The sequence below is a fragment of the Falco cherrug genome, chromosome 2 (genome assembly GCF_023634085.1).
Source record: "Falco cherrug isolate bFalChe1 chromosome 2, bFalChe1.pri, whole genome shotgun sequence".
In the NCBI taxonomy this organism is placed as follows: domain Eukaryota; kingdom Metazoa; phylum Chordata; class Aves; order Falconiformes; family Falconidae; genus Falco; species Falco cherrug.
Window position 1 is genome coordinate 119,080,534 of NC_073698.1, and position 288,358 is coordinate 119,368,891.

General features: G+C 44.6%; 1 protein-coding gene across 23 annotated transcripts; it reads right to left on the bottom strand.

Moving 5' to 3' along the window:
* Positions 1 to 6,272: 6,272 nt before the first annotated feature.
* BBX (BBX high mobility group box domain containing) lies at positions 6,273 to 152,064 on the bottom strand. Of its 23 annotated transcripts, none has more exons than XM_055701172.1 (19): positions 151,927 to 152,064; positions 148,490 to 148,562; positions 120,162 to 120,419; positions 117,388 to 117,471; positions 71,964 to 72,134; positions 70,152 to 70,394; positions 63,851 to 64,049; positions 58,092 to 58,159; positions 51,705 to 51,785; positions 49,455 to 49,535; positions 44,170 to 44,250; positions 40,798 to 40,875; positions 37,706 to 38,618; positions 36,688 to 36,826; positions 33,303 to 33,451; positions 25,676 to 25,765; positions 18,111 to 18,308; positions 17,260 to 17,452; positions 6,273 to 14,405 (listed from the first exon to the last, which is right to left on the bottom strand). In XM_055701172.1, the coding sequence occupies exons 5-19, from the start codon at positions 72,123 to 72,125 to the stop codon at positions 14,318 to 14,320; spliced, it is 2,763 nt and encodes a 920-aa protein (XP_055557147.1). In that variant the 5' UTR covers positions 72,126 to 72,134; positions 117,388 to 117,471; positions 120,162 to 120,419; positions 148,490 to 148,562; positions 151,927 to 152,064; the 3' UTR covers positions 6,273 to 14,317. The 23 variants fall into 23 exon arrangements, with proteins under 23 accessions (XP_055557147.1, XP_055557148.1, XP_055557140.1 ...); XM_055701173.1 differs by lacking the exon at positions 151,927 to 152,064 and adding an exon at positions 151,225 to 151,339; XM_055701165.1 differs by lacking the exon at positions 120,162 to 120,419.
* Positions 152,065 to 288,358: the final 136,294 nt, after the last annotated feature.

Genomic DNA, 288,358 nt, shown 5'->3' on the forward strand with positions numbered 1-288,358 from the left:
TCCAAGTCCCTTTTGGCCCGGTGACGCTGTGCCAGGTAACCACTGCCAAGATCTCATCCTGCCATGACCCAGGATGCATTCAATATCCCAACAGGCTGCTCGGTTTTCTGTCTTGGCTCGCCGTTTGTCCAGGAACACACCCTGACTCTTCAGACATCCTATTCAGTCAGCTTACATCTCCCTCCCAAGCCACCGAAAGCCTGCCGACGTCTACAGCCCCCCTGAAAAAAAACCTGGACAGCAGCAAGCCAAGAAGGCCGCAGAGACAAGTTCACTCTAAGATTTCAAAAGCTGCCACAGAAAGCTTTCCTTCGGCCTTTAGTCATCTTGAAAAATGCTGACCGAACCACTGGCAAGCTGACAACGAGCAAGAAAACCGCACACGGACAAGAATCGCTGCGTCCTTTAAATACCCTCCGCTGGCTCTTGCCAACAGCTGGGCATTCAAAGAGCAGCTGGTTTTTACAAACCACTAGAAGCAGCCCAAAGAATTACCTGGTTTATATGAAACCTGACTCTGCCTCAAATACAAAAAGTAAAAAAAAAAAGAGAAAAAGAGTTGAGCTAGGAGCCCGGGACGTTTTAAACAGGCACTCACAAACATCGGGATGAAACGCCCCTACGAAACACCAGTGCTCCTGCGACGAGGCCCTGCGATGCTGCACATTGCGCAAGATGCTGGCCCAAAGCTGACCCCGCACACCGAGCTGCCCTCAGCCGGCGCAATTAGTGTAACCACATTAACAGCAATCGACCTACAAGGAAGGGAAGGAGGCAAATAAACAGCGGGAGCGCAGCACGGGTCTGCTGCACACACCTATGGGTGGCCGCAGGAACCCATCTGCTCGCCATTTCTGCAGCGAGCAGTTACTGTAGCAGCCTGCGACCTGCCCTCACCACAGCAGTGCAAGCAGAAAGTGCAGAATTTGATGTCTGGACATGCTGGCCTTCCCTGTCGGTTTGTCTGCACCCTGATTTATTCCCCCACCCCCCACTTATAAATTTCACATGGAAGAAAAAAGCCCATCTAGTGACACATTCAGCTATGAAACTCTGTGACATCCTTCCTGAACTGATGTTTCTTGATGGCATCAACGCCCAGTAACAATACAAGGATAAAAACGTCTTCGCATCAGCAGTAACGCCAGCTGCACAGGGCCTCGAGACAACCATCGCCCCAGTATTTCAAGGTGACAGCCGGCGATTACGACGGCAAGTATCTGGTGATGCTACAGCCGCGTGAAACCTTCAGCCGGCACAAGGTCTGGCACGCCAAGCGCCTGGCACAGCCTTCACACAGAAGCAGGAGGATACAGAAACGAAAAGCAATGTTTTACTGACCGCCAGGACATGCAGAGCAGCAGCCCTTCCTCTGGCACGGGCATGCTGGAGGTGCAATCCTGCCGCAGCGGGCCCTCGGCTGGCACCCCCATCCCCATCCCTTGGGATGCAGGGGGGCTGCTGCACCGCGCTTCCCGACAGCCGGCGTGCCTTCTCCACAGGGAAAGCAACGATCCTTCACGTAAACGTGGTCCTGATCCCGCAGGCTTTCCCCCCGGACCTGCTGGCTTAGGCGAGGCTGTATGGGCGAGGTAACTGGAAAAGCTGGCGTTACATTTATTACATCTGAAGTTTCTCCAGTAATTAGGGAGAAAGAAAACATAATTATCTGGGGACTTTTTTCTCCCCTCTAAGAAAGAAATTTAGAAATGTGGTTAAGAGTTTTATTTTGCAAGTTAAGGCTTAGTATGAGTTAATGCAAACGTAGGTCTGATATGCTGAAGGGGGTTTTGGTTTGTATTTTGTATTTAAAGTTTGTATTTGGGGGAAAAAAAAAAAGCACATGACTTCAAGGTACGTTAGTTGCTACAACAGGCCATGCTCTGCAAAATGAACCAGGCCAAAGCTACGTAAACTGTGAACCTGTTCTCAACAATATACTGTTAGGAGGAGGGAATAATTTATCGTATTTCAAAAGCCTGGCAGGTTTCTGGCACTGGCGCTGCTTGGGCTTTGCTACAGCAAGCTGGGGTGGGGGGTGGGGGGGCCCTTTGCTGCTGGATCCCACCTCTGGTGCCCACCTTTCTGCAGAAGCTGCGTTTGATGCACAGCCCTGGTTGGGCAAAAATGTTGAAATACCACTAATTAAAAAAATACTCCCTGTGGGTTTTTCAGTTGTGCAGCAGCTCGGGAAAGGGTGGGGTGCTGCCGTCCTACCGAAAAGCACCGGGACATTTTGCTGCTGATGTCCATTGAGTTTTTAGCCACTTGAGGAAAGAAAGGCAAGGCAAGATGACTGAAAAGGAAGGTGAGACATTTGTAAGCGAAGATCAACAATCCAACTTCCAGCAACATCAGCAAAGCCATACAGCAAAGAGGTGTCTCTAGCAAATACAAAGCATCTTCAGTCAGGCAGCAAATTTGACTAAAGTGACAAACCCAACCACTTCTTACTTGTAATCAGCTTTTATGCTGTTTATGCCCCCTCTATCTTGACAGCAATGGATTTCCGCCGGCTGAGATTTATGGGATGGCGGTTTGACGCCAAAGGCAGCTGCACCCCCCAGACGTGCCACCACATCCTCCCCCCAGCACTGCTGCCAAGGGCTCCTTCTAGGTCTGCGGCGGCACGTGGCATCTAAAAACGGACACCTGTCATTTCCTAGATATTTGAGGATTATTACACTAATCGTGGTTTTATTAATCAAAAGTAGTAAAAAAATCACTCAACTTGAAAAGCACTTGGGAGTATTTTCTGAATGGTCTAAAAGCCCAGAAAAATTGATTTAAGAATACATTTTTATCTCATTACTAAAGATGCTTTTAAATCCCTGCTGGCAGCCCTTGGCTGTCAATTATGGAATCACTTTGCCAAGGTAGAACAGCATGCCTCTATTTTTTGTCTACTACAGTACAGAAAGTAAGTTTTTTAAACCACTTGCAGATTAACAGCGTCTGTGAATATGCAACTACTGCTTTGATACTGATTCTTACGTGTTACGGTGTTTTCATGGGTCTCACACACGAAACATGCTATGAGTACAAGTCTCAAGCCAGTTATTTCAAAAATGCACCCGTGTGTTTGCTCTCCGTTTGAAAATGCTGACATAAGGACATCTCGTATTCCAGGCAATTTTCATATAAAAGCTATAAAAGACTGCACGGATCCTGTTGCTATGCATGTGTGGGTGCAACCGAGTAGAATTCTGCTTCCCTGTTTTAGGGGTTCTGATGAGCACCCTCCGTTTCTGCTGCCCCCGGAGCTCGGCCCCAGCGCATCCCTGTGGACAGACGGCTTCTCCCCTGCCCTCCTGCAACGCTGAGCACCAGGGTCCATCCCAGGGACCCCCCCAGGCTCGCCTGAGCTCCCACCATAAACCCACCGACCGTTCTGCGACGCAGGACCTCCCCGACCGCCGGTCACCACTTTGCTGCCTGAAATCCACAGCGGGGCTGCTGCACCCGCCGGCGGTGCCGGTACTGTACCGGGTACCACCGCACCACAGCTGCGCCCCAGGCGTCCCCGGGACCAGCTCTAGAGCCAGGGAGAAGGTAAAAATGCCGAGCTGCAGAAACCTGACGAACAGCAAACACGCGGGACAAGCAGCACGGCAACGGAGCCTCTGCCACAGCAACCCCCCGGCTCCCTCCGGCAAGAGCACACAGTGCCGACGACCATGAGTTGGACTCAGTGAATCAAATGGGTTTTAAATACGATGTTTGAGCCACAGCCTCTTCTGCTTTCCCCTCGTGCGAGTCAGCACAACTGCACTGTGAACCGTCCCGATCCCTGCCGACTAGGCGTGCAGTCACACACGCTGTGCGTCCCACGCCTTACGGGATCCAGCCTTTGCACGCGGCATCTTTCAGCAGCCCTTCATCCCTACGAGATTCCCTCAGCTGTGGATTTCTGCATGAGAATCAAGTAGTTACCTTTGCGTTAAATGATCCCAGAGCTGAATTAACTATATCCTACATACAGTACGCTACAGGTAAGTTACTAGTAAAGACGTTCTGAAAATAATTACCTACTGAGATAAAACAGTCACATAGCAAATGCTTCCCTCCGTTACTTCCCAGGGTAGAAGTATGCCTTGTGTCTGCCAAGCACAACAGATTTTCTTGAAACACAGCAGGAAGAATTTTCTTAAGCCCTGATTAAAACGCAGATGAGCACTTGCTGTTATTTATGACGTACATGCAGGGAAGCACTCGTTAGCAGCACTCACGCTCCGTGCCAAATGCATTTGTCATCTAGAAGTGAATGGGATGGTTTAGAACTGCATCACACCTCAAGTAGCTCACACATTACTTCTGACTGAAGAATTTATCACTACAGGCACTGAAGCAAAACACAGCATCCATTCCAAGCCACAGACTAGAGTGGCAATTTCTCCTCTGGTTTTTGTTTTTTTTTTTTTTTCAGACCAGTTGGCAAACCTCGCTCTTGAAATTGGAACCTCTTGAAGACAACAAAAAAGTCCATCTGCTGCGACAGCAATTTCCCTGCCACCTTACTTCCATTAGAAAACACTGCTCCTCACAACAAAAGGAAACCCGGCTTTGTTGCCACAACCTGTCAATCTCTGCACACCATGCGTGGAGCTGCTCAAACCGAACACACATCACCCCCCTCGCCCCCAGGCTCCCGCCTATGGAAACCTGGGAGCTCATCAAGGTCCAGCCTCACCGGTGATTCCCAGCTGCGCTGGCTTCATTTTGTTTTACAACAAGTTCCTGAGCAGCTGCGGGCAGGAGGAGATCCCGCTGCACGGACAAAGCTGCTGCGGCACAGAAAACCTTCGCCACCCCCACGGGGAGAGGCCGGGAGGCCGCAGTGAGAGGGCCACCCCGGGCCGGAGCCCTGCTCCATGCCCAACGTCCGTGCCCGGGCTGGGAGTCCCGGGAAGCTCCCTGGTGGGCAAGCGCGGCTCCTTGCCCCAGCCAGCACGGGCCAGAGCAGATGGAGCATCTCGGAATGTGAGAGGGAACCGAGCGGCAGCCTGTCAGAGAGACACGCCATGAGCTCACCTCAAACAGTGTCGCCCTGAGCTGCGCTAACGACAACGGCGCATCTGAACCAGGGTCACCGCTCCCGCGGAGTGAAAATACACTGGCTCGAGGGCCCAGGCCCACCGTAACGTGCGTAGCCCAGAGCTGCAGCCAGCCTCCGCGGCATTACGAAAGCTGCTATCGCTAGAGACAGACACCAACACAGAGCATCTTGAATTACTGACAGATTGGAACTATCTCACTTGCAAATTCTCCTTAACTACTGAAAGATGGCAAGATGTTTTCATAATCCACAGTGATGAGACAGCAACATTTAGAAGGCCCCGATTAGAACAGAAACCCCACTAAGATAACCTTTCTGAGGCTGGTATCTGAGATACTAGACCTCAAAGCTTCTGGTGACATGCTGCTCAGTCTTAAGCCCTCCAGCAGCAATATCATTTTAAGAGTATCACTCATAAACACACCCAGGAATCAAGATTTTTCTTACGAGGAAAGCCTGAAATGAGATTGTAACTCGAGGTGTGGACTGGGTGTGCAGGGGACCCACCCAGACCTCAGAAGGGAACCGATGCCCAGACTGATCTGCCCAAGCCTGCTGCTCTGCCACGACTGGGAAGCCTTTGGTGGGCCACGTCCCTGATCTGAAGATGTACTCCAAACACTTCTTTTGGATCAGGAGGACATCTCCCAAGGACTCGATTCCCCCCCCCCCCCCCCTTTTTTTTTTCCTGAAACTGGATGTTGTTTGATGGCAACACTGGTCTGCTTAGTGTGCAAACCACAAAACCACAACAAACACACCTGACACTCGCGATGGTTCCACTCCAGATCCAAACACTAAGCAAAACAAACAAAACCAACACAATGCTACAGAGGGGATTAAAGCAGAAGGTGTTCTCATTCAGAGAATTACAGTTCGGTGCTAAACCTGACATTCTGACTCAACCGGTTTGATTTTGGGGTGTACTTCAACCAGTTCCTCTTGTTTCATGGGCTGATGAATAGGTTGAAGTGCTGCTCGGCACGGAATGAACTTTTTGTATCGCTTTATGTAGGCTGGATCTTCAAGTGGGGCTGAGCGCGCTGCATCTCGCGCTAGCTTGCTGCTGCTGAAGATCTCCTCCTTTCGGAAAGGAGCCAAGGAAGCCTAGCTGAAGTCTAGAGTACGTTTTAGATACATTAGAGCTCAATTTCTTACTGCTGCTGTGCCAAGAACAGTCCACAAAAAGAAGATGACACTGAATAGATGGTAGGCGTTATATCTTACAGGTTTTATTTCTGAAAACAAAACAAAACAGAACTTTGCAGCAGATATAGGAACGCATCTTGTATTTTGTTACAAAGTGCTAGTGTCCTACTGAAGAACCAACAGCTTCAGAAGCTGGTATATAGCATGGTTAGGGTATGCTCAAGTATACTTTGTGTCTCACTTAACATTGTCACATTGTAGGGAAAAAAAAAAAAAAGAAAAGAAAATAACCTATTTGAAAGCGGGGTTGGCTGCATGTTAAATAACTCCGGGATGAACAATGGAAAGGACCCAGCAAACGGTACCAAGGGGAGAACATCAGCATGCCTGCCAGAAGCACGGCACTCGAGGAGAAGGAGGAGGATGCCTTTCCACCCCGTGTTTTTCCAAAATATTAATGGAAATGTATCTTACCTGACAATTAAGAAAGTGTCAGTGCAATGCCACGCAGCTGCAGGAAGCAATGTGAGCTGGCTATGAAGCACACCTAGATGCACCAAGAGTCAGGGAATTCAGCGGGTCTTTTGTTGGAAGAACAAAATGACAGCAGATGGGAAAAGATGGGAGTTTGAGGAATCGAGATGACTGTCCTAAGGTAATTCAGTAATGAAAAAAAGCCAGCATAGTGACTTCAATGTCCCTGACTGGGCATACTATACTGAAAAAATAGGCATTTCTTAAGATTTTGTCTGTCTTTTTTTGCTCGTGGAAACAGAGCTTTTCTCCTCCTTCCCCAAGTGTGACCTTTATGTGGCCTTTATCGCTGAAGCTCTTCCATTCCTGGCGTTTCTCTGCAGACATACTGACGCATGCCCAGTAACGGCAGTGCACGATTGTACACAGTTCTTCTTTCCTGAGTAAATGGCACACAGTTAAAAAAAAAAACCCAAACCCCAAACAAACCTAAAGGCTTCCCCCTTCTGCTCCTTTTGATTTGGAGACAGTTCTGCTGCCACACAACCAACCAGTGCCTGCTGGCTTCATGAAGTCTCTGCTTGGGTCTTCTGTGGCCAGAAAAATTCACTGTGACCAAGGAGGCTTCAGGCATCCAAGGACAGGTAAAGACAAGATCCCCAACTGCCCAATTTTCAGGCCTCAAGATGGTAAAAAATATGGGCAGAACAGAGTCCTGATTTAAGTTTCCAAAGTAGTCAGGACCTGTAAGTTTAAATATTGACGACCCTTGCCACTTATTTCTAAAAGAGAATCCATTTCTGAGCAAGTTCTCTTAGTGTCCAAGGACTGAAAACACAGCAACAGCTTCTTCACGCGGGATGGTGTGGACTATACACGAGCTTCCCAATTGTGCAAAGATGACAAAATCCAGAAACACAAAGCGGACACCTGGAAAGCTCAGAAGAAAAGGCAAACTTTTCTCCCAGAGCCTAACTGCACGGAGTCCGGGCTCTCTCCGTCCCACGGTCTCCAGCTTTATGCCGATATAAATCCACTGAATTCTGGGGCACTCGCACGGGTCTATGGATCTTTCCAGCAATGTCAACAGGGCTGAATCAGGCTTGGAAGTTTTGAAACTAAAAAATGGAAGCTCCCATAATAGACAACGTGTAAGCAAGCACAAATGGGCAGAAGTTCTTTGCAAAATACGCGACACTCTTTACAGTCCCTGTGGAGAAGCTGAATGGATGAGCTGACAGGGAACTACAGCTCACAGTTCTGAGGCTCCATCTCTGGGGTTTGGCATCTTCCTTTTTTGGGTGGAAAATGAGCTTGTTTCCTTTTAAGTATAAGAAAAGCCAACAAATTCATACTATCTCTAAAACCAAACTCTGCAAATACTGCTAACTCAGTGGTATGTTAAAGTAAACAATCATGTGATAGTAAAGCAGGTGAAGCATCAAAGAAGCTCCATTTGAATAGTATTTATTTGCAATCATTAGTTTTAAATGGGAAACTGTTTACAGGCACACACTAGATAACCAAAATAGAATGAACATAAAGAAATCTATTTAAAGGTCCTTATCAAATACTTTATTAAATATTTTATTCAGTTTTATTATCACAGTTTAACATACTTTAGCATGTTATACACATGACTTAACATGTGCACTTAAAGATATCAAATTAGAGGTTTTTGAAGAAAGTATGACATTCTATAAATGTGCTTATTGACTTACTTTTAACTACACACATCTAAGAAGGCAGTAGCTCTGTTATACCACTGGTGGAGATGAACTATTGTAAGGCATGTTTTCACCAAGCTTTGGAGAGAATAAAGTCAGATACTAGGTCAAAATTCAGTGGAATTATGTGCGAGAATGAAAGTTGCAGGACTGGGCTCTAGGAAGAAAGATCATGGCAAATCAGTTGTGTTAAAACTATGAACAGATACTGGTTATTAAAAGCAAGCACTGCTGAGAAAGAAGGTTTGCGCAGCATCTAGGTTAGCAGGAACTGTGGGGTGGTGGTTTTTTTCAGGTGTGATTTTCACAAATCACACCTTCTGGTGTAATGTGAAGGGAAGAGACAGAAATCTAGCAAGAAAGTTGGAAAACTATCGTCTGAGAAACCTCATGCTGTTTTATCACTGAAGACAGGAACACTTTTGCAGAGAACACGCTGCAAGTCATGGCACTCCGATGTGCGCGTGTGGACGCGTACGTACACACGCATGCAGACACACGCACATACATGCCTCCTCTGCTTCTGTCACCTTCAGAGCCCCAACCGCTGGTTAAGGTATAGCAGTGCATGGGGGAAAACCAGGTTTCAGTTGGAGGGGTGCAAAGAGCAGGTGAGGGCGTGACGTTCAGCAGCCTGGGCAGTTAGCCTGGGCAGCTGTGGGGTTTGCCAGTAGAGTACAGGGTGGGTCTGCTGGTATGTGCTAACAGTCAAGACCCAGAACCTCCAACGTAATTATTTGGAAGAACTCAATAAATGTTAAGCTAATTGCAGTCGTTTTCACGTCACTGAAGGCCCTAGGGTCAGGACGTGCCGCCCCCAGGAACGTCACGCAAGCCCAAGCTTATCGCCAAGAGCGTAGTGGTCCATCATGGGGGCTCTGCACTGTCCCGGTGCAAGCAACAACTCTGGCCCGGCAGTAAGGATGGGTTTCGGTGTAAGCGTAGGTGGGATGCTGAGTGGAGATGTCATGCCAAGTCTTCCTAGATTTCTGCCTTAGAAGAATTACTAGGGGAACATAAAATATACATCCATCTCATAAGCTTCTTCAAGGTTGTCAATTCAGTAGAAAATACCGAGTATATAAATGAATATAATAGTACTTAGGTGAGAGCATAAACCTCACTGTGCCTTTTTATTGGGGACACCGGGGGAGGAGGCAAGTGACTCCTTCACAGCCTAAAATGCACTCGTTCACGGCGCCCAGTGTCCTGAAGTGCCTCAGCATCCTGGCAGCTGTAGGTGACAGTTCCACACTATGTACAAGGTTCGGACGCCCCAAGCATCACAGAACACGGCAAGACACCTAGGAGCTCTACACACTACCCAGCAAGCACGGCAAACGAGCAGTGTCTAATGGGTAACGCATGGTGTACTAGACACAAGCTGCACGGTTACGTTTCCTTGTGAAATCAAACATAAACTTCCAGAAGAAGTTTCAAGAGCAGCGCTTGGCTTACTGCGTCACCTCTGGCAACCACTGAAGCCCAGCGCCCCACCAGCACCGCATTTTACCCAAAATGACCTCACTGACCCAACCAGAGCCAGTGGGCCCGCGTCCTGCAACCCACATGCCTACGGCAGAGGTTAAACAAAAACGCTCCAGCAACACAGTTTGGGCACCGCTGTATATTCAGCCTTTACGCTGCCTGCGCTATAGAAACGCTGCTCTTGGAAAGTGAAGCACACAGCGATATACAAATGGTACCAATGGCTGAAAAGATTACGCAATCAAGCCTGAAAGCAAATGGAAGTCAACAAAAGTAGTCTTTTAGGAGAGGTAGCCATAGTAGACTCAGCATCCAAAAAAAGGGAGTGCACTCACAGGGTCAACGTACATTGTAGTCTCTTGTAGACCCATCATGTTTTTGTTTTTCCCACCTTTTTTTTTTTTTTTCCAGAATGTACACACCCAGGCGCACATGCACACACGCATACACACACATATATACATCTATCGTTTTTTCTAATTCCCCTTTGTTGCCATAACTTTGCCATACTGAAACCAAAGGGCAGCTCTCCTTCCCTCCTCTCTTAGCTGTCCCACGTCTACGACTGTTGCCTTCAGTCTGTTCAGTATTCGTACAGTAGCTAAACAGGCAGTGGAAATTAAAACTGCTTCAATTTAATATCCTGTTCCGAAAGATAGCATCCCAACTATAAGGCAAATCCCCTGCTCTGATATGAGTTCCAGCTCCCTCGGGTTTCCACTCGATACAAACTGCAGAGTGCTCCTCAGCCTCATGCCACAAAGACAGCTTTCACCCAAATAATAAAGACCAAAGCTGGAATTTAAACACCGCAAGTTCACACGCTTCTACCAGTCCCTCGTTCCTGCGCCCCTTTCCGACAACGCTTACCACTTTAATTTCAAAAGTCATGCACCAATGCTATAAAATAGAAACCCAAACTACCAAGAAGTCTCTTGCTCATGACTTTGGAATATTGTATTAGTATAAAAGAGCATTCAGTCATCTTAAATAAATATATTCTATTTCTGAAATCACAGCACATTCAAGGGGTAGTTACTGCCATAAGCAGAGCATTAAGTAATCTCCATAGATGTCTTTTGAATCATAGAATCCTTTAGGTTGGAAAAAGACCTTTAAGATCATTTGAGTTTTGATTGATTTGGTCTAATATTGGAAAACAACCTACTGTGGGGATAAGAATCTGCATCTCAAATGTTGTGCAGAACGTTTTTCCCATATTTGTATACAGTACTACAACAATTAAGAAGACATTAAAGTAATTTTCTCCCAGCTGCTTAGATCTGTAGCTTCGGCTACGACAACATATTTTGTATACCTCAAAACTACATATGAAATATCAAAGATCACTAAATAAATAAAAACCAAGGAAAACTGGGACAGTACTGCATTTTACACTTGAGACAAGATTCCCCCCCTCTCCCATGGATAACTCACAGAGGACAACTACGGTAAATGCTTTTCTTTTTTTTTAAAGAAAGATTTATACACAGGTTCAGATCCAGAAAATAATGTGAAATGCATAAATATCGATAGCTTTAGCTAAGTTAAAATGGGTTCAGTAAAGTATGATACAACATATTCAGAATAAACAAAGCAGAAAAGCATCATATTTTGGTTTGCTTGAGATATACATAAGGTGCAACAATTTCTTCTCTAGAGGCATTTGTGGACAATGTGTTAACGGGTAACAGTGTTTGCTGGTATACTGAAGTACACACAATAGCAATAGATTTTCCAAAATGAAAGCAGCTGAAATTAATAAAAATTAAAACAAAACAAACAAGGAAAAAACCCAACCCCAATACAGTAAGATATTGGTCTGAAATTTTTGTTGTGCTAACAGACTTTGTTACCTGAAAATACTGATACCCCTTCTAGTAGATTCAGGGAAATTTCTAGCTACTCAAATCAAGACGTCACTCAGAGAACCAACAAAGGCAAATGCCTAGTGAACTATAAAGCTTTGCAGGATTTCTGCTACTCTCAGTGCCTAATCGCTTAAAAATTAAGCATATCTACAAAAAGGTTTGTAAGTATCTGAAAACAGTCATATCCAGTAAACTGACCCAACCCTACCCCCTCTCTAAGGGAAAGTCAAGGAAAAGCAGATCAAGTAAGATATTAATTCATATAGAAAAAAGTAATTTTCTGTTTCTTTTAAAAAAGGTACCATTAATATACAGAAATATCTTCAGGAACAATATTGAAATTTAAATCGAGGAAGGATGGGGTGCTTTGACAAAAATATATCTACTCTAAAGGTTTTCTAGAGAAATAAGTTAGTACCATTGTCAACGTGAACGGCCTGCACTGTAACGTATTTGGATTTCAGCTAATTATAAAGTGGTCCAAAACTCCAACAGCCACCTTGCTGTGACCCAACAGTTTTAAGTCTTTTTAAGTTTTTCCTGTCTTGTTAAAATAACTTATAAAACTTTACTAAAATCTTATTAAAAATACTGCCATAGGCTGCAATGGCATTCTAGGGGCTCTTAGTCATATATTCACCTGAATTTTTAAAAAGCCTTTTCACTGACTCATTGGCTCGTAAATTTTGTTGTTCGTTTTTGTCGTTGTTCCCTTCTTCCAACACATGCATCCTCGATGGTGCTATTTCAGTGACACTTCCCAGCTACCTGCCTTTCGTCAGACCTTCACTCCTTTGTTACAACTCGTGTGGTATGTTGTATATTGTTTCCTGACACTGAACCAAAGACTTTCGCTTAGCTACAACGATGAAAGGCTAAACCTAGCAAGCGTTAATAGAGTTACTGTCCATATGGCTATTACATCAAATTAGTTACAAAATAACCCCCAAACACATTATCAGTTCAGTCAAGTATAAATAAGAATGCCTGATAGAATGATGTAAACTCGCATCATTTAAAGACTTAATTCAAAGAACTTCAAACTCAATCTAATACTATCAAAAGTTCAGCCGGTATGATGAAGACTAATAGAAAATTATTGCTGGAGTCCAATTTGGTAAATTGTTGTGCTACAATGCAAAAAGTAGGGAAACATCTTGTGCTATTGAAGAAGTACCCTGTCGAATTTGTAGCTTTAGATCAATTAATAGTGATCGTTTTGCATCTATTGGTAGGAATTAATGTTCAGTTGTACAACAGTGTAAGTCAAGATAGCAAAGGTAACAGGCCAAGTGATACACTCCGCCTGCTTCTGGGATGCATTTATGAGAGCAAAACACAAAAATTCGACATAAGCAAGGACAGAAACTGGCAGATGGATCTGTTTGGTAGTCTGAATTCAGTCAAACGTTACTCTTCGGTTGTAGTTTTATCTGTATACAACTCGCCACTTCACCAACGCAAACTGTAATTGGCCCTTTACGCAAATTCTGAAGCCGATTTGGACCATGCATAGTAACTACAACAATGCCAGTGTCTGTAGAATGTAAAAGGTATGTGTATTGGTGTACATGTATATCGAAAAGTCACGGGTTTAGGTTTTTCAGAAAGGTGAAATAATACTAAGGTCACTTTTGAAAAACGCATTTGCAGTACTTTTTTGTTTACAGGAAAGTTTCACCAAGTCGCTCAGATATCTATGCAAAAATAAAGGAACCCTCCAAGGCATGAAAGACAAGTCAATTATCTGCAGTATTTTCTTTTCCATACACCACTCCTTTTTCTAATGCACATCATCCTGGTTATTCAAAGCTAAATTAAAAAGAAACAAACCTAAACGTAGCCTGTCAGAATTTTTCCCAGTAAACTCTACCACTCCGGTGGCAAATATAAAAGTGCAGAACATCTGGACCACGTGGCTGCCCAAACACCGCTAACAATGGTACATCTGTCCAGGCTGCCTTGAGTTCTCTGGAACAGGTTTTAAATTCATTCTACAATATAAACGTAGGCATAACCTATTAATATAAACCATCTTAGAACTTAAATCTTCATGTACAAAAATGACTAAGAATATCTAATAATAACTAGTGCAGTGCGTCAGTGTTTTTGTTGTTGTTGGTTTTTTTTGTTGGTTTTTTTTGTTTTTTTTTTTTATTTTCATTTAGAATAACTAGGTATTATACGAAACTAGTTGCCGTACTCTCTGGTTGGTAAAAGAGATGCTGTGTGAGCTAACAGTAAAGGCAGCCTTTTTCACACCAACCACCTATGTACTGTTTAAAAGCCTTCAATAGAAAGCAAGCTCTGGGATCATTCCATTTCTGTTCATTAATAGACAATTAATATCACCCTTCTACATACTGGGTTCCGATTTGAGGACCTGGCCCAAGTTGCTAACGTCTGGCTTCCAGTGAATTCTGGGCCACTCAGAGCAATAAGCACTTGCTTGCAGTCTATAGTTTCCATCATATGGACTGACTAGCTTCCCTTGATAAAAGACAAGGCTAGGATATTAGGTAAAGCACAATGTTTTACAATAAAGTGGAGCTTCACTGGTCAGCGCAGGAAATAAGCACTGGAGCCTGAGACATTTCATTTGGCTGTCCGTCATGTGGGAGAGGCGTGGCCCTCTGACTTCTGCAAAAGAAAAAAAGAAAAGCCACCCATCATTATTTGAAGCACAGGAGGTGCTTTTAGCAGACCAGAAAGGATGGGAAGCGGCGCATGATAGGACTGAACGTCTGACAGCACGGCACCGTCACTGCCCGCTGCCGCAGTGCCCCTACACTGCCGTTACAGCCGCCTGTAGAGGTGTTCCTGCAACAGCAGCACGGCGTCCCGAGGACAACCTGCAACACGATGCAAAGTCAGGCAAAGCCATGGCGCAATGGTGTTTGACTTACACAAACCAAAATGCTCAGCTGACGAGTAAGGCAGGGGCACACAAGGACTGTTACTCATTCTGTAAGGCAGCGGGGCTTCAGCCCGCAGAGGCAGAGTACAGCTCACGCGTGGCAAAAGCAGGTAAATGCACACATCATGGTAACGCGAGCCAGTAGCCAGCTTTTCAACAATACGGAAATCTACTCATCAGCACGGTCGCACACTGCAATTACTCCAGGTTTCATGACTTAACACTTCATCAGCCCAGCACATCTCTCTCATTACTACAGCGGTGTTAATTTACAAATGATCCCCTGGCACAGGGGATCATAAAAATAAACTGCACCAGAATTAACATGCTCTAAATCAACATCAATCACTGTAGCAGATGGACTTGGGAGAGCTCCTCTGCAGCTTGCCTTTTAAAATACATACACAAAGCACGTCACTGCCTGTTACCTAATCTCACAAGTCAGGTTCTATTTTGGTTGCAGTACGTGTCGTTTGCAGCAACGCAAACCTGGGGCTCACTTCTTATTTACACAAGGGCCACTTCTGCTCCCCCTGGCACAGCCAAGGCCCCGGCGGGCGCGGAGGTACCGACGTGCTCTGCAGAACCGGAGGGCAAGGGAGTGAGTGACCTTGGCACAAAACGCAGCTCGGGCTCACAGCTGCATGCTGCACTGGGGCATGCACAAGGTAAATACAGCCAAACAGAAACCTCCGAATGAAAACCACGCTGCTACTTCCAGACAAGCTCTAATTACAGTTAAAAAGGAGTTTGGCTTCCATGGCCCAAGGCTCTGGGAAATTATTTAATAATTAAATTCAGACACTGAAGAAACACATCAAGGAAACCTCTAATGCTGTTGTTCTCCTTTCTGGCTGTTTGCAAATAAAGAAGCGAGTTGCACAAGATAACAAACAGCTGACAGAGTAGAAAACTGAGAAGCCTCTAGTGCATCAGATCCAGGTTTCTGTTTTGATTTCCATTTGCCAAATCTGCAAGATGTGGCTAAGTTCCTACTGACAAAGAGTCCTCTCCTGCTGTCATCTCCCCCCCGGGGGCGATTACAGGCCAGAATTTGCAACAGCTGCTGGACACGTGCCAGTTTGGTGTTTTCAGGCCTGACGGAAGGTGCTGCATTGCTCTAGCTGTATGGTGAGATGACAACAAGCGGGACTAAGGCAGCCCCAAACAAGAGGCTATGTAAAACATCTCATTTCAGTGGGGAAACAACTGGGAGGACAAGAACTCTTTGAGGAACAAAGAGGGGAAAACCACAGTGAAGCAAATCCTGTTGCTCTTGTGTGATTCTGGTCAGCGTTACTGGAAATCAATGAAACCACAAGGCTGTGAGTGAGGGCAGAGCCTAGCACAGCACTTCCCCAGGTCCCACTTCGTGGCTTCTGACCACAGAAGATGCCAGAAACAAGGTCAGACTTTTGCTGTCTGGATAGCAGACACTTGTTCGGCAATGCTGGGAGGAAGGGCCAGGCTGGCTGCAGTACGAGAACACTTCTGACCCAGAACGGTGCTGCTTAGGCAAGACAACAGCCGCTGCAGGGAAGAGCTAGCAGGCTGGGGCGAGCCCACTGCTTCTGCTAGGGCCCCCGTGCTTCTACGAGCCTTCTGGCGTCTGATGCGCAGCCTCAGCAGGCAGGGCTGGGCTGGCCAATGGGGCCCACGAGACCACCAGTAAACTGAGGCTGTGAACGGTTTCGTCAACCTTAGTCAAGCCTTGTGGAGTTTCTCAGGCAGTCAGCAACCTGCCAAATGCCATCTGCAGAGGCTGTGATGCTTTCAAACTGGCCCAGCATGTCCTCGCTGACTTTCTACTGCAGGGAAGGACGGGGTTTCATCTCCAAGAAGCCGCAGCATCATAAGGACAACACTGGACAATTAGGAGCCAAGGAGGACTTGGTGTGATGGATTTCCTCCCTTTGCACATCCAGCAGGCAGGATCTGACCATGCTGGGCTGATCCAACAGCCCTAAGTAACCTGCACATTCTCCACCTTATCTGTGTGGAGGGTCTACTCAGTAACTGAGAGGACCAACACAAACTAATGTGGCTTTCCACCACCCAGAGTTGCTCTGCCCCATGTCATTCTGCAGGCGCTTTGCCTCCTACACAGCAAAGCACAAGAGCAAAAATAACAAGTTAGCTTCCTTCAGCCATGGTCGACATGAAGGCTTCTTCAGCTGAAGTTACATGAAATTCCCTCCATGGTTTCAGGCCACTGAAAACGGCAGATCAGCATGCAATAGCTATTTAAATCTGCTATTATCTGACAAATAGCATCTCATAATAATTAGAAACCCTCATTCGTTAGGATCTCAAGGAGCACATGAACCTGTTTATAAGCAAAAATAGGTAGGTAAGCCTACCAAGGAGGATCACTTCACTGATGACTGAAATAGATTACACTGTCATTTGGGTGAAGACTTAACACTACTAAGCAAGTGGTGCAAAACAGACATTCATGGAAAGCTGCGGAAGAGGAAACACAGGCCAAATTAAACAGTCTGCAATTCACATGCTTTCCGAACAAGCTGGCTGCCACGTACTATTCACTTAGACAACAAGGGGAAAAACAAACCATACCTGTGTACATTTTCCATGGCTGCTACTTCTGCCAGAGCAGCTAAGCTAAAAAACGCAGACACCGCCGGCATATCTGACGTAATACTATGATTTTCTTCTGTCTCTGCATTTCTGGAGCATTCACCGTTGCAATCTGTTTCTGCACTTGATGTTTTTTGAAGAGTACTTTGTGGCAGCTCTTTTGGCTTCTCCTCTGCAATGAAAGAAACCAAAGTTTGCACATCTAGCCCTTAAATTCACAGCAGCCCATCGATACGCTGACTAGTCTGGTGTTAACCTTTAGGACTTTGATTTCTGCAAGTGTGGTCCGATTCAGGCTGCAGCCTCTTCTGACCCAAGCTATTGGCACAAGCACAGTACTAAGGTTTATGAAGCAGTTTACTGATTTTGCTTTCAACTGCGTTTAGTATTTTAGGTCAGGCAAGAGAGCTTTTGTTTAACAGGAGTCCTGAAAGGTTACTTTAAGCGCAGAGGACTCCTGCAAGGACTGGGGCATTGACCATCCCATTGTGGAATTTATTTTTACATCCTATAAATAGGTGCAGTGTAGTTTCTTCGCTGGCTGGAAACAAACTATGAAAGGTAACCATTTTCCATTTCTCTCAGTATGAGTCCTTAGTTCTTAAGAGAGAAGTACCCACAGTGAGGACAGATTTGGGCATTCCAGCAAAAGAAGTTGGCCATCACAGACTCAGTGATTTCCCAGTTGATTAATACCTGTATTTTACAGAATGACCTAAGCAGGTATGAAAACAAGCTAACTGAGAACTACTTCCCTGACCGGCTGCTTGCAGTCCCAAACCTTCTCCAAACATTCAGTTTTAACAAAATTTAAACGCCAATTTCCTTACCCAGCGTCCCTCCTGCTGGTGACACTCGACCATCTGCTGTTCGGACAAGATGTGTGATCTTAGTTTTCCTTGCTTTCCTTTTCTGGCTGCCAACTAAAGGTTCATGCATCATTGCTGGCTCTGGAGTGTTTAGGGCAGATAGAGAAATTTTATTCTTCCAGGCAGACTCGCTGGAATTTCTGTCTTCTGAGAGTATGGCTGAAAGAGGATAAAAACACCATTTCACATATCGAGTAAGTCAGCTACTAGCTACACTCATTTACCATTTTGCATCTATCTGCATAAAGCCTTCCCTCACAGGTACTTGGAGCATAACCCACAGTAAGGTATGTTCCGAATGCTGCCGATGTTTGCAGGGCAACAGTAGCATCAGCTCTTAAAGGTATCCTGGAAGGTTCAAGTTTCTAATATTTGCAAAGAAAACTGTGAGATGGGCAGTAGCACTTTGATGGCAGCCGGGTATCAAACAATCTGTATAAAACACTCTGCAACAGAAGATGCCAGCAAGTAGCTAAGCGATGAAATGTATTTAAGGAACAATAATGGTCCCCGTGTAAGCTTATCTTAGCTCACAGACGGACCCACAAGCAGGATTCAGGAATTCCTGACTAAACCCCAATCCTTCCTCTGTAGTCACTCTACATCGTCTCCTCCAAGCAGAGGGAAACACTGCCTTTTACAAAAGAACAAGCCTTAAAAAAAACACCCAAAAGGCAGCAAATATAAAAGCAGAGCTGGATCACAGCTGAAGACAAGAATGCTAAAAAAAGAAAGTAAACATAGGATAAAATACCACGATGAAAACATTGCCTACATAAAGTCAGAGAGGGAGAGAGGAACAGTTTCAAATCATTCTCAGCAAGTACCAGTGTTGGCATTTCCAAGTCACCTTCTTCCCTGAACTGGAACTCTATCACAAATTTTCACCTGAACAGTCACTTTGATCTTGTTCATGAAGAAATTGGTTGGACAGCAACCACAAAATGTATTTAAGCTTCCAAAGTCTGAAATCAGCGCGCAGTTGCCAATCCTTTGTAATTTCTATTGACTTAATAAGCCATTCCGCTGATACCGTAGGGTATCACTAGTCCATAAATTCCATCTGTGATGTCTTTTTTCCTCGTGTGATAAAAGTACTCTGAGACCTACCCCATCTGCGGCCACTGTGAGCTAGGGTTAGAAGGAGACTACAGGGAGCAAGGGGAATGCCTAGGTAATTTCTTACATATGGCCGTCTAACCTGCTTTGAAATTGGGAGCGCTTGTAGCATCTGCACCAAGCCCTTGGGGTGTTTTTTCCCAGTACATTGCCATCCTGAATGATTCCCCATTTCTTCCTAAATGCCTGCCTCTCATCTCCCCCGCTACGTTTACAACTCATTTCCTTCACTACCCATCAGGTTACGCCCCATCTCTTTGCAACAGTCCCTTACATATTTCACAGCTGTTACTGTGCCTACAGTTAGCCTTCTCTTCCCCACAACTCCATCCAATCCTTCCTTCCGTTTTGAAGATATGTTTAAGACCCATTTGCTCCCTTCCTGAGTTGAAGGACCAGCAAAAATTACACGCACAACACTCAAGATGCAATTGCAACAACTGCTCTTTCAGGAGGGCTAAGCCCTGAAGGAGACCAGCCGCCGACGCCGAGCGTGGCTGCATCCCACCCGACCCCACAGACCATGCCCAACAGCCAAGCGGTTTGCAGGGACACCTCCCTCTTTCATTTTAACGTGTATTTACCGTTTATCTATTACTTGTTTTGTAGATGTAATGAGCTTCCTATTCAGAGATATGGTTAACATAACCTCCACCTTTTGCTAGGTTCTTTATCTGTTACACGTGCGAGGATGGGGACTGGATGTAGAGTACGGCTGGAACATGTTTCACCTCGCTAGCTGTTGCCCTGTGCCCTTTTCTTTTAAGCAAGAAGGGACTTTTTAATGTTTTATGGCACAAGAATACAATCAGGTCTAGTACATAAGCATAAAAACATTTGGAAACGTTCCAAACTAATTTGCTTATGTTCTTAACTCACTTTCATACCTTCTCTTGTTTAAAACATTGTTGAACGTGTGCATGCTCTTTTATTTTGGAAAAAAGCACCCAGCTCCAATTAGCTTTTCTCAGTGCTTAGCTACAGCTGCTAACCTTTCCAGAGCAGAGTGATGCTGTAAAACTCATTTTCTTTACGGAGAGCAAGAGAAATCACAAGCAAAGATCTTCCCCACAACACTGCAACGCTCAGCAGAAGCACTGATGACTGCACATGTGACTTTCAAGTAACTCAACTGGGCTAATAGGAAGAGGTTCAGACAAGCTCACTGCACTGACTGGGGCCAAAATCTTAATTGGAATGCATACTTAAATGGGCAGCTTTCTCTCCAGATTTCTTATTTGGGAATTCATAAGCGTTGATTATGTATTAATGTAGTGGTTTGGTTGCAGTCCAATGCCATTTGTTCATTCTGATTCGAGGATTTGCTCTAATGAGACAGTACTTTGACAGCACTGTTTAATTCTAGTCTGATTGAGTTTATAATGGCTTTAACCTTAGTAATACAACTCTTTTTTGGTTTTTTCCTCACACTTAAGAAAAACACAGAGACATGCTTTCAAACAATAAACAACATATAATAGAAAGCAACCTGATTTGGTATGCTTTTAATTAGGTGTGTTGTGTATTTCAAGCCATGTCAGGTCACTAGAAATTAACTGGATCGGTCAATACGTAAACGGTTCCCTTTCACATTTGTTTTTTTCTCATAGTCTACACGCCAAAAAGCTGAAAAAATTAAAAGGAAGAAAAAACTTTGAGAGGTAAAATAAAAAGAGGCAATAGTTACTGAAGACATAAGAAGGAGTACACGATGTTGGCGTGTCTGACGAAGAAATAGCAGAAGGTGGCTGACAAACTTGGGATGCAGCAAGTATCTTCCGTCTCCATGTTCTAAGGTTTTTCAGTCCTTGAAATGAGACTTGAGAGTCCTCCACTTTTCCCCCCCCCTTCTCTAACTCCAAAGTAAGCTTTTTATCACTTTGTAAGATTGCTGCCATACAGTTTTGAAGAAGGAAGGATTAAAGGTGAATAATGCATGAGTATTTTTGCGGGTGGGTGTGTGGGCGGAGGGTGGGTGTTGAAGGGAAGAGCTTCTTTTTTGTTCTCCAGCAGCCTTAGCGGACGCTGGGATAAGAACACATTTCACTGACTTCTTTACAGACCGTTAATCAAGCAGGCACAAACCCACAAAACCTGACCTGGAGGAAACCACACAGAGGCTTCACTCGCAGGACCCTTCACCCTGGACTCCAGAGGAGAACGGAGTCTGTGCTTCAACAACTATGTAGCTACCGCAGGTGTCCTCCTGCACGGGGAAGGAGCACCCCACTGCTTCAGCTGACAGAGGTACAGCCGTACAGGTGCTCCAAACCAGCCCTTGGTTTGCTGTGCCACAAGGACAGAGCTGAACAAGTTTTATTCCCTGTATTTTTCTTTAATAATTTCTTTAATCCATTCCACATCCCTTCTGTTCCCACACAGTCCAGTGTCAAAGAGCTGTCCTGTGCAGAGCTCAGCTCATTTCCAAGGGAATGCTGCCCAGAAATGCCAAGCGGCTCAGCTCCTAGGGTGCAGTCCTGCCAGCAGGTACTTACACGGTCAGTACTCACTGCGCAACGGCAGCATGTGTAGAACCACTGGGCTACTTCTGCACGCAGAGCCGAGCACGGTATGAAGGTGCGGGCCTTCTGGCATGCTTACACCACAGTGACAAAAAGGACTTGGAGAGAAAAACATCTAGAGCTCTGTGTCAGATGGTTTCCTGAGCTAGATTCATTACAGGTTAGCATGGCCAGTTACCCCTGTTCTGCAGGCACATGGAGGGCACGGAGTCTTGTTGCCCCCCATCTTCACAAACAAGAAAAATAAAGTCAATTGGACCCACTCGGCACCCACAGAAGAAGACAAGCTCTTCAGACTGAACCCCAGCAAGACAGATTTACAAGCATTTCTTCAGCAATGCCTATCTGTTACAGGAGAGCGCTGCAGAAGTTAGGCCACACGTTGTGGAGAATGAATGCTCTGCGGGGCTAAGCATGCTGGTGCCAAGAAGGAAGGTGGGCTTAATGCCTTAATGGTCTTTAAAAAGTTAAAAAGGGGAAGCCTAGCAAGGCAGAGCAAAGGTTCAAGTCACCAGTGCCTGGGGAACTGCTTCACCAAGGAACTGATGTCAAGCACGCTCTGACCTACACCCTGGTGGAAATTCCAGCTCTTCTGCCAACGGTGTGCTGCTGCAAGGGCTGGGGACTACCACGCCGAGAGACACCAGCTGACAAAGCAGCAGATGGTCAAGCCAGGTGTATGGAACAGCTGCCTGGATGGGAAGCCCTGCTGCATGAGCCCGTGCTGACCCAGCGCCCTTCCAGCCTGGACACGTGCCAAAGGCAGAGCGGCGCAGAGCCGGCTCCCTCCAGGCTGCAGGCTCCACACAGCAGGGCTTTCTCAGCAGAAAAAAAAGAAGAGAGGGGAAAAAAAAAGAAAAAGGTCATTCTGCTAATTTTCTGTGCTTTCTGTGCTTTCTCAAACATATGTGCTAAGGCTGTACAGCCTGATGTGCAGGTGGGAGAGCTGACGGAGGATCAGCAGCAGGCAGTTAGCTCTGCCAGCCATGGGGCTCCTCCACGCGGCAGCCCGCACCGAGGCCAGCACACATGTTCAGCTTGTCTTCTCCCCTTCTGCTGCGAAGGCCAGCATCGCATCTGGTCGCGACACACACCACGCCAAAGCCCTCAGCACAGCTCACTAGATGTACCTGCAAGGAGCCCACGGTTGTGACCTCCCCCTGGTTATTTGAAGTATCACTTCCCACCAGGAAGCCTTGACGATGTGGCAGAAAATAAATCTCTCAGCCGAGTGGTGCTGAACCTCCCCAAACAGGGATGGGTCCAACTGTACTTCTGTCAGCCTTCCTAAGGAGGTGACATCTCTCTAACAGACTCAGCTGCATTACTGGCTGCACTCTGCTAGGAGCAATGAGGGCTGTGGCATGCCCGCTGGTATTTTACTGGGCTCCATCTCTCTATAAATACCCACAAATTCGTGCTACAGTGATTCGCACTGGTGATGCTATGGATGATGTTATCAAGCAGAGTCAAAATTCACTCAGATACTCACACCACACCCAGACAGTATGATCCAGTCACGTCAAAATCTGCCTTTACTGCACTTAATTTTCTTCGTTCAAAACACAGATGCACACAGGCACACACACACACGTTTCAAGTCTACAACACAGGAATTCAGCATGACCTCTGCTGACAGCAAGGCTTCCAAGTGTCTCCTCTCCAGCTGTAAAAAATTCGAGCTGTTCCTCCAGCGAAGTTAACTCCATAAAATCCAAACCCCACACATTATAGACTTTTGACTCACCACGAGTATAGACTCACCACAAAAAGGAGTTGAAATCTTCATTTGCTGTTTGATTCACTAAATCCTTGTATACTGGAATTGCAATGAAGATGCTAGGATTCTCAGCTTGAATATTGCAGTATATAAGACAGTGGGGTCAAAGTGTTCCGGGCCCTGCTGCCTCAGAAGTCACGCAAGGATGAAGTTAAGCAGGCAGCACATGCTGGCGAGGCTGCGTGCTGCCGGCCAAGGCCATACCCGCGCTGCACTTCGCTGAGCAACACTTGGCTTTCAGTGTCACTACATGGGGCACTTAAAAGCAGGCAAGACCCCAGATTTTTTTCCCCTTTTGTATCTCAGAGAAAACGCAGTCCCCCACCAATACATTTATCCACTGTCTTTCCTTTGATGACTTCTACGTGGGCTGCTTAAGACTGGTAAGTTCCTCGAGTTGTTGCTTTAGTCTTGGGAGGAACTGGGCAAACTGGCCCTACTCCAGCAAATGCACAGCCACAGCTTAAATGTTTAGACACGATGACATTATTCACATGCTTAACTTCCAAGGACATGCCTCTGTTGTGCTGGAACAAGGCCAGGGTACTCAACACTTGCCAGGCTGGAATCTTTGATCATAGTGCACACTTCATATCAAAACAGGCTGGTTTCTTTTAATCCAATGGAGGTTTTGATGTTTTGTTTAGCCACATTTTAAATCTGCAGATTTTAAGATATTTACATTTTTTTACTCTATTGTGTCTTAAACACTTTCTGTTTCTTTTCCCCACAGGAGAATTTAAACACCCATTTTTCTTGGTAATTTGTCTACACAGTCTATTAATAATTCAGGAAAAAGAATCTGAATGGCACCCAATGAAAGCTATGTTAATGTACGATGCCTTTTTCACACCAGCATGGAAGCAAGATAGTTACTTCTCACAAGCGACTCCCACAACATGTTTGTTGTACAAATACAACGAAACAGAGCAAGTGATTTCAAAGTATTTGCACCAGTGAATGCAGCAGAGATGGCAGAGACTGTGTGGGAAAACAGTGCATGTGCACCACAGAGGACAGAAAACACAGCATCAGGAAAGGAGGGGAAATAACATGGCCAAGCCTTGGGGGAAGACATTAAGCATAAAGGCAGCTGGGGGAACTGGCCACGGGGATAGCCATTTATTATCTTAGAGACAGGTATGGATAGGGGGAAAAAAAAATAAAAGGAAGAAATGCATGGAGCTACCCAGTAAGCAGAACCAGAGGGGCTCTTCTACACCACAGGGATGATGTGGAAGACAGCTCCACTGTGGAAGGACTAAGGAACAGCTTGGGAATCATTTGGATAGTGTGGACAGCGTGAATACAAGCCAAAAAAACCCCAACAAAACAAAGACGGGGGGGGCCCCAGGGAAGCAGGTTAAGCTATAAACACATACATACTGTACACTTGAAAATGCCCCCCAGAGCTGTGAACATGTAGGTATGCAGGACCACAGTACTGCAACAAGAAAAGTCTCTGGAAAGCTACCAGCAGGACAGCGGGCAGAGCAAGTCCATTCAGCACGTAACTTAAAAAACTGTCAGCTGTCTTCAATCTGAGGCAAGCAGCCAGCTGGTTACAATTTCTGCAGAGCGAGGGTTGGTTTACGTTAGTATTTCTGAGATCTGGTGCAGAAACAAGCTCTTGCATCTTGATCGGCTGCAATCTGCAAAGTTCTACGCGGTGGGAAATCACAAGGAGAGGAGACAGGGACAGGGATAACTCTCTGGCAAAGGGATAACTAACACGGTCTCTGATACAGAAGGGATGAAGGTATGAGCAACCAAAGGATTAAAGAGCTATGAGAGCTGTGGAGGATGAAAGAGTTCAGGGCTAACTGCAGAACTGCCCTTGCTTTGTCAGCTCTGCTGCATGGCGTCTGGAGCAGGGAAACTGTAATTAAGGGAGATGCCAATTAAAAAAAAACCAGCATCATACTTAAATATGGTAATATGATCAACTGGAGCCAGGAGCTAATGGAATCAAAGCAGACAGGGAAATAAGGGACCAAAGCAACCACAGACTAGAGAGCTGAGTAGTCTCTGTCTAGAAGCATTTCCCCGAGACTGATTTGAGAGAGAAGGCGGCCCAAAACCTTAACTAAGTAATGCACCAGTACCTGTGTCCGGAACATTAAGCTTCTCCTTTCTGTGCTTATATTTGCTGACAATTTTGTGGAATAAGTTCTTTTTCTGAGACTGGCATGAACCTACAGACAACATTAATAATACACACTTTTAATCAGCAGTTTTAAAAAGAGTACAACAGTCACAGTTCGTACTATATTAACCTCCCCTTCCACTAACACAGGGTGGCATTTCATGGGGAAGCACAAAGCCTGACCCCCCTGCCAGAAGGGGCTCTGGAGGCTTTCAGCAGGCTGTACTTCAACCCACCAGCTCCCAGGGCTTAAGTGCATACAAAGCATTTTGGAGAATCGTGACCTTAGGAAAGCTTAGCCATAGAGCACAACAAGGCTTTGCTTGGTTGTTTAAAGATATGCTCTCTTTTGCAACAGGTGCTGGGTTTGGCTGGAATGGAATAAACTTTCCTCCCAGCAGCCTGGATGGTGCTGTGTTCTAGAGCAGTGACCAGAACAGTGCTGGTGACACACCAATGTCGCCGTTACTGCTGAACAGTGTTCACAGCATCGTCATCTCTCCTCCTCTGCCACCCCAGCCAGTAGGCTGAGGGTGTGCAAGAGGTTGGGGACACAAACACGTAGCTGAACAGCTGGCCCACACTGATCAAGAGGTACTTCATACCACGTAATGTCATGCTCAGCAATATAACTGGGGGGAGAGTATTTTGCAAAGGACTCATTGCTCATGCTGGGTGTGAATTCGGTGGTGGTGAGTGCTTTCACATCACTTGTGTGCGTGTCGTCCCTTCCTTCTCTCATGAAACAGTCTTTACCTTGGCCCATGAGGTTTTTTCCCTTTTTCCCTTCCAGTCCTCTTCCTCATCCCACCGGGGGAGAGCAAGCAAGTGACAGGGTGGGGACCTACCTACCAGGCAGGGCCAGCCCTGCACAGGATGGCAGCTACCTTTGCCTTTTTGGTGACCAGGAATGAATTTATACTAACTGCAGAAGTAAAAGCTCCAGGGAGACGAAGGTGAAGTTATGCCCAGCTTGTAGTGTCTTTCCTACTTTGATAGCAGACTCTTTACTACTAGTAGTCAGAAGACATCTTATGTGACATCGGACCACAAAGTATGCCACTAGTAGAGGTCATCAACCGGCTATCCTTTGTCTCACTAACGGAGTAAACAGCGGTACAACAGCAACACAGACATACCAGACCACAGATACAGCTCAGGCATAACCTCTACACTGCAACGTTGTTTCTATGGAGTTACTTTTCAGAAACTGCACTTCAAAATCCTATCTCCAAAGACATAGCAGGCAAGCAAATCTTCAGGCTAGCTCAGAACAGACTGGCCCAAACATGAAAAAATGTTTGAAAAAATGAAATGCCCTGCAGGTGACGAGGCGGCTTATAGCCTAACAAGAGGGTGTCCGTCCCATCTGCGGCTGACTCGGAACAGAATTCTACCCACCACGAATACCAGCCTCCTCCGCTCCTCCTCATCCTTAAGAGGAACCAGACACACACGTCGGCTACTGAGAGACACAACCAGAACTGTGTAGTGACACGCGATCACACAACTGCCCTTGGCCATCGCTGACTATATGCAGGCGAAGGAGAAAAGCGTGCAGCGCATGGAAGAAGGACCTAGTCTTACAAGGTGAAAACCATTTCAGAGACACAAGGCTGTTAGAATAGTGAAAATTACTGAGAGAAAGCTAAAATGCAGCCAGAATCAGGCACGGAAACCCTAGGGTTTTGTACATGTTGGTTTTGTGACTCACTGATGCTTAGTTTTTACTACTGAAGAAATCAAAACTCTGGGAAAACATTAATAATCTAGAAGTCAAACAACAAACCAACTGAAGTCCAAGCAAGACACCACCTTAGGCAAAATTGTCTTGACTCTGAATTGCTTCACTAGAACTCGTACAGCAAATATCGGAGAGTCCAACAGAAGGGGCTACATTCACTCAAACTGATTCAAATGTCATTCTGCAAATTTTACAATAGCTTCACGAGTATCGCAGAGTTGGATAAGCAGTCTAGTGTCAGTGCAAGAAAAATGCAAAACAAGGAATGAAAAAGCTCAGGCCGGTTAAGGGAAAGCATAAGTGAAAAAACTGAGCTTTCCTGAAGACTAAGGTCAAACACTTCATCCACATCAAGAGAGACAAGCCTTCCCACAACAGTTCCACAAGAAGAGAGAGGTACATAACTAGATGAGTCTTACAACTTTTTTTTTTTTTTAATTAACAAATCAGTGATTTTTTGCAGGTGTTTGGGATAACCGACAGGTTACACAGTAGCACAGAAGTCTCCATTTCTACAGCTCGACCAGCACCCTATAGACTTTATCAATCAGTATCACAGGCTGCCAGCCAACCCTTAGCAGAACAGCTGAGCTGAAAAACTCACAAAAAAGATGACAAGCACTGCATGTAGAAGGAAACCCGTGTCTTTCATCTCTTCTCTACCATCCAAGGCACATTTGTCATAAGCTTGTAGCTGCAACATGTAGGGTACTCCGGGGCACATGCCACTTGCATGTACAATTTTGATCCCAAATGGAAAATCACAGGACATTGACTTCAGTAGGATCAAAAGAGAAGCTGCCTTTTCACAAGGAAACTTCCAGCTTCCTTCCCGTCTAGCTGTCACTGCTGTGAGACGGTGCCCGTTGACACCTGAATGCCCTCTGGCCACAAATGCAGAGAAAGGGAAGATGGGCTAAGAGCTCAATAGGTCACCATGTCACTCGGCCCTGAGGATGTAACTTCTGATTCCATAAGAAATGTCATCCACAGTCCCTGCCCCAACTGCTGAGCGTGAGCTAGAGGATATGCTCACTGTCCCTGTGAAAAGCCAAATTACAATCACGCTTACACGTACAAATTGTCTAGTAATCACTGAACAGACTGTCTGGTGGGTCTCTGGAAGTGGCCACATCCCATCCTGCCTTTAGATGAAGGTCTAAGCCAAGGAGCTGCCAAACACAGCATCTTTGCATGGCATATTCAGGTATGAAAAGCAGAGCTTTTCTTTTAATAGCAATTAACTGAACTAAACCAATATGGAGAAGGCAAAATATAGTCTGGACCGGGCAGGACACCTGGAGGTAGGGCAGGGTGAACAAGGGGCCATTCCTGAGGCCACAGGCTGGTTTTGGCTGGGACTGAGCTAACATCCCTGGTCCAGGCTGCCACTAGCCCGTGCCCCAGGGGCACAGCTCAGGCTCTCCCACCCTGGCAGGAGTTTACGGGAAGGCTGGCTGGGGACAGCAGGCAACTGCTCCAACGCCTTAAACAAACGCCGCTTGTTCACGTTCAATCCAGAGAAAATCAGTGACTGAAAAAACTAACTAACTAACCTAAAAGGCTTGCAGGGGACCCTGGATGTGACCTCCTATAAAGAGCTGGAAAAAAACCTTTTCATGTTAGTTTACTTGGTATTGTTACACAGCCAGCCGCAAGCATAAAGTCCTTTTCTCCTGCTCATAGGTCTCTACTGGAAATGTTCTACATGGCTCTCCCTCTCCCTGGCACTTCAGCAGCTGCCATAGGATTTAACCACCTGCTAATCCCTGGCTTGCCCATTGTGCTCACGGAGGGCGGTGGGATTTCCTCCTGGGAATCCTTGCTATGGCCAGCGGCAGCTGCTTGGGGAAGCAGCAGGCAAGAAAACAAACCCACCATAAATAACGAACCGTAACTGCATTTCTTCCACATTTCTAGGCACATGCCCCCTCTGCTCTCCAAACTGCCTATTTTAAAGGGCCTGATCAAAGAGAGAACGCTTGAATCTGATCCAGGACAAACAGATCTGTCTGTGCATTTCTGCATCTCTTGGGGGGCAGACACTGTATTTTTAGGTCATGATCTTTGGAACATTACAGCATGCGATCTCCAGGCATGTGAATGCTTTGAATTGAGCAAAACCAACCCCCACCCCCCCCAAGCTAAGACCGAGAGGAATGCCACGAAGAAGCATCCGTTCTAAGCTGATGCTTTATTTCTAGTCCTAGAGGCCACAGACCAAAAAAAAAATTTTAGACAATCCCTTTCCCAAATAAAAGCACACTATGCATTCCTCTCCTTGCCTTCCCAAAACGAAAGCTTAAGTGCTTAAGTGTGTAAGTGAGCACAGGGCAGAAATAATGACTATGCCTGTTGCTCATTTTTGCATACAAGCGGATTAGTGACTCACTGCAGACTGCTGACTTCTGTGTGGTGGGATGTTTTGGCACATATGCCATTGGAAAGGAGAAAAAAAAAAAAAAAAAAAATCAGTCACAGCTCCAGCAAATGTCAGAGCAGGCCATCTGCGCAGATTCAGTATAGCTGTATTTTTCAGCCATTTTGTGATATTATTATTGTATATGCACACTCCCGGTTCAAACATGCCTGAGGTAGAATTTGCCACAGCGTTTTGGTGTGCCCAGCCCTGCTCCCGCTGAAGAAAGACCCTCGTTCGCTTCAGTGGGAGCAGAATTTGGACAATTCTGAAAGGTCTGGGGGAAAATTTGCCTCTCTTAAAGTTCAAATTTCCTCTTATACATGTGGATTTGAAAGAGCTTTCATGTTCCAGGGTTCTCCAGGTGTTTTCACATGAAAAGAGCTGGCTGAAGCGAGGACCAGCCATGCCAAGCACGATGGAAGGAGTCGGTGGGCACCGACCCACGCATTTTCCACTTAGGAGAAAGAAAACCTCCCGACAACCCCAGCTGTTCAGGCTGGACAGCAGAGCAGGCCTCTCGTAGGTATAGGTTAATGATATTTGACAGAAAATCAATCTGGCACCATTTACCCCAAAATAAAACACATTAAGACATACAGCCCCAAGTTGGGAGCGTGTGTGTTAAACAGAAACATTTCTCCATTTTTGTTCACCTAACACCCTGGGGAACTTCTCAGTGCCCAACACTCCAACCTATTTTCCAAGGTCTGAATGTAATTTAGTGGGCACTGATCTGCAGACTGCAAAAATTAAGCACTTGTCTGAAAACTGTGAACGCCTGAGAAGTTTAGGATCCTGCAGATGCTCCTTCAGAAAAAGCAGGGAATGATTTTAAAGAGGGTTTACTAAACCTACCCCGAGAGATTATGATCTGTTTGGAAACATCCAGAGGCCCCAGCCACGAGCAGGCACTATTTGTGCTGGACTTTTCTTTGATTTCTCTGATTACCTTACAGCCAGGGACCACCCCAAGGAAGAGCAAACCCCCCATGATGTGACACAGTAACACAGGGCACAGCAGAGCCGAGTTACGGTCTCCTACATCCCAGCACAGTCACACCCCTACAACTATGACGACACTTCACAGTTCATGCTCATCACATCGCAAGATGTTACTTTTGTTTAATTCTGATGGTGTAAAAACCCATGATAACTCAAAAACCCCAGAACCGTTCCAAAGCAAGCTCCCTCATCTTGCACAATACAACGTTTTCACCTCCTGCAATCCTCGCAGGAGCCCAGGACGCAGACCTGCCTGCTTAACACCTTTGGAGGTCAGTGTTCCCTAACCGTCTCTGGACTCGTCCCAGTCCACAGGCAAGCTGACAGCATGATGAGGCTGAGTGGCTTGTCAGTACCCCCGCAAATTAAATTGAGGATTCAGCCTAATGAATGTTTGGCTCAGCCAGAACGGTTTCCCCACTAAGCTACTAAGCCTGCTTGTACGCCGTTTGGCTCAGGCCATTTCAAATCCACAACTTGCATTCTAACAAAATAAAACAAATTAAAATCAACCCATTGCCATGGAATATTTACTGTTTTAGCAATCTTTCTTTTCCAAAAGAAAAATGGTTTGTCGGAGAGTTTTTCAGCTACCTCGAGAGCGAGCTCCGCTCTGCAGGGCGCTGGAATGACTGACACGAGCTGACAGCTCGCTCAGCTAACTTGAGTGAATTCAACATTTGTTGAAATTAGAGGCAGATATCACTAGCTCCATCTGGATTTAGTTTGGGGCTGTGGTTAGATGTTCACTACAGAAACAGCAGTGTCACTATCAGATATTCCTGCCCTGGGGCTGCTTGTTGCAACTCTACAGCTCTGTTGGTGGAAAAGTTCATGTGCCTGTTTACCATCTGCTTCCGTGCAGTCAGCTGCCTTGGTTTAAAGAGCCCTTATCGTCAGCAAGAGGTAAGTGCTCCACGGCCTCCTCCACAGGACTGTGCCAAAACTACTTATATCAGGCGTGTAACCTGCCTGCAGTTACATTTCTGACCTTCCCCTGAGACACAGCTGAATATAATCCAAAGCTTTTTAAGTGATGCAAACAAGGATAAAAATTAAGCTCCTGCCAATGGCCCTAGCCAAAAGCAGAATGCAGTTCTGGGCTACCTGACTGGAGGCAGCATTCTAGCATGCCATTCTCACACAACATAGGGTCCACAGACATGTGAACAGGTAAATTCTGTAGTGAGAAACCCAAGGAGCTGCAACTTCAACTGCCAGACCACCACAGAGGAGGAGATCTCATTCCCAACAGGTGCTGCTTAACTAACCACTGCATTATCATACTGCAAAACAATCCATTCATGCTGACTGAAGAAGTTCTGTCAAATACACACCACAGAAAAAATGAAAGGCATTTAAAGCCAGGACTCATTTGGTACTAGCACAAGTCTAATTTTGCAAAAGTGACTGTTCCACATCTAATTATATAAATACAAAAAATCAATACCAAATTTGGCGTGCACTAGAAAAGAACAGCTGCTCAATCCTGCATACTGTAATGTGATTATTTGTGAAGCATTCAAAAGGCACAGATCTAATCCAGGGTCACCTGGCTAAAATAGCCGTATTAGATCTGAAAACCTGTCAGTCAGTGGAACTGCCACAGCAGCAAAAAAGGAAACCAGCTTCACATTGTGAACCGTGCACAATGAGGATTCTTTTGAGCATCCTTTTGTCTTGCACAATTACTGGTACATCATTCCTTCATTTGGTGATATTTCTGTACCATATGTGTGCATCAGTATTTCTGCCACAGTCTAAAAGCAGCTCTCCCTACCACGCTCTCACTTCTCTACCACCTCTGTGTCACAGGCTGTCTGTATATAAAGCAGCCACGTGTCACGAGTTTCTCCCTCCAAGAACCTCAGCAACAGAGTTGGATATGGAATTGTTTTTCCTGTCCTCTAACCTTTTCTTAACCATGTCAGGACTTAGGATCGAAAGTTAAAACCTTGATGGAAAAATAATCCAAATGTTTCATTCTGACATCTCTGGGATCTTATGTTTTAATTTATAGAGCCTAAAATTACAGTGAAATGCAAACCGGCATAAAGCTATGTTTTGAAAAATACCAAAATGTAACCTTTCGATCACTTGCCATATCTTCCCCTTTTTCTCCTGGGAAAACTTGTCAAATTCACTCACCTCACAAACATTTGTGGTTTTGGTAAGTTTGCTTGCTATGAGGAATATATTTCCTGCACAAACTCCAATCAGTCCTACTCAGCATGAAACCCAGGAGGCAAGGGTACAGCCTGAAAACTTACCCACTGAGAACCAACTAACTGCAGCCCTAGAACATTTTTTCTTTGACTTCACACTTTCCAAAAATCACAGTAAAGTAAGAACGTCTGAATTCCTGAGCTTGTCGTAACACTCTTGTTGCTTAAGAATATATCACGCGTGGTAATTTACCTTTGTTGGATTTTGGTTGTTCAGATGAGCCATTTCCAACCTTCCTCTTTTTCCTCGGAACAGCTGAATTTTTCCTGTCAAAGGTAATAGGACTGTATTGAGGGAGGCTGTTGAATTTCTTTTCAAATTCTTCTTCCAACTTTGCTAAGCTAAAGGGGAAACAAAACCAATCAAATTAAAGGTAACTCTGTTTTTGGAGAAAAAATATATTGTTTAGGAGCACGTGTGCGGTGTGTGTATATACATACCTACCTACACAGAGGGAGGGGGAAAGGGATAAGCACAGACATACACTGTAAACATCACACTAGAATGTATTAATCCAGCTTTGGGATGAGAGTACTCTCCAGCTTCTGCATTTGTAACTCAGTAGGCATTGATTACATTAGCTGCACATATTAAAATTGGAAAAAATAAGCAAATCAATGTCATACTGGTGACATGTAGCTCTGTTTGCTGCACAGATTCATGCAGGAGATTTGTCTGTTCTGTGAGGAGAACGAAAAAAAGACAGTAAAGCCAATAAATAAGCCAATCAATAAAATAACTTCACATAAAAGTCCTCACACTGGGATGAAAACAACTACAATTCAAACCAGAAGAAAAACGTCAAACTGTTCAATCTTCTGGGGATACTCTCTAACCTGATGCTTCGGGGTGGGAATTAGCTTTGTGTTTGTTTTGGGGCATTGTATTTTCTCCCCTCATATTTTGTCCTGAGAATAAAAATGCAATTAGCTCACGCTTTCAGGCAGCCCAGCACCGCTCACACCTCAGCCCCCCGAGTGGCTCCAGCCGGATTACCTACAGCTGAAGAACTCCACCGACACGTACTGCTGTTCCTAACAGCCAGAGGGAATACAAACCACTCCAGCAGGGCAGTATGGCTGTAATGGCTACGCTGGCTTGCGTAAGGACTCCGTTCCAGCAAATTCTTGCAGCCAGGCAGGAGCATAGGAAGGAACTGTATTTTAATAAAAGGCAGTGCACGCAGCTAGGCAGATTATAAATAGCACCATCAATGACAGGGGAATAATGACATTTTGTACTTGCCTTGAATTCTGTTTGCTACGGAAAACCTAAACTTGACAAAAGTTGGCATGACTTCGGAGGGGTGGCCCCTGCCCTGCACACTATGCACTTGGAAGTATCACAAGAAGCACAGCATTTCTCCCTGCTTGCTGAAGCAGCACTTGAAGCAAATTGCATTCTGAAAGCTTTGGTACACAGAATGATACTTCATTTTATCTCTGTAATCATTACTTCTTTCGGTAAGCTATCTTCCATCTTAAAATACAGCCTGGGCTCCTGGCAGGCTTCTGCATGGTGGGGTTGGTTTATTTGGGTTTTTTGTGTGTGCACACACGCATACATGCTTTGTTTTGGAATCACAAAGATACCTGATGTGTGGTGCTTGGTGCTGCTACCTTTCCCTTCCATGTGGACGCTCCCCGACAGCCACAAAACAAGCTGATTTTCTGCTCTGACAGCTGTCACAGCATCCCATCCCCTGCCCCTTCCCCACTGCCTGCTGCCACCTGCTTCACTGTCTGCCCCCAGGGCACATGAGGGGTTGCAGCTCTAATTAGGAAGGTCCAACCCCGAGAGCAGACGAGCTGCCACCCTGGAATTCATAGCTTGTGTGGCATGGAGGTGGTGGAGAGCACCGCTATCGCTAGGTCAGCGATTAATTAGTCAAAAATAAATAATCATTCACATTATTATGAATTTTCGGAGCATCTTACAAGCCTGATTAGGCGCACGTAGCTGAGCTGAGGTGTTCGTGCGGTGCAGCCCAGTCCTGCCAGGAGATACATGCGGGCAGAGCTGGGCAAAGGAGCGGGCAGCAGGCGGCCAAAGAACACCTGACCGACCCTCGGGAAGTGTGGGCAGCTACTGATGGAGAAGGTAAGAGGACATGGGGAGAGTGACATCATTCCAAAGGGACGCTCCCCCCTATACGCACAAAAAAAAATGAGGCTGAAAGGTGATGCTGAAGGGAGCAGAAAGAGTTAAGAGGCGCAGGCAGAGGTAAAACCAGCTTTTCAAGCAGCCAGAGGATCAGGTAGTGCAATGAACAGGGATAATGGATACCTGCTCCAGCACTCATGCTCCTCAGACCACTGATTCTGCCTTTAGAGTTCATTAAATAAGATCCGTTAATGACATGACTAACCCAAGAAGCAAGACTGGCAAATATTTCCCCATCCAGCCAGCTAATGATGGGAGAACATTATTTCTCAAGTGAACTAATTATTTACACAATTTGCCTAGCTACTTGGAATAAATGATTTGTAACTTTTTTTTTTTTGCTAGCAGAGGCATTTAGTGACATCTCTTATTAGACACCTAGTGGTTTGAAAAGTTTTCAGTCTTTCAATTCAAATTTAAAGAATATTTACAAAACTTATATACAATGCACTAAAAATACAGGAAGCGTTCCATTACTTTTTTTCCTTGATCATTCCAAGCAAAGAGGACTTGGAGACTGTCATCAATTTAGTATCTTTGCTGTAAAGTGAGCTGCAGCTAAATTTCACATAAGACCAGGTTATAAAAAAAGGCTACTGCAAGCCCGCACAAAAGAAACATATTACAATTTTAAGCATGAAGTGTGGAAAATCTACTCCTTTTTAATTCATTTTCACCCTCTGAATTCAGATAATTGGGAGTCTTCAAGAATTTGCAAGTACGTACGAACGGCTAAGCAGATTTAACAACTACGCCTGCAGTTAAATAAATCTGTAACGCTGACAAAAATGGTTATTCATATACTAGAAAAGCAATTCTGTGCAGCCTTGCTACATTTGAATGCACCTCTAATCATTAATTATTCTTCTGAAATATTTAATTTCTTCACAGCATACATGAATGATTTGAGTATCTTTCCTCTACAATGGAAAAATGATACATTTATCATAATTATTTGCCAACAGTAGAACACTGTTTATTCTTCCTCTGTAAGTAATCCCTCCAAGAGGGCAAAGGGATCTATTCTTTCTAGTCTAATTCTGTTTATGATGATTGAACACCTACACTGAACTTTAAATACTGCTTGCAAAGTGCTCTGAAAAGACAAGTAACCCTCTTCACCGCCTCTTAAGTAGGTAAATATTGCACATTTATTTTAGAATTAAGCAAATAATGTAATTCAATTCTGTTTACAATAGGGTAAACCAGGAAAGATCTCCAAGGAATTACTTTGGTATATAAACAACAGGTATCTAGAGCACGACTCAGCCCATCGTGGCTTGCAACGCTCAGGAATTCTGCGTAACTGTGATTATTTGGGTGCTGGATGCAGTTCATGCAATGAGGAGGACTCACTCTGAAGTTACCAGGCTGACCTAACTAAAACTTTGAACAGTGTTAAGCTGCAACTTACCCAAAAACAAACTCTTCCTTTGCCTTAGGCTTTTTCAGTTTTTTGTTCCCGCTTGTCCCACTTTGGGAAAAAGCCCAGTTTTCTTCATTCCAGCATCCTTCATGATCTGAGGAGTTGCCTTTTCCTGAGCTTCTTTTTCCTGGGATGAAGGCAGAAAATTGTTTCTCATCTTTAGAAAAATGCGCCAAAACAAAGTGGGCTCAGAAGGAACTTGTGTACCCATTCAGTAACGCAACCTATGATGCCTGACCTTCTTGAAGGGCTTACAAAACATTTGTTTATTTTAAACGGGCTAATGATATTGGCAACTACTTCTGTGCACTCCTCCCTCCCGGTTTTTATACTACCTCTTAAGTCAGGACCTCTCCAGATAGAAAGGAGGAGAAAGAGAGGAGTAGATTGACAGTAATAAACTTCCCTAAATTACAAACATCTTTTCCTTTTCTGACGTTCCAATTACACATATAAATCAACTAATAGGAAAAACACATTTCAAGACGTCTCACTGAAAGCTTCCAGAAATTATCTCAAATTTATCCTTCCACATGGCCACCACCTACAGCAAAACTACCAAGCAAAGCAAAAGCACAACACGTTTGCCTCTTGTAAGACTGAGAACTATGCTCGCAGCCACAAGAGTCGTTATACAGAAACAAGCTAATTGTTCAGGGTTACATGCAAGGCAGGTCCTGCGTACATCTATCGGCAGGCTGACAAGTCAACCAATAAAGCCTTCAGCCAAGAAACCAAATCTTTGTTCAGATCACAAAGGATAAAATGGGAGAGGTTAAAGAGTTTGTGAGGGAAGTAGGAAGACGGACCACAGGGCTCCAGCAGAGCTGCCCTGGACCACGCAGCCTGTCCCCTCCACCTGCCCCCAGCATCTCAGGTGACCAGACACAGCACCCCCATCACACACCGCTCACGCTCCAGCTTAAACACCGGCTTCCGCTTCTCCTCCTGCTCCAGGCAGGCTTTTGCGGTTCATGCTGTAAATAAAACACTCAAAGCCACCCACCTCTGTCCACGTTAGCACGCAGAGATGTCAGCATGCCCTCTGACACCAGAGTTTTATAAAGAGCACCTTTGCAAGATCTCTCCGATTTCCTGGAGCCACAGGTTTCTATCTTTTTAACACAGTCACTGTCCTCAGTTTTGACCTGTCCTGGTAAGCTCTGGGGTACCACCTCCTCTGTTGGGGTCAGTGGTTCCACTTTAATGTTATCAGAAGCCTCGCACGGTACTTCCTTGCTGGCTGCAATACTAAGGAAATCAGGAGGCTTTGATTCTTTGGTGGTCTCCGTGGGTTTCTCCTTTGATGTCTTCTTTTCTTTCGATTTCACTTTTTTCTTTGGTGATTTTGTATCCAACACGCTTCCCTTCACATTTGAGATGGGACGGGGTTTTTTGCGGGGAGTTTCCGCGAGTCTCTCGGCACCCCAGTCCCCCTTCGCCACGGCTTCAATGGTATACATCACGCTTTCAATGTCCGACTCTGAGGACTGCCTCTTTTTACAAGGTTTCTTGGGGGTGGATTTTTCATTTGTGTGCCGGTCCAACTTATTTTTTTTCTTTTTCTTCTTTATCTTTTCCGGCTTTAGCCCCAGGATATTCATGTCAGCCACCGACAGATCTGGAGAGCAGCACATGTGATCCTTTGTGTTATCACTTCTCTCAAAAGGACTGTTCTCCATTGCAAGACTAGTAAAATCTCTGTATTTTGCAGTTTCTAATTCCTCAGCTTTTGTCTCATCCCAGTTTTGCATTTTCTCTATCCCCGATTGTTCTACTTTTTCTTTACAGGAGTCTTTTGTTGTTTTCTCCAGTTCTACATCCATCTCCTCTGGAACTTCCCTTCCCACATCTTCCGGTGCTTCCACTTTTGTTTTTCCAGGTTCCTTCACTTTTACTCCTTCTGAAGCAAGGCACATCTAAAACAAGTTTAAAAACAGTCCCGTGAAACAAACAGCGACTGTTAACGTCACCTACCCATATTTACAGGAGCATTACAGAGCGAACCTCTCTGGCATCTTAGTTCCGCAAACTACGCTAAGGACTGTACCGAAAACACGCCGAAACCGGTGTGGCACGATGATGGCTAATGCTAGAACAAGGCTGGCGGGTTCTATATTCTAACAGCAAAAGGCTCCAACTGATCTCAGTGGTGTTTCCATCATCTTTTTAAGTGCCTTTTACATAACCTGGAAACCCACTGCTTGGTTTTCACAATACCCTCAATGAACGGATCAATGCCGTATTTCTCACTACGGCCACAGACAAGTTACTTGATGTCTCACAGACATACCCCCTTCAACTCCCAAATGTCTCGACATACAATTTTTCCCTTCGTTTTCCAAATGGCCCTGAAGGAGGTGGGGGGTAAGTTAACAATCTCAGTCATCGAGATGGTTCTCCTTTACATGAATGCGAAAAATAATTTGGAAGGAAGTAAAAAAAGCCTTCCAAATCTTTCTTCTCATGTCACAGACTTATTTTGCGAAGAGCTGCAAAGCAGCAGTGGTTGCCATGGTTATCTCCTCCTGGAGATAACATTAATGGAAACCAAACCCCTCCCACTGTCTAAGGAACAGTGATATTCAAAAAAACAGCTGTAAAAAGGTCCTCAAACTGCCATGTTCCCACAGCACTGACTTGGGAGACCCGCTCGGGTGTGGATGACCTGTAAGCTCTGCGGACACTGCTGCAGAGGGCAGTCCTTCACAGCACCACCCGCTCCTGACAAGCCATGCTCCTTCTTCTCACTCTCCCTCTCAAAGCCCCCAAGCTGAATTCCAGGGCTATTTGGGATCTTGGTTTTAGAACAAATGTCAACCAAACAGCCACCCGGAGCAAAACCAGATGGAAGAAGCCTGCTCTGAACCAGACATCAGGGGTTTCCCTGTCCTGAAGCTCAGCCCACAGGCCATGTGGTCAGTATGGATGTGCGATCTGGATCACTGGCTTCTCTTTAGGTCCGTTCCAGGTTTCTCAAACTGGCAAGGCGTTTTATCCTGGCAAACTAAAAATAGCTCTTACACCAATATAAGTATGAGCATAACACCAAGGACAGAATGTTTTGCAGTAAGTTTGCAAAATTCTTGCTGCACAGGGTAGAAACTCCTGATCTGGTTCAGGTCAGGCTGGGCTGAGCACTGCAAGCACGGCAGCTCGGCCGGCAGTGTCTATGGGGAAGCAGGTTCAACGAGGCAGCGGGGCAGCTCTCAGCTCTGCCGAGGTGGGTTCTTGGTACCAAGGTACTTCTGCAACTTTTTTACTGCGCTGCAATGTAAACACTGTCTGTGATTTTCAAAAGGTAAAGATCAATCTTTAAAACACAACTCGCTGGACAGCAATATTTTGCTAGTCGAATCCATGCCACCCCACAACCAATGGAAATTTTTTTTTTCTTGATACCTTTCTTTCTTCTGCAGTAGCCTATAGTACAGAGGGCTATGGATGTGGCTACAAAAACGTGACTTCTGTTTTGGTGGGCTCTAAATAAACTTGCAATCCAGTCTTTAAGACTGGGAAAGCTTAGAAACACATGAAATACAGCATTTCAGTAACGGGCCATTGTTTTTATAACTGTTCCCAGGAGGAGGATCTGCTGAGAGTACCCGTTTCTGTAGAAGTTATTGACCTGTTTATTCCCCATCTTCAAGAAACAGGATACATGAAAAGCAAAAATAAACGAAAGTAACTAATGACCTTTAACAGGAATTCGTAATGGCAATGACCCAATCCGAGTAACAGACTAATCCAGCCCTCCCTCTCATCTCCCTGCACCCCCCCGGCCAAACCAAACAGTTAAAACTCCAAACCCCAAGCCAGGAATTTAAACAATTCCCACAGTGGTTGGAAACTCCCTTTGCCACCAGGGCCTGGTGGTACTTCTCAGCTGCAGCACAGACTCCTAGAAACCTCCAAGGTGACTGCTAGTTGGGAAATCTTGACTTGTGGCACCCAAGCCCCCGTAGCCTACGCTTCCATAAGCACCACTGTAATTATAACTGTAGCTCTGCTCTGCCTTCCAGGCTTCCGCAGTCACCATCATTAACTTCTCCGCCCCACTGCACCCGTGGTAATTAGTCACCAGTGTCTTAATATTACCTCTGCCAGCTGAAACAATGCTGATGTTCCACACTGTTTTGTTAAATCGGGACCTGAATGGGAGGTACTTGAAGAAATCTAAAGAAAAAAAAAAACAAAACAGAAGGGGAGAAAAAAAAAAATCACAACATTCTTTTACCAGCACAATTCTTTTCTGTTTACCACACAGCTTTTCAACGGGTTGTTCCCTCCCTTTTCCCAAAATCCATTCATAAGATTATATATTGAAAAAGAAGTGCAGACCCGTGCATGCTGGTATAAATAACCCCCTGCTCCATCACTGCTCTGGTGGACAGTACCACCGGGCACTAAGAGGTATTTGCAGATTTTGGGACCTTCTGGTCGGGACTGTCTCTGAGGAGCAGGATGAGCTGAGGCACACGCTCTCACATACGGGCAGCCTCCAGCAGCTGAGCACCAGTCTACACCAGCGTGTGATGCAGCTGCTGGTGGTTTTGGAGGCTTGGTTGCAAAACCATTTCATTGTCATAGGTTAAGCTTACTCCTGTCAGGCTACAGCACTGCCTGCTGGTGTGTCCTACAGGACTCATACAGAAGAGCTGGTATGAAACCAGAGTGAATTGGGAGCCTTCAAGCCTTCAGTAACTTCTGTGACCCCTCAGGGTACGGGAGGCTGCCTGGCAAGCAGGTAGCTGATTATTCTCCAGAACCTTTTTCCTGTATCAAGCTGTGATGCTCTGCAATACTTTAGTGTTTGGTTTCAATTTTGAACTAGGTGCAATGAAATGGTGTTTTTCTAAAAAAATGAAAAGCATCAGTCTCAGGATTGTACGAAGAAGAAAGTGTTCTATTTTTAAGTACATATCCCATAATATCTGATGAGGCTTGCAGGTTTCTTATACTTGCTTCCTTAGAGGTGGAGTCTAGGGACTGGGAAACTGTAGTGTTTACAACCTTTAGCTCCCCCTATCCCCCCTGCCCCAATCTCAGTTTTCACTGCTCTCAACCAACGGGAGCCCATTTTGCAGAAATCAATCCACCATCGCCATAAAGAAAATAAAAATTTTCTCTATGTCTCCTGGCAACCACAGCTCTTCACAGCATCTCCCAAGCTCTGACCATTACAGCTCCAGTCTGCAAAATGTCACTTAGTACTTTCAGTGTGTTGTTGTGCTGCTGGGACCCCGCGGCAGCAGTGGTCTCCTTGCCTTGCGGAGGTGATGCTCACCGCCCCCCCCCCCCCCCCCCCCCCCCCGGCCTCCCTTTGCTCCTGTGCCTCCACACTGAAGGCTAAAGACAAAGCATTCACTCAGGCACTGCAAGGAATGCAGCAGAGCTGATCAGCAACAGCCTCCCAAGTTTCAGACTGCAGAGCGGCTGCTCCAACCATTTTTAGAAACTTAGATGTTCTCAGAATTTTTTGGAAAAACAATTTAACCCACTTCTGCATTTTATTTTATCACCTTCTGTGAAATACTGTGAAATATCAAAAAGGCAGGCACGGGGTGGGGGAGAAGACAGAAGTGGTTAATCCACCAAGCAGAAAGATGAAGGAGGAGCAGAGCGACCAAAGAGGAGCAGAGCGATGTGCCGAAGCAGACAGGCTCCCACGTGCCAGCGCCAGCCATGCCAGCGGCACGCAGACAGCTGTCCCGTCCCCTCCAGTGCGCAGCATCTGTGGTTTGGAGTTACAGTGGCACGGCACAGATGTCTGCCAAACCAGCTTGCAAACCTAAGTCACCTCGAGGTGATAATGAACATGGTTTATTTGGGATGCTCCAAATCAGGTCCTGAACTGCTATCTGAAAACTTAAGCTGGATCACTCACATTTTACTTATCCAATTACCATCAGACGTTATAAAGATCTCCAAAACTAGGGAAAAAAATTATAAATCAATAGCACTAATGCTCTACAAGAGCTAGAGACGAGGAGGATGTGCTTAGCACATCTGCCATGTTTTTCTCCGTTTGAATCAGAACCTTTAACATTCATTTTGTATAATAAATTAGGCTTGTAGGAATTCACCTGAGCAATCCCTGAGAGATCATGGAAACCTGTCCAACACGCAAGTGTCACGCTGCCAGATCTAGCGCCACTTTTTCTGCCAGCTTCAGTAAAAACCCTGTGCCCCTGTGGACAAGCACCTGTCCTGCCCCCAGATCAGAGTGTCACAAGCCCCACAGGCACGTCACCATTTTTAATGCTCACTCCCCCAAGTCAGCCTGCACTCAGCAGCAGCCCCACTCCAGAACCGCACCACTCAAAGCCTGCTGCTGTCCTGCGAGAGGACACCTGGAAATAAAACTTCTCCTGTCCCTGACTTCAATATTAACAGCCTTTCTGCCACCCCAGGGCTGCAGTACTCAAGTGACCGGTCACAGTTAGGTGTTAGGTGTAATCGCCCTTGCACACGCAAACTGCTGCTGCCAGGGGCTGCCCGTAGGGCAAGGCAGCTTTCCTCCACTCCTCTAAGTTCCTGTAAAGTCAGACAGTAGCACTACTATCCATGGAGCAAAGCATGAAACACTTTCATGTCAGTGCTTCCAATCTCTGTCTTTCCCCCCCCCCCCCCGCCCCCGACAGGGATTAACCTCACCAGCAAGAATACACGGCTGGATGCCACCAGATGGGATCCAGAGAACCATTTTCCTCCTTGAAATAGGATGTGATTTTGAAAAAACACAACCCAAGAAAAACGTGTATGAGTAAGGTACTAGCATCCTCCCTTATCTACCTGGAATACAGCATGTACCTTCATCTTTCATTCATCAAAAAGAATAGTATTTGCACACCAAGCCTCAAAGGTTTTTGAGTGATTCATCCCCATCAAAGAGCAGAACTCTACAAGGTTATATTTAAAACTCATAGAGAATTTCTAGGACTTTTGGGAAACCTGACCTAGTACCCTTGATTACTGCTGACAGCTGCCAATTTCAGAACTTAATCTGCTGCTTCAACTTCCAACTATTCATACAGACTCCTGATGACCCTGAAGTCTGCTTTTCCCTCCTGTCTGGGTCCCCGATTCAGCAGTGCGCTGTCCTTATAACCGAAGCCTTACTTCTTGAATCCTGGTGTCCAGCTCTTCATTAAGAATGCCATCACCTACTTCTCTTTCTTATTGACCTAAGCATTGCTTTTATTATCATTGTAAGGCTGATTTTTCTAAAAAGCAACATAACTTTCTGCACCATCTCCAAGGAACTACGCACATTAACAAGTGTATAAACAAAGGCCAGGTCCCTGGGGCCACTGCCACTGCCTCATTCTCCTGCTATGCCATTATTTACTAACTTACGCTTCTGAAACACCAGATTTGATACTAGAGCAAGCCTTAAACAATTCATACTTTTTTTGGGAAAAGATACACACACCTTCCCATTGTGAACACTAATGGGTAGAACTTTACCTCTGCCAACTGGAAGAGTGCCGACTTCCCACAGTGCTTTACTGGCTCAGGACTTGACAACTGGGAAGTATTGGAGGAGATCTAGGTTTTAATAGAGGAGAAAACATTTGTGGCATACAGGAAAGACAGAAAGGAAGAGAGAAAAAGAATGAGAAAAAATGAAGGTGTTAGTTAAATCTATTACTTTTACATCCTTCTGGCAGAAGGCCCTATTTCAGATGGGCAATCCCATCCAAGAAATGCTTAACAGGCATTTAGAAGTCAGCGGGATGCAAGCAAATGTAGAATTTCATCCTTAGGTTAGTCTCATGGATTCTCTTCTCTGTTTGTGTTGTCCACAGCTAGTATTCTGTCGTGGCGTGTGTTTTGTGCGTGTTTTATGTAATAAGTGACCATGACTTACCTGTTGCTTAAAAACATAAACTGTGGTGACCAAGGTTAAATAAAATTCTCCCTGAAAGCCTGGGCAGTATTTCGCATTTGGTTAGATATTGAAAAGGACCATTTATTCTCATAGGCACTGCTTGTTTTGCTTTCTTTAGTTAGAACAAAGTAGTAAGAACTTATGTCTGGAGATCAAATCTAGTCTTCTAAATCTAGCCTAGATGTTGGTGTGCCAGCACCAGCACTGAGTAACTAACTACCACCGCACTTCAGGGAATTGCTTTTACAGCCAAATTTTTCCTGACCTCCTTCCAAGTGCAGCGTGAGCTCACCAACACAAGAATTAATCATTATTCTTCATATTTGATCTTTTTTGGCAACGTGTTACATGGCAGTATTTGACCTGGAAGCCTTGAAAAACCCTAACTAAGATTAGGGGCAAGACCACCAGTGTTTCCATGACACCTGCCTCACTGCAAAAATCAAGCTTATGACCATGATTTCCAAATGCAAAAATCATCAGCTTAGCCCTTCTCTTTATGTTTAATGTCTTTCCTTTTGAACTAGATTATTGGAAGAGTTTACTTTTCATTTTTTGATGAGATCCATTACACCACCACACCCCCAACACAATCCAGGACATCGATTTTACTGCAAGGTATTTAAAATAAAGTGAGTAATACTTGAATGTGCATTAATAATTTTTAATATCGAACTAAACTAATCCAAAATCCCAGTTTTGCCTTAAGACAATTCAGTGAACCTGCTCAGGATCCCACTGGAGTAAATGATCTTGTACGCTGCACTTTGCAGGAAGAGGCTCTCAAATTTTTATCTTTCTACTGTAATAAATTCTCAGCTCTTAATGATTTTTTTCAGTGCAATATAAATGGCAGAAAAGGGACAGAAAACCACCCACATACTGAAGTATAACCTGAGAACATGCAGGCTTATCCTGCCTCCTCACGCACAACGTGAGGAAAGAGTAAAGAATTTCCTTTCGACAATGGGTGCTCCTAACAAAAGGCGAGAACCTCGTAGTACTAAGAGGAGGAGAGGAAGCCAACATCTCACTTCAGCAAAAAAGTTCTTTTCATTGTCAAGAAAACAAGCTGCAAGAGACATAAACTTAGAACTCATTCTGCCAAAGTTGCTGGCCAAACTTCAGAAGAGGATGGCTGATCCATCAGTGAGATAAAGATCTCAATCCCCGTCTTAACACAATCTTCTAGTTTTAATTAGAATAATCAGAACCTGCAGTACTACAACCACAAATAGCCCCGTCTTACATACAGGTTTAACTCGGGGATCGTCAGGATCAAATTACTATCTTTTACTACAGTGCAGGTCAGCATTTTAGCGACTATACTACATTCTAGTTTGCATAAGAAACATGCGCCATCGTACCACTTTTTCATTTCCCTCCTAGAATAATTATTTCACATCAACACAGACATTTAATAATTTCAGTATATAGGCAAACAGCAAATATATTTGTCTGTTTTCCATAACGGCCTTACCTGGGAAGGTTACAGCTTTATTTAAGGGAAAGCTGGAAGAGAAAATACTGCCTAGCTCTCACACAGCCGATTTTAAGGCATTTTGACTAAAAGTTTCAGATCCAAACCTTCTGCCCAGCACAGAAATGAACAGAAAGGATTGCACACAAGCCTGCTCAAAGTGAGAATGGGGCAGGAACAGAATCACCCTCAGGCATGCATTTTTTCTTAAAGGACAGTAACCTGCTGGACTGGCAAAGAAAATTCCACCTTGCTGCATGCAGCCTGTGATCGTTTTGGATTACATCACCTAGAGACAAGCCAGGTGGAAAAGCAGCTGGAAGTGAAGAGTTTTCGGGAAGGGGGCTGGCTTCATTTGGTTTTTAAGATGGTTAAACTAGCAGTTTCATGGCTTCCACTCTGCAGAATAATTTTCTTTGTTTAGTAACAGATGAAAGTTTAGCTAACTAAATTTAACAGGTACTCTTGTTTCTTCTCAATGAAGCGTCCCCACCATCTGTTTGCCATTGCCAGATGCATATCCAGTCAGACCAGGAGAGCTGGGGTCCCATCTGCTCTGCACCCCTCACACGGCACGGAGGGTGGCCGCGGCACGGAGGGTGGCAGCACCCAGCCCATGCGAGCAGCCAGCCTGCACGCAGCCACCGTGCCAAGGAACACAGCCCGTGCTCAAAAATCACGGGCCTGTACAACAGCTCTCCATTGGAATGGAGAGGACAAATGTAGGACCAAGCAGGATCAGAGCAGAACGAGAAAGCCAAGAGCGTAACTGGGCCACACTCCAAATTTCAAAAAACTCCTACAAGGATGTCACATCGTCTTCCTGGCTGTGCACCCACAGGACCCCGCCAAGCCTCACCTGGGGCTTCCAGCAGCTCTTGCGGCAAGCCACGGGGCACACCTCACTAGCCATAGCCTCATCAGCTTTAATTGATGACAGACAACCAGCTGAAAGGCTAACTGAGGCTGTAAAGACGTAAAGAATCCCTGGCTACCTTGACACAGAAGCAGCTGTTGATGAGCGACAGGGGGCTTGTTCCCCTGGGGTGAAGGTGTCCATTTGGAATGACCGACCTGCTCGATGGAATCGCCGCCTCTGCGAAGAGGCACTCCTCCTCGCCCTGCCGCAAAGGCGGCAAGGAGAAAGGGAACATACGAAAACCACCCAGCCAGACCCAAAACTGAGCTGAGACAGTTGTGCCAAAAGTCCCCAGGCACATCAGACCACAGCACGCTCCGCATTTCTTCACAGGTCTGCTTGGCTACTGGCTAAATAACTACCTTCTCTCCCTCTCTTTTCTTCTTTTGTAGCACCGTACGCTGCTGACGGCAGCCTACTGCAAATTGCTAACCATAATTTAGCTACTAAGCGCGGCAATGCGCTCAGACAGACGGGACCTAGTAAAAGTGGCACGGTAAGGAACAAGATTTTTGCCAAACTTGACAAAGACACCCTGTGCAAATGAAAGCCCTTATATTGGAAAGGGAACAAGCAGCTTTAATAGCAGGGGGAGAAAACTTACTTTCCCCTGGAACAGCCTAAATGAAATCAGGCTGTTGTCTTCAAAAAATGCCACTTTTCCACAGCTATAGGTAAAACGTGGTTAGTCACTGCCACTGAGGTCTCACCACAACAGTGTAACACAGGAGGAACAATGGCCAAAACAACCATGGCCAAGAAGGGTTGGTTTTTTTGGTTTTGGGTTTTGTGGGGGTTTTTTTGTTTGTTTGTTTGTTTTTTTTCTTTTCCAGACTTCTGTCCTTTATTTCCAGACACTGAAAAAAACCCCAAAAATACAGCCCCCTCCAGATCACTTACACATTTTAGTATTTTTTTTGTCAGAAAAAGAGATTAACCCTGACTTTTAAACTGTCCTCAACAGTTTCTAATTAACTTTCTAAGCATCTCTTCTACCTACTATTTGATGATTCATACACGCACGCTGATGTGCCAAATGAGCTGGCTCAGTGCAGTGGTACGCACCCCAGTGCACGGTCACATCCGTACGGTAATTTTCATGTTTGTCACTTTGTTGTTTGCTCAGTTAGGAGAGGAAATGATTTTAGGTTCTTTGAAATTTTTAAAGTGTGGCTAAGTCAGGTTTTACATGACAATTTGAAAATGCTGTACTAAAGGCAATTTATACCCTGTCCAGCTCTGCAGATACATTTTAATGAAACAGAAATTTTAGGTAAGATGGCTAAGATTTTTCAGACTAAGTTAGCAGATTCACTCATGCAATAAATTCACAAGAAATCTTCTCCCAGCTTCTATCTCTTACTTGGTTTAAAAGGTTGGCTTCAGCATATGTCTTCGTCCTGCTCAATTCCACAAATTTTCAAGAGAACTTTCCAAAGTAACTTGTAACTTAGAAAAGGTGGAATATACGAAAACATCTTCATGTTTAGAGATAGCAGCTCTATTGTATCTTTTATAGGGGTGTTTCTAGTCAGGTGTTTTATGGCACCTGATTCAGTACATTGATTTTTCTTAATTGAGCCTCTTAAGAAATGTATCAAGGCCCATCATAGCCAAGCTAAAAACCACATAGAACACAATTAGCTTAACAATTAACAGAAAGAATCGTGTTGTACGTAAAGCACAGAGCAACAAACGGAGCATCTTTTCATCCGTCATGTTCCTCCACACTAACTCTGGCTCCAATCCCAGCCTTTTCAGACACATCCTGAAGATACCTGCAGCAGAACGGATTCTGCCAGCAGTACCAGGCTCCCCCAAATGGGCAAGAAGAGCATATGTGTGGAAAGTCAATTCAGAGGCACATGAAACACACGGGGGAAAAAAAATTCTTAAAAGCAGTCTTTAAGAACTCCAAAACTTGAATACGTGGAGGAAGGAGGATAGCTTACATACTTAAGGGTAATTTATTGCCTTTGTAAGCCACCACCTAACAATGCTGCTACATATCCCTGCTGTGACAAGCTTCCTTTGACCCGCAAGGTTCTTTTTCAGAGGATTCCTGCCTCCAGGGTAGTTGCCATTTAGCACTGCTGCAGCCCCTTCCACAGGCAGTGCACACTGTGTCACTTCAGAGTGTCTTTTATTTGCTGTTTTCCCAGATGTAAATTAAAAAGCCATTTGGAACATATGTCTGCAGTGGTTCTTTGGTATGGAAGGCCAGGTAATATTCACAAACGCAGTATTTTTTGTATACATTACAGCTGGTAGAACTGGCCAGCATCCCATCCAGTCACTGGTTACTCCCCCCATGACTTTAACACAATGCTGTCATGAAGATAAACATCTACTGACTACTGACGGCATTCCCTGACAAGATAGGGTGCTTAGCCATTCAGTGACAACTCCTACCGGTTCCTTGCTTCCTCCCATCCTCCCCCACCATATTTCAGCCATTATACCTCAGCAAACTGAAATAACGCAGACTCCTCAGTTTGTTTTACATCTCCCGGGACTCCAGGTCGTGATGTACTTGAAGAGATCTGTCAGGAAAAGAGTTATGTTTGTATTACCTAACTCTTCAGTTGCAATATCAAACTTCAACGTGCTATGTTTCTGATCCGTCACACAGAAACATTCCTGGTACCTCAGAGCATGCAAATGAGTGGCAGCACACCTGTACAAAGAATAGTATCTGCTTTCCAGGAGACACAATGAATGGGCGATCTGTGAAATGGTGATCTTGAATTATTTTTCACAAGGAAAATCTTTCCTAGGATCAATAGAACAGGCTAAGACTTTTTATTTGCCTGCTGACATGTCAAAACAGGGTTAGCAACAAAAACTTCATACTATATTGTATTTCACAGTTCAGCGAAAGACCTGAGGCTGCAGAATAGTGGTGCTGATAGAGCACAAATTGCTACTCGGCATGGAAGGTAAGTGTGGGCAGGGACAAAATGCGTGCAGGTACTTTGAGGTACCAGATCCATCCCCGATACAAAGGTATGTGCATTTTATACTGTTTAACTTGGTCAATTATTTTTGTTGCAGATAAGACCTTGGTACAAGTAGCAATTATTTTGCCACGGACACACATACCTATGGTGCGCTGGTTAGGTGCAGCCTCACTACAGGCTGTTTAACATCCTTGGAAAGTAAGACTAGCTAATACGCATTGCTAAGTACTGATCATTGGTGTTCCAATGTTTCAGCGGTGCAGATGAGCTTATTTCCTGGCACCTGCTGAAGTTCCTCCATGGGTAAGGAAAAGCCAGCGGTCACCACCCCTTAGCAAATTGTATCCTGCAGCACACAGTTCCTGCCTACCCCATGGCTCTGGCACTATCCTGCTTGGGCACTGTAAAATGAACTGAAACAATTAAGTGAGCAGGTATTTGCCTTACTCTTTAAAAAGATTTAATGCTGAAATTCAAGAAACAGACAGTTATCAAGAAGTAGTACACAAAGTGTGACATTGCTCAGCTGACAGTGTAAGTATACAGAAGCATCTCAGAAATACTGGAAAATTAATGTTGAATTATTACCATAGAAGTATCATAAGTGACACTGGAATTAACAAATTTTACAAGCTTCTAAGTATTACCTTTCATTGCTGGTACACCAGGCATTTCCTCTTTCTAATAAGAAACCCCAGCAGTGCTTTAGTTTGTTTCTAAAACATTTCGAAAGCCTTGAGTTCCAGCTTAAGATCTGAGCTCTTGTGGGCCGATGGTAAAACAAACAAACAAAATCCAACCCAACCAACCAAATAAGAATAATTAAAAATCACGTTTTCTGTGTGCCAGGACTGCAACGTATCTGCTCAAGTGAGGATGTTTAAGGAAGCATATGAAGGTGCACACAGCAATGAATACTGAAGATACAGGAGTCAGATTCACAGCTGGTATGAAAAAAGGTAATAATAAAAAGAAGCTCCTGCTATGACAAAATTTCCTTCCATATGCCCTTACTCAAACACCACCCAGTGTCCTGTAAAATGAATATTTATACAGCTAAATATTTATATGTCACTTGATTATGACCACTTCAGAAGCTGGAAAGATACCAACAAGAAAGTGATGCTTGCAGAGGATCAGGATTCCTTGCAACCTCCTTTTTGTCATGTTATTTATGTCAATTACATCCATTAAAACATGAATGAAGTAGTGTATACTTTAAAAAACAAACCCATCACAGTTGCACTTCTAGCAATAACTGGAAATATGTTAACAAAAATACCGTACCTTGCAAAGCTAAAGCATAATTGCATACAGAGATTTGGTAGTTAACAGAATAGAAGAAAATTTTGGAAACTCCAGAACTACAGTTAATTTTTGATGGAGTCAATGACTAAAGCAGCCACAACAGATAAAGGACACAACAGAACATCTAAATACACATGTTAAAACTTTAGTTAATAAGATTATAGTTTAAAACTAAGTGCAGGAATGACACATCTCGAAATTACTGCTTAAACCCCAGCTGCATTATTGCCCTAGGGTTCCCACCATGCTCCTAAACACACTCCCCTGCACCGTGAGTCTCACCTACCTACTTGATAAATGACCCAGTACCATAAACCCCAAAAGAAGGAATAACTAAAAGCACGAACTTCAGTTAACGATTTTTTTGATTTCTCTTTCAGCTGAACATCAGATGCTTCTGAAAAGGAAACACTGGGGAAGACAACCCCTTTTGAAGAAACTCACCTCTGCAAACTGAAACAATGACGACTTCTGACAGGGTTCTGTAGAATTAGCTGCATCAGACTGGCAAGTACCCGAGGAAACCTGAAATAAGACGTGTGCAGAGTAAGACCTCAGAGGTGCTTCTTTCAAACTAAGAACAACAGTGAGCAAAATGAAATACCAGGCAGCAGTAACAAGCAACAGTGTTTAAGAGATGATGGGCAATCTAACATTTCACAGTCCTGGACAGGTTAAATCAAATTTATACATGAAAACACAGTTTAGCACCCATTTTAATGCATTTGAAAATTGCCTAAGTAGAAAGACCACAAAAATATCAACGGTTTTATTTTTCTTTTGATATTCCTAACTTTGCAAAATAGTTTTATGCAACAGAATACTAAGCTGATGATACTGGGCTACACACATAACTGCCTTGTATTGGTGATGCTATCAACACTGCCGTATCTGTAATTTGCACTACCACTCTGAATAAGAAAATTACTTGGAAGCTAAAAAAAATAATTTCTGAAGACACTGAGGGTTGCTAAGTGACAGAAATACCTATTAGAAAAATAATCCCCAGTCACCTAACAGCATGAAAGTAAGTAGTTAAGGGTACCACACGCCTAAAATTGCTCAAATAATGTACCTAAACATCCATTTAGAGGTGCTTATGAGAAGCAGTGCAACAAAGAGTCAAAACTACTGAAAACAAAATACAAAGAAATAACTGTTCCAAAACAACAGCCTTGTCTGAATTAACACAGAGCTTAGCTGTACTGTTATTAGCCAGAAATGTGTGAGTCAAGCACCATTCTGTAAAGGAATTCTATCAAATATGATACATCCAGTAAATGTCACATTTGAGTGTAAGAAAGGTTTATATGTGTAACTCTTAGAAGCATGAGGTACTGTTAGTATCAAATAAGTTATGTAACATGGCTAATAGGAATTGGAAGAACAGAATGTGGCATTGTGGGATTTTAGGACAAGTAACACGATGGAATTTTTTCCCTAACTATTTTTAATTTTTCATGAAACTTCAGGTTCTTTAAAACATTTTGCTGCAGATATGTTCTTCCCTTATTTACTACCACAACAAGCCTGTCAATAGCATTTATCAGTGAACACACACATGAGATTTAGTTAGCAACTGCATCTGTTGCCAGTAAGCACAGAGCACCGCAGAATAAGCAGGTTCTACAGCACATGCTGGTTGTACTGCTGCTCCTGCTGCTGTTGGTCTGGGATGCTTAAGTGCCGCAACAGCACCGGCGGCATTTTGTTTCAGGAATCTGCTCCCCTGAAAACACTAAATCCAAGTGTAGCAACCCACAGGCCAAGGGGAATCATAGCACATGGCAATTTGCTTACGTATACAGTCGAACTCATCTCTCCCCTGCAACAAAATCAAGCAGTAACAGTGCCTCCTATGATCTATGCTTCCATTATATTTATTAAACACTGAGCAGGATGTTTTATTAGTGTACTATGGGAGTATACTAACCCAAAGGGTTATAAAGAACGTATTTTTAATGCCAGGGTTTTGCTTTTTCAGTGGGCTGCGTAACTGTTTTCACCGATGGAATGTTTATTGCTGCTTTTCTCACGTTTCTGTATGATCCGTTTAAGATGTCTGTGCCTCAGCTGTGGTGTGGATTGTACCAGGGATGCATACCAAGCTTGCTGCTCTTGGGTGACCTGTCTCTGTAGGTCTGAGCCTCTGCACTGCTGTGAAATATATAAGGATGCTGCTTGCATTCCTGAGCACACATTTGGTTATTTCAGGCCACTTCACTGGTGGATTTCTCCCAGGAATAACCAAATTTGGGATTTGGTTCCCCATATAACTTAAATTTTCTGTAGTTTGACCAGCTGCCTTACGTAGCTTAGTTTGCGGTGTCTGTTGAAGCAGTTTGTTCGCAGGCGAAGCATTGTACGAAAGGACACCGCTTTGCTTAGGAGAAGCGATGTGACTGTACAAGGTGGGTGAAGCCCCTCTGCTCACTGGGGTGGCCACACGCTGGAGCTGGCATGGCACAAACCAGCTCAGAGCCACTGACCCAACGCCACCCCGGGAGCACTGTGCCGGAGCGAAGAAGCCCACCTGAGAGGGGCTATCACAGCTCAGCCCCCGCACCCCAAGCGCTGTGCACGGTACTGGCTCCCCCGGCAGGCGCAGAGACGGGCGATAAGGCTTCTCGCTGCTGGGGGTCGGGCACAGCTTCTTCACCTGGAGGTGCAGGAACCACAAGCCGTGGAAGGTGTGAAGCCCAGTCTCCTACAGCTGTGCGTGTAAAGGATAGATTACTAGTGCCCAGTAACTCAGAGGCGATTTTGTGGTTGGAACAACTATACTTTTCCCATTATCTTTAAAAAGTTCATGTTGTTGCCTTTGCTTGACAGAAGCACTGACCTGAGCTTATTTCTTCTACTCAGCTGCTCCACACACACTCCCAGCTGTGGGAAATTTACGGTCTCCAGGACTTCTAACCTCTGCTGGGCTGAACCTGATCAAAGCACTAAAACAACGACCGGAGGGAATGGATGCACATAGAGCCATTCCATAGGTCTCACTTCCTGCCGTAACAACACATCCTCAACGTCTCGGTTCTCCTCCTCTTTCCTCCCCCCCGCCTACCCCCAGCTGCACCCACAGATTTTTCACTTCTGGTTTACACCCCGGGCAACACTACCCTGCGCAGAGCCAGCATCACACGCAAGACAACCTTTTGCTCTCGAAGAGAAGGAAACCGCCCGGGCAAGGGCTCCGTCGCCTCCCTTCCCTGCAGGTTGCCGTAACCTGCTGGGGAGCGGGGCAGGCGGGGGCAGGCGCTGGGCAGCCGCAGCACTCTCCGTACGGAGTGATGCCGATGCCAGGCTCCGGCGCCCCACTGGCACATCGGGCAGCGCTAACGGGGCGACAGTGGTAAAAAGCCACGTTTTGGACTACATGACGCATTCCGGCGTTTCTGGGCAGTAAACCACAGAGAGGCCACTAGGTGCTGCTGTAAGGCAAGCAAAGGGCCTGACGGGCCAGTAGGGGAGACGCACGGGGAGGCGAGCGGGCAAGCAAGGAGCGCTGCCCACCCGCTTCATCAGCCCTTCTCTGTGGCGAGTCCAGGCTCTGCCCAGCACAGCCACAGCAGCTGGGCCAGACCCGTCCGGCGTTTCTGCTCAGGTGTGCAAGAAAATACGCTCATATACACACTGCAGCCTTGTGTAAGTGCCGGAAGGACCCCAGAGCCAGGCGGAAACTCGCTGCATATCCAAGTCCTTAGTTTACTGCCAATAAGGTCTGTAGCATCACTCACCTATCTGCTCAGTACCACCAGCCGCTGCCTGGAAATCAACCATGTAGTCACAGTTGTAAGAAAAACAACTCTAGTCTATTGAAAAAAAATGACAAAATAGGAACAAGACCAGCAACATAGAGAGATGGCAACTGAAGCCTCAAGGCAATTTTGTAAATATTGCTGCTGTGTCTCTTCCCATCCTCCTGCTGGCAGGTCACTTTGTCACCTGATGTCTGGGCTTCTGACAGCTTGAAGGTTAAACAGCTGACTTGAGAAGTCCCTATATATCAATTTAACATGCACCTGACAGTAGATCAGCAGGCGCTGAATGCGTTGACATGGGATCAGCAGACCTCTAAGTATAATTTCCCTCATCTTCTTCCAAGTTTTGAGCAAACTGTGCTAGTGCTGCCCTCCTTCCTATGCACCACTTTTAAGATAAAGAGTATTTAAGACCTATGCTTACAAGGCCACAACCATAATCATACATGTGCACAAGCAGTCAAACTGCATGTTGACAAGTAATCTTATGTCTGGCAGTCCCCCAGTTTAAGAACCATATATATGCACATGCATCTTACATGTACACACACATGTTTTAATGATAATGAGGACTACAGGATATCAATTAGGGCATTCTTTAAAAAAGTGACGCTGCATGTGTCCTTTTTTAATAGAAATGCCAGGGGTTTAGAGATACAACATGTATTTATATTCTTAAATGCATATAAAAAGAATACCTATGCTTTCCATAGATAAGCAACTTCTGAACCTCTTCACTGACAATACCTCAGTGGTCACCTTAGTACCTCCAACTTCTCCCCACGTCAATACCAGCTCTAACACAACAGAACTAACACCCCTCCACTGAAGAGGAAAACAGCTTACCTGTTCTGCAATTAATTCTTGAGCTTCTTACTGAACCCGTCACACCACCTCCTAGCACATTTTGCTAACCTCCCAAACGCTGGTTTGCATGTGTGACACTGTTTTCACACATCAGGATGGAATCTAACCACAGGTTGTGCCACAGCCACACAAAGATGAACATCTTAGGTCTCCTCCGTCCACACACCCGAGGATGGGAAGCCAGAAGTGTTCAGTTACCCAACTCTAAACTTTAGGATCTTTACTGCATTTGGGGAAACATAAACCTAAGAAATACTTGCTCTGTACCGAATCCCCACTGAAATACTGAGTCAAAGGAAGCAAAGGAAAATGGAAGACACACCAGGGCTGCCACACAAAGAAACAGAGGAAGTTTCCCCATACACAGAAACACAGCTGGAGACTTGGTGCCTGCTGATGCACAGTTAGGAAGACTGAGCTCCATCTATTGGAGTCCCTTTCAGAATACCAAGCACCCAGATTGTTCTGCAGGATTTATTTTACATGGGGGACCCTCCGCAAGAATACAAGATGTGCAGTTTTGTTCCCTAGGGAAGTGCTCTGACACTTACCCATTTCTCAGATAGCAAAGGACAGTTAATATACAGTAACCCAATAGTAAGTATAGGCTAATTTCTGGCCCATCATGCTTCTAACAACAGCCAACAATTCCCTCAACTAGTTTTGTTCAGGCTGTATTTATAACAATTATTTGCTCTACATTTTGGAAGAAAGCAGATTACACAGCTTACTTCTTTGAAACAGGTGGCCAGGTTTCAACAGAAGACTGCAGGCCCCAAAGAGTGCAGCAAAGTATGGCTTATACCTAAAGTAAATATTATGGCTTGTGATACAATAAGTGCTCCTATCAGAAAAAATGGGGTTTATGTAGGTGCTTTTGCTCAAAAAAAGAAAGTCCCGATTAAAAAAAACCATTAATATACTAAAACAATCAGACAACATCCATTTTGATTTGTCTCTAAATCCGCATGTAGAGTTTATTCCTTTGCTGCCACCTGGAATTGTGACACTTCCCATGTAAAATCAAGAAAGGTCAACTCACAAAATCACAGCGAAGACCCTTCTTAATGGAACGGAGTATCTGTGACTACAATTATCTTCCCTCTCATTTCAACGTAGTACATAATAAACAAGAGTTTTTAAACTCCAAGCCAAAGTTTCAAAGTTTGAAAACTACGGGACATTCTCATTTTGGCATGAAATAACCAGATTCTTTTCTCTTCTCTGCCAACCTTACCCTAGTGCTCCTTATTTTTCACGCTGCAGCACAGAAAGCCAGCACCCACATCTGCACAAAGATTCCTCCTGCTCAGACTGCTGCGCAACACATCGAGGAGTCTTGGCTCAGTCTTAGCAGTGCAGCAGCAATCCATCTCAAATGTACTACACGTCTTGCTTTTGGGGGTATAGTTAATTATTGCTTTTCCTCCCAATTGCCACCAAAAAAAAAAAGAAACCCTCCTCACTTCCACTGTTCTTTCCACGCTAGAGATTTATGGCAGCAACCACCTATTCTACCCAACATGTAAGTCACCTCTTGAACAATATTCAAAGATGGCCCCCAAAAAGATTATAAATAATAATAATCAGTTTAAGGAAAGACCAGAGGTCTCTGGACTACTAGAGATATGCAGGATAAACTCCTTCATAAAAACAAAATGTTTGTGATGGCAACTGAACTACAAACTTGTTTTTAGACATAAAGATTTAGTCAACAGGAGTAGACTGCAATACTCTGCTTACCTGTCAGCACTTGCATGGTTTCAGAATGCATATATGATGACACTGACTGTGTATGGAAATTATTAGGTATTTATTTTGCTATTAGTGCCAAGGCCACAGTTGTGTGAGGCATTGTACAAGCATCTGAAACCCTCCCTGAAGGAGCTTGCAAGCCACCTTTTTGTTAACACAGTTGCTATATTTCAACCCTTCTACCTGTGACAATCTCCTCTCCAAGGGCTCTGTCTGGTCAAATATTCAGTCAGTGGAGTCAATATTGAACGGATATTAAAAACTGGGCCCAACGTCTACAGTCATGGTTGGAATACAAGACCCGTATCGCAGGACTCACACCTCAGCCCTGCCTGAGGTGACCTGAGGTGCATCTTAAATTTCATTTCCCACTGGTCAACTGTTCTTCCTTCCCAGCTCCCTTTAACAGAGGGCTTGCAGTAAGGCAGAGAGGAGGGTTCCTTACCTCCTGCGCCGTCAGGGCGTGCTCCCCTGCCAGAAGCAGCATGCTCAGCCCTCCCATTTGCGTAGGATCTGTTAAAAGAGTAAAACCAAGGCTTAAGTTCACTCATTTCCTTGTTTAAAGAACCCACCATTTGCAGCGTTAAACCCCCAGAAGACTACTTGTCACAGACACTCGAAGCAAGCTGCCGTAAAAGGCAGTTCAAGAGAATCACAAATAACCATTTCTGTACCCTCTGGGAGAGGCTTTCAAAGCTGTTTGAAGGATTTAATTGGATTTGTGTGCTTAACACCCCATTGCGTGGATTTACAATTTTACTGCCAAAGGTTTTATGTACTACAGAGATGGATATCTTTAAAACAGCAACTATAATGATCTCATACATAAATATACACAAAGATGCTCTAATATCGCACACGTTTATAACTCAGTGGATGCTCTGACGGAGGGAGTGGTTCCCTTCCTTAGCCACTGAACAAGTAAAAGGACTGAAAAAAATGACATGATCAAGCTCTGAAGCAAAAATCTCTATTTTCATTTAGCTGTAATTTAGGACTGCATTTAGTGGTGAAAAGTGCCAGCCTGACAGCTCTGAAGCTTGAAGCGCTTGATCCGGTGTGCCAGAACCACGCAGGCACTGGCCAGGCAATGCTTGCCTGCCTACTTGCTGCCCTGCCAAGACAATACATAATTGAGCAAAGTAAAATGGAGATAGAAATGTGCTTTCTCCAAGTATTTGATGCTGACAGCTTCTGGCCTCCAGCCTTCCTACACCTCAGGAGCTCAGAAAATGACAACGCGAAGTGAAAGCCATGGATGCTGGCGCTGCATTACTCATGGAGTGGCTTTTCCGCTCAGAACAGTGGCTGCTCTTCATCATTATGAAGACTAATTGTCTGACTTTGGTGGGGGGGTTGCCTTGGAAGCAACGCAGGAGCCCAGTTTAAGCCCAAGTGTCACATCGAGAGGGAGACAGCCTGTGGACCAAATGTCCCACACAACAGCCACAATGGGAGAGAAAGAGACATCAGCTTCAGTAATGACGAGACACCAAAGGCAAGTAACCTTCCTCAGGTTTCACTAAACACGTGCTCACTTTTTCCAATCTCCTTTCACTAAACTACACAAAAACTCTCTCTACAACAACGAATTACATGTGCCTGGCTCCATTCCCTGGAACGGGAGGCCAACCGACACAATGACCCTTGGCCACGTGGTTGCATTTTGTTATGCAAAATTTAGATGCAAAACAGCTGCAACCAAAACACAAACACCCACTGGGAAATCCCCTGGCCCATTATTGGTCAGGAGTGGTGCTGAAGAATTTGTTAAGCTTTTCCGCTGACACGGGCCAAACCTGCACCTATACCTGGAAACCTCCGAACAACTTAGTGCTACAGATGATCAAGGTACAGTCCATGGGAATACTCAGTGGTGCTGTTTAAATTAATACCGCAGATGCTGCCAAAAGTTCTCCCTCAGACAAATCCGCACCGACACTCAAAGGGTAAGCTTTTTCAATACTCTCTTTAAACAGCAATAAATAGAAGTGGAGGAAAACAATGTGAATAAACCATTCTCATCTACTATCTCAAGGGTAGAAGAGTGTCTCGTTATTGTAAGAACACAACCTAAACAGCATCTGGCTTCGAACCCAATGTTCAACTGGAATTACCTTTTTCCATTACCATAATCAACACCTAGAAGGTGTGTGGTTTGGGGTTTTTAAATTATTTTTTATTTTAATTTTCTTTTAAATAAGAAAGAACAAAAGATATTAAGTTCCTCCAAAGAGGCGAGGCACTATCAGAAGTGTAGGACCTAGGAACAAGAAGTGGTTGAAGAAATGGAGACAGAAAACAGGAGGGGCCAGCAAGCGCCTAAGCACAATTCGTAAGTGAGGTGATCCTGTCAGCACAGCACTTTTTGCCATCAAAATACTTGATCAGAAACCACTCAGTCCTTCAAAAAAGTGGACATGAGAGCAATTAAGAAGTGACAAGTGAACACGTATCTTGAAAGATAATGCCTGAACAGGCGGTTAATGTGGAGGAAGGAGAGACGGGAAGAGATCTCCAGGCCCATCATAAACTTTCTGAGCTCCATATGAAGCAGTAAGGGCTTGGTTCGTTGCTTTCTACTTACTTTATTCCCACTGGAAGGTTGTTGCAGAATGCAAATCTTCTAAGCATTAAAAGCTTTCTTCCAGTTTTCAGACGAAATTTACTCTGGCCAGGCAGCACCATATTTTCCGGTGCCCGCACCTTTACGATTCAGTAACTGCTTTCCCTGAATGGTATTTCCCCCTTCTGTGTTTACAGCCGTTGCCCCGCTTGCTTCCCTAGCCTGAGCAAATCAAGATACCCTGATGTATCTCCCATCTCCCACGGTCCCAGCGACCCCTGTGGCTCTCCTCTCGTTATTCCAGGTGGCGTTCATCTGTCTCGTAGGTGAAGGACCAGCAGGGCAACCATGCCAGGTGAGCGGTGCTCTGCGCAACGGCATCAGCTCCACAGCTCCTGAAACCACTGTGCCTGACCCGCTGCAGTACAGCACATCCCGCTGACGGCTCTTGTGCTTCACTTCAGTTACCTGGGGGTCTTCTTCCCTCTCCTCGGTTTTGGCCAACTGGAGAACACCCAGTTTACGGCTCTAAAATTCTTCCCCCTCTTCTAAATGTCTTCTTGGTGGTCTCAGCTTTCTGCCCTTCAGACAAGTAGCTTATCATAACAGGACAAGGACAGGACTGTTTTTTCCTCAAAGTAAGCAAATACTTAAAACTGTTTATTTAAATATAAAAATTAAGAGGCAGGAAAAAAATGACAGCTAAGTGGAACAGGAAAGTTTAATTTGGTGCTTAAATAACTTGAATACTTATGCTGCAGCTGTAGCAGAAGGCTGGTGCTTAGATGTCTGATCATGATAAAACCAAAAATCCTTCCACTAAGGTTTCCAATTACAAAATAACTTCATCTAAGGGAAGACAAATGTACACATGCAGCCACTGCCATATGTTCTCAGCACAACAATGTTCCTCTTTGGCACTAAGAACTTACTGGTACGAAGAATTCAGAATTTTAAGTCCTATTTTAAAGCAATTTACAGTCAAATCAACAGAAGTGAGAAAACCACACGCACGTTTGACTTACAGAATGGGAGGCGATTTGTGACTTTCTCAACAGCTTTAATACCGATGAAAATTAAAATTCTCTATTTGGGAACAACATACTTTGTTAGCATTGCTCTGGTTAGATGCTCAGCAGGCTGGCTGGCTCATCATCACAATTTTTGAGTCAGAGGAGAGAAAGAACTGAGGAAGAACTAAGCAGAAAAGCAGCCAGCAGGTACCAGTTCCAACTTTTACCTAGGTGCGGAATGAAGCTTCTTTCCTGAAAGAATAAACCGCATCTCTACCAGGATATTGCCTAACTCTAGGAAGTGTCTTTTTTCCACCCTCTGCTTCACTAAAAAGCTTTGTGGCTCAGATGCTTTTCTTCTGATGCAGAAATGTGGAAGTACTGGGAATCTTGCACATCTGTACAGCAAAGCTGCTGCTCGCTTAGCTCTGCGGTGGGGAGGGTGGATGCTGCAACGGCCACGGCCACCTGCAGACAGTCGCTGCCTCTGCCCTGTGCCCTGCAGCAGCGCGCAGGTCTGCAGGTCAGGAGCCCAACACTGGTGCCACACCTCACCTTCTTGACATAATGACAGGTCAAGGCAAGACTTAAAAGCGGGGTGGTTACTGTTGGAACACCAAAAATACAGCAGAAATATGGGCTGTGTGGGACTTAAGAAAGGAAGATATTGCTCTCTATATATTACATTTTCCAAAATGAAATGTAGTAAGTAAAAAGCAATCAAGACAGGATTAACAAGCACCAAGTAAAACAGATTTCCTGGAATGGTTCTGGAATCATATAATCCCTGTCCTAAGGAAGCTACGTGCCTTGAAGATGCAAGGCAGTCAGTGGCATTTCAAAGGTGAAGTGTTTCTGAGGTGGTTCGGCTACATTTTAGTTCCTCGGCTAGTTCACAGCCTGGATTTTAAGAGGTTGCACTAGAAGAGTCAGAGTTGATTTGAACTATCACATGATGTCAAAGAGAGAAGAACACACCAAAACATATTTAGCATGAACTGGTATATAGTTGACAAAACAGTAATCCATTTGGCACGGCAGACCTGTCATGATTTGGATGCTACTGACATCTCTGTCAGAAGCTGTCATCTTATGAGTGATTGTTATCTCAAGAAATAGCCGGTCTTCACTGGCATGAAGACTGGAGTGACACCCTATGAATTACTATGCTCATTGACTCAGTCTGCAGTTAAAAAAAATTAATAAATTAAATCACATGTAGCACAAAAGGGCCTGTTTCATAAGTGAATGGCTCTGCAGATAAACAATGGATTCGACTGGCTTCTAATTAATTCTTAAATTCTCTGTCCTCTGCTCTTGACAGGTGTTGAAGCAAGATCTCTCCCTACTCAAACTCTGCACTAGGGCAGCCCGGCAGGAGCAGGACGGGATGGCAGACAGGTAGAGCAAGACCTATTACTGCTTCTTTATGTGAAGTCAATAAACCTTTAAGGAGCACAGAAGCTACTCCTCTGATAGCAAAAGCTGAACAGGATGCAAAGGACTGCAGTTTTTAGAACTGTTCTCCCATACATCATAATTATGTAGCATGAAAAACTTTATTTTGATCACATTTCACAGTTCCTTCATAACCAGAAGGAATTTCATTACAGGAAATTTCATACCACTACACTACTAGCAAAAAGGTGTACATGCCTTTTTATCCTTTTACACTTGTTCCGTAAAACCATTTTCCACTCTCCAGCTCATGATCTCTCTAAGCAGGAAAGTCCTGTCTGCCACAAACTTGTCATAAATCAGGTAGGGTATGACAAAGTTTCAAATACATCAGTATTTATAAAATCAGAAACTTTAAACCGCAAAAAAAAAGAAGAAAAAAAAAAAAGATGGTGGGGAAAAATAGTTTTCTACCTTGACTGTTAGGTTCTTAAGCTGCCGGTATTTAACATTAATGTCTCTCTATTTCAAGGTCATGATTGCAACAATTCTGCTATTTGTGGATATCAGTAAGAGATTATCTGCCCTTCACCAGTTCAGGCACTCCACCTACACTTCTTCATGGATTTGATTTTTCTATTATTATTTTAGAAACGTTTAAAAGGTTAGAATTCTCTCCTCCAAGGTATAATGGGCAAAAAAGCGTATTTTAAGTGAAATTTAAATTACGCTTCTCTTGATTTAAATAGAAAAAGTTAGCTTCACCAGTACCTTCATCCACAAGAATATTAACAATTCTAACTTCACAGACACCCAAAAATTTTGTTTGCAAACAGCAAATTACTAAACCCAGTACAACACTCAATGAAAGAGAGGAAGAATGCACACAATCAGCATTTTCCTTTTTGACTAGAAAATGAAAATCTCTAGCAGCAGATAAGCCGGAATTAAAAATCAATCAAATCCAGACCCCGAATGGGGTATAGGTTACGATGCCACACATCTGGACTCGACCCTTGAAAGCAGTCATGCACTAAGGAAAATTTTAGAAAGTTGTTATGCAAAGGTTTAACTAGAGTCTTGGCAACTTAATTTGGGACAGGAAGGGTATGTGCGCTACGGTACCATGTGCAGTAAAGGAAACTGGTATCACAGTTCAATTTCAACACCGCATCCTCAACTGAAATGGGGACGCTACATCTGGAGTACCATGGATGGAAACCTCACCTGCCATTGCAAAATTAAGCTGTGGCATCTCTTCGCTTTTTGCTGCTTTCCTCGGGCTTGGTAGATCTTTTGTGGAGTCTGATGCAAAGGCCCATAGCTTTTTCCGGTTTGTAACAGTTGAGGTCTGTGTTTTCACAGGTTTATTTGTCGTAGGGCACCACTTGTACCCTGGATTTGCCTTCATAAATGCATCTTTATACTAGAAAAGAAAAGGAAAATTACCAGTCATGCCGTTATACTGTCCACAGGGCAACAGAGTGCACTGTAAGAGGATTTAATACAGTAAATAATCCTTAAATATCTTTATTTTTTAACAGTTTAATCAAATGCTTAGAGTCTGACCACCACCACCACAATTCAGTAAGAAGAAATACTAAGATAAGTAGAGCTGTATTTAAAAAACTGACTTTTCTCGCCTCTCCTGAGGGTTTATCACCTAGAGCATGTTTAAGTTCTGATCCTGCCAACTGCTGCCCAGTGCCTGTACGCTCACTGAGAAAGGGACAGCTTTTTGAATTCTTTTGCAGATACAGTCTTTGTTTACTTCCTAGTTTGAATGAAAAGAAAACATACATTTAGTAATAAATGCAGCATGATGCTCCTTACCTTGCACACCTTTTTCTCTAACAGTTCTGTATTTTAGAATATTTGAGTGTATGCTTTCCCACACCAGGCACCACCAGTATCATCCCACTATCAGTAACTTCTGCTACATCATCCCAGTGTTCCTTCCAAAATGTACCATGCTGCATAAAATAAACTGGGACCATTTAAAACTTTCTTTGTCCTTGAGCACATAGCACACGGCTCAGTTGTTTGCTATATCCTTGGTACGAGGCAGCGAAAGGAACAAAGCCAGACTACACATGGGGGGTGGGGGAGAAGGTCTGGATCCTACAGTTTGGGGAGTAGGGGGAAGGACAGGGACGTGCTTTATTCACAAAATGCAGTAGTGATGTTTTCCAAGTATCTCGCTGACCAGACCAGACCAAGATTTTTGAACGTTAACAGCAATAAAAGGAGCATATTTCAGTATTTTAAATTTGTTGCTATGCAAGGTGAAGACCGGGTGAATCAGAGGAACATGCCACGCATTCCAGCTGCGAATGTTTTCCTAACAACTGATAGGGGTGTACAGCCCTGGGAGCCTACCCAGTCCGCACCAGCGCTCACCGCCCGAAGGAACCCAGCACCTCCTCGTGCACTAGGGAGCTCTCAATGGACCAAAAGAGTGGCTGTTATCCCAAAGTACATGGCAGGGCAGCTGCAGGAAGTTTCTTCCATGATTACACACATTCCCACCCACCCAGCTGTCATCAGTCCCGGTCAGGCAGAGAAGCACCTACGTTTCATGCACATGCCTGTGCAGAAACACATGCAGAGGGGGGAAAAAGAAATAATCCCTTGAGTATCAAATACAGAAATAGCACTGAAAACCTCATCCTCAGAGAGAGTCACTGCAGTGCTGTCCCCGATCAGTAAATGGCATGCCTTGTGGCAGGATCACCATCGCACGTGTATCGCTTACTTTCATCCCCATCTCAACCTGTCAGTTGGCGCTTGCTACCTCCAGACTGTAGCAAGGATAAAAATGGTTCAGTTTGCAAGAAGCGCAGCACCGTGTGAACCCGCTGTGTGGAGTCCTGTATTTATAGAAATGGCTATAAATAATAAAAACCTGCAGGCACCGCTGACCCACATACACGCTGTGTTTTCCGAATAGGGCATACCTATTAAATCTGCAAACTAAGGACTGCGACACCTCTCACCTCGCCCCTTTCCCTTCCCTTCCCTTTGGTTCGGGAGCTCAGTACACCACAAAAATAGCCTGGTGGAGGGAAGGGGAGGGGGTAAGGGAGGAGGCGGAAAGGAAATAACACAGAGCAGCAGCTTTGCCTTCCGCCGTTAAAGCCACAGCCCACTCACAAATCACGTTTCCAGCCTGCAGAGTGAAAAGCACAGAACCGCTCGCAATGAGGGACATAAGCTCTTCGTATCAGCGTTGCTGCTTGCAGTAATTGAATTATTCTGTGGAGTAATTTGACAAGCCGACAGGCTGCCCATCAAATGAGAACCAGAACGCATGCCATTTGCGAGACGAGGCAGCAATAAGCTTTTAATCAGTTTCCAACAACAGCAATTCAAGCGAGCTGGTGTATTAATGGATTCCCCCCCCCCCCCCCCCCCCATAAAGCCAAGAAGTAGACATTAACTGTGTTCCCCGAAGGGAAGGGAGCAAACTGAGGGAGGACAACTTATCAGCCCCTTTCACAGTTTCAACACTCAAGATAAATGAAGATGTAAAACAATGGCCAAGAAGTATTTCTATAAAATGCATATCAAATGCAGGGACCGGATCCAAGTCTCAGACAGACACTCAATATTGATTTCGTGACTACTAGACCAAAGCCTAAAGCAAAGTGATAGGTTCTGCTTGCCAGGTCATTAGAAAACAACTTAAATGAGCAGTAATAAGAGAATGCAGAAGACAGTAGTGGAGCTTACTGCTTCCCTTCATCTGACCAACTGCACAGTAAACCAACCTAACACAGCCACCCTACAGACATCTCTAAAGTCAACAAGTCCCTTTCAAACAAAAAATTTTAAACATTAAGTCTTTAACCTGGAATTCAGGCACAGCCTGGCAGGATCATGTCCTGAAGTTCCAGGAAAGATAAAAAAGCAGGGGATATGTTTGTGGGATGATGTACCATTTCTGTTTTGTGAAAGCCTGCAGAAGGATGCATTATGCAGCGGGACTGGTGCTACTTCAGAGCTGAGCTTCAGAACCATGCTGCACTGCAGCACACACCCTGAGTTGCTTTCATCATCAAATAAAAAAAAATATTGTTTTCTCCAGTGTGGTATGAACAGGAGCTCACAAGTGGATTCCAGCAGCACCTCAGGGTAGCAGTTAGCACGTACGTAACTTTACATATATGCTTAAATCCCACCAACTGGCTATTAAATGTCGTGTGAATCCCAGAGATCTAACAAAAAAAAATAATCCCCAGAACATACTAGAAAGCTACATTAGTTTTGACTCCTGAAGGATGCCAAGGTTTGCATTACACGTTATGGTCCCCATGTCACCTAGTGAACTTGCCAGACTCCAGCCAGCAGGCCAGAATGTCTGTCCCCCACAGCCTGAGGTGCTGCCAAAGCAGCAGCATCGCGGGGCCAGCAGGACCCCGGCACCTGCGGAACCGCTGGCCGAGCGCTCACGGGGAGAGGCACTGGGCTCTGCCATGCAACCACAGCAGCCTGGACTTACCAGGCTGCATCCTACAGGAAACAATCCTGACTGCCCCGATCTTGCCAACACCAAGACGTATTTACAAACAGAGTGTTTTCTAGCAAGGGAAACAGAGCTTGAACAATAAATAATCTCACTGGGTATTTTCCAAGGCAGCTGAATATTCCCAGTAAGCCCTGTAAGAGTTAACAGAAGAACAGTACCCCTATTATTGCAGTAACTAAAAATGCTGGAGCATGTTTATGAGTGGCCAGAATTCACTTTCCCCTTGACGAAGGGAAACGCTAACAAACAGCAGGAACACTCACGGTTCCACTTGGAGTATTTATCAGCTACCGGGCTTATATCCTTGACAATGAAACTTTCAAAGTTCAGTTGATCTGGGAACTCTGCAGGATACAAACAGAAAGCCTGCTCCTAAAAACACCAGCAGAACCTGACGCGGGGCTCTGCAGGCGCAGCGTGAGGTCTCCAGGGCAGGTGTTGCTACAAAAGACCATAAACCGCAAGACTAAAAATAGAGGGAGCGTGGGGCCAGTTTTTCTAGGTAATTAAGGCACCCCAAGGTGGAGGCAGGTACATAATGGGATTTTCCAAAAGTGTCTAAATGAACTATAGACCTGATTATCCTCTCAGTGGGAATCAGGGATAGAAGTCCCACCCACCAGGAAACCTCTCGTGATTCAGTTTGCCAAAATGTTTGGGTGCCTTGCTATATTCCAAAATCCTTGCATATATCTAGATGTATTTAAGCCAATATATGAATGCGTTGATTTGCACACTGCTGAGATAATGTCACCTCTGGTGCTAAGCAGGTAAGAAACCGAAAGCTTCCTGCTTGATGCTTAATCTAAGCTAACTGGCTTTGCAAGCTATGGCTTCAGGTAGCAAAAACATTCTCAAGACCGCAGAACAGCAGGGGTGCTAGCTGCTGTAGCAGCGACCACTTCTCTCCGGCCATCTGTATCCCTGGACTCAGATGCTCAGGGCACAGAAGACATGTTTGGGGGGCAGCAGGTATGACACGGGCCCTTTGGGAGGTGGCAGCCCTGCCAGGGCAGCATAGAGGCTATGTGGTGAAAACTGGAAGTCAAAGGGCGCTGAAAAGCTACATGTAAGTAACAGCAGCTTATCCCCTGTATTTTAAACCTCAATAAGCTTAGACATACAGATACTCAAACAGAAGATTATTGGCACAATGGTAATTTTATGCCCTTTCAGAGGCATTCACCTTCTTGACATCTAAATGAGCTCTCCTTAGGAAAACTTAGGAAGAAGAAAAACACCAATAAGTGGTTCACACTGGAGTTGACATTAACATTTTTTTGACAGGCTCAGCAGTAAGCCTAATGACAAAAGCAGGCGTTAAAACAACCGATCCACACACAGAGAATAGGTCTATTGGTGAAGAAGGCCCGAATACATTCAATAGCACATTATAGTTGCTAATTATTGTTGTAACATAGAACTGTTTAAAGAACAAAAATTACACACTATCTCTCTTCTACACATTCTTGGAACTAGCTGTAACGATGTAAACTACTTAGATTTATTGTTTCACTTCGACCTTGAATATGCAATTTGTTCTTCATGCCAAGAAAAATAAATAAATCACTGCAGGAGCAATGATTTCTACAACAATATGATTAATAGTTTCAAATCTGTGGCTTCATACAGAAGTTCTGCAATTATTTTCATTCTTAATGAACGAGTTTCCTTCAGCAAGACAAAAGGCTAAGAAAACCAGTCACACCAGGTTTGTTTCTTCCAAAAATTATTTCTTCATTTTCATCTTTCCTTCCTTTGTATCTGTGCTGGATCTCCTAATTGCCTTTTCCCCACAAGAAGCATCGCTAATTTGTACGTGGGAACGCAGAACAAATGAGGAATGGCAGGACAAAGCTGAGACTCAAGTATTTCAACGCTGTGTCACAGACGGGGAGCTACAGAGGTACCACAGACCTTCAGAAAGGCCCTGCCATGCAGAACAGTTTGGTTTTCCTGGGGATCCTTTCCATGCTCACACACAGTGCGGAGCAGCCAGGGCTTATATACGCATGTTAATGGCTGCAGCTGACTCAGGTGACAGGGCAGGCACAGTTAATAGTTCCCCTCATTGTTACACAGCTGTCTGTACTTCTTGTAGTGCGCTAGGCATTACCTGACAAGTGAGAGTAATTCTTCCTTCTCACTGGCCCTCCATTTTTTTTTTTCTAAGACTGAATGCAATGGTTACCCGTAACCTACATCACGCAGGTAATCACAGGGATCTGTTCTGGGGTGATGTTATCAGCCCAAGTAACTGGCTGTGTGTGTTTCACTCTGCTATGGGTATTCGCAGCCGCCTTGGGGCCAGCTTACCAAGCAAGCTGCTTCTTAAAAAGCCTCATTTAAATTTTAAGTTGACATAAAGATACTTTGTGAAATATGGGGATAAATCTCTTTTCCTTGCTCCCAGTTAAAGGACTCTACGTATTGCTCTCAGATTTCGGTACTGGTCTCTGTGTCACCAAAGGTTACTCTATCAGAAACAAGTTAACAATACCTAGGGAGAGTACTTCATGTAATACTAATAATTCTTTAATTCTTGAGCATCAAAGGTAAAAAGGCACTATATTAACTATACTTTTGTTTTGGTCCACCTGTATTATCCATAGCAAATGCACAGCTTGAGCTAAGTGTCCCTAGTCAGCTGACACTCAGATGTGTGTTATCATTTTCAGTGGCCATTATCCACACACCACCCACATGTTAACACTTGCACTGCAGGAATTACCAGGTGGTACCTATCACAAAGTGCATATATTTGTACCAATGACTACTACAGCCAGGTTTGCTTGTCAGACCAATTTCTTTTCATTCTGCTCCAAAGGACCAAGTGAATCCAAGCAAGAACAGCAGCTTCTCTGAGCACGATAATCCCACGGGTGAAGCCGAGGGACTCGGGGAAGAGGAAGACCCCACAGAAAACATTTAATACACAGAGAAACACAAGACAACTATGTAATGAACTCCATTTACATCCACCACTCGGATAGAACATACCTCCTTGGCCATGTCAGTGTATTTCTGCTTTTCTTTTGGATCTAAAACAGCCCACCAATCTGCCAAGATCTTGGTTGCGCCACGGTTATCGAGGCGAGGGTGCTCTTTTCGCACGAGAGAGCGATGGCGTTTGCAGAACAAGAGAAATGCATTCATTGGTCGGCGAGCTCGCTGCTCTGAGGACTCGTCATCTTCGGTTTCATCAGCATCCTGCTCTAAACCGTCAGCGCCAAGGAGAGGCACCTAGCAGAACCAAAAGGAAACGGGCATAAACTTGTTATCCACGCTTCTCACAGAGACTGAGCACCTGTGTATGCTGGATGCGAACGAAGGAGACGCAGAGGGATACACCCAGCTGCCTCCAAAGACCATCTGTTCCACCCAGAAGACCTGGAGTTCTACACCAGATCCCACCTGACAGCCCAAGGTTCCTTTGCACTCTCCACAAGACTTAAACTCCGACTTGCAAGTGGAGCAGATTTCTGGGGACCACTCTCTAGTAACAGTCCTAAAGGTGCTGGAGGGAGGAGATCCTTCCTAGCCCCTTCCTCCAACCCAGAAGTCATCTCCGGGGGATGAGGTGAGCAGAGTTACCTTGGACCTCAATCGTGTGACTGCAGCTACAGAGTGCACTGGCAGGAGAGTGCACAGTTAACAGCTGTTCCCCCCCCTCCTGCCCTTCATTACTCAGCCTGCAAGCTGTGTTGCACTGCAGCCACTGCCCAGCTGCCCAGCTGGAGACAGAGGGCAAATCTCAACAGAATACACTGCCAAAATCTGCTCTCTCCACTTACAGGCCAGTGCATCTCTCCTACAAGGGCACACCACAGAAGACTAGTTCCAACTGAACAAAAGGAACTGCTGTATGAGACAGAAAAGCATCTGCTACCCAACTGCAACGCTGCTCTCTTATACCACACGGAGAAAGTGACCTGTAAGGCCAACAGAAAGCACTGTTAAGAGCATCAGGCTCCAACTCGCTGCTCCTTATCCTTGTCAAGGACACCCTTCCTTAACAGCATGTGCCTCAAGGCTGTCTCGTCAGCACTGACCTCCCCCTTCCCGCCTGAGGAATGCATCAAGGAGATGCAGATATGATATCCACACACTGGAAACATCATGCCTCTGCAACCCATTCCCTTTTCCTGTAACAGAGGATGAGTCTAACTGTACATGTGTGAGGCGCCACATTGTGGGGTCCTTATGATAAAAGGGTAAGGCCAGCGTCTTTGTGCAACACCGAAATACCAAGCATTGAACCAGAGACAGATTATTCTACCCATGCTCTCAATATTCTGGAACAAAAGTTAAATTTTACATGCAAAGACAGTAAAAATTGACAGCTTTTCCCTTGTTTCTCCCTTTTAATCTCTGTATTTTTTTAATCTTAGGGGAAAAAAACCCCACTTATAAGCTTGGTATGTCCTCAGAGTCATTAAAAGCAGATGTCAAGCACAGGCTAACTTCATATCTAAAGTAGACAACTAAAAAAACATGTGAAAAACCCACCTTGAGTAATCAAGAGTGCGATGCGCAACATGTTATTAAAACTACCCCATTAAAACTCTTACAGTCTAACTCTAAAATAGAGAGTTTTGTCCAAGATTTTAAAAGCATGATTGACAACTGACTTTTTATTTGTTATTTGCTGCTTGCCTTTATAGCCTATATGGGCACAACATCACTTCTTTTTATTGACTAGGTTTGTTCACAAAAAGAGAACATCAAGAAGCAAGCACACTAAAAACACAGCTAGGGAGAATCTGACCACACCATCAGCCTTCTACAGCCAAAACACGCAATGAAGTCTACCTTATCAAAATCTTCCTCTTCTTCTTCCTCTTCCTCCTCTTCAGAGAAGTCAAGGAGTTTCTTGGCAAGCAGGGGATGCCACTGAAGACACTTTCTTTTTGGTCGCTTCCCAGTTCCTTCTCCTTCTGTCGAATGATCCTTATTCCTACTACTGCCTTTCATTACGGTGACCTGTCATGCAAAAATAGTCGTAAGTTCACAACAAACCCTTAGGTATAAATGACCAGCATATAGATACTTAAACCACTGACAAGTACATGAGGCACTAGTGCAAGACACTCAGAAGTTTTTGGCAAGATAATAAAGATTTATTCCAATTATCAACAACAGCATGGATGTATCTTTTCCAATCTTAACATTTCCACCTAATGCCCAGATTAACTAGCAACATACAATTTAAGAGCACGAAGCAAGGACACCTGACAGCCCAACTCTCAAATGTGCTCCGATCGTAAGGATAGCAGAAAAGCCCTCACACACCACTAGTCAAGTGAGTGAGAGACTCCACAGCTCTCCCGCACCTGTGTCTACCGTAGTTTTCCATATTTTGCCACTAAAAGTGTCAGGATATCCCTCTTTTTAGCGGTGGAACGTATCGCCAGCTACTCATCTGTTAATCATGCGCTTATATATAGCGATGTTGATGCAGAACCCCATGACACGATGAGCTAGGATTTCCCAATGCCGCTAAAAGGTGCAATAGGGAAATCTGACTCCCTGCCTAAGAGAAGTGAGTTTTAATACACAGATTTGAAGCAAACAAACAGAAAGTAGTTACCCTGACACTTCCAAAGTACTCATCAACCACAGCCCCCACACAGCAAACAAAAACCATACGCTGAACCAAGTGCGTGCAGAAGGTAAATCATATTTACTTGCACACCTGCCTTGTGTGTATCCTTATTTAAGAAATACTACAGAACTACCTCTCAGTAAAAATACATGCTTAACACATGCTAACTACCCATTTAAGGGATGGCTTAAGAGATCTGCTACTTAAGTAAGGGGTAAATGAATACATTAATAAATAAACCCAGCACATCACATCCAAGTACCAAAGCCTAGAGCAAGCAAGTGCTGCCAGCACAGTCTGGTCTCTCTTCACACTGTGTAACGTCAAGGATAATCCTTACAGGAGTATGGCTGGCTTTCCAAGAAAGTGATGCAACCATCAAAACAAACTGAACCTGGAGAGCAGTTAGCCAGCTAGATCTTTATAAAGCCGACAAAAAACGATGAAGTCTCACAGGGGCTTCTTGCCAGCTTGATAAAGAAGCTGGGCTAAGTCCTGGTCCCACCAGCAAAGCCAGAGGCAGCTCTGTTGCTGACTCTCAGGAGAAGGGCATGAGAAGAGGTCAAGCCTTGTAACTGCAAGGCCATGTCACGTTTTTGGATGCTGCTTTCTGGAAGATGCGTGCGCTAGTATTTCATCCTGCAGCGGCAGCAGGGAAAGCTGAATCCCTCACCAGAACCATCCACACAGCAGCTATAGCCTGGACTGCCCTGGCCACACTCCTCCGTATGCCCTGCATTCAGCGACCGCTCAGCCTGCTTTTGGCTGATCTCTTCTGGGTGTGTTTCTTGCTGGTTAACTCACTGGCATTTTGGCAACGTGCCCTTGTTTGCACCAGAAATATGCATACGCAGCCGCTTCCCCCGCCAGCTCCAACAGCACAGAAAACTGAAGGACCTTCAGATACTGCTGGCTGGAGGAGACAACCCTGAAGGAAGCAGGTTCAGAAAATTTAACCTCCATTTAAAAATGGTATTTTCCTGGATGTCTATTAGATTCTGTTAGTTCCCCCCTGCTCACCAGCAGGCCCCCACTGGTGAAGGATGCCCTGTAAATTCACGGCAGCTTGCCATTAAGCTGCACGCTTTGTCCCCATCACACCACCTCTACCTTGAGCACATATAAACTTTGATTCTACGGCACCCGCTCCTCCGGTTCATTTTCTGTAACCAGCTCCTGCCTTTTCAGAGATACTATGCGGCACAGAATCAGGCACCCTTTCACCTAGATCTTTGTCCCTGACTTGCAAAGTGGATCCAAACATACAGAAACAGCTTTGGCTTTAAAAGAGCATTGAAGTATGGAAAATCAAGGTGCAATCCAGTATTGTGAAAAGCAAGTTTGAAATCATTTCTATCCCACCATGACCTCCACCTCATACCACACCGCACCACACTCCCTCCCTCTCTTCCTAAAGTGCTGAACCACCATTTGCTTTTGTTTGGGGTGGTTTTGGACACAAATCAACAAAGCAGCAGAGTTACCGTTTGAGCAGGAACTTCAGCTCGTGTGGGTAGCAGAGGTCCATTAAGTCTCGGAATGTGTTAAATGATAGAGATCTGCTTATTACTGTGATCAATAAGTGCGCGGATTACGTCTCAGCAGGATAAATACACTACAACAGGGAGTCCGCTGCTCCAGCCCTTACCACTGACTTATCTTGGTGAGCTAATCCTATGGGTTCTGCCTACAGGCACTCCTAAGTAAGCTGAGTATTACTGATAGCCTTCTACCGCGTTAGTGTGAAATTAAATTAACATTTGAGGAGTGCTCCACGATCCTCCCTTACAAGGCTCAGCTGAAGTCTCAGGGCTATTTCAACAGCATTGCCTTTAGCTGGCACCTCTCTGCCTGCTGCCTTTCGAAAGATGAGCAGAAGAAAACTTCAGAGGACTGAAGCGATCCTGTGGTGTATTTTAGATGTGCTCTCCATCGCCCCCGAGGCCCTGCCTATGCTCTACGCCGAGCTTGGCACGGCAGCACAGACCCTGGGCACCGGTCACCCTGCAAATCCCCAAGGGGCTCTCAGGACATTGTCTTTCTTTAGTACCACCCAGCTCCCAAATAATATTTTGTTTTCCATGCATGAAGGCTAGGTATTGAACACCCAGTTACTCCTGAAATACAAATTAACCAAAGGTCACTGCACATTAGTGCTGAAATAGAAACATACATTCAGCTCTAGGAATTCAAGTGATGTTCTTTAGGCTGCTTTCTTAAATCATGAACCGTTTCACCCTAGCTGTCACCCCAAAGCAGCAGTGCCACCATAAAGAGGCTTTTTAGCAAGATGGGCTGTTAGCCCACCAGCTGGACAAGCTCAGGAGACCCAAGGCCCAGAGCAAGACCCTGGCTGTTACACAGGCGCACTCGCTACAGAAAGACAGGCAGCCGCTCTTTGCTTTGCTTCCACTTCGCAGTGAATCTCTGCCAGGGTCAATGACAAAACCCCTCCTGACGTAACCCCGCTGACAGGAGAACTGAGGCCACAGGCTGACTTCCAACTTTGTTTTTACAGTATGGCTTGGAAGCCCCCCACCCCTTCAGTGTGTTGAGCTACATACTCTATCCTCTGCGCCCTTTCTTCTCTCCTATAAAATAGGGGGCCATTCATAGCGTGGACAGATAAACTACTTCAGCCCCTATTTTTCAATACATCTGTGTTTCCAAAGCCTTTCTCCCCATTTTTCCTTATCCAAGTTCTTGTAAGTTTTGACCCACATTTCAGAGACTTTTTTGGTATTCACTTTTTGCTGATGCCTCTCTCCATCATATGCAGGATTGGCATAATGAAAAATGTTCTAATTCTCTATTACATCACATGAGACTTTTCCTCTTAAAAAATGGATGTTGACAGAGTGCAATGAACTTTTTTTCCTTGGGATTGCTTCATCTTCCACGTTACTACACCACACGTCATGGACATTTTTGCCCTAATTGCTGATATATTCACATACAATTATATAATTATGAGAGAAGCTGTGCCATAAAAACCCAAACAAGAGTCAAATGCGAAACTCAGCAAAACAACATGGGCACTTTCATTCATTTTTTTTGTATGGAAGATTTTGGCAAGACATAGCGTAACTACTTAAGACACTCCACGGCCAAGTTAATGTATGTATGACTAAATGACAGTGGATGTTTTACTGGCATCATCCACTTGTTGAATGGCAAAACATCAATGGAATCTGTTCAGTGGACTCTTCAGATTCTGTTTATTTATCTGATTTTTTTTCCCCCTTGACACATCATCAATGGCATGTTAGCTGCTTGCTTTGTATGGGAGAGGGGAAGCTGGCAGCCAGAAGCAAGCAAAAACATGAGCTCCTTCTCTCCCTCTCAGGGATCCCTGAGTGCTGGCAAGCATCCCTACCAGCCAGCTTTTGAAAAGAGAGCTGGCCTTGGACCCTACAAGAAGCGAAGCATGCGTTTACTCTTGGCAATGAAATAGTTCCATAGCAAGTCACAGAACAAGCCATGGGCAGCCTTTGCAGGATTTAGGGCTTAAAAGTATGGAAGATACACAGCACGCAAAGTGCAAAATTTGCAATAACTGGAGTTTATAAACCATATCACATACAAAAGTAATTTCTTCTACACTTTCTAAAAATATCATGCGTCTTCTAAGGCATATGTAATGGCTATTAGAGGCTAGTAAGAGGAAAAACAATTATAACCAGCTAACAAGATTTTACAAGATATTTCTCAGCTTAAGGATGACAAAAAAGTGACAAGACACTAGGGAGAAAGTAGGAATATTCCAAGAAGACGAGACAAAAGCATGGACAGTTTTGCTTAAAATGAGCCACATATGCTCTGTAGCATCACCAGAGGATACCTGTCAGGGCTGACATTCATGATCCACTGACAGCAAGAGACACCCTCAGGGCGATGTTCTACACCTGCCTTCCGTGCAGACACAGATCAAACGTTACAGAGCTATTACACCAGTAAAAATTTGAACAATATTTTTTTCTTTTTCTTTTGTGCCCTGATTGTATTATTTCCTTTCTGGTCCTGGAAACATTAATCAAAGAATTACAGTTTTCTTGGATGTCTTATAAATCTGTATACCAAATAGGCTTCGGGGGGGGGGGGGGGGGGGGGGGGGGGAGGGGGGAAAGATTCCTCAAGAAAAGAGCTAGATGATGCAGGGAAGCAGGGGAGAAGAATGATTGTTTAGAAACATATACTGTAAAAAGCTATTTCCATTACACAACTGTGCGCAGGTCTTCACTTTTTAAAGTGTTCATTAACAACAAGTGTTTGATTAGCTTCATTAATGTTAAGTTTTGGGTTCCTCCTGTCTTCCTCTGTTATTTACAAAACCCAATACAGACAGATGACCGACTTCTCTCACCCCACGGCTGATCTGTCAGTGAGAATGCTGCTAGGGCTTGTGCTCAACAAGCTGCACTCACTGGGAGTTCCCCAAACTACGTCCACAAACACCAAAATCCTTATAAAGGTCTGCAAAAGTAACCGAGCGCTGTAAGGCACGTGCTGTGATACAGGCTGGAAAGAAATCCAATACCTGCAAAGGCAGAACCCCAGAGGTGCGAACTGTGACTATGGTGCAGTCCCTGCTGGAAGTTTCTCCGTGGAAGAACGGCTGAACTTCAACAACGCTCGTCCTGCTTCCATGAGGACAGTGGAAATGAACTTCTGCTGTCCTGTCACCTTCAAACCACATTCGCTGGAGTCCAGCTGGACCCTCAGCTGACTCCATGGGGATTACTGGTACCAAGGAGCAAAGGTGCAAGTGGGTTTTCTACACTTTCTGCTCGGTTTTACACAACGGAAATCCTCTACTATTTTATAACAACAAATAACAAAAAGAGAAAAGGGGACCGAACTATGACACTAACGGCTTGGTGTTTTGGGGGCCACCAATTCAGTAACCTCAGCGGTTTCCACAAAGAAGCAAGGGACTGAGAAACGAGTTCATATTCTTCCAGATCTAGTGGGCTGAAGATGTATTTGAATTTTCAAATAAAAGCAAAAGGATATTTCTGGCAGTTAAATACACCTACACAAATACAGAAAGTTTTTGAAAAAATAAATTTCTTTTAGCTCTGGAGTAACCGAGCATTTCTATAATGAAGGGCAAGAACTACTTGGCACTAATTACTGACCAGTCAGTGAATATATTCTTTATTGCTTCACAGCAGAAAGCCATTAATGAGCTTTCTAATTTTCGGAGATGTGATGGTTTAATGGGGGACATGCTGAGACTCAATGGAGTCCTGTTTGCGAGCAGAGGTTTGGGACAGACTGTCACCACATGGAGCTCTTAGCAACACAACAACAAGTCTTACTGAATTTTTCATGACACACTTTTCTATCTCCATAAATAATTTTAAACTATTCCTTACTCTCTTAAAACTCAGATCTGAGTTGCTTGCTTTGTTCCTTAATACATAAAATTAAACACTAAGATCATCAAATGTCAACATCACTTTTTTGCATTTTTTTTTTAAGTGAACTTTTCATGCCTACCAAAGAGGAATAAAAGCAACATATAGTAAAAGTCAATAGATTTTAAACTTCAGCTCTACTCTTTCCCTGCTCATTCACACATCCACAAGAAATAAGATGTTCTTTGGGGTTTTTTTAATGCTAAGAAATAACCAGGTTTTGTCTAGCATGAAAAGCACTTGATAGTGAACAACTGTACTCACCATTAGCATGGTATCAGGATGCTTCAATTAAAAAAAGGAGGGGGGGTGGGGGGTGGAATCTGTTGCTGGTGTTCACTTGCCTTTTTTTATGCACGTCTTAGTTTTGGTTAATACCGTCCTAGTTAATTCTCCAGCAAGAATGTTTGTAAGCACATTTCAACTGCTAGCTCTTTCCAAATCTGCTTTTAAAATGGGAAACACACAGACAGCAAGCGCATGTGTTGGCATAAGAAAACCTCACGCTGAACAAGCAAACCTCCTGCATTCAATACATAAAAAAACCTTGCCTATTCGGTGCAAGAAATACGCTGCCCAGATGCACTTGTGTCACCATTTCAGGCAACTGTGTTTTAAAACCTGTCCGTGAGACTTAAGCATAATACAAGAAATAAAGCTTGAAATGTTATGAGGAGATATGTAATCTACTGCAAAGTCTTTTAATGATGATTGAATTTCTCATTTGTTTTTCTTTCTAGTTCTCTTTTCCCCCCTCTTTGCAACATGAAGAAATATAATAAAATATTACATATTTTACTTTGTAGGGAGTTCTGCAGCCTTTAAGAATCTCTTCATTAAAATAAGTGAAAGACAGGCAAATCCTGCCCTTGAAAGACACACGTAGAACTGGATCCTGCACAGTGCAGGAGTAAACGGGTAAGGAAATTGGAAAGACAAAACTCAGCGTAGGTCTTGACTGTTGGGTTTTCCTTACGCCCCTGCCAGAGAACAAACACAGCTAACTGGACCTTACTCAGCCAACAGAATATTTCAGCTAAAACTCAGCCTGAAATTCAGGATGTAACCCAAACGTGGAAGCTGCATCAGCTACGATGCTGGAAAACCAGGGTGTGAGTGTATCACAGCTAGGCTGCCAGCAAGTGCTTGGTGTCAGTAAGGCAAACTGCTTGTCAAACTACAACTTGGGAGTTTTAGTCTAGAAAATACACTAAAAAAACCCCAAACCAATCAGTAAAAAGAGATGGAAAGATGGGGGTAGGAAAAAGAAAAAAAAAAAAAGTGAAACAAGGGCAAAGAAAAGAAAGAAGCAGCAAAAGGACAAAAAAAAAAATAAAGCTTTGTGAAAACTAGCATCATTTAGCTTGACAAAGACAAAATAACAGGCTCTGAATACATAAAATACATCAGCAAATATTCTATTTTCCACATCCGTAATGCAGAGCCCAAGCGGGCAGCCCATGCTGACGGGAAGGAAAAGGGTGGCCAAGCCCTGGGACACGCTCCCTCACCAGCAGCGGCACTGGGCACCAGGGCCGTGCATATCGGGGGGTCCCCCAGCGCCCTGGACCCCCGCGGCGGCAGTGGCACTGCTGAACGCACCACCCAAGGCATCACCCCTACATGCTAAGCATCAAAAGGTTTAATCTGATTACAAAAACTAAGTGGTACATGAAATTTGAAATATGTAACTAAAAAAAGTATTTTAGAAGTGTACTCAAAACGTACTGAATGCAAGTAGGATGGTCGGAGAGAGTTTGGATAATCCAAATGCCAATAATTTGTAATAATAGTAACAACAAACCAACAATAGCAAGAATAAAAAAAATAAAAATAAGTAATAAAAATAATAAGAGACCACCCCTCAGCTCTCAGAACCCAAAGTCAAATTGAAATTGTCTATCAAAAAGAGAGATGGCCTGGAGTTCTGCTTACAGCCTTCAAAGGGCAAAACCCTCTGAATGGAAAAAATAAAAATAATAATAATAAAAAAATCAATCTTTTTGACTTGCCACTCCCAAAGCTTCATTTTTATCTTTGATTAGGAGGCACACAAATTGCAGTAGGGTCCAGCCATGGCAAAACCACAGCCAAGTGCCTTGGCGCAGCACGGCACACAAGAGGCGACGTTCCTGCAGCAGACGTGGCAGGGCGAGCGCAGCTGAATGGGAAAATTGTTCCAACTCTCCTTTTCACCTCTTGTTGATTGTGTCCTAGTGTCTTCTAGAAAACTGGGACAATGCAGCTGTGTCCACCGCCACTGTAAGCCATTCTAAGGTTTACCATGTGCGTAACGAAGCTTTCATAATAAAATTCAGTCATAATTACCACCAGTGTCAGGGGAACCATATACAGCTGTATGAGCAAATGAAAGAATTAGTTCCTTAATCCATATTTAATAGGCCATAAAATATCCTTGCACAACCTGGTATTATAGTGTGTCTACTCTTGCTCTCTTCAACTCAAGTACAATAGGCTAGCACAGTTGTCCAAACAACCCCTCGAAAAAGCTACTACCCACGGCTCCTATGGAAGAATAATCAAATTAATGGCTACAGACAGTATTTACTCAGCTTTGCTCATCTTCAAAATTATTAGCTCATAAATCATGGCAACGTAACTCTTGTGTACCTCAGAAACAACAATAAAGAAGCTACATGAAAATTCTAAATAAAACAGGGATGTGCAATGATCACTGACAAATACCATAAGACTGACTTGATAATAAATTCCTACTACTACCTTATTTTCTGAAGAATCAAATTGTCAGCGCCTCCTTCCATCCTCTCCCCCTACCAAGAGATAATGTGGGTAAAGCAAAAAATTTGTGAAAAGTAAATCCTTGCAGTCTGTTCCCTGTCTGACCCCCCTCTACAAGATTCTGGGTTAATTTCCAAGCTACTGACCTCAAATAATTCTAAAAGAAATATTAAAGTAGCAACACTTTGTCAAAATACGTTGCATCTCAAATTAGGCATAACCCAAGAAGGTAAACAGAGTACCAGGGCAGAGCAAAATTTTGTTAAAAAAATGGATACAGATCTCTTCTCCCAAGTAACAAGTGATAGGGAAAAGAGGAAACTGCCTCGTGGCACCAGGGGAGGTTTAGATCGGAAATTAGGAAAAACTCTTCCCCAAAAAAAGCTGGCACAGGCTGCGCAGGGCCGTGGCTGTCACCGTCCCTGCAGGTCTCCAGCAGCCGGGCAGCCGTGGCGCGCAGGGGCAGGGCCCAGGGGTGGGCTTGGCACTGCTGGGTTCACGGTGGGACTCGATGACCTTAGGGGTCTTTTCTAGCCTAAACGATTCTATGACAAGTAAGTGGAGAACAAACTAATTCACATACATTTATCAGTTATTCATACATTTCTCTTCTTTCTAAAGGCAGCATTTTAAGCATCAGGAATGAGCTTTTAATGCAGACCAGACTCCTTAGTGCAGTGGTTTTATTTGATCACAGAAGAAGGAGACTCAGCTAAAGGAACTTAGAATTTTGGAAACACCACCATCTCTCGGAACTAGGCAGATCCATATAAAATCCTTTTTAAGTCTATCAAAATTTGTAATGAGATTGAGAGCAGATGTACTACCTCAATACACAATTTTAAAGTGCCATCTAGTGGTTACTCTCCTTTTTATTTCAATTTGGTATTTGAAAATAAATAAGTTTTTCCCACTTTTAAAATTTTAAGAGTGTTATTTCTACCACTTACTGGTATTTTATTATGTGACTCTTGGTCCTCTCGTGGTAAGTAGATGCTTAAATTAAGCCTAAGTTTAAGCATTCTGATGGACTGAATTTGGGACAGGAGAGTGCAGATTTCAGGACTAAGGAACTGGAAGAAAAAGGGGCAAAAATATATCTTATTTTTTCTTATATTCCATCGTACCCATGGAAACAAAAAAAGGCACAAATGTCAGTTCATCATTTAGAGCTTTTTCAGTACAACTTAATGACTACTTATCACTAGAAAATTCTGAACATGTTTAAGTCGATAAGCAATCAGGGCCTCAACTGATCATATGAGAAAATCCTGCAGAATAAAGCATGTTCTAAGCATCCCTCCCATCAGATAAAGCCAAAAATTCACCGTGCCGCATCAAGAGGTTTCTGGTTTACACTCAGCTCAACCTGTGATCTCACACAGACCCAAACATTTGATACTCAGCCAAGTTTGGTGACTTAACCGATTAGTCTCGTAACGGGAACAATCACTTCAGGTCTTCTGCCTCCCACCTCAAATATCCCATTATTCTCCATGTGTAAGGAGTTGGGCTGATGAGGTACCCCGAAAAACTACTAAATGCGCACATGCAATACAGTGTGCCCCAGAAGGCACCAAACCTGTTGTGCATGCCATGCAGACAACCTGTACGAATCATGCTAAGCACATCAAATCCTGAATTCAGTGCACATGCAAAGACACGCACGTGTGCTTGTATATCCATCTGGAAATCTCCAGACAAAAATATGGAAGTCAGCATCAGATAGCTGAGCAACCAACAAAAATATCCGGGCTTCTTTATAACGGACCTCTGAGAGCCTAAAAGGAAGATGATCTGCTTCTGTAACACAGTTTGATACAGTTACAGATATTAAATTGTATGTATATTGCTATCTATCTCTATAAAGTAAGAGTCTGAGACAGAGCTGAAGTTAAAAACATACTGTTACTAAACATCCTCTTCTATTATATTTCTACTGCAAGACTTGTTAGCTACCTTTCTGTGGCAGAATCAGATTCACTAGGGGAAAAGAAATATTTAAAAATGCTTAGCCTTTATTCATTCTGTCTTGAATCTAGATTTTAATCACTTTAATAAAAAGGTGGGAACATTGATATCATCCCAGTTTTTCCAGTTAGGCAAGAATCTGAGAGATGAAGTCTCTTGAAAAAAGCTCAGGAACAAATTTGTGGTCAAACTGGGAAGACAGTCTGTAGCTCAGATGCCAGCCCCTGCTCCCTTCTGCCATCTCTCCCTTCCAGAAGATGTAAGCTGAGAAATTAAAATGAAAACTTTCACATTCAGCAATCTTTTTGTGCACTTGTTACCTGGGTAATTACTGAGACGTTAAGCGTCCCCAGCAAGGGACGCTTCAGACCCACCTCCCGGTGGGCTCCCCGGAGCCGCAGAACTCAGACTCCAAGCGCACACCAGAGCCCGAGCATGCCCGGTGCATCACCCCAGCACCACACTGCAGGGAGGAGTGCGCTGGGCAACCCAGGTTGCTTGTGCCGACAAAACACTGCATGGACAAACCTGCAAGCATCCTATTTCAGACTCCAGTGCTGCCTCCCATTCATAACACGTACAAGCCCTTAAATGCACCATGGAACGTGTCTACCTGATTTGGGGCTTATCCAACAACCTCAGCATAACAATCCATATACAGGTCCTGGAAAATTTACAGGATACCTCCAAGCGATTAGATAAAAAGCAATGCAAAGATCTGGAGATGCAGGCAAACACAAAGCTGCCCCTGAATACAAGAATGGGTCATAGACAATGCCAGAAAGAGCAATCAAATTTTGCAACACAGAGATTTAAAAAAAAAAAAAGGAATAAACAACACTACTTAAAAACCCCTGAAAAGGAAGAGTATTAGCTTACTGCATGTCTAGTCTCAAAAAGCAGCCTCAGCTACTCAGCAGATTAAACTCTCCTTTTAACACCCATCAAAATAATTTTAAGTCCCATAGTTCCATATCTCATTGCCTAAACTATTGCACTTTGCTATTCAATTAATCCATTATATGGTACGTGCACTCAATTTGGAAGGCAGGGATGCTTTGCCCTGGATGGCTACTAGCCCTTTTCAGGATAAGCGCATTTTGTGTGTTCTCCCAGGTGTACACCCACTCAGAGCCCATGCACCAAACCGATGGGAGCCAAGCGAACAAAGCACCTCCCCCAGGACGCAGGATGCCACCCAACACCAAGCCTAAGTCTATGGCTTTTTTCATGCATGAAATGTAGACGCAGCTGAAACGTAAACTAAAATTCTGCATGCAGTCTTAAGCGACTTTATTTGATGGAAAAGGTCTAAAGGTCAAACCCACAGAGCTTAAGACAATTAAGAAGGAAAAAAAAATTACTGTCTTTCATACAATAATTTTAAAAACTGCTTTAATTGAAAGCTACATGGATACCAGTATGAATTAGAAAATCCTGTATAATGGTAAACAATATTGACAAATCTCAGAAGCGTGTAACTGAACGCACCCCTATGTAACATCCGGCGTTTCACTGCAGCGTTACAGGCACATTCTCCTGGGGCCCAATGGATGTTGGCCATGAATGACTTCAAACTCCTGGAAGAAAACAAGCTACCAAGAAAACCTGTTCTTTGCTGGGAAGGTAGCTTTATGCCGTAAGACAGAGTGCTCAGTTTTTCTTTAAAAATCTCTCTCTCAAACAAGCTTCAAACTAAACCATCGAAAGTAAGCAGGGCTGTAGACAATGCTCCCATTCTTGAGCCATATGCATGCTCACTAATGTTGCAAAAATGCATCACCACCTCGAGCTCTGCTGAATATAACAGTCTCTTTTAAGGAGAAAGAGACTTGGCTCATTTTTAATTCATGGAAAAACAATCACATGATTCAGCAGTGTCCACTTCAAAAGACTGAGAGCCAGGAATTTTACACAAGCTGCATGTGAAGGATTTATGGCAAATATGTTTGCATTGTTCCCCTTAAAACTAGACAATGTAATTAATTTTCATGCACTAACAAACTATTATTTCAAGAAAAAGAAAATATTAAAGACTACATTCATAGCACCAGGAGGATTCTAGTCCTGCTCAAGGCAGGGCTAAACTTCAAAGCTGGGTCACGCTACTCAGAAGCCTGCCGAGGGATGGAGAACCCACCACCTCTTTGGGCACCTGCTCCAACACCTTCACAAGGGAAGGTATTTTTCCTCATGCTCAACCAGAATTTCCCCTGCTGCAACTTGTGACTCCTGCCTCTTGCCTGTCCTTTCACTGTGCACCACTAAGAAGAGTCTACCTCCATCTTCTTCCCAATTGTCCTACAGAGAGCTGGAGTCATTTGGAGCCTTTCTCAGCCAAAACACAACCAGCTCTTGCAGCCTTTCCTGGTATGTCATGTGCTCCAGACCCAACCTCAGTAGTTAACTGTGCTCCCTTCAGTTCTTTGGTCTCTCCTGTATGGGGGTCCACCGTCTCAGAAATGCAGAGTAGGCAAACCCCTTCTTCTCAGCCTGCTGGCTATGTTCTTGCTCACACAGCCCAGCCTTCAGTTTGCTTCTGTGGCTGCAAGGTCATGCTGCCGAGTCCTATTCAATTCACTGATACTGAATTAGGATCCCCAGGTCTTCCCCGCAAAGCTGTTTTCTGCCTTTCTTTTTGAACTTCACAGGGTTCCTGTTAGCCCTCTCCAACTTTCTGGAGATACTTTGAAGAGCAGCTCTGCCCTCCTGCACATCCACTACTTCCACCAATTTGATGTCACCTTGACTTGCTGAGGGTGCACTCCATCCCATCATTTATATCAATGAAATTATTAAACAACACTGGCACCAGTATCAGCCTGCATGGAATACCACCAGTAACACTGCCAGTTCAATGCTGAATGCACTTGTTCAGCCAGTTTTTCATACTGTGTAATCCTTCCAACCATCCATCCCGTCTGTATCCAGTCTGGCTCCAGGGATGCTAATGGAAGTGTCAAAACCCTTGGTACCACACCGAAGTAAAGCAAGGCCCCCTCTGCTCTCCCTCTGCCCACCACACTGTGTCTCCATCACTTCATCACATCCATCAGGCACAATCTGCCCCTGGTGAATCCATGCTTGGCTGTTCCCAGTCACCTGCTTGTCCTTCATGTGCCTCCAAACGGCTCCCTCGAGGACTAGTGCCACGGTCCTCCCAGGGACTGAGCGGAGGTCAGCCAGCCTGCTGTCTCCCAGATGTTTCTTTGTGCCTTAGAGCACAATTAAACACCTCAGGGCCTGATTTCTTCCTCTTGCATGACCCATGAGAATGATGACACTGTTTCAGTCGACCTGCAGTAACCTGAGATTACAACCGTATTTGCCAGCAATGTTAAATGCAGAAGAGCTGGAAATACCAGTAGCTGGGGAACAGGTAGCACAGCCTGCGTGGCTCAACGCTTCCTGTATTTTTTCAGCAAGCTACCCAACATTACAGACCCAAGTCTGCAAACACCTCTCCCCCACTCAATAAAACCAAACCAAATAAATCCGTGAGACCTAAACACAGCATGGTATTTTCATTGTGTTTGGAAATGTGAATCCCATTTAGTCCAAGCCTTCCTTAGCACTTTCATTTTTTAAAAAGTTTGTTTTTCATAGGGGGAAGAGCATGAAGTTACTGGGATTCTGAGGAAAGCCCTAAAAAACCTCAGCCAGTGAGAGAGCAAACAAGTTAGCTTCCTGCCCAGGTGATGTATGCAATGTAAGAATAAGACAAGAGCAACCTGGCAGAAAATTCAACTAATTCCTTCCAAAATCCAGATGTTTAACATCTTCAGTGATCTGCTGTGGACAGGCTGGTTCAGAAATCTGTTGCTCTGTGCTCAAAGGTCTAAACACAAACAAGTCCTCCCTGACAGTCCAGGTCCCTGGTGAGCTGGCAAGCAACTGGGCAGACAACCCCACATGATCTGCTGATCAAAAGCTTACTGGAAGCAGTGAAGATGCCCAAGGACATCAGTAAGCTTGGAGCAGACTTTCCAGTTCAAGTTTCAAAAAGAACTTCCCATGTTTTCTGCAGTTTAGAGTTTGAGAAAAAATAGGTGGGAGATCTTTTAAATACTCTAGGATTGCTATGGGATGCATTAATTTGGCAGCAATCTCCGTGATACACAGGTCTTTCAGAAGCCTTAAGTGGGGACATGAAGGATCTCATTGCCAGGGACCAAAACCAGCCTACTGAAGAATGAGACAGTTAAAACCAACTGAGACAGTTCCTTCTGTGAATAGCTCAGGTTTGCACTAAAACATCCTCAGGAGGCAAGAGAAGGGCTTTCTTTTAGGCTTTACAAGATTTTAAGTGGAGGGGCACTCGAACGCAAAAAACCTCTCAAACCTCACTGTGGATCCTTGCTTATTAAATGCTGGGCTCTTAACGAAGAGCTCGCAGAATGGATAGATGCCATGCGTATGTGAGCGCAAACACATACCATTCACTAAGCAGCAACTCGGAAACCTCTGCTTTTGAAACACTGAGTAGTCCTTTGTCTTTATCTTCCGATGCCCACTCACAATGGAATGCAACTCACAAAGCTGGACACTTTTTACCATTTAATAAATCAAGATCTTAAAAGAATCAGTTAAAATAAAAAGCTCTTACAATACCAGCCAACAAGCCACAACTCATTCAGGCTCTCAGCACTCTCCAAAAATTATCCCCATGTGTATCCAACGTTTTCAAAAGCCTGGGGAAACTGATGATTTGTCCAGAACATTTTCCAGTATAACTAATGGCTGGCTCCTGTGGACAGGGAAATACTCATTACGCACCTTACTGCTCCTAGTGCTCCTGTAGAGAGCACTTCCTACCGCCTATGCTGTGTTCATTATTTATGACCTGAGTTCCTCCACCGATTTAAATTGTGACACTATGGTAAGGGAATGAAGCGGACTTAACCGTGGATGTGCCGTGTTATCTGAGCAATCCTACCACCTGCTTCATGCTACTATACGAACTCAATAGTGGAACTCCTTTAGCTCACTAAACTCTAAGGACGTTTTCCCCACCAACAGAGTCCTGAACTCCTGCCCTTGGAGACACACCACACCTTCATGAAGTTACACTACAGACAGCTTAAAAATTCCATCCTGACTGGAAAGACTTCCTCTGAATGTGAAGAGTGGAAGATGAACTGACACCACTGTGCTTCAACATCTTTCCTGCTTTTCTGTTTTCATTGCTTCAGATTAAATGAGTCATCCCAGTTGTAAAGACTAGAACTGGATTTGTGAAAACTGGCTCTTGGTAACTCTTTCTGACACTGGCATTAAATACCTCAATTTGCCTTGTATCAGTTAAATTATGACAAGTCAAACATTTGGCTAAAGCTTAGGAAGAGCAAATGAGTTCTCATCATTGTAAATATTCTCAGTGCAAGGGCAAACTCAGCTCAGAGGAAAAAGTCCGCCACTTCCAAAGTCAATTATCTTTAATTCACACTTTCACTGCACAAGCCTACTACCACTGAAGAAGAAACCCATATAGACAGACTGCACAGACAGATTCCCAAAACGTAAAGACGAAGTACTCAGCAAAATATTTACACACTGAATGTTTTCTTGAAAAGAAGGACACCTCAAGTCCACCCATGGCAGCAACAGCATCTTCCAGTAACAACGCAACCAATCAGAATGCTGATTTAAAGAAAAAAGGAAGAAAAACCTGTAGGAAAACATTTGACACAGGCACTGCTAACTAACACCAAAGTATGGAAAGAGAGCACTAACACATAACACACAGGTTCCCTCTGCTGCCAAGTCCCATGGCCTGGGATTCAGCAATTTGTGTTCATTATGAATACAAAGTGTGGAAAATAACTGCTGTTTCATTTGGGGTTTCGTTGTGTTCAGTTCTTTTTTAATAGAGATTAAAAAAATAAATTTAGAAAATATTTTTTAACGAAGCCTTATACACCTCAAAAAGCTGGAGCGAAATGGTAAACTGGATGCGCTGCAGTCAAAAATTATGTTGCCACAAATATTGGATCTCAGCCTGTGCTTTTTCGTTTTATCTCCTTCTGCAAGGTTTTCTGGAGCACCACCATGAAAGCACCAGAGGCCCATAAAAACTGAAAGGAGAAGTCCTCTTAGTAAGACAGATTATTTAAACTTTGGGTTCTCATTCTGTTTACATTACCACCTATTTAAAAGTCCCATTTCTTCACCAAGAGTCAAAGAAGAAGTGGCTTCATGTAAAAAATCCCAACAGTCTGGCTCCATCTGGGTGGTAAAACTGCTTATGTAGTTCTCCAGCAGATAAAAACAAAACAATAAACTTCCAACCAACATAAAAAAGCCACTTCACAAGTAACCCACACCTCAAACAAGATTAGATAGTTAAGATTACAGGTAGGCATTATGGATTTTATCTTCATATCTTTACGACCACAGAGAAAGAGAAAAGATGGAAATACTGGGGTGTTTTTCCCCTAGTTCTTCTGATCACTGTTGGAGATCTTTGGGGATTAACACATGTAAGATTCAGTACTCGTGAATGCCTGCAAAGTTTTTATGAACTTTATAAACTGTATTATTATGCCTATGCAGATATTCCTAGATGGAAATACAGATACACAGTTAGACAATATACATCTACGTTTAACTATGAATACATGTTAGGCCATAAACTCAAGGTCTTACATTTAGCTACTCTGCCACCAGCCAAGGAGAAACTGCAGCTGTGCCCACAGATAAAGTCCAAATATAGTTTACTGAAATGAAACTATTAACACAAAACTATTTCTGTGAAGAGCATAATTGCTGATGAAGCCCCTTCCTCTGGCATTAAGGATGGGACCTCTTCCAGTGGAGAATTTCTCATTTTCTCGGTTGAGTGGCACAGCAACAACATCAAGGTTTGCCCTTGTAATACTGATTTCCTGCACAGTGAGCCATCAATTAAAGAACCGATCACGTTAAAGTAGTTGTAAATGATACACCGAAGTCACTGACTGTTGTATAGTTCCTATTTGCTGTTATTTTGGTTTACTCAAACAGGGTAAATCTGCCTTTAGCTTTTTGCCAAAGCCAGTCGCACTCCCTCTTCTGTTTGCATCATGAACCAAAGCAGATAGTTTTAAACTACAGAGCTGAACAGTAGGAGCCACGCTCCACCTTTTCACCTTCCTGCAGGGAAGTCATTTGTTGCAGCAGGAAAACCATTTGCCCATCAAGCCCCACCACCACCACACATGTGCCTTGTCCAGAACGTCTGCCCAGCCCCTGGAGCAGAAGCTTAGGACAGGGCACCGACCGTGCAGTGCTGACAAGGAAAGGAATAATCAACACACCACCCCGCACCCAAACAGAACTGCTGAGCCTTCCTGACGCCTGCTCTGTCCTTGTGAGCACCAATTTCTTTAAAAAACACCCAGGTCAATGCAGTAGCACCACCTCACAGCATCCCCTTGACCACACCACCTCGTGGCAGGCTTTGGCCACCCAGACACATCCCTGCCTGCAGCTACACAGGGTGACACAGGGTGTTAGAGCCACCAGGGCAGCTGCCGGGCAGCTTGGGCCCTCCCCACTGCACACGAGGGGCAGCAGGAAGGTGAGCACGGGCGTCCCCCAGTATCCAAGGATGACAACTGATGTGGCAGAGCTGGCAAGTGCCTCCTGCTACAGGATTAGCCTTGAGGCATTGTGGGTTTTGGTGGGGTTTTTTTTTGGTGTGTGGTGTTTTGTTTTTTTGGGTTTTTTTGGTTTTTTTTCCGGTTTTTTTTTTTTTTTTTTTTTTTTTTTTTTTTTTTTTTACACTGCAGATTCGCCGCCTCACTACATAATTCAATGCTCTTCCTACGTCACCTACATTACAGCAGAGATCTCACTTGGAACAGCCCCAGCTGCCTCAAAGCAGTGCCAAGCTCCGGGCTGTACACAGCCCCATCAGCTCCACAAAGCCCGCTCCCGGTCCACTGCCAGCCTCCTCTCCAGGAGCTCCAAGTTAGAACTTCTGTGCACCTTCCCCTCTGCACGGCTCGCACCAGTAACAGTGCCAAACTGACTACAAAACAGCCTAAAATTATTAGGAGAGAAGGGGCTGTGTAGTGAGTAAACAAACAAAAAGGCCCTAAAGACCATCACCTTCCAGCTGTTATTATTTAGATGTTTTCTCTAAGGTTCTTAAAAGAGTGTGTGTGTGGAAATAGGGGATGGTGCAGCCAATATATTAGACAGCACACCTTGGGGATCATCTTTTTTGTAATAAAGGCTGCCATCAGTTATTGTTATGCAAGTAACAGCACTCCAAGTACAGAAAATATCCGCTAGTACTCAGGACGACTCCAGGCAAAACTAGAGGATGTCTCCTGAAGTCCCAAGATGACGTTAGGTTTTTGTCTCACTGAGAACTGCAGACTAGAATTTACTCAGTTCCGCTTCAAAAACATCTTTAGAAAGCAGTGTAATGCCCGAGAAGACTTCTCTTACTAAAGAGACTGTGCATTTAATTAATTTTTTTCCTTGACATTTCATTAAAAGAGAACAGTATCCTCACACACAAAATTATAAACAAGCTGCGTCTGCCATAACCACCACAGACAAAACACCCAACCCTGCAAAGACATCTCTCTGGAGAAGAGATAGGGATCAAAACAAATAAAAATCCTAGGTTTGGTGTGTTGTGGGGTTTTTTTCCCCTCCCCATCTTGTTTTGCTAAGGAAGCCCCGAAGTCTCCATTGTGTTATCAGAGAAACCCCATACAAATATCTAAGGTTACACCAAGCTTAGAATCAAACCCAATTTAGATCAGCATGCACGAGAGATGGGAATACAGTCAGACCACTCCTGCACTAATGACGCTCTTGCATTCAAAGAGTTTTCTTACTCATCCTCTGACAAGTTGAGATTGTGCCTTCCTTGTTACATGGAAAAGCAGCTTTTACAATTCAGATAGTGACACACAATACCTATACCAGGCTACGAAAATGAAATCTTATTGAAGGAGAAAGATCCAAAAAAAGTGAAAAACTGACAGTTGAACCGCTCTGTGATGTTATTCTGGAGCATCTCTTTGCCATAGAGTCCCCAAAGCCAAAGATAAATAAGGTAGAAGTAAGATAGCATAAGATAAATACATTCAGGTTTGTAATTTCATATTTTGCAGACTCTACATTATAACCGAGCATCCTGTATGCATTGTTATCACCTTGAATGGGTATTTAGTGAAGAAAAACTGACTTCTGCTGGTTTTTTTGACTCCTACCTGATAAAGTTCTAAAGCATTTTTTATTGCTTTGCACAATAAAAGCATACAGAAATGCAGGGAGTGTTTTAAAATAGTCTCACTGGAGAAAGTAAACAATAAGTAATTTGCCAGAAATCATACTTTTTATTCAGTTCTATTATACATATAGTGAAATAATGTCTAAACTGAAACAGTTTAGCATATACAACTTTTGGATTTTGTGCCTTCATCAAACGTCTAATTTACTGTACACACATACTTACAAGAACTAGTAAAGGGAATTTTTACCCTCTGAGAGAAAGAAAAAGAGACCCTTCTGAATTATGGACTGCTTTATGGCATTAATGCCTAGCAAGATGCCTCTCAGAAGACCATTTGTGCTGCAGCCTGCCAGAGCTCAGTGACAAGATGCACTGTATGCAAGCTCTACATCAAATTAGATGCCCGTTACATCCATGAGCGAGCGTCCAGTATTTGACATTTTGCTTTCTCCAGATTACCTGTGTCACATAACTTTTCACAGCCCATTACGGAAATGCAAATCAACAAACCAACTTCTAAAATTTCCTACTTTTTTAGGCTATGGAAGTTACATTGCACGTGTAACAATAAGCCCTTATTTACACAGGAACTCACATTAGTAAATTAAAACCAACTCTGAGGCTTCCTATTCTTATTTCAGTCTAAACTGTTCATTCTCAGTTAGCACAGCCTGGTTCCTCAACACCACAAAGCTCAAAGGATGCCAGAGGAATAAAGCTGTTCTGAACTCTGGAATTTAAATCCATGACATATGTGACTGTCAGTGTGTCACAAAACCCAAACTGATTTCTGATGAAAGAAGACACAAAGCTGAAGCCTCACAAGACAAATCATTTTGAGAGTTCGCTACTTTGATTTAGGTTGAATGGATTTATAAGCTTAGAAACAGGACCAAGTCACTGCAGTCGGAGTAGCTGAGCTGTGTAGCTGACCATACACGTGCACTTTAACCCACAGCAAAAGCCAGGTCAAGCACATTTTTTGCTTATGAAAGCCTAGTGACAGGAGATTTGAAGGGAGAAAATGCAATGAAATGAGATTTGTGGAGTCTACCTACTTTACCTGACCATTGGGACAAGAGTATTCCCAGTGGAAGCTGCAGACACCCAGTTATCAAAACCTTCCACTGAAACACATCCTCACCCAGCAGTCTGCTGCACGGTCTGTCCCACCAGAGCCCCAGACTGCTGTTCGCACTACAACACCCCCATTCCGGAGACCACTGTGACCACACAAAAGTCTCCACGTGTGTCCCACCACACACTGACCAGCTCTTCATGCATCTCTGACGATACAATGGGGGACACAGCAGCAGCTGGCAGGTGAGCGCAGTAGGTTGGCGGCCACCATGGTAACAGAAAGCCATCCTACCACAGCTGATGTCCCAGATGTAGGTTTGCAGATCAGTGGCATCGCCCAACCCATTTGTTCACAACTGAACACGCTGTTAAAGAGCTCAGACACGGAATCGGGTGCTGGCCAGATACCAGTTACCCAGCTCAGCCTAACCCAACAGAGCTGCTGCCCAGAGGCAAAAGCGAACAAGGGCCGTCTGGAGCTCAGCGTGTGCCCTGCTCTCCCCAATTTCTGCATGAAATGGCACAACTGCATTCACTGAGGCTTAATCTAAGGCGGTATTAAAAATCTAAATATCAGCTTGAATTGGAGGAAAACGGGGAAGCAGGCATCCTCCTGAACGGTGAGATAATATTAGATACCACAGCTAATCACCACGCTCTGGGATCTTGTTACCTGTTTTAAGTCACAGGTCACAGCCTCAGCAGGACCACTTCAGCTGACTACACCGACCCACAGTACCTGTGGTCTCTCCTGGTGCCCCCAGAGCCCCACAGACCATTACCTTTGGCTTGACAGGAGTAAAACTGCCCCACCTTATTCCCATCAGGACTCCTGGATGAATGGCAACTGCCGCCAAAAGCAATGTTAACTAGACAGAAGAAGCATTTCAAGATTTTGAAATCACCTAATCTCTAGCAAAGAGATTATCCCTGGCGAGGATGTTACATTCTGGAAGTGCTGCAGCACAGAGGTGCCTGCCCCAGCCTGGGGACAGGGGCTGAAGAGCTCCCCAGGACCCAGACAAACACCATCCCTGTGGAAACAGAATCACCATGGAGACACAAATAACCATAAAGCAACTGGTTGCTCCCAACATCGGGATTCCGCTTACCTGTGTGCTTAGCGTGGAAGCAATGAATGCTCCTGCTAGTGCTTCAAATCCTGTCTCCTTTTGAAGGGATCATGTTTGAAACATACCACCAAGCAAGTGGCAACTGTGAGCAAACCTGCAGCTCACAACAGCCATCATTTACAGCTCGCTAAGAGCCACTGATGCAACAAACATCATCCCCCTAACAACATCCCCCTAACATTCTCCAAGCTGGCAAGCAGCTGTAGATCATCGACACAATCCACAGTCCAACACATTTTGCACTGAAAAAAAAAGTTTACCTGGAGCATGAAATGTTTACTGCATACAAAGGTTAATCACTTGATGATACCAGAATACCTGAATGTAAGGATACTGCTTCGTTCCCTGAGCACCATTTCTTAACAGTGCATTAAATGCATACAAAAAGGAACTGTTCTTTTATTTTCAGCCCTGATTCACCCAAGTTTCATCAGTCCTTAGAAATGTCCAGGAGAACCAGAAATCAAGCAAAACATTAAACCCAAGCCTTCATTAAGGAGGAGAGAAGCATACATCCAGCTTCTTGTAGCTACAGAGAGGGCAGTCAGAGCAAGGCAAGTGAACGCCACCATCCAAAAAGCAAGGGCTGAACCACCAAACAGAAAAAAAAAAGAAAAAAAAAAAAAAGAAAAAAAAAAAGGGTGCGAGGGTGGAGATAGAATGGGAGACAATGAGATCCAGAAAAGACAAGCTGAAAATCAAGTGTCAATTAGTCTTCAAAAGCCTTTGAGGCTTCTCAAGTGTTTATTCAAATGAAAGTGGCTTCCTGATATGTCTCACAACAGTCACCCTACTCAGCAAATGCCTTCTAAAGACTACAGTGGCAGCTCTTATCAGCCAAGCACAGTGCTGCAGTCTAGTATCAACTTCAAGTATCGTAATTTCAACCTGAGTGTGTTGTACCTGCTATTGTCACAGGCAACTGGTAACTTGCTTGGAAGTGGGAGCAGGTGGAGAAATACCTTCTATCTGCATACATTCTTCTTCACTGTTTGTCATCTCGCATTTTAGCCCTTATCAATAAGGCACACAAATTTAGCGTCCATTCACCCAAGCTGCAGGAATTACTCAGTTAAGAAACAAAGGCAGAAAACAGGAGGTTGAAAGAGCTCTTTGTACTACAAGGAAGAAATCCCACTGCGTTTTAAATCTTATGCGTGAACAATGTGCATGTCCTTCGCTTCGTCTCTCTTGGAACACTGCAACTCACAACAGGTCTTTGCCAAACTGAGAGGTATGTTTGTGCATAATTGAGGTCACTGCTCTTTTCTCAGGGCCTGTGCAAGGAGATGTTTACCAGTCTTCACACTAGAGTGGCTGAAAACAAAAATGCACCAACAGAGAGTGAGCTTGGGGAAAAGGAAGATAAGAGAAGGTCCTTGCAGTGTTGCTGCTCTCATCTATCAATATACTTATACTATTAATAAAGTAAGTAGAAAACAAAATCTTAGGGAGATATAATCTTTACTACAACATAGGCACATCCCAGATATTCTCTTGCTGTTTCTGAAATCTGCGATAATGAGCAATAAAACAGAATTATGTTTATGATCCACAAGACAGTGTTGAGCAAGTCAATTCCGTTACTGTATTTTATTAACATACCTGCTATTGGGGGATAAAACAGGGAACGTGCAGGCAAGGTAAGTAAGTAGGCATGAAATTCTAAGATTGGGAGAGGGTTGCTTCTCATTAATTTCTATGTCGTTTAAAAGAAAATTACTAAGGGTTTACGCTAAGATATTTGCTATGCTATAACTTAGAAAGACAAAGTTTGGCTTTATTCTCTGTTGGTGCATGTCATCTCTTACACCACTGCAAAATGCTTCCCACCTGCATGGTGGAAGAGTCTTCAGAGTGGGAAATAAATTAAGAGTGCAATAGGAGTTATTTTGGCCCCAAATATGAGGCAACTCATTTCTGTCTGTAATACTCTTTCTTTAGTTCACTGAAAGGAAAATTTAGTGGACTCAGTGGACTTTGAGCACAGGAAATATGCATATACACAGTTTCTGAAGGGGATCAAGCTTGTCCACCAACCCCACCAATGTTATTTCAAATACATTAGACCAAGCAAATTTCAGAGCCCTGAAACAATTCAGAAAACACAGCACCTACAAAATTCTTAATGAAGCATCTTTAAGTAGAATGAAAATGGTAATCTTTCTATTTGCTTTATTAAAAAAACCAATGCAGCAAAAATGTTTATTTTCATTAGGCAACTCTTTCTGCTTCTTTGGATCTAATTAATTAATAGTTTACAATTACTAATTTATTCCGAGAAGTACAAGTCTGCCCTCTAGCGACTAAAATATGCAAATTGAGTGATATTAAAGCAGGCTCTTCCCACCGCCCCCATTCCACCCCCGCCAGCCATTTGAATCCTGACAGTTTCCTGCTTCTAGAATAAGGTGGGACAAAACTGTACGTACGGAAGGTGGATCCACACCATAAAGGTAAGTTTATTAAACTTGTTCTCATCAAGAACAAAATTAAGCCAGTCCAATTTGGTCATCTTTGGCACCATGTGAGCTACATGGTTTGCTAGGGGAAGACAAATGAACAAAAAACCCGAATCTTACAGGAAAGTCTTGGGCTGCAGGGAATGCTGAAGACATGCAAACTGCTTTAGGTAAGACAGACAGTAAACGACAGAACAAAATCCCAGCCAAACAAAGACCCCCCAAACATACACACACCCCCCCCCCACAAATAAACCCCACCAACCTGCAGGTGGGATTTACACTTTTTTAGTCTCTGAAACACACAAATTCAAACATCAAAAAAGGAGATCTGAGGAACTGGGTTTTCAAAGGGAGTATATGATTGGTGTGAGATTGAATCAATTGGGGAGAAGGAAGTTACCTCTTCACAAATTATAAGTATGTATTGCAAAAGCAAACATTTGGCATCCCTACGTTACAGGTTAAGGCCAAGAATATTAAAGCACTACTGGATGAGTCATTTATTCAGGTGTCCTGCAGGAGATTACTGAGGAAACAGTTCCTGAACCCTGATCCTCTTAAAGAACCTCCTCATGTGATGGAATACACCTGGAAGGCTGAAAAGCCACCCTGGGAATGGAAACAGAAACACCTGCAGCCGTGCTGTCAGATTAGACAGCTTTACAGCTTGCTGCATGTATTTGGGGAAGCAGCCCTTCATACCTCCAAATCACATTCCATGTTCAACTCAGGCACACAGATATGCAAAGTTAGATGGTATGATTATTCCATCAGCATGTCGCAAATTCTTGAAATCCAGTGGTTTCTGCTTTCCTTCAGAGGAAAAGATGACAAAGCTCATAGCTGCAAACAAATGCTGAGAAAAACCTAAGTGACATGCATGGGAATTGAAAAGCACAAAGTTGAAAAGCAACCTTGTCCACCTTCGTTAAAGAGAAGGGCACACTGATAAGCAACCACTGTTCTCAGATGCCTGGTTTTGGTGTGGTTTGGGTTTTTTTGTTGTTTTTTGTTGTGGTTTTTTTGGTGATGATTGGAAGCAGCCCTGTGCTAGAATGAGAAGGTTCAGCTGCCCACTGTAACACTGCGACATTCGGAGTTTAGGATGACGCTGTAATACAGCTTTTACAAGCCACGGTCATTATTGTACCCTGACATATCTGTAGTAAAATTACCCAGGCAGGTAAACTGCCCTCCTCACCTACTGAGGAAGGACCAGTGCGTACCAAAGGATGACATGGAAACTCCTGACCTCCTGGTACAGTAAAGTGTCAGGCACGAAGCAAACTCCCTGGCCAGTTTGATGCAACCACGAAGATATTTAGATAAAAACACTTGTGAAGGGCTCAGAGTTCACTTCTCTAACCTCAGCACTTGGGGGGTGGACAAGAATTTTCAAGCCTCCTATTTAGTATGCAAGATACAAAATTATGTGTATAGAGTTACTTACTATATACATGTTGTTTATATTTAATAGAAACACATAAAACCTGAACAAAAGACTGCAAAAGAAGGAAAGTTAAGCTTTCTGTGAAATTTGTTATACTGCTGCTTTATACTCCAAGACACTTTCTTTTTTTGGTTAAATTGCCCAGTCCTATGCACAACAGTAACCTACATGTTATTTAAAAAATAAGTCAATAAATCAATACACTGATGTCTCATGAATTCTGCAAATGGAGTAATGAGCAACTTTTCAACTCCAGCACAGACGCACAGGTACCCCTTTTAAAATCTCATCTGGATTTCTTTAACTACGTATATTTCAACTGGATTGTCTCAAATTAAAAACTTTGCACTGCCAAACTGCTATTTCCTATACAAAATGGAGAAAGTGCATGTATGTGAAATTGAGTTAAGAGTAAACATCCTTACCCTAAGCACACACTCCCAAAAGTAGCCATGTAAAACTGACATTTTCTAACTCAGCTGGTAATCTCCCCATCAGCGCTCACTTTAATGACAGAAAGAGTTTTATTAGTTCTTAGTCCTATTACCACTGCCGAGCCAACAGACCAACAAGCGGATAAACAGATCGCCGCCTCAGCTCTGCGTCAAAGCCACCCGCCAGGTTTTGTCTGCAAGACCAGTTTCTGTGCATGTGACCCATTCTCCCACACTCAGCCGAATGGGACAGCGGAGCTCCATGGCAGAATGAGGCCCAAACCGAACTTCATCCAGCACAGTGAAACCTCAGGAAGAACCCAATTAACTCCCCTACCCCAAGCCGGAGCCGAGCGGGACAAACAGTGTGCATTCCTATCATTCTTCCAGCTTTTGCGTTCAGCCCATTTGTCACAGAAACCCTACCAGCCTGCAGCCTAACTGGCCTTTTTCATATGATAACGCTGGACTTACCAGGAATTCCTGAGCGTGCTCTCCCACCTCCCACCGGCACCCATCCCTCAGGGCACACACCAGCCACCTCTGAGCCATGCTTCTAGTTTTGCAGAAGCGTTTTGGTGGAATGGACAGCTGGACAGGCAGGCGTGCGAAATCGTGGCAGCTCTCCTCCATCTAGAGCTCTAACCACACCATTCAATAAGCTCAAGTAGCTGCGACTCCTAGACGGCTGGTGCTCAAGGGTACAATTTATCTTTCGAGGCTCATTTGTGCTATGTTCAGCTCAACAGGACCCTTATCCTTATTCAATTCTCTCTTAATGCCAAAAATAAATTGGAAAAGCATGAATATGCCCTCAGAACAGAAAGAAAGAAATAAAATTAATGATAAAATCTTCTCCATTGTTTTGTTTTTAAATCATCTGACAGGCTTTGGTATTAAAAAATTAAGAGCTCTTTTACAAGAGGCTGGAAAACAGTGCAGTGAAGAGAAAAATTATGACTACTAATTCTTCTTAATTCTACAGAACACTATTAAATACTGAATGATGATGCATGAGGGAAAAAAAGGAAGTATCAAACACATTTTGTTAAATTCTCATTCAACAGAGTCTTGAAGCAAAACAACCACGCAACAACCCAAACATCAAAAACACCAGAACAAAACTCCATTCCTCAAGTCATAGTGTATGTAGCAAAATACTCAACACTACAATGTCTCTTCCTACACTGCAGCTTTCAGTTTCAAAAAAATCAACTAGAGTACCTACTTCCACTTTCACACCTTGTGATCAAACGGATCATAAAAGTCTAAATAATGGGCCCAGATATTAAAACTATCTATATACATACATACATCTGCAATTTAGCATTAAGAAATTATTTTGCCCTCAACATGCTGTTCCAGCTTGAGCCAACAGCTTTGCAGTCTCCTATTTACTGGTGTACAAAAATAAATAAAATCTCGGAAGTGTTGCCTTAACAGTTATCTTCAAGTTTTACTGGGTAGACTTACCACAGTAGCCCTGAAGTGGAAAAAAAAAAAAAAAAAATGTGAAAAACTTAGATGCTAGGCACTCAGAGAATCTAGAAAAGCCCAGAAATATATACCAAATAAATTGCAGGAAAAATGTATTTCCTAGTTAGTTTAGATAAGACTTGTATTTTGCAAGCTCTACATTTACCCACACTGTTGTGTATATTTAGAAGACTGCGTGCATACCCTGTATCAGGCTGTTAAAGCCAGTCGCTATACACAGAGAGCAGCAGGATTAACCCACGTACAAAAAGGTTATGATCAAGGGAAATGGCAGGAAAAGAAAATTATCCTTTTCTAAATATATATATGGTATGTTTGTATCCATATACATTTTCAGTGTATCTGCTCTGACAGAGCCAATGACTAAAGAACACCCCTGAAGTAAGACTGCTGATGCACACTGCAGGAAAGCAGGGTCTCTCCCAGTGGGGCTGCCTTCTATGCAACCCCTCCCCAGTCCAATTTTGTCTCAAAATGGGAGGCACTGCATTTAAATTAAGGAAATACGGATATTCTAAAAGTGTGATCACAAGTCCACAAAAACATATTTAAAAATGGACTTAGAGGTTTTAGAACAAAGCTGGTTTTTTAAAGGTAAAAAATAATCCTAGTTGCTTTTGCTGTTTCACGTCAAGAATACAACATTAGAACTATACCACGGGCTACCAAGTTTTACACACAGATTACATAAACTTGCTATAAATGCATAGATTTGCCATGCTCTGCAATCTTTGATAATTTTCATCCAAGCGTGCCTTCAGTTACATTTTCAGTCCTTTCCTTCCTCTTCAGGTCTGTGGAAATTAGGCAGAATATGTAACAGCTCAAGGCAGCCCTGACAAATTTGGGTGCAATACAAAGGAGGTATGCTGGGATGGGAACATTGTGGATCGACTGGAGCTTTGTTGGCAGGAAGCCAGGCAGCCCATATGCCTTATGTAGGGTCTCATGGCTTTCCCAAAAGCTTTTCCTATTTATATCACAAACCCAGACCTGTTTGGATGCTGGTCAGTGACAGTGCCCACCCCTTTCAGAAGCCAGCTGTATGAGGAAAGCCTTCCTACACGGGAATCCTCGAGGAAGTGTACTATCAGTAGGCATCACTCCACTCTCTTTCCCAAATTCCGGTTCTTAATTAGGAAAGTTTGTTGTATTTTAGTGCTGCAGGTCATAACTGGCTTTTCCTGTAAAAAAATAGTATCAGGAGGCCATGTGAAACTGGATACAGCACTGGAGGTGTTCAGAGGGCTCTACTCTAGCACCTACCTAGCTGGCATCCCAGGACATCCATCCTATTCCAGCTTTCTGGAGAACAAGGGACAACACCCATTAACTCCTCTGTGAAGAGTCCCACTAAAGCAGGAATAAGGAGCTGACACATGAGGTGTCAGCTAGGGATTAGTGTTCTCCATTGCCAAGTCACATATTTGCTTCTGTACTGTACAATAGGAGGTGGCTTTAAAGTCACTGCAGGAAGAGCCTTTTACAATGTAACGAATTCAATTATGGTTAGTTACCCCAAATTAGTTTCACCATAATGGTGAGCTTCGCGGTCAGTTATGAATCCCTTGAAAAACAATTCGAACTTACAAAGGATGAAAAAAAAAAAAAAAAAAAAGAAATCTACTTTTTTTTTTTTTTTAATGCTGACGTCTTGGGTCCTTAATTGGTTTGTGCAATCATTCAAAGATATAAGTATTTATTTTACTATGTAATTACAGAAAGCATCCACAAAAGTACTTTCTCCCCTCCTCATAAAAGGCATTTACAGATACCACACAGCTGCTTCCTAAACAACGTTATCAGCTGGAGGGCTGACAGAGAAGTGAAGCAACCTGGATGGGCTGAAGGACAATGTTTTTTTCCCCTCCATCAATACCACAGAGACCAACTCAATGACTGCCATCCATCAGCCCTGCACCACCTCCTTAGCACGACTTCCAACACCATGAGCATCCCCAGTGTATTACAGGAAACCACCCAGGATAATCATGACTCTCTTGGGAGACTGATGCAGCGGCTGGTTGTGACCCTGACAACAATTTTGGTAATTACTGCGTTTTTATTAAGAGCTTCAGAATAGCTACTTGGTAAAGTCCATGAGGCAGTACCTTCATCTCAATTTTGCCTGTTCAGTAACAATTTCATCACTCTGCAACAGAGTCAAGCTCCTTAGGATGGGATGCTGCTGCCTAAAAACAAGCCCTCAGTGTCTGTGAATGCGTGAGAAGTGCTGGAGTACCCGAGACATCCCCAGGGGCTGGCAGATATGCCAGTGGACCCTCAGAAGACACCTACCCTACTGCAGCAGTAGCTGGAGGCCGGGGCGGACCACCTGGATGGCCAGTTGATATCCTGGGGATGGGAAAATTAATTCTACCCTTCACAGCAGCGCGTTTCCACCCTGCCTCCCCATACTGTGGTCATCAGCTTGTGAGCACTTACGTTTGGGCTCCATTTCAAACACACAAGTAATCCCTGAGGTCAACAGAAGGGAGCTTTGGTGGAGAAGTTATGTCTTATGTCTAGGTGTAAATACTCTCAAGATCAAGTCTTAAGAGCCGTGGCCTTTGAGCCCTCACTCACTGCAGCGCACCTGCTGACCTTGTGAAACTTTGGTGAGATGGGCTGCACACAGAAGTCCCTGCCATACAAGCAGAATGTTTTGGGGTTTTTTTTTTTCAGAATATGACTTTCAGAGAAGGTGCAAACCAGTAATAATAAAAATTAATAGTAGTATTATAAAAAAGGTAAAGAGGTAAAGACCACGAGATGAAGAACAGACACATTTTGTCTTGGGGGTTGGGGGGGGGGGGGGCGGGGAGAGGATCTGCAGGAAAGCCAGTTCTTTGTTCTGCCACAGCCTCTTATTTGAGGGCAGAAAGGCAACATAAACAGGCTTTAAGAATTAATAATCCTGATTTCACAGGGGCTGTCCTAGAAGAGAAGGAGAGTCAGAAGCAAGCACAATACACTCTTAAATATCACACCTTGGTGCACAGCCAAGAAATATGCAGAAACCAAAACACACGATGCCAGGAGCAGCCTAAAGTCAACTCTAACAGGGACGAGCTCCCAAGTAGTTCCAAAACGCATCACGAGAAACTACTTCTGTTCTACGCGCTGCTGCAGGGCCAAGCACAGGCAGCACACTGGACAAGCTGGCATCATTGCAGTTAAAATGGGAATTCTTTGTTAGAGCTATGTATATGAAACTTTCACTGAAGGAGATGAGGCTGCACGTTAACCCAGACACCACCATGAAGGTGCTTTGGTGATTTTATAGTGAGGAACAGTATTTCTGTCTTAAGATGACGCTGTAATACTCAAATCCTTTTCCTAACAGCACATTTTGAAGATACAGTGTATATTCTGAGGATATCGCATTGCAATGCACCTGTATCATCTCATAATTAACTATAATTACTACACGCTCATTTCCAGACTTACACGCAGTTAACCATTAACCTGTATTTGTAGACTGTATTTGCTGAACAGCGTGGTACATTTCTTCATTCCCCCGCGCTATGCAATCATGCAGCTATGGACCTTATCAGAGTGGTCAACTAAAACAGGTTTTGTGGGGGTGGGAGGAAAAGCCACAGATACCTAGTTATTATTTAAACATTTTCTGATTTAAGAATGCTGGGGTTTTACAAAACTTTGTCAGGAAACAAAATAAACGAACATGGAACTGCTAATATTCGTGCTTTCTGGACAAACTCCCTCAAACATCCAGTACCAGTCACTGTGCGTACACCAGCATAAGAAAAACTGGTATCAAGACAACTTGTCAAGCTCCCAGCTGAATTTCCTTACTACACCTGATCTGTATATGTACATGTCTATTAGAAGAAATAAAAAAGCATACTTCGAGTCTCCAGCAAAGTAAAAACATAATTTAGTTGTTTCTCCCACAATAACGACTGTATTGTTAACACATCTGTAACACATTTGCACTAAGATTCACCTGTTGTGAAAAAATACTACAACAATTCCGTATAAGGACACTATTCAGTATTTATTACCCATTCCGGTGGGGTGGATAGTCAACAGCAGAATGCCAAAGATGGCTGCAGAACTGCTGCATACACAAAACTATGCATATTAAGTCTGGAATTGAGGGGTTCTTGTTGTTTGGTTTTGTCTTTTTTAAATGAGTAACACTGAACAGGTTTGTGCAACCACATCTCTGGAACTTGCTCTGTATTCTGTGAGAAGCTGAGGTGTTACAGACCTCTACCGGCTTTAAAGAAAGCGCTTGATGGAGAAATATACCATGAGAGAAATTGAAAAAAAACTGTCAATCACACAGATGTAATGGCTATTCAAAAAAGTACTGTATATGAAGTCTGTTTTGCTGTTTCTTTACATTTGAGAGGGTATAAAAGAAATTACTTTGAAATTCAGAATACCTATCAACTAGTTACCATAAGGACTCCACTTCTACACAGGATCTGCTGTGACCCACCTCCAGCTGTAAATGGCCTGCTACAAACAGTTCATCTCTTTGGAAACTCAATCTACAACTTTCAGCTGCTCGAGTGAGCTTGGCCAGTGTGAGTGTTCCTTTGAGGTCTCCAGCACCACCTTATGCGACCTACAACCTTGGTTAGGGAAACAAGCTTTATTAAATAAACTCAGATTTTTTGTTTTTTCTTCTCCTTACTGCACTTGCAAAAAGCAAATATGTCATCTTGTCCAGCATGATGTGTTGGCACAAAGCACAGATAGACTGTTGAGTTGCAAATTATAAATATATACAAACTTATTTTTATAATATATTTAAATATAATATATTTATGTATTATATAAAAATGTATATTAGATTTATACATATAGAGCACCTGTCACCATATCAATAAACATTTTTTGGAACCACTCTTGATGGAAATACCATGCCAGAAAGGAGACTGACTGAGATTATGATTGACTTCAAGAATTCTCAATAAATCAGTGAAATCAGCACCAGTACCATCCTAAAATGAGGTATTGGTACTAACAACCACTGTTTAAGTATCTCAGCACTTTCTTACCCATAGGTTTCCTGTTCTGAAGACCTGAAAGGGTAAAGAAGATGGCAGGGGTTTGGTCGCCCTCACTGGGGAGAACTTCTTGTGCACCGTAGGGTAGCCTAGGCAGCTCCTACACAGTGCACTGGAACAGGCTTTTACACCAAATCCAATTCTCAGCAGTAAAAAAAGCATTCATCTTAAAAGAAGCTTTGGGAGGATGAGGAAATTCAATCCTAGAGGCAACCCCCATCCCCACGTACAATAGAAATACCACCCACACCAAAACAATTTTCTGGATGCACATCAAAGAACATGCCCTCTTTCAGAACAACTGCTAAATACAACCCTCTCAGAACTGTGTCAATATTGGCACTAGAAAATGAAACCTGACTTCTAAAACTGATGTTGGGAAAGACTCCAGTTGCCAGGAACTTAATGGAAGCACTAGTGCAACATTACCTGTGCTTCAGCCGATAGTGATACAGGCACAGACCTCTGCAAAACCCAAGGTTAAGGCATGAAAATATCCTGGAGTTCTGAAGGACCAATTAAAAGTTTAGGAGCCCTTATGACACATTCAGTTTACAGTTATTTAATCCAATACGTAAATGAAAAAGGCAAACTTTTTCAGACATCTGCAAAGAGAATTTCAAGTTTGCAGTTAAATCCTACTTCATAATCAAATATTTGTATTTGAGGGGAAAACTGCTGGAAGTGTGTAAGAAATAGCTGAAGCTTTACTACTTAATCCTAAATCCAGTAACTTGTGTAGGTAAAACTGCTGTACAACTTTGTCTCACAGAAAATTCTCTTCTTCATTCAAAAAAGTTTCTCTGTCTCTGAAGGACTTTGTTTTGTGGTGTTTTGTTTTGCTTTCCTAAATAAACACAATGCAACCCTCATTATCTGTCTTAGCCCAACTACTGTCAGCACTCCCTTCCCTGGGTCTTTGCACAACAAGACGTTACATTACAAAGTATGCCAACTGAGCACAGTAAATTTTCAGGACAGTGAGGGCTGGAACAAAGGAATCTCGAGGGGACTGGCTATGCTACCTCCACGTGATGGCCGGTGAACAAGGAAGAAGCAGAAAGGTAGGCAGGCAAGCAGCGTCCTGCGAGCTAGAGGTCTGCAGAGGGGTGATGGCACCTCGCTCAGCCTTTCCCTGCTGCTGTCAGTGCTCACCTGATTCAACTCAGCTGCTTGAGAGAAGAAGCTGAACATAAAACATAGCGCTGTCACTTGTGCTCCTGACTGCTGCAGCAGCCCAAGTGATTCCTGAAATGCCAGATGCCCTCGCAGCTGATAACCCGTACACATCCCAGCACGTCACTCGGGGCCCAGGAGAGTGCGAAGAGGGACCACGCAGAAGCAAGGGAGATAGGACCGGCACACATGCACACACATGAATGCCTCTCTCTTTGCATAGTTCTAAATAAAATTAAGCCGCTCATGTCATTTCCACTGCCAGATTAGCTCAAGCATAGTAAATTTCAATTCAGCTCATTCACCTCACTTTGATCCATGCTACATGCTGCCTTCTATTCATATCTACAACCATCACTGACAGCAGCAGGAAAAGTAGCATAAATCCAACAAAACACTTTAAGAGTGAGAAGTTAATGGGAACTACAGATTAGGGTTTTTTTTCTTTAATTTTTTTTTTTCACTAGTCTGATATTAACATGCTGCATCACGATCTTATTTCTCTTGCTGCACGTAAGAGATTAAAGCACTGAATTCACCCAAACCAACTAAGTTTAAATACACGACCAGCTTCCTCCCTAGCATTGCCCCTGGACCTTCCTCCTTGGCCTTTCAATTAAGCCAGGCAAGGGACCTCCTTGAAATTATGGCTTTTAAGGAAATAGATAAAAACATGGAAACCTCAGAAAGCAAGTTAAACACAACATTCAGAGTAACAAATATAATAATGAAGTACAGCAAGAAGCATGGAAATTATTTAAGCAAATGCCAGAAACCAGTTTCCTTATTCCAGTATTTCTCCTCATCAGCTGTGTCATATGTCATTTACAAATCATTAGTCTAATTTGAAATTATGGGTCATGCAGTCTCCCTTTAAACCAGTACAAAATTGCTATAGCATAGTTTTTGAACTTACAAACCCCAAAGCATGGGGGCTGGGGGCAGAAAAGAAGGTAGCAACGAAGGGAAGGATTCCTGTGCATGCATGTCAAGGTATGCATATTTTGAAAGTGAGGGTGCAAGTGAGGGATGGGGATGTTTGCATATATATATATAAAACTGTATCACATACACACTCTACATGCATAAATAGGAAGTAGAAGTCCCATATAACAGCTGCTTTTATATCATGTATTTGTGACACATCCTAAGAACTAAAAGCCAACATGCCACCAGGTAAACATAACCCTCAAAAGGGAACAGGTTTGGGTCAGGAGAATTCCAGTCCTGGTTTGCAAAGACTCAACAATCCAGAATTGCATTTTTGGCGGCTAATTCAGAAGGAGGTTTGGATTTATCAGTAAGTCTTAAGTATTTAAGAGAGAAAAGAGAAAACTTTAGCTGAAGAGGACTTCCAAACATGATAGAAGCGGAAAGACTGGTATCCTTGACCCTTATTTAAAAGCAGATACACATGCTCAATGTGTAGTAAGTTTACAAACAGAAATAGCACTATGCTTACCATGAATGCATGCACACTCAAACATTACAGTTTCAAAGAACGTAAAATCTTCACAGATCAAGCCATAGTTTATAGCCAAATCTTATCTCTATGGGATTCTTGGCTGACAAAAAACATTTTGAAAAAATAAGTATCATCATCCATGTGCCCTGTTGTTTTATCCAGCACATACTTTGCACCAGGAACTGGTCATATTTAATGGCAACTAATGATTCACTATTACATCTCAGAAATAAAAATGGATGCCAAGAGAAACACACTGAGCAACAACAGTACCACCTCATCATCTAATTACCTTGATAAAGTGACTACATGCTTAGTACAGACATTGGCAAATACAAGTCTATGAAACCGAAGCATTGCTTACGCTGCCTCTAAATAACAGGAAGATTATTTAATCCTGAGCATCGTAGGGTGAGTGGACCCTGAGTATGCAGTGAAATCTGTAGAGAGTTTGTGGAAAATCTGCCTGGGCCTTAGTTTCAATACAGTCTGTCTGAATTTTTTCCGGCCTAATGGGATTCATTCATCCATCTACAAGATGCAAAGAAGAGGCAAAGATAGCATTATGTTGCTGCTGGTTTGGGTGTGGGGGTTTTGTGAGTTTTCTTTTTTTGAAAGCTTGCAAAATAAAGAGTTATAACAGCAGAGCACAACATAAAATCAAGTATCGCTTGTAGTCTAGTCAAGTAGTACAACTCTTAAAATTAGCTTCTTCACATATTGTTGTTTCAATAAATCCATCCTGACCTTAAGGAGGCCTGGACCTTTGTTTTGCAAACCGTATCAACAAACCTCACTAATTAGTGATTTGTAGAGGTATATTATCCTGTAACTACTTCAACTCAAACTAAAACCCATGTTAACATGCCCTTCGATTGCGAGATAGCCCAGCTGTTCATTGCGGTGCACCTCACGCAGCGAGACCCAGCGCACCCTCTCGGCCCCCAGCTCTCCCCAGCTGCCCGCTGCCCCACCAGCAGGCTGAAGGAGTCATCTAGTGGCCAGGCTCATTCCTGCAGCAGCCCCAGCCCCGCAGCCTGGCTGGCAGCGCAAGACATGGGACTTCTGAACCCCTGAAGCACCTGCAGCACTGACAAGAGTCCACTGAAGGTCCAGTAGCTGAACCATGATATGGTCCCAGCATAGTCATGATGTTCCCTGCTCATCTTCCATAACCTGCCCCAAGTGTTCATTTCCCACTTCTGGCTCGTGTCAAGGCCAAATCCGAGTCTGTACTCCTTAAACAGGCTTGGCAGTAGACACGGGGGGTGTTTCTCAGCTGTATGTAAGCTCGCTGTTCCTTTTCAGGAAAGGGCAAACAGATTTTCTGAACAACGTCGCTGCACGTGCGAAGCACCGGGTCACGCGGCAGTCCTGCCCACCGAGCCAAGAGCACAGCGGCGGCACGGCAAGCCAACTCATCTCACCGGGGGCCCGTCCCTCCTCTACCACAAGCTCGCCACGTAGGGTGGGACAAAGCACCTACGCATCCACGCAAGGCACCTCAGTCACGGAACAACCACCTGCCTAATGACATGCAACACGCAGGAAGAACCGCATGTTAAAACAGGTATTTGAAGTATGATTAAAAATACTACTCTGATAAACACTGTTACTATCTATAAAAATTCTTACTAAGCTTCATAAAAATTTGTAATGCTTTGTCAATTCTCTGTTCAACACCCGCGGTCAGGTAAGTTCCAGAATTTTAAGGCAATATGGTTTTATTTTAAACCTCAAATATCCATCCTCAGATGAATGGTCATTTCAACTACATTAGAAATAATAAATAAAAGTGAACACCTTGGTTTGAAAGAAACTTGGATTCATTTTTGTTAGTCTGCGTTGATTTGTGTTACTTCCTTAAATCCGTACTCGGCCTCACCGTGAGTCGGAGCCTCTCTCGGCCTTGATTGCTTCAGTCAGGAAGGTGTCACCTAGCTTCTGCAATCCTACAGATCCCCCGGGTAATTCAGGCGAAAAGTGCTGTAAAACTGCAGATTACTATGGTGTGGTTAAGGAGCTCGGACCTATTTCAAGGCGCAGCTGAAGGCGGAAAATGGTGGTACCATAACTATACCAACAGGTAAAGAAAAACGAGCCCTGCAAGCCTTGATGTCAGAGCTCGACAGAGAAGGTTCCTTCACAACAGTGTGGCCTGAGCAGCAGGAGGTGATGTGTAAAGCCAGTTACAGAGCTCAGCCACCCTCCAACTTCTGCAGACATCAACCCCCACCTTGCTTCACAGGTCTGGCACATTACCCTTGGGTCCTATCTGCCTTACAGGGAGGACCTGGAGAAAGATAGGCTCTAAAGCACGTTTATTTCTGTAAGGTGGGAGCCACCTTACCCTTTTAGGTCAGTAAACTACCAAAAGCTGTTCCTTGCCACTCAGTGCTCCGGGGCCCAGCCACAGAGGTGCCTGCAAGTTAGGAAGCAGCTCCGCAGCACTCTGAGGTTTGCACAAGCACACCCCAGGTCTATTTTTCTAGTTTTTAAAACAGGCCTAATTTGTATCAATAACATCAATATTCTGCAGCCTTCTGCATTCTTCGCTCTTCTACAGGCCAACATCACTTGAATGGTAAGGCCACTCTTAAGGCTTTCACACAAGTTTAACTCGCTCTGATTTTATTTCTTTATATTATTTTGGATGTTAGGAGCCTCTTTGGAAAGAGCAATGAAAGACCAGGTTCACTACTGGTCTAAAACAGCACGCCAAAAAATTTCACTGATGAAATGAGGAGGAGACAGTAGTAGAGGTCTGCTGATGTATATCGTGTCAGGCCAAGTCACATTACCCTGTCTCATACCACACTTCCAGTGACCTGCAAAGAGTGCAGGAGGATCAGTAATAGTGACTCAAGCCCACTTTGTCCCGCTGTTACAAAAAAGTTGCACATACTTTTTGTATTATGTATTACACACATACACACACACACAGACATATGCGTTTATGCGTGTATGTATCTATACATACTTTTTTGCAGGTACATACAAGATAGAAAACAAGCAGCGTGTAGTAAACTGGTTTGCAAAGTAGCCATGAAGAAGAAAAATAGTGGCAGACTGGAATAAAAAGATGAGAAACTGCAAAACACCACAGCCACTCTTAAAAACACAGCCTGTCTTTGTGCACTGAAATTAAAATGTGAGGCTCCTTCGGGAGCTTCTACTACTTCTTAAAATGCACATCAGCCAAAACATGGCTGTAATTAGTCAGTGCTGCAAATATTTGGGTTGATAAACCTTTTATCAAAAGGGAGTGTATTATATTGATCAGGCTTTTATCACCCCAAAAGACAGCCATAATTTGTCTTTCCTAAAGGTCTTGCCACAGACTACCTGAGAACTTTGGTTAGGTGCCCCCCCACACCAAAATGTTTCCCAAAGGGAGGATATTACACTAATCTTCCAGAGATGGCACAATTTTCCAGAACTATTTCCAGGCATAATTCAAGGAGGCTGACCATCTTAAAACGCATTACTGACCAAAGCCTATGCATCGCAAAACACCCTTTCCCCCTTTTTTTTTTTTTTTTCTTAAACTCAGCAGAATCAGCTAACAGTATCAACCAACTGAGGATACCTTTCTGTAAGGGCCCTGCCCTCCTATCATCCCTCAGCTTGCTGACCTCCAGGACAAGCTGAAATATCTCTCTCAGAACTGCCACGGGCAAAGGATTTATCTGCTTATATGTACATTTGCCAACCCATCCTGCAGGAAACTTAAATCAGAAGCAACAGTGTAAATTGCTGATAATACTTGAAATACATTCACTTATTCTGCAAGCTCCGCCGGAAAGCACCTCTTTTCCCTCTGCCTAACCACCACCTCACCAAGGCAATTTGGATTCCTGGTCTTGCTAGAGCTCCACCAGCAAGCAGATGTCCACACCTGCAGCCAGCATCTCCAGGTGGAGATTCAGAATTCACAGAGCAGCGACTCCAAGTCGGATATTCAGTGAAAGCCCAGCACCCGATTCAGAAAGCCTCTACATCATCACAGCCTTATCCCTGTGATCATTCCGAACAAACCACGAACACCACCACAGATGGGAAGGCCTCAGCTGGGTCATTAGAATATGTCACAGTGTTTTTCAAATGGGATCTGGCTATTACTGCAGCCTTCAAGGGAGAGGAAACAGCTTAAATCTAATAACTCGGTATTGGCCCTGACTAACAAGAACGTGCCTCTGGAGCCAGCTCCCCCGACACGGGGAGGAGGTACTGCTGCTGCCAGAGTTTGTCAATGCACACAAGTCCACATAGAATCTGCTTGCCGTTTCACCAAAGAAACTTGCAGGTGTTTACACACCTGACTGCTACTTCTCAGTTATTCCATAAGACTAACAAGCTTCAAGGGGCACCATTGGTTACACAAAGAAAGTAATTTAGCCAAGCCTGGAACACTTACAGCTACGTTACTGTCATTTTGAACTTTTTTAAAAAAAACACCATACATTGTCATAGCCAGCTGGGAACAGGAAAACTCAGTTAAATTATTTTCACTTCTCTTGCAGACAGTTTCACTTTTGAATTAGTTTGGGAAACAAATATTTTGCTTTAACATCTGCATGAAGATATCCCTTTAATCGGAAAGTATTTAAACTTCCAGTATCTGAAAAAACACTTCACTGTACAGTCGTGATCTAACAGATAAATGGGGAGGGATCCACTTTGAGTAGCTTTACTCTGCAGTGGATCCTGCTCATCTTTACTTGAAATGTGCAAGTTTTTCTGGTAGCATCTTTTGGGACTGCTTTTGAATAAAAGTCAGTTCCCTGTGAAGCATTAGCCCTCATGACAAGAATATGTCCTGCCATACTCAAGTTTCACGTCTGAAAGAGGTCAAATGCTGCCAGCGTTTCAACTCAGGTTAGCTGGCCACCACGGAAGACTATGTCCCGACACAGGACACCACAGCACCTTCCTGCACCAGCCCCCCACAGCTGTGACAGCACTTCCCAGGAAGGCTCTCCCAGTAACATCCTGGATGGAAATCTGTGGAGAATGCCGCTGCCATTACACCATGTCCGTGTGGAGGGTGGACACAATGCTGTTAGAAGGTGCTGCAGAGGCAGTAACTCCGAGTCCTCACCAGCAGAAGCTGTGTACTTACAGAACTGTGGTCATGGCCCAGCTGCATCAGCTCTCAAGGTGTTAGGTCACTTCTATTTTGCTGTCATTTGCCTAACAAAGAAAGCATTATTCTTGTGATTTACTCTCATTAATCAGCTTCTTCATTAACAGCAAGATGACGAAGACTTATTTTTCCCTCCAAAAGAAAGTCATAACCAAACAAAACTATTGATATTTTTAATTTATTTTTTTTTAAAATGCTTGCGATTCTAGGTGGTTCTTTCAACCCTTCTGGCTTTATAAAAAAAGCCAACTGAATTTTATGCTGTGCAAGCTTGATAGAAAACTTATTTAAAAGCTCCTTTCTCATCCTGGAACTGCCATTCCTTTTGTTCCTCTCCCACAAATTTAAGTTTTATTTTGTATAAAGTTTTCATTGGACAGTATCTTTTTGTAGCTTAAGGTACTCTCAAATATTACTCAAAAATCTGAAGAGTCAGTGTGCCACATTTTGCTAGGGGCTTTCAGTTTACTTTGGTAGGGCAAGGCAACGAGTAGAGATGATGTTTTCAATCTTAACTCTACTATTGGAACAACTTCCAAGCAAAGCAAACATTGATCCTTTAATCCCTTGTCAAAATCGACTAGCATAGATTCCTGTACTTGCACGGAGTCTCACAGAGGGTAACAAAACCCTGAACAAATGCACAGGTCTACACTAGCAAATCTCAAAATAGGATCTTTATCTTGGGATGTAACATTCGACTACCCTAGCCAAAGCACAGCCCCAGGGAATTAATGCAGAAATAGTTGTTGCTGCTTTTTGCCAGCACCTAACACATAAAAGCTTCAAAAACCACTAACAAAAGCTTCCTGAACTCCACAAATCACACACAAGCAACAATCACCCTGCTATTTAAAAAACAAACAAAAAATATTGAAGTACCGGCCTTCCACTGGAGGAAAAGCTGCTTGTCTTCTTGAGATATTCCACCACCCATCAAAATCCCAAGAGTAACCAATTTACAGCACCAACTCCAGACTTAAAAATTTAACCAGCACCTTGAACCTGTAGTAAACTGGTATTACGCATGCAGATGGAGCTATCTTGCTAAAATCACCTATCACCACACTGACTGAAAGTCCCTTGCAACTCTTCCATAACAGCCTGACTCGTAGCATGCTATGCTGGGTCACACAAAGGAAAGCTATGCAAGGAGCACCTACTTCAGAAAGGATCACAGGAGAAAGATAAAAGCAACATCACAATTAAGACATGTTATCTTCAGCATCAGTAACTAACTGATGCTATCTGCACTGGAAACTATCCAAACTGCAAAATCGTGTTTAAAAGATGCATATAAGTCCCCAGTAGAAAAAATATTGACAGTAGTGGTCTATTTCTGGAGATACCAACTTCTTCTCTTGCATTTTACTTAGCCTGCTCTTAAGGCTCTAGCTTGACAAGCAGCAAGATAGCATAAGCCAGCTCTGAAGCCAGAAGCAGTCCTGTCCCCTGCCGTGCTTCTATTCCCCACAATCCTGGACCCCTTTTTTGGGGCAACAGAGCTGTTCAGTTCTCCAGTGTGATCCATGACATAACATGATCCACCCAATGGTGGTCAGCTCTCTCTCTAGTGGACAGAACGAGTTAAGGTAATAAAACCCATCAGTCCCCCAGTCCAGTTCATTACACAACTGCAAGAACACCAGCACAGCCCCATGGGGTAGGGCACAAGTGTCTGAGGCTGGGACTGCTTCTTTTAGTGACAGTGCTGTCATTTAAACATGGTGCGTCACTGTTACCTCTGCCAAGCACGCCTTATACACTTGTCAGGGAGCTGTACTTCGAATAATGCATTCTATCTACTACGCTGATGGTGAGGTGAGCGTTACACATGTAATGAACTGAAGGTGAAGACAGGCTCCGGGAGACATACCCTTCACTCTGCTCTTCATGCCTACAAATGCAGAGCACTTTATTAACACCCTTGTGACCTCTCCAACAAGGAAGGATCCAACGTGCAGACAGAGCTTCCCATTCCTCCTTCACTGCACTATGAAATAAATTAACAAATTTCCACAAGTTAACAGAAGCCCAGGTTGTCAAAATAAGACAGAGAAGTAGCAAATGCTTTGACCCTAGCTGTCAACAAGGCTGCAAATCAGTTACAAGCACAACATTTAGAGCCACTGGTAGGAACACTTGACTCTGCCAACACAGGTTGGATCTTTTTACAGCAGCCTCCTATCAATCAGAATGAAAATTTTGAAAATAAGTACAAGATGAGTAAAACAGCACAGAAGTCTAGCAGATGTTGGGCTTGATGCTTAACATCATGCCTGTGTTCTCAGTGTTGCAGAGTTTCTGTACTGGTAGAATGCAAGTAAAAAGGTAGTAACTTTGGCAAGTAAGAGTTGAGTACTTGGGCCCACATGTGAAATATATTTGCATCTACAGGATAAGCACACTTCCCATGCATTTCTTGTGGAAAGGTTAGCATTTAGAATTATCTTTAGAACCAACACACTGAGGCAAATGAGTATGCATCATCTTTCTAACATATTCATACAAACAGTACATAAGATGTCTTTACCCATGGTTTTATCCCTCAGAAAAATGACATAACCCAGGGTTAATTCCCTGAGCACAAGTCTATATCAAGAAGTAGATTTAGCAACAATGAATTTACAAACTGCATGGAGGCAAAACTATGCAGTGTAGTATACCCAGCATCTGCAACCAAATACAAAAGATGCAGGACCATACATGACTGGAAATTTTATTATTACTTCCTATACAACACTTCCACCACTAGCCCAGTGGAGGCCACAAACTGGACAATAAAAGTGGTTTGTTGTTTTTCTTTTGACCTTATACATTTATCTACAAAGCTGTTCAATTACAAGCAGTAAATGTGGCTCAGTAATACAACACATTCTTAAGAAAATACACTCCTACCTGCCCCGCAACTGAAAACAGCGGTGCTGATTTCCACCAAGAAAAAAAGGAAAGCCAGTCACTCCCAAAACCAAACCCCAGTTTCTAGTTTACTGTACCTCTCTCATCTTCTAAGAAAGCGATCAAACTTTGAAATCAAAGTTTCCCCAGAACGGCTTTCAGCACAGCTACTGGGGAACCTCACTGTAAAGCAAGTATCCCCCACTCCCACAACTAATCAAAGACTGTATTTGTTCCGCTTTATAGCAGAACTAATAAATTCAGCTCAGCATCATTGAAAACAGCTACCCAAAGTGTGCACTCTGGTCTGGATCACAAGCAATTCTGGTCAGGCCTCAGAGCCTGGGGTATATCACATCTCCCATGATCCTGAACCAGGTCCTTGATTTCTTCCTACTGTCCCTTGCCACCTGGGGAGTAGCTCAGACCTGTGGCAGTGCCCTGTAGCTGTGGCTGCAGCATCCAGCACTTGGCTGGCCCAGCACAGCAACACATTCTGAGTGGCTTCTGATGAAAAGTCCTCTGTAAAACCACTTAGGGCACCCCAGTCGGAATGAACAAAGTTGTTCCATTAATGTCCCATTAATTTGACTGTTAACAGGCAGTAATGAGAAGGCAGCAAAAGAAGGATAGAATATGAAGTAAGCAGCAACCTGCCACCAGTTATGGATTAATGATTTTAGAGTTCCATTAAAAGGTATACAGAGAATGATGCTCACCTGTTAAAAAAGCTGAAAGTTAGTTAATGAACCTGTGGCATTTACACTCTTCACTCCATAAAGAAAAATAATTTAAAAAAAAAACACAACCTAAAATTTGCAACAACCTAAGAAGGTATGTTCCTGTACAAGTTGCCCATTTGTTGCAACTAAGATATTGTTCCAAACAATCTGCTTTTTCTCAGCCAGCGTGGCTTCCATCCTGAGGGATGCTTGGCAACTGTAAAAGTATTTTTTCCCCCTTTTTGTTTTTCCTGTCTATAATTTTGTTTCCACAAATTATAAAATCATGTCATTCCCTCATAAACAACACATTATTATAGATACACAGTTATGACTAAATCAGTATAAAGTCTCTTTCTGGTATTATTTAATCTATCTAAAAGTTCTGAAACCACCTATCTTAGTGTTTTTTCTGTCATAAATCGTTTGGAGTAAATACTACCTTTATCATCTGTCCTTTTGGCTGTATTTCTGCCATACCTATCTACAATTTTCAATGAAAGAAAAACGAGTTTACACACTGTAAACTTTCATTGACTACAGTTCTTTGCTACAGCAAAATCCATCATTTCCTGAGTATACTCCATTACAGCATTAGTAGGAGCAAAAGCATCTGATCAGAGAGCGTAACAATGTAATTGCTCATTTCTTGTTACTGAGCCTGGGCAGCTTGTGGCTCTTGGTTCCACGTCCAACAACTCCCCGGACCTACGCGATGTAGAACCGGCACTCACCTCCTTCGCCTTCCACGGTCACAGAGCTGGCACAGAAATGTTTTCGGTGCAGCAGTCTACCATTCTGCCTACAGCTCTGGTTCGCTGCAACAGAACAAAATCACCATGATACCGCTTTTCCAGCTTGGCGTGTTCGCCTGTCAGAAAAAGAGCCTGCAGCCACCCATAAAAATTAACTCCAGACCGTTGAAAATAACTCTTTCAGGGGAGGAGTAACAGCGTTTCGAGGAAAACGAGAAGCAGGAAGCTGATCTCAGCGGCGCGGGGAGCACGGCCGGGGCGGAGCGGGGGCGCGGCGCGAGGGAAAGTGGAGCAAAGCCCCGCACCGCGCGCCGGGCCGGGCAGCGGGACCGGCCGCCGCAGCGCGGCCATCGCACGGCAGCGCGCACACAGCCGCGCGGCGCAACGCTGCCCGCCCGCACGGGCGCCCAGTGCGCGCCCCGACGTCAGCGGCCGTGGCGCCCCGCGCAGCAGCCCGCCCCGCGCAGCAGCCCGCCCCGCGCAGCAGCCCGCCCCGCGCAGCAGCCCGCCCCGCGCAGCAGCCCGCCCCGCGCAGCAGCCCGCCCCCCCGGCTCCCCGTGCCCCGCGATGCCTCCCCGCTCCACGGGCCGGGCCGGGCCAGGGCCGAGCCCGCTGGCACGCGTGAGCCGGGCTGGAAAGGCACGTTCCTGCAGGAGGGGGCCAACGCTCCCGGCTCGCGCAGCTGGAGGAAAGTCTTACTGCCTGTTAAAAACAACAGATGGTGGTGGTATCTTCTACAGGATTGAACTGCCATGTTTTGTGTGTAACTAACTTCTTTTGATGAAGTTATACAAAAGAACGGACACCCCCCCCCCCCCCCCCCCCAACCACAAAACGGGGTGCGGGGATTCTTTAGGCACACAGCTTCAAGACCTGCAGGCTTTTCAGGCTCAAATTCAAACAGCCACCAAATGGGCTTTAACCTGGTAAGAGCACCTCCCACTCCGTACAAACCTCCTCCCCCCAAGGCCCCCCTTCCCGGGAGGGCCGATTCTGCTCTGGCAAGCAGAGTCTGTGCCCCGGCCTGCCCTCCTGGCCTCCGCGAGAGCTGGGCTGCATCTGCCGCTTGCTGTGCTGTCCCCGCGTTCCTCAGGAGTGAGGTTTGTTTGTACCATTAGGATGGCATTACAAAAATGCACGTAAAACAGAATGATACGTAACATTCGAGATAAATATAAGCTTAGAATGTGAAGTGTCCAGGTAAAGGCAAAAAGATACAAGGCAAAGTGGACTGACTGCCATGGGAGCCCTCAGCCATTCTTTCTTTCAAAAGGAGAATTAAAACCTTTAAGGGGAAAGAGCATATCAATGGATCTTCCTGACACTCACACTGCCAGGATCAGAACTCCACCTCTCTGCCAAAAGCAGACAATCCCTATCCATTTATGGTTTTCCTAAATGAGACCCTGGAGATAAAAATGGACAGTATTCCTACTTAGACACTTGTCTTGCTCTCTTTCAAGCCTGAATGTTTTGCCTCACTAGCTCTGCACAGCAAGATCTGCAGGTATTTTGCACTGGTGGGTACAGAGGGGACACAAGACCAGACCAAACTAAACCAGAACAGTAAATCAATTTAACTCAAGTTCTTACTCTTTGAAAATCCTTTCGGATGTCCTCTACACTGGTACTGACAGAAGGGAAAAGAGAAGCAAGGTGGCCAACCAGTTTTAACTTTATCACTTCTTTCATGTATTTTCTCTTGTCCGCTCAATATAGGAACCTATAGCATGTCTTTAACTCACACGTGGGAGATTCCATTCCAGAAGATTATGAAACCCAGCAGTTTTTAACAAAGTTCAAAATGACTCCTTTGAAATTCACTGTGCCTTGTTCACTTTTTGCCACTGTTTCAAAGCTGAGCATCCTGTGCTCAGCCTGCAGTCAAACCCAGGCTGAGCTGAGACACAGGGAGACCTCTCGCCCTACCTCTGCAGAGCCCGATGGCCTTCACTTCCAAAAGTGGACAGACAGACCCATGCCTTCATCTTCAGCCTTCCCAGCTCACAGCCTACCTTTGGTGACTGCAGCTACACTTAACTTCTCGGTTTGCAAGTTTAATGGAGATGGAGACATACATCCGTATCTACAGCTACTCTGATGGAGTAGTCAGCTGACTGAATGGATGCAAAGCCTCATTGCAGCCTATCTGCAGGTGCTGCAGCAACATCAGCAGTGCCACAAGGAGACTAAAGGCAGCCTAAATCTCAGCATGCAGGCTAGGCCAGACAGCATATAAGCAGCAACATGCCAGACCCCATCCACCTTAACGTCAATGCCATTTCTGCACTACAGCCGGTGTAGTTTGGCAGCTTTATCCTTTTCGTTCGTATACTGAGACACTCTAGTTTCACTCCCAGGAGAACTTACTCATTATTTTTGGGGAAACTATCAGCACTGAAGTGACATACAGCTGCTTCCTTACCAACAAAACATATAGTTTAAAGCCAGAACTATATCAGAACTAGGAATGTCATTCATACACTCAGCTGAACAGATTTAGTGAATATTAAAACCAAGAATCCACAAAACCTGCATGGGATATTGTGCTGGTGCTGCTGTGTGGACCAGCAGCAGTCAAGGTTAAAATACAGGTAAGAGCTCAACTTAAGAGAAACAGCAAATAATCACAAACCTTTTCTAATATAAATACTGCTGGATAAATGAGTCCACCACACCAGAGAGAAATGAGCTGACAAGCACACCTCCAATCCCAGGATAATTCTGTGCATTTCAGAGAAGCTGTTTCCTACCTGCTTTCTAGAAGAGAGATTCTACAGCGCTGAGTACTGGCTTTCCCCTGCTATTCAAACTGATACTCGAGTTTTGAAAGGGCATTTCTCATTTCTCACAAATACCAGCCAGGTATACTGTTGCTACAGCGTTCTAGCCTCCTTTCTACTTCTTCAGTTCAAGTACGTATGTACACCAGTCACAGTAGTTCATTAGATAAAGAGCAGCAAACTCTGGCACGCTTGACGTGACAGCCAAGGACAATTCATTCCAGAAACCTAGAAAACACCAGAAGCACTTTAAAAAAACCAAGAGTATTCTTAGCAAATAAAAATCATTAACCAGTTTATGAGGTTGACGTACAAATCACTTAAGGTCCATCTTTAACATCTGCAATGCACATCTCTAACAACAAAGGCACATCTTTAACTTCAGTCTATCTTGACTTAGTAACGACCTAAAACATTCTCATACATGTTTTTAAATAACTTGCTATTACTTATTTTGCAAACAATTTTATAAGTGTTCTGAAAGACCCTCCTCTATCAGTCCACTTCAGTCTTACTATTGAAAAGGCTTCATCCTTAAGATAAAACAGGTCGTACAAGGAAAACTGGAGAGACACCAGTTAAAGTACTGCATTGTTTTCAGTACAAAAAGCTCCATTTCTTTAACCTTGCCTTTCTACGCAAGCAACTTCCCTGAGAAACTAGAGTAGCATCTACTTGTACTTCAAGTAATTACTCTCTGCTTCTTTGCCTCTTCTAAGTTTCCTTGACTGAGGTCATCAAAATAACAAGTACATCTTCAAATCAAAGTTTATCATTTGTACGATTTCAGGGGCAGGACCGTGAAAGTCCTTCTTAGGCAACCACTGTTCTCAAAGTGAAACAGCTTGTACTTAACGCTACCAAACAGTTAGATTTCTGTCACTCTCTTTGCTGGCTAGTGTTATTACCCTGCCCAGAGGTCTCCAATTTCCGTATAGATACAGTGTTCAATCAGCAGTTTTTACACTGCTGGCATTACTTCCTATGGGTCTCCAGAAGTAACTAAGAAGATCAGCCCATTGTTGGTAGGCTTACATTCATTCTTCAGGCATCTATAGGACATTTTTTTAGTGTTTTTGAAGTAATAATAATAAAAAAAAAATGTTGAAAACCCACTACTTTAAGTTGTGTCAGCTTTTTTCTTGCAGGGAAAAAAACATGGTCATGAACAGGGATCATCTAACGTATAATCATCCTTTAGCTACTAGACAAGATAAAAACCCACCTCTGAAAGAAGGCATGAAGTAGGAAGGAGCAAGCACCTACAGGTGTATGCACTCCTGCACTTTAAACTCATTCACATACACTTAGAAGTCCAGGCACTTTCAATCAAGTAGTTGTTCTGCACTGTTTTAACATTAACTTGAAAATTTTGTATTGCTTAAACTACAGTTGTCAAAATTCATTTATACATGACTATTTCTGACCTCTCATCTCTTATATTGAAGGCAAATGGAGATTAGGTACCAAATTGTCTCTATATTTATCTAAAATAAGCCAACCTGGAGACAGTCTGATCACAAATTTACTCACTCCATCAGTATTACCTATCTTCTCCTGAACTGACATGACGACTTTTCCTGGCTTGTTAGTCTGGTAGTTTATGAGCATTAAAATTTGTTTGAAAGTGACCAAGATGAGGAAAACCTGGTGAAAGAAGATACAAAGGGAAAAAGTAACACTGATGAATCTTGCATGGCTGAAAGCTTTCTCCTGCTAACCGGCAAGGAAATGTTAACAGCAAACAGTCAAGGAAACATTCTGAGAGGACATTTAAAATGGTCCAAAACTTAACCTGGAAGTGACTGTCAGTGAAGACATCCGAACAATTCCCCAATCAAATCTGCAGTACCAGTCTACTAGTGTAATCTTGCCTCCTGCAAAATGCACAAAAGAACTGTGCTCACGTATACATACGGAGTTTGCAGCAATGTCAATAAATTATCATCTCCAGTGAAGCTCCGTATTTTATTCCTATCCCACAAAGAAATAAAATATTAATCACTAAATCTAAACAAAGTCACTACTCGGCTCAAAATGGATACAATCTCCCAATCCAACGCTTATATAACTCTGCAATACCACACAGTTAATACAACACTGAAAAAGATAAATTCAATCATAAAACATTCCAGGAAACACCATCAACAATCTGTGTATTCAGAAATCGCAGAATCATCATTTTAATGATTCCTCGATCTCAGCACTTCTTAGAGGTTGGATCAAATGTTTTCATATATGCACATGTACACACAAAAGCCTTCTGAGCTATGTAGTATTAACTGCATACATGCAGCTGCAGATTTCCACCACCAGAAAGCCACTGCCCCGCTACCTACTACACACACCCACACATCGCAAGTGTCAGAACAACTTCAGGTACAAATGTCATACATAAATAACACATAAAATACCCAAGCCAAAAATCCTACCACAAGCAGCATGCTGTCCCTTCTTAGCCCTCCCCCACACTGTTATCCTGAGAAGTTAAATCCCAGCTCTCCTCTGCTATAGGTGGAAGGCATTCAGATACTACATACAATGCGGCAGAATAAAATCCTAACACCTTTGCCCCCTTTTTAGCTTTATTACCAGAACAAGACAGTGGCAAGTTTAGAGATGCAGAAGTTACTTCTCACAACGTGCAGATCATACATTGCATGTAGCACAACCCCCCCCCCGCACACACACATTTCCAATATCAGCATTTATTAAAATTAGGAGGATTTTGTCTGATTTTTGCTTTAAGAACAACAAGAGCTGTTCTCCATGAGATTAAAATGCAAAACAGACTTTTAAAAAGAAAACTGCATTAGTATAATCTTCTTTATTTTCTAGTTCTATCAGAAACAATTTATTAGAAAGACACGTTTCTGGTTTTTCTAACAACCCAGTTTTCTTCCTAGAGGTACTGCTGCAATATTCTGTAAGCATATTCTTAAAAGAGATGCGAAGGTTCAAAGAGCAGTTGCAAAGAAAGCTATTTCACTCTGCTAATTTGCATCAAGTTTTATGGTTCCTATCCTCCCTCCTAAATGGAAAACTGTGATAAAACATCAAGCTCAATTAGAAACAGCCACTACACACAACTATTTATCTAAATGATTTCCTTTAGAGTATGCATAATTGTTTTTACAGAATCCTTCAGTGTTTAGGCCAACAGTGTCACCTTCTCTTCAGAAAAAAAAAATAAAATTCCTCCAGCTTCACATGTCATTCACCAAGTACTGAATTCAAAACTTGACACATACAAAAATAAATCTTTCAAATTTCATTTGTTTTAATGAAGTGCTGGACAACCACTATGGCAGCCTGAGTTCTGCACTCAGGATACACTTGTGATTTTTTCAAGTTACAGTATTAGCTTGCACATTAGAAAGCCCAAGTTCAGCACTTATCTGAATATTAATTATTAAGATAGTAATCAAGTGCAACGTAAGACTTTAGCACCAGAACTAGAGCTTAGATTTTTGGAACTTGGTCCCACCAGTTATCATGTTTGTCAAAATCCTGAAGTTTAGCTCTGTTTTAGAGTGTAATCTCCGATTCGTTCCTTTTAGATTTAAGGGCCAAAAGCCTGACAAGATTTCTGTAGGCACTGGAAGAAGCTGGGGAACAAAGTACGCAAGATATAGAAAACAGGCAAGTGACTTGAAGTGTTTTGTCCACATCTGTGGACAGCTGGCAACTGTGCCAGCCCCGGTAGGAGTGGAGATCAGTCTCTGTGGCAGCATCAAGCGAGAGAGGGAGTGAGCACAGAGAGGTCAGGTCCCTACAGGTGGGCTGCCATCCCATTCTTGGCACATCCAGGTTTTACTTCCCTCCTTAAACATGCTTTCTGGAAAAGTGAATAGTTTTCGTTCAGTTTAACTTAAGAACAAACCCAGACTGACCTTTCGCTGTGCTTACAGTGGTTTAAGCTATAGCTGCTCTCCCACCTCTGCAGGCTCCCCTCCCGCCCTCGCTCGCTGGCAGAGGGGTCGCGGTAGCCCACCCTCCCTGCCGCAGGGGTACACCAGCACACACCGGGGCTCTGGCAGCAGCTGGGCCTGGCACAGCCACCCCCGGGAAGCAGGGCTGCTAGGAGGGTGGCTGGGCCCAGCCAAGGCCATTGCAGCCATCAGCAAGGACAGAGGACTCCTCCCTGGGAATGTGAGAGGGGTGGGTTATGCCAGCAAGAAAGCTCTGTGTAAATACAGTACCCAACATGCAAATCCAGCAAATAAAGTAAATTTTCCACCCTCCCCATGGATTTATGAGATGTCACCCAACCTTTAGCTGTTCTTTTGTTTTACCAACAACTAATTCCTCTGAATGATTGCAAACAAAATTAAACTCAAGGTGCTTCTGCAAAACCATTAATTAGCCTTGGCTAATTGCAAACTCGCTTAAAAAAAAAAAAAAACACCTTATCATTTCATCTTCAGTAATAAGTGTTGCTCAGGGTTTCATACACCAGAGCAAAACATTCGCCATAATGTCCTGTGATGCTGTCCACTCTTAGCCAAAAACCTGATGCCAAAGCCAGATGTGTGAATCAGTGGCTATGACATGGTTTTCTCTAAGAGTTTCTCTATGTTTTGTCAGCATACTATCCAGAACTAAATGAGTCATTTTTCTCATTCAATAATAATAATTAAAAAAATGATGTTTTTTGTTCTCTGGTCTGTGGTTTTCTCCCCAGTGTGTGTGTGGGACTGTAAAGCTAAAAAAAGTTTCTATTATGCAACACTTCACTAGAAAAGAACACAAAACAGATTACCAACATTCAAAATTCACACTTCAAACATGAACAGCCCCCCAAAACCCCCCAAACCAAACTTTTTTTTTTTTAATATTCTAGGTTCAGCCACCAAAAGTCAATGCTCTATGCAAAGTACTGATTGATGCACATATAAATACAGCAAGCCTCTTCATTAAGGAAAATCATATGGGTTTCTTGCATTGAAGTCTGAAACACATCTGTGGGACACCACAGAAGAGGGCGGGTCTGTTCCTGCCACTCCAGCACAAATGCAAGGCACAGATCCCAACCTACATGTTAGCTACCTGCCTGTATAAATATAAACACAGTAACAGCATTAATATATTGGCCCTTCTGTAATATACGAGCAGCTTTTTTGGGGGGTTTGTTTTGTTTCTAATTGACAGGAAGAAGTTTAGGATAGGTCACCTGTTACCAAAGGATGCAATGCTTTATAGATCAAAACTGTCCTCGGTCTATGCAGAAGAGCAACAAACAAGCCAGATGTAACAACACTGGCTCACCAGTAACACAAGGTTCACAGTAACAGCTATTTACGTGAAAACCTCACTCTGAAATGCGGCAGCTGCAGGGCTGACCCACTGCTACTTTTGCTACCAATGCATTTTGAACTGCCACAGAAAGGTACAATGGCCCATGGGAGACAGTAAAACTTCCAGCTGCTGCTGTTGAACTTTAGACAAGTCATTAGTTGCACCCCTGTGTCTCTCACCGAGCCAACCACCACTGCTGCTCTCTGGGACCCTGGCTGGTACAGCCCAGGAGGAGGAAGAAAAGCACAAGCAACGGCCAGCTTTGGTGCTGGGAAGTCCTGAGAAAGGGCAAGTGCACTCCTCTAGACGCAAGAGGCTGCTGTAACAACCAACCTGGAGAAGTTCAACATCTTCTCCAACAATCACTTTTTGTCAAAGCAACTCAACTACTATAATTTTATCTTCTGACTTGGGTGTAGATGTGGGTTGTGAACTTAACTGCATCACTGCGTACCCCAAAGCAGTATATAAACCACACAGACATAATAATTCCCTGTCAATGGGCACTTAATTTAAGTCTTCAGCACACTAAACGCTGTATTGATTTTTTTTTTCCCCAAATTCTACTTTTTTTGTAAGAGAGTGGAGGAAGGATGGGGAAGAATGTTAAAAATGGCCTTGAAGGACTGTGCTGGTACAAGAGCACAAGGCTCGGTACAGTAGTCGGAGCATTAACTAGTCAGTCATCACATTTGCAGTTTCCTTTAATTTGGACTTACCTGCCTTGCTTGAAGTCACTAGAAGACCAGTTTGATCTATTTAAGCAATAGATACTAAATAGATACTAAATCAACTGTCACACACCAAATACTTTAGATAAACACAGGTAACTTGGCCTCAGTGCTGACTTACTTCTCTATTCCATATACATTCCCAAGGACTCTAGTTTTCAATTACGGCTTCTTTAAGGAAAGGCAAAGGAGCAGGGCAAAAATTCCACCCTGAGAACCAAAGGCAATACACTCATCCTCCCCTGCCTCCCCCACTCCTACAAAACCCATGAACTAGCCCTTTAATAAACAGATCTTTTCCCCAACTGGTTTTCACTTTCAACAACAAAACTTAAGTATCAAAATAAATACCAAGTTAATTGAATAATAGCTTCCCAAGAGAAAGTACTGTTTTCAACATCCAGTGCTATAAAAGAAATCCATAAACAGGATTTGCAACCTGCTAGTGTAGGAAGAGTTATTACTGCGGACTAATCAGATTTTGCATCTTGAAGGAATGTCCAAGACGTGCCCTCATGGCATACAGCACCAACTGTCAGTGACTGACCCCAAAGACTCCAGATGGTTTCAGCAGCCCTACGCTCCTAACACACAGAAACCTGATTCAAACCAACTAATTGAGTACAAGGACTCCAACTACAGCAGGCCAGCCCAGCTCTGCATGAGCTAATTTGCCCTTAACTCAATGCAAGTTAAATTAGTGTGCACAGAGCTCCATGCTATCACTGCCAAACCACTTCTGATACTTGTTCTACCCTACTGAAAGCACACTCAGATAATACAAAACACAGCAGTCTACAACGTAGACATACCCTTGAGGTTTTAGATTATGCCAGATTTTATTAATAGGTTGCATTTTTAAATGCTATTGCAACAAGGTGCTTCTAAAAAGTTGGTAGTAAAAAAATCTTTCTGTTTTTCTTTTACAAACCTGCAGGCTGCACAGACAACTCTCTAGATCTCAAAAGCCCTCAAATCCAGCTGCAGATCAGACTTGGGAGGGATGCAGAAAACACTTACTTTTGTTAGTAAACAGGCAGTATATATTTGCCTATTTGTCTGGCTGGACTCTTTAAGTAAGTTGGGCATTTACCAGCAGCCAGTGATGCCCTGCGTTCCCAGGGAGGTCATGGAAAAGAGAAAGCACTCAGCACCTCCGTAGGGGATCTGGTGGATGGGGCAACTCCAATTGTCCCTGAATTAACTAGAATCAACAGAATTAGTTGAGACATTTAAGACAGGGTTTGGCAGATAGGAAGGGAAGACCCTGGGTTTCCTGGAAGAAATTTACATTGGAGAGGCACATGTCCTCTGCAGTCCCCTTCACCACCTCCCACCTCTATTTCCTCTAGTAATATTGGGATCAATTTGGAGTTATACAGCAAATGCCATCAACTGCCAAACTACTCAGTAATCTTTACTAGGCCCTCCCAGTCCACTGTAATAATTTTAAGTACACCACAAAGCAGAAATCTCCCATGATCATTTATTTATCATTGCTGAGAAACACCACCCACTGTCCACCATTCCCTGGAAAGCCACCACTCTGCCCAGTAAGACACTTCACTACACACTTGGGAGCCTTTTTCTATATTGACTCTGTGGCCAAATTAAAGCAAGTTGCTTGCACTACTCTTTCTACCCCTGGTATGATCATGATCACTGACCTTTTATGCATAAAGAAACTTAAGAATCAAACTTTACCACTGCGTGGTTCAAAATACTGTAGCAAGGTAGCAAACTCTGCAAGCCACATTAAGTGTAGTTCCTGTATGCTGTAAGCACGTGGACCTTAAAAACACATTTGAACACAGGTATCTTGGCAATATATGATCTCCCATCTTAAAGTTTAAAACTTATTTCTTTCATCATAATTACATAGAGGTATGTGGGGTTTTTTTGAGTATTTCAAGTCAATGTAAGTGACCCGTTGCTTCTGAGTTACAGTGGGCACAAGGCGTCTATCTCACTCGCACGACTGAAAATTTCAAACAGAAGAATGACAGATATAGCTAAGTTTGTTTCAGCAAGCACCAACTGCTTAATCATTCACACTGATGGTCATTTAAATACTGACAGTCAGTCCAATGCTATTGGTACACAACCATGTAAATCATGCTCAAATCATGCATAAACCAGATTTCAGCTGTGTACTCATCAAATGCTGAGCCCTTGCTTAATTATTTACTTTCCTAATCATGACTTTAGGATGTTGATGTAAGAACTAAAATTCTTCTCACATTAGAGGCAAGTGAAAAGTGTAACCACTGGAAATCACAGAATTTTTACTTTGAAATTGTAAGTATCATGTGACTGCATCCACCCATATTATGTAGGTCAGCCCCAACAACAAAGATTTTCCTAAATTTCACGCATTCCTGCAAACAGGAGTATAAAAAGAAATTTTTTTTATACTTCTGAAAGGTATACAATTTCTTTTTTTTATACTTCTGAAGTTCCCGTATTTTGGCAAGACAATGGTATATGCTGCTACTTTATGGCAGCTGCTGAAAACACAAATCTCTACATCCTGTCAACCCTGTCAGCAAAACAAGGCAGAGGTATTTTGCTGGATGATGCACACTAGTGCAACAGGTCTGTATGTCACTACAGAATTGGTTTTAAATGTTCGTAAGTTGCTTCTATTGCTGCTAGAAAACGAAACACCGCTATTTCATATGTAGGCATTGAAGAATTTTCACTCAATTACCTCACGTGGCTATTCCAGACATCCCCGTCACAAATACTTACATTCTTTTTCTACAGCATAACAAAAAGCAATTGACACTAAATGGGATGGGAAAACTGAAATTTCATGTAAGAGTTGACTTATTTTTACTCTTAATATCCGTCTACTGGTTAAGAAAGCTACCTATTCACAATTTCACCTTAAGTCTTACTGAATTGCATTGTCTGTTCACATAAACAGGGTTGTCCAAATTCCTGAAGATACTTGGCTAATACACTGATCCATCCTCTCATTCAAAAAAATAAAAACAGACATTTACTGATCTAAAATAAAATCTCTTAACACAAATCAAGAGCTTCACAAGTCTCAAAAGCAACACTTGTGGTCCACCGAATCAGGACCAACCACTTTATCTTACTACTGTTTTGTCTGCTGTTACTTCTGCCAACTAAAACCCTAGTCCACAGATTTCTTCTTGGGTAGGCCCAAGAGATTTTACAAAAATGAGAGACTTCGAACTCGAAGTGCAAGGCTAAGCAAGCATGAACATGTAACAACAGGTCTCAAATCATGCCTTTGATGAGACATCCTTGATGATCCCCCTTGCTCTTCTGCAGTGCTTTACCTCCTGATGACGCGATGTTTCAGGAGAGCGCTGACCATCAGCAGGTAAGTGGGAACAAAAGCAAGAAAGTGAAACAAGAGCTTCAACAGCCTCAAGAAAGATCAGGGTGTTGGGAAGAGAAAGAAATAAATTTCAGCCTCGTGCTCTATATACTAGCCAATACCATGTCCCTAGTTATGATGAGCTGTTTTGATTACTTCCAATAATCCCCAAACTTGGATACTTTTAATGCCATTTTGAGTCTTCAGCATTTCCAAAGAAAAACATCCCTACGGCCTCACTGCAGCAGCAGAGAGCTCCTTCACTTCCGCAGCCCCCCAGCCCCAGCTGCTGTGTCCCACCTCCCGATCAGCATTCCCGCAACATCAGGGGGAGTTTTCAAGTTAAGAGATGCTCGCTGCCAAGTCGTTAAACTGTGAACCTCATATGCTAGCAAGTCCCCGCGTGGCTTCATCCTTGCTCTCCATTCACAGCAAGGAGGCACATTACAAGCAAATTGCCACCACAAAGTGAAAATAAAGATCCCTTTTGTTGACAAAGTAAGAATGCTTGAAATTTCTCTTTTGAAGTACGACTCTTGAGGATAGAATCTCGTTCGTTGGCCTGAATTATTCAGAAGTCCAAGGAACACCTATACAAGGTAGGTTTTGGAAATTCTGGTCTAACTTGCTCATGATTTGAACATGTGCAACTAGCAAAATCAGTTTATTACTTTCACTTTCCTTCAGATCACAACTCCAGCATAGAACAGTTAGCTCCTGCCACCTTGTGGGACTCCATGGATTTCCCTGAAAGCTTGTTTCAGCAGCAAGCTAGCCAGTTAAAATAACATTCAGGAGTTACTTTCCTTCTGTTTCAACATGGTGAATGCTAAAATAAAGAGAGACATGTCTATGGAAAGGGTATGCTGTTCAGAGTATTCTTCTGGTTCATTATTCCTAGCTTTGTTTACATAGTTGAACTGCTGGATTTAATAATCTTACGGAGGGTGTTTTAAGTATTTAAGCACCTGTCAAGAATCCTAAATTTTGGAAGCTGATCCATCTAAGTTTAAAGTAACACTGTGATCAAATATTTGTCACTAGTAGTAAATTTCACATATTTGAAATAGATTCCATGTAGAAATAATACAAATTTAGGTTGACAATCCTTGCAGTCAGGTGCAATTTTGAAACCAAATAATTTCAGTCTTATAAGGGATTAAACATGTGCTTAACTTTTAATATGGTGATAACACGTGCCCAGTTCTTCCAAAAGATCTCATTCTTCATGATTACTTTTTAACTGCAATTTGACTTTCTATTTTATGTTCCTCCTCATCCCCATCATACATGGCACTTAATGAGTGAAGTTCTCCAAAGAAGAATGACACAGTTCAACGGAAGAACTTTTTCTTCAACACAGTAACATGCAGCTGAAGATTCATGGATCTCTGTTCTCACGTCTTACATGTCTGTCTAGTCCCCTCAGACAGGTAACATGTCACACCTACTTTGTGGAGGTGCAAAAGACAACAGTAGCTGCAAATAAAAGAAGAGAGATTAGATGAGGTTCTCTTATTTAAGCAAAATTTCTGCTGCTCCAGATCTCTAAAATGAAAAAGCACAGAGGGTGCAGATGATGTGACTCCATGAACTGTACCAACAGCCTCAATGAACCTGCTCCTTTCTATTCTCCGAGCTAAGTGATTTGTTACAGATGCACAGAAATGCAAGAACTGCTAGGGAGCACTTCTTCCCCACCATCAACCAGAACTGCTTCACTGAACCTGGTGGAGATCTACCGTGCTGTGTACTCGATGCCAACTGTAGCAAACTTAACTCCTTGGAACCTCCTTCTGGTAAATGAAAACTTGTCAACAGACTCAAAACAGGAACAGCTCTTCCTGATCTCACAAGCAAGCCATCTCTAATAAAGGCCTTAGTAGCTCATAAATAAACTCAAGAACAATAATTACAGATCCACAGCCAAAGGAAATAACACAAGGAATGTCCTCTTTCATCCATAAGCAGAATGTATTTTTGCTAAACAGTGAACAATGACAAAATGGCAGGCAATGAATCAAGCTGGCACAGAAATTCTGTGTTCTTGAATAAGAAGTTTTACAATCTCACAAGCTTCCCTGGCCACTTCATAAGTGGGGTTGTCTCCAATAGCTGTCCCGTTCCTCCCCTGCGTTATCTCCTCCTATATACTCCTGTAGTCCTCTAGCAGCCATACAGTTAACTTAGAAGCCAAAGTTCAGAGGTGTCTGTGACAACTTCTGATCACACCTCAGCTCCAATACTGAGGAGACCTCCCAGACTGAGTTGTGCCTTCATCCTGATTGTCTGGAAGATACTAAACTGTTCCTCACCGTTGTTCTTACCCATTTCCATCTCCACTACAGGAAACCCAGACAGACAAACAGGCAGGGAAGAGAAGCCTTCAATCTGGATGATCAGGGAATCACAACTGCAGGGCATACCCTGCCCAACATACAGCTAACACCTTGCAAGGACAGCCCACGTACCACTATGCTCTCACCTCACTCCGGGTATTGGGAATATAGGCATGGCCTCGTCACGAGCTGTTTGGTTCAGCCTTTTCCCTGTTCTGGTGTACCATGATGTTAAGTCAGTCTCACTGTAACTGCAGACATGTATCTAAAAGTAAGATTCTGGCTACAGAGAAAAAGAAATAGCATGCTCTAGCACCAGAACGGATGAAATCTAACACCTACTGCAGGCCTCACAAATACCGTAAAGCATGAGAGGAAAAAACTAGGACCCTACAAGAAATTCCACTTTGATGTGAGTCATACCCTGCCATATCCTCTAATTCCCATTTTATTTCTCTACTAGTCCTACATTCTGCAGTATTACCAATGCAGCCAGAAGGTCCCTGTGCTAACTTTCTGCTTGCCTACACTCCCACAGCAGTCCAGCTGCAGTACCAGGGAGTTGAGCTACTAACCTACTCTTCAGGATGGTTTGAAACCAGCGGCAGCACAGAGACTTCTCGTACCCTGACCAGAAGTCCTCTTCTTGGTGACTGCAACTTAGCTGGACCTGATAATCACAGAACTCCCAAGTAGCAGCAGACTGAAAAGTACCTGATGATTTTCAGTTCTTGCTGTTGCCCACAGCATTCTGCACACCAGCAGCAAAAACTGACCAGCATTATGAGCTGTGCTTGAAGTTGTGAGTTCTCCAAGGAGTCAGGAGCATCTGGTCAAGGAAGCATCATGGCATGGCTTCAGCCTGGTTCCCATCTGAAACACTACTCCCTAGCTGTCAAAGTAAGGTTTGTTTCACTTTTTCCTCAGAACATTTATTTTTCCTCAAAAACATTATTTGACTTCTGCAAACTTTTGTTGAGGGAACTTTCCAAGCCATTAGAATAAATTACTTTGTTCATGTATTAACTGGAGGAAGGCGTAATTTAAAAAATAACCAAGACCACCCCACTACTGGGCCACTTACCCCTTCTGTTTTTATTTTATCTATACCCACATTGACGTCCTTTTGCTGTCAACTGTTTAGCCTTACACTTTAAAGAGAGGGAAGTTCTGAATGTAACTGTCTCCATTTCTTGAGAAACACATTAAAAAAATCACTCCAGTTACAGAATTTACAAACTTCTGTATGTAACAAGTCTTATCAGATTTCCAAGAGGAACCTCACTGCTTCATAAACCAGAATCCACAATCAGATCCATCTTCACCAACTGTTTCATCGATGCCAAGCCACAACAGCTTACCCAGAACCATGCACGTGCCCAAGTATCTGTGCCAAAATGTCTCAGAGCAGGATCAGGTCCCTGTAAGATTAGCTGCATGTAGGGCTTCAATCCTGCCACTGCAGTAGCTCAGGGAGACTGCTATGACAGACACAACGCAGGACTGGGCCCTAAAATAATCCAAGTATATAAAGATCTTTGTCCTCTCCACAACTGAAGCACAATTCTGAAAAAGCAAGCAGGACCAGCATTCTTCAGGCCAAGTTCTTTAAGATCTACAGGCTGGGTCCCCATTTGTTGTTTTGTTGGTTTATTTAGAAATTGGTTTTCAGGTGTTTTTTTCCTTGAAGACAAATATTTTTATTCTAGTAACTCTTTTCCATCTCCCTCAGATGAAAATCCCACATGGCCCTTGTCTTAAAGATAAGACCAACACAGGAAAAAGTCAGTCCAAAAGAAGCAAGTTTGGCAGGATTTTAAAAAAAGGTCAACAGTTAAAAAAAACCCAAAAAACTGACAGTGCTGGTTGGAACTGTAGAGCAAGGATGGGGGATAACTCCCTTGGTATCTACAGATTTTTACCGATTATCTTCTTAGCTTTCTATCATTTTATTTCACGATATAGCACACAGATGGCTGGATTTTAAATCAGAAGGTGAACAAGGTATTAAGAATTTTCTATGAAATTGAGTTCTGGTATGCTCAAGACTGTGTACCAACTGAGAAAGTGGAACATGTTTAAAACCCCAGGCTGGCACAGAAGTCCACAGGTCTGAACAGTACTAGCCTAAGAAAAGAAAGCACAAGATCCATGGATTCTCAGTCTAAACTGCTTTAAAAGACAGTCATTAGGCTTCCTTGTTACTGACCTACTATGAAACCGCAAGTTTAAATCTAGGACCTGAACTACAAAGCGCCCCACAAAACCCCACACTGCCACAATGCTGACTTCCTTCCAGACCACCTGGGCCGAACCTTAGAGCCAGCAGCTCAGGACAGAGAGCTGAACTGAACACTCTGAAATACATAAGTACAGATCAAGCCTGGCCTAAAAACCCCTTTTGAGGAGTAGGACATTTTAGCTCATGCCTGGAACCAGCATAAACACGTTTCTATCATTTTCACACATCTTGGACAACAAACAGAACACGCTTATGCATCCTTACAAAAGTCACTTTCAGACAAGTAAGAAGAACAAGAGCAATATTCATACTGCACTGAATTAAGAAGAGACCCTGGGTTGGAAGAACAAAACACCAGGTCCAAAAGCTCTGACCTACAAAGTTTATATTTCTATCATGCAGCACAAGCTCTTAAATGCAGAAGAGGAATTCTGAATTGAACTTGACCAACAGATTCAGTAAGTCCACAAATATTTAACCTGTAAGCCTCAAATCGATAGATGACAGTTCACCATCATTTTTTTCACATACCAACACAGAAAAGTAATATGTGCACATATATAGGGCAGATGTTGTAGCAACAAAGAGATAAGTAGTGTAACAAATTTAACAGTGAGGTAGAAACTTGCAGAAAGTTCAGGAGTTCTGTACTTGGCTCTGCCACCAACCATTTGCTCTTACCTGAACATCCCTGGGTCTACTCTGCTAACTGCAAAATGGGGGTGTTAACACTGGTTCTGAAATGTTTGTAAAATGTAGTTAGTTGATCCCTGTAAAAGTATATAATAGGAGAGCAAAGTGTTATTACACCCTAATAATGTGCTGTTTTAACAAAATATGTAACAAATGACACCACCACCTGTGTTCTACAGTACACACTCTAAAACTTTGTTTATATACCTGTTTAGAAAATGAATTGTTTTGGGACTCTGGTAGGATGAAATTTTAGAAGTCAACCTGAAGCCCATTTCTCCAAAGAAGCAGGCATCCCTTCTAGATCTTCCCCAACATGAAACAGAACTAAGCCTCAGTGTAGAATTTCCCCCAAGTATTGTACCACCACAATTAATGTAACTGTTATTTTACTCTATGAGTCAACACACAGTAATTAAAAAAATAGTAATAATTATATCTGGATAACTCTTCTCAACTTTCTGCCCTGCTACTCAGTATGAAGTTTTTCCACCAGAGATTGCACAACACTTTACAAAGGAAGAAGCCATCACCATCCCAAGTTTGTAAATGGAGAAAGAGAACGAAAGAGGAAGCAATCTGCCTGAGATCATGAAGCAAGTTAATGGTAAAAACTGCAGCACCAGCCAGCTGGGTTTTTTTTTCTCTGTTCCATCCGGCTCAATTTCCAGCCTTTACCAGAATCCTAGAAGGAAGTGCTAACCTTCCATTTGCTTGCTAAAATGTAAGTACAGAGTTGGAACATATTTTCACCCATCCCTCCAAATATATTTGAGTACCAGATACAGCACTGCAGTCTTATTTCTAGAAGTTCATTCAGTGATTGGGACACATTTTACTACAAACTCACTCCAGGATCACTCCTAGCACCACCAGGGTATAATTTATGCATTATCCTATGAGCTTGTCTACCTCAGAAAATAAGTCATTTCAGCTGTATCAGAACACAATCAGTACAAGTACTGTGGCACCAGGACACGAGTCTACATCTAGCAAGTGATTCATGTGAGTGCGCTTCAGTTCTACACCAGTTAATGTCACCGGCATACCTTGAATGGGAAAAGCCCCTAAATTTACAGAAATACAAGCACACCCTTGTGAAAGAGATTTTACTGCTTTTTTTTGGTCTCTGTAGCTGAAAAAAGTTGCAGTGGCATACTGTACCTTTATTCTAAGATTACTGCATCCATGCTTATACTTTCACTCACATTTGTACAACAGCAAAATTCACATCAATCACCAGTATCATTATATTGGTGAAATAGAGATGATCCCTAATGAATCCTCAATGAGATTCATGAACATTTTCTTACAAGTCAGAATTTATTTCCACTGAAGTCAATAGCAAAGTTCTTACTGAACTCAGCATGACAGTGATTACACCTAACGGGGCACAGCTCCCGGGTAACAACATAGCCCCTTTTTGGACAGGGGGTGGGCAAATGACACTACAGTTAGTTGCCCCTGTCACTTTTGAGGGTGTGAGAGGAGAAGTACCTGGGAAACTAACAGAATTTATTTTGCAGACAGTGAATAATACACATGCACCTTGCAAAGGATGAATATCCTGCACCTTACCTTATACAAATTTGGAGTGCTCAGGCTAAGATAGCGCACCTGCCTCTCCACTCCTCCTATGCTTGGCTAGAGCTGCCATGAAAGCAGACTGCTTGGCAGCAACATTACTTTGGTTCAGCACTAGCAGAAATGCTTCTGGTTGTGAAGATACAATTTTCTTGAAGTTCCCAAGTATAAAACTGTTCCAAGAAAAAGAGTGGCCTGTCATCTAAATATGGACTGTTGGTGGGATTATTTCACTAAGTCGATCCATCCCACCAACTCTCCAAAGCCAAGGGGAAAAAGGTGAGCTTTAATTGCAGAGACAGAACCCAACCCCTCCCCCATAAATAAAAAACAAAAAGAAGTGAGGGTGTCTCATTCTTCCGATCAAGTGTTAGTGATGTAGTTACAGCAATATTTTAAACACGCGCTGCTCCTAGCTGGTTTTGCCACAATCCCCGTGACCAACGCTGCCAAATTCAGTTCAGCAGCCTCGGTGGAATTGCACAAGCTCACACCAACCCTAAATTCAGACCAAAGTGAATTTTATATCCAGATTTTTTAGCCTGACCAGTAGCCCATTTTAGTGTAACCTGGCAGGAAAACACTGCTAAGCACACGCTCTCTGAGACATCTCAGACAGAACACCCTCAAAGATACCAATTCTCCTGGGAAAACATTGGCTCAAATACTTATTTTCTGAAAGGGAAAAAAGCCTCAACATTTCACATGGCGGGGGGGGGGGGGGGGGGAAGCAAGTTAGAACAAGAATGGTTCAATCCTATGGAAACGCAGTAACTATAAAATCAGCCACATTAGTAAAGCATTCTGCTTAAACACTTAGGCTAAACAAGAGCTAATTGTTTTAGGGCAGCTTCATAAAACATGACTGCTTCAGCAATAAACAGTTTGCATCAGAAAAGTTCCCTAAATATGCAACTAGTTTATTTTCTTACTGATCTTGTACCAAATGCATGTGAAAATGAAAATTATGACCCTTTCAGGATAAGTGATTCATCTTACTTTGGTTTGTTCTCTACTTAAGAAAATGAATCGGTAATACTCAGTAATTTTCCCATTTCAAATTTTTAAGGAAGGTTTTCCTTTTTTCTTGCTTTTTAAAAATTGACTGTTCTAAACATGTGACCTACAATAGCATTTTGACCTTTGCTTCAGTTTTCTTCTAATTTCTATTTAGCTTTCTAATCTTATGTTTTTATATTTAGTTATACAAGACCGCAATAACTGTTGAGACTTTGAATGCCCTATACACTGATACGAAAGAATATGGAAATCCAGGACAAGGACAGGATCATGAAACCTATGCTTGCACTGGGAAAAGAAGGCAATAAAAACACTTCTCAAAGTGTGTAACTCCTCCTTCAGGGATGGGGGGCAGGGGCACAACTGCAATATATGAGTAGTTTGTATAACTATGCCACCAGCCTCAGGCACACTCTCCGCTTCTGAAGCACAACCCTTCTACTACCTGAGGTCCAGCTCTGCATTCCATCATGGTCACAGGTGCTGCCACACAGTCCCCCTGCTGCAGAAACACTGCGTGCAGCTGCAGAGTCAATACCTGTTATCAAGCTCTCCGACTCTGCCCAGATGCTATTAATATTTTGGTAGGGTGGGGGTTAGAATTCTTTACCCATGTTAGCCCACGGAGCTGCCATGACATATTTACCGATTCTTCCCCCCCCAACCCCCCCACCCCGCCCCTTACTCTTTCTTCATCTAATACATTCAGCATCTAAGTAAACAACTTGGGTTTACTTTTTGGTTTCTGGACCCCAGTGGTGCTAGATTAATTCCTGGAAGTTGCAGAGTCCCCCCTCAATCATTAAAGTCACAATTACACATCAAGTGGTCAAGAGGAAAGTTTGCAACATTAATTTTAAAATAATCATTCCACATTTTTTTTTTATGTTAACTATGCGTTCGTGTAAACAGACAGGTATCTGTTGATGTGTGATGTGTATCTCCTAGAAGATACAGTCGGATCTAGCTCCCACCAAAAAAAAAAACATCCATAGTGTCAGCTAGTGAGCTACTCTGCACTCCCTAATGGTGGAAGATACTGCTCAAGGCATCTGTTATTACAAATAGAAACTTTGGATAATGGGTACTGAAGTTGTCTGAGAAAATATATTCAGCTTAACAGAAATAGATACCATTACAAATGAATCCTTTCTGAACAAAGACAGCATATCCGAATTTCAATCAGATGTTATCGGTGCTAAATGTATTTTAATTAAAAAAACACCTAATTGTAATTCACCTTTAAATTATTACAAACCAATGTTCAATTCCACTGTTATAATACATAACTCAATTTATATTAAATTAAAATAAATTGCAAATGTTTGATGTGAAAACTGTAAACAAAGTTCAAATACTGAAGAGGCAGGTCTTCAAAGGACCAAGAACATGTATTACATTTAGAACTAAGTTACCTGAAAATAGCAACTTCCACTGCATTTGCAGAGAAAATGTCTTTGCTCCATAAGCAACTTGGTGAAGTTTGGTGTAAAGGTGAGAAATTAACTGGGAATTGAAAAAGCAAGATCACTTGTTTTCCTCCTCATCTGAGAAAGCAAAGCAGAGAAGTTTGAATTCTACTAGTTCTAAAAGCTTACTTTCTGTTACAACTGAATTAGTTAACTTATTAGGGATAATACTTTACTTACACTTTAAGTGCAAACTATTTGCATTAACTTGTATATACGTGTGTGTTCATGCATGAGTGTGGCTTTAATAAATTGGACAGTTCTGAAGGCCACGATTAAAAAAAGCATAATTTGTCACGTCCTAAATCAAAATTTTCTTAACAATTGCAATCTAAATAAATGTACGCAAGCCATGTAACCACTGAAAAGTGTGCAGGCATACACTGCATCCTCTGAACTAACAAAAAGTGGTGCCAAATGTAGTGTAAAGGCTATATTTAGCAACATATTTTAACGGTCATCTACCAATAGAGATTGCTTCTGAGAAAACAAATACAAAAATACCAAAGCAAAATGAGATTAAAAGCACCAATTTAAACCAAGTGTTTATTGACCAGAATAATTATTTAAATCAGTTCAATAGGTCAAACTGGAATGTCAAGGCAGCGCACACGTAAGCTCAGGTGCAGAGGGGCTCATCAGGGCCAGGAATATGAGGTGCTCTCGCTGCGCCTGCCCCCACTCTCCCCTTCAGCCCGGCTCAATCTCTGCAAAGCCTGTTAGCACTCCGCAAAACACCAACCCCCACTCACAAAGATATTTTTTTCCCCCTCTAGGATCCTTGAATAAGAGAACACATACTGTCCTCACTGGAAGACCTGAGCCGTGCCCTTCTCTCCTGCAACTGACTGCACGGGAATGCCTGAGATGACTGCCTCACCTCCCGCTCTGACTTCTCCCGCCCTGCCTTCCTACGTGAAAAATAACGGTAAACTTCAAATGCAGCCCTGTGAGTCCATCCAGGAAAGCAAGACCGCGCACACAGGAACTACATCACCGGTGGCCCAGAAACCAGCAGGACAATTCTTAGACAAAACACAGCATCTGGCCAGTTTTCTCAGGTGCTTCCCTCCCTGTGCTCCCAGCATCCTCTCACTCACTTCGGCCCCATCACCACATGGTGCAGCGAAACAGAAAGCTCGACAGGGACATCCTCTAGAGTCCACTTCACTATATAAATAAATAATCTGCTTCCTTTAGACATGTCTCTCAGGAGGGCAGGATCTTCCTTTGCTGATTAAAAACCAGGAAGACTTTGCAGGCACGCAGGCTCAAAGCTTCGTTTGGAGCTCCCACCTGAACAACGGGCCAGCCCCAGGTAACAGCAAACTAAGCGGAGATGTCAAAACCTGCGACTGAGCACCCAGATCCCATCCACAGCGTCCTCCGAAGGAGACGGACTGTCCGAACCGTGGTGAGGACCCTCACAGTGTAAAATTTTGCCTGGGTCACTTTTCACTGTAGACTTCATTTACCTTCTGCTGCTTTGGTACACAATGCTGAGGTGAGACTCCTAAGCACAAACAAGCGTATACAGGAGATGCCAAGGAAAACACTGATTTACTACCAAGGGGAACACTTAGAAGATAATTTTCCCCTCACATACGCAGAGGCAATGAGCTCTCATTTTAATAGGAAACAGACACATTCAACCAACCATTACACTTGGCTATCCATAATTTACCTCCCTTATTGAAGGTTTTCTATTCTAAAAAAAAAAAAAAAAAGTTAAAAACTTCCTTGCTTTGCTCTCGTTCTGACACTTGTGCTCTTTATTTAGTACAACAGTTTTAAAAGAACGGTACTGGAGCCTCAAGCTTACTCTTTTGATACTGAAACCCATTTTTAATCAAAAGAACAGAGGAACAGAGGAAGTAAATTGTGAATAGTTACGTGCATTAACATATCTGCTACCACTTTTGTCATTCTTCATTTTGCAGGCACCAGATTTCCCCCTATAAACACCTCTGCTTCTCCAAAAGCAGCTGGAAATTAATGATGCTATTTTTATTTTCTTATTAATTCGTATGCCATAGCTCTGTAATCAGTGCTGGATCATGCTGCAATTTTGCATACTTGTTTCAAAATATATTATGAGCACTTGATGACTGATGTTTAACACAATGTATGAAAGAGTATCTCAAACAAATTAGAGGGAAGAAATACAAATAAAGACATTTTCACTTAAATCAGAAAAAAAATTACTGACATTTTCAAACAAGAGGTAAACTCTGAAGCTCCCAAGTTTGTGTCACGGGGCACTCACTGATAAGAGCTGAGCCAGGCAGAAAGCCTGCACTATTCAACACGAAATCTGGGTATAAAGAAACCTTTTGCGAAAGGAACGAACATCTGAAGTTAGACTTACCAATGAAATGGAGGTGACAATGCTACTAGTTTCCAATTCTATCATCTCCAACCATTGATCTGCAGTACATCAGAATGCCTTTTTTTTTTTTTTTTTTTTTTTGCCTAGCCATATAACCAACCTGGGAAGCAAACGTACTTGAACAAAACGGCACAGATGCCAAAAGAGGTAACACCTACCAAACCGCATTCTCACACTTTATCCTCTTCCACCCTCCTCTTAGTTATGGGAACTCTGCGCGTTTCAGCAGCATCTCTATTCCTAGCCCTTCCTGTGTTGCTCGTCATCAGGTCAGGGACTGCCTATAAGCTTGTGCACTGATCACAGAGTACAACTGGTGCATGACCCTGGCAGACCTATCTGCACATCAATAATTAAGAATAATGTGAAATCTGCAGCTTTCGTGAGGAATCACAGGCCACCAGAAACTTCACGCAGCAGATCTGCGAAGGGGTGCACATTGCTGATGCAGCTCTGGTTTTGGCTTTTTGTTTAGGAATCCAATTGCACAGTTGCAGCTGGAGGACTGAGCTCTTCAGTAGTTAGAACAAGATACATTTATGTTCCTGTACTTCACCCCATAAGGGGGTGGGGAGGAGGAACAGCATGATGTTGCTAACTGCAGACCACTGTAGGCATGATGTGGCTCAAAGACCACTTGTGGAAAGCAAATCATAACATGGCCAACCACAAAAATGCGTTTCTTATCAACCTGGCAAAAAGAGCAACTTCCTCCCAACTTTCACGGACAGATTTTAATGCAGAACATCACAATGTTTCAGCTCCACTGCCTTTTGTGGAGCTACTTCACACTGAAGTGGCTGAAATAAGGTAAGAAGTCAAGTTCTCCCTCACTCTTTCCATTCTCTCACAAGGTTTTCTTTATCCAGCTTCATCTCCAAATCTCACATGATGTCTTTCTCTTAAATATTGCTTTGACAACCACAAAATAATGCATTCTCTCACATACACAAACAAAAACCTAGGATTATTTGCTTCATAAAAGAACACACAGGCTGAAGAGTGAAGACTTACTATTCTACTGCAAGAGATATAATCCTATCCATTATCGTGTGGCATGCTTTACCCACTGCCATTGCTGGGTAACTCCTGATCGTGAAGAACATGGGTACAAACAAAAACCAAAAAAAATCAAAGCCAGAAAGACAGACAACTTCTGACAAGGGATAAGTTTAAAAGTCCTTACGTAGCTGGCAGAAAAAACATACTGAGAAAGAACTGAGAGGTAAAGGCTGAAAGCCATCAACCCAATGGGAGCAAACTACTGCCTGGCACACTCAGCAGTGTGGTGTAGTCACCAATCCACGACCCACTGCACCAGAGGCCCAGGACCAGGTTTAAGCTTTCCTCACTTGAATCCTGCCATGGACCAGTTCAGCTCTCATCAACAGCGCAAAGGAGCAGGGCTTTAATATGCACGCTTGGCCCTGCCACAGGGAACTCTGGGTTTCGGAAGAGCGGGATGAAGCCCCTCCTGGGAGTATGGATAGCAGAAATCTTCCTGTTGCTACACCTGCGTAAGAGGAGAGTAACCCCTCAGCCAGGCACAGTTATTCTGGTTTCACAGCCTCTCAAAGCAGACTCCTCAACAATTTGCTACATACATATGGCCTTTCAGAAAGAAAAAAAGAATTAAAAAAACCCAAACAAAACACCCCAAATAGGCAGAGGAAGACCCACCTTCCTACTTCCCCTCAGCAAGGGAAGGCGTAGACAGGACTTAAGAGTCTTGTCAAGAGCTTCCACTTGTATCAAGTTCCATAGGTCCCATGCCGTGCAAGTCCACTGAATTACTTTATCTTTGCCAAATGAGGCTGTGACATTAAGGGTCAATAAAATGCTGTTTCTTACTTTCAGTGATTGCTACCCTTTATAACATCTCTTCTATCAAAACACCCACATGGAAGATTTCTGACAATAAAAATTCCATGCTTCCTAAGCAACTGATTTTTTTGTGTAGTCTCGTAAAATCCTGTTAACTTTCCTCCCCCTTGCTAAAAATTGAAATTTTGTTGTACTAGCTTTCTTTGTACTCAGATATGCCTGAAGCTAGTTTATTTTCACATGCTGAATTGTCCACGCTCATAAGGACTTGCTATTATATTATGCATTAGTGTGCTATAAAGGAAGAGGTACAGCCACTGGAAAGTGTCAAATCCATGCCTTTCCTCTTTGTTGATTCATCTTCTATGTAATTGAATTTATAAATATTAAAAATAATAAAATGCTGCTATCATGGTGAGAATATTACAATTAGGTCCACACTCAAACATTAAGTATAGTACTCCTCAAATACAACTCCTATTTTAAAATTAAAGTTAACTCATATTCTCGGTAACAAAACAGTAGTAATGAGCAAATCTGAAAATCTTACAGGATTAAATGTTTAGTGAGTTTAGAAATAAAAGTTCAAATTAGTAAGTTACCCTCGTTATCACCATACTACCGGAGTGCCAAAGTAGCCACTTCTGCCAATTCCACGTTTCATGAGAAAATTAGTTTACACTACATTATGAATATGAAAAATCATTCTTTGTAAAGAACTATTCCATATGAATGTGTATTTTTAAAACTTTGCTATGAAAACTTATTATCTTAGTTCATAAAGGTAACACAAGGAAGTTAGTATTACATAGTATAATCTAACAAATAGTGATACACACCACAGCTTAAATACCATGTTTAGTGGCAAAAACTCCTCAGTAAGCTCTCCTCCTACTTTAGCCTCTCCTGTCAATAAATATAACCAAACTGAAAGTCAGTAACTTCATACTATTCTGAAGGTGGGGTGTTTTTGGTGTGTGTGTGTGGGTTTTTTTAAGCAGCATTATGAATGAAAGTTGAGTATTAGAAAAATATGCCCAACCAGCACAGAATTCAGTAAGACTACTCACATGTCAAGACAGGCATTTATGAGGAAAGCTTCAGAGTGGTCACATACACCAAAGGAAGGCACACAAAACCAAGGAATCAGAGGCAGATTTTGTTCCATTCCCTGCTAATGCTAACCTGCTAAGTGACAGCATGCAAGCCTACGCTCCTTTACTGCTTTGTACCTCAGGTGCCTAAAACAGGGATAAAAACGATTGTTCCCTGGTTTAAGGTGTGCGATTACAGTACAGCTTATGTACTTCACCAGACAGGACATAAACACATGAATAAGGCAATGCCTACAACTGCCAAATACGAGTATCATTATTATTGAGATAATAACCTGTGCTTTTTTTTTTTTTTTTCCTTTTCCAAGCAATGAAATCTAACAGCAGACCCTTGAGCCATCCTTATGGTGGTACAGGTCTTATCCCTTCTGAAACTGTCAAGAAGGGTGGGTGACAGCTGCCTGAGTCTTACGAAATTCACAGGTCCACTAGTACCAGGCTCATCATATTGCTCTCAGATAGAAACTTTGTATCATCACTGATCTTAAAAAAAAAAAAAAAAAAAATCACTATAAGCAATAATCTTTTGAAGTAAAACAGAATGAAAAAGCTTCTGACAGTGATACTCCAGGGAAGGGGGGAAACATGGTAGATGGAAAAGAAAAAAGTTAATACCATAGAAGTTAGAAAGTTGACTTTTTCCTGTTTCTTCTCAGGAATATTTTGAAATACATATGACTATTACTTCAATCCAGCTTTATAAACTCCTAAGTAATAAAGAAAACAAATTATTAAGGTTACAGTAAAAGAGCATCCATACTGCTTTAGAACTAATTCACTCAGGAAAACTGTCCCAATATATGGGTGCCATATGATTTAATGATACAGGGAAGTATCATTAGTTTCCGTTTGCAGGTGGCAAAGGGCTGTGCTTCCACAAGTAAACGCTGGCCCTGGAAGCCACCAGTGGGCCACAGCAGCACTGCTGACTCCACCAGTGGCTGCGACAGGTCACCCCCATGGCAGGGCACAGAAGCCTGACTTGGGTGCGAGATTTGCAAAGCGGCCTCTGGTTTTGACTACATCACCTGCCAAAGCTCACGGAGACAGCCTGTGACACACTCAGAAATTAAAACAAGAGTTTAGGTTCAGTTCCAACTTTAATTTGTAGTACCTTCCTCTACCAAGGGACTACCTTCAGATAAAGGGGGAGGCCTGAACGCTACATATACCACGTACCGTCAAAAAAGAGGCAGTTTCACTTCCCAGGTGTCCCGATTTCACAGCAGGTGCATTTAAAACCTTCACATTACAGCAGAGCCTTGCAGACTGCAGGTCGCGTCTACCTTACCTGCATCTTCCCCACCACTACATGTGGTGGAAGAGTAACTCTCCCCAGCTCACTTCCTTTAAATTTCCTTTCTTCACACCACTCTGCTACCAGCTCTATGCCAGAAGACTGCCCTGCCTAATGCCATATTAACTGAGCTTCAGAGATGTTGCGCATCCTCAGCCCGCAGACCACGGGAGGCAGCAACCTGGAATAACTTTGAGCTCTGAATGCGAGCAATCGTATCACTGAATTTAACAAGACTTGTCATCTGCTTAAAGATATTCACATGCTTACAGGATTGCAAGCTATGGAATCACTAATTTACAAAGTACATTAAGATCATTGTGGATGAAAAGGAAAAATGTTAGCTATAAAATAACTGCACAATTACCTCTGATATTTTATGTGGACACCTGACATTTAATATCTTTAATTATTCACAAAACAGCTATGAAAGAGAAAGGTTTTCTTCCTTGAATGGGAAAACAAACATGGACTAATTCCTCTCGCCATCACTCCCACACTCCTTTCTGAAATTACCCTCCTGCTGAAACCAATGGAAGTTTTTCAGGCGATGGGTTTATGGAAAGCAGCGCCCCAAACACTCGAAAGCATCGAGGGCAAGCTTCTTAAATAAAATGTTGAGTTCACCTCAACACAGAAACCAGTCATGTTTCTCCTAAATTATGTGTCTGTCTGAAACAATTTATCAGCTTGCTGTGCCAAGAGGGACAGCAGTATGCAACGAACTTTTGAGACCACGGGGCAATTTTTGAAGCATTCACAAGGCCCCTTGCTAAGCAGCTCATCCCCTTTTGGCTTGTGACACACCAGCACTCACCCAGCACTTGTTAACCAAGACCAGAACCCAGGTGTCTCTCCTGTAGGTCAAGACTGAATTACTAAACTTCAGGCATGAACAGTTACTTTACCGAGAACTGTATAGTAAGATAAAACATCCCTTTTACCAAAATAAAAGCTCCCTAAAGTAAATGGAAGTTTCTACTCATGGACAAACCTAATGAAATCTCTATTGTCCCCTTAATAAGGCACATTACTTTTATTATCTTTTTTTTTTAGGCCATGAGGAAATGTATTTCTCAGTTTCTCCAAAGCTAGTTTTACACCTTTTTTTGTCAAAAAGATACCCTACCCTTCTTTTCTTCGTAATTTGTTCGTGCCAGTTCAACACTGGGTGAGACCTACATGTAGTTCTGTCCACAAAATCGAGGTCCACTCCTCAAAAGCTGTGGGCAGATTATGATCACCACGTCATTTCTAGGATCAAAATTCCATGCATCCAAAAGACTTCAGCACACAAAACTAAAATCAGATAATGACTGAAGATACTACCTGAAGCAAGGTCCCTGTGCTATTCTTGTTCAGTACCCTTTCATATTACCCCAAATAAAGAAAAAAATCCTTGGCACTTACAGCACTCTACTCTGACTCTTACCTGAAAACACAGAAAATTAAGTTAAGAAATCAATGCATTTGTATTCAGCTCTGAACAACAGTCTGAAGCCTATCTGCCAGGTTTTGAATTTCCCAATACATTTTTACTTCGTAAAAAACTCTTGCACCAATTACTCTACACAGAACATGATCCTTGTCAGCAATGCTATAAAACTGAAAGAATACTCTCCTATGCAACATCTGCCATAAAGAATTTCAGTAATTTCATTTTGTGTTTACACTCTCAGACCTACACATACCAACCTCACTGCCCACAAAATCTGAAAAACTGAAATTAGGGTGTAATTCTACAGCAACTGGAGAACAGGCAGAATCCTCCCTTTGAACCACCTCCCGTCAGCGGCTATCCCAATCTTAAGACTAGCGTTGTGGTCATAATATCACACCAGAACAGCTGCTCCCAACAGCTCCCTTCGAGACAGCATGTTTGGGACCATCACTTATCCTATGTCTGCTATACACTGCCTGGAAAAGGTCAAGGGTATGTTATTAATCATTCGCATTTATGAGTACTAAGCTTACCCCAAATACATGTCTCGTCTTGTTTTCAATTACATACACAATAGTACCATTAAAAAAAAAATAAAAATACCCAACACTTCCCCATTTTGGGCCAAATGCAGTTCAGTGCCACCATGGGTGATTGTGTGAGAATCACTCTGAGTGCCACTCGTTTTATGTCATCTATGAATTTGATCCCATAAATTTAGAACCTCTTCTTTGAACTACCACTTCTACTTCAGCCTAAAAGATGTCAAACGCTACAAAAGGTGTTAGAGCTCTTCCCAACACACAGATTAAAAAAAAAAAAAAAAAAAAAAAAAAGGTTGTGTACCTGAACATTTAGGAATACTAGTGAATTAGTCACTAAGATTCATCTTTCAAATTGATAGGTACCTGCATTAATCAATGCCAAAAGAAAAAAAACAGTAATACCGAAAGAGCATGGATGGAATTCTAATTAGCTCTCAGTTTACATGTTAAAACTGAACCAACTCCTGTTGCAGTAGTATTACGGTTCTGCTGAACCTCCCACTGATTCTTGACCTCCAGAGATTTCTAATTGCCCATTCCATTTCCATTTTCATATTTTTCCTAGCACTGAATTTTAAAAGGACTTTACATCCTCATTAAGTTTTCAACCTGTGTGTTTCACTTTGCATATTCTAATGTTGCTCTGGCTTAAAACTTTTACCCTAAGTCAATCAGCTGATCACCTTTAAAAAACAAGGTTTAAGAAAAAAGAAGGGGGAAAAGGGAAGAAGAGATATCAGAATACAGACAGCTTTTTAATTCTCAGGTTATTCTGACCCACCCCTACATAGAAACTTTGTAATCTAGCAGTTGCTTAAGTACTGGGAGAAGACATGTTTTCTGAGGTGCTAAAACCTGGACAAGCATCTTCCACGTGAAAAGTAGCAACACAAGAACCTGTATCTTATCAACAACAACCGAGTTCTTTTTTCTGTGCATACAGTTTACATACTTACCCAGGAAGGCAAATGGAAATTACAGACAGACGAAGATGAAGGTGTCTCAAAGCCTTTGTCATGTGATAGTGACCTATAAGGTATCAAATAAAGGCACATCATCAGCACCCCATGATATTTACAATATTGCAACTCACCACAACGCCAGCAAGAAGAGAGATCCCAAAACTTGAAACTTGCTTCCTCCTCACCCCCACCCCAGATAAGTTATCATTAAACCAAGATGACAGTCGCAGGAAACCGTAAGGAGCAAACAAAAGATGTACCATGTCTTTAAAGGGCATTAGGACTGGGCAAATGGAGCAAATCATCTGAGTGTGCATCAGCACGGTGGGTTATTTTTCCTGTGTCTCTCTCGTACACGGATGCATGTTTATGCGTGCACACAGCCATCCACAGGTACACGCAGGGATGCACCACGTACATTATTATTTACACGCACACCCAGCGAAGCAGGCGGGCGTTATCAAAATAAAAGGCAGAAAGTTGACCACCATCTGCAAGGAGGCATACATAACAATAACCCCCGGGAACTTACACAAGTGAGCGATCAATCCCCGCGCGTGGGGAAGCCAAACAAGGCAAAATTAACAAGAACAAGCCGCCAGACTGCAGGTACGAGATCCACCCGGGGAGAGAGACAGGCAGACAGGCAGAGGGACGGACGGCAGGCTGCAAGGCTGTAACACAGTTTCAGGTAATGCCCGTTCCCCCCCGGCAGAGCCCAGCCGAGCCGCCCGGAGTCCTGCGGCCGCCCAGCCGGCCCCTCCACCACCGCCGCCCGCGGGGAGAGCGGCCAGACCCCCGGCCGCCGCGGGAGGGGGCAGGGCGGCGTGTGCGGCCGCCGCCCGCCCGCCGCCCACCCCCGCCCGTGCAAAGTGTAGGGCCACCGGAATCCGGGCTCCGGGGTGGGGTGGAAAGAAAAGGTATTAAATATGGAGAAAGACCGCCGCGACCCAGGGTTTTCCCGTCTCCCCCCCGCGCCCCCGGTCACCATCAAGTTTGCATCTTAGTTACAAAATGTCGATCTTGAAGGCTGACAAGACACAGGGAGAGGGGGAGAGAAAGAGAGAGAGAGTGAGTGAGTGAGAGAGAGAAGAGAGAGTCCATCTTGCTTTGAGGGGGGAGGAGAGGAGCAATAATGCAGCGCATAAATCTCACCCTCCCGGGGGAAAACTCTGCACAACACCTTTGGGGGCGGGCGGGCGGGCAGGGAAGGGGCGGCGGCGCGGGGAGGGGGCGCGGGGGGCTCCCCGGCCCTCCCAGCTGCCCTCCCCGGCGGGATCTGGCGAGGCAGGCTGGCAGCAAACACCTCCCTGCTGCTCCCCTCCTCCTCCCCGCGGGCCCGGGCGATGATCCCGCTGCTGCCGCCGCCGCCGCTGCCACCGGGGAGGAGGTGCCGCCGCCGCCGGGAGAGCCACATGGAGACCGGCACCCCGTCCCTGCCCCGGCGCCCGGGCCGGGCCCCTCCGCCGCCCCACCGGGCTGCGGGACTTGGACGTGTCACCAGCAGGACGGGCAATGGTTTCGGCGCCCCAGGCCCGAGTGACCACCGCCGGCCTGGCCCCGGCCTCCCCGCACACACTCACCTCCGGAAAAAAACTTTTAGCCACGGCCCTTCCCCGGAAAAAAGTGGCGAATCCGCCCGGCACACGGTTAAAGCCCCGCGGCCCCCCGGCTCGGCTGGCGGCGAGCGGGGGAGACCCGGGCACGGTCCTTCCCCGCCCCGGCGGGGAGGGAGGGAGGAGGCAGGCAGGCAGGCAGGCAGGGAGGGGGCGGGCAGCCGCCTGCCGGTGCCTCTCGCCCCGCCGCCGTACATGTCGCCTCGGCGGCTCTCGCTTCGCTTCGGTTTTACCTTCCTCATTCAGCGGCGGCGGGCTGCCACCGATATTTCTAACGCAAACCTGCTGCCGTGCGGCGCCCGGGATTAACGCGATTGCCTTCCCTTCCCCTGCCTCCAACCCTTCCTTCCCCGTCCTCCTCCTCCTCCTCCTCCTCGCAAACCTACACAGGATCGGCTCTCCTCACAGCCATGCAAGTTTCATACATTGCAAATAAACCCGAGAGGAGGAAGAGCGAAGCGGGGGAGGGGGTTGGGGGGGGCGGGGGAGGAGGAGGAGGAGGAGGGGGAGGGCTGCTTTCTGTAATTTACCAGCGACCCGATCTCGCAGCAGCAAATAACAGCCGAGCACCCATCCGGCTCCCGGCGGCGGGGAGAGCCCCCCCGAGGCAGCCGCCCCCTCCCCGGGGCGCCCCTCGCCAAGTTTTCTGTCATCGCGACCACCCAATGTCACAACTTACCTTCAGAAATAGGACTTCGCGCGGCCGAGGCCTGCCGCCGCCTCCCCCCCCCCCCGCTCCCTCCGGGCCCCCGCCCGCCTCCCTTTCTCCCTCTCCACCTTAAACTTATTGACACAACATAATCCCACATCCACGCGAAACTCCGGCAGCCCCCCCCCAGCTGCCCACCGGGGCCGCCGCCGCCGCCCCGGGTGCATCGCCGATGACTACCGGAAAACGCGCAGCCCAACTCTCCGGCCGAGCCCGGCCGCTGTTGTTGTCGGGGTCGGCGCCGGGTTTTTTTCCTCCCATTCCTCTCCCCCCCCACCCCGGCCCCGTGCGGCCGCCGAATCGGCTCCCTCGCCCTCTCCGCTGGTATATCCCCCCCACCCCACCCCCCGCCTTCCTCCCGGCGGCGGCGGCTCGCAGCCCCCCAGGCCGGCGGCAGCCCATACCGATCCGCGCACTCTCCCCCGCGCCTCGCCTCGCCGCCCCTCGGGATGAAGTTTCGTTTCTGCCTGCCGCGATTTTCCCTGTCAAGTCCCCCCCGCAGGCACACACCGAGCGGCGGCCGATGGCCAGCCTTCCTCCTCCTCCTCCTCGCCCTCCTTCCCCTTCCTCCCTCCGCCGCGGCCGCCGCTGCTCTTGCCTCTCTCTCTGTGGCGGCGAGAGGTGCCTGGTTTCAAACGCAGCCTGGCACTGGCTGGCCTACCCCCGCCGCCTTCTTCTTCTGGTGGTGGTTTGTTGGGGTTTTGTTTTTTTTTTTTCTAAATGCACTGCGCTCTATTGCAATTCACCTCACAAACACCCCCCCACCACGGTAAAGCACCCCCGGGCAGCCCTGCCCTCCCGGCCGGGCAGAGGGCAGGCGGCACCAACCCACCCGTTCTCCCCTGCCCAAACTTTCCAAGCCAGGCAGGGCTGACGACAGGCAGGAAAAGTGACTGGGAGCCGCGGCAGCCGCCGCGCCGGGCAGGGGAAGCTCCGCGCCTCCCTCCCGGCCGCTAACGCCGCGGAGAGGTGAGGGGGGGCGGGGGGGGGCTGCCCTGCCGCTGAGGCGCGGAGGGGAAAGTGTGGGGCGAGGGCACCCAGCTCCCCGGCCGCCGCTGCCCGTCTCCCTGCCGCCCGGCGAGGGGCGGCGGGCGGCTCGCACTCACCTCGGCGGGGCCGGCGGGCGGGCGGGCGGCTCGCCGCTGGGCCGAAGCGAGGCGCGGCGCGCAGCGGAGCCCCTCCGCCTCGGCGCCCGCGGAACGCGGCTCCACACAGAGCCATGCAACCCGGGCAGCGCCACAACACTCCCCGGGATATAAGGCGGACCGCTATTGGCCGCTGCGTTGAGGGACGGGCTCGCCAGCCATTCAGCGGCGCCGTTACACCCGCGGCCCGCGAGGGAGCTGCTGGCGCACACACTCACACAAAGATCGTCGCGCTGCTCTTCGCAGTGTTTGAGGAGCCGGCGGCGGCGGCGGAGCGGGGCAGGTAGCGGGGGCCGCCGCCCGCCGGGCCCCCGGCGCCGAGGGGAGCGCCGAGCCGTGCCGGCACCCGCGCCGGCAGCCGCTGCCCGTTGGCCGCTCGGGGAGGGCTGCGAGAGTAAACTACGCCTGCCCTGGGCAGCGCCGCGGGGTAACGGCCGCGGCGGGGTGCGGGCGGCGGGCACGGCACGGCCTGGCCCCGCACGGCCCCGGCCGCCCAGCCGCGCAGTCCCCCGGCGACTGAACTCTGTCGAGTTCGGTGGGTTTCATTCAGAGGCCAAACCACGGCGAGCGGAGAAGTTGAGGGCGGCAGCAGTGCATCCGCACAGCCCCTGCTCGGGGAGTAAACACGGGGAAGGCAGCCCCGCGGCGGGGCCCGAGCCCGGGCCCAGGCCGGCGGTCGCCCCCTGACCGGGCGGGGGAGCTGCGGGCAGCGGTGCCGCCCGGGGATGCGGCGGGGCGCCGGCTGGTGCCTGCCGCCTCGCTAATCCTCGCCCAAACGTGGCGGAGAGGCCCTCACCGGCCCAGCACCGACAGCACGGCGGCACATCGGCTTCCCGTAGGGACAGCGGGCGCTTGCTGGGCACAGCGAGTCAAGTAGAAGGCCGGCCCCGTGCCACGCCGCGGGTCCTGCCCGGGTCGCTGCCCTGCGCCTCCCGGCCGCTCCCAGCCACAGGGATGCGAAATGCAGCTGAGGATCTCTGCGCTCGCAGGCTGGTGCGGACAAAGCGACTGTGTGAGGCCAGCAGCTTTTGGGTGACTGCGTGGCGATTGTGCTGACCGGTGTTGGAAAAGCCCTGCAGAAGTGTAGTCGAACTTTTTTTGGAAAAGCTCCTTTTTCCTGCGGGAACCAAATGCAACGTGAAAGCCTGCTGCATACACTGATCCAACACAGTAATGTTTGCAAGGGTTCAAATAGGTGCGGTGCAAGACCTTTGTGTTTTTTAAGGAGAAAACACGGGACATTTATTCTTACAGTTAGGAAAACACTTATTGTGGTGCGGCACTGTCTCCAGGTGGGACTCTGCCTTTCACTCAGCAGTTGGCATATTAAAAAAAAAAAAACAAAAAACAACAAAACCAAAAAACCCCAAAACCAACACCAAAACCCAACAAACTGGTCAAAAGTAATAATAGTTACAATAACAATGGAAACTGAAGCACACACGTTTTTTCCAATAAGAGAACGATGTTTGCACTTCCTAGCGGGTTTACCTGTCCAACGGTTCAAGGATGCTGAAGGGAGTTTATTCTGTATGTTCTCTGTCCTGCGGGTTTTTTTTCCATTGTGGACGGTCGATTTCAGCATCTTCCCATGGCTTGCCTACGCTTCTTTCATCCCCATCCCCACCATTTTTCTTTTTGGCAGAATTATGTTAAGTAACTGTAAAATACTGTTTCTTATGTCTGAATAAAACAGTGGGGTAAATTACAAGCTGATTTTAGAAAATTAAATTGTATCCATGTTTCTGAAAAATCATTTTAAATTAGCCAGTGCATGTTTTGTTAAGATGTGAGGAAAGTGTTGTAAATGCCCCACCCACTTGCTTGTTGTAAGCAGGGGTGGGTTAGTCAGTGCCTGAATAATATGAAAACAACAGAACAAACATATTTTGTAATTAATGCATTCTACCTCGTTTTTTCATTTGTAGTGCTAAGAAATCAGAGCTGACCATCTGTCTGCCGGAAGTCAGGTGCATGTCAGGTGTCACAGGCTGGGACACTGGCAAGTGAAGGCACGCACATTTCAGTAGTCACATATGAAAATGTTGGCCTAATTTTTAGGCAGAGCTCCCTCCTGTCATTTCTAGATTGTGAAGTGCTTTGCTGTTGTAGGTAAGCAGCATTCTTTTCAGTGTGTATATGCAGTTGCCAGCAAGAGTAAGAGGCCTAAGCCAGACAGTTCAAACTTGCATGGGATAGTTTCTTACTTGTCAGTATTGCTGCCTCGTTTCTTGGTTTCTTTTACCCATATTAGTAGTAGCACATCACAGAGCCCTCATAACTCTCCACTGCTAAAATCCTGCCAAAGCTGGTAATCACAGAGCAACACAAGCGATGTAAATGCATGGTAGTATACATGAAGTTCATTTTAAAGGATGTTTCATTTTGTTGCTAACAGGACGCTCTAGTATACTTGATGCCTTTACTGGCCGTTTCAGAAAAGAGGTCAAGATAGGGGCACCTTGCATGTAATGTAGTTCACAGCTATATGAAATGGATATACAGTGCCACTAAGCAGAACAATTGTGTTTTGTGTCCACTTCGTACAGTTAGAAATGGCTTATGAGTTGCAAGGCAGCCACCTATTAGGCCTGTGGAAGCAGAAGTATTTTGTCACCCTTTAAGAGAGATGAGTAAGCTAAGGTACGCTGGTATGATCAGAAAATAAAATGCTTGAGTTTCCACTGCCTTTGATTTGTTGTCTGCAGTGAAAGAGAGGGCTATTTTTCGGGGCTATCAATCCAAGACCACCTGCAAACACTGAGGTCATGAGGGGGAGAGGGAGAGAGTAGGGAATATTTCTGGGTTTCCATTTCTATTTATGATTCTAAGCAAATTCATCTCTTTGCAGGCCCACTTGCAGGTATTTCTGGCTTTAGTCAGTCACTGCTATCAAGAGTTATAAGGTGCTAGCCAGAGCCTGTGAGGAATTCTTTGAGGGGCAGTCAGTGCTGAAATTTTTAAAATTGCTTACTGATTACTAGTTGTTTTAAAACTCCGCTCAAGTTGCATTTCCAGATTTTTCTGCAGAAACTCCTAATGTTAGATGGCTCACTTGTGGTATCAGTTTTTAAAAGAATGATGCCCCGACCCTACCTTGTGGGCCGTTCATGTGTACTCCTGTGTACAGCCAGTGCTCCGCCAGAGTCCATGCAGTTCAGCGCCGATAAAGCAGTTTGCTCAGATGCATGCGCAGCAGGATTTGGGGCTTCGAAGTTGCATGTTTGTGGCATTTGTATGAGTTCATCTGGGTTTGCCTGCTTTGCGCTCAGCTGACAGTGAAGTATCTCCCAGCCAGGTGCCCGCTTTTAATTAATCCGTGGCACAACATAAAAGACATAAGTAGACAAGTTTCTATGCTCTGTCAAAAGGAAAAAATAATATATATATTTTCCTTAACTTTGTTGTTATTTAATAACAACAGGAAAAATAGTAGCAGCGATATAAATAATGGCAATCAGGGTTTGTTCTGTTCCCTTCTTTTGGGCCCTGCTGTGGAGCTCACTAACGTTGGGGTGGGGTGGGGGGCACTGAGTTTGGCCCTTGATTACCATTTTCTCTCTTCCTCCTCCTCCTCCTCCTCCTCCTGCCCAGGGCGGAAGCTACCTGCTGCCTGTGGAACTGAGCTGACCGCTGGTAGCTCTTCTGGGCTGAGATAGATGCGTGCTTCCATGGCCATTTTAAATGTATTCAGATAATAAAAAGGAAGCTTGGACTAGCCAGCTGCAGCCTGAGCCTGCAGGCCCCGGGTCCCTTTGAGCTGCAACCATGGCTGACTACAAGTGACGGTTGTCATGTGAGCAGGGAAGGAAGGCCATAAGGCAACTCTGGGAGCATATGTTTTATCTGCGTTAAGCTTTGCACACAGCCTGGGGAGAAGCATGGGGAAGAAAGGGTGAGGCAGATGCAGCCTTATGGAGCCTGTCCCACCTCTGTTGCTTTTTTCCTGTGGCTTGTGCCCACCCACAGTCCATGGAACAGTGTGGCATCCTCCAGGTTAAAAAACACTGGAGCAGGACAATGCATTAGTGGGCCTATTTTCCTCCCCAATGCACTTGTATAACATGGTAACATTAATAGCAATTTATGTGCAAGCACTGAAGGGAGGAGGCATTTTATCTGAACTGAAGCTGCAGAATATCCACTTTGGAGTACGAACAGAGCCACAGGATCAGTGCCGGACTGCCATTCTTCAAGAACCACAGTTTTAGGAAGTTATTGTTCCCACCTCAGCCCTTTTAGGAACACTTTCAGTTCCTTCAGAATTCAACAGGAGTGTGTAGAAGTCAAAGAAAGGGCCACCTTGTTCTGTAGCTTTCTCTGTAGGAGGGCACAGTTAAACCTTGTATTTCTTTGAGCCATTTCCTTACTCCTGCTGTTTCGCAGCATTCAAATCATGGGGATGTTTTCTTCTTCGTAATTTTGAGATGCCGCTTCTGAATGTTCTCTTCCAATACCTGTGCATCTAATTCCCGCTGTCTCCTATGAACACTTTTTCTAATTTTTGTATGCCTTTCTTTATTATTGGAGCATTAACAGCTTGCAACTCTCTAAATGAACCAGCCACTAAAAGCATTAGATCCAGCCTCTGGCCTGAGCTGTTTGATTTGACAAGTTAGGCAGGAGAGTAGGAAGGGGAACAGACAGGTGAAATGATTTGCCAGAAACAGCTAAGTCAGGAATCATATCTGGGCTTCTAACTTGCAGTGCGTTGCTCCATACATTTCTTTCTCTGTTGCTCTGAGATTTCTCTTTCATAGCGCCTCGCTTTTTCAGAGAAATATTACTGCACCTTGAGGAGCTGTTTGCCATTTTTTTCCTGTTTCAGAAGAATTGACTAATAGGTTAACCAGAGCATCCAGATCCGTTTGAGTCTATCACCTCTGCAAAAACTCCTTCTGATTCTGCAAGACATTTAGGCATATGTTAAACTAATATATATTCACTCTTTAACATACTAGCGTATGTGAAACATACAATGCCTATAATAGTGAAGCAATTGTCTGCTAAGCTCTAAACTCAGTAGGTTTTCCTTGTCCTTAGACAAGTATACTGCATTACAAAAAATATGTAAATGGGGTCAGACCTGCTCACCTGAGGTTGTATTGCCCATTGCGTTAGCCTAGTGCAAGCAAATGAGTTTCCAGAGCCAGCGAGGCACAAGAGGGAGCGGGTCAGTCGTTCGCAGCCAGTAACTTGGGATTCCTTGAGACTTACCGACGGTCCCCATTAAAATCTGGGCCAAAGGATAACAGCTTTCCCTCCACCTGTAAAAACTTTTGGGTTTTACAGTTGCTGCTCTAACTCTCATGTAAACTGCAATAATATTTAACTGCTTTAAGCATAAAAGGTAACTGAAACTAATTTTTAAATTTTAGATTGCTTGCCCCATACCCTGGTTTAGTGCTATCAGGTAGCTTTCTCCTGCCTCCACCCAAGGGCTTCTTTTTCCTATCTCCATTTCTGCCGTTATTCAAGCACTTATTTGTTTGCTTCTTTTCCCTTTTCTATAAATGTTCATTTATAGAAATGTAAAGAATTAAATAAATTTAAATTAGAAATATAAATTAGAAAAATAAAGAATTTTAAATGAGAAATATAAATACTATAAAGAAATTAAAGAAATATTTGCTTTAAAGAAACTGCAGCTCTGTTGTAGCGTCCTCCTCCAACCTGCAATGTACCACCAGAGGCTTCAGAGCTACCTCACGAATATATATTTACTCCTGCCTAGAAGAACAAGGACAATTAAGGAGCAAAAAGTTTTTAGCCTGCTACGTCCACAGCTTAACTGAAGAGGTTGTCATTGCACCTGAGCTTGACAAGTGGCAAGTTCCTGCAGTGGCTCGAATGAAAAAGCAGCGCCCATTAGGTCCGAGCATGGATTCTTACAGCTTGGTGAGCTTCCCAGGTGAACATTTCATTGCCCCGCTGCCATGCCTCTAGTCATGTCCATTCTGAGACCACAGCACACGTCTTTGGCCACACAGTGCTGCTACCATTTGTAAAGTAAACAAAGCAAGTGACCATTTGACCCTAAATAACACGAGTCTGCATTACTCACTGAACAACTCAAAGACAGGCTGTTTGACTCGTTATATCCAGAGAAGTATGGAGCACTGCAGATTTAGTGATCTGGTTCATCTCTTCAAGGGAGAGGCTCCAAAGAGGCAGAGGTGAGAATTTTGTTCTTTCAGGTGGCAGTCCTGTGGGGATGCAGCGAAGGAGCCCTGTCTCAGCTCCTGGCAAAGAGAGAAGCAGCATCCACTCCAGTGGAACCCAGAGGCAGGGCACCCCATATAGCCTTCTCTTTTTAAGGAATTGCTTTTGGAATTCAAATCATCAGCTTTGAAGAATGGCGTAGGGCGGGGAACAAAACTGGATGGCTCTTCAGGCCTTCCAGATGAGAAAAAAAAAAAAAAAAAAGGGAAGGAGAAAACAATTCATGTCTTGGACTAATGCAACCAACTATAAATATTCTTGCAGGAGCAAGGCTGTGCACTGCTTCGGTGCATCCAGGTGAGAGGCCTCGTGAGAGGAAATTAAGTCAGAATATTGGATTGTTTCTGTCCCACTGGGTTAAAATGGAGAAGAAGGTGAAACTTAAGAAGGGCACTTTCTGCTGCTCCTCCCTGCTCCAGCAGGAGAACTGCTGGCAGGCCAGCCTCTGAGAGCTAGCCCTTTTACAGATACCCCGTGTGTCCTCCTGCGAGCCCTCCTAACGTGGCTTTTCCCCGAAGTCGGCAGGTTCTTGTGGCTTTCCCCAGTGCCGGTGCTATTGCAAGGAAGACATTTTACTCGATAAAGTAGACAAATTCCACGCTGGAGTCTGTCTGCCAGCTCTGCTTGGTTTAGCCCTCTAACACCGGCGGTGGGTGTGCGTTTTCCCTATTCTGCCTGCAGCTCTAGCTGAAGTGTTTGTTTGTGTCGAGATCTCTGCATCGTTAAAAGCTACAGCCTTCCCCATCTGTAATGCTGCCTCTCCTTATAATTTTGTAAAAGGTAAGCAGTAGGGCTGATCCATATTTTAGGTTTTAACCTTACCAGAAAAAAAATCAGTTTGATAATACCAGGCCACTTTTTTCAAATGACAAGTTTTGTCAGTTGCTGGTTTGGGGATTATATTCATGTATGTGGCAGGCAGGGGAGGTGGAAGTACCTGTATTTGTATGCAAAAGTTTAAATTTCCAAACACTTTCTAAATTAAACATCTCATGTTTCAATTTAAAAAAATCCCTAAAAATGCTCAAACCTGAAACGTAGCATTTTTAATTCACTTTCCTGGCCTTCAATGTCAATTTGCTTCATTGTAAGTTTTCGAAAAATAATCAATCCAAGTTAACACAAGTGATCTGTTGTCTCATCGGGGTTTTTTTTCAAACTTCCAGCAATGTGAAAAATTGGTGGTTTGCATAGCCCTGTCTGTGTTTTTTTCAAATGGAAGTTGTGGAAGGCATGCAGAGATCTACGGTGAGATTTACGGTCTGTGATGAACTGGGTTTTCATAAAGAAACCTTAAATCTGCTGAAGTCCTGCTGAGAAGAACTGAAGGCCTGCATGCTCAGCAGCGCTCAGATTAAGTTAATAATTATTTCCCCCTTCATTCTTAAATTTCCAGGCTGACGTGCTGCTTCCACTCCACTTTACCTGCACATGTAAAAACCTTATTTTGAAAAGTACTAGAGTGCCTTACATCCAAACCTAGGTCCTGGTCAGAGGGAGGTTTATATGCTCATCGATTGACTTTGAGGGAGCTGTTCATACTTGTAAGTTTAAGCCTCTGCACGATCTTGGTTTTCCCAGGAAGACCCACCTAGAGACAAGTAGCTACGGCTTCAAAGGTCTGTTGCTCCTCCATCTTCTTTGTGAAGCTGGAGCTTAGTGTGAAGACACATTTCTTGCTCCAAAACTATACAATCAGCGAGTGAAATCCTGACAGCATCAAAAGCGGTGATGCTGCTCTTGTTGACTAGAGCGGGATATTCTCCTGCTATCATCAGTTCGGAAGCACGTGCCTGGATCTCTCATTTTGCAACACCGATGGCAACAGCTAGACTGAAGACCTGGTCTGAGATTTCTCGTTCAGCCAGCGCTGCATCCCAGACTTCTGTTACTGGAATTGGTTGGTACAAGCACATTTGCTTGTATAGCATTGAGGTTTATGGTTATTTTTATTTATTTATTTTCTCATTGTGCTTCTGAGTGGGTATGCGAAATACCGAAAGCCAAACCAAAGCTGCCTCTCAAAGCCGGGCTCCGTGTGCTTTGCTAACAAGAAAATACTCCTCATATTCATACTTCTGGGGTACGAAGCCATTTTTATCTGAGGATGAAATGTGTATGATGTTTGCTAATGGGGCTGGAGCTAATGTTTCCTTAGGGACAAAGCCATCACAGCAGCGCTGGCAGATAACTCATTCCAAGGCGAGGTGATGGTGCTGGCCACCATGCAGGGTGGCACGTGGAGGCTCACACACAGCATGCCAGCTCTAGGGCAGGGAACGCCACTGCGCTCACTCGGCTCCTCTTCTCTGCCTGCTGCTGCTCCAGAGGCCCCTGGCATTAAATATGGATTATAAAAGCAGATAAGGAAGCAGACAAATCAGCCTGGGCCCTCACCCTCCAAGTGTCTGAAGACAGCAGAATGTGGCCCTGAGGGTTTGGGGGGAAATCTGGCATAGGGGATAGGTTAAGTATCTCGAGCAGCTGAAGTGGCAGGTAATGGTGGTCCCTCTGCATGCTAACAGCAACACCGCACACATCTACGTGCTGGGCTTTCTGCAGAAAATAGCTGGCACAAAGGGCTCGTAGCAGCCTGGCAGAGGGAGTCGGCATTAGCTTTAGTGGGCTGTGAGGGAACCTAAAGGTCTCAGCAAGCCCTTGTAGGCTTGAGTCACTGAAGAGGTAGAGCAGTGTGCGGCTTTACCGCAGCAGCGGCTAAGGTTCAGACCAGATCCCGGTCCTGTGTCTGTTCTTCTGTCCATGGCGCTTACCTATAGGTGACTGCACTCCGAACTGTAGGCATTGTATGTTCACCTTGCTTCCAAATGGTAAGGAAGAAGGTATTCCTGTGTCTGTTCTACAGGTAGAAAACTGAGGCACAAAGAGGAACAATGCCTCTTTCCAAGCTACAGTGCAAGATGGTGGCCAAGCCAGAGATTAAACTGAGTTTTCTCCAGCCTGAAGTTACAGACATACACCCAGAACCGCCCCTGTGCCTGTGGCGCCCTGTGAGCCGTCTCAGGGATCCCCCAAGCCAGCCGTGACTCATTTTTTAATCTTCACATGGCTTTCAATTTTCTGGCCTTTTGTCACTGTTGTCACACTGAATCTGCGCTCAAACTGCTTTTTGGTCCTGTACGTTCACGCTCACAGTCCTGCACCAGTGCAGCCCCTCAGCTGGAAGCAGTTGAAAACGATTCATTTAAAATATACCTTTAAGGCACTCCGTGCATGCATTATTTCATGAATAATCATGAAATAAGATGCTGACTTGTCCAAAAAAAGTGAAGTCTCTCCCTGGCTGCACTCACAAACAGATACACAAAGTTAGTGACGTTGTGTGAACCCATTCTAAGAAGGGTCCTGTACCAAACCCCGTCCAGGTTACTGGAAAGGATCACACCCGTGCCAGTCGGCGCGGCGTGGTTCTGCTCTGCTGTTCTGATGGCATTGGTGTAATTTGGAGCTCAGCATCTTTGCATCTACACATGCAGGTGTAACAGGCATGCGTGGATGAGTGGAGGAGAAGCTGTGACCATGCACCCTCTTCTGTTCCCTTTCCTTACCACAGAGAGTGTTAACTGATGTGGGAAGTGTTATTTTCTTAAGGACAAATCCTCCTAGTCTTTCACATTATAGTTGACAATTCACCTTCCCATTTCAAATCAATATGTTTGATTAGAAATTTTTCGTATGTCTTGCGCAACATACACCAAGCAGAACATTTACCTTCGTTGAATTGTTTACATTTACTATCAACATTTTTTAAAAAAGTTGAAGTGGAAATGACATTTCCCCATGGAAGTTCTCATAAAACGAAACAAATCAGCAAACAAACAAAACCCAAGTAGAACCCATCCAGCTTCCTGGCAAGAGGAAAATCGTATGGGTAAAAATATCTGCTTGCTTGATTCCGCATGCAGCTCTTCTTTTCAGGGAATGGAGATGCTTCATTGTGGAGGCCTCTAGCCGCACACAGGAGAACCTGATTGTGTGAGGTGAGATTGTGGAGCTGTAATACGTGTTGGCAAGCATCTTCCCAGCGGGTACAACGACCTAAGTAAATGCCCACCAACACAAATAAGGTCTTCACAGTTCCACCTGCCTGCTAATATACTTAGAGATCGAATATTGGACTAAGCTTCATTAGGCACAGAAGTTTACGAGCAGAAAGAGCAAAATACATGGAAACAGGGTAAGCATGCAAGTCTGGATAGAGGTTGATTGTCCCCTGAACATCCCCTGAATGTCAGGGATAAGTTCACTTACACAAAATGTATGTTCACCTAGTATGTTTGTGAGGTTCATCCCATGCATGCAGGGATGATCATGCCCAGAATACAACAGTTTTTCTAAAACGGTGCCTTTCAGCACCAGAAACAGCATGGGTAATACAACATATATCCCTATGGATTTCAACATTTACCTGGCAAGCCCATTTCTAGAATGTTTTATCCTGTTTCTGAAATGGGGCAGGGAAAACACATTCAAGACACCGTTCAGATATGATGTACAGAAACATGAAATGTGGACTGGAACTATTGGATATCAGTTGCGGCTGGAAAAAACTTACTAGGAGCTAGGGCAAGAATCACTTTAGCTAGTCCAGTAATTAGAGATGTTTTACAACATTGACTTCTCCGAGTGAAGCATTGCCAGTCCAGATGAAGTAGCAGCAATGGCCTCAACATGGTGCTAGATGGAGGAGCCTGGTTTCTCAGGTGCCTGAGCTGCTTGGAATGTCAGTGCCTCCACGTCATCCCACAGCTGGACACAGTGTGTGTCCGGGAGGCTCTGAACTTGCATGGCTCTTACTGGCAGAACAGCTGGAGAGCACCTCTCCTCCAGCGCTGACGTTAGGTCTAGTATATCCGTAGTCCTACAGGAAGGTCCTCTATAGGAAGGTATCTTCTAGGCAAAGGAGAGCAAGGTAAGGATGCCAGGATGCATCGAAACTCTGTTATTGAAATAGGTGGTTCTACGCTAGGGATTTTTTGCAGTCCTTTTGTTGGTGTTGCCTGTGTATTAACTTGGTTTGATTCCTGATTATCAGCATTGCCCCCCGAGGGAAAAACTCTTGCTGACTGTTTCTGCGTTGTGTTTTCAGCTAAGTCGTTCCGTCATGGTAGGAAAGGCTGGAACACCCCTTGTCCTCCAAGACAGATTCAAGTAGGAATACAGGGCACACTCTAATGTATTTTCTCCACCACTTTGGCTTCTCCTTCTGTCTTTTGTCTGTGTTGGTTTCTCACTCTGCTTTCGCTTGGGTGGGTGCTGCCCTCATTGTTTTTCCCACTAGTTTATTTTATTGCTTTTCTTATTTCATGATCTACCCTTGCGCTGAACACAACTTTTCAGAACCTTTTCAGTAGCACTTTTAATCAAGGAAAAATGAGTTTGTTCACATCTATACTCCTTTATGATTTAGGGCCAGTAATAGGTATAGAATCCTTCCTCAAAAACAATTTTTATGTAATGAACTGCAGTCATTTAATGAAAGGACTGAAATACTTTTAGGCACTTTTCTGTTACCATAATAATAATGCACTTTCTCCAAGGGTATTACTTGATTTTGGCTAATCTGCAACACCAAGAAAATGGTGTGGTTGCTACCTTCCCTGTTAAGACCGTTCAGGATCTTCCTGAGAAAAGACGCAGCTGGTGAAGTCTCGGTGCTGTTATTGTTGGAATGCCAACTGTTATTTAAAATATATATATAATATATAGTTTTGACCTCTTTTGTTCTCCAGCTTTGTCCAGAGCTTTTCCAGTGTCACTGAAGGAAGTCCAGGTGTGATTCTGTCAGGTTGCCACCCCCACACCGGGCCCTGTGAGGGCAGCCTGCTGTCTTGTGGCAGTAACTGAGCACGTACATTGCCACTGGAACCCATTGCTTTCTTTTTCCAAACTTTTGGGCTCTTGGAGAAATTTTGTGGATCACTAGCTAGTCAGTTTTCACTCTGAACGGGCGTGTGTGTATGTCTATGTGTGAAACGAGAAGGAGAACATCCTACCAAATTCAAAGGTTTCAGTATGAGGATGCTCCTAGTCCACTCTGGGACTCCTTTATGTATGGTGAAGTAGTATTTTAGCATAATAATAAGATGAAGGTCGAATTCTTCAGATGAATTAACTTTTAGAAGCCCTCATTTTCTCACTGTCTGTGGATGCAGAGATAATACAACAAGGATGCCAACACAGACTGTTTCAGCATTTACCCTTTTCCAGCACATGGTGCCTGATAATAGCATCCCGTTGATCTTTGTCCTCTGTATTAAGCTCTGTGAAAGGCTGTTAGGAAACAGTTGTGGTGCTGGGGACCGATGAAGCCACAGGATATTTGTGTATCTTCACTTCAACCACAGACTTTATGAAAGTATTAAAGGGTTATTTCTTATCTCTGACTAAATCCAAGGTTTCATTCCCCAGCACCATCAAACTAACACCTTTCTTTAGCATAATGCATACATGCCTTTACAAATATTTTAAAAACAGTCATCCATCATGTGTTGTAACAGAAAACTAGCCATTAAGAAGCAGACTTCCTTGCTTATTCTCCAAGGGTGGAATTCAGCTATGCAGAGGAACAAAACAAGGTCTATGCACCATCCAAGTCCCTCATAGTCCTGTTTGTACTGACTCTTTACACACGGGTAAACTCTACCACAAAGAAACAATTTCTGGGTGATGTCTGAGTGCCACAATCAATTAAATTTTGTCTGTAGGACCCCTGTCAGTATTGTGTGTGGAAGATGGAAGAGATGCCAAGTGGAGCTTTATGCCCAGTGGGCCTGGCTCTTGCCCAGCTGAAGTCAGTGGAACTTTTGCCACTCCTTCCAAAATCAACAGGATGGCTCCTCCACTCGCTCCCTATTTCTCTTTCTAAACCACAGTTTTCTGATATTTTCAGGCACCCGTGCTCATCAGCTTGGAATCCACACAAGGTTGGGTTTCATAACAAAAGGCGGCCCTGATTCTTTTAAATTCGAGTAGACCGAAGAGAGCCAGGTGAGTCATTTTTTTGCCTTGCTAATCTTGATGGGATGCTGCAGGCTTGCCAAAGACAACTTGAGTTTTCCCTGGCTAAGGTGTGCGGGAAGACGGCAGCAGTTTGAAGCAAACTGAGGTGTTGTTTTTGCAGGTTTTCTTCTTAATTCACTGGAAAGGATAAAATGCACGTGCAGTGCTATCCTAGTGCCACTCCCTCAGCTGTTTGCAGTTTAGCAGTGAGTGCCACCTACTTAAAAATACTTTGTATTATCCTCAGTAAGCGACTTGTCTCAGTCCAGAGCTATCTGTTGTTCCAGAAAGGTTCCCGTCTCCTTGTAGAGAATTTACAGGACCTTGCAGGTAACGCCGTCAAAAAGCACCTAATAACTACTGACAGTCAATGGGTCTTAGTCTTGACATCCCTTGGATGACTCTGAAAAGATTTATCCCAGAGCTGGCTATACATTCTCAGCAGTACAGAGCACATGCATGGTACTCAGCGAATAATAGAAAAATTCTTCTAAGTACAAAAATCTCTCTGTTTGGGAAAATGATAATTTTATGCTTTGCTATTTCTTTTGTGTCAATCCCTTTGTAAGCATCCCTTTGGCTATAGTATTTGCTTAAAGTACGAATATGTACTTCGTGTCAAAATAAAATATTTATTGAATACATTTACTTTGTGTCTGTTGAGTCATGAGTGGATTCCCAAGTGCTTCTGTGCTGCACCTGTTAGGGCCATTTTATATTTTCTTTAGGCAAGAGACAATGAAAACTAGATGCCTCACAGTTCTGGAAAAAAATAAATTAATGCTGGAAGAGAATTTGAATTAAAATTCAGCACATACACTGTTGCTGGCACTCCAGAACCAAACACAGGACCACTTAAATCCTCAGGTTAGAGTTAGTTGTCTCTACCAGAGCTGGTCTGGACTTGTAGGTGGGCTGAAACTAAATGGAAATGCAGACTGATGGGTGCAACTTGTCCAGGGATGCTTGAGGTGAACTATGGCTTTCCTGATGTCCCCAGAGGGGGGCACGTCCCAGGGCTTGGTTGCTTTTCTTCTCTCTTGCAATAATAATCCAAGGAGAAGAAGTGTGAGCCAGTGGAGGACTGAGCCTCTTACACTGTGGCCTGCGTCACCCAGATGCTAAAATGGGTTTTGTAGATGACCTTGACATCAGTGAAGGAATGTACCACTACACCTCTGACAAGAAAAGTGAACGTACCTTTCCCAGCCTCCAGGGAGTCTGCATGGTAGCTAAGAAACTGAAGAAATGTCTGGCACTAGCAGAAGTTCAAAAAGCAGCCTTGGTTCCACATAGCTGGTCCTTTCTGTTGGGGAGATTTACTCCTGGCCAGGGGAGCAAGGCGGTGTTCAGGTACCAGCAAGAGCAGACTTGCGTTGGGTTTACCTGGTGGGAAGAGATACGGTTGATGCCAGCTCATCAGGAAACAGCGAGGCATCTTCTCAGAACCTCGTTGTTCATGCAAGCACCACCAACGTGGAGGTGGGCATCGGGAGCTCAGGCCTTAGCTCTGTGGGAGAATCCCCCTGGAGACACCAGGCACTGCAGCTGCTGCCCTCTTCTCTGGTTCTTCACAAGGAGTCCTGCAGCTCTCACTCGGTTCTTGCCCTGAACTTCAGCTCGGAGAGGCAGCCTTGGGGCATCTTAAGCCCTTTACAAGAGGTGAAGAACAAACAAAGCCATTGTTATCCAGCTAATGTGCTTTAATGCCGAGAAACAAGCAAAACTTGGGGCGAGTTTTCTGAGGAGAATCTATGAATGACTAACTGGGCTTGTGCACAAGCTCATGACCAAAGGGTTTGTGAATGGGGAGATTAAGTTCTATTGTAGCTGCCTCTTTGTTAAGTGATTGGGTCCTTTGAATATGTAAGCAATAGTTTCTGAGGCCTAGGGGAAGGAAAATCAGGTGGGGATTCAGTTTAGGCTAGATCTCCGCAGGCTCCTCCTGTGAGAGGTGACAGGACATCCAGGCTCCCTTGGACCTAGGCTCACCCTGGACTTCTTTTGGTGGTTGCTCAGCTCCCCTCACTGTCTAAGCAGAATGTGAGGAGATTGTCTTTTGGCAGAGGTGCTTAGGTGCCTGATGTTCGGTGGTGTCACAATTCCACTTAGCTTTCCCATACGAATATTTAGAAGAACAGAGAAGGTAAAAAAATGCTTATTTCCCAACCACCCGATTGAAATTAAGCAGCCAGGGACCCTTGCCTCAAATAATCAAGTCTGTTCACTTCTAACACATTCTTCAACACAAGCAAAAGACCCATTTTTACAACTATTTTATTTCTCCACCCTGTTACAATCATTGCGACCACCAATATGATGCCATTATTTTTAATGCAACACCAGAACATTTTTACTGATTAACTCTTTGCCTCCAGTGAGATACTGACTGCTAGAGAATGGGAATATCAAACCAAAGAGACTGAACGATGGCTGGTCCTTTAAATGATAACTCTAATCTCTTAAAAAGCAAAGAAATATCAAACCCTTCTTTTATCTTTGTGTCTTGTATCATACAGAAAGAGGTCTTGACACTCCTTGAAAGCGACTCAGAAGCTTCCACATGAGGCGTGCGTAAAGAGCTGCAGCTGACACATGAAAAGTTCTTAAAAACAATCCCGCAACCGTGGCTAGATCCACCAGGATTGACTAAGGTAGCCTTTAATTATACCTCCCCTGGAAAGCTATGCACATGCAGAACGTTCCCAGAGTCTGGCTACACCCCGAGAGCCCCTTGCGAAGACAACCCTTGCGCATGCCAAGAGCAGGATTTAGCCAAGGCGCAGGGATGAGCTCGTGCGCTTGCCTGTATGATCAGATCCAAAGACCCTGATTTTGTAAAGATTTAACGTATGCGCTTACTTTGCAGGCAGAGACCTCTCCTGTTGAAATACATGCACCTCTGTGAAAAGTGAGACACATCCATAAGCTTTGGCAAGGTGGGGCTGAGTTCGGGAAAAGGCACCAGGGGACCTGCGTAGTGCCGCCTCGGTTTGCTGCGGTAAGAAAGCGTGGTGGAAAGCCTACCTGTACTGCTGCAGAACTACACGGTTCGTGTTATTAAAAGTAACACATTCTTGCAAAAATTTTCTGGTTGTTTTAGCAGATTTTGTTCTTTGACAGAAAATGTATTGATCTGATCCTGGGAAAGTGACTGTAGTGCTCAACAGAACAGTTCCTGCCATATAATTTGATGTTCATAAGGTTGTGTAATATTTCATATGAAAAGCCTCTGTCAACTTCCACTGACTGTTGAATCTTTAAATGATTCATCCACACAAATATATTTTTCAGGAAAGCTTCTGAAGCAGGAGGCTGACCTCATTGCAAAATACAATTTAATTGAGCATATGTTGATTTTAAAAGTATGTACATATCTATATATGTTTCTTTTCTCTTGTCTGATTTATTTTTGTGACTCATATGGAAATCCAACATTCAAAAATACAGGAAAAAGGAAATTCATTAGAAGTCATACATTTTAAAGAATAAACTTGCAAAAACGTGTATTTCCATTTCATAACTTTTAATGTTTACATGTAGCTAAAGAAGTAATGGAAGTTAATATGTGCAATAGCTAAAATTGCCAAGATTTATCAGTTGTGAACTAAGAAAACTTTACATTTCCAATAATTTCAGTCCAAGTTGGTATCTTGAGATTTTCATCTCGGTATACCTGAATGTTGTTGCCATTCAGATTTCCCATGTATCAGTGGAAAATCTGGTTTCTATTCCTGCCTTTTACAATTCCTCTTGCTCTTAATTTAATGGGAAGAACCATCCATAATAAACTGGAAGGGGAGAGGTGGTTCCATCGAGAGCAAACAAAGGTTTTCCAGTCAGTTCACTGAAGTTAGGGGTTTCAGTCTCAAGACATAAATAGAGATAAGGATGGACATGCTGAGGTTGGTGGCTAGCCATTGGCTTCAAAGGGGACACGTTTCACCCTCAAACTCTTTTTTTTAACAAGTTTTAAAATACTTTAAAATATTTGTGAGGCTAGTTGTATACAAACACACACACACACACACACACAGAGGTTCCTCTCACTCACGTTTGATATGGGAGAACATGATACGCTCAAAATGAAAGTGCATGAAGATGTGTAATTTTATTTTCTTTTTAATACAGAAATAACTTGAAGTGAAATTTTCTCTTTTTTTGCTCTCACCCAGACAAAAAAAGACTTCTTTCTCATGAAACAAAGAGGAGTTTTATCAGCTTGTCTCTGACTCTCATCAGGACCACTGCCACGCTCATGTGTGGTGTTATGTTTTCCCATAAACCTCTGATAGGAAGTAAGCACAGAAACTTGAATTCATTTCTTAGTCCTACAGCGGTCAGGATTTTACAAACATAGGACCAAATTTCATAGGAAGTGTCGCAAAGATCATTGTGTTGCATAAAGCCCCAGCTTCTCAAGCATAAACGTATTACTATTTAAAAATCTTCCAACCTTTGAGCTAAGCTTGCAGTTCTGGGACCTGTTGCCCATTCACACGTTGCATTAATGAGCTCAAAGGCTGAGCAGACTGGGGGTGAGTGCAATCCAAATGTGCCAATCCAAGCGAGACCAATTTGGAAAATTGCATTTTTTTAAAAAAATAATCAAAATAATGGAATGATAGAATAACCCAGGTTGGAAGGGACCTTGAAAATGTAGGTATGGTTTTTGTATCTGTTCTCAAAGAACAAAAAAAGGCCCAACAAAACTATTCTACATCACTAAAATGTCTTGACGTGATTAGATTGGATTTAAGGTGGTGTAGCGGCCTTGGGGTGGTCTCATTGACTTCCCCTTTGTTGACACTGGGGATGGAGCTATGGATTTGCAAAGTGCAACATCATAAAACCCTGCGAACCATGAAGACCTGGGAATGTTAACAGACGTTTTCCATGAAATGGCTGCAGATGGAGGCAAGAAAAGCACCCTGATGCCAATCAAAGCTTTATTGGTATACAGTTTGTATACTGCTTCTGCAGCAGCTGGATGAAACCAGTCCCACCACATTGACATGGATTCTAAGCAATAATCAGATGGAGAAGAGGAACGCACGCCATTACAGACTGAGCCCTTCACTGCTTAATTTTTGTTGCCATTTAGAGCCCCTGATAAAGAATTTCAGTTTGCAGATGCAAAACCCTTTCAAGAGAGCGATGCTAGAAATTAGAGACCTCAGCAGCACTGACCTACATAAAAGCTACTCCTTCCCTAAATGTAACTTTTGAGGTTTCTTTCTGATTTAAGGGCTATTTCCCCTTCTCCCCGTTCTAATTAGTGCCAGGGAAAAGTGCTGAGCTGCCCGAGAGGAAGGCTGTAGCTTTTTGCTGAGTCCACTTGTTCCTCTCCAGCAGCAGTCTTTGGACATCTCCTGGTCCTGTTAAGGAGCTGTATGTTGTCTCCGTAGAGCTATTGGGTCACTGTTGCTGTTTTACTGTTTTCTTTTATTTTTGATTGCTAAATCACTTAAAAGAAGAAATGATATAACACTGTCCTAAGATGACTATTCCAAGTGAGCAATTGCTGCAGTTGCCATAGGGATACTGAATGAATGCAGATGAGGTAGGAGATATCCAGAAGGCTCTATGAGCACAAGTTTCTCTTCAGCAGCCCAGTGTGACCGAAAGAAGGGCGATTTCTGCCCCGTGGGGATGCGGGGCTGCTGCAGCTTGGTAGCCCGGGCTGAAATGGCCGCACGGCTGCCGGCATGCTGCTTGGGCCAGGGCCACCACTCGCCAGGGGAGGTGGAACTGGGGCTCTTAGGTGATTTTGAGTCACCGTACCACAGGTTCCCTAGGAGCAATACTTAGAAACAGTCGCTTGCCCACAAAACCTAAAATACCACTAATACTGCATTTGTAATAAATCCACCGAGGAAGGCTGTGGAAGCTGCGTACGGATGAGACCAAGCGGTGTATTGGGGGACTGGTAGAGCCTAATTAAAATCAACTAATATTTGGAGAGGAATCGCTCCTCCACAGAGGAAGGAGCTATTGTATAGAAGGCGTTCAACCCTGTGACAGAGGCAAACGATCTTTCCATGGAAGAGGACTGGTAAGCGAGCTATCTCTCAGGAATACTTTGGTTCCACTATTATTTAACTTAATGATGACATGGGGTGAAAGTGGTCAACTGCATAGAGAACGATGGTCATTCCTACTTTATATGTGTGTTTGCAAGTGTTCCAAACAGGACTAATTCAAGGCTCTGTTCATTATAGATATAACCTGTAAACGCAATGACATAATTGCCTTAATGTCCTTGGAAAACACTTAACGAACTTAAATGATAATTTGGCAACACACACCAGTACTCACAAACTCTACCTTTGGAGCACAGTTTGCTCCCAACCTACTCATGGAAAGAGATGGATCTCATAGCCTAAAGGTCCTCACATTTGTGCTTGCCCCTGGAAGCCACAGAGGAAGACCGATGATATTTATGACAGCAAGAATCAGCTCTGCCCTCAGGTACTTATTCACAGTTGTACTCGAGGACTGAGTTTAGCACTAAATTCTTTGGTCAGAAATACACAAATAAGTACAGATTCAGGCTTTTTTTTTTTCAACACTGACACAGCTTTTAATTATGTCAGGGTTAGAGCCTCAGCTACTGTGGATCAATGTGTTTCAATTGTCTTCAGAAAAATCGTAGTGATTTAGTTCAGGTCACTTGGAATATCAGCTTGGGGGGTTAGCCCCCAAAATGCAAATTTGTGCTGGAGGAAAAACCGTGCTGGCTGGGAGCAGCCTGTGAATCTGATGCTCTTTTTGGGCGAGGTGCTGCAATCACAGGCACGGCGCGTTGGATGTACTAACAGTGTACGATACCCTTGAAAGGATTAACTCTGGCAGGTATACCCAAGTTTGAGCCAGCCTAATTAATTTGTAAAAGTGAGAGGTATGAATGTGATTTTATGAGAACAGATGTAAACATTCCCTAACTAAGTGGAATTAATTAGCAGCCAAAGAGGAATTAGAAGACACATGGTTCACTGAAAAATAAATACACAAAATCTAACTTGTCTTGCTCAAGAATGGACTAGGAGGCTCGGAAGCTTCTCTACTCCCACTCATGAAAATACTGCCTGTTCTTCCTATTTACACTGCCTTTAGGCTTAAAGCTCTGCAACTTCTTCTAAAATGTACTCCCCCCTCCTCATTTTTAGGGTTATTACAGCAGTATTAACACTATGCATTAGTACCTTTCACAGTTGTCTGACAGAGGTTAATTAATCCCTTTTAAACTACTCCAGACTTAATTGAAATAAACAAACATTATCATATCCATCTTCCAGCCAAAGGAGATGAATCACAGAAAAGTTAAGTTGTTTCTAAAGTCATAAAACAAGTCAGTAGGCAAATCAGAGGTAGAAGTAAGCAGTCCTGGACTTCTAGACTCCTGCTGCAATGATGGCATTAGCCTGACTTCCTCGAAACAGTACGTTTGATGGAGATAATTTTATTCAAAAGACTTCTGAATTATGTGCACATTTAGGTTTGATTCCAGTATTACTGTAGCCAGTGGGAAAGCAGCAGCAGCAGATTTTGGAGCTACTGTACCTTTCCAGTGAAAGGAAGGACAGCTGTGAGACAGTCTGAGCGAAATAATTTTCCTTATGGGGTATTTTTGTAATGTTTGCAGGTGTCAGTATTATAAACTTGCAAGAAAGGCCAGGTGCTGTGGTCCAGTACAATCACACCTTCCTTTGTAAATGAGCATTTAATAGGTCTTTAATTCCCTGGGTGAGGCACACCTCCCTCCGACTGCTCTCCCAGACTATTCAGCCTCACCATACCCACACGTGGCGATGGCAATGGGATCGCGAGTGATGCCCAGGGCGCAAGAAGGGTCGATCGCCGTTGCTTTCCAGTACTTGATAACAGAGTGTATGGAAGACAGGAGGGAGGACAAGCATGGAGGAGAGCTGCTGTTCCATCTGCGTGGTGATGCAGCTCATGCCTGGGGGCTTCCATAGCAGGGAAGCCCCCCAAGATCTGGTGGTCAGTGCAAGTAGGTCCAACCACTGGGAAGCAGGGTGTGCTGCAGGTTCTTTGGGGACGGTGGCCTCTGCAGGATTTATGCAGCTTACCTAGCCTTCAACTGACCCTTGGGGCTCCACAATTTACCAAAATAAGGTGGGCAGCAGCTTTCTGAGAGGTTCTGGGCATACCCTCCACCACCCTGAGGAGCAAAACCATACCAGGGCAGGTCTACCAGGCTTTCCTCCTGCTCCCTCCCTGAGGCAACAGGATAACCATCTGTGTACCGCTCTGATATGTCAGCACTAAACACCCAGCTTGTACATGACACGCTTTATCTACTGTTCTGTACACAGCCTATTGACACATGACAGCAGTAGCAGGACCTCAGCGATTTTCCTGATTTCTCCTGTTTATTCCTGATTTCCACTGGCACAAGAGAAATGGATCATTGCTAGGCAGCTGTTTACAGAGTAACTGGACCAGCAGTGGAAGGAGAAAGAGCTCACATTTCATTCCTGCTGGAAAATCGTCAGAGGTGAAAAGGCCTTGTGCAAAACTTCTATGGTAGGCTCTCACCCTGCTGGGAGTAGTTTAGACCAGACAATTGAAAAACCCTTACTGTTAAGAGCAGATTTAAAGTATCTTAATGAATGCAATCATACACGCAAAAATTTAAGTGTAGCTGTAAACCTCATTAGCACATGACACCACGCTCAATTTCACATGCAATTACCTGGATAGACCATGTAATTATGCCACATAATTATTCATGCATTTTACGAATGAAGTTGCATGTCTGCAGCTCAAGATGATGTAGGTCTTTCATGTCAACCGAAGTCCTCTGGTGGATTTTCCACCACACACCCCTTCTCTGTTTTAAAAGCCAGGGCCAGAACTTGAAACAAGTCCACTAAGAGCATAGGAAAAGAAGTAAACATTGTGTTTTAGGCAGTGAATTTTGCTTTAGGATGTTAGGACCAATTGATGGAATTTATTGGCAGAAACTCGTTTAGAACCTGTAAACTGTTATAAATGTAACCTGTTATTGCCGGTATCTATTAAAGCTCTGAATACGCTCTAGGCTCCCTGTGAGGGCATGAAGAGACAAACAAATAGGAAATTCCCAGGTAGGAAATAATAACTGAGCTGTGTTCTCGGCTGTACCTAAATCTACTCAGCGCAGCAAAATGGCACCGATGTTGGTTATAATTCCCAGATAGTCTGTGCTAATCTGTTACAGCTCTCCACGTAGGTTTAGCTATAGAGGCTTTATCATATATGCTACGGACAAGCGAGACAACCTCCCAGAGCTGTGTCAGCCCGGCCTGCTGGCCTCCTGCCCAAATCGTACAGGCAGCCCATGGATACCACCCCTAAAGACAGAAGGCCTGACACACCATTGCCTTGAGTCTGCCTTTGCCTTATAATTGAATTTTTTTGAAGAGAAGCGGGTACGAAGCGCACAGGTGGGGTAGCGCTGGTCCGCAGTGCCCTGCAGAGCGTGGGCGGGGAGCCTGGCCGCTGAGCGCTGCTGGGTGCATCGGTCAGCCCAAAAAATGAAAAAAACACTCAAAGAGGACTATATGAAAAATATATTTTATAATATATTAATATATAATATAAAAATATATATCAAAACATTTTATTCCAGGTTGGAGAGTTTCTTTTAATTGTTTTATTGTTCCTTCAATAAAAAGAAAGCACCTTGAAATCACCACCAGTTTGGATAAAAGAATTTGGTTGAAATAAAGCCTACCAAAAGAAATGCAGCCATTCAGTGAAGGAAAGTCAAGCTCACAGCATCTTTTCCTTGTCCCAAAAGCGAGGTAGCTGCCAAAACAAATTTTGGCGGTTAATACGCTCCCCGGGGGTGCCAGGCCAGCTTGATTTTGAGGGGTGAGGCAGCCCTCGCCTCCTGCACAGGGCCTGTCGCGGCTCAGCCCTGCGCTGGGGTGGTAGGTGAAGGTGGGGCTGGTGGGAGGGTGAGCCACGTGCCGAGCGGCCACCCCAGCCACCGAAGATTGGAAGATGAGGTGGGTTTTGTGGATCTGCTTCCCCTGGAAAGCGCGAGCCACCCCACCGCTCCCTGTGCGAGCACCTCTAATGCTGTCAGGCAGCTCCATCTTGCTCCCTGACCGGGGTGAGGGGATTTGGACAAGATTAAGAGAGAAAATACACAAAGCAAGTGCCCAGAGATAGAAATTGCAGCACCTAGTCTACGCAGCGTGACAGCTAATGTCAATCTAGAAATCTTAACCTCTGCCTTGGTGCGAGCCGCGTGCTCTTGCCGGCCTATCAAAGGAGAACGTGAGCTGCCACCGTGAGTCTTCTCTTGGGTGCGAAATCCACCCCAACTAAAGCTTCCTTTATTCAGAGGGTGCTGGCGGGTCTTACCACCAGTGCTGGCCCAGCACATCCTCACAACTTCTTGTAGCAGATCTGTAGCAACCTAAAAATCGAAGACAAACTGTTTTGTTATTTTTCTGTGATTATCCATTTGCACTTACATTTCAGAATTCCTGAGCAATTTTGCTCTAATTTATATTACATTTTTTTTTGTTTTAATTGCTATGGCAGGTATTTAAAAAGGCATTTTAAGTGTTTACTTCTTAAACACTTTTAAAAAAACATAACCGAAGGTCCTGTTGTCCATACAGGAATAAGCGTATACAGTTTTGTACTGGATAAAGTTCACAATGAACAATCCTGTCAATAAATCTGTGGCAAAGAAAATATATCTATTTCATACAGCAATTTAAATGCGTAGATCTCAAAGCCCCCGAGGAAAGGGGTTGTAATCATCAACACTGGCAATCGCTGCTGGTGGGGACCCTCAGGAGACAGAAGGATGTGGTGGAGGTTGCTGGGCACGCCAGGAGCAGAGCTGCACCCTGTGCTCCTTGCAGCCAGGCCAGCACTGTCCCGTCCATCAGGTGCCACCTTAACAGCTGGATATTTTATTTTTCCTTTTACTGCAGGTGGTTTGGAACTGAGTGCCGCATTCTGTCAGAGTGCATGCACATTTTCTTCCGTGCTGTCTTTTCCTCTCCTCCCACATTTAATACGTCTGAGCTATTTTTTTTTATTTTATTTTTTTTTGCAAGGATTTGCTGCAAGCAGTGATAGATAATGGGATGGTACTCCAAAGGCTGTAATAAACAAAAGCCATCCTTCGGGTTTAACTGATGTATTCATCACCTTGCTTTGCATAAAAATCCTTGCATCCAGCTCTCTTCTAACACAGGCAATCAGGTCACACCATCACTTTACCAGGTAGGTTTCCTTCCCTTATCTTCCTCCAGGAAGGTGGCTCATGAGCCTCTGATGCAGGAGGTAGAAACTGTCTGTTGTCAACTTGTTCACAGTTCTGGACCATCGGTACCTGCACCAGCATTGCCCTGGAGGTTAAACATGCTCCTGAGTGTTACATGTCTCAGAGTGCATACCTCTGCAAGCCTGTGTTTGCTGTCCTGGGCGAGAGGCTATGTAATACATTAATCCAATGGGCAGGGGGAAACCCCCCAACCTCCTTCTACTTCCCTCACCTCTAGCTAAATACTATTTAGATGGCTTAAGTGAGGTATAAACTGCGTAGTGACTCTTGGCAAAATTTTAATTCATTCAAGTCTGTTTCACAGTTACAAAAAATTCTCTTCAATGGACCTGTTTGAGTATTTTTTCAGTAAAAGGTTTTTATCAGACACATGACTATTTAAAAAAAAAAACCAAAACCATACCAACAACCCAGGTGTTCATTGAGACAATATCTTGCCTTTTAATGTTTCATTGTCAAAATACATTTTGAAACCACCTTTTGTTTTAAAAAATACCAATTTTGGAGCAATTGTTAGGGAATTTTGAATGAAACCCTCCCTTTCACCCAGTAACATTCCCTTCCTGGGAAATTCTGTTTTTGCACAAGATGTCAAGTTCCTTTGAGTTCATTCTGTTTTTTCATGAATAGTCCTTAAATGCTGAATGCTTTCACAGACTAGAATTTCTGTTCCCCCCTAGTTCTGCTCCTGATTCTGTCCCTCACCTTCGGTCAGGTGTAGGTCTATGGTAGTGAATGAGACTACACCTGTGCTTGGACAGAGGTTTTAGCCTGCGCTAATTATTTAAAATTTGCTAAGAAGTTTGAATCTATGATTAATATTGGCAGTGTTAACAATGTGTATTATTAGCAATACTCCTGCAAGTAGGAGTGGTGAGGGGGGGAAAAGCACATCGAGAAGTGAATTCCCAACAGAACTTCAAACAAGACTGAGGATGATGCACAGAAAATTTGATAAGAAGAAAAGATAAGAAGACAAAAACCCACCAAATTGCAGTTGTAGTCTTCCGTAACAGGTTTTTACAAGCTGCCCGGGCAGCTCTGTCGTGCTATGCACAGGCTGCTTGGACGTCCATGGGAGATGGGAAAAGAGAGATGTTGCAGGAGTTTGGAATTTCCTTGATTGGCATCCTGCTCTCTGATAGTGATTTTCTCAGGCTGAATCAGTGTTCTTCCTCCACCACCATGCCACAAGCATGGATCCATCATCCCTGTCTGCCCTGGGTTGCCCTCTGTGTGTCCTTGGAGTGGTTAATTGCTACAGTTCCCTTTATGGGCTGTTTGATCAAGGGCTTCTGCAGCCAGCTTGAGATCCTGCTGCCTGGAGAGATGCTCCAGATTTATTCGGAGTGCACTGTTCAGTTATTTCCCTCTTCTTTTTCTCTGGATGACCTAAGAGCCTGCGTAGCTCTCTGCCAAGGCATTCGTTACAAAATTTAGTGTATCCAACACACAGTATTTTCTCTGAGAAATTTGCTTTTGAAGGTATTTGATGTCTGTCTATGCCTTTGGTGGATTTCTGGCTCTCACTGTCACGCACTGAGGTAGAGGTACCTTTGGCGCTGGGCATCTGTAGTTTTGCATTTGAAATCTGTAGACTTTATCTGACCAAATCCTATTTAAGCAGATGAATATAACTCCCTTATTTTGTATTCCTCTGGACATTTCCTTGGCATTACAATGCTGATGATTTGATTTAGTTCTTGTGTTCCTTCTGCCTTCTAATGGCATGCCTGAGCAGAAGGGAAGGTGTCTCAGCCGGCTCTTTGGAAGCGCTGGCTACTCACCTCGCTGTGCCGCTGCGCTCTCCTCCCGTCCCCATGGCAGACCCGTTGGGCTCCATCGTCAGTGCGGTTTAGATGTTGTGAAACACAAGTATGGAACTGCAGAGTGTTTATGTCCATGACTACGTGAACTCGGCTCGACAAACTGTTCTGAGCCTATAGGTAAGAGAGGAAATTTCCCTACGTGGAGCTATGCCTCATCCTAATGAGAAGTCCAGGATTCAGAAAATGATGAACGGTAAGAAAATGTGGATAGCCCTGCCCTCTTGTTCTCAACACACTAGGGACTGTTAAGGAGCAATTGTGTTTTAGGAGAGAAACCCAACACTCCATCTTATATACAAATATACCTAATGTAATAAGAAATACCTAATATACAAATCCAAGCCAGCAGCTCCCCGACTTACCCATCATCAGTACCATGGTAGAAGACGAAGGTTTGCTTTCGTTCTTTCTTTTCAACTCAGTGCTTATTATCAGCAGCATTGCTAAGAGGAAGAATGGAAAAGGAAAAAAAGGAAAAGCACATGTAAGAAGCAGTTTCACCAAAAAAACCCCCATCAAAAGATACAGTTGCTTTCCTTTTAACAGCAAAGAATATTTGGGGATGAATACCAAAGACAGCCAAATTCAACAGAACTAATGCCTTCACCAGACAGTAAGTGTGATGTTTCTGGAAAGTGAAGCTGCTGTTGCCACAAGGCTGTCATTCAGGGGTAGGATCCATCTAACGATACATGGATACCTATGGTGTTGGCATCTTGACTGCAGATATCCACAGCTGGACAAGTCACTCCGGGCTGCCTTTGAGTCCAAGGAAGGAAAAATAGGCACGTCTAGGCTGTAATTCATTCCACTTAAAGTAGGTCTAAACCAGGCTGTACGCATCTCATCCTCTGAGGGCCTGATTCCTTCCAGTGTCTGTAAAGAGAAACTAGCCTAGGTGTGGGTATCTACACCTTTTAGGCTTCTGAAGATGCGTGAAATGGATGTCAGCTCAGACTGACGCTCTGATCTGATGTAAGAAGTTTCAGAGAGAAACTCTGGGGCCAAGAAAAGCAATCAAATAGAGGCAAGAGACCATACAAAATGAATGTGATGGAAGCACTGAAGAGACAGAAGAGCAGTGCTAGTAGAAGATGACAAATCTCTCTGATATAATGCATGCCCACACATCCCTGAAGCCATACGTTTACCTTGTTCTTAGTGGTTTCGGCAAGAATTAACTCAAGTCTGAATGTGATCTTTTGGATCCAATTTTTGCAGCTCCACTGAATCCACACAGTGTTTTCAGCTGATCCACTGCCAGTTAAACCACCCCACGTGCAGAGGAACGCGAAATGCTCTGGTGTCAGTGGAAGTGCATCTTCTCCCCGTGTGGATCTCCCATGGGCAGTTTTTGCCTGGTCGTTGGTTCACTTTTCTTGTCTTTTATTCTCCAGAAGTGGTTCTGCTTCTCTGAGGGTGGTGACACAGGAGAGCGACCTCCGTAAGGGACACCCGAGTGAAGCTGTTGACAACTGCAGAGTTCACCACTAAATTTGGCCCAGAGTCTGCAAAAAGAAATAGGCTATTTATTAGGAAACTATCCCACGACTTACTGTCTCATAGAAAACAACCTTAGCAGAACTTTGAAAATATTAATGCAAACTACTGTTTTTTAAATGCCTTCAGACAATCTGCACAGGTGTCATATAACATAACGTACAGGGGAGCTTGGATTTGTCTTAGGAGACTTGTTTTTCACCAAGAAGTAAATGTACTGACAATAGATTTTCTTTCAGAAAATAATTAACCCAGTCTTAACTCATGTTTCTGCTTGGACTGATGGCTGTGTTTGCTGTCTGTTCTTGTCTACAAAACCACTTGAGGAATTTCATATTTCCAGAACAGCTCTTTTTATTGAGACCCATTTGGTCAGAGTACTCTTTTCTTCATGATTTAGCTACTGGTTTAGACCATTTATTTTTATTGACAGTGAGACTAGTCCATTTGGTTGACTTTCTCAGACATTAACTCCTATAACTTTCATTTAGACTGCCACTGTTTCCTCATTTACACATTAATTCATCCCACTCACCTCTCTAAGAAAAGGCGAGTCAGACCTGGCGTTTCTTGCTCCCAAGGAGGGAAAGAGGAGAAAGGGTAGCACACTGGCACTGCTCTTTCTGATCTACAGTTGTCACTCTTGAGGACTCAGGGAAGACGGGCAATGGCAACCACCCTCCAGGTTATCTTCCCAAAGCTTCTTCAAAACATGATGCCATATCCTTTAATTAAAAATTATTTCTTACCGGCCTTTTCTCTGATTCACCACTGAACTACAGCAGAACACTGTCAAACCTTGGGCATCTTCTAGAGCATCTGTAAATCAAATAATTCCAATGGGTAAGGTGGGGATGCCAGATGTACGGAGGACATAGGACAAGCAGGCAGTGGCAGCAGCTGGGTGGCTGCCTGTGGTTGCAGTGGATGGGCTTTGGTGCCCACAATGGTCCTCCCTTTTGTTGCTCGGCCTCAGATCTCTAGCTGCAAGAAAGAAAATTGGGTCTGACTCTTCAGAGAAGGAGGAAGAATAGCTTTAAAGAACAGGCTAGGTTTATCAGCTGTAGATAACAGGGTTTGTTTTTTTTTAAAATATTTTTCAACACTCTAGTTGATGAAGCCACCACAAGCTCTTATTGGGCAGAGACCAACAGACACAGGACAATTAATTAAGAGTATCAGCAAGTTCACCTCATCTCATTGATGGCCACTCCGATCACCTCACATAGCCTTCTCCAGGGGAAAGGCTGTAAATTATTAAAAGTGAATGAAACAGTTGAATTATGAGGTTTTACCACTAGGAATTAGATTGCTCTTTTTCAAGGATGCATTTTTCTGTAGTTAAAAGTTTCTGGAAATAATAATTGGGTTTGTGTTGCTCAGAGACTTCTGTCAAGAGAATTATTTCTTGCAGATAAGGCATCAATTACTCGACGACTGCTGCCCCTTTTAAATCAGCGACTGATAAGCACTATTAGGTGTTGAATCAGAGGGAGCCTTAAGGATGTGATCTAGATCCTGTGCACCTGTGCCTGACCCAAACTTGGAAAATCAGAAATAATCCCAAGGAAAGAATATACACCATTAGAAATAAGATCAAGATTTTACTTTCTGTAATCTTGACTTATACTCAGGTTGAAGGAGTAGATCTACAGTATTAACCTCCTCTTGTGTTTTCTATACTTTTTTTCTACTCTTCAGCTGAGAAGGGTGCACTGGAAATGCAGGGATGGCCCTAAATTTCATGTAAATTAATATAGCTCCACCAAAATCAACAGAGCCACAACGCTCCAAAACGGATAAGGATCTTTCCCTACATTTTATTTATATATTTTTAGAATGGATATAATATCTTCATTCATATTAAAGTGTAGAGTTCATCACAGCAGTAATCTCTAAGACACAGGTCTGCCTATCTTTTATGATTTCTTCTAGTTGTGATGATAAAAATCTATTATTCCTGGGAAGATGCCTTGCTGGAACCGGGATAAATTGTGCATACTGTACTCTGTGCTAGGCGTTGGAGAGATGCGATAGATGACCTAACGAAAGAGGTCTGTGATGTTAATGCAGTAAGCTAGCAAGGCTCGGGGGTGGATAGTGTTGGTTTTTTTATGTGCTGATAAAAAAATAAAAATAAAAATAGGAGTTTGTTACTATTATTGTGGTCATGCAAAACACAAGGATCCAATACAGGGTACCAATAAATTGCCACAGTGTATATTGTAAAAGATGTAATAAATTCCAGTAGGCAGATTTTAGCCCCTTCACAAGATGTAATCCAGTCCACTGCTTGCTCCTTGTTTTTCCTGAAGCCTTTCAAATGTGGAGAGGGAGCAAATAACGTTCCCAGCTCAGAGCTTTTCGCTCAGCTTGCTTCTTGCTACTCTCTTTCTTGGGACCTTACGCTGTCTGACTGCACTAACAAGATGCTAAGTGACCAAAACAGAGGTGGGTGTCCCCTTACCCTGCGGTTGACTGTGGAGGTGTGTCGAGCTCTCTGATGGGGCTGCCTGACACATTCCTCGAGCGCTGGGAAACCGTGGGATCAGGAGCAAAAGGCAGGAATTTCTGCTTCTTTGCTGGAGGAGGTGGGTACAGTCCGTCTGTCCAAAAGTTTGGATGATGTTGGCACGAAGTAAGTTCTCAGGCAATGGCTTGCAGGCAGCAGCGTGCCCTAAAACTGGGGCTAAGAGCAAAACGTAACCTGCCGGCAGCGCATCCCCAGCTCAGCAGCTTTGCTTACGGCTCAGCCAAGTCACGGGTCTCTGGCTCACCCAGTAAATATTCAGCCTCGTTTGAAGAGACTGTGAACGTAATTTATTCAGTTACCAATTGTCAAATAAATATTTATTTATTTTTAGAATCCTGAGTGCACTTTCTCTTTTTATTGATGTTACTTCACGCTACTAAATGCGTGAAATATTTCCAGCTGTAATTACGCGGCAGAACATTTCTTTGTTGTTTCTGTTTGAGTTTTATGGTCTGGGTAACGCTTACTCATAGCGAATGCCTGCCACTACGATTTGTTATTTACTGTTTGTATTATTACAATGGGAGGTGTGAGAAGCGGACAGCTAATACATCAGATGACTTTGCCAAAAGTGCAAGCACCAAGCCTTGCTCCAGATGATTGCTGAGGTCTTCTTCAAGTCAAGGCCACCAGGAGCGAAGCCCAGGACCCTGTGTGCACGTTGTGCTGCCAGGGATGGAGCCGCGCCGCTGAGCAAAGAGCTGAAAGCCCCAGCATCGGGGTAGCCACAGACCTGCTGCTGCATGGTGGGGTCCAGCAGGCACAAGCTCACCCGTATGGTTGCCAAGAAGAGGAAAAGTGGGTCTAAAACAATTTAGGGCTTTCTAGCTAAACCATCCTTGGAGAAACATGGAGTCAGAAGCGTTGCTTCGTGCTGCAGGGCAGCCCTGGGGGACAGCTGTGGGGAAGGGGCCTGGAGGAGGCAGCACAGGGAAAATGGTTTGCTTGGCATGAATTTTTGATTGCTGTTAAAATCAGGGATAAAATGTAGCTCCCCATGTTCCCAGCTCAGCACCGTGACTACCCAACGGCACTCTATTTGCTCAGCTTTCCAAAATGGCTGTGCTCACCCCACCACCCCCCACCCCTCAATGAAATAGCAAGCCACCTACGATCTTTTTTCTGCCCTAGTTTCTTTTTTATAAAAAAAAATAAAATCACAACACCGCCAACCACTTTTGCACAGCAGTCTCGGTCGTCTTTCACTACGCTGGTCCATCCAGCCTGTTATTTAAGTTCCCCCTGAAAAAAAAAAAACAAACCACCACTTTCTTCCACGGTGCCCACACAAAGTGAGTCAATGTTCTTTTCCATTCATCTCAGAGGCATCAGGATTGCATCCAATGTGTGTTTTTAAAAAAGGAAAAAAGGAAGAAGCATGGGTAAAACCGCTAGGACATTCATACAAATCAGCTGAATAGCTGCACAACCGCGTTTCTACAACCCTTAATCTTCCTCATTCACACCCTCCCTACTATCAAACCTACCATGTGGACCTGGCTGGTTAACTATTAACTTCCTCTGTGCAGAACAGAATATTAAAAACCCCCGCATAGTAGCAACCTTTTCCCTGTGTGATCCCGCTTTTCTTCGTGAGATGGATTACCCAGTTATATATCTCGAGTAAGGAGGTTCCTCTCTCCACTCCTATAGAAAACTACGTCCTGGGTGGCGGTTCCATCTCTGCGAAGTTGGCAGAGCACAGCCCTCATGGACTCGGAGAGCAACGTCAAGGCTTCGTTTTTTGGATGCCAATCTTGCTGGTTTCTGTGTAGTGCTTAGATCCACTCCTGTTACCTCTAAGGTTCCACCTGGCTGTGGTACCCGTCAGCGTCCCGCACGGGGAGCAGTGCGCTCCCCTGCCATAGCCACTGGTGTTCGGTGCCGTTAACTGGTTTGGGGCAAGGTGTAATGGGTGAGGAATGACAAACCGCCTGCAGGTTCAGAAGGTAGTATTTGCCATGCTTTAGAGTTTTTCTGGATTTTTCCTCTGGATTTCACCTGGAGTTAGCATGGAGAGCTTTTTTTGCTGTTGCCGCACTCAGCGGTGGCAAGTTAGCTTGCTGAGGGGGTGGGACTGATTTTGATGAATTTTGTCTGATGCTGGGATGTTCGGTCAATGGCCTGTCAACCAGCTACAGGCTGCCCAAATGTGTCAGGCCTTCAGCCTCCTTCCAGCAGCCACTTGGGAGCGCGCTGCGTTGATTTTGGGTACGGTGAGCAGCTTTGCTGCTGACAGCATCTTGCAGCAGTAGCGTGACAAGGGTAGAGCAGAAGGACTTAGCTGCTGCTGGAAAAGCCCAATGGCTTTTCCAGGTTGGGCAAAAAAAGGTTGGGCATTACTGGTCTGGTGTTTTAATGGATAGGTTTGATTAGTGCTGGTTAGTACTGACAAAATAGCGAAGTATCTTTGTATGTGCAGAAGGACTCTGCACACTCAGGTTCACCATCCTTTTCTACTGATACATGTCTGTGGTCCAAGCACTGCCTTAGAATGTAGATTTCAGTGTGGTTGTACTGGTAACTGAGAAGGTGGGACAGTAAAGACAAGGTTTCATCATACAGTTCTTCCCTTTCCCTCTAAGGAACCGTCTTTAAATACCATTGGGCCAAGTTAAAGGTCCACACTTGATGGAGCTGCTTTACTTTAATCACGATAGTTATTGAGATAGTATAACCAAGGAAATTATGCAGAAAAGGTTTTCAGACATATCACCTGTGTTCTCTTTTCCCAAACTATAAAATAATAGTAATAAAAAGGAACAGATTTTTTTTTTCTTTCCCCTAGGTGAAGCCTATCAAAAACCGTGAGGGACCCCACAGTCCTGCGTGCCATCTGTTTCTCTTGTCAGGAGATGCATGGGGGTCAGGAGGGGAGCAAACAAGGCATTTCGGGATGCTGCATGCCAGGGAGTTTCAGACCTCAGCCAGACCTTACCAGCCCTGGTGTATCCTCATGGGGTTTCTGTAAGGTAGAAGCAGCGCGTTATTCCCATTTTACAGCTAAGACATCAGGATGCTAAGCAGTTGCGTTCTTTGTGCCTGCTCCTTCAGGAAAACAGAAGAAAAAGCAAGATTTGTACTCCCGTCTTGAAGCACGGGAAGACTGAGGGGGAGCTTCTGTGAGCCCCAGGTGCGATGCTCTGTGGTTGGCGGCGGGATGCTGGCCAGGGATGATGCAGTCACCTGCAAGGAGCAGCACACGGAGAGAGATCTTAAACCATGCTGCTCCACGTCCTGACATGGAAAAAGCGTCTGTGCTGTGCCGGGCATGACTGAGCAGCTTGCAGGGCAGAGCTTTGCATGCTGCTGCTCTCCTACCCCTTCAGCACAAAGCTGCCGGCAGAGCAGCATTTGTGAAAAAAGCAAAACAAATAAAAAACCCCACACTCAAAGACCCAACAAGCTCTTTATATCAAATGCACAAACAGAATTTTAGGAACTCAACTTGTTTTATGAAATACTTTCAGCTAAAGAAGAACTTTGATTTAAACATGGAGACATCAAAGTGGGACGTTTCCCATCAAGATTTTTCAGAAATCTTATATTCAGCTAAATTCTGCAAAACCCAGACACGAAGCTCTGTAAAAAGCCCCTGTGAAGGTGGTGCATCCAGTTTCTGAGTGATTATGGTTGGCAATAAATTTTTGGCTTCCCTGAAACTGAATTAAATTGTACAACTGATTTCAATGCGATCAGGATTTAATTCATAGCCTGCAAGGCGGCATCCTTGGTTTTGACAGACTTAACTTTTCTGGTGTTCCAAGAACAGTGTAATTGTTGAGGGTTTTCACAATGCAGAATAATGTAATGCTGATTGCATTCCAAAATCAAAAGGAAAATTTAAAGCTGAAAATAATATGATACTTTAAAACGAATACACTCACCGTTTGCCTCTGTATGAGGTCACAATTATGAAATACATGTGACCTGTTTTAGTCTGCTGCTGTCAGAAATAAGAGCAACTGTATCTGAGTATGCTTGAAGTTACACACACACACACACACACACACACACACACACACACATATATTAAGGCTGTAGGGTACAAGATATGCCCATGAAAGCAAATCGGTGAGGCACACCTCTGCCGAGGGCCTGAGTGCTGCTGCTGCGTGTGCTAAGGATGAAGTTCTGCAGATGCCTTCTGCCCAGCTGGAGGGAGGATTTCATCCCCTCCAAGCAGAGACTTCAGGCGCCATCATCAATGACAGGGTGAGAAAGCTCCCTTTACATTGTCTCTAGCCCTCCAGCCAGCCAGGAAAGACGAGGTTTGATTTTAAAAGTAGCCAGGTCAGAGTTCCAGCTCCTCTGAGCTGCTCACTGGCTCCGCAGCTAACCCGCTGCAGCTCCTGCCTGCGCCCATGCTTTGCACCAGGTCTGTGCATCATCACAGGAAAATGATCGGCTACAACTTAAAAACTGAAGGAAGGAGTCCTGCCAAACAGGAATAATTGACTGCAGACATGAGCTTTCCCCAGTCTCCAGCCCATTCATTTCTGCAGAATGGCTCTACAAAAGCGTCAACATAAATTTGACATTCTTATGGAGAACCACCTCTAGGTGGAAGTATTGACCCTGCAGACAGAGATGAGATCATAAATATCTATGCAGCAGAAGTGATGGCAACATTTTTTTAAAAACTACTTCCTCCAATATTTTGCTCTTGAAACTGTAATTAGATGAGGTGCCTTGAGATTTATATACCTGAGGGCAGGTTGCAAAGATCACCGGAGCCAGGAATTTTTTTCTCTCTTGGCCCAGATCCAGAGACCGTGGTTCAAAGCAGCGTTTCAAGGATGCTGGACGTTCGCCTTCGGTGGCCGTAGCAGCGGAGGGTGCATTCTTGGTTTTAAACATGTGCTCACGTACAGTGCCCAGAGTCTGGGCTTGGCATCTTGGCTATGTTTTGATCGACGTTGCAGCCTGGCCCTACGCTTCTTGGTTCGTTCAGTGTCACAGAAAGGTTTGATGTTAACAGGACAAAACGAGAGCATGGCTGCGACTGCCCTTGCCCTCTTCTGAGAATGAATTGCCAACTCCTGACTCCGTATTTGATCAAGTCATTCAAAGGATTAGTCCTGTACTTCGAGTGCTACAGATGGTAAGCCCTACGTAAGACCAGGTGCTGTCTCTGTTACTGCCACGTAGAGTGAAGGTGTGATCCACCAGGGCTCAGAAACCAGCCTTCTCCCACTAATTTCTGTGCAGGTGCCGCAGTAAGACGGACCATTTAGTTCACTCATCCAGATGATCGTGACACCTCCTCCTTTCTCACTGCCTCTTTGTTAGAAATGATGAGGGAAATTTTTAAAAGGCACAGAAATGCTGACTTCCCCTGAATCCCCACCAGGGTCAGACGCCCCACCTGCCCTTTGCACTCGAAAAGCAAACAATAAATCATTATGCTATCGGAAAGGTTTCATTTTCTTTATTTACTTTCTTTTTTCTGTTTGATGCTGGAACCTGCTGACGGTGTCACTTGGGTTAGGCCAATGCTCTCACAAATGGCTCGGTGATGCGGGAGCAGAGCTGAGCGCTGTTTTCCCGCAGGTGGGCTTTATTTACTTCGTCTCTCACTGACCATTTGCCCTGCAGGTGAGAGGTGGGAGGTGAGGTGGGACACTCGCTGTACCCCTTGGAGCTCTGCGGGCACAGCTTGTACCCACCTACAGGGACATCGGTTCAGCTCCGCTTTGTGCCCAAGTGGCTCTGCTGGTGTCTCCCACCCATGATGGATGCCGTAGATGCTGTACTAGCGGGTGCTACGATGCAGCTTTGTTGAGAACTATGGGTAGCTCTGTCCCTTGCTGCCCGCAATACTCCTCCAAATCAGAGAGCAAGGTAAAGCCGAAAGCAAGCTCCCGACAGAACAGCTTCACATCTGAATTCATGGCCAGGTAGAAAAGCTTGTGCCTAATGCTTTGTGTATCTCCTGCGTCTCTAGCAAGGGCTCTGCTATTTGTGCAGCACCTAGACGGTGTTGCCACCACCATAGTTACTCCTCACTAGCTTCCAGTGAGGAATTTAGTTTTCTCACCATCAGCTCATGCCTTAATACAAGTTTCCTGGGTGCCATTGAATTGCTTCCTGGAAAGGTGTGCGTGCATGTGAGCAGCCAAGTCAACGAGGGAATCCACGCTGCAATGTGACATTAATTAATTCAGGCATAAAGCAGTATAAATCAGTCATTCTTTGGAGAGAGATGACCAACAGAGGAAGAGGCAGAGGGCTAACCCAGCAAGCAGAGCCTGGCAGAGACTGACCAGCTCTCCAAAGGGAGACGGGAATCACTGGCCACAAAAAATATTTTGTTGCCTATCTGTAAAGAGGGATATATCATATTGCTATGTACTTCCTATCTATCTATGTCCTTGTGTATATTTACACATAGATAAACATATATCTTTCACTACGTGTCTCTCTCTCTAGATTTACACACACGTGAAGCTAATTTCCTTAGTCAAGATAAGCTCAGATCCATTAGGAGGACCCAGCTCTACCACGAACACCTTTAGACCTTCTCCCATGACGCACCCAGCGGTGGGGTGTGCGCTGGGCCAGCAGCGTGAGGGGGGCAGGGAGGTCGTGGTGCTCGGCTGAGTTTCGCTCCCTCTGGCAGAAGCTGCCAGGGAGGTTGGGTGTTCGTGGGCTCCAAATCCAGCTTTTCCCCAGGCACATCTCTCTGGGACTGGCTGCTGGGCTGCTCACGAGCCAAACGTGGGCACTGTGTGAAAGGCTGGAGCTGGGAAATAATTCTTACCACCCCCACTAGATGGGAAAGCAACACGGTGTTTTCTAGATGCTCTTCTTCTTAAGTTAAGAACTAGATGACCAGGAGAAAAATAAGGTTCTTGTTAATAATGGGTTGTGGATGTAACCTTTCCTTCAGGCTGCAGTGGCACAAGCCTGTGCACTATGTTTTACACAAAACATATAATTTTCTCATAATCTCGTCAAGTATCAAATACAAGGCAATGGCTTTTTGTTCACAGGGTAGCTCACTGACTGATTGTATGTTCCTACAGGGTCAAAGTCTGAGCTTATTTATACCACTGTAAACTGCGTGAATTGCTACATTCTTTGTAGAGGAATATCACTTTAATGTTAATCTTTGTTACCATTACAGTATTTGGACTAGTCACCGCTGATTGCTTGGAGTTAGTCTGGAAATTAGAACCTAGTGTTCTGCCTTTGTTACCTGGTTATCTAAATGATCGAGAAAGAAGCTCAAAGAGGCAGTTGCACACTTGGGTTTGTGCTTTGGATTCTGGCATCTTTTTTGCACCCTTTCTTTATTAGGGTAAAAAAAAACCAAAAAAAAAACCTAAATGGCAGAGCATATATCCTCCAAGCATTTCATTCCGCCCACACGGTTCTTTTTCTTTAAAACAGTGGCTTATTCCCAACTGGAAAGGCAGCAGTTGAGCTAGAAGACAGGTTATGTTCAAGAGAGAAAGGAAGGAGGTAGCTGAATCAGAGCAATTTAACTCCGGCTGGGTGGATGTAAATCCAGCCACTGGTTGCTGCTTTCACAAGCATGGAATGATTTCGGATACAGGGAATGGCATATTGTTCTGCGTAATGAAGGCCAGAGGTCAGAGCAGGCTATGCATTTGCCTTTATTGCTTGCACTCCAGCAGGTGCAATATTCATTGCCTCTGCTCTGTGCACAGCCATCTCTAGCATTACTAATGAAATGTCAAATCATATTTTTATTTACTTCCTTTCTTCATCACCTGCAAATAACCACATTGACAACCCCCAGACTGATCATTTGGGGGTTTCTAAGACAGCCGTCGGTAAAAGTCAGTCATCAGTAAAGAGCATCGCTTTCTGGAAATAAACTAAACAGGTTCATTGGAGGCTTTTCATAAAACAAATGTTGCAACAAAATTAATTTGTCCAGCATTACTCATCACCTTTTCCACATGCTAATACTGCTTCTTCTGGAAGAAACTGGATTTTTTTGGTTGAAAATATCCTCTGTTACACTCGGCGCTGACAAAGGGCAGAAAAAGCACACATCTGAGTGTGTCATATTAAGATGCTTCAGTGTCCTGCACAGCCAAGTCATGCAGGCTGGTTTTGGTCACAGATCAGTTGTTCTTGTTTTCCCATGAGTAGCTACTTATACCTGCTGCCTTGTCAGAGTCTTTGCTGCCATGGGCAGGAGGATGGCTCTTTTTTGTGTTGGTTTGTTGTGCCTCAGAACCAGACAGCTTCTAGGGAACACAAACATCTAAGAGGAACAGCCTCTTCAGGAACATAGTAGAGTCCCCACCACTGGATGTTCTCGAGATGCAGGGTGCTAGATAACCTTGCTTAGGCTCAACAGGTTGGACCAGATGATTTTTTGAGGTCCCTTCCAACCTGGGCCGTTCTGTAGTTCAGTGATTCTGTGATTTGGTTAGGTTGTGCCTTTGCACCAAAAACCTCCCAAGAGAGTGTTCGGTGACTTTCATTCCCCCCTGGGGCATGTGTTGCGCTAACATAGGTGTGGAAATGGGTATGTGGAGGAGACTCGTACCCTCAACCTCCTTCCTTTTGTTCCTTTCTCGCTGAGTTTGCCATTTGCTTTTCATGCTGAGAGGTGTTTAGGGAAAGGAGTGTTTTGCTTGCAGAGGTTGCTCAGGAGGCAGAAATTGCTGTTGTAGGGCTCTTGGCTCCTCCTGGGGAGTGCTGGGTTTGTGGTGCCCACAGACGGCAGGGAACACTCCAGGGTTCATCTCCAGTAGCTCAGAGATGGATGTCTTCTCCACATCCCAATGGCCTCATGCCTACTCCTGGTTGGAAACAGAAGGAGATGGGGGTTTGCTCAGAGCTCTTGGGTGGGATGTGCTGCTGCCTTTCCCATTGTTCAGCCCCTGAACATAAATTTTCCAACAGACCGATGAGGAAGGGTGGTGTTGGGGTTCTTGTTTAACATTTGCAGATACGGGACACAAGAAAGCGATGTCTCCTCCAAGGAGGTGAGCAATCTGTCTGTACCTAGAGGTCTCTCTTTGACTACAATTAATTCATCACAAGTCCATGCTAGAAATGTGCCAAGCACTGTCTGATCAGACGAGCTCCCAGTCAAAGGACAGACATGTAGAGAGAATTTCGAGGAAAGCCAGGCATTATGTTATCCTTTGTGGAGTAGCTGCTGCAAGAGCAAATGCATAATATCTTTTGAGGGGGAATATTTTAGGAAGCCTACAGAGATGTCCACTAGGATTAAAAATGAACTTCATAGTTTCTGACAAAAAGGATGTTTGACCTCCCAACTTTTTCTTCAACACCTGTTGCTCTTCCAACCCATGCCAATCCAGTCCTGCTCAGAATTAATGTTGTAGGTAAGAGAGAAGTGACAACTTTCTGTCGCCTTGTGCTAGGGGTAGTTCACCTGGGTTACATTTCGAGGTGTCTCAGGCTTTTGAATCAAGTACTAGTTTCTTCGAAGGGTTTAGGCACGTCTGTGACTTTTTGATTCTGCCCGGGAAGCTGCAGAGAACATGGGAGATGTTGAACACTCACATTCCTCTGGTGTTTCAGTTTCTTGGTCCTGGAAATAGCCTTTTGTTAGGTGGACACTTGGGGAAGGGGGAGACAAGCTGTGATTAGTGACCCACCCCATGGTGGCTGGCTGGAAAGGAATGGTTTGAGGCTTGCCTACAGCTCCTGCTCAGCAGCAGTGTGTTCTGCGCGAGGAAAGCATTAGCCTGATATTAGATCATTTTAAATTTAATCCTGTGAGGGCTTTAAAGATTTATATAGATTATCTGTATGTCATTTTGGGTGCAGAATTTCATAATCATTGACCTAAACTGCCTCCACCATCACTGTGCTGTTCCTCAGCATTGCAGAGATGTTTCGCCAGCTCTGACCTGTCCTCTGGTTGGCAAATCTCAGGGTTATTTAGGACAAGACTGCACCACAGCAAGGACGTCAGTACTCATGCCCAAGTGCAGACTCCTGACTGCCCAACACAGGCTCTGAGCACTTGTCCTGGAAAGTTCTTAGCAACAGCAAAATTCCTCACGAACTCCACAGGGTTCCTGCTTCTGAATGTGGAAACTCATCTTAGAAGGATTGGAAAAGATCATGGCATGCTCTTCAGAGAGCAAGAGGTGTCAATAATGTGATGCTCAGCCAGCTGACATTTCTATGGAAACGAGACACCTAAAGCACCTTCCACGGTGCTTTAAGACACTTCTCTTCCAATGATTTTACTCTTCGTTAGACAGCTAAATAATTTTCAGGTTCTGGATCTTAGCACATCGCTGAGTTAGTGTTAGTAAGGAGGAGCATCGTGAAACAATAACGTAACTGTCAAACTGTTATTTACTGCGGAAGCTCCTGCGTATGTGTGCTCGGATTCATCCAGAAAGAAGATCTTCTTTGTACAGACCTCAAAGCTTTATTAAGGGACTGCAGCTGAGCTGGTAGCTCACAGTGACAGTCAGCACCAACATCTACAATGTGCTTGCTCCCCTTTCCAAGGTGTCCTGCCTAAAGCTTAAAAAAACCCAAACAAGTGACCTCAAATGACCTTAATTTCTCCAAATTGGAAGTTCTATGTCCTACATGTCCCACAGATGGAAAATGAAATAGAAAGATAGAATATTAGAGTGATGACCTTTTTGTGAAGAAATACTGGATTTTGAAGTTGTGTGGGGTTTTTTTCATAATTGGAGGACCAGAATGAATTTCAAAATCTCAACTTAAAGGGAACATTAGTTTTTGAGACCAGCCTTAACAAAAAAGGTGACCTCCTGGTAATCTCAGAAAGAAAGATCAAAAATGAATTTTGCTTCTCCTCCAAGTACTTGCATGCAGCTCCATCCCTGATGTATGTGTATACCAAATTTCAAGAGCCAAGTGTCATGGGAATGTGGGAATCGATTGTGTCAGTCATCCACCCTGATGCATACGTCTGTATCATCTTAGACTGCATTTCTCCAGTGGCCAAACTATGGTGGCTCAAAGGATTTCTCGCTGTCTGGGACACATCACGAAAATCAATATTACAGCTATAGTTCAATGCTTTATTTGATACTGAGGACTCCATTAAGAGGGTTTCTTTCTCAGGGAAAAAAAAAAAAAAAAAAAAAAAAAAAAGGCTTTTCTTTTATGCTTTCCCTCAGGAGAGTCAGTTTGGTGGGAACAGCTGCTAAAATTGTTAATCCACCAGCTGACTGGTCACATGACTTCGCAGAGACCTGCTATTATTCATACGCAATGTGCTCTCGCTTTCTTTCTCCATGCTCTGGGTTATGCACAGCTGACATCAGTACTGCAGCTGTATCATACCAATTGTTTTTTATTCTGCGGCCTCACTCCCAGTCACTGCAGAAGAAACCTGCGGTGGAGAGGGAGGAAGGCTGCAGTCCCACACCAGCTCCACTGAGCTTACACCTTTCATTGGGGTGCCCCATGCTCTGGTCAGCAGCAGACTGCTCACACATTACACATTGTGTATTGTTGCCTATCAAATTGGCACAACTCTTTATTCCTAAGATCCAAGGATCTCAAGCCTAGACTAGCCATGGCTGGACACATCAGCCTTATGGTTGCCTGTCTTGGACAGACCCGAGATGTTCATGTCTTCAGCGGCTTGAGAGACTCTATAGCAGTGGCCAGGGTAAATTGCTATGGATGTGTGGTGGTTGGGGATGGTTTTACTTCTTCCCTGAGGGTCAGTGAAGTACGGTAATGTGGGTCTGTCAGGACGCACGAGGCAGGTGAGGCGCAGGCATATTGACCATCCCAAGAAGAGGGGCAAACAGAGCTTTCCAGAGGGGAGACAGGAGCACGTTATGTCGCCAGCACAGCCTGGCGTGAGGCTCTGGGTGCTTTTGGCTAGGACCTCTGGGAAGTTTCAGAAGCCGGCTTGGTCTGTGCTAAGGTGCAAATCTGAATAGTACAGAAAGGAGGGAGATTGATACTTGTTAGTACCAGCTCTATCTGGTCCTTACACAGGTCATTAATCCTCTTCCACGGCATGAGTGACAGCGGAGGTTTGGAATGCATGACTTGTCCTGTAGCATAATATTGACACCTGGCAGGCTGACTGTGGGGGGTGCCTGCTGTTCCACCTGGAGCACACCGCGGGGGCCACCGTGGGCGACGTGCGCTGGGCTCGCTGCATCACCCGGCTGCTCCCCGCATGAAGCTGCAGCATCCTTCTGAAAGGCAGCGTGCCCTGCGCCCGTGCCCTGCCTTTCCATCCCCCTTCCTTCTCTCCTCCAGGAACAGCTTCAAAGCCCGTCGCGAGGGGGACCGGGGAAGACCAGATGACTCCCTGAAAAGACCTCTGGCTTCTTGAGAAAGAAGCAGGTTTTAAAAACACAGAGCGGGGTTCAACCCTCAACAGCTCAGGACAGCCCTGCAAGGACACACGGTGCCGTTTCCTCAGCTCCGTACCGCACGGGTATGGAAACTGCAGCGTAAGTGCCAGAGCTGAAGTTTCCAGGGAGGTGAATATCAGAGCACGAATTAGCATTTACGCTCCTTAACTAACAAAACTGGTCTTTGCTCTTCAAGGCAACAACGCCTCCAAGGTCTTGTGTTGCAGACTGAACAAAACAAATGGAATTTTAATAATGCGTATGTATATTTTATGCCTCCACCATAAGGACATGGGTTCCTCAGGCTATATGATTTTGACATATCGTCGAGAGTGGTGCAGATGTAACGGAAGGAGATGGCCCTCTCATAAAATCTGTGACAGAAGAGTTTTTCCCTGGCTGTGCGTTTGATTCCTTTCTTAGCGTGAAGTCTGGTTCTGGAGTGGGAATGTGAGGTTTTCTAATTTACCCGGATCCCAGTTCCTCAAGCTAAAACAAATGTTGATTTTGCTGCCGTGCTGGTTTGTTCCCATTTTTATATGAGGTCCTCGCTGCTGAACAGATCTCAGTTTTTGTCTGAAACATGCCAGCCCTTCCTGCTCCGTAACTGTAAGTAAATATGTTTACAATGGTCTGGTTTTTTTTCCTGTCCTGAATGGGGTACAAAGAGGAATTTGGTTTTATCTTTACAGATTAATGTGGCTGGACATTTTTTTGGGGAGTGGGGAGGTGTGGTGGTGGTGGTGGTGTAGTTTTTTCCTCTTTAGTGTGGAGCACTGTTAGGCACCTAAGAGTGTGTACGTAGATACAGAAAGGGCTGCACCCTGCTTTCTGTTGCCGCTGTCAGACCTGCTTCACGCTGTGTAAATGCCTCTGTGCAGCGGGTAGAGGAATACCAACGTGCGGGCAAAATACCTGCATGCTGTAAAAAGAGGGGAGTCGCCTTTAAATTCAGGGTACGAGTTTCCAAATACAGTTTTCTGGAAAAACACCATCAGAATTGGCAATGGTTCTCCAGTGGATAGTTGTACATGAAATGGCAAGTTTAGCCGGGCTCTGGAGCCGTTGCTCTCTACCTAGACACAGAGGATGAGATTTTGAAAACAGAGCCCCCAGCCATGCCAGGGATGGGGCAGCGGGGGGCTGGGGTCCCCGTGCCAGGCTGTCAGCCTGCCTGCTGCTGTGGGATCGCTCTGTAGAGCAGAGTTACATATGGGGAAGAAATCTCTCTCTCCGCGGCTCACGGGCAGAGATGCCGGCCATGGGGACAGAAGAACAGCTGAGCAAAGCTCTCGTTTCTGGTCCCGTCCCGCTGCCTGCCTGGTACAGCCGCTGCGTCTGCCCACGGCACAAGAGCTACAGGTGAATAATTCTTCTCAAATGCAGGAAGGAACAGCAAAAGTCCAGTCGGTATAAAACGTCCAGCAGTACCAACGTTAATGGTGCTCAGGCTGCACTAGTACCAGGAGTCCTTCGCAGGAATAATGAACCGGTTTTGCGCCTTCGCTTCAGACGAAGGGCTCTGCTGATGTGACGATGAAGGCAGGCTATTATGTGCGTCCTCTTGATATCTGTGTCGCATTACTTTGTGAAACTATTCAATTGCATTTAGCCCATGCCCTACAGTGTCAGCTTAGCTTATAAGAGCTGTTTCATAAGTTCGTACAGTTGGGTTTACACTGAGTTACCTTTATGGGCCACAGGGAACTGACACACATCCCATAAAGATTTGCCATTTGTTTTTATTGAAGCCTGATTCTTTAATTTTATAACTTTTTTTTTTTTAATTCTGAAGGTGCCTATAATAGCTCCATGCTAATATGATGAGTTAATTTTCAATTCCCGAAATAGCCTGTTGTCTCCCCCACGATTTGTTGAGTGCTCTTATAATAAACTCATTGAAATGTTGTTCCAAAAAGCAGTGCTTTCACACGAAGAGTACTTAATCTCGCATAACAAAGATCTATATTAAGACCCATAGACTGAACCTGGATAAAATGCAGCCACCGTGACTGCTGACAGCAGGAAGGTTCCCCCCTGCCTCGCTGTGCTGAGACACCCATTGCAGATGAATCCATGACCCAACCGCATCGCCTTGAAAGCAGCCGTACGGGAGAAACACCGCTGCTGGGAGGGAGGGAGGGAAGGTGCTTCTGTGTCAGGTGCCACATGGAAAAACACCTTACCAACATGTATTTGCGTGAATAATTGCTCTTTCCCCTCCAGCTGCTGTGATCAGATGCTTTGTCAGCTTTCATGGCTGGGTCCTGCTGTTGGAGTATAGGGCTGGCTTTGGCCACAAGCTGAGACTGTTGCCTTAAAAAGGGGCAGCTGTGGCTTTGCTGCCAGTGTCAATCCAGCCCCACAGTGTGCATCCTCCCACCTCCGTCACCCTTCTTCCTCCTCGCCCCTGGGCAGGAGGCTGGGCAGCATCCCTGGGCTGGCTCCTTCAAGCACAGGAGCCAGGGGGGCAAGAGATGGTGTTGCCTGGAGCTGGAGAGGACCCATCACCCAGGGAAGGTAAAGCCCTGGCAGTCTGGATGTTTGACCTGTCTGGGCCCAGGAGGAGCTTTCCTTGGACTGCGAGGAGGATTAATGCCACTCACACAGGGCAGTGGGAGGCATCAGAGTTGGTGGTGTCATCCCTGGAAGGGTGAAATAATTTTTGTTGATGCTGCTGGGTCTCTGCTAGGGTGTGTGGGCTTCCGCACGGTGGGGCAGCCCCTCATGAGCAGGTCTGGCCCTCCCGCTGGCAATGGATGTGCCCTGTATCCATACAGGGACCGATCCCCATGGAGAAACAGATACAGCAGGACAGAGGAAGGTGCTTAATGACAGCCGAATGATGAATGCATTGGGTGGCGATCCCATTTCCAACAAAAAGTCTTCCCCAGCTCTTGTCAATAAACAATGAAGCCACACAGGATTTGAATCCAGCCTTCGAGCATTACATTACCCCGCCGGCGCTGTCCCACCACTGCTCTGGGGTGGGAGAAAATCTGCCACGAGCCATCAGGAGGTCAGTTACGACAAGACTCGATTAAGCCTACCTACCCCTCACCCCTAACAAGCCTAACGGCAAACATTAGTTATTGATCGCAAACTTTTCCTACCACAGTATTTGATTCTTAGGGCAATTAATGCTGGCAACCGTATGGTGTAAATAAATGCTTGGAAGTACCAGCCTTTAAGGTAACATTTCCTTCTTCATTTTACTGCCTACGAGGGGGGTGGGATATACTGAGCGCCAGGGAAGCTCTTTGCTGCTCTGCTGTTACCATGGTCCTCCACAGTTTTGAAGCCGGTGTCTTGGAGCATCGGTGGTCTCTGCTGTGAGCAGGCTCCCTCCTGGCCTCTTCCACATTTGTGGGTTACCATGGTCCTGGAGAACACAAGCCTAATGAGGTCACATACTCAGAAACTTTCTGACTGAGTTCCTGGAAAGCATGTGGTAAATGCACGATTCTTGTCTGTATGACAGACAGGACCTGATTCCTTGTTTCCGACTTCACAATATATACAGAAAATCAAACTATGCAAAAGGGCTGGAAATGTAAGTAAATTACAGCCCCCGGTTTCACAAATTCCTTAAGCACCTGCATAATTCAAAATGTGCATGTCACCCCATCGGCTGCCATGCATTTGCCTAGATTGCAGCTCGTTTTTTGTGTGCTTCCGGAAGCTAAGCATCCCACCAAGTATCTGACACAGCGATTTTCTGCTGTGCTGAGATCCCTGTGGTACTGACCACGCAGGCTTGAAACACATTGCTTGCTTCTCTGCTGCCACCACAAGACTCACACCTCTGACGGATTAACACCTTTTTAAGAAGCCGAACTGCATGTCAGAGTTACTCACGCTGGGGATGCTGGCGAAACCCACACCTGCTCCCTCCGGACTGTGCTGACAGTGTTTACAATTTGGACAGGCACGTGCGGTCCATTGCAGCTCTGCACATCCCTCCCTGCCATCCCACCTCTTGGGCAGGGATGCCCCAGGGATGCCCGCCTTGCTCTGGTCCTCGGGGATGGCTCACTGGGAGCAGAGCCAGCCACAAGCAGTGTGCAGATGCAGCTCCCCTGTCGGAAACATCAAGTGCCTGGCCCTCGCGAAGCTTTGGATGCCGTGTCCTCCAAAAGAGCAGGAAGGGAGGTGGAAGATGCTCTTTCACCTTCAGCTGTTCCCCAAGCTGTGTCACGCAGCTGCAGGCAGTGCCATGTGGCTTCCCAGGATGGAGACAAAGGGACAGTCACACGGCTGAGCAAAAGGGGATATATCAAAGGTATATAATACATAATATATACATAATTAGGTATGCACACTGGGCCCTGGCGTTGTGACTCCATCCCCTCGTTTGCCTTGCAGGGCTTGAATACTCCGGTTGTTTCCACTGTGCAAAGGCACCCGTTTAACAAGGAAGACCTGGCCTAAGTTTGGTTTTTATAACTCTAGGTTTTTTGTTTTTTTTTTTGTTTTTTGTTGTTGTTGGTTTTTTTGTTTTTGTTTGTTTTTGTTTTTTTTTTTAATGAGCATTTATTGAAATGCTCCAAGGGGCAAGAAAGCCATCTCTGGGCTTTGCATAAAGCCCGGACCTCCCTCCTCAGGTTTTGCTCAAGAAATATTTTTTTTTCAATCTCTCAGCCAACACAAAAGTGAGATTGTCACTGTTTTTACCAAGCTGCTGCAATGCCACATTAAAATACCAGCCCAATAAGCTCACGGGGGGACCCTAATTATGCTGACACAAGCATAATTTAATTCAGATTGCTATAACAACAACCAGTGTCCATGCTCACTGTAATCGTGTTAAGGCCTATACATGAAATAATTAGCATCTTTATATTTGGTAAATAGAGGTCTGCTCCAGGTCAGCCTCAATGAGGACACAGCATTGTTAGGAGCCCAGCCTTTTAAAGCTCGTGCAGAACGGGCATTTCCAAATAAAACTGCTGACAAGGACAAAAGGAGGGCTTGATTGTTAAGGAAGCACCTCCACTTGCCTCTTACCCAGGTTTTGTTCTTCCTTCTGAAGAAAAATAATAATACATTTATTCAAGGAAACTGCATATAATAGACGCAGTCTTTGCTGGGTTTCCTCGGCACAGCCGAGCATGGTCCAACAGACTCCTCAGAAGCCGAGGGTGTATTCCTGCAGTCCCAAGTGTGACAACACGCCGGGCACTGGTTTATCAATTAGGCATTTCTATGGCCATTTGGCCTGGACAGGCTTGGCAGAATTTCCAGCGGTTCAGAGAAGTCAGGGAATGCTTCCACAGGTAAGCCAGCAGCTGAGAGCTGCGGCTCTCCACAGCATCCCAGTCATTCCTGCAAAGCTTTCTGTTGTTCACATTTCCATAAATAACATCCCAATAGTTTGAAACTCATAGAGATCTTTAGTTTAGCTGAACAAAAGGAGATATGCCAAAGGTATATAATATGTAATTGATATATAATTAGGTATGCTACCAAATGATATGGAGACAGTGAGTGTGGGGAGCATCTTCTATTTATTAAGAGGCAATTGATGCTTTCCAGTGAAAAATGACGCCGCTTTATAAATTGCAGGACTTGGCACAAAAAGAAGTTGCTGCATTTGGCTTTTTCAATGTTTTGTAACAGTGCCACAAAAATTCTCCTCCCAGATCGATTCTAAAATTGAGATAGTGTCTAAAAACATTTTTACTTTGCAGTTTTGATAAGGAGAAAATTTTGGTTATTAATTTTAATACAGTGTAATCAGTTAAATTGCTTGAAAATCTCTAGAAACTCTCACAGAAACCTACTTTTGGGTCCACTAGACACAATAGCGAAATTTCAGCTGTTTCTCATCAGCCTGCCATGCATAACTGTTTCAGTGCAACAAGGCTGGTCTGCTCCATCAAATTAAGAGACAGCTCATTCAGTCAGAGGGAATCCTCGTACATATTGACATTGGCAACCTGCAGAACAGCCTGGCGTGTGGATATTGTTGAGACCAGAGCTCAGGATAATTTAACAGCATTTATGATGATCTCTAGATCATGGAAAAGGCTGTTTTCCTTTAGGAAGGACAAGTACACTTCTCCCCACAGAGGTCCTCTCCCTTTCCAGTGCCGTGCCCCTGAAGCAACTCTCTCAGGAAATGTTAAGCATATTCCCCTTATCCTTAGGTCTCCATACCCCTCATTTTTTAATTTTATTTTTTTTTAACTACATTTAGTTAATCTTCGGTCTATTATGCTTGGTAATTTCACCCCAAATATAATATTGAATGCAATCAGAGAGGGAGTGTGCTGGCCAGGCAGAGCTTGCTACTTCTGGGGATGCTTTTCTCTATACAACAATATTAATAAGCTGCCCTGTGAAGCTCTGCCTGCCTAACCAACACTTGATTATTTAAAGCATATTTTCAGGGTTGTTTTCTGAAAGCTGGTGCAGGTTTTTTGGACAAAAGTGAATTTTTGAAAGTGTATGTAATGGAATCATTTAGGGCATTTCCAGTCACGATCAAATAGTTCCTCAGCAAGATCAGGAAAAGCTCAGATTAGCCTTTCAAATAATTACCCATAAAATAACTAAAAAGGAGTTCAAAACCAAGGAAAATTGTGTTGTTTGTTTTTGCTTTGTTGTTTTCTTTTTTAAAAAAAATATTGGTTTTTTAAAATTTATGTTATCTCAATTTGGTTTGGGACCAAAAGGGTACCCAAATACTTCCCTTTTGAGTTCACAGGAAAAATATTTCTAAAAAAAGAAAAAAAAGAGTTATTCAGGCAGCTCATTCACTCAACTGCTCTGATTTTTTTTTCTCCCTACACTCACACTTGATGCTTATACAGGTACCAGTACGCTTTTCTGTTCCTGGTCTTTTAAACCCCTGCCCACCAGAAGACCCTCTGTAGCTGCTGTTTCTGCTGCCAGGAAAAGTCAGGGCACACGTGGGGGTATGGGGGCAGCTTTGGCAGGGCGATACCTTTCAACACACCCACCCAGAAAATTCCCTCTGTGAGCTGTATCAAACTCCCGCTCATAAATGTGATGGGGGCTTTCTCAAATCCTGCCCTGAAGCGGGCATGCTGAGACAGCAGCCAGGGTTTTACAGAATTTCAATAAAACCCTCAGACAAAAAGTGGGTTAAATGCTGGGGCACTCCCGGAGCCACAGAAGTCAGGATTTGAAATCTGGGCTGTGTGAATGGGTCTCTGTGTTTTCTGAAGGAGTATGGATGGTGGAATACAGCAGTAGGAAATCTTACATGATTGGTGCTGGTTCCCTCAACGGTGTTTGTGGTTGCATTGATTCTGCATCATTTACACTGACCAACTAAGGATGAAATAGACTTTTCCCTTTATTTCAGTCTTTCTCCGGCTTATATGTCATTTCAGAGTCCACTTCTCTTCCTGACCTCCAGCCCTGCAGAGATGTCCCCGCGTCCTTGGGGCTGCTGATTGCAGTGACAAAAGTGCTGTGCCAAGACGTCGGGCTCCTCCCAGATCTGCTGTCACGCCTGTAGGGTTCTGCGGATCCTATCAGCTCGGAAGCATTAAACTAGGATGAAGTTCACCCCCACCCACCCAAGCCCGTTGCTTACCGCTTGCTTCAAAAATCCCGTTCTGCATATTTGGTGATTTACACACTTTGTCGGGGATGAGCCAGATCTGAAAAGCAGATGTTGTGGATGAGATGCTATCCCAGGGGAATGACTATAAAGCTTCCTATAGGCATCGCTTTGTAATTTTTCAGGAATGCAGTCACATTTCCTCGTTAGGCACTCTGTGGCGTCGTCAGGACTCGTGCTATTCACTCATACACCCTTGCCGTCCTTTCCACTCTGCTATGTAATAATCGGCCGTGCTGTGGTTCTCATTGATTGTACTGGACCATGCCCGAAGGTCACACCTCGGTTCAGGGTTACAGCTAGCCAGGACTTGTTTGGTGAAATGGAATGTGTCACAGCTTGCAGGTTTATTGAAGCCATGGTGTGGTGTCACCCAGGGTTCAGCGGGAAGGGGTGTACCGTGACCCGGGGTCCCTGGGCAGGACTGCCTGGGGCGAAAGGAGGCTGCGTGAGGTGGCACCCGGCATTTCAGCTGCAGAGCAGAGCTGTTTGCTCTGAAAACAACCCGACTGAAAAATGTCCATTTCACAAGGAAACGCTTGGGAGGCTTGGTTCGGCTCCAACCAAGTGGGAATGCGAGCAGATCTGGAGAGCTGTCATGTCCTTAGCCTGTCCTCATGGCTCTCTGGAGTCTGTTAGACCAGGAGCAGGGCAGAAGAAGGGCAAGCCTGCCCTCCCCGCCACACTAGCGACCTGAGGCAGCACCACAAAAGGCTGATTGAGCAGCACTGCCAGTCCCACTGAGCACCGCACAGCTCCCCTCAGCCCGGCAAAACGCCGTGATTCCTGCTGCCGAACCGCTCCGTGTGTCGCCGCGAAAAACTGTTTGCAGCATTCTTCACACAAGGACTGGGAAGAAGCCTGTGGGAGGAGCCTCTTCATCTTCCAACAGATAAAAGATCCTTCTCCTTTCCTGTAACCCTCAAAACCACAGGCAGCAATGGCTGAAGTAGCTCGGCACGCTTCTGCAAAAGGCAGGAATGCAAATTACACACGGGCGCCTTGTCGGAGAACAGCCTGGCAGCCTGGCTTAGACCTTGGTGATCGTGTTTGGTACCATTCATCGATGATCTGCTTTCAGAAATATCTGGAATAATGCTATTATCGTGCTGACACTTACTGCCCCTCCGCTTATGATATTTTTCCCTGAATGACTAACATAAGCTTTTCAGTAAAAAATCTATTGTGGAGAATTTTTCCTCTTGCTTAAGTTGCCATTTGAAGAAGTTATTTTTCAATCACTGAAAGTTAGGGGTGTGTATATGACATAAAGAGGGATTTGCCTCTTTTTATGTACTTTTTTTTCTTTTCTTATACAGCAAAGTTTTCTAAAGCACTACTGAAACACTTTATTTCCTCCTGTCTCCAGCTCTCAAGATGTTCCACAGGCAACTCAAAAAAAATGAGAAAAGAAAACTTTGCCAGGCTCATTTCACAGAAGCCCTCTCGTTTTTGCTGTTCCAAGAATCATAGACAAAACTGCTGGCTCTTCTCATAACCATTTACTGTTTTCCACAGCTGTCACGTTGCCCCCAGCTCAACAGCCCTATTGCCACCAAGCTCTCCATGTGGGAAATCCACAGCGATGCGATGCTCACGTTCACGGCTTGCCTTTGGGAGAGCAGGGGACGCTGCGGTCCTTGCAGGGGGAGCCCTGCATGTGCCCCAGCATTTGTCCCCAGCATTTGTCCCCAGCATTTGTCCCCAGCATTTGTCCCCAGCGTTTGTGCCCAGCGTTTGTCCCCAGCGCAGGACGCGGCAGTGCCGGAGCCCTGGGCGATGCGGGAGCCCAGCCACCAGGCAGCCTAGCCCAGCTGCACGAGGGGCCGCGGCGTTCCCGGCTTGTCTCTCCCGTGCTGGTGTGGATGGAGCTTACCCTTTTTAAAGGCAAGAGGGAATTTTTCTCGCTCTGTTACAAATCACGCGTGAGGACACATGACAAAGCCGTACGTCATCTGCCCTCCCCCTCTTCCTCGCCTGCCACAGTCTTGAGGTGTCTTCTCCTCTGTAATTAGGTTAAGTAGCTCTTGCAGAATGAGCTAAGAGGAGATACAGGGCTGGAGCATGGAGCCACCTAAGGTCAGTTAAGGTTATTAGGCTCCAGCAGCATTGCTGCAGAGGAACGCTCCCCTCTCGTTTTCACCTTTTTAACAAATCCTTGTGGGGAACAGCTTGCCTTTAAAGACAGAAAAATTTGTGTTAGAAGAGAAAGAGCGAGAAAGCTGCTTTCAGCAATCAGCCGGCTCTTACTCAAATGAGAGACCGATGTTTCCCTGCAGGTCTCTGTTCTGGCTCTCCTGCCTAATATAGCTCCTTGCCTTTATTTTATGTGTTGGAAAATGTGCCTTTCTGCTGTTTCAAAACAAAATCTCTTTATGCTGCATGTGTACGTGTATGTGCGCGTACACAAATGCACTTCAGTAACGGCTTGCTCCTAGTGTGTATATATGTAAGAGAATAGTTCCGAAAGACAGGTGTTCCTCTCTCCAGAGAAGACCTTTTGAAAAGCTTATTTTAGTTGGTACTGATCTAAATTTTTGATTGAGGAGACGACGGGGAGCTCTGAGCAGGAATTGTTGCTGAGGTGGCATTCAGTGACGTGCCTGGATGTGTATATCCTCAGCACCAGGATGATGGCTCACAGCTGAACAGGGAAACTCTAAAACACAGCGGTGGGCAGATCAGGCTCCAGAAGCAAGGTCCCTGGTGATTTCTTTTCACTTGTAGTGGGATGTATCCTTTACCTTTCTTGCAGCAACGCTCTCCAGGCTTTGGCTCCCATGTCTGAGCAAGAAGGTGGTTGCCAGCAGCAGCCAGGCCAGCATGAGAGAAGGCGTTACAGAATTGAGCAACCAGAATAAAATGATGCCCAACAATTCCCACCCCTTCTTCATCTGACAGCCTGCTTCCAAGCAGGGCGTTCACAGAAAGCCCTGCAGCTGTCTCAGGGGGGACGTATTTGCTTTGGGTGGATATGTATTCCCAAGAAGTCAGCATGGTGCAAGAGGGTCCACCAGATGTTAATCTGAGATTTTCCTCAGATTTTAGTGGCTATAACCACAGGGTCCTACAATGAAGCCAATAAAAAGACCCAGTCCCAGTATGTGTACTGGGAGCAGAGTCTCTGCTGGACTAGAACATCAGGAGCTTAGCGAGGGCACAGTCCTGGGGCAGGAAAGGCTGGTATGCCTCAGGGGCGCCTCGTAAAACACCCTGACACCCTCTGCAGCTGAGCAGCAGGCTGCAAGAACGTGACATCAGGACTTGAGAATTTCCATGCTGGCACCTCTGCCCTCCCATTTTGACCACTAAATGAGATTTAAAGTTCACTCATGAACTTCAGCGGTGAAGCCAACCACCTTGTCTCGAGGAGGTTGCAGTGAATTAGATTAGCAGAGGGACAAGGCAATATGAAAAGAGAGGCTTACAGTTAAATGAAGTGAACAAGGAACTTAAGAAAGGAAGGTTATGGGAGGTTGATGTTTAAATGGAAATAGGTCATGACTACTGCTGCAGCACCACGCTTAAGGCTTTACATTCAGCCGGCACCTTTTGTGCCACCACACCGAGCATACCTGTTTGCCCAAGACTTGGAACTGGCCGGCCAAGGGTATTTTATAGCAGTATTGAGCTGTGTGATGGGAGAGCTTGGGGGTGGGGGTGGGGACTTTACAAAGTCTGCCAGTGTTCAAGAGGTGGCTGTGGGAAGGTGTTCTCTGGGTTGCAGATACCGAGCAATACTGCCATGCTGGTGCAGCTCGGTGTCTGAGTAAATGTATTTTTTGGGTTTTTTTGCTGCATGAACACATGTTTATTGGTAAAGCACTGGGAGGAGGGAATGGGTGCAAAAGGCTGTCCCAGGGTAAGTGAAACACTTGCATTTCATTGGAAGACCCAGCCTGTGAATGCATCAGTCGCTTTCATACCCACGGCTCTTAAACCCCAGTATTCTTAAGCTTTCAGAATGTCTGAGAAATCAGCATGACATGAAAAGTTTCTGCACACTCGGACTAAAACTCATAAGGGTAAAAGCACATGGGCAAGCAAGAGGATAAACAATGAGAAGTGGGCAATGAAAGCAAGAAGGGATGGAGCAATGGGTAAAAGAGAGGTCAAGTGTTGGAGCTGATTCCATACCATAACTCCAGGTTCTGGAATAACGGACCAATACTGAGGTCTGCACTCTGTGGGAGCTTCTGTTTCTCTTTTGTTTGGAAACATTTAGATAGCTGCGGCATAGTCATGAAAATGTTTATAAATTCAAAGCTTCAAAATCTGCAGGAGATGTAAATCATTTGTCATCTGCTATTTGCTAGTCTCTTATAAAAATGTCAATCATCCAAGCAGGGTTTGGCTAGGGTAGCCAAATTCAAATAGAGAATACTGAAGAGGGACTAAATCGGGAACTGACAGCCAAGACAATCTGCTTTCCTTGAACACTTGCTTTTTCTTAAGAGAGACCAGGGTGACCTAACGGTGGGCGCTATAGATCTCAGTGACACGGCGAGAGGCCTCCCTTCACTTGGATCGGGTTTACCGTACCTTGCAGCCTGCCTGGTGCTGACGCCTTGCCTTGCCGCTGCTTCAGCCCCTTTCCTTAAAGCACACCTGGGCAACGGCAAAACGCTCTTTAGGGAGTAAAAGGTGAAACAGCAGTTCCCTAATCTCATGGGTGAAAGCAGAGTGATACAGACACTCCCCTCTCCCCGCCACCTTCACCTCTCATGTCACGCTTTTTGCAGCAATTCTCCTTTCAAAAAGGAAACATGTAGAGCCTCCCTCCCTGCTGGTGCATTCGAGGGGAGGGACAAAGCCAGGGCACCCCTCTGCTGGGAGCTCATCGAGCTTGGCCAGCCCTGTCCCAGCACAGGGCAGGGGCACCTGGTGCCAGCCTGGCACCTCTGCCAGCTGTAGGGCTCGGCCACCCCTCGTGGTTGTGCTTGTCACCGGCCTGCGTGTGTAGTGGTCACACTGCACTGCAGCGAGACATGTTGGGCTGAATGGGCTTGAGTGTTGCGTTCAGCTCTGGGGCCACCAACAGAAGGATGTGGACCTGTTGGAGGGAGTCCAGAGGAGGCCACGAGGATGCTGAGGGGGCTGGAGCACCCCTGCTGTGGGGACAGGCTGGGAGAGCTGGGGTTGCTCAGCCTGGAGAAGGCTCCTGGGGGACCTTAGAGCAGCTTCCAGCACCCAACGGGGCTGGCAGGAAAGCTGGGGAGGGGCTTTTTGCAAGGGCATGTCGTGATAAAGAAAGGGGTGATGGCTTTAAGCTGACAGAGGAGAGATTTAGATTAGATATTGGGAGGAAATTCTTTACTGTGAGGTTGGTGAGACACAGGCTGCCCGGAGCAGCTGTGGGTGCCCCATCCCTGGCAGTGCCCAAGCCCAGGCTGGACGGGGCTGGGAGCAGCCGGGGCTGGGGGAAGGGGTCCCTGCAGGGGGGTGGGACTAGATGGTCTTTAATGTCCTTCCAACCCAAACCATTCTGTGACTCTATGATGTTAAGTTCACATCCCATCTCCCCTGGGGCTCTCACAGTCCCAGGACAGGGTGTGGGGAGGCTGTCAGGATGGCAGAAAGAAAATGTTGAGTTGTGAGCTGAAATAGTACCAAAGATACATTTTTTTTTGAAATTTGTGCTGGGCTTTCTTAGTCTGCAAATATCTTAAAGGGACAGAGGGTCAGCATGGTACTTGCTGGACTCCAGTAATTTCTCTCTACTTTATACATGGGATCTTTTTGACAAGAATGAAGGTCTGCCTCCAACAGTCCTGCCACTGCTTGGCAGCAGGAATCCCATTTTTGACCGATTCAGTGACATGCTGCAGTTTACCCAGCGTTTACGAGGCTGGGCAGGGCTGGAGGATAAAGTGAAAGGTCTCAGGAGCCCTTTTGCTTCATTATAGACAAAGTATAGGATCTTACTTTTCACAGCTTAATGTGGATTCCCAGGGCAACACTTTCAACAACACTTGCAAATCCCTGCATCCTCATGCAGTCAAGCTAACTTTACATTACAATATTACGCCATGGAAGTGTATTAGCAGTAATTGCTGTTAAATGAGACAGGAACATTTTAAAATAATTTTTGTGGGGGAAAAAGCCCAAGCAAAAAAAACCCAAACCAACTTGAAGTGGCTTAAGAACTTGCACAGTATGGAGAAATGCTGTCAATAAGATGACAGATAGGTTCATCTGTGACAGAGGTAGCCTCAGTTCCCCAGATGCAAACCCCCATGTCTTCAGGGCTCCAAGAAGCAGCATGAGTTATCAATGACTGGCTGATGCTCTCTGCGCAAGGATACACCACTGACAGACGTGCGTGATAGTATGGTGATAAAAAATATGGTAAACCAAAAAAATTACTGAATGCTTCCTATCCTCCTACCTCCTCCAGTAGATATTTTTGGGAACTGTTGCTTACAGGAAAACATAGTAATTTTCATTTTGCACTGATTTTTTTTTCTTTTTTTTTTTTTTTCTTTTCTTATTTGGAAAAAGGCAACAAGTTAGTCCTCTTTCAAGATTATTCGTACTTGTTTTTAGCATCATACAGTTACACTCATACATCAGGACCACGGCACATTAGGTCTGGAGCGACCTCACTGCAACAGCGTGGTCCAAGCTACAAAGAGCAACAGACTATGCCAGGAGGCCACATCTGGTTAAGAGTTTTTTAGAAGCTAAGTTGCCTCTTCTGTATCTTCTTGGAGGAAAAGTCCGGAATATTCGTGCTGGCCAACACGGGAATAACAATTAACAATCTTCTTCTCTTGGATGGCCAATTTACCTTTTGCAGGAATGATCAAAACAAACAAACCAAATTTTAAAAAAAAAAAAAAAAACACAAGAAAACAACCCAACCAATAAAGTTGTAGTTTTCCTTTCCTCAGTATCATCCTTGGACTTCTGCCTGAATCCTCCTACTCCGGTTAACTCCTGCTGGCACTCCAGGAAGCACTCACCCACGTGTCTGCATCGCTGCTGATGGAGCGGTGAGATAAGATGTGCACCAATATTCCCGAGAGATTGTTTTGTTCCACTGCTATTTAATACTGTGAAAAAGCACCCTTGAATTCTCCTTATATGAAGCAGAATGAAATAAATGTGACATTATTTGAAAACCAATTTTTGAAGGAGTTTCTTCATGATAAAACAAAACCTACCCATTTGTTGGTATTCGTAAATATGAAGATAAACCGCTTTCATTTGCCATTTTTGAGTGATCGTATCTGTGGCAGCTGGAGCATTAGAAATACAGGAGCTTAAGCCATATGGTCATAGGAAATAGGATCCCCATGTCTGTTCCCCTCACCCAGGTTACGATGCCATTCCTAGCTGATAGCTCACTCACGGATCCTTAAAAACCTGATGGTGAGACTTCGTGGCTGTTTCAGGCAGTCTGCTCAAATCCTTCATGGTCCCCACGGTTACTCCAACAGTCAGAGAGGACAGCAAATGGTTTTCTCATGCCACAAATGTTTTGGGGATGTGGTGGGTTGACCCTGACCAAACACACAGCCAGCCGCTTACTCACCCTCCTCAGCAGGAAGGGGAGAGAATAGCAAGAATAAGAGTGTTCACACCTCAGCGTGTGGGTTGAGGTGAAGACAAGAAGATCCCTTATCCTTGCCTGCAGTTACAGTTATGGGCAAAACAGGCAGGGCTTGGGGATTTATCTTTATTTATTGCCAATTAATGGAAGTAAGTAACTGATAATTCAGGTATTGGGAAACAAAGATGAGAGACATTTCTATCCCTATGGAAAAGACTTTTCCTCTGCCTTTGCCAGGCTCAGCTTCACTCCAGACACTTCTCCTTTCCCCTTCCTGGTCTCTGCTCCCCATGTTACAGCTGCAGGTTGCACTTGCTCCCTTGGGTAGGGTGATGAGGGTCAGGGCAAAATGGTTTCTTTCTGCCACTAATTTTTTTCTCAATCTTTTCTTCTGCGTCTCCTTCCTTCTCACTCTTTTTCTATCCTCCAACATGGGTCCTCCATGGGCTGCAGTCCCTTTTAGGGGGGGTACCCTCTCTGGCATGGGTTATCCATGTGCCACAGTCCCTCTGGGGGGTGTTACCAGCTCTGCCATGCCTCCTACTGCTCTGGCCTTGTTGTTGCCTCTTTCTCAGCTTTTACAGCCCTTTATTAAATACTTTTTCACAGAAGCACCACAGACTCATCTGGTCAGTTCAAAGGTGCCACCATCTTGGCTGAGGGGCTCAGCTGTGTGCTGTGGTGGTGTATTGGGCATGTGTGGCAAGGTTTTGGTAGCTGGGAGGCTACAGGGGTGGATTCTGTGAGGAGATGCTAGAGGCTTCCCCCATGCCTGACGGAGCCGAAGCCAGCTGGCACCAAGACGGACCCGACACTGGCCGAGGTTGAGATGCTCAGGTGAGTGTCTCAATTCTCAAAAAGTGTCTTAACTTGAGAACTACCTAAACTTGGGTTGCTGGGGCAGAAAAAGGTGGTGGAGACAGGAATGGTTTTCTTCTTTAGACTATGGGTCATCAATGCTAAAATATCTGCACTTCCCAAAGAAAAACAGTTCTGTGGCAAAATCCAGATCCATTTTCCATCCAAGCGTGGTTTTGGAGGAACCTCCATAGCAATGACCATAGGGGAAAGTTGCTGATCTACTTCCACCACTGAAGGACAGGGCAAGTGAACACCATTGTGAAACAAGAGTTTCTCAGAGTCTGCCTACAAGCAACAGGGATGATGGCAAGCATTTTGTTAAGGCTTTTCAGGGTGAGTGAATAATTTTGACTTGCATTGTTTTTCTGGAAGGGTGAAGAACAGCCCTTACCGCATGAAAGCATGTTGCTGCTGACATATTCCATTCAAGGACTTTTTTGCAGTTTTAAACCCACGTATTCTGTTCCGTAACTAGTGTAAATTAGTGCAGGTCCACCGCAGCCGAAACGTCTCTGTGAAAAGATGGTGTGGAGCTATGTGTGAGGTAGAGAGCAGGAATAATACTAAAATAAAACTTTTTTGATGAGTCTGATTCTGATCTAAACCCATCCGGATTTTGTTTGACACAAATACTCTGATTTCACCGGAGTTGCTACAGTAAGAGGATCTCAGACTCCAGCATCTTGCACTTGTAGGTAGAAGTGGCATTAGATTTCATGTATTATAATGATGGATGTAGCAAATACACACCCATTTCTGTCCCCAGGGTAATATATTTCTCTTGGGAAAGCAATGCAATATTAGGAAAGTATGATTTTTATAAGCCTATAATTACATTTTTGCACAGTTCTATTTCCCCAGGGTTGAATTCATATTTATTGGATTCCCAAAGTAACCCAGAGCAATGTCATACTGTTAAGGGATATATTCCATATGGCTAAGGCTACTCCAGTAGACTGAAGTGCTTGGTCATCTGCTTTCTTTGAATCCTCAGGAACTTTAGGAAGACTCCAAAGTCAAAGTTCCAGCTTTTCTATCTCCCTCTACTTGAATGTGCCCTCACTGTGATACTGTAAGCAGGCTGTACAAAAAGTTTGCCACTTCCTGAAAAGAAATCTCTAAAGTGTCAGAAGATTGACAGTGAGTCCTTTATGGCTTACAAATCTTCACAGATTTATCACAAAATTCTAGGAAATATGGGATCGGTATTTTTACCTTCTCCCTCTAAGTTTTATAAGGCTTGTGTGAATTGGTCTCAGCTTCTGATACACTCCATCTTTTTTTTCTTCCCTCAAGTCTCTTTCTTATCTAGGTCCATGGTTTGGTATCAATATAGAGAATGCTGTATTGTATAAATCCAAGGACATATTTTTAAAACTCACAAAATGTTAAATCACCACAATTCCAACACCATGTCTCAGAAAGAGCATCTTTATCTTAGGAGATGGAAAGCTGCATCACTCAGCAGCATGCCCTGTGGCACACAGGATGCTGTAAAGAAAGAAACCTGCATCTCTAGAGTGCTTAAACCACAGCTCTATCCTTACTGTCATACGTGTATTTGGAATTTAAGTTGTAGTCATCTGCAGAATACCGCACTGATTCAAATTAATTTCTGTATAGATCGGTGGTAGAATTGCAGCAGGGATGGTCTAAAATTGTCAGCAAGAACAAGTTTGTGGGTTTATGGAGAAGGAAGGTGTGCTCGCATGCCTGACTGCTCACTCATTTTTACCCCATTTGCATTACTTAGTCTAAAAAAAGATAGATTTACATACAATCTACATACAGTCCTTATCTCGTTGCATGCATCAAGTGTATATTTTGCCAGTATCTGAGAGTCTGACACTCCTTCATAAAACCAATTCTTGCCTTGCCTCCCGGAGGACAGAGATTATTATCACTGCATGTATGTTGGTATCTTACTGCCACAGGAACCGAGGGGAATTCCAGGCTCTCAGCCCTGGCGGTGGGGCTGCCTTGGCCAGGTCCCGAGCACTGCGCTTGTCCCTGTGCCGGGGCGAGAGGCTGTGGCAGGGCCAGCAGCAGCCACTGGTGGATCTCGCCGGGCTGCGCTCTGGTGCTCGCTGACCCCCCGAGCATCAGGGTCTGCATGGCTGCACTCAGAGTTGTGCAGCAAATCCACGGCACCATGCCTGGCTGCTCTTACTGCATCCGCGTGCTCATGCACTGCTGTGTACGTGCCCCTGCCTCGACGCATTTCTTCACTGCAGCTGAGCTCGGTCCCAAGAGCTCTCGGTGGGAGTTGTGCTGATTTAATGCTAAGGGCTACATTCAGGTGAGGAACTGCTCTCTTCAGAGTCATCACTTTTGCATTTCTGCGTGAAAACTCAACACCTTAGTTTGATCTCACAGCTGTCTGTTCAGAAGTAATTTTAATATAAATGCATAAACATGGTGTAAAGAAATCAATTGTTTGTGTTAAAGACTAATACCATGCAGAAATAAAGATGGTCTTCCTATAGTTCTTAGAATTATGATACTCTATCATTCATAAGCATTGCATACCACCCATTTTCTTTTTGGGCTACACAGGGATAAGTACCTATATCACATATAGGCCAGGGGAGAATCAAATCCTCTGCAGCAAGAGGAGAATCCGTTCTCAAGTGTTATTTCTTTTCCAAGGCGAAGCAGTGATTTTAGCAGTGATAATGAAATATTGGACTTAAAATTGGATCTTTGAGTTTAAAACAAAAGTTTCTTTTAAGTATTTAGACTATAATAATCTCATACATTATTGAGCTGTCTGCCGTTCCAAGTTACAAAGGGTGGCAATGAAGGCACAGCAGCTCTAGAAAGGTAAAGGTGAAAAAAAGTGCCCACCACAGATTTAAAGACATTCTGCAATAGAAATTTATTTCAGAACAGAAGACAACAGTGGGCAAGTGAGGGGAGGGGAGGCAAGGGAAGGAGAGGGCAGGGAAGTGGTAGCACGTGAAAAATTTGGGCAGTCATCTGGCACCATGAAAATACCGCAGATGTGGCTTTGCAGCCTGGGTTTGAGACTATCACAAGAGAGGCAATGGAAGCACTGAACCTGGGTGGTAAGACTGGGCCAGCTGCTCTTCAGACCAGGAGAGCGGCTGAGGGTGGAGGTCCCATGGAGATGCACCAGCTGCTGAGGGCTTCAAAGTACTGAGAACTCATGCAAAATCCAGAGTGAAACTGGGAGCAATGTAACCGGCCAACTGTACGTATAATGGTATATGTTAGCCTGTCACTTGATGTGTTAGATTTGTTTAAATGTTAGTGTCCCGTCATGTCAAGATGCTGTGAGAGCATGGGCTTGCTTCTTTTCCTGCCCGTGCTGCCTTTAGATATTTGGGAATGATGAGAAGCCAATCCAGTAAAGCATCATTGCCCTGCGCTAGCCCACAGGGTACAACTGAAATCACGAGCCTTCTCCTCCAGGAGGCCTTTCCAGTGCTGTACAACCTCTGTTTGCTGAACAGAGAAGCCTAAAGGACGGCTGTTGGTTTCATCCGACAGCCAAAATGAGGGTGGGGTGGTGGCACACCAGGAACAGTAATAGAGCGAGGGATGTTTTCAGATGTTCTTCCTTCTTCCCTTTGTCACTGTTTCTCAAACCCAAAAGAAATTGAATTGTGTATCACAGAAGTTAAAGTTTACACAAGTATAGTAAAAAATGAAATTAATGTGGTAACAGGAAGATACATTCCTCTGCTGTAATCAGAAGGACGTGGAATAAAACAGGCATGGTCGTGGCCTAAATATACCAACAGTGGCCAAAAAATACCAACATTAACCTGCTTTATTTTCAAGAAGAAAAGTATTGGATTCAGTTGTTGGGCTGAAGAAGTAAATGGCCTTTCTTAGACATGTGATAGGCCACTACTCAAGAACACACAACAAGCATAGCTGGGGCACCTTGGGCAGATCATAAGCACATGGAGCAAAGCCCCAGGCCTTGGGCTCGGTCACTGCCCTGCCTGGACCTTGGCGAGTGCTGGGTTTGGAGGATCTCTGCCAGCTTGTACCTCTGAGGTCTGAGTGTGCACTGAATTGGGAGAGGGGGCCCTTTCAAATTGCAGACTGTCCTCTATAGTGGTATTTTTGGGAAGGCTATGCTAGAGGAACAGGGCACAGTAGAGCACATTATCATTCTGGAAAAGAAAGAGCACTTCTGCTCTAGGCTCCCTCCATTCTTTTGCCATTTGTTTGTGTTTTGTTGTTGTTTTCTTTGTTGTTGTTGGTGTTTTGTTGGTTTTTGGTGTTTTTTTTTCCCAGAGAAAAGGGGAAGAGACATAAATGATGAAATAGCTCAAACAGCTGAAAACCACTTTATCAAAAACACTGATGGGTTGCACTGGTCCCCCGAGGTGGGGCAGTTCCTCTGCCCTCCTTGTTCCCTGCCTCTGCTGTTGAGTCGGGGAATGCTGAGGGGGTGAGAGGTGGGCTTTTGCCTGGGCCGTGGCGCAGGGATGACCGATAACATTGTGGCACTGCCACCCTAGCATACCTGGCTGAGTCTTCTTCCCTGGAGCCTCTAGGGACACAGGTAAAGTATCCTGCAGAGTATTTTATGTCCCCATGCAGACAGGCAGTGCTGGCCAGTAGAACAGAGCAATTATGTCATTGGGAAGGCCGTATCAGTGCTTGGTGTGGTTCAGTACACAAAATGAGATGCCTCAGAGAGCCTGCAGATCGAAATAAAAAGAAGCAGCTGAGAAGCTGAAAGGACTGAATGTTTTGTTTCCTTTTTTTTTTTTTTTTCTTTTTTTCCTCTTTTAATTGATGGTATTAACTTGCTTCTTGAAGGAATCACAGCAAGGATGAGTCATTGGCAAAGGGAGGGGAACGGCACGGTGGAGAAATGGGTCTCCCCTTTGCCTGTGACAGCATGGGGCAAGCCACAGGCACTGTCAGATGGGGCGTGAGTGGGGCTGGAGGAGTAAAGGATGCAGTGGGCAGAGGAAACAATATCAGCTGAGGAGCCTCGAGGACTCTGCCTTTCCAGCAGATTATTGCAGGAGAGAGTAAATGATGGGGAATAATATTCACTGTTTATCGGGCTTTCCACAGAAAGGACGTGCAACAGAGTATGATCATTAGGAGGAAAACAGGCTGCATTTCAGCTCCCAGGAGACCTCCCTGCCGCCCTGGAGGTGCAGGGTCCTACGTGCTGAGCATGCTTGCAGGCGCAGATGAAGAGCAGGGGGTGCAGCCTGCAGCTGGGATGTTTGCAGGTGCCAGGAGGGACACGCCACATTGGGGCCACTGGTGACTGTGTGCCATGTCCCCGGCAGCCCGAGGTGAAAGCACAGTGTGCCCTGAGGGGCAGGGGCTTGTGGGGGTGTAAAGCAGCCATCAGCCCACAGTGAAAGGCAGGGAGTATGAGTGCGGTGATTGCACCAGGAGAAGAAAGCACAGGGGGGTACCAGCCCGTGCTAACTGCGCGTGGCGGTGAGCAGTGCTGCAAGGTTCAGGTTAGCTGAACACATTCACAATAAGAAACATCTTGTAAGTTCCTGCAAGTTTCTGCTCCATAAGAAAAAGAACAAAACCCAACCTATTACATCAATTTTCTTCAGAATATATCAAACACAGTGACTGTGAGCAATATGCACAATTTGACCTTGAAACTGCCACCGCATCCTCTGACTATAGCATACTCCTGGCAATTAGCTGCAGTGGGACTTGAAGGTTAGCTGAAGTGGGACCGATATCTTAAAGATGTTGCAGATGCTCACATAACACACTGATAAGGTGCACCTCATTATCACTGAAGTGCCAACAGTAAAGGCATATGTTCTCGATACCAAAAGGATGCTCTGCTGCATTTCTTATCACTCATTTGAATGACTGCAGTTGTATTCTAAGATGCAAACCTGGTGTCAGGTTGTAAAAAGTCAGCTGCCTTTGGTATAAAGAGAAAATGACAGTTTGCATTACTGTCATTATTAGAGTGGGGGTACAAGCAGAACGGCAGGCTGGAAGGGAAGCTAAGCCCTCTCCTGCTGCAGCAGTAAAATGGCCTTGGAGAGAAATAAACCAAATCTTATAAAAGGTTCCTGTGAGCCTGGGCTTGTACACAACAGAAGAGGAAAACTGATACAGATCCAGCCTCATGATGTAACACCACGACATCCCCATGAAGGAGGCGCCTCCAAATCTCCAGTTCAACTGGGGCAAAGTATGTATGTGAAGTGCTCTATAATGCAAACTATTACTATGTTTTGTGAGATTTCCCTTTTCACTTGGGGAAGTCAAAGCTGAATGAATCATGAACAAAACCTGGAAATTCCCCAAGTATATGCATCATCACCAGGCCCAGTCAGAAACCATCTGGATACTGTTGATGATTAACTGTCTCTGGTCAGGAAGTGCTGTCCCCAAGTCAGCTGCAGGTGTACCTTTGATAAGACCTTCTGGCTCTGAAACTCAGAGTCTTGGGAAAGATGGATCCAAAATATCATTTGCAGCCACTGTCCCAGAGAACAATGATGTTTGTGTTAAGATATGAAGGGGCATGGAAGGATCTGGCCACTTCAGCAAAGTGAAGGTGGAGAGCATGACTGCTGTCTGTAACACAGAGGAAGGAAAAAGGAAAAGAGCCATTTAAGCTGAGGAGCAATGCTGGGATGAGCACAACTAGGGATCTGCGATCCATAGCTATGCCTAGACAAGGAACGGGAAGACACCTAACTTTGCTCTCTGCTGCCAGCTACTGTGAAGACACACTGTGATACTCTGGGAAAGGCATTACAGGGTTTGTTGCCCATAACTGCAAGGGGCTGCGCTCCCCTTTGCTACTAATTCTCTGTGGCATGCTGAAATGTTACAGCTTCGTTTGAAAAAGATGGTGATGACTGAAAAAATGACACAGACTTCCGAGCTCCTACAAGAAAACTGAGACTTTCTGCGGTATGGCTGGGTCTTGTAACACAGAGAAGCAAACTGGTGAGTGAAGGAGGGAAGTGTTAGTTTGAAGCACTGCGTGTATTTGCCCTGTGAGATCATTCTCATTTTGATCGTGTGCTGCTGAGGTCTTACGAGCAGGTGCCAGAAGGACAGAAGCAAAATTATGGTCTGCTGTTCCTGGGAATCTTACATTTAGAGAAGCAGGAAAGTGCTTAAAGTGAAAGAAGGTGTCAAGCAACGACACCCCAAAGCATGGTCAGCACATCGGTTTGCATAACCTCTCAGGATAGCTGGACAAATGTCCACCCTCTTAGACTGCAGTTGCTGGGTCTTGCTCCTATGTGTGTTCTGAGCCAGGACAATTAGTAGCTCAAAATCTCACCTTGACAGGTAAAGGGCAGCCTGCGAATTTAAGCCTGGGAAACTTAAATACAATTGTCTCTGCTCTACAACTCTGACTGAAAATGAGGGGTTCTTTTAGCTGTTTCTTGGTCTGAAAGGGTTTGTAGGCTCTGGGGGACTCCGGGATTACACTGAGGCTACAAGAACACCCTGGCAACAAACTGTGGCCATTTTAGGGGGAAGCATTTTACTGAGACATATCTGAACGATTTTGTTTAGGGAACATCTGCTGACTGATAAGCAGCAAGCATGCAGCAACAGGCATAGGCACCACGACCACAACCTTCTCCCCATTGCCTTCCTGCTGACACACCAAGCTATAAATGTCACCCCTGTGCCTACGAGCTGTCCTTACCATGACAAACAGGTCCCTCAGGAGTAACAGCACTATTCACCTATGCAAAGTCTCACAAGAAAAACATCGGCTTGCCCACGAGAGCCTTTGCACACCCTTGCTGCCCTTGCCTGATAACCATGCACGTGCCACTGGTGAGGCAGACAGGCTGTGTGACACTGCACCATCGTCACCAGCAGGCTCAGGTAGCTTTGGAAGCAGCATGTTGTCCCAGAAAACTATTTTGCCTTCCACAAGCTGCTTGGGCAAAACCAGAATCAACTTATGGTCTCTGATTTTTTTTCCACAGCTAGGAGAAGCAACAGCAGGCTTCCTAGAGGAGCTAGCTGTTTGCATGTGCAGCCTCCAAGTGTCACAACTCCTAGCATGGAACAAGGGGGCTGCTTTCCTCTTCCCATATGCCTTTATTAATGTAAAGAGGAGATGATACATTCAGCACATTGACCTGGGAAAGGAGAGTCCCCAACCTGGATTACACTGTTGTGTGGGGTTTCTTTCTAAAAGCCTATACAGCCATAGGAGTTTGATTCAAAAAACACTGTTGACATCAAAGACCACTGAACAGGGACCATAAAAGAAGAATTACACAAATTCTTCAAATAAAAATATGCAGTTGTCCTCTCTGAGTATTGGATGATGCCTAAGTGTCTTCCCTCCCTTTTCTCTCCTCAATCAGTTTAATGAATCTGCCAAAAATAGGTTTGTGCATTGGTGCACAAAAAGCAAACCCAACTTCCCGGTAACATAAATCCAAATTCAAATGGATGGTAACGCTGTAGCTGTAAAAAATTTAACAGACAATATTTATAAAAGCCCCAAACCAGGAAGGCATAACTGCAGCTCTCAATCCTTCAGCAGGGGAACCCAAGCTGGAAGCAGGCGTTGGAGAGTGAATTGCCTTCAGGCCTTGCTACGAGCAGTACTGATAGAAGGGAAAGACCCTGGAGTCTTGTTAGAATGTTGGGAGGTGCATGTGTCCAGGCTGAGGTGGGGAAAGCGTGCAGCTGGCTAAACCCAGCTGCAGAAAGATCTCCAGTAAGCTGCAGTGTCATGGTTTAACTCCAGCCAGCAACTAAGCACCATGCAGCCACTCCCCTGGTGGGATGGGGAGGAGAATCGGGGAAAAAGGTAAAACTGGTGGGTTAAGAACAATTTAATAATTGAAATAAAATGAAATATAATAACAACAACAATTGTAATGAAAAAGAGAGAGAAGGAAGACGAATAAAATCCCAAAGGAAAAAAAAACACAAACAAGTGATGCACAATACTATCACTCACTGCCCACTGACCGATGCCCAGACAGTCCCCGAGCAGCGATCCCAAGGCCCGGCCAACTTCCCCCCCAGTTTATATCCTCAGCATGACATTCTATGCTATGGAATATCCCTTTGGCTAGTTCCAGACAGCTGTTCTGAAAGTGTCCCCTTCCAGCCCCTACAGCCTTCTTGGTGGCAGGGCCTGAGAAACTGAAAAGTCTTTGACTTAGTATAAACATTACTTAGCAACAGCTAAAAACATTGGTGTGTTACTCACATTATTTTCATACTAAATCCAAAACACAGCATTGTACCAGCTACTGAAAAGAAAATTAACTCTATCCCAGCCTAAACCAGGACATGCAGTAACCTGGGAGCTCCCACTTTCCGCTGCAGTGGGACTCCATGTGAGTTACACCAACAGTAGCTGTGACGTTGAAGCATTAATAGCACAGAAAGCAAACTCCTTTCCAAAGGATGTGGTCCATACATGACACCTCCCATAGTAAAAATAAAGGAAATACATGCTTATTGACTCTCTGAATGGAGTCGAAGTACCTGTGAGACCCAGTTGTTGTCCAGTTGTAAGAAAACATATCGCCTCTCCTTACCAACCATGCCTTTTTTTGTATCCCGAGACTTTTGGCATCACTAAAGCAACATCTCTACCAGCAATAACTGGTTAACTTCAAGCAACACAGGCCTGTAATGGTTTAGGCTCTTTCTGGGAAGTTTTTTCTTCTTCTGAGCTATTGGTAACATATGTCATTCAGCACAGCCTAATTTCCTTCTTCAGTCATCCAGTCAGTAAGAACACTAACAAGTCATGTATATGATAAATATGAATTTCCATGTCCTTGAAGTAAACAATGTGTAAACATTTAATAAATGGGGAATTATTCTCTCTTCATCAATACTTAAGTCTGGAAGAACCAGGGTAGTGCCCTCCCCTCTTCCTGTTTTATCCCCAAACATTTTCCTGAATTCCCTGAATATTTATTTCCTAAATGAAGATGCATTAGAAAATGGGACATAGCTGTGAAGATTCCAGTTTACAAACCCAAACAAAGCAAGGTTCTTCCTCGCTTCAAGTGAAAAAAAAAAATAATTGTTCTGTTCCCCTTCCCAAATTTCCTCCATTACAGACGTTTTGTAGGCAAAAAATATTGAAAGATAATTTCTTGCTGAAAAGTCTTGCTAGGAAAAAACGTTGAGGGGATTTTCAAACTAAATGACAATCAGGTAACTAACGAAAAGTGAAGGCAACATCCCAGTAATTTACAGAATGGAAATAAAGTCTCCCTCATTGAGAGACAGGCTGTGCTTTCACAGCAGGTGCATTGCAGTAACTGAGAAAAAGATCTGCTTTATAATGAACATCTGCCCAGCTGACCCCAGCAGCACACACCCCGAGGGTGGATACTTCAGGCAGGGGTTGATTTTTCTGCTTTTGGAGGGGAATGAGCCCATCTACAGTCTTAAGATTACACGTACTGGCCCAGGGGCCCTCGGGCTGCCAGCACCTCAGAGAGGCCAGGTCAGACCGCCCGGCATCACACACCCGCAGCCACTATTGTCACGCACCGCTCCAGGAGGCCTGCATGACAAGAACTAAGCGACAACATGGCATGCAGGCACACTGCACGAAAGCGGGCGCAAAACCGAAGCGGCGCTCTCCCCGCCCAGCCCTGCCGGCCCTGCCCTGCATTTGCGCGCTGGGCCCGCCAGCCGCGCCGCTCCCCTCGCCTCACGCCGCATCGAGGCGTTCAGGCCCCGCCGGGCCCCGGCCGCTGCAAGGCGGCGGGGCGGAGGGCACGGCCGGGCGGAGCGAGGGCCGGGCGGCGGGGAGATGCCGCCGGCCCCGCAGGGCGGAGGGCACGGCCGCGGTGCCGCGCAGGACGAGGGCCGGGCGGCGGGGAGGTGCCGCCGGTCCCCGGCCGCTGCCCGGCCCCGCTGAGCGTTCGTGGTGCGCTCTTGCCCCCTGCTGTCAGACTCGCGCAGCGGGGCCTGCGCCGCGCCGGGCCGTGCGGGGTGGGGGCAGCCCCTCAGTGCCTCACCAAGAAAGCAATTAGCTACAAAATTAAAAACAGCAAAACCGCCCCGTGCTAAAAGGTGGCTTAGCGCCCTCAGCCAGACCAGCGGGCCCAGAGCTGGGCTCAGGTTACCTGGCAGGAGCGGGGTGGAGGCACAGCGAGCGGCAGGCCAAAATGGAGGCAGGGCCGTGCTCCCCTCAGCGGGGCGCGGGTGAGGGACCCGGCCTGTACCAAATTGCTGTGCTGCCCGCAGCGATTTGCTGGCTTTGTGGCAGAAATTTACTGCATTGAAAAGAAAAAAAGTTTCAGATGTAAGGTCTTCTCGGGCATGGGTGTGTGGCGTCCCGAGATCAGGTGTGGATCCTGACTTAAGGGGATGTGTAACTTTGTAAACAACTTGTAAGGTGAATCATTAGGCTCATCTCATCTGTCAAAAAAAAAAAAAAAAGCCAGGGAAAGTAAAAAAAAAATCTAATCCCATCTTAATTCTGTTCTTATTATACACAGAAATATATTTATACATTGGATAACACGTTCAGAGCTCAATTCACTGCTTCACCCACCTTCACCAATGCATTTAACTTTTATTGTTTGCATTTCCCCGCTTTCAGGAAACACCCTTTCTGCTGGTGTAGACAAGGCATTTTCGTGGAATCTAACAGGGGACAAACTATTAGACAGCTTTGCTTTTCTAGCTGAATTTGGGTTTTATTTCCAAGTGAGGTGTCTAGCTGATGTATTTTTCCTTATGAGGTTCTTCAGAAGCAAAACTTGGGTGTCCCCAGGCTGCTCACCATGTTGCTCAGTGCCCTTTCCGGCCTTGTATTTCTGCCTGACCTTGGCAAGAAAAGTTTTGCCTCACACTTCCAGAAAAAAGTCACCTGATCCTTAAGGGATTTAAGCTCTTTGTCTCTTTTCCACTCAGCTTTCTAGCCACCATCAAGCTGTTTATAAAGTACTCACCCTGAATTTCAAAGGCACCTCATGCTCCTTCTCAGGTGGTTTGGACTGCTCTATTAATTGCAAACTTCGCCTCTTTTACATCAAACCTTGGTGCTTTGGACAGCCTGGCCTTGCTAATGGGACATACCTCAGAATGTATTTGCCCCCTCAGTACAAACATCCCTCAGCAGCCCAGGGACACGTGCCATTGATTCACAGGGGATTTATCGCTTCCTTTCCAAAGCAAAGCAGAATTTAACCACTACTCACCTGACACCAAACCAGCTTTTTACAGGTGAGGGGCTTCCTGAGACCCCCCTGGAAATGAGAAGGAAGAATAGCCATGGGGTGCAGTGCCCCAGGCAGGTGGCTGACCCCACCACCTCACCTGCTGGGACCCCTAACCCCAAATGAACCAAATTCAACCTGCCGGCACTCCCCCAGCTTGCAGAAAGGGATTTTGCTGGCAGGGGGACACAGCGGGTGCCTGGGACGATGTGGGTTGGTGGTGGTTGGAGCTGCAGCAAGCTGGGTTGGTGACCTGGTTGGAAAATTAATACATGTCAAAGCCAGGAAGAGTGGAGTGAACTAGAAAGGAAATGGGAAGCCGATACCTGACCAGCTGAAGGTGTCAAACAGCAATGAGGTGGTTCGTGCATAGTCTGGATGGTACGTGGGATCTGCAGGATGCTGGTGTGGCAGCAGCCCCGAGCTTGGGGTGGCAGTGCTTTGCCAGCTCAACTACACCTTCCTGTGCAATTCATCTAATTACCCTGTGTTAATTTTTCCCTGCCTATAAAATGAGGTTGCTACTCTATGGAAAGATGAGATTGGAAAAAAGAATGAAAGAGAAGATAGGCAGACTTATCTGCTGCCTGAACTGTGTCCAGTTGTGGGCTCCTCAGTTCAAGGGAGACAGGGAACTACTGGAGAGAGGCCAGCAGAGACTATGAAGATGATGAGGGGCTGGAGCGTCTCCCTGATGGGGACAGGCTGAGGGAGCTGGGGCTGCTCAGCCTGGAGAGGAGAAGGCTGAGAGGGGACCTTTCCAGTGTCTACAGACACCTTAAGGGCGGGTGCCAAGAGGACGGGGCCGGGCTCCTTTCAGCGGTGCCCAGGGACAGGACATGGGGCGATGGGCACACACTGCAGCACAGGGGGTTCCTTCTGAATATGAGGAAGAACTTCTTTACCTTGAGGGTGATGGAGCCCTGGGACAGGCTGCCCAGGGAGGCTGTGGGGTCTCCTTCTCTGGAGACATTCAAACCCACCTGGATGTGATCCCGTGCAACCTGCTCTGGGAGAACCTGCTCTAGTGGAGTGTTGGGCTAGGTGATATCCAGAGGTCCCTTCCAGTCCCAAACATTCTGTGATTCTGTGAATAGAGCCAGTGTGGGAGAAAATAACCTTAGAGAAGTATGAGGGAGTGTTACCTGCAGCAGCACAGTGGGCAAGTATTTTTCCTGGTGTCCATGCATTTGCCATTGGATTTTTAAAGGTGGAGATTTATTTTAAAGGACATGGGGAGGAGAGCAGAGGGGAGAGCTTTAGACTCCAGTGAAATACTGTTCAAAATTTAGCTGTTTAGGAAAGAATGAATTTAGGGTAAAAAAAAAATAAAATGAACATATTTTGTTGACAGACTTGTAATGCAGATTTACTGTAAGGCTGCAGGAAAATTGTTTGAAAGCACTTTGGCTTTATGCTTATTTTTTTATAACTACAGATGTTTTTTACAGACTCTTTGGCCATTTCACAGTTGATCTGTGTGGATGCTGAGAGCTGAACATGTTAAGCATTAAAAAGAGTTTAGGGTTTAAATCTGGTTTGGAGTCCACAGTCTGAGCTTTCAGAAAAGGAATGTGTAAGAGCCAAGATGGTGAACACAACATTATGCTGAATCACCTCTGAGCAAGCTGATCTTGTGTTTCCCTGAAGCCGAGTCCCTAATGATGGATGCATTGCATACCATGCGGCCTGGATACACACCTATCACTCCTGGGATCCTCATGCTGTATGGATAACTTCGGGTGTCTGATGGCTTCGACTTTACTGCAAAATGCATGAAAAAGCTAGTGCAGAGAGGATCAAAGGAAGGGAGGGACAAACATGTGCATGGAGCAGGGGAGCAGTTACCCAGTGTGATTTGCTTCACGGGGAGATGCATAGGACTGGATAGCCAGAAAATCAACATTTCTGAAAAAATCCTGTGAGGTTTTTACATGCACAAGAAAAGGAAATGGCAGCAACAGAAACATTGGTGTCAGAAAACGAAAAGATATGTAAAATGCCACTTCCACTAGTGGTATCTTTGTATTAGTATGATCCCCAAATGTCAGTAAAAGAGGTTGTTCCACTGGAGAGTGCAATAAGATTGGAGGGACCCTATTAAAGGGGAGTTCAAATAGAAAAAATGCAGCACTGGTCCTTCAACACACCATCAAATGTGGCATACATTGGAGGAAGAAATGCCACAAATGTAATATCGACTTAAAAAAAAAAAAAAACAAAAAAAGGAAAAAAGAAAAGGATTCAAGCACAGAATATGCAGAAAGCAGAGATATAACCAAATGAGCTGAGAAGAAGCACTAGGAACAGGACTTGGTTGCTCTGGAAACTAAGATAAATTGGAAACATGGACCCAGGGACCCAAATGATGCTGAAGCTATCAGAGATGAATGGATGAGCAAGGGCAGCATCTCAGATGCATCAGATGCTTTCCTACCAAAAGCGTAACCACCAAACCTGGGATGAAAGCAGAGAGAGCAGGGCACGCCAGCTCAGCCTCCTCACAGGCTCAGTGTTAAGCGTGCATGGAAACCACAGGTGTGGAGGGTGATGGGTGCATGGGACTAGTAGCTAATGGGCAGGGTTGAAAAGTGAAATGCAAATCTCTCTTTGCTATTTGCAAATATCCCTGGATGAATAAAAGCTCTGTGTGGAAAAACAACGCTGTTGAGGTATAGTCATTAGTTGTTCTTGATTTATTTTTCCTGCCTCAGTGTAACAAATATTCCCCTGGATTTAGATGACAATCCTTTTCATCTTGCGTCCTGTTTCTGATGGTGGTCAACACCAGCTAAAAGTGAGAGTAAAGCTCGAGAGGATAATGGTGAGAGGATAATTACTTCTAATGCTAAGAAATGAGATCTGACTACAGAATTTATTACCAGCCCATCTGAAAAATGCGCCGCAACATCAGAAACTGGTATCAGCGAAGAACTGCAGAGTCTGTTCTGAATCTTCAGATGGACAGGCGGAGACAGAGTAGATGGTCCTCCTTCCCTCTTTTCTTAAATTGCTTATTTCCACTGAGGAAGCTGAGTCAGCCTGTCCAGAAACATGACAGAGACTGATAGTATCAAACCACTGCTGGCAAAGACAGACTGAAATGAGTGACTAGGAAAACCTCAGCCCAAAACTGAAAAGCTTTTTTTTGGAAGATTGATGGGCTGTATGCATAGTCCTTCATATAAAGAACTAGTTTAGCTCCTAGCAACTCCCCTAAACAAACAAACAAAAATATTCCTCCCCCCAAATATTGAGAGATTCTTCTCATGATTACTGAATGAAGACTTGGCAGACAGGAGCAAAACAGAAACCAGTCGTTCAGGTCTGGCAGTGAATATCCCATTTGAAAGAAGTGCTTGTGTATGAGCTGCCCAATACTTTATGAAGAACAACCATTTGGAAGATCGAATAACTGGTGAGAGATGCTACCTTGCCTTCTGGGAGCTGCTACATGTGTCCTGAAGGAATCCTTGTTCATTTCCTAATGATGTTATTTCCTTGAGGAGAAAAGAAAATGTTTCTTGTGCCAGAGCTAGCATTTGTATTTTTCAGCTTAAGTAAGTGTTTTGTTTCTGTTTGTAAGCTGTGGGCTGTGCTGCTTCATCCCCAGCAGGCAGCTGTGGTGGGGTTGGCCTGAAGGCTGCATCCATAAGGTGCATTAACTCTGGGGCTGTCACAGGAGTCAGTCGAACCTTTGTGGCTGATCCCAAGTGTTTGGTTAAACTGGCCATGGTATGAATGTCTGAAGGACTTGGTATGGTAGCCATGGGCTCTGCATGAGCACTCCCCAGACAGGCCAAAATGTCCAGCGGAGATTTGTGCTTGTTCATCCCTGGGAGGTCTGGTGTCAAGGTGGTGAGACGCCACATTGTCGTAACACACTGTTTTTTCATCAGGTGCATATAAAAGCCCTTTCTATGGGTACCTCTGTAAGTTTAGAAGTTCTCTCTCCCCACAAATCAATATTCAATACATCTTTATAAGCAGGCAAGGTAGGTAGGTAATTTTTAATTAAAATTAAAACTCCCAAATAAAATGAAAAAATGAGAGAAATGTCTTGTAAACTTACAGTTCCTTTATTCCTGGCTGCTTCTCTCCAATCCCACCTTTCCAGAAAATACTCTCTCCTCAGGTAACACACCTGCTAGTTGATGGTGCTGTGTCTTTTGGGAGGAGAAAGGGAGGGAAGAAATGTAGCAGAGGGACTTGAAGAGTGCTCTTGTGTTTGGAAACCAGTTCCCACCACAGCTGTGACACAGGTAAATAGTTGTAACACACGCTACCTCTGTGGCCTTGGTTTGACAGTGGTACTGCTAATTGATACAGCATGCTTCAGCTGTATGATTCATACAAGATTCCTTATATTCTTCCTTGCTTTTTAGTAGGAAACTTTTTCACAGCTTGGCACAAAAGCTCTTCAGCTCTTCACCCGGCGGTGCAAAGCAGAAAGAGCCCATTTCAAAAGCCTTGCAGCCAAAGAAACTAAAGTCCAGCCTCAGCTTTTCAGTGTACTTTGTCTCTTCACTCAGAGTATTCGTTTCTAGGTTGCAAATCACTCCTTTTAAAATATGCCATAGACAGCAGGGGAACAGGCTGCAGCCATGGCCTCTCCAGGGCAGGGAACTGTGAGTGAGCAGCTGTTTGTTCTTTTATTTTATTTATGCTTGTTTTTCATTAAGCTGAACAATACTTTTCCTTTTATTGGGGTAGCTCATACATTGCGTGTACATGTACTTTCATGCAAATATTTACATTCTGGGTGAAAAATGTCAAGTAGAAACTTCTGTGTCCTCATCATTTGTGGAAGAAATCCTTTACTGAGTGTTTTTGATAAAGGGCATATTTCTCTCACAGGAGCCAAGAGCAACCCCTGCTACATTCTTCTTCTTCAATAACTTCAAAGTATTTTTTCCCTACCTTTATTAGCTAAAGCCCTTCCTTTTCTGAGGGATCATTAAACCAGCTAAGGTCATTAAGTCAGTTCTGCACACAGACGAGACTTTTGTGATGCCATCAAGGCTTGCAGAGGCCCAGTGGGTTATCTTGATACAGCAAAAGGCCTTGGTATAGGCAAGCAATTTTCTTTATATCCTGCAACAGCTTTCCTGTACTAGTGTGAGAAGTCAGTGTCAGGTGGCAGATAAATTACTGAAGGTTACTGTGGCCCTGCTAAGGCAATGTTATCCTCCCACGTTGTTTGAGATGACACTTTTGCTCTCCTTCCCTGCAAAAGAGGGAGCTCTCGTTCAATAAATGGGAGGCTGGATCCCTCGAGGGAAGGTGCCTCTCCCATCTCTTGTTTAGCATTAGGCCTGGCAAGCTGATCTGGGTGCTAGAGGAAGGGAGGCACGCGCAGATTCTGCTTCATTGCTGGATTTGAGGAGGGGCGTACAGGAGTACAGAAGGTAAACCTGTGAATAGGACTTGAGATCACAGGGGAGCAAAATAATCAAGATCTTCTTTAAAGTGCCATTGTGCCCATTCAGAGGGGACCACGTATATGTTTTTAGTGATGTAGAAGATCATCAGATGGTAACATTATAGTAGAATTAGGCTAGCTCAGTCATTAGCTATGTGTAAGGTAAAAAAGAAGAGAGTCTTAACTGCTTTTTAAACCAAAAGCACCATCTGTAAGCAGGTTTGTATTTCACAGAAGGGAGATGATGGTGTGCAATGAGTCAGATGAGGTGGAGATTTCAGTTTGACAGGTAGAGTGACCACTTAAACTAAAGGAAGAGAGGAAATCCTTAGACTTGCAAACCCAGAGGTAGTGCTCCCACACGACCCATTTCTGAAGCAGCAGGGATGATCTTAAGTGCAGAACAGTGCCTGCAACCAGGCAGCTTCTTCCCACCCTGCAGCTGGTGCTGTGTGCCACTACACTGTTTGCTTGCAACCTCAAACTTCTTCTCTGTTTAAGGATCCCCATCCCCACTTTATTACTTTTGCTCTTAAGTTATATTACCTAAACACTACTTTAAATACCTGAAAGCATTTGAGGAGAAGAGAAAAGAGAAACCTAAATTCTTGTTAGCTATAGTTTACTCTATCTTTAGCTACACTTCATCCCACCCAAGGAAACACCCCTAACCATCACCACTCCTTTTTATAATAACTTCCCTTTTATCACCATTAACTGGGGCAACCCAGTTTGGCTTCTGCCTTGATTGGGTGGTGTGACTGCAGGGTTAACTCATTTCCCAATCAAGCTTGATAGACCAGACCCTCCCCTTGAAAGAAAATTTTAAGGGGAGGGTCTGTTAAAGAAAAATAAGGAAACCTGTTTAAAAGGTCAGCACGTGAGTTTGGGGGTATCAAGTCACAGGCAGCTGGGATCACATGGGACTCACTCCCTTTCAAGCAGCAGCTATGAAGATAGTGGTGGAAGAAGATGCATGGGTCCAACTGTGTAGGAAGAGTCCAGGCTTTACAGGAGGACGCCCAAGAAGGACTGTGATGTTTTACTCTCTTGACAGTTGTATGACCCAGGCTCCAGAAATGTCTTTTGCATTTATTCAATACTTGTGTAAACTACAGAGACTATTTTGGGAGCAAAACCAAGCAAGCAGTCCTCTACCTGCTCATCTGAATATCCATAAATATCTGAATAGGAGTTATGCTAGGTTGAAAAGTCACATTTGCCTTTGTGCTGCTTTTTTCTGTCTCCACTGAGGATGCTCTGGGGTACAGGCAGGATCCTCTCTAATCACAGTGAAGCAACAAGCTATTTCACGTCATTTTTGTATCAGCATAATAACCAGAAAAAAGTCTACTGTAAGTTCTAAAGAACCTTAAAAGCATGATTATTTTTTTTAAGGTATCTCAGCATCTGATGATGCAGATCATCAGATCTGCACTCCACTTAGCTACAGTTTTTCACACCTTGATTGATTCTTCTGCAGTATGTACCATGCAATACGGGAAAAAAGGGTGCAGTGGAAAAGCCAAGGGCTAGATGCATGTCACACCTGAGAGGCTTTACAACTTTCTGCCCCACAATCATATTGTCTGTATGTGCACAGCAATGTCTAGTTCTGCAGGGACTAGTGTTATGGCTATGTTGTGACAGTTCTTGCAGATAATTGGTCTGGCCTTGAAGACACATCCTTCAGGGCTCCATGGAGGCTGTTTCACAGCTGGGTCAGAGATCAGGCCACCTGAGTGCCTAATGGGCTGGCTGCATAGCTCCTATGGCTCTCTTTGGATTTATGTACATGAAAGAGTTTGAAGGCATGCAGCAAAGAGGGAGCACAGAAAGAAATGAGGTAAAGTGGGAGATAGGTGTGTCTGAGATGGTGTCATGGCTTGCCATTCATTAAAGCAGAATGGCTCAGAGAAATAAAACGTTCCCCAAAAGCCTAGTACTTGATGAGTTTGCCCCATTAGTGAGCCTAACTGGTGTGCTGTTTTCATCCACAGAGGTTTGTTGTCATTTATAAGAGTAAGAAGCAGCTGATTTCCTAAATTTCTCATCCTCAAAGACTGGCAACTACATCGACAAATTGCCCTGGCATCTGGAAAAAGGTTTCCAGAAAGCAGAAGAATATTTTCTTCTCAATATCCTCATTTTAAGGGGTCTGTCACAACGACTGACTTCAGTCACCCCCCAGTGCTGTTTCCCAGCTGCTAACTGCCATCAAGGCATGGGCTGGGAGGGGAGAGACAAGCAGGTGAGGGCTGAAGGCAAGGACATCCATGTGTCCCCAAGGCCTCTCAGAGCACAGAGACACATGTAGCTGCCTTCTCGCCCACACTGCTCACTGCTGCCCTGCTGAAACTGCTTTGGGGTCTTCATGTGCTGCTTCAACCCTACTGTGTGGTGGAAGGGATGGCCATGAGTCTGGGATGGCTATACATTGTGATGGTAGATTGGGACAGAGGGGATGAATTAATCTTTGCATGCAGGAAATTTGCTTTATTTTCCCCCTTCTCATCCCTGTTTTCCCTTCCTTCCCATGTCCTGCAACAAGCCTGCAATGCTGAACTGGCAACATCTCCTGCCTTCCCCCTGCGGTGAATCACCATCTCAAGCACAACAACGGATGCTGACTCCTCTGCCTGAATGTTTAGGGAAGATGCTGTTCTTGGAGACAGAAAGCTCATCTCCACCTAGAGAGATGTGAAAGCCCTTCTGGAGGGATGATGAAGAACAATGACTGGGATCTGTGTGGCTCAGTGCCATAGTGCTCTGTCACAACCAAGTCAAAGTTACCTTCAAGAGCATGTTGTAAAAAACCCCACAATTTGAGCATCTGTTCAAGCTGATGAATCAGCTTGGCACTGGGATCATAAATGTGGTTATTTCCATGGGGCTTCAGCTCTCTTTCCTTTTTGGCCTGAATTTGCAACCAGTCCACTGATGTGGTAGGGTGAAGTGGTGAGTGATGGAAATAAAACTGGTCCTTCCCGCAAATGGCTTGTGCCAGCTTGGGATGGGGGTTTGGGGCCCTGCTGATTACAGGGAGGCAGAGTCTCACAATTTTAACATCCCTTATGGATGCCTGTATTTGCATGTACTGATCTAATGCAGCACATCAGAAGCTATGCTGAACTGTGTGGCCATGACTCACACCTGAGGATGGGCAAGTAAAATATCTGGGTACAACTACCTTTGAAAATTCATGGAACTGTCTTTTAAAACATTTACAGGATCTGTCTCAAAATGTATTAGTAATTGTTTTTTTCTGGTATAGATTCTTCTTAACCTCAGTACCCTGAAAACACAGCAGCACAGGTGGTTTCTGGGACTGTTGTTTTTCCTTGATGGTCCCCAGGGTACATGAAAGAACCTGTGTGTTATTTTCCCCCCAGCTAGTGGCAGACATTAGTAAATTGAATTTAACGTGCCAATGTGCCAGGCATAAATATGCTTTGCATATCTCACAGCAAACCTAAATGAAAGGAAGTTCTGAGAAGGCAGATAGCCGTTTTTCAATTATATGTGACAAATGTGCCATTTCTGATAACCTTGTCAGTAAAAAGCAAGAGCTGGAAATGCCAAGCTGTTTAGCGGAGCAGGATCAACATTCCTAATACTTCATGGGATCACTAATAGCTTCTGCATCTTTGGAGACAATCAGCCTTGATTGTTCCTCTGGATGCATTCCTCCAAACTTCATCCCACTAATTGCAATATTTCAGAGGTGATACCTGTAAATAATAACAAGGACTGTAAGCATGGGGACTTTAAAAAGAATGTCCCATTACCTTAATGTTGTCAGATTGTGGAAAAAAACTGTTTACAAAGTATACAAGCTGAAAATCAAAGGAATGTGATGTACTCGTATTTTATTCAGGCAACTTAGCACGGAAAAGATGAAATTTTGTTTGTGAACTTTATTATTCAAGGTGATGAGTTGATGTGTGGGGGCTGGTGAATCTTCTAGAGACAATTTTTTGCATCTGTGGAAGTAAAATATTGAAACATACAGGTTTTCAGAGGCCTATGCCTTCTCCAAAAATTTACAGGCAGCTGGACCTGAAATAAACCCAGAGGTTGTTGCAGACATGCTTTAGAATGCTGCATACACAGATTCCCCCCACCATCTAACTTCCCCTTCAGTGATTTAACATTGCAAATAAAACCAGTTAGAGATCTTCCACAAGCACAGTCAGCGTTCTCATATAAAAGAACTGGCACTATAATGAAGAGATCTCTGCAAAGAATTAAAGAGCAAGAATACTCTTAAGTTTTTAAGAAGTTCTTTTATTTGCATGTACTTCATTTAAGACAGCTGGGAAGCGTTGCAAACTCAGTACCCAGGACTTGAGACATAAAAAGGGATTAGGTGCAATTTCAACTTGTTCCCAGATTATGCTGGATAGTTTATATTTTATTCTCATTGAGAAGGGGTTGAGTCTCTTAAATCGCCGTTGTTCTTTACTTAGCAGCACAATGAAGAAAATAGAGAAGAACAATAAAGCATGAAACTATTTCTGCCCCAGTTTTCTCACCACCTTGGAGCACTCTTTGTGCTGAAGATTAGTTATTATGGGAGTGCCCAGGATCCTTCTGGGGTGACCGGGGTCTGTTCCTGATCTCTGTGGCTGGGCTTGAGGCTGGCCAGTAGCATCTCTGGCTTGCAAAAGTCCGAGCAGCCTTGCCAGTCTCCTCTTCCTCTCTCCTGCCATATGTTTCCTGGGTCTTTGTGTGAAGCTGCATATCGTCATCTCAGCACTTTGGTTTCTTGCCAGCTCTCTAATCTGTAGACAGAAAAGAGAATAAGATTTGTGCTACAACTGTGCTATTGGAATACATTACCAATACGAATGGTGTTGCATCTGGGAAAGCGAGGGCACACTTTTGTTAGGATCTGCATTTAAAAAAAAACATGTCTGTTTCCTAATTTACCAGCCACAGTCTGTGCATTGTACTTACACAGATTTGCAAAGACTCCCAGCAGATTCCTTCTGATGAAAGCTCCTACTCCAAAGGCATTTAACATAAACCATCTAAGGTGTTTGGAGGAATAGTTTAGTGTATACAGTGTATGTTTTGATGGCTTCATGAAAAAAAAAGAAAAAAAAAAAAAAGGTCCTGCACAATATCTTAAGGTTTTGAACAACAAAAACCTTGCCTCTGCAGAGGGCCTTTGCATAGATCTTGAGTATCTTACAAATACCAAGTTTTGCAACTTTTTGTAGAACTTGTAGAAAAGAAGCAGAGAAGTGAGCAAGCTGTGTGGCAAGCTAGTGAGCAGAGGATGAGCCCGGAGTCTAGGAGTCTTGCAATCAGTTGTATGCAGTAACCACTAGTCAATACGCCCATTGTCCAGAAAGCCAATACTGTAAGAGCAACTTCCCCAGTATCATTTTGCCCACTGGAGCAAATGCACTAATCGAAAGTTGTAGCAAAGCTCTGGTTGCAGAAAGGTCTTTGCAAAGTTTACAGGGGGAATCTATGGAATCATGAAGATGTGGTCTGCTGGCAGACATCCCCAGCACTCCTCTGGAAACGCACCATTCTTCCAGACAGCCTAACGTACCCCTCATAACCACTGCGATGGCTCACCAGGGCTCCCCGTTTCCCTCTAGCTTACTGAGTTTTGTTAGGAACTGGCCCTGGTGTTTCATGTGGCTTGATTTGCTAGCACAATGGTATGGCCCCAGAAAGTCATAAGGTTAACTTAAAGAGTGATTTTTCCTGGTGATAAAGTTAATCTTTGCAGTCTTTGTGAAAATAAAGTCATGACTGAAATAATCATTGCTCCATGTCAGCTTTATTTATGGTAAGCTGCAATTACTTCATATTCCTCCTTGGTATCTGAACAACAGCTAGAATCACTGGCTTTCCTCAACTTACTCCCACAGAAAATGTCAGCAGGATCTAATTATCTGAATGAAATGCACTTTCACTGATGCCTGCTTTCTTATCTGCACAATAGTTGAGCTAGGCATTCTTATTGTTGTAGTTATGAGTTTGCACATTTCATTCTCTTCCTGGAAAGGCGTTCAGATGTATGTACCCCACATATGACTAAGCTGAAGCAAATCAAGCCATGGGTGAAAAGGCTGAGAAACGGTGTGGCGCTGGGGTGCAGGATTTCTTGCAATTCTTGGAAAATTGGTTTTACAGATTTCTCCTTTGAAGCGCGACAGGTTCTGGTTCTGCAGCTCTTTGACCAGGCACCCAGCATCTCTATGAGCCGCGGTTTGTCTTCTGCAGGGAAGGGCTTAGTGTTTTTCACCTAAAAGAGATGTGGTTGTGTGACTGCTGCAAAGACAGGTGGGACACGGAGTACTACAAACCCACTGTTCATTTTCCTACCCTTGGGCAGGTTCAACTCTATCGGAATGGACCAGAAGACACACAACAACTTTTACATGTCCTCTGCTAATCCCAATGCTGAGCAACAAGACTGATCAGTGACTGTGGGAAAGATATCTATAAAGAGTTTAAAGAAGTCACTGAGGCACAAGTAGAGAGCCAAAAATTATACGGGAAAGAAAATGTCAGAAGAGTGGTAAGGGGGTGGGGGGGTGCCTTCATGCCTAAACCAAGTGCAACAGAATTAATCAGGCACTTATTTCTAGGCAGTAGGATGGCCCAAGTTGAGCTCTGCTTGTCCTTCTGCCTGTCACACTGATGCTTATGGCATTTTTAGCCCTCTGGCCTGCACCGTGTTCATAGGTTTTAAACTGGGGACAGACAGACACTATGATCATTTGTTCTTTATAACTGCAGCCAGAGAGCCTGTCCTGTCCCAGGTGCTGCTGCTGGCCCTCAGGAGTGGCAATGCTGATGAGCTTGGATGTGACTAGGAACTGGGTGTAAGAGACTTATTTTCACCATTTATCTAATCCTCTTAGACTTTTGGTTGAATGAGAAGTAGCTCTCCTTTTCTAGCCCTTAGGTCAGAGAGTACCCATCAACTCCTCCTCAGGGGTCCGTGTCTCAGGAAGGGCAGGAACGGCAGCCCTGCGCGCCGCGCCTTGGCTGGGTTGTGTCACAGGATGAGAGGACCAGGCTTGTGCCACCTACCACAATTTTTCATTAGTGTCACTCGTCCCTCTCTTCAGGTATGTCCCAGCACAGGCTGGAGAACAAGGCATGAGTCTTCCAAACACTCTCGTGTATTTTTGACTGCCTTGGGGTTCATAGATGCATGTAACTGCTGAGGCTGAGGGTTTGTGATTGATCTGTATCTCAACCCTAGGTGGAAGTGAGGAATACAGAGGCTTGTTTAGTGCAAGAAATGCTCTGGGGGAAAAAAAAAAATAAATAAGCTAAATAGCACTTAGAAAAGAGCAAGGTTTATAAATATCCTGACAATTCAGGTGTCCATTTCCTCTAAAGAAATCTGTATCTGCCATGAAAACATATCGCATGCTAACTCAACAAACTGATGAGAACACAGATCTTGCAGGGCTTAGTTAGATACCAGCACTGCAGATGGCTATGAGACTTAGCATCCATAGCAAAGGCACAGAGGATGCTGGTCTTGAATGTCATGGCTTTATTGTCAGATTCACCTTGAATGGACTATCAGTAGTGGTATAAGTGCACGTAAGTGCATGGGGTCTGCAAATTAGACAGCAGCTCTACCTTGTGGTGTAGTTACATTATTTTATTTGATTTTTTTTCTCTAGCATTTCACTCAGCCGGAGAATTACTGACTGATCCTTTCTACCTAGTGTTCCTTTGGATGGGAAAGTATGCTTCAGAAAATCTAACAATTCCTGTGGCACTCCAAATATCAAAGATCAAGGACTTCTGTATTATATCAAGTGATTAAATACTGCAGATGGGCGAGAAAGTTAAATATTAAATTCCATCCCACTCCTTGATTGCCTGTGACCTCCCCTAGCTGGTATTACTCTTCAAATAGGCTGCAGTTTTTCTCCCAGCACCAGCGCCACTGTTTTACATCCAATATTAAACTGCTTAACATAATATACAGTCCTTGAGCTTTGATACTTGTTCAGCGAAGTACCGATGGATGTGCTAGTGATTTTGATGAGGTGAGATATATCACAGTCAGTTCCCAAGAAACATTGTTTCTCAAAGCAATTTTGGTGCACAGGGGTACAAGCCACCTAACTGAAATGTAACGACTCGCCGTGCACAGTACTTCTCCTATCAGCTTAAAGTAACTTCTTAATGTTTCTTCCAGCTCTAAAATCGTTGAGCAGTGTTGTATTGCTCTTCTTCCTCCGACAACTGGGAGAGATTACAAAGTTGTCATTCATTCCAACTAGCAATTACTCTGTCATTTTTTAATTCTAATTGGAAACAGAAAATGTGTTAAATGCTCATCTCAATTTTTCCTAAATGTAGAAGATCCCAAGCAAAAACCCAGTTCCTGCTGTGAACAGTACAGGGAGCAGTAAGAGTTTTTAGGCACCAGGAACTGATGCTGGTGGTACTGTTGATCCAGAGAGGGCACTCGAGCATTTGCTACGCTTTAAGCACATGCTGAAGTCTTTCTCCCTTTTACTACACACTTCCCTAAGCCAGCACCCTGTCCCTGGGCAGGCTTCATGTGCTGAAGGTGGTTTGGAAACCCCACATGCCACCGGCCACCTCTCAGGCACATCCCTGCAGAGTGCGCTGGCAGCTTGTGAGGTCTCCTCATGGCCGGGGTGGGTGGGCTGTGGGCACTCACTGTCCCCAGCCACCCATGACCCCTTCTACAGGTGGTCAGAGATGGAGCCGAGGACTTAGGGATGGACAAAGCAGTGACCAGGCTGGTTTTGCTGTTTGATTTTAATGAGAATTTCCTTTGCTCATAAAAAAGAGTGTAGCTGGGCAGGGGAGATGGTGACAGAGACCCCCTTTTGGGGAATGTGGAGGACACGACCTTGGCTCTTTTTCCTATCAGGGTTATCCCCTGCGGGCTCCCCAGTAAGTCTCCAGCAAATGCCTCTGACTTCAAGGCCAGCTCTCAATCCTAGCATCCAAAAGACTATGTGACACTATGGCTGGGATGTGTGTCACCAGTGCATGGCCATTGCAGGGGGACCACTGAGGACTGAGCCACCTGTCCATGCTCCTGGAGAGGCACCGGTGGCAGCAAGGGATGCTGGCGGGTGAGATCAAGGGATGCCGGGGGGGTGACAGCAAGCCATGCTGGTGGGTGACAGCAAGGGACGCTGGCGGGTGACAGCAAGGCTGGTGACAGCGAGGTGGGTGACTCCTTCTCTCTAAAGCCAAAGCTGGCAGGGTTCACCCGGATCTGCTGCATTCCTCCCCGAATCCGGTAGATGGTAACATTAACTTACATATGGGCTCAGCTTTTATTCAGGCAGCCTGAAGGAGGGAGCTTTTCTTATTCAAATGCTCTGCACTGTCCTATACAGAGTTAAAAGAAAATTCCAAGGAAATTATTCTGGCTTTTGGTACTGCATAACTGCCCTGAATCTGATCAGGATTGCTTTGAAGCTGCATAGAGCAGCTTTCTTTTGAATGTGTCATTTATTAGTTTATCAGTTGTTGAGGTATTAATCCCCAGTTTGAATTATAGCTTCAGTTTTCAACCACAAAAGCCTGGCATTACATAAGGATCACGACCATTTTAAGCCATGTGTGATTCTCATTCCTACAAACGGCAATCAGAGGAATAAGCATGACAGGGAAGTGGTTTTAGGGGAAATGCTTCCTTGACCCTTTACCCCCTTACTCCCTTTCATTTTCTCCCTGAAATTTCTGAAACTGCCTTTGCACCTTTACTATTTTTATGTATTTCTTTATTCATTATTTTCTTTAAATTCCAGGGCATTTTCAAGGATTCAACTTTTCTGATGAGAACTAGTCCTTACTAGAATGAGAGGCAGTCAGGAAAATGATTACAAAACAAGGAGGGAAACCTGATGCTTTTGTTTTCTTCTCCCCCTGGTTTCATCATGTTAGAGCAGAGCTGAGAGCTCCGTGGGGGGAGCACACCAGCGTGCTGAGTGGGGCACCCACAGCTGTGGGGAACAGACTGAACCCTTTGCCCTCAAACTGTTTTCTAAATGAAGATTTGTAGCAACCAAGCAATGCCCAGCTGTTGAGTCTTCCATTTCAAAGACACATTCTGGGGCAAGAAGGGCACTGCAAAAGTGAGTTTGAACCAGCCACCAAAGCAGCCCTTGAGGTGGGTGAAGCGAAGCATGGCCAAAGGTGCCCACGTTGTGGGGTGGGGAATCCAGGAGGAGCCTGAGACAGCAAGGTGAAGATGCTCAGGGCAGTGCCAGAGCTGAAGGTGAAGGGTCCCATCAGGCTCACAGGAGGGGTTGAGGCTAATGGGATGACCATGAGGTGCCAAGATGTGGGAGGTACAGAAAAGCCACTGAAGCTGTGGGCCAGATTGACTAGAAAGTTCTTGGGTAACCTACCTGGTCGTACCTGAAGCAGTTAACTACTGGGTATGTGACGTGAGAGCATTAGTAGCAGAACTGAAGGACGTGTATGTGCTTTTAATAGGAGGTTTATTTGCTTGGCGTTGAAAGATCTCTCAGTCAAATCTGTCTTCTAGGGCATACAAACCTGCGACCGAGACATGCATGTGTGCGTGCTAGAAATGGTGCGAAGTGATCCACCATTTGCCTTCTGGTAGTGCAGAGTTCTGGTACGTACCAAGGAGATCATTTTGGTAAAACTGCCATTTTGTGACTAGAAGAAATGAATTAACAAGTTTGATTATTTGTACTTGATAAAATTTTTAACTGTACATGTTAAATCCCAGGATTAATTATACTAGTATAATGTATCAGTCTTTCTTTTTTTTAAATTTTACTTCCCGTAGCTTCTTATCTTTTAGTGTAATTTACTTAATACAGCTTATAAGTTCAGCAGTAATATCAACTTTGTCTTTAGCTAAATAAGAAGGAACCAAGTTGAACTATGATAAATTTGGTATGATTCATTTTTAGCCTGCTTTTGCTGTTTCTTTTTGTCTTTTGAAAACAAGGGTCCTGTAGTAGGGTGAGTTTCATTTTGTTTTCCGACACCACACATGCCGCAGCTTGCACTGTGACCTTTAAGGGAGGAGCAGAGACCTCACTGCCATTTGGCTGGGCAAGGTCCCTTTAGCTTTTGAACAGAAGTAGATGGGTTTTGGTCCCTCGGGATTTCCTAGCCTACCACAGCCAGGTCTGCAGTTGGCTGTGGAAGGATCTTTCCCATGAAGCGTTCCCTTCTGGGTTCCTCAAGATGCCCTAGCTGAGATTCCCAGCAGCTACACACTGCAAAGTCCACTGGTTTTGCATAATGTCGCCACTCAGGAAAATTTGAAAAAGGTCAAGTAAATGCCAGTGAACGCAACAGTACTGTACTTATATCTTGATAACGATAATATAAAGTATATTCCAAGTGCTGGTAGGGAAGATGAAAGCAAGCTTCATTCAGGTGTGTGAAAGAGCTGTAAGTGTTGATTGCTGGCATGAAGAATGCATTCCTATATAAACGTTTGATCTTGCAAACTTTTATAATGCTGTGAACAAATCTTTCCTGATGAATGATGACTCAGAACAGAGCTTTTCACTTGGCATTTGATAATTCATTTCAATTGCAGCAGAAAATAATCGTTCTATTCAGGCATATCGGGATGTACTTACTCTGTCCCTAATGAGTACATTAGAACAGGCAACTCATCCCTGTCTGATTTTAGCACAGGCCACAAACTTTACGACTGACTCATTATTCAGTCACCTCTCAGTTCTGAAGAATAAAACTCCAAAGAGTTGCAATGGTTTAAAAACAGTGCTTTCCATTTTTATAAATCACTCGGGTATTCACTGAATTGTGGGAAGAATCTGGGAATCCTGGCGGCAAACCTCATGTTGTAGTCTCTCTATTTTGCTTGAAAGGCTTAGAAATGGAGCAATATCATTTTGATAGTGGAACAGACTGACTAAAGAAAAATAAATCACTTTACAACTTGTCTACAGTCAGGGTACATCCTAAATAAATAGCCCGAATGTAGGGAGAGCTTTCAAAGAAAAGCGGATGACTCAGAAAAACCTATCCTACAGCACTGGGTATGCTTGGTATGCCCGTGAGGCTGCAGAGACCATTTAGCATTGCTTTTAAGGAGTCACCAACAATGTTAAAAGACATGTATCACTCGGGTAAGAAATTGCTCTGCTGCATCGGTCACCCTTATCTCACTCAGAGAACTGAAGAGGTGTTTGCTTTCCAAGGTGTCCTTTTTGGATTTGCATCCACTAGGGAGGACGTAACAGGACCCTTTGGGTTCCCCAGCTTGGTGGGGGCACAAAGGTGTAGCGAAGGTGCAGATCAGCCCTTCAGCAAAAACTGTTGGGTTTCAGAAAATGATTTGGTCTGTTTCTAAATCCTGCAAAATAGCAGGGGAAAATTTGGTAGGTGTATCATACAGTGTGGAACATATGTGTACTTAATTTGCACCAGGGCAGTCTCACTGTCTTTGGGGAAGGTGAATGAACATACCGAAATGTCTCTATAGTAATGAAAGAAAACTCATCATGCCACTGAGATTGAAGCTGCATGGCCCCGTGGGTAATAAATTGCTACTATTCAGGCTCATGAGAGCATCAAGGAAAGCTGATGCAGAGTACCCTAATGACCATTATAACTGACTGCAGTGAAAGAGACTGTTATTTAAATACGTTTCAAAATGTACTGTAAATTGGGCAAAGGTACAGCTGCACTTACGCGCTGAGACAGCCTCCGGTTTTATTCAGTCTGACAGACTCTGCTCTTTGAATTTAAGTTTTATCTATGTGAGCTGAATGCTCGCAGTATTTATGGCCCTTGTTTGTAAGGGAAGCAGCAAAGCTGGGGAGAAGTGGTTGTGTTAACAGAGGGTCCAGCTGGACAGCCCAGCTTTTGGTGGAACACAAGGCAGTGCAGGGGAGGGTCCAGCCACCATTCAGTATCGCACTGGTACCCTTCCCCCAAAACACCCGCTCGTACCTCGCACCAAACATGACCCCTATGAAGACAATGTTTCTGAGAGAACCTAAGAGTGATCTTGGAGACCAAGTGACAATACTACACAGTTACACTGCCATGGAGAACCAAGATTTTTGCTTTATATGTCTGATCTGGACCAGACAGTCCAGACTCTCCTCCCCATTGTGCATAAGCCGGATTCATTTGATCAGTGTTTACTCCTACCCCACTTTATAGGTTACTTGGTTTACAGAACTGTTTGAGTGCTCCTGTATACTATTTGCTTGAAAATAAGCACAAAGTTTCCTTGCTGTGCCATATGGGCAGTGAAATTTATGGCATACTGTCAGTATGATACATCCTCGCCTGGGTATTTTGAGCTTGAGGTAGGTCAACAGCTCTCATCTTCTGCTTTTTTTGGCTGGGTCCTTCATGGTTGACTTTGCCTTTTGGCTCTTTGGGTCTTCTGGGTCTAGTTGGGTCTTTTTCTTGAGGGTAAGAGGTTGTGTGCTATGTACTCATATTTTTCTGAAGGGACTCTTGTGAATATTGCAGAGTCATGCAGTATACCCATTTAAATCTGCTTATCACCTGGCAGGCACGTAGTGATTGAGTAACTGAGACAAGCAAGCTGCCAGCAGCGTTTGGGCTGCAGCAACTAACCTGTGTGAGCCTCATGTTCAGCACATGGGGTCAGACCTGCGCTTCCCCAGGAGCCAACTAATCCCCAGTTTGTTTCGAGTGTAGTAAATAAAGGTGGACATTTTAGCTAATGAGTTAGCTGTGGAGAAAATAAAGCGCACAAATTACAGTCAACTGCATATAATCATGACCTTCCTGCAGAATAAAATGACTGAGTCAGGATTAAAGAATTATTGCATTGATGTTTACTGACATAATTTGGTTGCTGAATAAATTTCCAGTAATTGATGGTAATCAGTCCAGTCTTCGTTAGGCAAAATGGAGGCTTTTCCTTGAGAGAAGCCCATGAAAGCTAATGGAAAGACAAGTGTCTAAAAGATAGAGCAGTTCTCTAAGGAGGGGCCATATGGTCTGCATGCAGCTTGACGTGAGGACATCATCCAAATACTGAATGTGTCTGGAGCATCGCCAAGTAACTGTAAAGAGAAAGGTACAAATGAAAAGTTTTTTCTCCCAATTGCTTCTGAGTTTCCAAATATTATCAAGAAGCTTTTTCTTCATCAGATCTGCAAATAACCAGATAACTTAAGTCACCAGTCTACTGATTAAAGTTGATCAGCATTTATTAATAAGTCAATTTCTTTATTAATATTGAAAATGGTATAATCAATTCTACAAAGTTTGGGGCTTTTTTTTCCACATGCCTCCAAACCTCATTAGCCATTTACTTCTCATAGTGTCATCATCTCTGCATCATTCCTAAATCCAGAAGAAATTCAAGGAAGCAGCTGTTGGACATGCAGTGTGTAAAAAAGGGGATCTGACCAAGCATTTCTCTTTCTAGGTTAGTGTTCTGCTGCATTTCTTTGATTCTTTGTCTATTTATGACCATTTTTGAAACTACTCCAAAACATGAGAGCTGAACGTCTTGAACCAGCTGACAGCACTTGTGTTTAGACATGAAGTTAAAGATAGAAAGTTTGATGAGTGACAGCTGTAGACGAAATAGGTGCTAAATGCTGTCAGCCTGCCCAGATCAGGCTCTTTCAGGTAGATAGCTAGCTAGAGACAGAAAAACAGTGCACCTGGATGAAACAGAAAAATATCTTTTGTCTTTACTTAATTCTAGCTTATGAAAGAAAAAAAAAAAAGGGGGGGGGGCGGCGCTGCCTCCATTACTGTTTAATAAAATCTCCGTCAGTTGGCGCCTTTTCCTTATATATTTGGAGTGGTTGATCCATGACTTACCCAACTTACCTGACTCTTCTTGAGTTTCTTTTATTCACCCATACTGCTCAAAATGCCTAATGTTCCCACTCCCTCTATCAGTTTCAGGTGGGCTGAAATCAATTTGTACCATGTTTTGACTTTTTTTTTTTGACACCTGCCAGCTTGTCAATACATCTAGTGACTGTGCTGGTAGGGTGGGAGCATGGTTAGGCAAAAGAAAAGTCACAAGGGAAAGGAAGGATTAGATATAGCTAAAAGTGTTGCCAATATTCTATGGCACTAAAGATTTCAGAGCTGTGAGGAGTTTATGTCAGTGGCTATTGTTTTAACTCACTCTGTGACCTGATTCTGAAGGAAATCTCTTGATAAAGTCCTATGTATTTGACGGTAAAGTTCAAAGGAATCAAGAAGTACTTAAAACGTAGAATTACAAATAACTCAATTTTTTAAATATCTGATATTGGTTAAATATACACCTTCTAGCTACATTTAATTACATTTCTTTTTAAAACTATCCCCTGGTTTCAAGAATTAGGTCAGTTACTACAAATACCTTGGCTCATTTAAACAGTTCTGAATATTGCCATTATGAAAACTGACTTATATAATATGTATAATTTCACCTATTTTTGGTTTTCAGTTAAATAAAAAATTCTTTATGCCTCTAATATGGTGATAATAAAATAAAACACTTTATTTGTGGTTCCAGGTCAGCCAGAGCCTTGCAGTTGGCTGTAACGTTAAGGCAGACAGGTGGTCATTGACTATGGTGTGATCTCCATCAGGCATGCAGGCTGTTGCACATCCCTCCCTGGGAAAGCAGGCTCCTCTGAAGAGCCTTTTTTCTTTCGACTTGCAGACCCACAAAGGACTCAGAATTTAAGTGGACCAAAGTGTGTTGTGCTTGTTTTAAGCAAGGAGCTCAACGTTTGCGTTACACAGGCTTGAATAATTCTGCTGGAACCACTGGGACTCTCCGAGGGTTTTAGCTTTCTGCAGCTGAAGGAACTGAAAATTGGATCCAGGTCTGAAGGATTAGAGATTCAGGCATCACTAGCATGGAGTGAAAGCTAAAAAGCTGTAACTGTGGAAACCTTGAAGGAGCATTTATACCATATACCAAAGAGTGCTTTGGGCATTTCAGTTTGATGGCACACCGCTTCTCTTTGATTATGTGGAGAACTGGGCTGCCAGCACATGGGCTAAACTAAAATATCTAAACACCCCCACTATCAACAGCGTTAATAAGCCTCCACTTCTTGCCTAAACCTCCAATCTTTTCCGTGTTTGTCCTAGGAGAAGGAAGGCAGGCAGGCAGGAGCATGACACCTTTCTGAAGAGGCCACACAAACTGAGCAGGTCCCCAATTAGGGGAAATGACACAACAGTGCTCCCATAGACAGCTGCAGCCATCGGGACTGCCTCTGGAACCAGGATGGCCCCCAGGCATGCAGAAGCACATTGGTAAAAGGCTGACTTCCAGGTCAGGGGCTGAGCACAGGAGATAGGTACAGCTACCGCTGTCTTCCAGTGCTGGTGGGCTGAAAGGTCCAGAAGGCTGAGGTGACAGTCACGCCAGGGTCATTCAGTCCAGGCAGGGCCACATGCTGTTGATTGAAAACAAGTAAGTTACATACCTGGGCTCCTCATGTCCTTTTCCCTAGCATGGACAGCAGGCATCAGTGAAGACTGCAAAAAACTGAAAAACAAAATACCAGTTGGCAGATGCTAGACATGAAAGTGAGACACAGTTTGAGATGAGGTAGTATATTCCTGAAATTGTCACTGCTCATGATTTGACAGCGTTACAAAGGAAATCATTTGCCCAGTTTTGAAATATGTATTTGAACGTCTGTTCCATTAAACACACATCAGTATGTCGCCACCTGTTCCAGTCATGCCTGATAATGAATGGTATGCAGAGATAATACACCTGCCTGGCCTTGTAAATGTTCTGCAGGGAAAAATCAGAATTAGGTAATGTAAGTCAAAATTTGGATGGATAGTCCTGTTACAGTCAATGTTAAATCTAGTGCCCTTAATTACTTTGTTGCCTGAATTGGAAACCCTTCAAATAATGAGGGGGGGAATAAAGCTTCTTGACAGTTAAGAGCCAAGGAATATAATTTTTTGTAAGGTCCATCAGTTACCCACAGATGACAACAAATCCCCATTTAGATCAATCAGAGGTAGCAGAAAATGAAAGTAAGGCTTGGCACACATACTATTTAAAGATATTAAAACTAATGTTGCCATGCCTCGAGATAAAGCAAGTGAGGCTGCCATCAAAACCCTAGTGAGATCAGTAGGAGTCTTCCATTTACCTTGCAGGCCTGTGGTGCAGGCCTTGATGTAGCTCAAAAAAGAAAAAAAAAATTATGAAGGAAAAGGCACAAATTAAGGCCAGGAAAGGGGTTACCTTTAAGCATATACTAATGCCTTTGACGTATGCACTTAAATACTTTGAACACCAGCTTATTTTCTGGCTAAAAGTGGGATTTTTTTACTAGCTTCCCAAAACCTTCGTCTGAGGGAACCTCACTCTCGCATCCATGTGGAGCAGGCATGGGTTTATGATGTGCTTTAAACCTTGGGGTGGAAGTTTCTGCCTGGGAAGTTTTCCTGCCTAAATATTTAAGAAATTGAAGCTGTGGGTGTCTCTGCTAGAACGACTGTGAAGTGCTGTAAATCAGCAAGAGATGAGAGGATAATATGCACATCTCACGCACTGATTTCTGCCTGTTGGGCTCTTAACACAGTGTTGACTCTGCGAAGAATCACTGCCAAATGAGTTTTGCTCCAAACAGGCCCTTGGACTGTTGTCCCACCATGGCATTTCATTCCACATCATGTTAAAAGAGATTTGAATCATTGCAAGGGCTCACTCTGCTTCCAGATTTCCCAGTTTATCAAGCTTACCTATGGCTTTTCTAGGTAGGAGTCGTGTGAAAGTCAGAAGCGCCTCTTCCTTCTTCAGTTGCTTTCTTTTGAGAAACAAATACAGCCAAGCAGCCTGCAAGTCAACTGGCCATTCCTCAGTCCCTAATCAGCTTGCAGTTACAAAAACTACCTGTTTGTCACAACCTGGGTGCATGCTATATAGCAGGTAGCTCAAATGCTTTGTATATCACAGTTATATATCACATAACCCAGGCATATGAGAAATCGCAAATTGCAGGTGAATCAAGACAATCAAGACTGGGCAGAAAGAGTCAGGTTTTCTAAGTAGTTATTATTTTTTTCAAGCTTCTCCCATGAGCAAACCATCACTGGACTGAAGATGCTAAGACCGTGCCTCTAGGTATTTCAGCTGGGAGCTGCACTTATCTGGCCAGCAACTGGCTGTGAGCCACGTCACTGAAATCCAGCTGCTGATGCAACTTTGTCTGGAGTTCAAGGATCATCAGTTCTGGATTCAGTAAATTATTGCTCATCAGCTGGGATGTTAAACATAGCTTTGCAGACAAATACCAGGATAATTACATGGGGAGGTTCTCTTACCATATAACTTTGGAGCTAATTTAGGTACCCAAGTCACTTAGAGAGTCTGTAAAGAAACTTTCCCTTAAGGGAGAACTCAAAGCTTCAAAATTAAATACCTAGGAGAGTTTTAAAATAGCTGATGTGAACATACCAACTGTCCTCCATGGTTTGTAATTCCCCTTGCACTCTAACTAGTCATGACATTTCTCACAGCCTGCTTGTATAAAGCTGTTGTGTGATCCTGCAGAGGCCTGCTAGACTCCTATTGCACCCCACAGTATGGGAGACTGCTTTGCCTGGTCCCCTTCGGTCATCCTGCGGTAATGGGGGAACCTTGCTAAATGCACGTAATAGGGTATTTACAAAATATGATTGCACATTTGATCCCTGATGTTCCCAGTTGGACATACGGCACCAGGTTCATACAAAATGCCTCTGTCAGCAAGCACCTGAATTGTTGCATACTCCTGAGTTGCTTGACGCGTTATTATTGTGCTTTCTTATTTCAGGCTCTGGTTTGTGAGGCCACTGTACATGATGTGTCTACTACCCGTCACTCACCCACATTATTATCCCGTGAGTTTAAGCTGAAGCAAGGCCTGACACATACGAAGAAGAAAAAAAACATTCAGCAGTGTTAAATGCTGCATTGTACGCAGTTCTTGAAAGGCCTGATCAGCCCGATCCTTTTCTGAGAGATGCCAATGACAGAATTGTCATTAAGCGCAGTGCTGGGAGACAGGAGGCTTTCTATCACATCACCAGTCTCCATAAATAAATGTGGGATCATAGAAAAGAGAGCTGGAGAGGACCTTAAAATGTCACCCACAGCAGGCCGGCCAGCCTGCTGGACTCTTCTCTAACCTCTCCGTTTAAGCACCCTACAGATGGACCTTCCCCAAGCGGGCTGTCCACCGGCTTTACTGCCCTTAACTGAGCCAACGTGCTTCCCGAGGCCTTGCCAGAGCCTTTTTTTTTTTGCCGCAGATAAAGCCTGCTGGTTTTTGTCTTACCCATCATGGATGCGGGAAAAGGGAGGCTCCCTTCTTTGCAACGGCCTTTTATGTATCTGAAAACTATTACTCTGTCTCTGCTTCATTTTCCCTCCCATAGATTGCACAGAACCAATTAGTTCAATCTTTTGTTGCAGGTCATGTTTTCTAGTTCTCTGATCATTCTCACGTGGAATAATAAGAGCTTGGTGAAAGGAAAAAGGAATCAAAATTATTGTACAGGTTATTATTATTATTAAAATTAATGATTCAATCACAATGCATTTTATTTGGGTTATTGGTAATCTACCTTCACCTTTAATGCTTAATAATGTGTACACAGCTATATCCCTATGGATTGTGCTTCTGTTGGCTCACCATCTTTGTGAGTTGTATTTCAGGAAATAAAAAAAAGCCCATGAGCCGAACAGACATGCTCTCAGGGCTAAGAAATACAGCCACCCTCTTCTTCTCACTACATGGTAGCTGATGCTCCACCGATAGGAGCAGATATGTATCTGAAATTGCATAGCAATTACACAATTACACCACGGCAGCAGTGTAAACAGCTTCAGCTAGACTGTCCTTCCTTGACCTTTTGGTCACAGGCCTGATCTCTGGGGCTTCTGCAGCTTCTGCTGCAACCCCCTGACCGCGCAGTTACCCATTTGGTGCCTGCTTATTCCCACAGCCCCGCAGGTGACCGCGGCCTCAGTGACCGCAGCAGGACGGATGGGAGGGTTGAGTTTAGGTGACGCAGCCAACCTTCCCTGCCTGATGAAGCTGCCAGTGGAATAGCCCTCCTTTGGGCAGGGGCTGGAGGAGGGAGTTTTCAAGTGCTGCCCATGAAATGAAGGTCCACGTTGAGCAAGACTGCCAAAGGTTTCCGTGCGCAGTGTTTCTGGTTTGGCAGAAGTTTGCTTCGGATGAAGGCTTAAGTGTCAGTTCTACAGTTTACTGAAGGCAAACACAAGGACAGTCCCAAAGGGCTGTTATCAGGAAGGAGCTTCAGGCACTGACTCTTCTACTTGACCAGCATCAAACAATAAAACTCCTGAAGTCCTGAGTAATTCCAGAAGAACCTTATTATATATGATCAATACGTAAAGACTTCCGTGGATGTGTCGTCAGGAAAATTGTCTGTAATGACGGCAAGAAGGAACTTTGAAGTGTGTCTACCAAAGTAGATGGTCCTTAGTAAAGGTGAACGGAGTGTGGAATTCCTATTACCCCAGGTGGATAGATACAGGGATATCTGACAATCAAAGAGTTAATGCAATTGCAAAATGAAAACTTTTGACACAACCTGCTCCCTTAAGAGGTGCATTCTTAATTTTCACTCAAAATATGTAAAAAAAAAAGAAAAAAAAGAAAAAAAAAGGAAAGGGAGGATAAAAGCTGATAGAAAGCTGTGCAATTTAGGGGAGAAAGGAGAAGAGCAAAACCAGAGGGGAAAAAAGGAAGAACAAAAGAAACTCACTCAAAAACCAGGAGAGCAAAGAATATCTGTTAAAGACGAGAGGAAGGTTGGCATCAAAAGAGGTTTTCAGCCTCAGAAAGCATCCAGCAGCCAGGCACTGCAGGTGATATCACCACCAAATCCCCTCTGTAGACAGAGAGATACTCTTGCAGGACATGCTACTGGTGTAGGGGTTAGGAGAGAAAGTGTGATTTTACAAGACTGAACTTCACAGGGATTCTTTGAGCACCAGGATTCAAGCAGTTTTCCAGTTGCTGCACAAAGCTCAGTGGCCTGTTTTGCCTTTTGGGTTTCTCTTTTTTGATTTACCTGTTATTTTTGGACTCCTGCTTCAGCGAGCTATAATAATTAAAAAAGACTTAGCTTTTAATTTAAGGTACAATGACTTTGGATTTTGCTCACAGAGAAAAATGTTCCCTGTGGAAAGTTGATATTTTTTATATAAGAATATAATGTCTCCACTGGAACACCCTTTTGAGGGAGACACAACAAAAGAAATGGGATGCGATCAGAATTTTACCAAATGCTCTTGTTTCTTGTTTCCCCTGTAAAATAAATTATGCATTAATATCTTCGAGTTCCTTGGGTCATCTAACTCCTAATAGCCCCCAAAGGATGCTCAACTTCCTAATACACCCAACAATGATGTCACATCTGTGAATCTCTGTCACCAGAATCAATTACTCATAATCCATCATGCATGTGCTTGCTCTTGCGAAGAGGTGGCCTTGCCCCTGCAAAGGCACTGTTTGGAGGCGCGGTTGTTCCCCCCGGGAAAGCGTGTGCCTTTGGCTTTGCACTCGCAGTAGCCTGGGGACCTGACAGCGACCCCCGCAGCTCCCGGCGTGCTGCCAGGAGCGGAGCAGGGCAGCATGCAGCCAGCCCAGCGTGCCCCCCGGCTGCTGGGAGGTTTCCAGCCCCATGCATCTCCCCTCCAGTGCCAATCCACCTGCAAGCAAAGCCACGGAGCAAACACACGGACAAGGCTTCATTTTCCTGGAGCCCTTTGCAGGGCAGGAACTCCCCATTTTCCAAGGCTGTTGTTAGCTTGGTGTGTTAGAAAAGCCAAAGAGCTCTACGAGCTGCAGAAGTAATGAATCTGACTTTCTGTCGGGTTTGTTTCTGTTGCTTGAGCGATGTTTTAAACTGAACTGCAAGGCAGTAGCTCCCCTTTGGCTATTGATTGCTCCTTTAGTTACAGCTACCCCCAGTAGTTACCACTAATGCCCGGTCGTCCCTTGCAGCACTCTTCCCACAAAGGGTTTGGTGGTAACATGCAGGGTGCTGTGCACCGTTTCAGGGTCAGAGCTAAGAGCATCAGAAATTGGTTGGGAAATGATAGGATTGTTTGAGCCTGGTCCCGTATCTCTGCCAGTGGCTGTTTTATGAAAAGGGGAGAAACGAATTTATTTAGGATGCCTCCATTCTTCTGTCAGATTTGACTGAAAATCATGGAGAGAGGAATGGCAAAGCAAACAGATGTGCACAGACGAGCTTGTTGTCATAAGAAACCAAGCTAGAAAATGTGCTTAAAGTATCTTCAGGTACTGCACTAACCTTGAGCTCTCTCACTTCATTAATTTTGTGATTGTATCACCACATTTTCCAATTAAAAAAAACCCAAACTCTTCCCCCTTCCCTGCATAAAAATTCTTACCTCTCCCTCTCCTACCCCTCACCAATCTCCCCCTTTCTTTCAACTCTCATAATCCTTGGTGTGATAATGGGTAAGGAAACGTTTTCAGACAAAAGTCTGATATTTTAATTTTGATAACCTCCCCAAGCAGCGAGGTTTGTGTGGGATGGGGATTAATGAAGGCAATGCACAATGTGCCCCTGTCACCAGGTAGAGTTAAGAAGCAGATAACCCTCAGGGAGGGAAATGGTTCAAAAGGGGTGTAAGTAATAACACATTTTAATTTTTCATGCATCTCTGCCCCCTCTCTAATGGAAGAGGAACCCAAACTGCAAGCGAAGAGAAGGTGAAAAAGAAACAGCAGCCTTTGGATGGGCACATACAGGAGAGGGGACCTGGGGAGACCCTGTCAGCTGCAATCACTGGCACCAACCCAGAGCGCACTATAGCAAGGGGATGTTTTTCTGCACATTTTTATCACCTGTCCTAAGGAGCCCAGTAAGCTGCACAGCCCCATAATTCCCAAATCCGCGTGGTGCCCACTGTGGTGGCTAGCTGAGGCAGAGGGGGAAGGAGAGGCGATGGCAGGGCAGAGCCCTCAGGGCTGGTGGGGCAGTGTGAGGCACCAGGGCTTAAAATCAGGGACCAGAAACCACCCTGCCAGGGCTGTGGGTGCTCGGCCACAGCTTGGCAACTTGCCTGGCTGGCAGGAGATCCTCTGCTCCCTAGGGATGCCTTTGCTCACCATTCAGCTGGAGGGGATCACCTCCAGCCCCAAAAGATGCTGAGGAACCTACTCATGCTCCTCTCAGCCCCAGGGCTTGTCAGGAGGCACCAAGCCCATGGCACAGCCGGCTACTTCAGCGGAAAGCCCCCCCCTTGAAGACTTGCACAGCCAGAGCCTTTCCAAGGCATGGAGGTATCTACCTGCTGCTATTTAACACCACATTTCCCACTAAAACCTGCCCTGGGAGCCCATCCCTGGCAAAGCACAGCCCAGGTACTTCCCCCAAACAGGGCAGGGCGGGAGGGCGTAGGAAGGACTGCTCCTGCTTGCTGGGGATGGAGGCTGAGACACATGTGTCTTCAGGGCAGCTGCAAACACAGCTGCCCCTCACCCCTGTTCCCGCCAAGGGATGGTGTAGATGTGGCCAGAGATATGAAAATTTAGCTGCTGCTTAGTGTTTTAACCGCGAAGGATGCTGTCTCTTTTAACAGCTGCCCTTGCCCCTATATTGTGATCAGACTTGGATATACCTATAATACAGTTTATTACTTGGAGTATTTTTTTTAACTCTTTGAGTATAGCTGTTGGCCTTTGCTAATCTCCTACCACCTCACTCAAATCGTATTACAATGAGAAATTACTAAAATGACTGAAGGAGTCACGGATAAGTAGCTCACTCCTTGGCTTTTCATCTTGTGAAATAAGCTTCTAAAAATTGTTTCTGAAGTGTTTCCTGAGTGATAACAATGCTCTGTCAAATGGTTTGAGAACCTATTCCCAATACTTGCTGAATGAGTATGTAGCCCAAGAGAGCTGCTAGACTGGGGGGGGGAGCGGGGGAAATAGGCTGCCTGGAAGCATGGAGGAGAGAGGGTGAATGATTAAAAATGTGCAACTACAGTAGATACACTACAGAACAAAAATGCTAAAGCACAGTGAAAAAGGAAAATGATGGCTTCGCATGGGACAGCTTGAAGCTGTTCCCCATCGTGATGCCTTCCTGTCACACTTTGCACGAGGAAGCTGCAAGAATTTACCTGCAGGATTGAAAGCGTCACGGCCAGACCGCAGCCCCCAGTTCCCTCTGCGGCAGCCGGTGGATCTGGGCTCCTGAGAGAGGGCAGCATTCAGACCGTGACGGGGACCACCCCTCCACATAGCGCTACATGTGAATAAGAATTATTGAGTAGGTTGGATAATTTGGGCACCAGTCCCTGTTACCCTTAATTATAAGTTCAAGCACAAGCCTTTCAGATTCCAGAAAGTCCAGACAGCAGCCCACTTATCAGCCCTGTCAGCTTTTAAGTTTGTTACCTTCTTAACAGACCTGACCTGTGCAACCACATCCAGGTGCACTTGGTGGCAGTTGCCCCTGGGGCTGGTCACCCTCCCGGCCAGGTGGCAGGTCTGTTCTGGCGTCCCAGCTCCCTGCCCGCAGTCTCGCTCCAGCTGCAGCTTGGGCAAGGCTCACCACCTCGTGTGGTGCCTTCTTACTTGTAACGTAACTGGAGACACACTTTGACCTCCCCTTTACCTGCCCACTTGCTGTTGACCTTGTGTGCTCAGTTTGCCGGCGGCGTGGCTAGGCTGCAGCTGTAACAGCCTAATCAGAAAGCTCAAACAACTACTTGTTTACACCCACGCACATAAATAATCACAACAGACACAAAATTATTCAACTCATTTCACATTCCAATAAACAAAAGCAACACCTATACCGCTGACCCATATTACATTTGTGCTGTTTTGCCACAAGCTTTTTTCAGCATCAGAGATTCAGCGGTGGAACAGACACTTATGCCAGTAAGACTGCATCTCATTTTGGAGATGCTGCCAGGTTCTGGGTTCCCCTCAGACATCTTGAAGCTCCTTATATCTGATATGACATGCCATCAAAGAACTTGTCTCGCAGCAGCAGATGTTTTCTTGACTACATGTTTTTGATGGGAGCTTCTGCTCTGCTCGACTGTAATCCTTCGGCTGTAGCCAGGTTTGTGCATTCATCTGTTTTATAACAGCACAGGAGTTTGTAAAAGGTCTTGTGTACAGGTACCAAAAAAGCGTCTCCTGTGACTGCTGGCTACCACGGTATGCACTGCATAAACCCATCGGTCTCCGCCTTGACTGTAGTAAGCATTGTCCCTGCTCTTCCTTCCAAAGGCTGTTCCCCAGCTTCACTCTTCTCATGAGTGGAAATCTTTTCCTGATTTGCAGCCCACATTCATTCTTCGGCAGGGTGCGCCTGCTTTCACCGGCTTTGTCCGCTGCCTGTCACAGCTTTCCTGCCTTCCCGGTGCAGTTACGCAGTGGATGTACTGACAGAGGGCGATAGCATCTCGCTCGGGCTTTGCTTTCCTCCCCCTTCCTGCTCCTCTTTCCCTTCTCCTTTAAGTGTCCGCATCCAACATCTGCATCCAAGTTCTGCTTCTCCTGCTTCCAATCTTGCGCCTTCGATCAGTAAGGGAGGATTCTCCTCCTGCAGTCACCGAGGGCACAACAATAGCTGTCTCTCTCAAAATCCTTGCCTGAAAGCGATTGAATAGCAAAAAGCAGCCCAGGAAAGCCTGTAATATTTGCCTGGCAGGTAGTGGGATCATCAGGTGCAACTAGTTGGTGGCAGGTGGAAAACACCCCAAGGAGAGTCCTGCTTTACCCACTGCCTGGCAGACTGCTCTGTCAAAGAGCTCCTCTGTGCCCCAGGGCAGCGAAGGTGCTAAATGTTGACATGGACTCAGCGATTCCACAAATGACAATGGAGGGCTGCTAAAATCAAACCCACCCATTTTCCCTGTGAGAGCCCTCGAGCTGCGACTTGCTGGAGGCTGAGAAAAATCTCCTGGGGAAGTACCGCTGTAGGCTGGCTCTGGTGCTCGGCATTCCTGCTGCAAGGCACACATGCCTGGACAGGGGCTGGGCCACCCAGCCACCCTCCCTCCTGTGGGTCCTCGCTGCAGTTTAGCCAGCAGAGAGATGGGGGGAGGAAGAACTAAGCACAAAAAACATAAAGGAAGCAAGAGCCTTGGGCATCCTTCTGGATGAGATTCCTGGTTTGAGACCCTCAAAGGTGGGGCAGATGCTAAGGGTGACCCCACCACACTGTCCTCAGGTCTCTCTTGCAGCCCCATGGATCTGTCCATGGTGGGTCTGTCCATGGGGGATCTTTCTGTAGCGGGTCTGTCCCTGGTGGGTTTGTCCCTGTCCCTGGTGGGTCAGTCTGTGGTAGGCCTGTCCATGGGAAGTCTTTATTGGCAGGTCTGTCCCTGGTGGGACTGTCTATGGCCTGGTGGTGGGTGATGGGTAGGTTTCAGAGCAAAAGTTGCATCATGTCCTGCTCTGCACCCTGGGAGCAATGCTGTGGGCAGGCAGGCAGCAGCCCCTCTGAATGGACCTGGGCTGGGGGCTGTTTGCCTCGCGGGGGGGACGGACCCGATTTTGCAATAAGCTCTTCTCATACGGGTGGTGCGGGGTTTTGTCAGCGTGTCCTCCTTTCCCTGGGCTTCTTAGCAAACCCTTTTTTCAGTCAGGATCTCTGTTTGTTTTGTATGTCGCTGGGGAGCAAGGTGACCGTCTGGTCCAGGTTTGCACACTGTCTTGAAATGAGGCCACTCTCTGCATCCCACCTTCCCCCCTTGCCCAGCAAAGGAGGACTCCACTTCGTCAGTCCCTCCTCACGCTGTGGGCAGGGAAAGGCTTGCACAAGGCACCAGGTCTGAGGGGTGAATTGAGGAGGAGGCTCGTAGTGCAGCATCATACCGACACACACTCTGCACAGCAATGTGCTCCCAGATTTTTGAACAGTTACAGCAGTGACTCCGAAACCTGTGGTCATGGGTCAGTGGTGCAAAGAATACATCTGGGCGTCCGTGGAAGGTAATTAAACCCAGCAAGCTGATTGCCAGTAGGCTTAGATTCAATCCATCCACTGAAAAATACATAGGACTCCCAGAACAAGAAAAAGATTGAGAGGAGTTCTCTGAGGTTTAACCCCTGCTGAAGATTGCTGCTTCTATTTAATATTCAGTCAAATACCTACCTTGGTCTAGAAGTGGTTTGTCATATAAATGTAAATTTTCTTCCTTCTGGGTCGTGTTCAAAAAGTGTTTGCAACACCAAGCACAGAGTCCTACACGTGGGCCAGTGCCATCCCAAGCACAAATACGGGCTGCGTGGAGAATGGGTTGAGAGCAGCCCTGAGGAGAAGGACTTGGGGGTGTTGGTGGATGAGAATCTCAACATGACCCGGCCGTGTGCGCCTGCAGCCCAGAAAGCCAACCATGCCCAGGGCTGCATCACCAGCAGCGTGGCCCGCAGGGCGAGGGAGGGGGCTCTGCCCCTCTGCTACACCCTGGTGAGACCCCCCCTGCAGTGCCGCGTCCAGCTCTGGGGACCCAGCACAAGAGGGACATGGGCTGAGACACAAGCCGGGAGGGTTGGGTTGCTCAGCCTGGAGAAGAGAAGGCTCCAGGGAGATCTTATGAGTATGGTCTGAGTTTTTACAAGGGCCGGTAGTGATAGGACAAGGGGTGATGCCTTTAAGCTGACAGAGGGGAGACTTAGATTAGATATTGGGAAGAAATTCTTTACTGTGAGGGTGGTGAGGCATGGGACAGGCTGCCCGGAGCAGCTGTGGGTGCCCCATCCCTGGCAGTGCCCAAGGCCAGGCTGGACGGGGCTGGGAGCAGCCGGGGCTGGGGGAAGGGGTCCCTGCCCGTGGCAGGGAGGTGGGACTAGATGGTCTTTAACATCACTTCCAGCCCAAACCATTCTGTGATTCTACGATTATATGCACAACTGCCTCTCTGGAATGGGAAAATCAATTGTGAGTATACCTGCCCTCTCATTGCACACACTACTCAAAAGTCAGTACTGCTTCTATAGGAAAATCTGATGTTAGAAATGGTACAGTACAAATAAGCACTTTTTGGAGCTCGGCTGCAGCTTCAAGCCCTGGATGTAGAAAATCTTGTTCTGTTAATGTTACGCACTGTGAATTGCCTGATTGAAGTTCAGTCGGGCTGTTTGCGCTGCATGAAGCTAAGCAGGCAGGGAAGGCTTTGAGGGGCTGGGGGCTCGCACAGTAAGCGATGGGCTATAACTGTGCTCCCTCAAGGGCAGACGAGGGAACAAGTGATAACTGCCTCTGCGATAAGGATCTGTTTGTCTAAAGTTGTGCCTATGTGGTCTTCAGGGCTGACAGCTTTTCTCTGTTCAGAGACCAGGAGAGCTGAAGGGCAGCTCTCAGCATCTGGGCAGGCGCGTTAGCATGGCGTTTGCTGCCGTGAGCATATGCTGCCACGCAGCCATCTCCTGCCCTTAGTATGCCAGGTGGGTTTGCCCTCATAAGAACAGGAGAAAGGCCAGAGGAGGTCGGACCAGAGCTTCACCTACCCAGAGCCCCGGCTCTGCTGCTGTCCGATAGACAACTCGCGGGGAAGGTGTGCAAGGGAAGGGGCCAGCGCGAAATGAGTCACATCTGACAACGGACGCCTGAAAATGGTCAGGCACTTTCTGACGAGGCAGTTACATCCAGGCTGTTGTGTCTAATAATAACTGAATGTGAATGAATGAGTCTAACTATTTTTGAACAAATATATGCCATTGAGTTCAACACCCTGTGGCAGTGAGCTGCTGTACCATTTTTCTTAGAGTCACAAGCCATCTTTTAACTGCTATTCTCTTATTCCAGAAAGCTAATAATTTATTGCTGTTTTTCCCTTGAAGCCTCTGAGACCAGAGGCAAGATTTTGCCCATCTTCTGTTCTACCAACCAGTTGCCTCTGTGGCTGCTGCCCGTCTTGCCTCGCGTCTGCCCTGTGACCGCCTGCATCAGTGGCCCCCTCAACCCCTACACCTCCACGCAGTGGCCTGGGGTAGGTAAACATCTTTGCCAAGGTAGGTCCTGGCATGTGGCAATATCAGACAAAGCTGGAGCCAGGCCAAATAACAGCATTACTGTGCAGTGTTTCTCTGGAGATAGCAGGAATCCCTCTTTTAAAAGCTGCCGGATTTTATGCAGGTGACTGAATATTCCCTTCTTCCCTGAAGTGGCAAGGTCTGCTGGCCCTTAGGAGGAACCCACCCTCCAGCAAACCCACCACACCATGCTAGGCAGAGGGGGCTCGCAGTTTTCCTTTACATCTCTCCATGTTCAGATGGGAGTTTCTTTGCAACTCTTGTTGAGCTGATTGGATTGGAGTGGAAGAAATCAACTTCCACAGCAGTCTGAAAACAGCAAGGCACAGAAAAGGACCCTCTGCTGTGCCTAGATATTTAACGAGACTTAAAAGACAGGTCAGATGACATTCCAAGGCGTTTTCTTACTTTTTTTTCAGTAGATTTCATTGTTCCTCACCTTGATGCAGGTGAACTCTGAGGATGTTAAGTGGCTCAGGCTGCAATTTTTTGGTCAATATAAAGGCTGTTTATTTGTCTTCTTGACAAATGTGCATCAGCAGCTTCATTATTAGAAAAGAAAAAAGGCGGACCTGGCACTCATGGGGTACTCCTGTTAGATATAATTCTCTTATTACTGTTGGCCTTAAAACTCTTCAGTATGACAAGATCAGAGCCAGTGTCATCCTTTTTTATTTAAATTTAATTTACACAAAATAATGTTCTTCTTGCTCCATTTCTTCCAATTCCCTCTCTTTTCCTTCTCTGTTCATTTTTCTTTATAATTTCAAAGTTAGTCCCTTCACCAATGTCACCCCCTTCCACAGTCCCCTGTTTCACCTTTGCAAAATACAGCAAGAAGCCATCCATTTATTCTGCGTGTCATTTGTAGCTATTTTTTCAATTAAAAATAAGATTTTGCAGATTAAGTTGCACTGCCATTCAGCAGACGTCATTCAAAGCTTTCACAGAGACAAACAAAAATAGTTGGTCTTCTCTGTCGTCTGATTTACTTTCCTCTAGCATCATCGTTGCCTCCCCTGGTGGTGTACCCTTCCAGCAAAAGCACGCATTGCAGCATGCCTTTCTTCGGGCCATTTTTTAGCCTTCACAGACCCCACTGGCCTTTCTTTAGCTGGCTCACGGTGGCTCCAAAGGCGAGTTCGTGACTCTGATAGGTGGGACCGTGGCGTGTGGTTTAGCTCCCGTAGGTCTATGCTCAGCTGCCTGTCTGGATCTGGGTAGGGGACAGTAAGATGAACAGTGGCATGTGGAGCACTGCTTTAAACCACACACCTTCCAGTCAGCAGCTGGGACCAGCTGAAGCTGTCCTCTCCACCGGGACCAGCTGAGAAGCTCCCTCCCTCCGGTTTTAATTGTTGTTTAAGCATTACTGCAGACAAATGGCTTTATATTAAAAAAAAGAAAAAAACCAACCCACAACGATTTCTGACTCTTCTTTGTGTCCGTCCTTCGCACTCAGTAGCTGCTCCCCTCTGCTTAGGGAGCAACAAGTGCCCTTGGGAAAAGATGCCACAGCAAAACCTTCAGCAGACTGGCCACACCGAAAGCAAGGGCTTATTCTCTGACACCTTGAGCAGATGCAGCTAGAGGCAGAGACGGGGGTAGATGTCCCTAAGCTCCTCTGAGCTGGTGAGCATGCCAAGAGTTCACCCTTTGCCAGCCCATCAACGCGCTGCCATGCTGTGCTGTTCGGTCCCCTGAAAATCTCATTGTGCAAAAATTATAGACTCCATAATCAACCACCCCCCCTGGCTTTCTGACAGAAACATCGTTGGCTCCTATTATAAAAATAACATATACCCTGGGCATGTAACGGAAATAAATTCCTATCTTGGAACTCAGGTAATGAGGCAGCCAAGCATGGCGCTTGCTGGGTGTAACAGGAGTTAGTGCTGAAGCTACGTAGCTAATATATTAATGCATATGTATATGGCTGATTATGTATTATTACTACAATTAAGGAATATTGCCAGTGGAATACAATGTTATGACAGTGTAATGTTCTCTAAACTACCCTCTTGGCAGATATAAAAAATAAATGGAAAATCTGGAGACAAAAGGGCCATGAATTGTACAGCGGAAGAATTTGGCCCACCTACCCCGCTAACGTAATGCAGTTGGCTCCGGCACGTGGTGCTGGATCACGGGCTTGTACCACAGCATCACCTCCCTATGACAATCATTTGGTACCTGTCTGTAGTCCCAGTCACCGTAACTTGCAGTGTCACAGCCCAGAAGAGCAAAACCTGGAATCTGGACCCTGCTGAGTTTAACACGGATGTTTCCTTTGGTTTCCTTTTTTTTTTACCCTGTGCAAGAACTTTTGGCTCACTAAAGCAGGAATTAAAAGCAAAAGAAACACCCTAATGTGGGTTTTGCTGCAGCTCTGCTGAATCATTGTGTTTAAAAATGAATCATATGCATTTGTCATCTGCTGAACTGGGGCTCAAGCTGGGGTTTGAATAGCTAATGCTCCGAAAGACATTTAATATCAGGGTCACATCATGGCCCAACACAGCCCCTCAGGGTCAAGGCTACTTTGCAAGTTCAAGAAGAGGCACTCCTGGCAGCCAGAGCCCAGCCTGTAGCACTGAAGAAAACTGGGCACAGCTGGACAAGGTTGTCATTTTGTGGTAGGTCTGTGCCCAGATGTTTGCATGGATGCCAGCTCTGGAGATGCTGCAAGGAAAGGCAAAAAGAAATAAAGAATAATTGCCTATAGGTTTTCTAATCTACCCAGCACCTCCTCACCATTCACTGCTGGAGAAACTCTGTAGCACAGAGTGATGCTGATTTACATCAGGCACAAATATGGCCGTTAAAATCTTTGTGTCCTAGAAATTGCCTTCTCTTTACTAGCTCAATTTACGCAGATAGGTGAGTGCATCAGGGTAGAGAGCGGCTGTAGGAGAGCAGCAATGAGCCCCTACTGGCTTCTAACAGCAGCATTATGTTAATAGTTATTGAATGAGGTGAAAATAAGCTGAGGGGAAGCATGAGAGGAAAATTCAGGGGCAAGTGGCAGAGCTCAGTGAGCCGCATCATTAAGATGCTGGAAGAGATAGAGAATGAACATCTGCAGATCACAAACACATTTTGCCAGGCTCAGAACTGCAGAGAAGTTTGACAGTCTCTCTCCTCTCCTGTGCTCAGACATACAGAGTTCCTTTAAAATAAACCCATTATAAAACATTCCAACAAGACCAGCTCAGAAGAAAATCTATCCCAAGGCCTTGCTTAGCTAAAGCTATACCTTTTAGCAATTTAATAATGTTATAGTCCGGTGGACAGTTCTATTCTTTGCTTAAGATAAACTTTTATGGTCTAAAGAAGCCTTGAAAAAAAGAAAAGCAATAAGCTCAAATTTTCTCCAAGTGGCAAAGGAAATGCATAGGTAACATGGGCTTTTTTCCAAATCTGTTTTCCTCTCTCCTCTCATTAGTTTCATCCTTGGTGTGTGTAATTTAGAAGTCTCTAACAGACAGCACAGCAAGGCTGCAAGACAGCACTGCTACAGAAGCCAGTGCTGCTCCCAGGTAAGCCCTGGCCAGACCCTGGGCTCCGATGGGTGTCCCAAGCCTAGGGAAGGAATCCCTCCTTTCACTGCTGGCCAAAGCCTGGTCCACAGCTTCCCACCCTACAGACCTTGAAACTACAAAGGAAATGTGTTGTACTTATAAACTAAGAAATATGCAAAATTTTTTATGAGATGGGAGTTTTGTTCTGGTTTGGGTTTTAACCAGGTAGCAGGGAGCTCCTGAGGGGTTTGAGCTGCCTCTCAGCCCTGCAGCTGGGCTGACAAGGTTGGTACCATGAACTCAAATAGTTTGTCCCATGGCATTTTAGGGAAAGCTCCCTTTAGAAGCTCTTTGGCTCTTTTTTTCAGTTCTAGGCTGCAGTCCCTGAGAAAACCTTGTGTCTTCCTTGCTGCTGTGTAGATTCCCCTAAACTAACAGTTCACACGTTGCCTCACAACCATGTGCTTGCAGCAGCTCATCAGGACTTATGGTGTGGTTCTCATCCATCTTCCCCACGGCGCTCCCCTAAGTCAGATCTGTACATGCATAGAGGGAAAGAATAACCTCTTGTCGGCTATTACACACTGATTATTTTATATTTACAATATTTAAATATTTACACATTAATATTTGTATGTTAAATGCACATCAGCTGTATAGGAATGAAGGCAGTGGGTTGATTGACATTGATAATAAGCAGCTGTGGCCTTGCTTTGGCGGCAGTGGGTTGATTGACATGGATGATGTGCAGCTGTAGCTCGTCCCTGCAAAGTGGTTAAATAGCCCTGAGGAGTGTGGGAGAAGGAGGTTGGATGGGGGAGGGGCTATGAGGAGGAAGAGCCTGGATATAGCAGAGGCACGGAGCAGTGTGGTCTGACTTCTGGGTGGAGAAACAGTGTGGACGGTAGAGTCTGACCCACAGTAAAACCTTGCTGCAGCTTGCTAGTTTTGCATGTGCTGTGACCGTTGGTGCCCTGTGTGAGGCATGAACTGATCTGAACTTGAACTGCAACAATCAGCACCTTTTCTCTTTCAGCTCAAGAATCAGTTCAAGGAGGTGAGGACTTCTGTGACCATGCTGGGGTGTGGGAGGGGAGGTGTGTGTGCACACAACACATGACTCAAGGTGTTTCCTTGCTTGGAATTTCTTGCCTTTAAATGCAGCCTTACCCGGTCAGAGAAGCTGCTCCGCATACCTGGTGAAGCAGAGGTGGAAGGAGAGAGGTAGCCACTGCATCTTACACCTCTTAGGTAGCCCTCTTCCCTTCCCTGCTCTGGATGGCAAACCTGAAAGTATGGCAAAGAAATCCTCTGCTCTGACACGTAGGACCGTCCTGTTGGCTCTGAACAGAAAGTTGTGTCTGTCCCATCCCCAATGGGAGCATGGCATCCCCTCCCAGGGCCATGTGCTTTGTGCTGACGGAGCAAGTGGAGGAGACATGCAAGGTTGCCACCCTGTGTGGGGAAAGCCTGGCCACTGGTACAACTGGTGGCCATTCTGTGGCTTCTGGCAGAGCTATGTTCTGAGCATACCCACAGGAGGGTCCCTGTGGTCTCCAGCAGTGGTGACTCCCACTCTGGGGAAAGCTAGGAGCGTACTTGGAGAACTGGATCTGCCTTTTTTGAACAGCCTCCAAAGATGCCTGAACCAAGGCTTTGCTGATATGGTCATGCCCAAGTTGGGCTCAGTTTGTAGAGTGTCTTGGTACTGGGCCAAATTTGCCAAATCGGACCCCAAAAAACCTTGTGCATTAGCATGACTGAAGTCTGTCTAGACATCAGGGCATTTTCTGTTGTTAACAGCCAACTTCCCTTCCTCCTTTCTCTCTCTGCAATTATCTGGGAACAATCAGTCTTCCTGACGGCCTTTTAAAAACTGAAGAGATCAAATATATTCAAACTGTTTGAAAAATTGCATGTCCTTTGGAACAAAAATGAGAGGTTGTGACACTGCTGTAGAGCTTGTGGTCCACTGCTATGAAAGCAGGTTGTTTAAAAGGGCTTTAATTGCAGCTGCCTATTAGCAATGAGTGAGAAATCATGCGGAGATGGGCCAGAAAAAGAGGAGAAAGATGCTAAGCAAAAGCATTTTCACTCCTCACCTGTATGAAACTGACAGCAATAATTTCAAAATTTCTGGCAGGTAGAGTGTTTTTTGAAGTATTTTTAAACAGCATCTTCTCCCATTTCCAGGATTCTTGTGGTCTGCTTTGACCATGTAAGGTGCAATGAGAGTGTTTTAAATTGGTCAGGAAAGCATTTAAGTACACAGCAAACCTGAAGCCAGGGTGCAGCGGCACTGGACTCTACAGGGCACATCTGTACTACTTACTCAGTGGTGCAGATGCAGGCTTGCTGCAGAAAAGTTGTCAATACACTATGGAAAAGCTAACTAATTCTACTTTCTAAACTAAACATTACCTTTGCCTGGGATGGCTGTATGCTGTGTAGACATAAGTACGCAGCATTTTCTATGCAGGCTTATTCTATTTTATACCCTGGTATTTCATGAGAAGGGCCCCCATGTTCTTCTTCTAGTAGTCTAGCTGGTTGTAGAGCAATTAAATACTACGTGTCACTCTTGAAGACTAAGTTCTTGTGGCCACATTTGAAAATCACCTTGTATGAACATCTCAGCTTCAGACCTGAAGGAGGGCCTGTGTACAGGAAGGCTTTTCTGAGAAACTGTCTTGGTTTCATAAAACCCCACTATTCTTCCCACAAACCTTGTCTCCCCCTGCATAATATGGAAATAACCCAAACTGTAAAAAAAGGAAAGGAAATTAGAATAATTACCCATGCATATATAAAAATGTGTAATACCCAATATATTTTTAATATACAAATAAAATATAGGAGGTATTTTTATTTATACATATGTCATGGAATTTTCATGAACGGATGCGCCTGCTATGGTTCCACCGATTGAAATGCTGCCTCATCTGATGTATTTTGCCACTACCGCTATGACAGCTCAAGCAGAAGCTGTGTTATGGCAGTGCTTCGGGCACGGCGGTTGCCCCTGCTACTTGACAGGCTTTATGAAAAGTTTTGGGGAACCCTCGTCAGGATACCATCCACCACGGGGTGGGCTGTCCACAGACCGAGGGGAGGCTGAAAACGCCGAAGAGCTGCCTTATCAAATGGTGGGAGGCAACGAGCAGCACTAACAAGTAAATACTTGCAAACATTCAGAACCTGGCTAGGTGAAACCAGTTATTCAACGAAGCCAGCAGTGTGCTGATAGCCATGGGAACCAGACATGTTCCTGGATCACACATTGTCTGTCGATGGTGGCAGCAACAACAAAAGGGGGCTGTTGTAGCCAAGCACCTGCCACAAATTAAAAATATAGATGGGGTTTCAATTATTTTCAGGAAATTAACATTCAAAATGAGGTAGTTTGACTATATGCCATTGAAAGCTCAGATGCAATTATAACCCAAATCAAAAAATCTGTGGCAATGAAAACAACATGGGGGAAAGAATCTGTCATGGTGGCATCTGTCAGAACCTCATGGTGTTTTAATGATTGATCTGAATGGCTCTGGATAAAGGGATTAGTTGATTACTTTGATGTCCAGTGCTTTTTTTATATTATGGATATTCTAATACCAAAACATAATCTAAACCTTTATTTTGCATTATAAATATAAACCAAAGCCTGCTAAAGCCTGTGAGAACATTTGCAGGGCTGCCATCCGGTACGGATTAACTTTGGGAGGTAGGGGAGAGAAGGAAGGAAGAGCTATTTCTAGATGACAGAGAAGATTTTTTTTCCAGTACTCCCTTTCCTTCCATTGCACTGGGGAGCAGAAAATGCAGCCAGGACACTCTCTGCACCAGACTCTTCATGTGAATTTCCATGCTCTGTTTAGTAGAAAGACTTTTCACAAAAATCCTCACTAACATTGCCTTCCTGGGGTGGCTGAGGGTATGAAATCCGTAACTGGCTAGGGAGAATCTGTGCAGCAGAGCTGAGACTGCTACCTAAGAAATACATTAACTTTTTCTTTTATGACCAAATTATTTACAGCTGAAGAGCTCATTTTACTTGTATTTTTCTGTGAAGCAGATAATATTCAATCACCTGCTGAGTTATAGTCTAAAATACAGTAGGTCTTCATTATCCAGGGTGGTGAACTCAATTCTCTTGTGTAAAGGAGTTGAACACCCATTGACTACAGTGAACACAGTTCAGACAATGCTGGAAAATGTTCTTTGTTTCACAAGAATTGAAAAGTGATTAAATACTTGACTATTATAATGCATTCACATGAGCTAATAGCGTGCTGCAGTCTCCCATTGCAAATACTTGTTTTGTAAATGATCTCAACTGGAATAACACAGGAACAGCTCAGACGTGGCATGTGAGGTTAACTTCCCATACTTATTTTCAAAATGCTTTAAACCAGCCTACTCATTTTGCTTTAGAAATTTCAAGTAGGATATGTTCTTTCTCAATAAACATTTCATAAAGACCTTTACACTTGGGTTTTCAGTGAATGTTATTTTAGTGGGGAGCAGTGAGATATGAACACAGCTTGCTGCTACAGAAAGACTATGACAATTTTTCCTTCACACAGAATCCATCTCTTCTGATGAACCTTCATACCGTCAGTATTGATGAATAATATATGGATTTAGGAGAAAAAATATATCTAAAAGACTTAGATCCCTTATTATGCATTATGAGTCCGATATCATGCAAGGTGATGAATTAAATTTTGTATTTTGAGGTATGAGGCTAGCACCTGGCAGGGGAGGATGTCTAGGTTAAGAGTTTGCTCTACTCTTTATTAGGGTGAGATATTTACTTTCTTCCCTAAGTATCAATTCTTGTTCAATGCTGACAGGTCAGATATCAGATCTACCTGTAGTTTGAATTATTCTTCAGGAGAACAGTTTCATTATGAATAAAGAGAAGTTTCTGATACTGAAGTCTACTGGAGTTAAAAGCCATTCTCCTTGTATTCCCTGTATCCTCATGCCCATGGCTCTTTACTTTCTTTTCCAATGGCAACAGAGGTGCTTCATGTACCCAGAGGTGCACCCATCCTGCATCCGAGTTGGAAGGTGGAGAGAATGTCTGTGGCACACAGAGGTACCGCTCAAGCTTCTACTGTTTGCAAATGTTTCTGCATCTTTTGAGGGTGGGTGCATGAAAACCAAAGCCCAGGAAACACAAATGTAGTGGTGGTTGAGCAGCAAAAAGGAAGAATAGATTATATACAGGTATATAATAAATATACTATAAATGATGTACTTCTATACAATATGTGATGTAGCTGTATATAATAAGTATGTCAAAAATATTTATTGTGTATTAGAAAGTCTATATAATAATTACACTGGATAATATACATGTATATCACAGGTCTCGGTGTGTGCATATTTATACATAGAGAGAGGTATATGCTATATATAACAGGCGTGGAATAAATTGTTAATATTGTATCAATAACTCTGCTCTGCAGACATTCTGTCTGAACTGGGAAAACTTTTAAGCAAGGACACTTTAATAGCTGGTCTGATTGGAAGGGCACAGATAAAACGAGCAGCTGGTCCGGGTGATTTTATTTGTAATTTCATGGATAGCATTTGCCAGAAAATGTCAGCAGAAGATGCGTAGTATTTTGCCTGTGTGTTTTGCCTTAGGCCTCATCCATGGAAGTGATCACTAGTGGATATGCAATTAATTTTTAAATGTTCAGCAATCTGCAATACCAGGGGAAGAACTGTGCTGCCACTAGGGTGGTAGAAAAATGATTGACAGAAAGACAGCTCTTCTGGCAGCGTCATGCCCACAGCCAGGGGTTGCGAACAGTTGTAAAGCTGCATTGGGAAGCTTTGGTCAACACAGTGTCAAAGTGGTGTCTTCTGGGACAAAACTGCATCATTCATGGGGACAAGAATCTCTTTTCTGTTAACAAGGAAGAAGCCTGGACAGCTGACTCAGAGCTTGGTAGGTCAGTCTGTTTTGAAAGAGCAAACTTCAGCCTGGAAGCACCCAATCGTGTAGGAAACCGTTAAGTAAAAGAGGACAAAGCTATCTGAACTTTGTTAGCTTTGATCAGGCAGAACAAGTGGAGGGAAACACATATGTTTGCACATACTCTGCTTTCCTTGAAAGCATGAGTCATTGATCTGGCTTGCAGGTGGGCAGAGTATTTCTTGGTGGTTCAGGTATGCTCGAGTCCTGTGTTCAAGAGTTTTGTGGATGCTCAGGTACAATCAGTCCCCCTGAAGGTCAGAGGCAGCGTGGGGTAGCTGGTTAAGCTGGGACTTTTGGTTGCCATCACTGATGTCCAGGCTTTGGCTGAGTTATGCTTGCATGTAAACTGCTGCTACTTCAAATTACTTTTTCCTTTGGTGTTGTGTTCCTGATGCTGTATGAATAATAAATACTGCTGTATCGATAATTTTGGCTGCCCGCTATGTACTAGTGGCTGCTGATTCTCCAAGGGAAACAGCCAAACTTGCCAAGGCGTGAGAGCAGTTGGCATACGTGGAAAGCTGTAATTGGATCCCCATTTAAGAGAAGGGAATTATGCAATTAGGCATGGCTAGCACAAATGTAAGGCTGTTCCTGAGAGTGCACATGCAGAGACCAGAAAACAAGGGTAACTAATCCTACAGCTGTGATATGGAGGGACATTAATTCCTGTAAGGGAGTTCTTCTGATGGCTGAGTTATTCTCCTGACCCTCTCCATAGGATTCTGGAACAAAACAACAGCGTTGTCTTTGGAGTTTTGTAAGCAGTTAGCCCTTTTAAAGCAAGAACATTTGGCCCACAGCTGTGCTGAGCTAACATCAGCCCTCACCTCCTGTTTGTGTGGCTCGAGGTCACAGGCCATCAATGGCCACAGGTACCTTCTCCCCCTTGCTTCTTGAGGGTATGAGAGTGGCAGTAGCCCATCGGCACGGCTGCTGGAGGCAACCAGGGGATCACAAAGCCATTCTGCCAGCGCTCAGGCTTTTAAGGTGTCTTCCTTCTATCAAATAAATAATATAATATTCAGAAAGCTCTGCCTGAAAACTAGGAGTGAGGGAAAAGTGAAAGAGAATATCACCGTGGTAGGAACCTGAAGGACTTTTTTAGAGTTAAGAAATAGTTCCCTTCTGGGACCCCAGAAGGAGCAGGCACAGGAGAAGCAGAGATATTTTTGCTTGATATTATGCAGGCACTGGGGATAATGTAATTAGTTCATCTACTGCAGAAATGTAAAGTCTTCTGGCTGGAACTCGGGTGTACCGCCTCACACCTTGGAGGAGATTAAGGATTGTTTTAATTCCAAGCCTGACAGGGAAGACAGGTGGACAGAATTTAAATAATTACTTATTTAGGCAGGACATTGAGGATAACTGTCTGCCTCTGAAAAAGTGTATCATGCTTTCATTACTAGCTGTGAGGGGCAGGATCTTGTTTTTTCATCTGCAACTTGGATTTCAAATAAATTGATAACTTTCTGGTGTGCTGCATGCATTTGGAAGGGGCCATTTTTGGAATGAAGATTGAAATTTCAGGGACAGCTCTTGCTGTCACGTAAAGGAGTAATTTCTAAGCTGGGGAGGGGATCATCCTTTAATATCTCAAGACAGGAACCCTCAAAACTTGATGCATAAATCTTGGTCTCAGCTTGTTTGGAAGGATCTATACTGGATTGTCTTACCCATGACTCCTGCGTCAGTACGAGACTGAATTTTGTTATACCTAAATCATCCCTAGTAAATTTTAGCACAAGGGCCCAGTCTGGTTTTCATGGCTGAAGAGTTTTATTTGTTCTGATTTATTATTGAAACAGCTTTTTTCCTGTAGCAGAAAGTGTGATAGAAGCAGGGTGATAAAAATGGGCAGGCAGGATCGGCTTATCAGTCACGTTGCTGGTTTGTCCGATAGATCATATGTACCTGTCTCATCTTTTGATGAGTATGAGTGTGGTTCTTCAGGACGGTATTATGAGGTGAAAATGTGCATGGTCCCCACCTTGGTGTGAGGAATAGCCTAGAAGCAAACATTTTCCCCAAACCTCACAAGGGACACATCCTTAGTGAACTTTTCCCCACTCCTCAGATCTCAATTTCGTATTACTGGGAACGGTGCACACCATTGAAAAGCATTGCCTAGCCAGGATAACTGGATTTAATTTAAACATTACTTGGACAACCGTGTACCTGGAAGCACCCACACAAGTTTTTTGGACAGTGAAAAAAGTGGAGACTGATATCCATGAAAGAAACAGAGCAGTGGAGGTGGGCAAAGAGGGCCTGGCAACTCAAACTGCTCTCAAATTACTGAAACAAGGTCCCACAAATCTGCAAACTGCTTAGTGAGGGGTCTGGTTAACAAGGACCCAGTCACATCTGTGGATGGGAGCTCTCTGAAATCCAGTGAGTCTCTTCCTACTTTGAGCTCAACATTTAAAATTATTTGTGGAAATAAGAAATGCTTAAGACTGACAGATGCTTTATGTTGGAGTAGATGGAAAATTTGAACTGTATTTTAAAGGCATCTGTTCATTGTTATGTTGTTCATATACTCTTGACACTTCTAAGGAAGATAATTTTTCAGTGGATGACAGTCCAAGGGTAAAGGGGTGTATGTGCAGGATACCTGGAAGGACTCTGAGTAGGTGAAGAAACTCGGAGAATATGATCTCTTAGGGGAGAGGAGAAGCTGTTAGCACAGCAGGCTGTGAAACATTTCCAATTTTCACTACCTTATTTTTCTAAGTAAAGGCTATCTTTTCTATTGCAGTGATTAAAAAGAAAAAAAAAATTATACCGATGCAAAGGGCCTGGAGGACAAATGCCCTGTCCTGCCATGAAGGCTACTGTAGTGGGACTGTCTCCCACAGGCCATGCAGCAAACCTGTGCATCATCTGCATGTGGCACTGAATGATGAAAAAGTCAATTTTTTTTAAAGCTTGAAAATTTTCTCCTGAGAAAGCTCTACCTAAAATTTTAAAAGTGGGCAAAAAACTTCCACGTCTATGCTGATCCTTACAGAGGTCCCCATTCCATGTGGCATTTAAGCACATCTTTAACTGTTTAGCTAGATAAGGACTGCAGCTTTCGTGTTCTTTGCAAATATCATATTCTATGCATGAGCTTACTTTTTGTGATTCATTTCCTCTGTAAAATAAATTACAAACCTTCAGATGGGATTTAGTCTGGATTTCAGAGATAAATGTGTGTACATTTTTATAGATTTGGTTTGTATATGCCTCTGCATATATATATTTATTTTATTACAAAACCCTATTATTTACTGTCCATCGAAAATTCCAGACAAACCCAAGAGTTTGGTTTGTCCAGAAGTCTTTTGATCACAAGTGATACTACATATGGTCTGACTGACAAAATGCATGACAGAAGAAATCCTCTCTAGCAACTTTGTGGTCTCCCTATTGCTTATTGAAGGGCTGGATGTGAAGTTATTTTCTTCTAAAGCCTCAGAACTGTTTTTCATGAGTGATCTTTTCTGGTGGGTTGGGTTTGGTTTTTTTTTTGCAAGAATTTTCTCTCTCTGACTAGAGAGTTATCCTTTGGTTTGTGGGGGGGGGAAAAAAGCCATAATGTGTATAAAATACTGTAGTGGAATTGATGAAAAGCCCCTCTCAAGTTATTTTTATCCCTTCATCTGGAACTATGGCATGAACTAATTTTGCTTCCCTTCAATGAGGTCAGCACCTTTCAATCTGGAGGGAAAAACCAGAAAATTGTGCTTGCTTTAAATTCACCATTGACAAGATGCAGCGGTGTGGAGTCAAATGTATGTACCCTGTAGGTTATGCTGCCGTTGCACAACCGGCTCCACTTAGCTAGTGTGGGTCGGGGGAGTGAGCCGGAGGAGCAGCTGTGTGTCAGAAAGGCACGGTTCCTCCTGTGATATTCCTCCTGCTACCCCTGGGAATGTGGGGGGGGGGGGGGGGGGGCACTCTTTTCCCTGCTTTCCTGCAGAAGGTAATTTCACCTCACTGGGGTGGGATTTAGGGCATGGGGTTTGGAGCAAAGGGTAAAAGGACCCTGCTTGTTTACCTGGTGCTCACTGCCGTGTGCCAAGGGTCCTGCTCTTACCACGTTTGCAGGCAGGAGCTGGTCCAGGACCTCAGTCCCCATCCACAGGCAGAGGGGAGCAGCCAGTGGCTCTCCTCCTGCTGACACCCCTGACCCCAGCGGTCAAGTGAAGAGAGGTGGGTGGCGGTGCTCACTCCAGGGGGAGCCTCTAAAAACCAGTATGGCTGTGTAGGGCACGTGGGCAAGGCGGTAGGCTGAAGATGAGCTGCAGTTTCAGACCTATAAAAGCTACGTGTTTAGCTTCGGCTGGCTGTAACCATCACAGTCTGTGGAGGGTGATTCATCCCACCATTCTCAGACAAGTGCCTAAAAGAAATATTTCCAACAAGAAGTCAGCACGTCTGCCTCCCCACTAGCTGGGGCCGAGCCTGGAGTGCGACTGGCTGGCGAGGGTACATAGTCATGCTCTGTCTACAGCTTGACACCCTTCCAAGCACCTTCCTGGTAGACAAGCAATGTTTTTCACTGTCTATTTAAGGTACGTGTATGTTTTTAAGGAGCTGAAGGGCATGAGGTGGCAACGGTAGGTACTGCCAGAACTGTAGGGGAGGCAGGAGATAAGATGTTAAGGATCTGATGCTGGGCACAGGCGAGGGAGGCGCTGAAGGCGGCAGAGCAATGTGGCTGAGGGCAGGTGTGGACTTGTCCACGGCAGAAAGAATTTGGGCAGTCTTTTAAGGCTCCTCTTTGATGACTGTGTTGGAAGAGTGGGAACCAAAGCAGGGACATCGTCACAGGAGCAAGTCCTAGGAGAATCTTAACAGCATGGCAAGTGAACCTCAGGGAGCCTGGATTATTGCTGTGGAAGTCAGAGGAGATGTTGGCTGTGGTAAGGTGAAGGGCTGAAAAGGTCTGGACAAAAGCATTGGCAGAGTGGGAAAGGGGGACAGATTAGGTACAGAGTCAAACAGATAAAGCCATAAAGATCGAGGCTCCAGGTGGATATGCAGATCAAAGGAGAGAGCTGGGTTAAAGATGAAACAGAGAGCAAAAGCTTGAACCAATCTCCTTAACATCTGCTAACGCATGAAACCTAAGGTGTGACATATATAACAAACACTTTAATTGAGAGAGGGGGAAGAATTGACAACAAAGAAGTGAAGGGCATCCCCAAACCTGGGAGAGATACGTTGCTGCAGCTTGATGGAGCTTTCATAAGTTAGAGGCCGGCTCCAGTGCTATCACTCTTAAGCAAAGCCTTTTGATCCAGCAGAAGGCAAATCACCCTCCAGGTTCAATGGGAGCAGGTTGAGGCCATGTGTTGAGGGATAAAACCTTAATGTGTGACTTGATGGTCACAAAGGCAAAATAAAGGACTAATATCATATGGTAGTGCTTCACACCTTGCTGCTGCAAGTACAAATGCATACATAAAACATGGAGCTGTAGAGTCCCAGTGAGAGACCTTAATATCAAGTGAAGTAGCTGTGCCATATCAATGCCATGGCAAAGAAAAAATCAGAGATGTGTTTAAAACAAAAATGTAAATAATTAAGTCCAAACAAGATGTTCTTAGGATTAAACAGGCTTTTCCCATTCATTAACAGCCAGAGTTTTGTACATCTACCACAGCTTTCTCGATGCAATAGGCCTACAGCCATCAATCCGAAGCAGCGTGTATGCTTCCCCTGGTAAGATCCATCTTGCTTAGGAAGGACACAGTGCTGCAAAGTCATAGGAGAAATCCTTATTTTTTAAAAAAAGAAATGTCCTGTGCTCTGAATTTAGTCAGGACACCAGCAAAGAGGAGTGACTAAAACACACCAGTTCAATTGCCAAGTGTAGAAGGAAGAGTAATGTGCTACCTGTTACGAGTTGATTCACTCAGGGAACTTTCACTGTATTTTAAAACCATAATGGCTATCCCAGCTGGTACCAGAGCAATGGCGTTTCTCCTGATGACCTCAGATTTTGTTTGATAACATCTTCCATCACATGCAGCGATTGCGGAATGGCAGCCAGACCTGAATACAGCGTCAATATTCCCATCTTGTTTCTGTTGCTCACAATAGGATCCATAAATCGATGGTAATCATCTTTAGCTGTGAAATACATTTTAACAACAGCTTGCGTCCAGCTTTGGAAGGTGTTCAACTTCTACTATTTTGGAATCTGTGAGTTAAACACCTTATCCTGCATTTTGGTAGGAGAGTGAGGTCCTCTGCTAAAGGTTCCAAGTAAGTCTTAACAGCAGCAAACACAGCTTCATGGTATGTGACTTGCACGTGCCTTTGTGGCATAGGTAGTGGGGCTGGGCTGGGGCGCCGTGTGGTTGTCTGTGTGTGTTTGTCTCTGCTAAGAAGCCAACTCCACCTCACCAAGCATGGCTCTGCTTGGGGTGGCTCAGATCTGTCTGTGGTTTTGCGCAAGGAGACACCCAGGCTGAAGAGAGCCCGCTGGAGGGTCAGAGGGCTCTGCTTCACAGCGAGGGTCAGGGCAGCCCCCCCAGACCTCGGGGAGATGCTGCATGGTGAGGAAATCTGGGAAACGCACATCTGCTGGGAAACACCAAGCGAGCCTGGAGGGGGTGGCCTGGGTCGTGCAGGCGGGGAGCAGGGGCAGGAAAAATGCCCCACGGCTGCAGGGCTGCTTCGACAGTTTGAAAAAGACCCTGAGTTTCCCGCTGCCCCCCCAGCCTCTAGTTGCCACAGCTCAGTTTGCCTGGGCTGCGCACAGAGCCGGGGCTCGGCACTGGGCACGGGTTCCCATGTGGAGAAGGGACAGATGTGCCATGTATTATGAGCAAGAACATTAAAGGAGAAGAGCAAGATAATTTGATGTGCATGCCTCCAGGCAGGGGCAATAGATAATTTTGATGGGTAGTTGTAACCCACACAGAAAAACTAAACTGTGATCAGTAATTTGATGGTATGGTAAAATCTTTTGTTGGTAAAGGAGAGCTGGTGCCTGCAATCAATCACTCAATAAACATAGACAAGCCTGGAAAGTGATCAGGACTTTTTACAGATAGGCAGAGATTTAACCAAAGACAAGGAAGAGCCCTTGACTCGTTCGGTGTGATTAAATGCAGGTTCATGTATTATCTGCTGCAAAGAATATCTGTGACTGTGAAAGATTATTGGTAGTGAGGCACATGAAATGTCAGCTGCTGCTTTCAGGGAGCTGAGCAAGATCTATTGCCTGGTGATAATTAACTATCCATCAATAAATGATAAGTGCTCCAGGAAATCAACATGAGGAAGAAGTTGTTCAAAGGAGAAAAGCAAGTCATTAGAAGGAGCAAACGTACTGGAACACTTACAGGAAATAGATAGCACATCAAAAAGCACAGATCTAATGCACATGGAAGTGGTGGAGGTGGCAGGAAGATGTCAGAGCTGCAAGCATCTGGCTGGAGGCCACAAAATGAAAAAAAAAATTATGAAAAGAAAACTTCCAAAATAGGCCAGGTTCATTGCACTGCACTGATGGAACTTGACACAGAACCTGTCCCTATTGCACCAGGCTGACTGTTAGAAGAAATTTAAAGACTTTTAAAGATAGCATTTGCCAGCAGAGAGAAGGAAACACCCACTCTTCAGTTTTTCACACATCACAGAATCCCAGACTGGTCAGGGTCAGAATGGACCTCTGGAGACCACCCAGTCCAACCCCTGCTAGAGCAGGGTCTCCCAGAGCAGGTTGCACGGGATCGCACCCAGGTGGGTTTGAATATCTCTGGAGAAGGAGACCCCACAGCCTCCCTGGGCAGCCTGTCCCAGGGCTCCGTCACCCTCAAGGTAAAGAAGTTCTTCCTCATATTCAGAAGGAACCCCCTGTGCTGCAGTGTGTGCCCATCGCCCCGTGTCCTGTCCCTGGGCACCGCAGAAAGGAGCCCGGCCCCGTCCTCTTGGCACCCGCCCTTAAGGTGTCTGTAGACACTGGAAAGGTCCCCTCTCAGCCTTCTCCTCTCCAGGCTGAGCAGCCCCAGCTCCCTCAGCCTGTCCCCATCAGGGAGACGCTCCAGCCCCTCATCATCTTCACAGCCTCTGCTGGACCCTCCCCAGTAGTTCCCTGTCTCCCCTGAACTGGGGAGCCCAGCACCCCAGACGTGCCCTCCCCAGGGCAGAGCAGAGGGGCAGGGTCCCCTCCCTCGCCCTGCCGGCCACGCTCCTCCTCGTGCCTCCCAGGGTCCCACGGGCCCCTTGGCCCCCGGGACACACTGCTGGCCCGCGGGCAGCTGGCACCCCCCCGGCACCCCTTGGGCCACCGGCCGCTCCCCCCAGCCTGTGCCACCAGCCCACGTGCTGGGGGCCCCGTCCCCTCCCCCAGGCCAGCGGTGGATCAGCCGAGCAGGACGGGACCCAGCCGTGCCCCTGGGAACCCCGCGAGCTCCAGCCCCCAGCCAGGCCCTGCGCCGCTGGTGGCAGCCCCTGAGCTCTGCCTGCAGCCAGGCCCCAGCCCCCCGCGCTGTCCCCTCGCCTCGCCCAGCCCCTGCGCTCACTGCCAGCGTGGGACGGGGCAGCGACAGGAGCCTCGCTGGGGTCAGGGCAGGCAGCGTCCGCCGCTCTCCCCTCTACCCAGCCATCGTTCCCTCACAGAAGGCTGTTAGCTGGGTCAGGCGTGGTTTCCCCTTGGTGGATCCATGTTGGCTGCTCCTGATGACCTCCTTCTCCCCCAGTGCTTAGGCGCGACAGGCCCATCAGCCCCAGCAGTTCTAACCTCAGCTCCTGCCAGACTCTTGTGGGGCTTCTCCAGGCAGTCAGGAGCATTTACTGTCAGGTGCACCTCGCAGTTAAGCCGCTGGTCTTCCAAGAGCACTAACTTCCGTTAGTTGCGGGAAAACTCAGTGTTTTAGTGGTCTTTGTTCTGCTAAGTGCCTGATGCATAAGGCTTACTCCAAGAATTTTTTTTTTCTCTCATTGTGAGCCTCTACAAAAGCTAACTGCTTACATCGGCTGGAAATAGCCTTCAGCTTCCTCTTTTCTTCTACACGATTCCTTCTGTGTCTTTGGTAAGCAACTTTCAGGACCAAACAATTACATTAGAGCACTAGGTAGCGAGACAGGTGAATGAACCTTAACGTTTCACCTCACGCAGGGATGTGGGGAGGACACCACCCTGGCCTGCAGCTGCTGAGCCGAGGTCACAGGAACTGACTTCTAGGCCCACAGTTCAGCAGTGGCAAAGCTGCTTGCAGGTGGAGAAGGGCTTCCAAAATATGGCAGTGAAGGTGAGAGAGGGAGAAGGAGAGAGTGCCTGGAGTAGTGTCAGGTCTGACTAACCCTTCTTCTGCTTGAAAAAGGAGAGCTCAGATGCAGGATTTCTAAGTTTTGCAGTTATTTCCTGACCCTTTTGATATTGCAGTCATTAGAGGTAGGTGGGAGCAAGCAGGAAGTCGTTAGAAGTGCAGGAATCACGGTTCTGGTGTTTATTAAAGATGTATTTCTAGCCCTGGTGCTTGTGAAGAAATGGCTGAAAACAGAGACATGGCTTGTCTGGCATAGAAATTGAATTGGAGCTCCTGGTGCAGGTAGCAAAGCACCTGCTCTCAGCGCCCAGCTGGTGAGTGTGGTCAGGCTTCCCCTGTGCTGTAGCAGTCACGTAACGGAGATCTGGGAACCCAAATTGTTGATGGAAGCAAAGAGCTCAAAAGGAAAGAAGACAAACCTTTAGAAAGCCAAGCTTTATTAATCCCATTGCCTGCAGAGAGACTAATTTCTTGTTTCATTTTTCAGATATTTAGATTTTTTAAAGACAATCCCTAGTTTTTGGAGATTTTCAGGTGAGTCTGGGGTATCTAGGGGGGTAGCAAAAGTGGAAAACAGCTCTCTATGGTATTGTCACAAAGACAAAGCAGGGAAAAGCACAGCTGAGACTGTGAACATGTAGAAAGAGGGAAGAAGTCCTTAACGTGACCTACATGATGGTAGTTTATTAATGCTGCAACCCATCTGTAGAAGCTGATCTCTGATAACAGCATTTGTGGTGTTTCCACACTGGCCACGCAGATTTTGTCGTTGGAAATCACTGCACTTCCTGGCAATGTTATAATTCAACCCAAGTATCAAAGGCATAAGGAAGGCTAGTAATTAATAAAAAAACCCTTAGTGCATGGGTTTCCTGTGGGTCATAACTAGCCTAGGGCTTTCCCCAGGGTTAGGCTGGATTAAATCTCCCAGCCCCCTGCCTCGGAAGCTGGCTTGGTGGTTGAATGCTGGGAGCTGCATTGGCAAAGCCTCTCTCATGCCGGTTTTGCCCGTGCACTAGCAAGCTGGCTCCATGGATCTCCCGAGGACCCCCAGCCCAGCATCTACCACCAGTCCTGGCATGGGGTTTTACACCCTTGAAGCCTTGCTCCTTGGCATGTCATTCTCTTGGAGTGGAGCTAAGAATGCCGCAAGGCCTCATTTCTGCCTTTCCTCGCATCCTCTGCCTGGGCGAGGCAGCCTCATCGCCCTGTCCTGGCACTGCTACCCGGCTGCTAAAGCTCCCTGGGGGATTGCCAAGGCAAAACCCCACCATAGCTGCTGTCAGCTGAGGTTTTAAGGCAGCAGACCTCAATATAGAAATGGCCATCAGCTGCTCTTTACATTCTGGTAATACAAAGTCTTCGGAGGGGTTTATTTATTGTAAGGTTTTAACCATGCTAGGTGAGGGCACTCTGCAGTTAATTTCTATTCCCTGTACAAAGAACCAGCTTAGTTCATCTCACACATGTCGATGAGAGATCAGCCTGAATCAAGTTTGTTTTAGCTGTTAAATCACATTTTTCAATTGTTTAAATAGCTGAGACAGAATTTGCACAGTAACATTTTAGCTTTTTATAGCTGTCAAGAAGTAATACAAATAATTACTACCTTCCCTGGTGGGTTTTATCTGATTAAAGTGACATGTCTGCTTATGCAAGATATTTCAATAGAGACATTCAATAAAGTCAGTAACATTTAATTTCCCCTCTCCTCCTCTTTTTACTTTTTTTTCTTTTTTTTAAGCTACATTTCATATTTATTTTAAAGTCTTGTTTGGATGTTTAGGATATTTCTCTTAAAAGACTTTACGTAACGAAACAATTTAGCAGAATATTTTACGTGCTTGTAATGAAATATTTCCTTACAGTATAGTAAGGTACTAACATACCTTGTTCGTGCGAAGGAGTACAGCACCTGCCTGTGCTAACTGCTGTGGAAATACTGCTGGAGCTAGGGGTGAGCCAAAGTGGAAGCCAGAATTTTCTCCAGATTTCAAACGGGAAATGTTGAAGGAAACAGGAATTAATCTGGAAGCTGCCTGCGGTGTCAAGCGTTTGGTGAACTTGAATAGAAGAAGCTTTTTGTAGCATGTTTTGCTGCTACAAAATTCCCTAGTTTTATGTATTCTCAAACACAATTTTCCACTGTTTCATCCGTTACCTGGCTTCACACACAGAGGCGCTTCTTGCAAAAGGCTCGGTGCCTATGTCAGCTTCCAGGGTTGGGCTCACTGGCACATGGATGGTAAACCCAAGGTGTTTAAATTCCAGTCATAGTTTTGACTCTGAACTCATTTAGACAATAAATTTTTAGGTTCTGTGGCATAGGATTTGCACCACACAATAAATCAGACATCCCTCTTACATTGTCTCTTGGGCAGGTGTCTTTAGAAGGTCAGATCAGCTTGTTGTCACGGTGGTGGTTTTGTCTACAAAATATCTTTCAGGTTATGGACACCAGGAAGCAAAAATGAGCCTTTTCCCATCCCAAGGAACACACAACATCTATGAGACCCACACTTTCTGTTAGTTTATATGCGTGGTTTAGCAAGCACTGGCTAATAGATCTTGTCTTAGATGAAAAGGCAGATGGCAGACTCAATGCCGGCCCCAGGGAGCCTTGTGTCTCAAGTTGCCTTACAGAGGGGAGCTTTGGGAAGATGAGAAACACATGAGAAAGGAGAAACACATGAGAAAGCCTGCCCATGGGGCTGCAGGAGCTGAGGCCAGCCCTCTTGGTGCAAAGAGAAGATTCCCACGGGACCAGTGCTGGTGGTGCAGGGGGTCCCTGGGGGTCCCTCTCCCATGGCGGGAGGCTGTGCCGGTGCCATCTCATGTGTCCCTGCCTCTTCAAGCTGATGTAAAATACTGCCCAACTCTTGTCTTTTCTATCTCTGTTAAAATACCCACCAGATCCCCAGCTTCTTTTGTGCTTTTTCTTTCTTTCTTTTTTTTTTTTTTTTTTTTTTTTTTTTTTATGGTTTCACTTTAGATGTGACATTTCCCTTGGTTTTGTGAAACTGCTGAAGGTGTTTTGCTCCGTTTTAAAGCTGTCAGCGGTCTGTATTTAGATTTCTGTGTAGATTACATGAGACAAGTGAGGTTGAATGGTTTATAGCTCCTTTCCTCCCTAGTGCTGCCTTGTGCGGTGAATCCTATAAGCCAACACATTGATATTTTGCCCATAAAAATGATTCTATGAAATGCAGCTTCTTGTATTACTTTATTGTTACTAATGTTCATTGATTTCTACTAAAACTCCCTCCAAATACTAAAACACTGTATGGAAAGACACAAACATCCACAGCAAAAATGGAAAATGGTATTTCTTTCTATCAACACCATATTTCTTTGAATCTGATGCTCGGTTACACTGAGGCCACCTTAAGCTGTTTCAGAGTATATATATTAAAAAAGCACCACTCAAAGGGAGTTTAGATATAATTTAATCCTACTTTAAGAACACTTTTCCCTGTCAGCATAATACGAAGTGGTCCTGGTTTCAGTGAGGACCTTCTCCTACTCTTGCAGAAGCTCAAGACACTGAGGGCAAGGCAATACAGATTTATTTACCACGGATTTTAATTCTGTACATCAAAATCCAAAACACCCCTCATCGGTCTACCCCAGTAATTCTGCACAACCAAAGAGAATCCAGGAGGGCTTCAGTGCAGCACTATAGTATGCAACTGCAGAAAACGTTTATCATTCCTGATGGCAAAGATTAAAAAACTCACCGTTTATTTCAAAGAGATAAGTATGACACCTTAACAATTCTGTCTTTTCCTTACTGCAGACATTTCCATTTCAAGCCCTGACAATATTAAGGCAGAGATTTATTAGAGTTCATCACACAGCCTGAATCCTTTGGAGCCAAAGTATTTATAATGATCTAAAAGTGACAGTGTCAACAGTGATTTGAATCATTTAGTCACTATGATAAACACTGGATTGCCCGAAAATTTAAGAGATGCACTGAGAACATAAGTCACCCAGAATAAAAAACAGTCAGTGGCAAATGGTTTGGGTTTGCGACACCCATAATGACCCAAAGCAGAAGACTGACCAAGAGGAGCTAATGATGGAGTCATCATACCCATGTGATATGATGACTCACGAGCCCATGAAATAAAAACAGATGTCCTGTGTGAACACAGTACCTACCTTTCTACCTGAAGAAGTCAGCGCTGCATTTATCAGCAAAGAACTAGAGTAGAACCGTATAAAGCACAGACTAGATGTTTGATACTCGCAGGGCAGCAACTGCTCTGATCATCATTTTGCCTAATGAAGGTTTGATGTAGATCAAGTCTTGATCGATGTGTTAGATGTAGCCTGGGATAAATTAGAAAGCAAGATATGAAGAAGGAGGAAAAAATAAATCAGACTTCCAACCTAAACTTCTGTACTTTATATCAAGGTAGGAAGAGATGCAAGAGAATGAGGGAAGGCAGGAGATGTCACTCAAGGTGGCTCAAAGCGAGCAAGAGAACTGATCTGAGAGCGATCAGGGAAATTACCGGTGAGGCAACAAAAATGTTAAAAAAGAAATACTGTGTTCTCGGGATCCTTGGAGACGGATCTAAATCCATAAGTCCTCTCGAGAGGCTTCAAAGGAAGAGACACTGGGAAAAAAAAGCAGCTGGGTCTCCAACTTGGCATACAAGATATGAGCGGGTCCTTCTGTAGGACATCATGGCAGAAGCTGAGAGAGTAGTGGAGGAGTGGGGGAGCAAGGAGTGGAAGAAGTGTCCTCAGCAGCCTGAAACCTCACAGCCAAACTATGCTACGCTCAGTCTGTCCAGTATTCCTGTTCCCTTGGGCTTGATTGCCCAAATTTCCTTCCCTCCTCACTAGCTGAGCTTGTTGCTGTCAACACCATCTAAACATTCTCAGGGCACATCTCACCTAATGAAAACACACTGCGCCAAGATTGTCCTGTGTAAAAAGTCCTCACCGATGTAATTTTAGTTCCTAATTTGTGATTTTTAAAAAGTGTGGCTGTTCATATATTTCTATTCTCTTTTGAAAGGGGATCAAAACCCCTATTCATACTCTGGACAAGCTGTAGGAAAGTATGTCACTAGGAGGTTTTTCAGAAAATTTCTTGTCCTCTTACAAGATCCTTCAAAGTTCTTCAAGGCCAAAGTGTCTCAAATATTTCCTCCTTTTCAGCAAATTAGGAATTAAACTCAGCTCACCTTGGAAAGTTAATTTTCCATCAATTTTGTGTGCAGCTGCCTAAAGCGTGATAGAAAATGCCCTTCAGCAATTTTTATACTTCAGCCAGTCAGTTGTGGTTCTGAAAAAAAAAAAAAAAAAAAAAAAGCAGAAGAAATGACAGGCCACAGGGGTGATATAAAAAGCATTTAGAAATGTACTTATAGCATGGAGCTGGATGTTATAAGACCCACAATTAGTAGCTATTCCCACTCAACTTTTTAGCTTCAATAGGAGCACTTAAAAGCAATTGAAAACTGTTGGTTGAATTTAGCATGAAGTCAGCGTGGACACAAGCAACATAAGAACAACAAATGGCTGTAGGAGAGTTACTGGGAGAGCATTTTCATTACGCCTAAGTAGATCTGGGATGCTCGCGTCAGCCTGCAGTGCAGGTTCATTGTCAAGAGCTGTTTCCACAGGGTCTGGCAGCGGTGGTCTCGGCTGCCCCTGCAGGGATCACTGAGGCAGCGGCAGAGGACACGGGCTGAGAAGCTGTTTAGGTGAGCATGAGTCAGGTCCAGTGGCTAAACATAATAATTTTCTTCTTCTTCTCCAAAATAAATAAAACCAAAATCGATTTCTAGGTTATAGCAAATTGGTCTGGTTGAATTGTTTGGAAAACACACTAGCAACGGCTCAATACGGGAGGACTGCCCTGGGAACACTGCAGGGCAGCCTGTTTGGGTTTGTGTGTCCATAAACAGGAGACATGCCCTCGGCTTCCAGGGTGTAGGTCTGAAAAGATTTCCCCTATGGGAACAGCCTGAACAGAGAACAATACCTTAAACAGAACAGCCTGCTGCAGTGAATAAAATAAATATAATGAAGGGGTTGGTTTTTTTTAAACCAAAACCATAGCTTTTGCCAATCTGTTTTAATTATTAAAGAACTATTTTAGTTATTAGAGAATTACTTTCTGCCTTGAGCAGCATTTGGCAGAAGATGAGGCAAGAGGATTGGGTATTTTTTTTGAACAGTGGACTGTTCTATTTCAGTATCTCTCAGATGAAATGTTATGATTTTCATCTTTCATAATATTGATTCAAAGTTCTAATGGGAAGTTTGCAAGGAACAAAATGGAAATTCAGTGGTCAGGAAAAGCTCTGGTGGAGGCGAAACTGGGACTAACTCTTGTGCATTGTCTGCTGCCCTGTTAGTGCCCATCACTGGTACCCAAGAAAAGCCACCAAGCAGCAAGGAAGAGGAAAAACTGTGAAGCAAAGCAGCCTGGGTTGCCAGTGCTCATCTCCTGCTGTGAGCAGGGTGTAAGACATGTCAGTGGGTGGCCAGAATCCTGCTGGAGCCTGGAGATCCTTAGTTACTTATGGACCCCACAGAAGGGATGCGCTCTGCTGGCACAGGCTGTAGCATCTCTGGCCTCCTCCTGTTCGCACTGTGGCTGAGAAACAACTGTTTTGGTGCTCCCTTTGCTGTGCTTCTCTTTCCACTCATGAGCGAAGCCCCGCTGGCCCTGAGATCCTGTGGGTAAATGGACTCCCCCAGATCCTTTCTGTCTCCTGCTTTCAACAGGAGAGGCAAAGAAATCCCTTTCCTTTCTGCAATGTTGTATGCCATGAAAACACAACAGTAAACAAGAGGGAAAATGTTAAGTAAGACAACTAAATGTTTCCTATTACCCAGTGAGAAGTGACAGACTCCCTCTTACATCCTGTATAATGTTGCTATCTGAGTTGCTGGGTGCTTGAAGCAGAGACGGCTGCATCCACAAATCCCTAGCAGGCTGCTTCATCTTCTTTCTGCTTTTGCATTATTTCCTTAAGACGCCTCCTGTTTTTTACTACCAGCACATTTGTTGATTCTTCAGAGCCTAAAGGTTTGACTTCTCCCTTTGGCTGACGGCACCGGTTTGAGCCCGCTGTGGCAGCAAAGCCCAAGCACGAGTCCCACTGCATTTACCAGCCAGGACATGCACGCGCTAGTGAGACAAAACCTGCTTTTCCACCGCTTCTGGCCAGCGCAACTGTATTTATCAGGGCTGACTTTTGTCTGCCCACTGGTGAAAGCAGATTCAAGTGTTTTGCACTATGGGAGCATCCTTTCTCTTTCTCCCTTGTGATTTCTGAAGGTATTTGGGGAACCACAGCTGAAGTTAGGCTCTGAAAGAAATGTTGAGGCTACCAAGGGCTGTGGTGTGCATCAGCTGCTCACGGGCTCTCAAATGGACTTCTCTGGGCTCTGCACCGCTCTTTAGGCACCACCTGTGTTTAAAAATCTGACTCATGCAGCTTTATTTGTCAGGGCAGATAGAGAAAGGCAGAAAAGAGATTAGTTTTAAAGCTGGCTTATCCTGAGGTGATAGCTCTTTGAAATGTCAGCACTATTGATGATGGGCCTACTTCACCCACATAATTAAACACTTCTACCGAAATGTCACTGCTGCCGCCCAGCGATCTGATGGACGTCTCTGGCTGGGGGACATTCTTAAACAGCCAAATTGTTGGGATGCTGTGGTGTCCGTCAGATGTCCCCTCGGTTCTGAGTGCTACTGAAGGCAAAGAGGTTAGTCAGTTCTATGTAAAATGATTACTCTCCATGTCTAAACATCCTAACTGTCTCTAATACGGCGTAGATTCACATGACCTTTTCCCACAGCACCCAATTTTTGACCTGTCCTACTGCCTAAACCTTGTTTTAGTAGCCCTGATTGGGCAATGAACACGGACACCCTTCAGCAAATAACTGACAAAGGAGAATGTCTGGTTTAATCTGGATTTTGTTTATTTAATGAAGGTACAGAAGCCTGCTCACCGACACTCAGCAATCTCTTACTCCTCAAGGACAACAGGGTTTCCTGCTCAGCCCGAGTCAGACCTTGCCTTGCTGTTCTGCCATGGGAGGGCTATCCTGAACTGGCCCAAGGAGATTCCTACCAGGAAAAACTCCCTAGTGAGTATCAGAAAGTATGCAAAGCTCAATATTCAATTTGGGAAAATTAGGTCATGAATCTCTCCTCCAGTCATGCTGTACATCTATCTTAAAAGAAAAAAAAAAAAAAAAGGTGAAAAAAGTAGAAAAAAAAAAGAACCCTTAGCTCCTAGCCTGGCAAAAAATGTTCCAGGAAATGAAAATCTAATAACTGCTGCTGCATGTCAAAGACCTTATGAAAAACAAATGGAAGACAGTCACCAACGGAAACTTGAGATGAGTTGTGGGACCCACTGCGCATTTTCTTTTTCCTTTGCTCTTCGAGGGAATTGCTTTCACCAAGCACTGCAAAGTATCAGGGCGCGTGCAGGCAGCATTCTCCTGGAATTTGTGACAAACTGCTGCGGAGCAGCATTAGATTCCACTGTTATGTGCAAGATCTGGTTTTGGAGATAGTTTGTAATGTTGCAGGCCTACATTGCAAAAAAAGAATGAGCCATTTCAGATGTCAGTCTCATTAATTATTACACTTTCTAGTATTACTGTTATTGGTTGAGGTCAGTCCATTTTTTACTAAGCTTTTATTTTTCAAGAATGCAACACTTTGCCCAGATCCACAAACCTCAGGATGAAATATGTGCAGATTTTTCTTCCCTCAAAAGAAATACAGTATTTGAGTTTTGATCTGCTGTAGTTCTGGGTGAAATATTCCAACTTTCATATAAGAAACCCCAGCGGTGTGAATGGCTTTCCTCCCTACTTCCACCACTGGGCAGCAATAGCTCTCAGAGGCTTCCCAGCCAAGATGAATGACCTATTGTGCTAGACACTGTCAAACATATAGCAGGAGACGGTGTCGACCACAAAGAGATTATTTTCTAGATGGAGAAGGTGCACAAAGGCAGCCAAAGGAAAGTATTGTTAGCTGTCTTTCACAAATAAGGAAACAAGACACAAGTGTTAAAGCCCAAGACTCCTCAGATGCATTGAAACCACTGGGAGCTTGGTGGGTTATTGGTTGAATAAAGCAACGTAACCTGTGTCACACAGGATGCCTTTGGCAAGGGACTGAACGGAGATATTGCAGAACCCACACCAGAGATGAAGAGTCTAGCTTTCTTTTTGAGGAAGAAAAGATAAGAGGGAGTGAAAATTTCTGTCCATGGGATATTGTGCTGACACACACAAGCAAGCAATTAGAAGGATAAAAGAATACGGCTATTCTGGAAAGTTACTCTGCAAAAGAGTTTTTCTGCCTGTATTTGGTGAGGCATCTCATCAAGTAGGCAGAAAATTAATTCTTTATTTCTCTGGAAGTTTTTTAACCTGTCCTGGACCTTATAAGAGGCGGTGATGCCATGAAAGAGTGGGCCGAAAGAGCATCAGTAGGTTTGATTCCCAGCTGTTCACTTTGGTTTGCTCGCTAACCTTGAGTGTGGCTTGAAATTGATACAGGAACCACCAGAACTAGAAGCATCATATTTCTAAAGTTTGAACTTCATAAGAATCACAGAAGGCTTGAGGTTGGAAGGGACCTCTTGAGATCCAACCCCTTGCTCAAGCAGGGCCACCTGCAGCTGGTGGCCCAGGTCCATGGCCAGATGGCTTTTCAGTACCTCCAGGGATGGAGACTCCACCACCTCTCTGGGAAACCTGTGCCAGCGCTCGGTCACCCTCACAGGAAAAAGTGTTTCCTGATGTTTGGAGGGAACCTCCTGTGCTTTGCTTTGTGCCCATCCCCTCTGGTCCTGTCACTGGGCACCACTGAGAAGAGCCTGGCTCTGTCCTCTTTGCTCCCTTCCCTTGGGTATTTATCTACTTGAGAACAGATGCTTGAAGATACTCAATATATGCATCTGTATGCATATATACAGCTCGTTGGAATAGCCTGGGCGTGCCTTTTTTTGTGTTTTTAACATTATTTTGGAAATGTATAATTTATGTCAGTGGGGATTATAGGCAGAGGTGTTCTGGGTCAATCTCACAGATCACTTTACTGCATTTTTAGGTAACCAGATAGAATCATCTTTAAATGCTGCACACTGTTAAAAATCTGGCTACAGTCCTGTTGTGTGAAGCACTCACGTACAAATATGTTGCAGACTGAAAGCAGATTAGAATATGTAGCATACAATGAAGTGCAAGTTATAGCAGGGCATTTAAGACAGGCATGAACCTTCACAACACCAGTTTCTCAAACCTGGAGGAAAGCAGGCTATTTTAAAAACTTTTCCTTGGGGTTATCCTGTGATCCACCTCTCCTCCTTCAGTTTAATGTGCTCCTTTTAATTACCTTCACTAAATTCACATTTAATGAGTATCAGGTGCTCTGTTATTACCTTTACCAGCATTCAGTTATCTCCTACAACACTTTTCCAGTTCAGATGATTTTTCCATTCCAAAGTTATATCAAAATGTCTTGGACGTGGGGAACAAAAAATGGAGCAAGAAACCAAAAACATACAAACAAAATACATACCTCTGCAACTTTGAACTAGAGCTTATCTCAGAAAGTTGTTGTTGGTTTTGTTTTTTTTTTTTCCTAGGTGGTAAAGGGGAAATGAGATCTGAAATACCGCAGATCTGGAATACTGCATGGAAGAAAAGAAAAAAGACATTTTCTTGAGCAAGGTATAATTACAGCTAGATACAATTAAACCAAATTCTTTTGCTATAGTGTGTGGGAGTGCAGCGACAAACCCAAAGCAAGCACATACTTGGCTACTTGCTGTATCAGTAGGATTCTGGCTAATGCCCGCTGCTACCTTTTCAGACAATTATAACCACTGACCATGAAGCAGGGTCTAAATGAAGCCTGAATCCTCCTCTGAATACACCATTTGTCTCCTGTAAGAGGCAATGAGTGAAACAGAAGTTTACTGCATGAGAGGCTCTGCTCAGGTCTTTAAAGCAAGTGCACAGAATGAGTAAATTAAGCTGTGGAATTGTTTATTACAAACAGGCTGTATATCTTAACTTTTCCCAATGAATTGCATAACTACAGGACCTAAAAACCACAGACACACAGAGACAAACACACACACTTTTAATTAGACTATAGCCAAAAAATATTAAAGCATTTTGTAAAGAAATGAGTCACTATAAAGCAAAGTATGAATAAACGCTGTTTCACAATAACTAGGGTATTGACACATGGCTTATAGGTAAGCGTAAATGGCCTTTTCCTCTTTTTTTTTGGTGTGGCTTTCGTTACTATTTCTGCTGATATTCTAGGAATATCAAACAAAGTAACAAAGCTTACTCTTCCCTTAGTCCAGACAGGAGGAACAGACACAAGGTAGAAAGACTGAAAGCCATCTGCTTGGGCAAGAGTGCAGAAGATGGAACGGAGAATATGAGGAAAAGTACAGAAATAGGAGCTACAGATACGGTGAATGAGTAGGAAAGGTACTGATATGCCCAAGAATAGAGACACATGCTGTTTCATAACATACTGAGATCTACATCACGGCCAGGCCCCTCTGCTTGGTTCGGTACCTGCAGGACCTCTAACACCTGCTTGGGATCACCCCACAGCAATCCACCTGTAGAATTCATTCTGCTGAGATGAGGTGATTTTGTTCTAAACCCAAAAATAATCAAGGTGAGGTGAGAAAAGGTGCTGTGCATTACTGCAGGTTGGGTGGCACCTCTGCCTGTCCCCTCACGGTGGTCTGGAGCAGTGTCCTTTGGGAGAGAGCCCTGAGGCACCTGGGGCAGTGCTCCTACTGCTCAGCAGCACCTCTGCAGGCTCGATATGAAAAGCAAGAGTCCCTACAGGGGTTAAAATGAGAGGGGAGAGAGGCAGGGAGGTTTTTAGCACCCAGGAGACGGTAGAGGGAGAACATCCTCACCTGTCAGGCTTGGGAGAGCAGAGCATCCTCACAGCTCCTCCAGTTGGTACCACTGGAGGAAAGCGAGCTCTTCCTCCTCTTCCAGCAGTCTTCAGCCACATACCCCACTCCCCATTCTCCGTGCCAGCCTGGGGACTTGCTGTGGTTTATGGGCAGATCTTTGACAGGGCTCGAGCCTTCACAGTGAAGTTGGTACGTCTACATTTTGCCATGCCAAGAACAAA

What these genes read in the sequence shown, in the direction of transcription:
- BBX (XM_055701158.1), bottom strand. Translation starts at nt 150,353, where the DNA reads ATGAGGAAGGTAAAACCGAAGCGAAGCGAGAGCCGCCGAGGCGACATG. An exon ending in GCGTGCTAACGTGGACAGAG is followed by an intron (nt 36,827 to 37,705) that starts GTGGGTGGCTTT and finishes CCTTCATCCCAG; the next exon opens with GAAAAAGAAGCTCAGGAAAA. An exon ending in ACCAGCAGGAGGGACGCTGG is followed by an intron (nt 17,453 to 18,110) that starts GTAAGGAAATTG and finishes CTTTCATTGCAG; the next exon opens with AGGAGAAGCCAAAAGAGCTG.